Source organism: Trifolium pratense, linkage group LG7 (assembly GCF_020283565.1).
Source record: "Trifolium pratense cultivar HEN17-A07 linkage group LG7, ARS_RC_1.1, whole genome shotgun sequence".
Lineage (NCBI taxonomy): Eukaryota > Viridiplantae > Streptophyta > Magnoliopsida > Fabales > Fabaceae > Trifolium > Trifolium pratense.
Genome location: NC_060065.1, coordinates 38455332 through 38743689, shown reverse-complemented (window position 1 = coordinate 38743689; position 288358 = coordinate 38455332). Strand labels below are relative to the sequence as shown.

At 33.2% G+C, this 288358-nt stretch overlaps 19 protein-coding genes and 6 long non-coding RNA genes across 42 annotated transcripts; 13 read left to right on the top strand and 12 right to left on the bottom strand.

Moving 5' to 3' along the window:
- Positions 1-15331: 15331 nt before the first annotated feature.
- Positions 15332-20487, top strand: LOC123893887 (ent-kaur-16-ene synthase, chloroplastic-like). The gene is made up of 13 exons (XM_045943712.1): positions 15332-15441; positions 15521-15806; positions 16332-16512; positions 17050-17267; positions 17361-17481; positions 17580-17677; positions 17770-17993; positions 18088-18200; positions 18296-18394; positions 19194-19409; positions 19515-19656; positions 19763-20008; positions 20111-20487. The coding sequence occupies exons 1-13, from the start codon at positions 15397-15399 to the stop codon at positions 20411-20413; spliced, it is 2292 nt and encodes a 763-aa protein (XP_045799668.1). The 5' UTR covers positions 15332-15396; the 3' UTR covers positions 20414-20487.
- An 8111-nt stretch (positions 20488-28598) lies between these two features.
- On the top strand, positions 28599-31382 carry LOC123893886 (myb family transcription factor IPN2). 2 transcript variants are annotated; one of them, XM_045943710.1, is made up of 6 exons: positions 28599-29077; positions 29181-29257; positions 29752-29818; positions 29935-30001; positions 30226-30268; positions 30441-31382. In XM_045943710.1, exons 1-6 carry the CDS (start codon positions 28900-28902, stop codon positions 31122-31124), a joined length of 1116 nt encoding a protein of 371 aa, XP_045799666.1. In that variant the 5' UTR covers positions 28599-28899; the 3' UTR covers positions 31125-31382. The 2 variants fall into 2 exon arrangements, with proteins under 2 accessions (XP_045799666.1, XP_045799667.1); XM_045943711.1 differs by having other exon boundaries at positions 28757-29077; positions 29752-29809.
- Positions 31383-39268: 7886 nt separating this feature from the next.
- Positions 39269-39862, bottom strand: LOC123893885. Its single transcript, XR_006803573.1, has 2 exons — positions 39685-39862; positions 39269-39574 (listed from the first exon to the last, which is right to left on the bottom strand). It is a non-coding gene; the product is annotated as an uncharacterized LOC123893885 (long non-coding RNA).
- A 261-nt stretch (positions 39863-40123) lies between these two features.
- Positions 40124-42870, top strand: LOC123893884. 2 transcript variants are annotated; one of them, XR_006803572.1, is made up of 3 exons: positions 40124-41302; positions 41782-41893; positions 42812-42870. It is a non-coding gene; the product is annotated as an uncharacterized LOC123893884 (long non-coding RNA). The 2 variants fall into 2 exon arrangements; XR_006803571.1 differs by lacking the exon at positions 42812-42870 and adding an exon at positions 42634-42671.
- Positions 42871-42921: 51 nt separating this feature from the next.
- LOC123893883 lies at positions 42922-43898 on the bottom strand. Its single transcript, XR_006803570.1, has 2 exons — positions 43383-43898; positions 42922-43289 (listed from the first exon to the last, which is right to left on the bottom strand). It is a non-coding gene; the product is annotated as an uncharacterized LOC123893883 (long non-coding RNA).
- Positions 43899-48100: 4202 nt separating this feature from the next.
- On the bottom strand, positions 48101-53210 carry LOC123893881. Its single transcript, XM_045943709.1, has 3 exons — positions 52753-53210; positions 51588-51935; positions 48101-48905 (listed from the first exon to the last, which is right to left on the bottom strand). The coding sequence occupies exons 1-3, from the start codon at positions 53068-53070 to the stop codon at positions 48411-48413; spliced, it is 1161 nt and encodes a 386-aa protein (XP_045799665.1). The 5' UTR covers positions 53071-53210; the 3' UTR covers positions 48101-48410.
- Positions 53211-61611: 8401 nt separating this feature from the next.
- Positions 61612-62417, top strand: LOC123896394. Its single transcript, XM_045946786.1, has 2 exons — positions 61612-61669; positions 62098-62417. Exons 1-2 carry the CDS (start codon positions 61612-61614, stop codon positions 62415-62417), a joined length of 378 nt encoding a protein of 125 aa, XP_045802742.1.
- A 1359-nt stretch (positions 62418-63776) lies between these two features.
- LOC123893880 (transcription factor SPT20 homolog) lies at positions 63777-69290 on the bottom strand. Its single transcript, XM_045943708.1, has 2 exons — positions 66583-69290; positions 63777-66118 (listed from the first exon to the last, which is right to left on the bottom strand). Exon 1 carries the CDS (start codon positions 67877-67879, stop codon positions 67097-67099), a length of 783 nt encoding a protein of 260 aa, XP_045799664.1. The 5' UTR covers positions 67880-69290; the 3' UTR covers positions 63777-66118; positions 66583-67096.
- A 1089-nt stretch (positions 69291-70379) lies between these two features.
- Positions 70380-70962, bottom strand: LOC123893879. The gene is made up of 2 exons (XR_006803569.1): positions 70767-70962; positions 70380-70661 (listed from the first exon to the last, which is right to left on the bottom strand). It is a non-coding gene; the product is annotated as an uncharacterized LOC123893879 (long non-coding RNA).
- Positions 70963-82745: 11783 nt separating this feature from the next.
- LOC123893878 (transcription factor MYB86-like) lies at positions 82746-84976 on the top strand. The gene is made up of 3 exons (XM_045943707.1): positions 82746-82902; positions 83303-83432; positions 84218-84976. Exons 1-3 carry the CDS (start codon positions 82773-82775, stop codon positions 84882-84884), a joined length of 927 nt encoding a protein of 308 aa, XP_045799663.1. The 5' UTR covers positions 82746-82772; the 3' UTR covers positions 84885-84976.
- Positions 84977-86845: 1869 nt separating this feature from the next.
- Positions 86846-91879, bottom strand: LOC123893877 (NAC domain-containing protein 86-like). The gene is made up of 4 exons (XM_045943706.1): positions 91667-91879; positions 91050-91330; positions 89436-89807; positions 86846-87427 (listed from the first exon to the last, which is right to left on the bottom strand). The coding sequence occupies exons 1-4, from the start codon at positions 91821-91823 to the stop codon at positions 87200-87202; spliced, it is 1038 nt and encodes a 345-aa protein (XP_045799662.1). The 5' UTR covers positions 91824-91879; the 3' UTR covers positions 86846-87199.
- Positions 91880-103585: 11706 nt separating this feature from the next.
- LOC123896393 (RNA polymerase II C-terminal domain phosphatase-like 4) lies at positions 103586-107751 on the top strand. Its single transcript, XM_045946785.1, has 11 exons — positions 103586-103594; positions 103762-103842; positions 103936-104078; positions 104510-104634; positions 104875-104990; positions 105038-105115; positions 105418-105597; positions 106097-106387; positions 107017-107202; positions 107281-107319; positions 107458-107751. The coding sequence occupies exons 1-11, from the start codon at positions 103586-103588 to the stop codon at positions 107749-107751; spliced, it is 1542 nt and encodes a 513-aa protein (XP_045802741.1).
- Positions 107752-108322: 571 nt separating this feature from the next.
- LOC123896392 (E3 ubiquitin-protein ligase RGLG4-like) lies at positions 108323-112494 on the bottom strand. The gene is made up of 6 exons (XM_045946784.1): positions 112477-112494; positions 112142-112169; positions 109833-109897; positions 109274-109330; positions 109007-109029; positions 108323-108594 (listed from the first exon to the last, which is right to left on the bottom strand). Exons 1-6 carry the CDS (start codon positions 112492-112494, stop codon positions 108531-108533), a joined length of 255 nt encoding a protein of 84 aa, XP_045802740.1. The 3' UTR covers positions 108323-108530.
- LOC123893876 lies at positions 110088-111585 on the top strand. 2 transcript variants are annotated; one of them, XR_006803568.1, is made up of 4 exons: positions 110480-110498; positions 110644-110705; positions 110808-110956; positions 111394-111585. It is a non-coding gene; the product is annotated as an uncharacterized LOC123893876 (long non-coding RNA). The 2 variants fall into 2 exon arrangements; XR_006803567.1 differs by having other exon boundaries at positions 110088-110705.
- Positions 112495-112957: 463 nt separating the features above from the next.
- On the bottom strand, positions 112958-117292 carry LOC123893874 (E3 ubiquitin-protein ligase RGLG4-like). Its single transcript, XM_045943704.1, has 10 exons — positions 116980-117292; positions 115354-115438; positions 114815-114955; positions 114617-114730; positions 114383-114480; positions 114205-114284; positions 113945-114050; positions 113577-113704; positions 113395-113479; positions 112958-113297 (listed from the first exon to the last, which is right to left on the bottom strand). The coding sequence occupies exons 1-9, from the start codon at positions 117064-117066 to the stop codon at positions 113398-113400; spliced, it is 921 nt and encodes a 306-aa protein (XP_045799660.1). The 5' UTR covers positions 117067-117292; the 3' UTR covers positions 112958-113297; positions 113395-113397.
- Positions 117293-128804: 11512 nt separating this feature from the next.
- On the bottom strand, positions 128805-135764 carry LOC123893873 (E3 ubiquitin-protein ligase RGLG4-like). Its single transcript, XM_045943703.1, has 11 exons — positions 132766-135764; positions 132270-132354; positions 131787-131927; positions 131589-131702; positions 131013-131110; positions 130835-130914; positions 130575-130680; positions 130207-130334; positions 129794-129905; positions 129437-129493; positions 128805-129105 (listed from the first exon to the last, which is right to left on the bottom strand). The coding sequence occupies exons 1-11, from the start codon at positions 133012-133014 to the stop codon at positions 129019-129021; spliced, it is 1257 nt and encodes a 418-aa protein (XP_045799659.1). The 5' UTR covers positions 133015-135764; the 3' UTR covers positions 128805-129018.
- Positions 135765-137345: 1581 nt separating this feature from the next.
- Positions 137346-139415, bottom strand: LOC123893875. The gene is made up of 3 exons (XR_006803566.1): positions 139103-139415; positions 138107-138224; positions 137346-137910 (listed from the first exon to the last, which is right to left on the bottom strand). It is a non-coding gene; the product is annotated as an uncharacterized LOC123893875 (long non-coding RNA).
- Positions 139416-153022: 13607 nt separating this feature from the next.
- LOC123893870 (protein FORGETTER 1-like) lies at positions 153023-169262 on the top strand. Its single transcript, XM_045943699.1, has 33 exons — positions 153023-153353; positions 155329-155394; positions 155495-155668; positions 155751-155881; positions 156024-156100; positions 156545-156726; positions 156919-156996; positions 157876-158008; positions 159234-159294; positions 159390-159471; positions 160719-160844; positions 160949-161092; positions 161192-161291; positions 161384-161512; positions 162127-162183; positions 162391-162470; positions 162557-162726; positions 162917-163010; positions 163274-163371; positions 163453-163588; positions 163747-163853; positions 164929-165024; positions 165113-165200; positions 165300-165420; positions 165588-165699; positions 165787-165910; positions 166006-166083; positions 166166-166284; positions 167026-167079; positions 167153-167255; positions 167369-167497; positions 167904-168015; positions 168896-169262. Exons 1-33 carry the CDS (start codon positions 153087-153089, stop codon positions 168925-168927), a joined length of 3660 nt encoding a protein of 1219 aa, XP_045799655.1. The 5' UTR covers positions 153023-153086; the 3' UTR covers positions 168928-169262.
- Positions 169263-180185: 10923 nt separating this feature from the next.
- On the top strand, positions 180186-189319 carry LOC123893869 (protein FORGETTER 1-like). Of its 5 annotated transcripts, none has more exons than XM_045943695.1 (33): positions 180186-180752; positions 181133-181198; positions 181283-181456; positions 181537-181667; positions 181810-181886; positions 182084-182265; positions 182384-182461; positions 182600-182732; positions 183103-183163; positions 183260-183341; positions 183622-183747; positions 183853-183996; positions 184092-184203; positions 184428-184556; positions 184678-184719; positions 184872-184927; positions 185017-185180; positions 185295-185388; positions 185522-185619; positions 185707-185842; positions 185973-186079; positions 186221-186316; positions 186408-186495; positions 186571-186640; positions 186793-186904; positions 186987-187110; positions 187189-187266; positions 187357-187475; positions 187573-187626; positions 187699-187801; positions 188337-188465; positions 188661-188772; positions 188946-189319. In XM_045943695.1, the coding sequence occupies exons 1-33, from the start codon at positions 180372-180374 to the stop codon at positions 189044-189046; spliced, it is 3759 nt and encodes a 1252-aa protein (XP_045799651.1). In that variant the 5' UTR covers positions 180186-180371; the 3' UTR covers positions 189047-189319. The 5 variants fall into 5 exon arrangements, with proteins under 5 accessions (XP_045799651.1, XP_045799650.1, XP_045799654.1 ...); XM_045943694.1 differs by having other exon boundaries at positions 180230-180752; positions 184425-184556; XM_045943697.1 differs by having other exon boundaries at positions 180285-180752; positions 188361-188465.
- A 13447-nt stretch (positions 189320-202766) lies between these two features.
- LOC123893871 (putative pentatricopeptide repeat-containing protein At3g25970) lies at positions 202767-208154 on the top strand. 3 transcript variants are annotated; one of them, XM_045943701.1, is made up of 9 exons: positions 202806-205735; positions 205822-205945; positions 206024-206101; positions 206192-206310; positions 206408-206461; positions 206534-206636; positions 207172-207300; positions 207496-207607; positions 207781-208154. In XM_045943701.1, exons 3-9 carry the CDS (start codon positions 206042-206044, stop codon positions 207879-207881), a joined length of 678 nt encoding a protein of 225 aa, XP_045799657.1. In that variant the 5' UTR covers positions 202806-205735; positions 205822-205945; positions 206024-206041; the 3' UTR covers positions 207882-208154. The 3 variants fall into 3 exon arrangements, with proteins under 3 accessions (XP_045799656.1, XP_045799657.1, XP_045799658.1); XM_045943702.1 differs by having other exon boundaries at positions 205408-205735; positions 207196-207300; XM_045943700.1 differs by lacking the exons at positions 206192-206310; positions 206408-206461; positions 206534-206636; ... (1 more) ...; positions 207496-207607; positions 207781-208154 and having other exon boundaries at positions 202767-205735; positions 206024-206048.
- A 2182-nt stretch (positions 208155-210336) lies between these two features.
- Positions 210337-218893, top strand: LOC123893868 (protein FORGETTER 1-like). 5 transcript variants are annotated; one of them, XM_045943691.1, is made up of 32 exons: positions 210337-210905; positions 211553-211618; positions 211701-211874; positions 211953-212083; positions 212214-212290; positions 212381-212562; positions 212697-212774; positions 213169-213301; positions 213416-213476; positions 213571-213652; positions 213787-213897; positions 214002-214145; positions 214241-214352; positions 214572-214700; positions 214814-214882; positions 215046-215101; positions 215189-215358; positions 215473-215664; positions 215746-215881; positions 215985-216091; positions 216216-216311; positions 216403-216490; positions 216596-216713; positions 216836-216923; positions 217006-217129; positions 217210-217287; positions 217370-217488; positions 217583-217636; positions 217709-217811; positions 217914-218042; positions 218174-218288; positions 218475-218893. In XM_045943691.1, the coding sequence occupies exons 1-32, from the start codon at positions 210486-210488 to the stop codon at positions 218513-218515; spliced, it is 3783 nt and encodes a 1260-aa protein (XP_045799647.1). In that variant the 5' UTR covers positions 210337-210485; the 3' UTR covers positions 218516-218893. The 5 variants fall into 5 exon arrangements, with proteins under 5 accessions (XP_045799647.1, XP_045799648.1, XP_045799649.1 ...); XM_045943692.1 differs by having other exon boundaries at positions 215749-215881; positions 218475-218856; XM_045943693.1 differs by having other exon boundaries at positions 210339-210905; positions 214820-214882; positions 218475-218855.
- Positions 218894-220093: 1200 nt separating this feature from the next.
- On the bottom strand, positions 220094-221787 carry LOC123893867 (metacaspase-5-like). 2 transcript variants are annotated; one of them, XM_045943688.1, is made up of 3 exons: positions 221442-221787; positions 220734-220926; positions 220094-220685 (listed from the first exon to the last, which is right to left on the bottom strand). In XM_045943688.1, exons 1-3 carry the CDS (start codon positions 221785-221787, stop codon positions 220094-220096), a joined length of 1131 nt encoding a protein of 376 aa, XP_045799644.1. The 2 variants fall into 2 exon arrangements, with proteins under 2 accessions (XP_045799644.1, XP_045799643.1); XM_045943687.1 differs by having other exon boundaries at positions 220094-220926.
- Positions 221788-232687: 10900 nt separating this feature from the next.
- Positions 232688-235773, top strand: LOC123893866. The gene is made up of 5 exons (XM_045943686.1): positions 232688-233555; positions 233693-233750; positions 234268-234351; positions 234465-234600; positions 235243-235773. The coding sequence occupies exons 1-5, from the start codon at positions 232928-232930 to the stop codon at positions 235504-235506; spliced, it is 1170 nt and encodes a 389-aa protein (XP_045799642.1). The 5' UTR covers positions 232688-232927; the 3' UTR covers positions 235507-235773.
- An 8823-nt stretch (positions 235774-244596) lies between these two features.
- On the top strand, positions 244597-277476 carry LOC123893865 (nuclear-pore anchor). Of its 3 annotated transcripts, none has more exons than XM_045943684.1 (48): positions 244597-245248; positions 245758-245904; positions 246009-246107; positions 246309-246437; positions 246555-246647; positions 246737-246802; positions 248635-248724; positions 248817-248894; positions 249114-249223; positions 252608-252728; positions 252821-252913; positions 253688-253736; positions 255090-255193; positions 255263-255331; positions 256570-256710; positions 256796-256900; positions 256995-257108; positions 257340-257418; positions 258261-258313; positions 258993-259066; positions 259965-260067; positions 260151-260285; positions 260387-260485; positions 260558-260599; positions 260685-260738; positions 265506-265685; positions 265823-265870; positions 266520-266570; positions 267486-267569; positions 267655-267729; positions 268311-268495; positions 268573-268675; positions 269247-269363; positions 270071-270163; positions 271025-271180; positions 271271-271324; positions 272206-272319; positions 272419-272496; positions 272655-272804; positions 272912-272983; positions 273327-273482; positions 273573-273626; positions 273715-273802; positions 273883-273950; positions 274050-274178; positions 274819-274923; positions 275614-275788; positions 275908-277476. In XM_045943684.1, exons 1-48 carry the CDS (start codon positions 244943-244945, stop codon positions 277236-277238), a joined length of 6219 nt encoding a protein of 2072 aa, XP_045799640.1. In that variant the 5' UTR covers positions 244597-244942; the 3' UTR covers positions 277239-277476. The 3 variants fall into 3 exon arrangements, with proteins under 3 accessions (XP_045799640.1, XP_045799639.1, XP_045799641.1); XM_045943685.1 differs by having other exon boundaries at positions 244847-245248; positions 258270-258313; XM_045943683.1 differs by having other exon boundaries at positions 273327-273626.
- A 3972-nt stretch (positions 277477-281448) lies between these two features.
- Positions 281449-286946, bottom strand: LOC123893864 (YTH domain-containing protein ECT4-like). 2 transcript variants are annotated; one of them, XM_045943681.1, is made up of 9 exons: positions 286412-286946; positions 286184-286254; positions 285849-286020; positions 285501-285580; positions 284208-284651; positions 283473-284003; positions 283115-283327; positions 282859-283014; positions 281449-282111 (listed from the first exon to the last, which is right to left on the bottom strand). In XM_045943681.1, exons 1-9 carry the CDS (start codon positions 286431-286433, stop codon positions 282016-282018), a joined length of 1785 nt encoding a protein of 594 aa, XP_045799637.1. In that variant the 5' UTR covers positions 286434-286946; the 3' UTR covers positions 281449-282015. The 2 variants fall into 2 exon arrangements, with proteins under 2 accessions (XP_045799637.1, XP_045799638.1); XM_045943682.1 differs by lacking the exons at positions 286184-286254; positions 286412-286946 and having other exon boundaries at positions 285501-285591; positions 285849-285990.
- Between the last annotated feature and the right edge of the window lie 1412 nt (positions 286947-288358).

Sequence of the window (288358 nt, the reverse complement as noted above, 5' to 3'; positions counted from 1 at the left end):
AGGACGGAGGGAGTATAATATTTTTGTATCTCTCACCATTCCTTCACTCCTATTTGATAAGGTTCGCATCTTAGGATGCAAACTGATTTTTTTTCTTCAGATTTTGTACCCCTTATTTATTTAAGCAAAATGCTCTAATTATTTTTAAGCTTATATATTCAAGAGTTTTAATTTTTATGAAGCAACAAGCGAAGAGAGTGAAAATAACAATTAAAGAATTGTGTTGGAATTAGATATATATTACTCTCTCCATCCAAAATTATAAGGGACAATAAAAAAATCACACTTATTAAGAAAAAGTAAAACATGATCATTTGAACTATATTTTTTTTGGGTTTTTCTTGGAATAAGTTGCATAGGAAAATGTAAAAACAATTTTTATTGGTTGTTGTTTATTGAGAAAAGGGGAGAGAGAGAAAATTAAATTAAATTTTCATTTAATTTTATGAGAATAAGGAAAAAAACAATCTTAAAAATATTTTTTCTCTTATAATTTGGGACAAAAAAAAGAGTTTTCCCCCTTATAATTTGGGACAGATGGAGTATTATTTAATCACTTAATATAACTTATGTGATCGATTATATAGTCCATATGTTTCGAACATGTTTATTCATGTCACTCATCATACGTTTCCATGTCCAACAAACGACGAGAGTTCGTTACACCTATTAACATCCTATGTCTCGCTCGGGTTAATCAATATAACGACATTATACCTGATAGTATTTATGATTATGAAATTAACCATATGTCTAGCAATTAAATTTCATAAATGAGTTTTATTCCATGTCCCTTAAGTAGAAAGTCTTTCTCTAACACTTTCTAAATCAAAATATCAATTTTGGAGTAGGAGAAACATTAAGAATGAGAATAAATCATAAACATATCAAAACATACTTCAAATAACCAGCCAGATCACATGTTTACATTAAGATCATTAATAACTAACTTAATCACAACATAAGAGAGGGTTTAGCTACTCATACTCATGAGCATAACTTACAAATAAAGAAGAGCGAAGATTGCATCGGTCAAGGACTTGGAAGCAAAACTCTAAAGCTTTCCAATGGTGGAATACAACTCCTTTAGCCTCTCCCTAGAGTATTTCTTAGCTCTTCACTAAATTGATGACAAATGAACGAGTTTGATCATCTATTTATAGTTGAAGAAAAACATTTCCTCATTGGGCGAGTATGAGTTCGTTGAGTGAACTAACTTTCTTCAGAGGAGGAAAGGCCATCTCATGGCCAACTTGCATTTTTGACTCCTTTGTTTGCACAGCGAGGGATTTACTTGACGAGTGACGACCACTGATTGCTAGACTTGGAACGTCCTGACTTGGTTCGCTTCATGGTCACTGGAGCGACTTGACGAGTAAAACTGGATATATCTTCTGACTTGGTTCGCTCCATGGTTGCTTTGGCGAGGCTTAGGTGAGTGAAACAGGGTGCAAATTCACTCATTGCTTGCTGGGTGAAGGTACTTTAAACAGATTTTATGTTATTTTTGCTCCAAGTCCTTCAACATCCTATTTTCCTATAAAAATGAAGGGGAATTAGGTAGAAATTTACAAAAATGGTCATTTTACTATTTCAAACCAATAATTACATTTAGTTTGGTTTGTCTATTACATTACTTATAAAACAAGTTAATAAATACTTAAAATGTATATGAAAAATAACGTCTTTTTTAACATTTATCAACTCTGCTCAATTTAAAATTTTGTTTGTCCTCAAACAAAAGTGTCGAAGAATTGAAAAACAATTTCAAATGTTTGATCAATATATATACCTACTCTATCAATCAATGCTTTTAAGTTTGCAATCAAGCAAGATGAGTGTTGATCGGACTAGCTAGTCCATTCGGAGCTTTACTCAGACTTTAAATAGAGTTCATATAATTGGACGGTGAAATTAAATTCCTCCAATTAGTTTTTCCTTAGACCGGATACGAAGTTTTTTTTTTAAGGGTAAATAGCTTTTTACCATCCGCAAAGTAGGCGAGTTTTGGTTTACCCTTTATGGTGGCTCTGCAAGTGCACAGAATCGTAACCAAATAATAAAGTGATAAGTTATCGTTCTCCACAGGGATTGTGCCAAAATTACTAGTTTCACTTAGGAATGGTTTTGCATTCGCTTTGTTTAGAGATAGTTGTGCCGGTAAAAGTAAATTGCAGGAAAGTAAATGACTGAAAAGTAAAGTAAAGGTGCGTGTGTGTCCACGTGGGGTGGTTAAGTGTTTTCGAATCCTTCCCTTACTCCTGCTTGGTGGTTAATTCCCTTGTTCCCCTCTATCAGGATTAGTCTTATAAAATAGGTTCAGAAGCACTTGTTCCCTATTTCTATTCCAAACTGGTCAGAGCCTAGTTTAGGTTGCCTTACTCTACTTAAATATCCTCGCCCTAGTCGGTTCCACTTTTTCGTTTAAACTTAAGTATCCTTACCCTTAAGGCTCAATGCGTCGCAAGCTGTCATGTGTGCCTCAAACTAGTCCTAACTCTGACTTCAGGTAGAGTTTATCGTTTTTGACTAAGCTGTCAAATCCTACACTAAGACCCCAAATACTGAATTTAATGGTCTCATGTTGGACCTTAGCGCATCGTCCTTCGTTCGGGATAATTAGCTTTGTTTCCTATCTGATTGATGACAAAATTAGCAAGTGTACTAACTTATCGTTAAGTAATAATATTTATAAAGTTCGTATCCGCAGGGATTGTTCAATCTCGACAAAACAATTAAATCGTATTTAGGACGTAAATATAAAGGGGGTATGCTTGGCATATATTTGGTTCATAAAATAATTAAAATAAAAATTGCAATAAATTGACGAAGACTTTTTAATGGAGTGAAGCGATTAGGGATTGTTCGAATCCTCTCTGTATCCCTATTTGGTACTCTAGGTTCTAATTCTCAACAACCAAACTCTAATAGTTATGATAATTTAACAAAATAGATTAAGTCCAATTCCTTGGCTCATGATCCCTTTTATCTAATAAAGTACCCTAATTCCTTAGGCGAAACTAATATTATCAAAAGCGTTATTGAACGTTAAATTCTCAATCATACCAACTAATTCTTTATTCCTAAAGCAATTACGATTGGCAAACAATTAATTTAGTTCTAGTAATAAAACCTAGGGTCAGTAGTGAATTATTTCTTGAAATCAATTCGATATTGGCCAAATAAAGAAAAGCATTAAACACGAAATTAACTGAATAACTATTAGTTTTGATTGCATAAATAAGAACACGTAGTTACATGGTTCAAATAGTTCTACAGAGAATCATCTAAAATCCCTAATCTGATGAGATTAGTTACTCATAATAATAATTGAGATAACAATTAAATAATAATAAATCAATGATAAAGCACCTTGAAATAAGACTAAGAATTCTTCTCTCCTTTTGGTCAAAGCCGTAATCCTTTTTTTCTTCCCGTGATGCCTCTGCGTGAATCCTCTTTAGGTTGGGACAAGCTGCTATTTATATCCTTTGAGAGGAGTACAAATCACGTGCTATAATTCTGCCAAGTCGCGTCCGTATACTATACTTTCAAGGCATTTATTTTCTTTTTTTTATGACGTGTCAACGCAAGATATGCATGTGCAGCATACTTCTCGTGGACAGGCAAGTGACAAATCGCGCCACTACATAGTTCTCATGGGGACGCGAAGAAAACAGAGAGTGTTTTAACTCCAAAACATTGAAATTTTTCTCCTTTTGATCTTTTGGTCTTTAGTCTTCAAATTCTTTTATATGTCAATTTCTTCAAATATTCTTCTCTTTGACCATGAATTACTACTAAAAACTAATTAAAAAAAACTAAAATTGGAATTAAAATTAGCAAATAAGTGATTGTCATCACAACCCCAAACTTGAACTGTTACTTGTCCTCAAGTGACATGTCTGTCAAAACAAAACTGTCAGGGAATTAACAAATTAATTTGAATGATAAAAATCTCACAAACTTTTTTCTCTTCATCCGGCAATAGAACCACCGGTGTTAACTTCAGTGATCCTGCTCAATCAACACTTTGGCTTCCAAGACTTGAATCAAATTTGGTCCAATGACCGTTCCACACAATGTACAAAGTTCAACCTTATCTCTCACTGACTAATTCACTCAATTTTTGACAGGGTATTCACTCCATCAACATGCAAATGCTATTTTACCATAAGCTTGAAAAAATTCTGAACGTCAATCAAAGTAAATACATCGCACACATTTTTGAGGTCTTGAGGGTTATAACTTGGCTTAGGTAAATGGTGAGATAATTTTGGGAAAAGTAGGCTAATTTGGAGTTAGATATCCACTACTATTTCTTGTTGAAAAATTACCATTATTGGGACTCAATTCATTGTTAATTAGGTACTTAGAGAACTTATCCTTCAATTTTTTTTTTCTTTCTTTTTGAAGATGCCAATATTTTTCATGTTTAATGGCTCTTTATTATTTTTTTTAAGAAACTCCATTATTTTTGTGAGTCTCTATTATTCTCTTTTTTTTTTTTTTTTTTTTCAAGTTCTCTAGTACCCTACCCCAAACTTAAGATATTGCTAATTCCAAAAGCAACCCTAAACTTAAAATGTTGCCATGACAAGAAAATTTAAAGCTTCTACCTAACTCCAAGGAGGGCAAACAGATAAAAAATTTCAGGTCTAAAAGGCTTATAATTTGGTATGTTACCGAAAGAAAAGGGAATTTTTTTTGGCTCAAAATGGTTTAGCAACGGATAAATAATAAACAGGGTAGCTTGAAAAGGCTCAGAGTACCAAACAAATGTGCCTCTATGTGTGAAAATGTAAAACCAATCAACAGTAGAGAATAGTTGCAAGTTCTAGAAAATATACAAAGCATGGATACACTCATAAGATGTGAAAGAAAAAGTATACCGTGGAATTTATTTGGCTCAATATGCTCACCAGCTGAGGTATCTGAAGGTTGAACTAGTACAACATGCAAAACTCCATCTTTCATATTCATCTTTTTGTCTCTTTAACCATCGCACTTTCATGAGCAGTCACACATCAGTTATTCTTTTATGTGCAAGTCTAAGAGATTCTCATCATGCAAATTCAGGTATTAACACACTGACAATTCTGAAAAGACATAAAAACATTCAACTTGATAATAAACAAAGAAACATAAGGGTGAAACACAAGGGATTGTCAGCAGACGACATCATTGATAGTCTCTCTTTTTTTTTTTTTTTACTGTTTTTTTTGACTAAAAATAAAGACTAAAATAAAACATACCAGATGGGTTGCCTCCCATCAAGCGCTTCTTTATCGTCATTAGCTTGACACATCAACCACTGTTAGGGTGGCCTGAATGATAGCAGGAACACATCATCCTTCCTCTTCCTCTTGTTTGGTAAGAATTCCATGAATTTCACATAGAGAATTAAGTGTTCCCATCTTCCAGCAACTAAGCTTTCAGAACAAGCACTCTCCCACCTTGGAGAAGAATGAGACTTCTTTTGCAAGGGGTTTTTCTCTTCAAACTCCATTGGTTGAAACTCAAATGTAACATAGAGATCAAAATGATTCACTCTTCTCATGACATTCTTATTGGTTTTCAATTTTTCTTCTTCTCCAATAGCATGATGTTTCATCTCCATCTCAACCAACTTCTCACACTTATTTGCCTTTTCAACAAGATTACCACATTCAACTTCAAATCCATCAAATGAACCTTGATTTGACCTCAAAAATTCATCCAAAATATTTTCGAGTTGAGAGTTGAAATCAATCTTAATCCCTTGATGTTCTTCTTCCTTTAAGCAAGACTCCTCACAATAGTCATTGTGATGATTCACCCCGCAAAAATCACTTTTCACCTTCAATCTTGAAATCTTTGCATCCAACCTCTCTTGCTCATAAGATAGTAAACATAGTTGATAACAAATGATAGCTATTTCTTCGGAATCAACCAATCTATTATCAATCAATTTCATTGCTACAAAACTTGGAGAAATTTTTTAGTAGCAAAACAAACTAAAGAAGACATAAAGAGAAAATTTTATATATACAAGAATAAAATGAAAATAACAAGAAAAATAAAATAAAAATCCTAAGTAAAATAAATTGTCTTGTCAAAATTAATCAACAATCCCCGGCAACGGCGCCAAAAACTTGATGACAAAATTAGCAAGTGTACTAACTTATCGTTAAGTAATAATATTTATAAAGTTCGTATCCGCAGGGATTGTTCAATCTCGACAAAACAATTAAATCGTATTTAGGACGTAAATATAAAGGGGGTATGCTTGGCATATATTTGGTTCATAAAATAATTAAAATAAAAATTGCAATAAATTGACGAAGACTTTTTAATGGAGTGAAGCGATTAGGGATTGTTCGAATCCTCTCTGTATCCCTATTTGGTACTCTAGGTTCTAATTCTCAACAACCAAACTCTAATAGTTACGATAATTTAACAAAATAGATTAAGTCCAATTCCTTGGCTCATGATCCCTTTTATCTAATAAAGTACCCTAATTCCTTAGGCGAAACTAATATTATCAAAAGCGTTATTGAACGTTAAATTCTCAATCATACCAACTAATTCTTTATTCCTAAAGCAATTACGATTGGCAAACAATTAATTTAGTTCTAGTAATAAAACCTAGGGTCAGTAGTGAATTATTTCTTGAAATCAATTCGATATTGGCCAAATAAAGAAAAACATTAAACACGAAATTAACTGAATAACTATTAGTTTTGATTGCATAAATAAGAACACGTAGTTACATGGTTCAAATAGTTCTACAGAGAATCATCTAAAATCCCTAATCTGATGAGATTAGTTACTCATAATAATAATTGAGATAACAATTAAATAATAATAAATCAATGATAAAGCACCTTGAAATAAGACTAAGAATTCTTCTCTCCTTTTGGTCAAAGCCGTAATCCTTTTTTTCTTCCCGTGATGCCTCTGCGTGAATCCTCTTTAGGTTGGGACAAGCTGCTATTTATATCCTTTGAGAGGAGTACAAATCACGTGCTATAATTCTGCCAAGTCGCGTCCGTATACTATACTTTCAAGGCATTTATTTTCTTTTTTTTATGACGTGTCAACGCAAGATATGCATGTGCAGCATACTTCTCGTGGACAGGCAAGTGACAAATCGCGCCACTACATAGTTCTCATGGGGACGCGAAGAAAACAGAGAGTGTTTTAACTCCAAAACATTGAAATTTTTCTCCTTTTGATCTTTTGGTCTTTAGTCTTCAAATTCTTTTATATGTCAATTTCTTCAAATATTCTTCTCTTTGATCATGAATTACTACTAAAAACTAATTAAAAAAAACTAAAATTGGAATTAAAATTAGCAAATAAGTGATTGTCATCACTGATATCCACTAATTTCCTTAGAGTTTATTATAATGTGATCAGTATTAAAATAAAGAATAAAAACCAGACAATAAAAGAGTTTTAATAGGAACAATTGAATTTATACCCAAATTATACAAAACCGAGCATTCGTAAGGGAGTTCATCGACCCCATCTAACCTAGAAAAAATAAATTACAAAGACAATAAAGAAAAGAACCTTATTGACCTTGGAGTTCCTTGGCCTTCCTTATCTCCTCCTTAGAGTTCTCCTAACTCTGGAGTGAATATTCAATGTCTCTGAATACTTTGGAGTGAATAATAGTGAATGAGGAATGTTCTATTTATAGTTTTTTAGCTCGGTTTTTGCTTTTTCTGCGCCTCCATCGCACCTATCGTGGCCACGATGGCGTGTATTTTCGCCTTATCATGGCTACGATGGATCATATCGTGGTACGATGGAAGATCTTCTCCAAATTTTCTGCTTTCTTCAACCGCCTTTCATCGTGCCACGATGACAAGTCATCGTGGTACGATGATAAAGATTTGTTGCAGATTTTCTTCAATTTAAACCGCCTTCTCATCGCGCTACGCTGAATCTCATCGTAGGTACGATGGCTTGCACTGTTTATTACGTTTTTGCCTTTTTTTGCTGTTTTTTCCATTTTTCTTGCTTCTGGGCCAAATAACTTCACTTTTCCAAGTATTTGCTTGCTTTTGGGCTTCAATTACTATTAGAACTACCCTAAATTACTACTAAAAACATCATATAATAGACTGTCATCAACCCTCTATTTCATTTTTTTTTGGATTACCCTTTGTAATGTGAAGATTATCTGATTTACCCCCTCATGGAAAATGTTAACCTAATCATTTTGGATTACCCTTCCATTTATTTTCCTAATCATTCGTGGTTTATGTATTCAGTAATTATACGGAAATGGATTCAGAGCAGTCAACCATGGTGCAGTCAGGCTGCAGTCAGCTGCTCTGAACCGTTTGATGAAAATCGGACGACTCAGATCTTAGTACAATTTTAGTTTTATAAAATATAAATATTTTAACTTTAAACTCTGAACTGTCCGATTGTAATCGGACGGCTGTGATCTACCGACTGCATGCAGTCAGAGTTATTGACTGCACCCAATCCATATCCGTAATTATACACTTCAATTTGGAAATTTTGATCTAATCAAATTTGCTTTACCATGTTTCTACTTTCCAGTTTTACAAATAAAACAATTTGACAAAGATTCTCCAGTTATACATATCCGTGTGTTCAAAGATGCTATTTAGTACGACAACCAAAAAGACAAACTCATGATGGTGGTACGTGACTATTACAAATATTATTATTATTAGTATTTAATATAAGACTATTACAAATATTATTATTATTATTAGTATTTAATATAAGAAATTTTTTTTATGATATTTGGCTGACAACACTGTCATGTTGGAAAATATAACAACTAACGCCACTTGCTTTGATTTCATTTTGTTTGAATTCTATTCTATCATACAAGTAACATATATTAAATTCCAAATATGCAGCTTTGCAGGATTGTTAATCAATAATTGTAAACTTAATTAGATGTGTAATTATTAATTTTGATTCACTTGCTTGGGCATAAAATTTTATGTTGGTTTGGCATCTCGTGTGCTTAATCAAATAATGCATACAATTATAAATGCTATTCAATTTTGTGAGCTTCATCTAACTTCAAAATCATTTAAAAAACATGTTTCAATTTTGTGAGCTTCATCTAAATTCAAAATCATTTAAAAAACATGTTTCAAATGATTTCGTTAACTCTTATTTAGTCATTGTGGAAAGAATAAAAAAAATCAAAAAGGAATAAACATTGGTACATATTGTTGAAATTCGGGAATTTCACCGTTAAAATTAGAAAAATTTAATAGGTTGCATAGCTGTAAAAATCAAATTTACATGCTTATAATTAAATTGAGACTATTAAACAAATATCATTTTTTACCAATGTAAATTATGTTTCGAACTATGAACCTAGTGACATAAAACTTACCTGTAGGATAAAGTTTTATTCAATTAGATTCATATAACTTAATGATAAAACTATCAAATTATGTTCCTTTTTCTAATCTCTGTGTGTAAATTAGAAAATATAATTTAATATTTTATCCTAATTAATCATACATAAACAAAATAAAAATTCCGGTGGAATAAAACTTACTACGTTCAATATAATCAATTACAATCTATGTCACTAACATTATTTTAAACTCTCAATATATAATCTTACTTAATTAAAAAAAGTTGCGACTACTCCTTAATCAAATAAAATTATATAAATCATATTGACATTTAGTTCATAATATTAGATTGCATAAAATGTAACAAAGTAATTTTAATGCACATAATTACATGATTAAAAACTTAAATACCAAATCAGTGCAATTAAACAAGACGTTACACACAGCCAAGCAGTTACGGAATGCTTTTTCTTGATGGACCCTTTATCCAGGTTCTTAGCTCGAAGCTGGCTGGCTGGTGACAAAATTTAATTTTTTTTCTGCAATTTATTTTAATCAAGGTTGTTCCCTCAAAAATAAATTTAATGTTTGGATTGATGGAATGGAACGGAATGAAGTATTATAATGTTCAATTGTTTGGATTTGTAAAATAATAATGGAATGAAATGAAATAGGATGGAATGAATTCCATCAAATATCACCATGATTGTCAAACTCGCGAGTAGACTCTTAAACTCGTACGAGTTTACGTATCTAGGAAGCAAAAACTAATTGAATCGCTCATAGAATCGATTTTTGATAAACTCGATTAGATTCGAATAGACTCGTATAAACTCGCGAGTTTATGGCGAGTTTACGAGTCTATAAATCTTTCTAAAAAAAATTAATTTTTTTTATTAAAAAATCCCCATCCAAAACAAAATTAAAAAAATAATAAAAAAATTGAAAACCCTTAATGAAGAAAATAATGAGCAAACTGAAGTTAAAGTTGAGCAAGTTGATGTTACTGCTAACAATGTTGAGGAACCTGATGTTATTATTACCAATGTTGATGGCAGCAATGTTGAATTAAGTGGAAGTTCAAGCAATCCAACCTTGGTTAATAACGAATAAGATGTTTTATCTGGAGATGATGATGATGGTGAAGATAATGGTGATGATTATATTGGTGGTGATGATGTCACCGGAGTTTTTTGTCGACAAGTTTGTTTGGAGTTTGAAATTTGAATTTTTATTTGAAAATTGAATTTTATGTTAATTGGTGTTCCATTATATATATATATATATATATAGGGGAGGGATCAAATTACACTGGTGTAACATTTGAGTAATGTTACACTGCTCAATAACGCTTTAACGAATACAAATTTTACAAAATCCACCGTTGGATTGAAAGCTTATATCGTATAAATCATCCATGTTGAATTTTACAAAAATCTAAAATCGTTTGATATGTTATTGAGACCGATGAAGATTAACGGTTTATGTGTTTTTATTGAATATCATTAATCTTGATCTATCTCAAAAACATATCAAACGATTTTAGATTTTTATACAATTCAACATATATGATCTATACAATATAAGCTTTCAATCCAACGGTGAATTTTGTAAAATTTGTATTCGTTAAAGCGTTATTGAGCGGTGTAACATTACTCAAATGTTACACCGGTGTAATTTGATCCCTCCCCATATATATATATGTCATTTATGAGTAACTTATAGGGTTTTTAAATTCATTTTTAAGTTTCCATAAACTCGTACGAATCTACGAATCGAGTCTACGAGTCGAGTCTACGACCCTTTTCGAGTCTGATTTTTCGGCAATTTATTTTAATCAAGGTTGTTCCCTCAAAAATAAATTTAATGTTTGGATTGATGGAATGCGATGGAATGGAATGGAACAGAATAGAGTATAATAATGTTCAATTGTTTGGATTTGTAAAATAATAATTGAATGAAATGGAATATGATGAAATAAATTCCATCAAATACCACCATTTACTTTCAATTTTATTCATCTCCTTTTTAAAATATCCAAACAATGGAACGGGAGATTTATTCTATTTCGCTCCATCTCATTCCACCCCACTTCATTCCGCTTCATTCCATTATATTCCATCAATCCAGAGCCTAAAACGCAGTAATCGAACCCACGTCCCCATTATAGTGGAACGACACCTCAACCACTAGGAAGATTGAATCAACTTTGATACGTTTTGCATTCTTTAATATTTATAATAACAGGTTTGATTAAAATAATTAGCTCGTCATCTTCAACCTCCCGACGGGTCATAATGACCGGTTGAAGACCCACGAAATCCGAAACATAAAAACACGATTTCAGATATCTTTAACACCAAAAATTCATGTTTTAAACACGGAATAACAACAATTCCATATGAAATCGAAATTAGACTTTCAGATGAAATCGAAATCGAAATTAACTTAAAAATTCACGCAAAAATCAGATTCTGAAACCTTGGATTTCATACCATCTTAATACAAAAATTAAATTTTAAACATAGAATATGAACCGAAATTATTTCTTTATGGTTTGTAAATTTTCTGTGAATGAATTGTTAAAATCATATGAAATCCAAAAACTTTCAGATGCTATAAAACCCCAAAACTGAACGCGAAAATCGCAAGGCAAAGGTTAACAAGCTCTTATACCAAATGTTAGAATTTCTACTAATTCATAGACGAAATTCAAAACAGCGAAAACGAAATTGAATTAAATAGCCGAAATACCTCAAGCATTGCTCTTGCTTAAAACGGTTCTTGTTTGAGATTGCTCTTGCTTTGCTTGCTTAAGGATGTTTAAGCTCTTCTAAACCTTCTACAATCTCCCTTAGATGATGTAAGTTACTGAATAGAGATGTGAGGCTTAGGGAACCAAGACAAAGAGATTGCACTCTATTTATAACTTTTGTCCATCACAAAAGTATTTTACGTGCAATTGTTTTTTTGAAGAAGCTAAATTAGCCCACCGAAATTGGCTCCAGAGAGAATCGAACCTCAGACCTCAAGAGGAGCACACTCTCAGGTCCCAAACCAATACCAATGCACCAAACCAAGTGGGTTTATTTTACATGCAATTATAACTGCCCCACTATTTTTATGGGTGGTTACTATATTTGAGGGAAAGAATAAAGACCACACTTTAGACTTAATGGATAATTACCACAATGTGCACTTAGTGGTAATTTCCACATATTTAAATTAATTAATAAATAAATAATTAAGAGAGATAAATCCAACCTTCTTCTAGGAGAGTTTTTTTTTTTATTATTAAAAATATGTATTCTTTCATTCAAATTGAAAATACATCGATCATTACAAATTTAAAATTGTTAAAAACTGAAAAAGATGAATCTACAGACAATCTTGCAGCACCTAGGTTAATAGCATACAACAACATCATACAAGTGCATGTATGACAAATATATTAACGCCACTTGCTTTGATTTCATTTTGTTTTAAGGAAAATGCTAAACAGTGCTTCGGGGAATTAATTTTATCTCGTAATTTATGCATTCAATATTTTAATGATGTACAAAGTTATTCTCTCTCATTAGTTATTAATTTTTTTATTTGTTTTCTTTTTTAATATGCTTATAACTAGTGTTCTGGGAGACTGGTTAGCATGACCGTTGTTTTAATTCTATTCTATCAATGCAAGTAACATATATTAAATTCCAAATATGCAGCTTGCGGATTGTTGGTCTTATCTTAATCAATAATTGTAAACTTAATTAGATGTGTAATTTTAACTCTAACTATTGATTCCCTACTGCCTAACTCAGTTTACAACACAACATCATGTCTATTCCACACTTTAGCAGTTCTCTCTGTTGCACCTTTTCAACTTCAGGTAAGAGTTCTCAACTCTCTCGTGTTTTACTTACAACATTCTTCAAGGAGAAATGATATTTTGATTTCAAAAAATTTATGCCAAATACAGTGTTATTAATTTGAATATTTTTATGTTGATCATTTTTAAAATAATTGTAAGTTGTAGAAGCAATATGTGTAATGTCATATATCTTGTAGAGTTATGATTTAATAGAATAGAAGAAAATAATTAATAAATAATTAACTCTGCATAAAAAACTTTGAAATTATATTATAATTTTTTTTTTTACGAATGAAATTATATTAGGATCAAACTTATATACAGTTACATATACACAGTTCTTATTGTACTAGATACATGAATGTAGTTATTTTTATATAAATATAATTTTTTTTTTATTTTTTTAAATTAAAAAAATATAAAAACTTTTGTGAGAAGATCAGGAAAAACTGCACCTAAAAAACATTATGTTATACTAATGGATAAATTGAAGGAAAATGCTAAATAGTGCCCTCGGAGCACTGTTTAAGGAAGCAAATATAGTAATATGACATTGAACTTTGTGCAGTGAACGTCTCGAAAGTCTAAAAAGTATTATTTTCAATTTAAAAATTTTCTTTTTTGGTTTCCTTAACCAGTGCCCCAAGGACACCGGTTAGCATAACCCTAAATTGAATTGTGTTTTATATTGGCGAATGGATTGGATTGAAATGGACGCCTGCTACTGCTAGTGGCGATAGGGATCTAGGAAAACTGACGTGCTTTTCACCTTTTAAGACATAATAGATCAGAGTGTAATCTGATCTAATAACTGTCATCCGTTTTAGATTCAGTAATCATACTCCATCCGTTTTCTTAAAAGTGTTCGGCTAGAAAGATAACACCAAATTAAGAAAGTGGATTTTTGCATCATAGATATATCTTTCTATTATACCCTTATCTTAATTCACCAATAAATTCCATTTTTTCTGCACATAGTACTCATCTTATTTAAATCTTCAATGAACCATTATTATAGGTAACAAATTCTGATTAAATCTGAATATAATAAGGAAGCAACAAACTTTCCTATCGGCAAAAATAAACAGGAACAAATTTTCTTTTCTTTTTTTTTAAAAAAAACTTTAGTTTTTCAAATATATATAAAAAAAATATACTGAACACTAATGAGATAAATATAAAAACTGACAAATCGTATCCTTAAAACATAAACTGGACAGTTCATTAGAAACACTAAATATGATAGAACTGAACATTTTTAAGAAAACGGAGGGAGTAGCATACACTACTCGATAGGTCTTCCTGTTTGCTCACAAGGGGCAGTCAGGGGATCATCTATATTAGGTTCAAGAACAACTTCACAAGTGAGTTGGACACCACACTTTAACACAAAATCTTAAGGTGTTAAGTTTTTGGTCTTCTCACTTACAAAGTGTTTAAACCTTCACTTTTCTAAGCAATGTGAGATTTAGCTCACACTTGACACTACAATCTCTCCCTCAACCCTTCGTCGAATCATCGACTCTAATACCACTGTTGGGTCATCATGAGGGGACAGTCAGAGGATCATCCACATTTGGTTTAAGAACAACTTTATAACTGAGATGGACACCACACTTTAACCAAAAACCTTAAGATGTTAGGTTTATGCGTCTTCTCACTTATAAAATATTCAACCTTCACTTTTTTTTTAAGCAATGTTAGACTTAACTCACACTTGACACAACCATCTAAAATGTATGAGTCTTGCTATTAAGATACTTGAAAAAAAAAACCAAAAATTTTCTTTTTGACAAAAAAAATAAGTTTTCAAAGGTGTAATAAAACCAAACGTTTTGCAAAAAAACCAAACTTGTAGTTGTAGGTTACTTCTGTCCGGCTTCTTTTATAAGTCAAAATTTCCGTTTGCACACTTATTAGTATCATTTTTGTCTTAATTTTATGTGATATTTTTATTGAAATTCCTAAAATAACCTTAGTTTGCATCGGAACTCTGCGATTATATTAAAAAAGTAGAACAATTAATGAGGGCACTTTTAGAAGAATAGCATTAAAAGAAATCGTAAATCCAAAACCTATGTTTGACATGGCATTGTATTGCTTTCATTTTTTATTGTTCTATGTGCATATGAAACACTGCCTATGGAAGGTTAATTTGATAGTTTTTCCTTCATAACAGATTCTTCTATGCGCACGTCAGCTCTAAACAAGAATAACAATATTACAGCTTTGGTATGACATGAATCTTTAGAGCTTTTAAGATTTTTTCTGAGGACTAGTAAGGAAATAAAATGAGTTTTATTGTTTGCAGTGTTTTGAAGACAAGAAGGAAAGAATAAAGAACATGTTCAACAAGGTTGAACTTTCAATTTCTTCATATGATACAGCTTTTGTGGCAATGATTCCTTCTTCAGCGTCTCCGCATGCCCCCTTTTTTCCTCAGTGCTTGAATTGGTTACTGGATAATCAACTCGTGGATGGCTCCTGGGGTCTTCCCGATCGCCATCCATTGTTGATCAATGATGCTCTCTTGTCTACCTTAGCATGTATCCTTGCATTAAAGCAATGGGGTATTGGTGAAGATAAGATGAATAAGGGTACTTTACTCTTCTCCCAGCTATATTTGTTTGTTGTTATAGATTTTAGCAGAAATACAGGAACTAAGGTGTCCGTTTGTCAAGATAGTTCCAACCAAAAGTGATGGTTGTTGAATATGTTGTTGTGTTGTTAGAGATTGTTTGAAGTCTCACATTGTTTAGGTTCCCGTGATGTGAAGTGTATAAATATGTGAGGGCAACCTTACCCTTTGAGCTAGCTTTTGGGGATGAGATCCTAGCATATTTAACATGGTATCAGAGCCGGGTTAAGGACTGTAATGTGGGCACTGACCTAGGACCACGCTAGACGTGAGGGTGGGTGTTGAATATGTTGTTGTGTTGTTGGAGATTGTTTGAAGTCTCACATTGCTTAGGTTCCCGTGATGTGAAATGTATAAATATGTGAGGGCAACCTCACTTTTTGAGCTAGCTTTTGGGGATGAGATCCTAGCATATTTAACAATGGTTACTTTTGAAATTCTCTTTATATTATGGGTTAGACGAGTTTTCTTGATATTTTTGCAGGACTTCAATTTATTGAGTCAAATTTTACTTCAATTAATGATGCCAAGCAACACCGTCCCATAGGATTTGATATACTTTTTCCTTCTTTGATTGAATATGCACAAACTTTGGGGATTAATATTACAATTGGTGCTACAAGAGTCGAAGCAATGATCCAGAAGAGAGACAGAGAGCTCCAAAGGTAGTATTTTTGTTTTCTCTTGTATACGTTTCAAGTTTTTTTCCCTTATGAACTTTGGATTCCTGGTTGAAACAAATTATTGGCCAGAGTTTACCTTCCTCCTTGCCGAACTCTGGATTACTTAGATCTCTTTCCCCTATGTTAAGAGTCCCATATCAGTTGAGAGATGACCTGACTGTTTATATACTAGAGGCAATCCTCACCTTACAAGCCGGTTTTGTAAGGATGAGTTAGGCTCAATACTCATTTCTAAGATGGTATCAGAGCCTAGAGACAATCCTCACCTTACAAGCCGGTTTTGTAAGGATGAGTTAGGCCCAATACTCATTTCTAAGATTGTTAGAAGTCCCACATTGGCTATAGATATGGTAAAGATAGCCTTTATAAGTGTAGTGCAAACCTCAACTCTCAAGCTAGCTTTTGTGGTTGAGTATAAGCCTATCAAATTCTAATACCCAACAAACCGGAGGGTTAAAAATAAAAGTATCCTCCAAACTGACCTATATATGTGTGGTGCATTTGTCTTAATATATATAGAGGTTTCCAAAGCAATTCAGAAGGGTGGAAAGAATATCTAGCATATGTGTCGGAAGGAATGTTGAGCTCATTGGACTTGAATACAACAATGAAGTATCAAAGAAAGAATGGATCTTTATTTAATTCACCTGCTACAACAGCTTCTGTTTTTCGGCACTCAAACAATGCTGACTGTCTCAGTTACATTCAATCAGTATTAGGAAAGTTTGGTAATGCAGGTATGTTTTTAGACTTAATATCCTCCAAATTGTTTTAAGTTACTAACCTTTTGTGTATTAATTTAACTTTTTTCTTGTTTTTTAAAAAATCAGTTCCGACGGTTTATCCTCTAGATATATATGCCCGTCTCTATATGATTGATAGTCTGGAAAGATTGGGGATTGATCGTCATTTCAAAGAGGAAATTCAAAGTATATTGGATGAAACATATAGGTAATTCTGTAATAATACATTTGAAAATTGAGATACAAACATTTGTGCATGCATAGAAACTTTTCATTTTCATCAATTGGATCTTTTCAAAAAAACAGATATTGGCTACAAGGCGAAGAAGATATATTTTTAGACCCCACAACCTGTGCAATGGCATTTCGAATATTGCGTCTCAATGGCTATGATGTATCTTCAGGTTGGATCATTTGTAACATTTAAATAGTTTTAAATTTGTTATTTAGAAGGAAATACAAACCAAAGAAACTGATGTGTATGTTGTGTTTGCAGATCCATTTTATCAATATTCAGAAGATAAATTTGAAAATTCTTTAAAAGGGTACTTGAAGGATGCTAGTGCTGTTTTAGAGCTATATAAGGCTTCACAAGTCATTATACATCCTGATGAATCCATCTTGGTAAACCAAAGTTCTTGGACTAGAAATCTTCTCAAGCCTGATTCTTCCTCTTACCAATTATACACTGATAAACTTCATATTTATGTTGATAATGAGGTAGTTTATTGTCTTAATCTTTCTTTTGATTTTAACTACATATATATATAATTTTACAATCCATCATGGAAACTATGTTGTTTTTGCACCTTAGGTCAGTGATGTTCTTAACTTTCCTCATCATGCCAATTTGGAGCGTTTGTTAAACAGAAGATCAGTGGAGCATTACAATGCAGACGAAACAAGGATTTTAAAAACATCATACAGGTGTGCTTACATTAATTTGTTTCCGATCTTATATGTTCCGTTTTTTCATTCCTCTCTTTTTTGTGCTCAAATTCTTGATTGTTTGTATGTTACAGAACTTGCAATCATGCAAACCAGGAAATTCTGAAGCTAGCAGTAGAAGATTTTAATCTATGCCAATCAATACACATTAAAGAGTTGAAACAACTTGCAAGGTATATTTTTCTCTTGATTCTTTTTAAAACTTCAAGTATGTGTAAATAATAGAGCGCTAGCCCTATATTCCTCTCTCTCAACCTTCCCTATACTCTTTTCCTTCTACTTTATCCATTTGTATCACTTTTTCTCCCATTTTATCTAAACAAATGGTTTCTACGTAGATGTGATATTTCTTGTGTTTTTCTGTGATTTCGCTGTTTGAGTTCGGCGTTGTTTTGTTCGTCGTCTTGGTGCGACATATTGTTTGGTTTTCCAACTTGTTGATGTATTCGTTTAGTTCAGATTGACAGATCGGTGTCAATCAAGTACAAATTCAATTAATGACTTGATCTTCAGCGTTATAGATTCGGAAGCTTGGGTATTGGTCACTTTGATTTTTTCACATTTGTAGGCATTTTTTCATTTTATACTAACCTGAGTGCTACCATTTTTTTTCGCAGATTCATTCTTTTTCAGTTTTAGCGATGTTGAATTTGTGTTTCTTTCGATATATTCTATCAATTTGAATAAATGAATCATTAAGGTATTTTGGAGGCTCATAGCTGAAGGAATATGTAATGAAAACTATTCTTGGAGTGTTAAGTGTGAGCAATAATTCTCACATTTGATTGAAATGTGAATTTTGAGCGACATATAAGTGAGGTGTTCCAAACCGCTTGTGTGGTTCCGTTGTTTTTTTACTACATATGCTTTGCTCTCTAGAAAAGTTATCCAAATATGTGTCATAAAGATATTGTCACGCAAAGGATCGTGCATTTGCTCAAGCTAGATGTAACTGTTCTGTAACATATGCAGGTGGGTTGTTGAAAGCAAATTAGACAAACTAGATTTTGCAAGGCAGAAACTGGCATATTGTTACTTCTCCAGCGCAGCTACTCTTTTTATCCCTGAACTTTCTGATGCTCGCATATCTTGGACAAAAAATGCGGTGCTCACAACAGTTGTTGATGATTTCTTTGATGTTTGGAGCTCTGAAGAAGAGCAAGTGAACCTTATTCAACTAGTTGAAAAGTATATTGAATGTGCTAAATTCCTATTCTTAGTTAATGTCTTGCCATCTCGAATTCTGTCAAAATGTTCTTCACAAATAGTAATGTTGTGGAAATGGAACCGCAGGTGGGATGTAGATGTCAATACCGTGTTTTGTTCTGAGGCGGTTAAGATAATATATTCTGCAATTCAAAGCACTATTTGTGAGATTGGAGAGAAATCTGTCAAGTGGCAAGGACGCAATATAAAAGACAATGTTATCAAGATTGTGAGATGTTTCTTCATTTTTCTGATTACATTTTTTTACTATTTTGCTTTCCTATCAAAGGGCCCGTTTGGATTGGCTTATGCGATTGACTTTGCTTGCTTTGTAGTGGTTAGAATTATTGCAGTCTATGTTTACAGAAGCTGAGTGGTTAAGAACCAAGGCCATCCCAACAATGGATGATTATATGCAAAATGCTATTGTATCATTTACTTTAGGACCAACTGTTCTTCCAGCACTCTATCTTGTTGGACCTAAGCTTTCAGACGATGTTGCTGAAAATCAGGAATTGAATTATCTCTTCAAGACCATGAGCACTTGCGGGCGTCTTCTGAATGATATTCACGGTTTCAAGGTATATAGTTCATTCTTGCTATGTCCATGATGTGTCGGCTTAGTGTTGCGAATTTAAGTTTATAACTTCAAGTGACTAATATTTGTGTCTCTGTTATACTAGAGAGAATCCGATGAAGGGAAATTAAATGCTGTGAGTTTGCATATGATTCATGGTAATGGAGTTGTTACTTACGAAGACACCATTGATAAGTTAAAGGGTGTTATTGAGGACAAGAGAAGAGAACTGCTGAGATTAGTTTTGAAGGAAAAAGGAAGTTTAGTTCCAAGAGATTGCAAGGACTTGTTTTTGAAAATGTTGAAAGTATTGAACCTATTTTACATTAAGGATGATGGGTTTACTTCAAATGAGATGATGTACACTACTGTTAATGCAGTAATTAAAGATCCAATCATTCTTGATTAATTGTTTATAGATTCTGAGCAACATCCTCTATCAAAAAAACCACTAAGGGCTCGTTTGACCCAGCTTTTTTTAGAGCTTATGTAATTTTTATATATTATTATATGTTTATGCAAACACTTACGTGGCACGATGAAAGCGGTTGAAGAAAAACAGAAAATCTGGAGAAAATCTTTCATCGTACCATGATATGACCCATTGTAGCCACGATGAGGCGAATTTGAACGTCATCATGGTCACGATGGGTGCGCAGAAAAAGCCCAAATCTAGCTGAAAAACTATAAATAGAGCCCTCCTTCACAATTATTCATTAAGAAATCACTCAACAATAGTGATACTTGAGAGAGTTACGAGAAATCTAAGGAGGAGGCAAGGAGGGCCAAGGAACTCCAAGGCTAGTACGGTGGTAGGATTAAGAATCGCACGTGTTAAATTCTGCAATGATATTAGGAAACCGAGCGGACGTAGAGAACTTGTTAAATTATGAACTTCTAAAGGTTAGGACGCACTCTTTAGAGGCTGAACCCGTTAAAGGTAATGATACGAAATAACGAAGGCTAAACCTAAAGAAGCTTAATTGGTTTCACCTAAGTCAAATTGCAATAGAAATAAGTATAGCAATACTAGGCTTATTTTAATAGAAATTAATCCTGTAGCTTATGACTAGTAATGAGATATAGTATAACGTCAGTTACCAAGCAGGAATAAGGGAGAGATTTGAAACACTTAATTCCACCCCGTGCATCTACTCGCACACCTTTTTATTTATTGTTCTTTACTTTCTTGTCCTTTACTTTATTGTTATTTACTTTTATTGAATGCAAAATTCTCTCAAACAAACAAAGTGAATGCAAAAACATTTATTTTCTAAATTCATAAGCGAAACTAGTAATTTTGACACAACCCCTGTGGAGAACGACAACTTATCACTTTATTACTTGGTTGTGATTCTGTGCACTTGCAGAGCCACCCTCAGTGTGTAAATAGCAAAAAATGCGGAAAAAGAGTTTGATTTCTAGATAGCAAACTGAAAATTGAATTTGTTTTTTAGATAGTAAACTGCAAACTTAGTTCACATTCTAGGATTCGACCCTTATAAAAATCAAAATTTTTGTGAACTATTCGTTCACCTAATTTTCTATTTTCTGTCAAACTTATCAACTGTTGTAGGCCTGATACATGTCTATTGCAAGTATAAATATAAACTTGATCATATCAATTAAAGTAACAATTCAGTATAACTATATTTATGATGTGTGGTTGGTCGATAATGTCACAATCGTTCCAGTAGCAAATTAAAATATGACATAAGATAGTGACCACATTGACATATCATTTTCTTGCTAAACACTAGACAAATAACTAGTTGGCAAAATTGGTGGTAATTGTAAATGGGAATGTGTTATACCAATAAAGAAATAACTAGCGCCAGTATTCAATATCTTTTATTTTTAGTTATCTAAAAGAGTTTAATTGTTATGCACCGTCGGTGTAAATTTTTTTTTCACATACATCCAATGACGCGTTGCCACATCATTTAATGAATATGACACATCATGTGTTTTTAATTACCATACATGATGTGTCAATATATTATTGGACGCATGTGCAAAATAACTTTAGACTGACGGCGCATATAAATTAAATTCTATCTAAAAATCTTCATCGAAATTTTACCTCTTTAAATATACAACCTTTCAATTTTAGTCCGACTTTTTTTTATTTTATTTTATTTTTATAAAAGCCTGCATTTCTTGTTCGAAATGATTTTTTTGTATGACATGCTATTATTTTTAAGACCATAAAATATCAATAATGCCATAATTTAATGTTACAATTCATACAATGGAATATATTCATAAAATCCGTCATGGTTTTAGAAAAAAAAAAGGGTTAACCCGCCAAACATGATCAATATTAATGAACTTTTGGAAACTTAATATTTTTTTTTTTGTCAAAAAAAAAAGGATACTGTGTAGGGCCGGCCAACCAGTAAGATCCGCGATGAGTGATACCTAGAATTATACGGTCATAAATTGAGAGGCTAAGTTCACTTTACCACGACTTTGACAATTACGCTCGATTGAGGTTTTTTCCGCCGAGAACTGAAATCCCAAAGCATGTGCTTAGGCAAAGAAAGAATCAGTCTCATATCTCGAAGATTCCAATAATTGTGATTGTGGCTCTTCCGAAATTGTGTTCTAGTTTCAACTACACTTACGAGTTACAAATATATTATTTCTTGATGAACAAAATGATTAATTGTAGGATTATTTTATATTCTCCACACTAATTATGGTCTATGAGTCTAGCCATTCTAAAGTAAATGAACCGTACCTAAGTGATTGTTTTCCTTTCTTTCAAGCTGCTTGAAGTTGATGTATTATGTCTTTCAATAAGTGAGATTAATATTCATTTGTCTAATATCATCCATTTTAATCACACACTCAACCCCAATTATAATCCAAGCTTCATGGCGCTAAAGAAAGATGCCAATTTAAATTGAGGGGTGTGAGAGATATGTAGACTTTGTAAAAGATGGAATTAAACATAAAGATGGGGCCCATAACTTCACATTGTAGAGGAATATATTCATACAATGGAATATATTCATTTCTAGCCCATAAAGATGCTTGAAACTCAAGCAAACAGGGCCTTAGAACACTAACCCAACTCACTTTTTTTTCATAGAGTTCTAACTTTTAAACACAACATGGGAAAAGTGAAGTCTAGTTGCTTTGTTTGGTTAAATCACATAAGCACACATCAACCATATTATATTAGATACTCACCTAGTAGAGTCCAATTAAATTTGTTGGTTTAAGTATAATTATACATTTTATGTGAGAAAGGAATAACATGTTCATTACAAGTTGGGTAGTTATGTGTGCCACTAAATTACTACGGCGCTATTATATAATATGAATTTATAATTATTTCTAATAGGAGTGCACATGAATATACAAATTAAAAATAAAATAAGTATGCAAGATAGAGGAATATTAAGATTTTCATGACTTATTAAATTTACTAGCTACCATTTGGAAATCATGTATTTTATTTTGATGGCTGGTTAATTTGTATATATGGTCAAAGTTTAATAATTGGTGGGACTCAATTTTGCTAAATTTGACGGTTTTGATTCTTTTGAATAAAATGAAAGTTGAGAATTATAAACTATTTTGTATTACAATTAGGCAGGAATCTTCCTTTTATTGTCAAAGAAGAAAGCATTTATTCTCCATTTTAATTTGAATGAAAAGAATGCAATTACCTTTCCTTTGTTTTTTTTGAAAATAAAAGGCCCAAAAACTTGATAAAGTGCAAATATATTTAAAATTAACTAATTAAAAAACAATTAAGTTTTAGTACCACAAAAAAATAAATAATTTTTTGTTTTTATATAAGACCATAGTTTTTTTATGACTATCGACCATGTAGATTATTATTCTCTAATTTTTTTTCACGGTATTACTCAAATTTAGTTTATTATTTTGTTTTCTATGATAGACTATCATGAATTAATTGTCAAGTTTTTATTTCATGGTATTACTCAAATTTAGTCCAATTTTTAACTTCCTCTAACTCTAATTTTGAAACATAGATTTGTGATAGTTGAAGTTTTTATTTCAAAGTCATGAGGATATTCAATAAATGAATCATGTCACTTGTATTTTGCTCAAGTCATCCTTATTGATCTACTTTTATAGATCTCACACTGCTCATACTTAATTTTTGTATTCAATATGAAACTTTAATTTACGCATTATGGTAACAAACTCATATCATGATTGGTTTACGGGCTACTTTTTTTTTTTTAAACTAGTTTTTTTTTTTTTTTTTAGAAACAAAGATTATATTTATAATGAGTATAAGGGTACTCAAACCCTTACAATATAAAATGATAGAGAAATTCTCAAATGCTTTGAAGACAATAAAGAGAATTAGTACACCAATCATAAAACGAATAATCTACTTTACAATCTGCTCTACCACTAAACCAGAGAGCCAAGAAATAAATTTAATGGAATCAACTAGAGCCGGATAATTCGTCATCTCTCCTCTAAACAACATATTATTCCTCATGCACCATATACACAAAGTTGTGGCCAACCAAATCAAGTGTCTCACTTTCATACCCTTCTTAGTTTTGACTAAAACACCAAAACTCAAAAAATGTTACTGAATAATTTTCGATCTAAATCACCTCTAACAAGCTGCATTATTTTTTGTAGTGTTTCATCTTTTATCTAAAATTTCTTGTTAATTAATTTTTTTTTATTTGAGGTTAAAATTACTTGAGTTTATTTATCTTTAATAACTTGAGTTTATTTATCTTTAATTTGTTGGGGATAAAGGATGCAACACTAAGGTACCCCATATAATAAACCTAAATATATATACATACATACATACATACGTGTATGAAAGGACAATCTTCAGTTTCACGAAAGTGATAAGGGTATGAGCTCTAAATGCTTTATAGAATTAACAGGTCCCCCACTTCTCAATTCAAAAGTTCCACATAGAAATATCCTTATACATGACGTTTACATCCTCAAATATTACCAACCACATACCCTAAAGTTGGGTTCCATATTACGTTGTTGTTTTGTGCTTTCTCATCGTGCATGGTATCAAAACAAATTTGGTTATTATAATTTTGACTTCATTCTCTTTATTTTGAAATAAAAACATATACAATCTCATCTTATCACGAGTGACCCATATACATGATCAAATTTAAACTCAATTTGGTGTAACGTTTATTATAAAGCTTATGATAAAAAGAAATTTCAAAATTTGTGTTGATGTAAGAAAGACGTACATGAACAAAATGGGGGATAGATGTAGACCGTCCTATCTTAAATCAACGGTTTTGAAATTATTTTATCGTATGAAACAATGTTTGAAATATAATCTGTCCGATCTTAAATGAACGGCAGAGATGTCAATAAGGGATAGCCTCAATAGTAATACATGTCTTTTGGAATCTTGATAATAATGAGGGCCTAAGTCCAACGAATTTAGGAATTTTATGGAAAATACAAGGTTATAATTGATCATATAAATATAAGAGTTTAATCGTTGTGCACTGTCGGTATAATTTTTTTTTACCATACATTCAATGATGACGCGTTGCCATATCATTTAATGAATGTGACACATCATATGTTTTTAATTACCATATATGATGTGTCGGTATATTATTGGATGCATGTGCAAAATAATTTAACACCGACGATATATATAAATTAAATTCTAAATATAATGCATAATTGTTTCTCAAATGTTATACATTTAATTTGGAAGAGTCGTCTCTCATGTATAGGTAATTCTTAAATTGGAAACTTGAAGTTTGATTGCTTTATTCTGTGGAAGTGCCGAGGTTAAAAGTTATATTCTACATCCAAAAGACCATGCACGCTTGTGCAAAAGAACATACATACAAAATGTATGCTCATGATCACTTCCATTTTAGAATCTTGTCATATTTTTGTACATTTTTCTTTTTATTGAAACATTTGTGTGAATTAGGATAAGGATGTACCATTAAATATGCAAGTGTAGAATTTGATTATAGATAAATTGATTTTATTCTTTTTTTTCACAAAAAATTGATTTTATAGTTGTTTCTTTTATTTTATTTTTTTTTAGACAGTTGTTTCTTGTATTATATCAAACGATATTTGATGAAATGGATACCGTATTTTAAGCAACAAATTAAATAATTAAAATTGTTAATAAAAGTTAATTAAAGGGTTAAATATCTTTCTAGTCACTTAAAATATACCAACTGTTATTTTTATTTTATCTACAAATTTACTTCAAACTTTGGTCTCTCTAAAATATTGTTTTCAATTTTTGTCCCTACTTTTATAAAAAATTCACATAACATATTCTAAATGATTTCTTTTATAACATATCATTATTAATACATTGTTTTAGATAAGTTAGGAGCATCTGGATATCCCAACTATGTTGACAAGATATGTAGAAAAAAAAATAATAATATATGTACAAGATAAGGGGTGGGGATTAGACCTTAACCCAACGAAAACATAATTTTTTAATCAAAACGGCAACAAAAAAAAAGCAAGATTGTCATGTAATTAAGCATCTCAAAGAACAATAGGTAAACTTGTTTTCTAGGTTCAAGGTCGGGAACTCGGTGTTGGTGGTGTTCTGAAAGAACAGTTTAAATACCACTTACTAATATTATCGAAACCATTTGAAAATTCTTTTTTTGTAATACCCGCATAGAAATGGGCTAATGACGTAAGTAAAACTAATGCAACAGTAGTATTTATATCATTTGTGGGTACAACTAACTCTCCATGAGGTAAAGACTAGGTATTGCAGAGTGCAACTTGAAGGTTCAAAATAACAATGATTTTGTGATAAAAAACAAGAAAGGGGGGGGGGGGGGGGGGGTGGGGGGGGGGGGGGGGGGGGGTTGAACAACACAATTGTAAAAATATTTTTTTATTAAAACATTTAACTTTGGTATACATAAGAGATGAAGTTAAACCATAAATAATACAAATAAAATAAAATATAAGGAGGACGAAGGAAGAATAGTCATTGATATATGATATAAACTAATTAGGGGAAAATATTTACTAAATGTTTTAGAGGTGTGTTAGGTTGGAGAGATATAATGATTAATTTATTACTATTATTAAATTTTCTAAAATAAATTATGTGTACACATTTAATCCACTTAAATACTACTCCCTCCGTCCCAAATTATAAGGGAAAAAAACTCATTTTTTGCTCTCAAATTATAAGAGAAAAAATTATTTTCAAGAATGTTTTTTTCTTATTTTCATAAAATTAAATGCAAATTGCATTTAATTTCTTCTCTCTCATTTTCTCAATAAACAACAATCAATAAAAGTTATTTTTACATCTTCCTATACAACTTATTCCAAGAAAAACCCAAAAAAACATACTTCAAATTATCATATTTTACTTTTTTTTAATAAGTGTGATTTTTTTTATTTTTTCTTATAATTTGGGACGAAGGGAGTATTAAACAATGAAGTTCTCTATTGTGGGTGCTTCAATATACTCATGTACCCAAAAAAAATATACTCATGTAAAAATTAAATCAATGATAAATGAAAATAAACAATCTCTCAAATATGAGCATATATGATTGAAAACTTTTACATGGTAATGACATAAAGGCAACACTTTCCATTATTACCATGGGAGCTGAGAGACTACTTATATCTTCGTACTAATAATTATGTTAAAAAGGATGTCGTACAACGAAATTCCCCATGCATACATAAACAGCCAAAGAAGAGATTATGTCCATAATAATGCTTTAACCAAACAATGCTCTATATTTTATAGATAGTGTAATCATGAAAACCAAAGTCTCTACATATTCTCCATCATAATCATTACTTGAGGGCCTCCTTCATGGTGCCCAATATATATATACGCATTCAAGATTTAATATGATTTTTTAATGGAAAAGGTAAAAAATTAAGTTTTTTGGTAATAATATAACTATTTTTCTACAATAAATCCACAAATTCATTTCATATCTATCTATATTTGATAATTTTACTTGTGTTGTTTTTAATATTTGTTGTGAAAAACATATCTTTTAAGCACAATTTCATTGTTGACATGTCATCTAAGGAAAATTTCATTGCTGACATGACGAGTTTTTTAACCTTATTCTAAGGATCGCCATTGAAGATCTGAAGAATATTAATCAAATGTTTTATAATTTTTAATTTATTTTTACTAGAAATCGAACTTAAGTTTTCTAGAATAATTCATCTTAATGGGAGTTCATCAATTTCTTGTACAAAAAATTACTAATTTAACGGTTAAATTTATTTCATTAACTCCATATATAGTGAATATTCAAGTATTCTATTTAGATTGATAATACTAGTACCCTTTAGATAAAATTAAACGTCATTTTATATTTTAAATAAATTTTTCCTAGAGATATCAATACACAAAAATATATAATTTGACTAAAAATTTACCAAATATAAATAGTCAAAGGGAAGAATAATCTATAGATCGATTAGCATTAAAATTAAACTCCAAATCTTCTACATAATACTTCTTTGTTATTTCATCTTTTACCATGAGACTATACACTTTTGTGGACACATGCATGATATAGTAATCAATAAGGTGGCAATCTTAGAGTGAGAGAGAAAAAGAGAGAGAGAATAGAGGAGTGAGGTGTCTTTTGACAAAGGTAATAATAAGTATGTTAGAATAATAAACTTTATTTCATTTTTTATAAATAATTAAAACAAAATTCATAATATTAAATACATTCTTTTTAAGTAAGGCTACTAGCTAGTTCTTTCTCATATATGCTTTATACTTGAGAAGTTTAACAAAAACCATTCACTTCTCATTCTCTTCTTCAAAAACGCACCCTATTCTTCCCTATTTTGCATCCGCATTTGTTCTTGAATCTCTGTAGTATTCTCTTCACAGAGATGGAAAGAATGTTCCCTCCAAAGAAGCCTTCAACTATGAATTCACATGATAGACCCATGTGTGTTCAAGGTGACTCAGGACTTGTTCTTACCACCGACCCGAAACCTCGTCTTCGATGGACTGTTGAACTCCATGAACGTTTTGTTGATGCTGTTACTCAACTTGGAGGACCTGATAGTACTATTCATTCACCCTTTTCCTTTCTCATCATCTCTCACATATAATATAACCCTTTTTGTTTATGATGATGACTTATATTTGGATTTCTTGAATTTTTTAGAGGCCACTCCTAAAACTATCATGAGGGTTATGGGTGTCAAGGGTCTCACCCTTTACCATCTCAAGAGCCATCTACAGGTTTGAAACTTTGAATACCAAAAAAAAAAAAAATCATATTTCAGTTCAAGCTTTTTTCTCGACAAAACCTTTATCTTGATTCAGATCATCTCCTCTGATGCAACAAATATTATTCTTTATAAAAAATTGCTATCACATGTAGTGGTATGCTATCTTAGTTAAAAATAATTTTGTTGCACCGATCTGTTGTAGGAGATGATCTGAATCGGTTTGATATGGTTAATTTTTCATGTTGGTTTGGTATGCCATCTTTACATCACTTTTATCCCGACTCAAATCATCTCCTCCGGTGTAGCAAAATTTATTCTTTACAAAAAAATTGCTACCGCATGCAGTAGTATGCTATATTAGTTAAAAATAATTTTGCTACACCGATCTATTTAGGAGATGATCTAAATCGGTTTGATATGGTTAACTTTTTATGTTGGTTTGGTGTCTCTCTCTTAATTGATGTTTCTTTTTTTTCCTTTCTTTTTGTTATTTCTATTACATAGAAATTTAGGCTTGGAAAGCAACCCCACAAGGAATTCAATGATCACTCAATTAAGGATGGTATGAGAGGTGACAAACTTCTTTTCTTTTTAGGGTTTCTCAATTTTTTTGTCTATGAACTTTATGATGTTTTACACAAGATGTACAGTTCTTTTTATATTGACAAAATCTTTTTGCACTGGCAGCTACAGCTTTAGAACTGCAACGAAATACTGCTTCCTCTTCAGCCATGATTGGCCGCAACATGAATGAGTATGCATGCTTAATTCCCTTAATTCTTCCATCATACATGTCTTGTTTTAATTTGATCCAACATGTTTGTGTAGAAAAAAATTGAAGATAATTTTCAAAGTTCTTCTTGCATAAGTTCTTCTTTTGATTCTTTTTTGGGATTATGGGAAATATTTGGTTTTTTGGAATGTATATATGTGTGGGATTGTATGAATAATTAACTAACACATGATTGATCTAATTAGGATGCAAATTGAGGTGCAAAGAAGACTTCATGAGCAGCTTGAGGTAAACACAAAAACTTTATATAAAATCCGAAAATAAATATTGGTATTATATAATTATACATGGATCCTCTACAGTTGACTGTACGGTGCATTCGATGTAGAGGATCCAATTTGTTACAATATTAGTCTTTGCAATGGGCAAGTTCTTACATGGATTTAGGTGTATATTTCAGGTGCAAAAACACCTTCAGCTAAGGATTGAAGCTCAAGGGAAATACATGCAAAGTATATTGGAGAAGGCTTATCAAACCCTTGCCGGCGAAAACATGGCGTCGGCTGCAACTAACCTAAAAGGTGTTGTCGTTGGACCTCATGGAATACCTGAAATGGGACTATTGAAAGAATTTGGCTCACCACTTAGTTTCTCATCTTTTCAAGATCTTGATCTTTTCGGAGGCGGTGGCGGTGATCAACTTGACCTTCAACAAAACATTGAAAAACAAACCCTAGATCATCATGGATTTCTACAAATCAATGATAATCTATGTCTTGGCAAGAAGAGGCCAAACCCTAACAATAACCCTTATAGTGGAAATGGAAAAAGTCCTTTAATGTGGAGTGATGATTTAAGGCTTCAAGATTTAGGAACACCTTCATCATGCTTAGATGATCCTTTCAAAGGTGATCAAATTCAAATTGCACCGCCATCAATGGATAGAGGAAGTGATATTGAAACTATAGATATTTATGATACAAAGCAATTACTTCAAGGTGATATTTTAAATGAAAAGAAATTTGATGCAATGAATAAACTTGAAAGGCCATCACCAAGAAGAGGGCCACTTCATGCTGAAAGAATGAGTCCCATGATTAGTACCGGTTCTATGGCACAAGGTAGAGGCTCACCATTTGGATGAGAAGTATTAATTATCCTTAGTTAATTTTTAGATTATTTGATGATTAATTATGTTTATGTAATTGTTCCTTGTTGTGTAACAACTCTCTTAAGTATGATATGCTAGGGTTTTGAATTCGGTCTTGGAAATCATGAGATCTTATGAGGTATAATGCCTTTGCATGGCAATCCAAAATTTTAATTGTTCTAACTATAATATAATATTTAAAGTACATTTAATGTGCTTAATTAATGTGAGTATTCTCACTTGTATGTTTTAGATTGCATCATTAATTATTGATTTTATATTGAATTTTTGGTTTTGAAAAATTTAGATGAATAGTTTGCATTGCATGTTGTTATGATAGATGAGAAAAACCCGAAGCAAGCATATAAACTTTTCTTCTTTTTATCACCTTGATGGTTTTTCTTTGTACTTTTCTCCTGGGCCCATTTCTACTATTTTTTTATTCTGACACTATGTGTGGAACATTCTCTGCGTCCCTATTAAGCAGTTTTTTAACTTCGATTTTTATTTTTTGAGAAGTGAGATATTTTGTAATACATCAATATCCATAGTGTGACATATATATTATGTCATCATGAAAGCAACTGTTTTTTTGGTAACACATCAAGAAAGAAATTTACTATTATGAGTTGATATTATGAGGTTTTGGAAACATTCATAGTATTAAAATGAAACAATCTATTAGAAATGGAAATATGATCGAGTAACAAATATTTTACTACAAAGATGAAATTTGAGTTTCATTGCATAAATTTTTCTCCAAAATTAAAATATTAATAGGAGTAATGAGATAATCGAAGTAGTAAGAGATTTGGGTCTTTTAAATTGTGGTAAGAGATTTATTAGTGGTTCGATTGTTCAATTTTGTGTATAGAAATTAGTTGAAAGAAGATAATTTATACATTGTGTGTCCAATATATTCTCCTCATGAAAATAATCTTTTGGTAAGATCTCTAATCATTCTTGTACTTCCTATGAGTGAGAGTGAGATCTATTATTTGTTAGGGCCACCATATGTATGTGGAGGTGAATGTATCGGTCCGTCTAAAGCGTGGTTTGGTGGTTAATTATCGCATGTCTGGTTGTCTTCTTCGTCTTGTAAAGGTTGCTTCAGTTTTATCTTTCTCCGACAGTGGCGGTTTCTTGCTTGTCTTATTTCGGTAGTTTTTTTTAGGTTCTTTTCATTTTGTGCTTTATTCTGTCTCGAGTACTCCTTATACTCTTTGATCCTTTGTTTTATGTTTTTAATATATTTTCGCCATTCAAAAATTTAAAATTACAATGGAAATTTCCTAACCGTAATAAGGTAATAAAATAAAATACATATATTATTAAGAGGACTAATGATAGCATTCCATCTCGTATATATACAAAATCTTAAACTAGTAGTTCAAGATACACTGATCAAAAAATTGAGGGCAAGATTCTCCAATAAGTAAATTGATCTAATTATATTCATTGATATTGATAAAAAAAAAAAAAATTAACTTGAGTTTGTTTAGACTTTTGAGGTGATGATTACTTTGTTGAATATACATGCAAGTTATAATTAGCCTTTTTATGCATAAGTTAAACATTAATCATTTGAAGTTAGTTGGTAGTACAAGTTAGTTACACAATGATTGAAAACAAATCTCTCGGGAAAATATAAAAACAACCAAAATAGGTTTCTTATATTTATTTTATTTTATTTATGTTAAAGAAAGACAAATCTTAGAGTACTCAAGGCATATATAAAAAATAGAATATAGAAAGATATTGCAGTGAGAATAGAAGAAAGTTAAAAAGAAAGAATAATCAACTTTAAAAAAATGCCAAGTCATTTTCTAATGAAGAGGTACACTGCCACATGATCTTAGCTTTCTCTTCAAGTTCCTAAGAGATATGAAGTTGAAACCGACAGAGAGTATCTATCTTTCCTCTATATTCTTTGAGAATAACATGATCAAGACAACATGGTTGTATCTTATCATACAAGATTTCACTTGAAAAATTAGTTTCTACCTTCAATTTTTCTCTAATAGGAAATTTCTTTTCTTTATTAACTTTGTTTTAATAAAGTAAAGATTGAATACAACCTTAGTAGACTAACATGTGATGATCTCATACTTTGTTTTAGATTTGAATCTTGAATTTATGTTGGCATAAAAGAAAATATGTAATGGGTTTGGACTAGTGAAAGCATATGCTAGGTTCATCATTCTACTCTTATTGTTGTACAAAATTAATTTCTCTTTTTTGTATTTAAAAGTTTATGTGAGTTGAATTTCGATAGTTCCTCAGGGTTAGGGTAAACCTCGATGCCACTTTAGAGAGTCCTAACAAATATATATGTAGAATGTTTTTACATTGCAGTCATTGAGGTCGCTGACGTGAATGATTTTTAATTTTCATAATCTATACTTATAACTTGCACCATTGTGCTACACTTCACCGTTTAACCACTATAATAGAGTTTTAACTTTCTGTGTAAATACTGATTGAGAGGTGCTTAAATACAAAGTTAAGTGACTATTAAAAGTATGATTTTTCATTAGATATCTAAATTAAAGTACTTTGGAATTTGGGGTGCTGATAAGTTAAGAGACTATTAAACGAACATGTCCAAAATCATCTAATTAGGTTCTTGATGCAATAAAGTTGCGGTCATACATGTGATCAACAATCACACTACAATTGTGGTGCCACATCAATAATATTCAAGTCGCAAATGCTGATGCAGAGTTCAACTTCTTAAATAGATCTCATTCATCTTGAGGGATTAATCGCCATGGAAATACATTGATTTGCTAAAAGATTAACCCCATAAATTTCATTAAGTAATCAAGCAAAAGGAGGATGAGAGATGAAACCCTTTTATATTCATGCAAATCTTATGTAACCAAAAGAGAAAGAGATGTAAAAAAGAAAGGACAATCCTTTTGCTGCCCTATTCTTTAGATAATATGTAGTAATCTTTAGGTACATTAATTTTATTAATACATTTATGAAGACCCTATATGGGTAGCCTTGCCTTCCAGCTTGTTAAAACATAACTTTAAAATAAGTAAATATATATAAACAAGCATACACACATGCATAAACCTTAACCTTGTCTCCATTTCCTTATATGAAAATAGAAACATAACCATGAAGCTTCTCTTTCCTAAGAGATAAAAAATAAAAGGGTGGCGCCAACAACCTTTATTGGTTGCAGAGAAAATTTTAACAAGTTGATAAAAAAAGCTCTCTTGCTCCACTAATGTAGTACTCAGAGACTGAGAGAGAGAGAGAGTGAAAGAAGAAAAAAGCTAATAAAGCCTAAAGGGAATAGGAAGAATACAACGCACTTCCATGCGTGCAGTTATCGAGGAAGCTTCTACCTTTATGTGCATAAAGTTATGAGTCTTAGTAACATTTAAAGGTGAAAGAAGATGCATCATCAAATGTATTACCTTTGTTTTTTGTTTTATTATTACTATTTCAAAGCAATCCTACCCATGTTGATTTAGGATATAGATTTTATATAACTGACAGTGATTTCTTTCTGAAATTAATGTAAGATTGTTGTTCAGTTCAGTCAAGCAAGCACGTTCTTCCATGCACAAGTACTCTCTCCCATCCAAAATATACCGAAAAATTGGTTCAAAAAAATTTATGTATTTGGTTAAAAATTTGGACTAAATACATCAATTTTCTTTGACTAATTTTTCCTTATATTTTGAATAGAGGGAGTATATCACTAGCAATTTCTTTTTCTTCACTAAATCATTAATAATTTGTTATCACTTCCTGTAATATGAAGACTCTCTCATTTTAACAACTAGGCCTCTCACTGAACAAAGATGATGATGCGGCATGCTGAGTTGGCTATTTTTATTTTTTCCATTTATTTTAATTCCACCAGTATTATTTATTAATTAACACCTATTAAAAAAATAAAAACATAATAAAATATAATTAAAAATAAAAAGAAAACCCCTTAAAAAATTGAAATCCAATATCTACATAAGAGGGTTTGGAGATTTGTTTATCCTCCTCGCCTTAATCAACAACAACACTCTATGTTCCTTAAAAAAACCACATTAAAGCAAAACCCATCAAAGCAAAAACCCTAAATTATATAGAAACCTCAAAATAAAAAAGGAAAAAACAAAAATTTTAGATAAAACACTTATGAAAAAGCCTCTAACTAAATAGGAGCCGCTCATTGCCCAAAACACCAAACTACCAAAAGAAAGAGACATGGTGGGATGGGTAGCTCAACTGCTAAAGGTTAAGGACTAGGAGGTCTTGGGTTCCAGTCCTGCCAAAGAAGAAAAATTAACATAACATTGTAATACTAACAACTAACATTATTTATAAAAAAACCAAAAGAAAGAGACAGAAAAATGAGATCGCCATGATATGGGGACGAAGAGCAGGCTCACTCTCCATCAAAACTCATGATCATTATCACACAAGACTATAAATTCCAAGACTAAATAAGTCGCACTTCCCACTCAAAAGGAGCAGGGGTTCTCGGGGGATATTGCCAATTCCTCCACTTTCAAGATAGAAATTTTCTCAGATAGAATTACATGATATAGGAATTTGATTACCGGTTGGATTCTCAGATAGAATTGACACAATGCAAGACGAGTTTATTTTCGTGCTCTAGACTTTTAATCAACTAGCTAGACTTTTTTAGACTACTCACCTTTAAGTTGTCCGTAAAATAAATCAATATAATCAATGTGTGTTACATTCTATTATATGATGTGTATTAATATTTTGAATATAAGTAGTATTTGAAATGATCGACTCTAAACAGGTTCTCCATAACTACATTCTATTGTAATTGCTAATTGGTTATGCAATGTGAATTGTTTGCATGTGTGCTTTTAAAGTATTCTCGTGATGAGTATTTGGTGAATACATGTTACTTTTTACGTATATAATTTAATGAAATAAATGTGTTGACATGTTAGTGTGAATACAAATTTACATATGCTAAATTGTTGCATATGCATATATAGCAATTATATCAGATGGAGACTACACATAGTTTCAGGGAAAAAACTAGTTCGCAAAGAGAGTTAGAATGAATTCATTCGAAAGTGAAAGATCAACTGATGGAGCAATTTGGATTGAATGAAAATCTTAAAAAGAGAGAGGAGAAAACAAGTTCTTCTGTACACAGAAGCAACAGAGGGAGAAAAATTCCTCTTAGAAAAAACCCTGTTTATTCCATTTGGAAGGAACATCAACGCTTCAGATCAAAGGAAATCAAAATAAAATCCAACAGTCCAGACAATAGCTTGGAAAACCGCAAGTACTTCTGTAGTCTAGGGGCATCACTTAATTAGAACCTACACTCGAGTGGGAGACAAGCACATTAAATGCTCACTCAAATATCCCATTGTTGCCGTCAAAAGTGCCACGTCACAAGACACTTGTTACATGGAGATTTAAAGGGGACCCAAGGGTCCCTAAATATAACGGATAACTATGAGAACAAAACATTCCCAACGATCCTTGACGGACTTCAAGTTCCGCCTAAAGCCAAACTATGTCATCATCACAACTAAAGCTTTGTCAACAGACAAAGACAAGTATTTCACCAAAACCACGCTCAGTCACTTATGATACATTTTGCACATAGTATTACGTATCCATTTTATATTTCTCAGGACTTGCATATCGAAACAAACAACGTGCCATACTGGGTATTGTTGATGGAACTCGTAATTCTAGACATAAATATCCCTGCTATATTCATAGCAAGAACTTGAGGGGAAACCCTGGACTGGGCTGAAGCCCAATACACCCGAGCCCAATAGAAAGATGAGGCGCAAAACTTCAATACATGTTACCAAGCTTTGGATAACTCCACCAAGACAAGGACGTGCACGTTCTAAGGAGCGCATGGCTCCGGCCAATAGAAATCCAGTATAGTACTAAAACAATACTATTCTTAGCCCCACCAACGTAGTGGAATTGCCACTCTCCAAGTATAATCATGCAAGGTTTTGCCTATAAATACACATATCTCAAACACCTCTGGTACGCAAGATTCATCCAATTTTCTTAGCATTTCCCCCATTCAAATATTGACTTGAGCATTGAAGTGTTAACATTTTTGCAGGTACCTTTCCCCTTCGTGCCTGAAGCTCATAGTCACCACATTCTACCACATAACCTTGCTGTTGGAACCATCCCGTTCTGCATGTCCAGATAAGGGGCATAACCACTAGTTCAACATCTCACAAGATATCTGATCCTAAGTATTAGCTCACGCGAAAAAATGTATATCTATAAAGAAAATTACATTAAAGAAGATAAAGACTATGCAATTGCCATTACACAATATCCACTGATTCACATATGTAGCATCTCAACTTTTTCCTACACCTACAATGGAATGCAAAAAATATTAGCTAAGCTTAAAGTTATGACAAATCAACTAGACTAGCACTTGTCTTAATTAAACAGAACATGTGAAGATCTAGAATGGAGATGTGGGGTTTTTACTCCACCTCCTAATTTCATCTCGTCCAATTCATACCAAATATGTTTGGCATGTATGCATGCATGTCGTTGCAACTTTTTGGTGTGCTTGTTTGTTTTGCTACTGTGATTGGCTGTTTGGGCTCTTCGACTCTTGTAAATTCCTATGTACTTCTTGTAATAAGTGGCTGAATTAAGTTATTTACCTATTGTGTAGGTGTTCAATGATCCCACGACATTAACAGAGGAAGATTGTATGATTTATGAAATCGTTGGGCAACTTGTTTTCTTGACCTATATAATCCTGAGGTAGATTATGGTATGCCGATGAGAAAGTTTAGGAGTTAGCTAGGTTTGTGTGAAGTTACAATGAATTAGTATTAATTATGATGTTTTGATTTGTATTTTGAATGTTCAATGGTTGTATTTTAATGACATTATTACTATGTTGAATGTTGAATTTGGTTATGGATGTTGAATGTTGTTGAATTTTTAGTGTCAAATTCTTAATGCAAGTTATGTTATATTGCTGGCATGTGGGTTAGATTTTTTTAATAAAATTAAAGGATTTTTTTTTTTGATAATGAAAATTAAAGGATTTAAAATATTATAAAAAATTGCAGGATTTTGAAAAATAAATAAATAAAGTGACGATTTACATCTGGTGGAAAGCTTGGCCATATGTAAAAGGTCCAATTAAAATTTTTTTAAAAAAAAATTGATAAAATGGTTTGTGTCAGATGTAAAACGTGTATACTTACTATATCTTTTGCGTCTACATCTGACCTTGGCCAGATGTAAAATGCGTTTTTGGCCAGATATAAAAAGTATTTTTTTTCTACCAGTGGCATACTTGGTTGAGTTGGAAGAAAAATATGATAAGCTTGAATTGGAGGCCAGGAAAATACCTCCAGAGATAAAATGAAGAAGACGGTTTGAACCATATTATTTGCTACCTTATTTTATTATACCAATAGCTTTAAAGTAGAAAAATAATAATTGCAATGTCCATGAAACTAGAAAAAAAGAAATAAATATAAAATACATTTACTTTATACCACCATAATAATTAGAAGACACCATATATATGATCACATTTAGGACTTATTATTACATAGATATTATGCTAGCTTGATCACTTATTCATCAATTTAAGGCATTTTGTCCTAGTTTTTCAAACAGTGACACCAAGTATCAACACACTTCAGATACAAATCAGGAGCGCATTTGTATTTTTCTTGGCATTGTGTTTCATCTACACAATCAATATATTCTACAATATAAAAAATTGAAGAAATTAATAATACTGCATCTATATATGGTGGAACGCTTGGCCATATGTAAAAGGTCTAATTAAAATTTTAAAAAAAAATTGATAAAATGATGTGTGTCATATGTAAAACGTGTATACTTACTATATCTTTTGCGTCTACATCTGACCTTGGTCAGATGTAAAATGGGTTTTTAGCCAGATATAAAAAGTATTTTTTTTACTAGTGACATACTAGGTTGAGTTGGAAGAAAAATATGATAAGCTTGAATTGGAGGCCAGGAAAATACCTCCAGAGATAAAATGAAGAAGACGGTTTGAACCATATTATTTGCTACCTTATTTTATTATAACAATAGCTTTAAAGTAGAAAAATAATAATTGCAAAGTCCATGAAAAATAGAAAAAAGAAATAAATATAAAATACATTTACTTGATACCACCATAATAATTAGATGACACCATATATATATATGATCACATTTAGGACTTATTATTACATAGATATTATGCTAGCAAGCTTGATAACTTATTCATCAATTTTTACATAGATATTATGCTAGCTTGATCACTTATTCATCAATTTAAGGCATTTTGTCCTAGTTTTTCAAACAGTGACACCAAGTATCAACACACTTCAGATACAAATCAGGAGCGCATTTGTATTTTTCTTGGCATTGTGTTTCATCTACACAATCAATATATTCTACAATATAAAAAATTGAAGAAATTAATAATACTTCATCTATATATAAAAAACATTGTGTAAAAACACAGAATATGGAAGGAAATTTGCATGGTAAAAATATGACTTACCGGCAATGTTCGTTGCAAAAAGGAATAAAGAAGTAAATAGCAACATAGCATATATAAACTTGAGAACTGCTACCATATTTTCTGTACTTTTAATATAACAAATAGAATAAGATTTGATTCATTTATAAACCTCACCATCTCATAAAGAAATATTTTTTTGTAGCACTTAAGGAGTTGTAAAAACTCTTCATAAAATAAAAATAATTATCAAATGACTCTTAAGTAATTAAATATATTGTGTTTATCCCTTCAGATAACTTACCAAGGAAATAAAGGTTAATTAAAACACTATTTAATCGTAAAAAATTGAAATTTTTAACGAACTTTGAATTGTTTTGTTAACCTTTCATGATAGGAAAGGAATAAAACTGTTGGACCACGGAAAAGTTTTTTTTCTAGTTGGGCCATGGGAAAGTTATATGTAGGAATAATGTAATAATCGGGTGAAAATACTCGTATGCGTAAGTTGAATTTATTGTATGATATGTAACACTATCTACTTTACCCATGGACCAGACAGGGTTCCCTAGTGTTAAAATAAATTATTTTAGTTAAGGCAATTTTTGGTCTATAATGTTTTCAAAAATGCATTGAAACTTAGTAAACTTCTCAAATTAAAGCATTTTGAACTTTGCATGATTTCCGGAATATATGCACCGGTGCAGAGAAACTTTGAACCGGTACATAGCTAATGAACTGTAAATCCATATCTTTTCAGTTTTATTCACTACTAGAAAAAAGACTTTTGGATAAGGGATTCCACTACTGATATGTGAATACCAGTAGTGAAACACAATTGACCAAAGGATTCCACTACGGATATTTGAATACCAGTAGTGAAAAGTTTATAGACAAGGGATTTCACTACTGGTTTTCTTAAATCAGTAGTGAAAAGTAGACACGGTGGCAATGTTGTAATTACGTTGAAATTTATTTTAATTGGATTTCACTACTAATTTGGTTTTCCACGGTAGTTAAATCCCTTAACTTAGAATGTATACGCGCAATGTTCATTTGTTCCTTCAATTCATTCCCAAAATGTATACGCTCGCGCAGTCGTCTTCTTCGTCATTCCCACAAATCCCAAATCCCTAAATCGTTAAATCCCTAAATCGTTAGTTGCTATGATTATTAAATCCCAAATCCCTAATTCTCTTTGAAATCCCTAAATCCCAAATTCCTAAATCGTTTTCATTCTTCTTCACAGCAAACACATAAAATTCTTCATTCTTCTCTTTGAAACCCTAAATCCCTAAATCGTCTTCTTCTCTTTGAAACCCCAAACCATGTTCTTCATTCTTCGTGTTCTGGAAGCGTGTTTTTCATTCGTCGTGTTCTCAGGTACTTGTTTTTTCTCATTATGTGCTACTGAGTGTATAAGACTCTATGAACCTTTCAAGAATGTTTCTTCTGTTAACGAACCGTTTGTTATTTCTAATCTTCCTGGTGAGATTAAAATCACGAGGTCGCAGATACCTCCTTTTGAGAGTTTGAAGGAAATTAAAGGAATGGGAGGGTCGAAGATTGACACGAAGGGAAAAACTAACAAGTCTACTAAAGAGGTCTTGGATGATCCCATTCTTATGAGAAATATGCATGGGGCCAAGATGAACTTCAGGTATGGTGAATGATCTATTAGGAACATTCAGCCTTTTACTTTTTATTTTTAATTGAATAATGGTTTTATGGGTATTTTTCATTGTTGGTTTCTTATGATATGCCCAAAGTTTCTGCTGTCCTATATGTTTAGCTTCTTTTCATAGATATAAAATAATAATGTGGGATTTAATTCACTCATATTTTTGCTCTAAGGCCAAAACACAACAATTCTGTGAATGGACGATACTATTTGAACAAGTTCTGATGCCATCAAATATCCCTGTGTTTTGTTTCATTGCATAATGATCTAATGGAGACATTATTATTTGGGGAAACATGTGTTATGTGTTCTAGTACTGATTGCATGTTCTTTAATGGTACATGATATGTATTGGTTTCATGGTTTGTTTTTGCGCAGAATAATCAAAATCTTTGCTCTTCAATTTTACATTTTTTCACAATTAATGTTTTTTTTTTTTTTTTTGCTGTTGCTACCAGCCACAATCAAAGAGTGTGTCAATAGCTTTGGAGGTCTTGGAGAAACTTTAATCGATTCTCTGGATATTCTATACATTATGGGCCTCGATGAACAGTTTCAGAAAGCCCGAGAGTGAGTGTAATCTTTGATGTTTTCTCTCCCAACCCCCTCAATTCTTTTCTACCCCCTGAATTTCCGTTTTTGCCCCTGGGGAGTACTGCGGTTTATACGAACCGAAATAAGCTGACATGCTGATAAATTTTGGTAACCACTTACCGAAATCTGGGACATTTCGGTTCGCAGGTACCGAAACAATTATTTCGGTAAAATTCTACCGAAAATGGCCTAATTCCAGCGACCAACGTACTGAAATCTATGACATTTCGGTTCGCAGATACCGAACAAGCTGACGTTCGTTTTTTGTGTACCAAAAACGCTAATGTTCGGTTTGCAGTTACCGAAATGGTCTAATATTTAGCTTCGGTGAATACGAACCGAAGTTTTTTGGCAAAAATGTTTCAAACCGCAAGGGGCAAACTTGGATTTTTGGGGGGTAAAAAAGAATTGAGGGGGGTTGGGAGAGAAACCATCGTAATCTTTTACCCTGCATATGAAGACATGATTGTTATTGTTTTCTGCTTCCACCACACCTCTATATTTGTTTGGAATCAAAATTGATCAAGTTGTTTCTAATGTTTTATTTGGCAAAGGTTCTTGCATATAGACTAGAAATTCCATTTTATTTTGTTTTCTATTTTTCTCTTTCTTTTAATTTCATTGTTGTTCTAGATGAACATTTCATGCTTATGGTTTTTAACTTGTATGGTTTGATTCTGATACATGTATTTATTGTCCTATTTAACTCTTCATAGCATCAAATGGATTATGCTAGTTGAGCTGACGTCATGTTATCTTATATTTTGTATAAAATTTAGTTTTTTTTTTTATGTTTTCAGTTGTTAGCTCAATTTACTATTAATCTCTTAGATTTTGTAATCCTATTATGTATTCGGACGATATGTATTGAAAATTTATTGTTTCCTGATTCAGTTATGTACACTCTTGTCAATATTCTAGATAAATCGATATGAGACGCGCGTTATAAATTCAAGACAATGTTTATTTCCTTTGAAATTGTTATCCATTCATACTTTTGATAATTGTTGTGTGAAGTTTTTAAATTAATTTCACTGCATGTTATTAAGTAATTATTGACTATCTTTAATGACCATATTTCATTTCACTACAATCATCTTATTAGAGAGTACAAAAACGATAACTACAAGGTTTATGAAATTAGGAAGAAAAAAAAAATACATTTATTTGGTTCCACAATAATAATTTTATAACAACTAATGGATTAATATTGCGGATGCGATATAAGGTCTTGGTGTACTCTCTTTGATCTTGTACTTATAGAACTAGTGCTGTTTTATACATTGACACCGATTATTTAGACATATCATACCACAATTTGCACAACACTTAGCACTTTCACAATCGAAGTCACTAATACATCCCGAAAATGCTGCAATCAAGAAAGAGAATAAAATAATGTTTCTAAAACTAGACAAAATATTGTGTACAAACGACAAATTAATCAAAGAAGTAAATGACTTACCATCAACATTCATTATAATAAGTATTAGAGAAAGAAATAGAAACATAGCATAAATCAACTTGTATATCGCAACCATATTTTCCTCTCTTTTTATTTTTTTTAGTAAACTTTCCTCTCTTTTTATGTTACACATAAAACAAGATTTGATCACTTTTATAATATGTGAATCTCATGCACTCCTTAAAATAATTTTAAAAAATCGCACATATGAAGTTGTAAAACACACTAAAATCAATATTATTATCAAATTATGTTAATTAAATCAATGTATTGTCTTTGTCCCTCTAAGATACTTAGTAACGAGGTCATTTAAAAAACCGTCGAATCATAATATTTCATAATTTTAACTAAATTTGTCTAACCTTTTCATGACAATAAATGGATAAAAAGAATTTTGGACCTCGCAAAGTTATATGTATGAGGAATGTAACAATGGGGCGAAAACATGACTAATTCTAACATGGACCATTGCCTCATATGGTCCATGATGGTTCAATTGATCAGACTGGGTTCAACTGAGATTGAACCGTTAAATATATATATTTTAATTAATATATAAATAAAAATATATAAATAATGACTCGATATTCCTTAGTTTCACACATTAAAAACATAAAATATCATAAAGTAAATATATAATCAAATAAAAAATAGGCAAAATTACACCAGAAGTCTTTTATCTTATTTATTTATAACACTTTGCTCCTTTATCTTTTATTTGTAACATATAGGTCCTTTATATTTTAAAACATGCACAATCATGTCCTTTTTTCTATTTTTTATTTAAAAATGTTGATGTGACGATGACTTGGCAGTAATGTCACTATTTTTTTATTATTTAAAAATGCATGTCCTTTGGAGGGGAGGCGTGGGTGTGGCAGCGACAGTTGAGGGCATGAGAGGAGGAGATGTTGGGGCTGTGTCAGACCTTACTTCTTAATATTTTCTTGCAAGAACAATTTTTGGATAGGTGGCAGTGGCGGCCTGATCTAGATAAAGGCAACAATGTTTGTGGTGCGCATATAAGCTCTTGACGGCCCAAGATGCGGTTACTTTGAATGTTGTGGCAGGTCTCATTTGGCATACTCAAGTTCCTTTGAAGATTTCCATTTTTCCTTGGTGACTCTTGTGAGATAGGTTAACCCACCAAAGCAAACCTGGTCTCTCAAGGCATTTTATCTCCGGCGGCTCATTATTGTGTTTCGGGATGTGGAGCGATCGAATCGGCTCAGCATTTGTTCGTCTCCAGCAGCACTTTCGGTGATCTTTGGTCTCTTGTTAGCTCTTGGATTGACTCCTCATTGATGAATGTTCAGACTCTTTCAGATCATTTCATTCAGTTCACTACTTCAACGGGTAGTTTTCGAGCATGACGTTCCTTCATGCAACTCATATGGCTCCCTTGTGTGTGGGTTATGTGGAATGAACGAAATCGTAGATTGTTTAGCGGCTCCGCAAACTAATTACATCACATGTTGAAAAAGATCTAGACGTTTTCCTATAGGTGGTTGAAAGCGACAAGTAGTAGCTTTGAACTGCCATAGCTGATGGTCTAGTCCTATGTTTTGTTTGGGCCTTGTATAGTTTTTGTATTTTGGCACATCTTATGCTAAGGAGCCTTCTTGCTTATATATATATATATATATATATATATATATATATATATATATATATATATATATATATATATATATATATATATATATATATATATATATTGTTAAAAGAAAAAAGACTTTCTAATTTTCTATATATTTATTTATAAGCAAGCAAATCATCCAAGTCTGTTAGAAAAATTAAACGTTAAATGAAATATAAATTGAAGGGTGAGATAATTCATATGTATAACAATATTATGATATAACAAAATTATATAATTGGAGACCATAAAAATTAACTTTCAATTTAACTATTAAAGATATTCTAAAATTTGGTTGGGGTGGAAAGAAAATGTGATAAGCCTGAATAGGAGGCTGAGAAAATATATCTAGAGATAAAAAAAAAAAAAAACTAATAAATATTATTTGTTATCTTAGTTTATTATTACAATTGTCTTAGTACAAAAACTAATTGCAAGGTTCATGAAAAATAGAAAAAATTAAATAAATATAAAATACATTTACTTGGTAGCACCATAATATTTAAATGACAACACGATAGAATATAGTAGAGAAGGGATATTGCATAGGTCTTTTGCTAGCTTGATAACTTATTCATCAATTCAAGGCAATTGTGTAGTCTCTTAGATTTGTACTCATGGTATCATATGAAACATTTACACCGATTATTAATACACTTCATTACACAATGAGGAGCAACCATATTTTGACATTCTTTATCAGAACGACATTCAACAAGTGCAGCTATAAAAAAATAGAATAAAATAATATTACTAAATGTATACAAAACATTGTGTACAAATAAGAAGTATAGAAGGAAATTTGAAGGGTAAAAAAATAGCTTACCGTCAATGTTCGTTGCAAAAAGGAATAAAGAAATAAATAGGAACATTGCATATATAAACTTGAGAATTGCAGCCATATTTTTCCCTCTTTTAATGTAATAAATAGAACAACATTTAATCACTTTATAAAGTTCATCAGCAAAAATAAAAATAATTATTAAATGTCTCTTAAGTAAATAAAATGTTGTGTTTGTCCCTTTAGGAAACTTGCTAAGGAAGTTAAGGTAAAAAAACTATTTAAACATACATATTGGAATTTTTAACAAAATTTAATTTGTTTTTTTAACCTTTTCATGATAGGAAAGGATCATGGAAAAGTTATATGTAGGAATAATTTAATAATTGGGTGTATTTACACACAAGTTCAATACTATATATTGTATGCTCACTTCTATTGAATTATTTACTATAGTTTCTCACTCACCTATGAATTCTATGATTATTTTAAGAATAATTGGTAGTTTAAAGGCATTATGTGTGAGATGACCTGAATGCGTGTTTATAAAGTGAGAGTAATCATCACCTTCCAAGTCGGTAATTTGTAGAGACGAGTTAGGCCTAATAACCAATTCTCTGATGGTATATCAGAGCTTCTCCACGATCCGTTGGGCCACCTGTTATCGGGGATGAAGTTCATATAAGAAAGAGTTTGATAGCTTCACAAGTAAACGAGATTAATTATCGTCTTAATAAAAAGAGTATCAATTCACATTGACTAAGAAGAAACAAAGTAAAATTCTACATATAAAGAGATTAGAAAGAAATGTAGAAAAATAAAAGAGAATGTATGATGAAGATATTGTTTGGATTTTTTAGAGATAAGCAAGCAAATTAAACAAGATTATTTATTTTATATAAAAAATCATCCTAAGATCATAGATTTTATCACAAGCGCAAAATCCTAACCCGGCCAATCTAATTTATCTTGTCATGAGAGTACGATGTTAAAACAAGTTAAATGATCATGACAAATGTCCTCTCACGAGCCAATTAACAAAACCCTTCACATAATTATGATAGATATCATCACATACCCCAACTACATGGCAAATGTCCCCTCTCGAGCCAATTAACAAAACCCCTACACAATGCTTGCATTGTACCCGGTCATATTACATAGACTTTGAACATACATCGATTTCTCTGATCAGTCCCTCATCTAGAAATATAAGAATGTGCAACATATTTCAACAATATGATTGTACTCCCTCCGGTCCTTAATATAATAAAAATTTTACTTTATAGATTCATTCAGAATCTAACGTATCTAGTTCATATTATTGACTAGATACATTAAATTTGCAATGAATCCAAAAAATAAAGTGTTTCTTATATTAAGAACCGGATGGAGTACTATTTTAGAAATCACTCACGTATACTTATGTATATATTGAACACATGAATAATGGAAATATACATGAATAAAGGAAATATATATTGAACACATGAGATAATTGCTGTTTTTTTTGCTGTTAAAAAAAAAAGGGATAATTGCTTTTATTGAAAACATGAATAAAGACAATAGAGAAAATTGCTTTTACTGCTATGGTTGTACTAATTTTTTTTTTATTATATGGGTTTGTCATGTGCAGTATTGCACATGTATATTGCACATATTAAAGTAATAAAAAATAGTAACTATTTAATAAAAAATAATAATTATTTATTATAAAATCAAAATTTAATATAAAATGTACAAGTTTCGATGCAAACTTACCGTATTGCATGTGCAAAGTTGCACATGATAGATAAACCTTTATTATATCCTAACCATCAAGATGTGTTTGCATAACTTTCCCTTGTTTCAACAACTTTATTTCATTATAGACTAACTTTTTGAAAGAACGAAGATTACCAATAGATTTAAATTTGTCCACAAAACAATAGCTCATTACCCAATAGATCCTGAAGAAATAAATTTGCATGGCATTGCACACTTAATATATTTTTAGTGTTAATCCTCCTTTTTAGCAAAGAATGCGACCAATAATTGTTTCTTCCATTAATCGAATTCATGTTATTTTGAACTGTTAGTGCTAAATGAATTTTATTAACCACATGAATTCAATCACTTAGTTCACATTTCATTATCTTAGATAAAACAAAAAAATTACGAAAAAGCAGTTTTCAAATTTACTTTTTCCTAGATTCCTTTTTCTCTAGGTGATTCTATTCGATGCATTGTCGAAATTAAAACCAAATATTTTAAATGTAAAAATAGTTAACAGAAACAAAAATTAAAACAGAAATAACATTGTTGATCAATATCCCATACTTTTTATCCAAATATATAATAAAGTACATAAAATATGTGCCATTATCTTACCCGTAGATCAATTATTCCATCCCCTCTCATGATTTTGTCATTTAAGCTTAATGACTTGAAGTACATACTACCAACTAAAAGCTTACAATAATGCAATAATAAAAAGAAAAGATAAAAATGAAATTACACCCCCCACCAATGCTTTCATTATACCCCCTCCAAAGTAAAGTTACAATTCACATTGACTTAAAAAGTAAATAAAAAAAGTAGTTAAGCAAGTTCCTAATAAGTCAAATTATCAAGGAGAATTTATATTGTCAAGGATATCAGCTGGAGGAATGAAGTGATCCATGGAGAGTCCAGGCACATTAAACATAACATCATCAATGGTCCATACCTCTTCCATTCTTGTTCTACTATGCTGCATTGAGAGCTCACCGAATCGAAAAACAGTTGCAATTGATCGACCTTGATGCGCAATCAAGATCCCGTCGACGTCTCTATAATCGCCAATGCTGCTCCCAATCGTGGTCTCCCAATACACCGTATCACTATCTTGTGTTGGGACCCTCGTGAGATGTGAGTCTTCTAAGTATATGAGGAGTCCACTCTTTTGGCAAAAGTAGCCATATAGTATGTGCCTTATCACCTCTGCGGGTCCTTCGCTTCGTTCGGTCACAGTCTCACGATCCGCGCAAACCTTTAACACAAAGCAATCAACGTTCCCGATTCGATTTTCACCCAAACATTGTGCATTGGTGAATAAGCTTGCTGTACTCTTTGGGTCCAAACCCTAATATGTGCAACATCAAAATGAAAGTTGTTAAATAATTGATAGAAATTGCTTTGGTATCGAAATGCAATTTCAAAATTGCTTTGGTATCACAAAAAAATTAAAATTAACGAGAGTAAGAGACAAGTTTATAATATTGAATTGTGATTTTTGTTGTCAATAAACAAAGCAATAAGTATTAATAAAACTCACACAACTGTGAGATTTTAGAATTTAAAAATATCGATTTTTGATGGTTGATGTAAAACTTATAAATACTCTCGACTTTCTTCTAATAATATATTAATTCCCTCTAAACTAAATACATCAATTGTTTTATTAATCTAAAAAATAATTATTTTCTTATAATAAGAACTAGAGATCCGTATTTAATTATAAAGAAATATTCAATTTTCAAATTTATTAAATAGCTAACAAATTCATTATAAATAACTAATATATCTTTTATTTATTTAGTCAAGTAGTCTATTGACTAAAACTTTCACCCTTAAGTGGGATAAGTGAGATTGCTGAAGTTCGAACACCGACCCCCTACATATATAATGTAATGTCCTATCAAATGAGTTATGCTCTGGGACACTTATATATCTTATTTAAGGCTTAATTAGTAAAATGGTCCCTTAAAAGACATTTTTAGTTTCACATTGGTCCCTTAAAGAAAAAAATATCCGAATATAGGTCCCTTAAATACATCTTCGTTAATCAGTTTGGTCCTTTCCGTCAATTTTTTCCAGAAACCGTTAAGTAGTGTACACGTGACACTGTGACTGCTTACATGGCATCCATTATGTGGTAAATCGTGGCTGCTTACAAGGCATATATGTGGTAAATCATTTACGGGTTTATGGAAAAAATGGACGGAAATGACCAAACTGATTAACGAAGATGTCTTTAAGGGACCTATTCGAGCATTTTTTTTTAAGGGACCTATTCAGCCTTTTTTTTTTAAGGAACCAATATAAAACCAAAAATATCTTTAAGGACTATTTTACTAATTAAGCCCCTATTTAAATAGAAATATTGATATATAACTAAACTAAATGAAAGCCTATTTACTTACGAGAATTTATGGTTAACAATAGAAAGTGGATGCCCCTAAACTAGAGTCGAGAATAGTTAAGAAACGTTATCATAGGCCAAACATTGTTAAATAAAGAAATTACTTCTTCCGTCCCAATTTGATTGACACAGTTGACTGTTGTGCATTATTTACACATATTTTTTTGACCTTATATTTTTACTAATAAACAAAAATAAATATTAACATATAAGATGTTGTTTAATTCGTCTTGACAAATATTATCAAAATATCAAATTTTTATAATTTTTATTATTATATAATTAAAAATATTAATCATCAAAATTATGCGTCGGCATGCTGAAACAATCAAATATGTCAATTAAATTGGATGGAGAGAGTACTCTAATACAAATGGTAAAGAGAATATTAAGGTATGAAAGTAGGGACAATAATGTAGTGGACGATGGTTTATTCAATAAAGTTCAAAAAAGAAAAAGTAAAAGCAAAAGGATAGTACTACTACTAATTCATTCTTCAGGGGTACCCTACTACTTCTTAGGCTACCCTGCAATAAACAGCAATCCCAAGATCATGACTCATTAACAATGTACAATAATCAGTGCTGACGTAATATTGAAAATCACGTGGCATTGTAAGTATCCGTAATTTTCTAAAGAAAATAAGCATGTTGTTGGATAAAGTAAGGGACAGTTTCTCTATCATTGTCAGCTCGAAATATACCCTTCAATATGAAAATTTAGATTTTAAAATTTGCTTTTCAATCTCTATCTTTGTTTGGTACATGTTACTTTGAACATTAGTTTTTTGTCCCCCTTAAGCCTCAAATCAACTCACCAACCAAGAAAACAAATTAACACAAATATAGAATGTAAACTTATAGTTCAAATTTTGTTTGGTTTCTAAAACAATATAGACCAAAAGTCCTTGCTTGCTTTTATTGGATATAAATATAAGATTATGTTTTAAATAAGACAAGATTTAACCTAAATTTATAGTACTATATTTCTCTTGGTTTGTTTATCCACATGTTAGCACACCTTTTAACAAATGAAAAAGAAAAAGTTCATTTTAGTGCTTCTACTATTGGAATTAAACAAAAACCATATTCATTCTAGAGCAAATAAATTATGGCTATCAATCAAATTTGTCTTCTAATTTTTATAATTTACTAATAATTTTGTCATTAAGTTGCATATTTGTAATACTCTGGCATATATTATATAGACCACATACATTTTTTTTGATCAAGTAGATTTTTATTTGTATTTAAAATCAGAGAGAGTATCAATAAAAAATATCTCTCTGTTAAGTTCGGTCATTAAAATGTGATACTTAACGTGTACTTAACGTGTACTACTTAACGTGTACTTCACATCGTATACTCTAAAATTTTATCGGGTAAATTTGATACAAGACATCATATGAATATGTAATATTAAGTTATTCAATATCATGTTATATGAACTGATTTTTTCTTCGATTACTCAATAAAACTCGTTGGTACCACAAAATTTACCTAAAAAATATTTTAATTTGTGATTATACCCAAAAAACGTAATAATGTGTGATGTTATATAGAATCTTACTTAAATTTGTATATAATAAATAAAGGTGAACACTCGAATACTCTAAAATTTTACCTGAATGATGCGACGTAATGGGCGTTGTGGGCCTTTAGCAGCATGAGTACCTAACCAAGGTGTATGTCTCCAAACAGTTTTACCATTACTACCAGCAACGATCTTATGTCCACCAACAACCAATTCAAGAGACCACATTCCTGGCAACATCTGCCAAAGAACAAAACAACCATTTTCACTGCTTCTTGTCCCTAAACACTTAACATTTTTCCCAGATGATATCTCTGTTTCGCAACAAATCATCTTCACCATTCCAGTTGCATACATGTTTTTGTTCTCCTTTTGTTGTTTCAAACACCCTGTTGCAGCTAAATATTGTTGTATGATGTACTTAGCTGTTGAAGTTTCCTGTTAATTTTAATTAAATTAGTTTTTGAAATTAAAAGGTTGTAACAAATTAACTACTTGATTAGGAAATACTTACAAGAAAGAAATAATTAATACCTTAATTGGTTATGTTTATGTGACACACACTTGTGATTTTTTTTTTTTTGTTTGTTAGGAAAGTTACACTCAACTACTCTCTCAACTTTGTTTCAACCACACATCCCTTTTTTAGTTATGCAAAATTATTTCCTCTGTTCTTGATTAAAATATAAGCAAATTATTTTAAAAATATCCTAAGTTATTTCGTGTAAGTTTGGATTGGCGGTGAGTTTGAAAAAAATCACAATGGTTTAATGATTTTGTTGAAGCTCAAAAGAGTATTATTTTTTGTCAAAAGTCACATTTGTTCACTGTGATTCTGATTTCTGACCGTTCGTTGTGATTCTGATTTCTGACAAAAACATGTACCTCTAAAAATTTCTTAAACTAAGATTGTTTATTTTTATATTTTCATGTGAAAAAATAATTGTTGTCCGTTTACCTTTCAAATGTAATTACCCTATATTTTTTTTTTACAAAAATGTAAATATACATGCTCTGCAGGATTCGAACTCACATTTCCCTATATTTATTAATATATTAGTTTTAGAAAATACAATTATTTTTTCTATTAGATCGAAAATTAGTTATAATTTACATTGATTTAGATACTTTTACTTAATAATTAAGAGTAGGAGGAAAGTACATATAAATTAAGACATATCTTAACATTTTCCAATCAATAATACCAAAACCAATGCTAAAATAACCAACATTTTGATGTGAAGAGAGAACTTACAAATGGAGTATCTTTAATGTGATTGTGAATACTTAAAGTTGGATCATGATCTGAGGGAATTGGAGCCAAGGGACAACCTAAGACACCAAGCAATAACTTTAAATCTTGTGTCTTAGCATGAATGGTTCCATAAAATGATTGTGATGAAATGTTAGCACTAGGTGAAATCTTTTGAGCTTTGAACCATTCTCTTATAGCTTCCCAAGAGCTTTCTTTTTTGGTTCCTTCTTCTTGCATTTCAGGATCAGGACCTTCCATTAATGGTGTTAATGGTTGTGGAGCCCAACTCTGACGCCAACGTGCTGATCTTGAAGCCATTCGTGTGGTGGACAAGAGTGAAATTCTGGTGATGATGAGAATTGAATGAGAAGAATGAAATGAAGAGGTTTTGGAAAGTGGATGGTTAGAGAGTTTAAAAGAGTGTGTGTGAAAGAGTGAGAGATACTACTTCTCTTCTTATATATTCTATTGTCTCATTATATATATAAAACATGTGTCCTAAGATATCGGTTAAAGTTGAAATTTTGTTGTGGAAAAAACAATTTTTAAAATTTAAAAAAAAATTAACTACATATTTTTTAAGAGAATATTAGTATATTGGTTTCTTTAACTTAATTTTTTTTTCACCATCAGAATCCGGCTCACTGAATCTCTTAATCCGGTTTGGGGTCAGCTCTAGCATCATGTGGTTCCAGCTCCCTTCCGATCACAGTTGCGGATTATCGAATCGTGGTTCTCCTTATCAAGTTTAGCGTCAATTACTACTATACCAACTAACGATTATTCTTAAGTCAGTTTTGCCTTGTAACAATTTGTTGGGTTTCAAGTGTGAGTGGTTAAGTCCTACATCGATTATGTATGAGAAGAATGTTGAATTTATAAGAGAGATGACTCATTAAACTAATGCCTTAAGCTTTTGGGTGGAGATGTGGCGTCTCCCTCTCTTTGAGATCCTGAAGCATTGACCTATTGTTTCTCCCAAGCTCTCCTGAACTCCGCCAACACAATTATAGTAAACCATACGAAATTCTAATAATGATTGACAATACTCTTTAAATGTTAGAAATCACGATTCTGATCGTCTTTACAACTATAATAATGACATGATTGATGTCATTTTAATACGACTAACATTCTTATTTTTTATTATTTTAATCTAATCAATATCAAAAGAAAAAAAATCTAATTAATATCAATAAAATCAACGTGGAGTACTATTCTTAGAATTTTAAATATTTTTCAAGTATTGATCCACAACAGACCATTTACGAAGGTATGGTTTACAATAACACTCGCTGACGAGTTTTAGAATAATAACTTTGTCTGCTGAAATATGTGTTAGTTTTACATACTCCTTTCGGTCCTAATTACAAGAGAACTTTTACTTTTTAGGTTCATTGAAAAATCAATGTATTTGGACTATATTATAGTTTAGATACATTAGTCTTCCAATGAATCTAAAAAGTAAAATTTCTCTTATAATTAAAAATAGAGGGAGTATCATGAGAGACAAAATATTTATTCAGTACATTATTCATTGATAAATTAAAATGTCATAATTAAATAGGGATATTTTGTAAAGAAATCATCAATGCATAAAGTGTCTTATATTAAGGCACAACAAAAAGTAAAAAAAAGTCTAGAAATTAAACATCAGGATAACATTTATTAGACACTAAAACTTGGTTGACACCCCTAAGAGACCTTCACCGTTTGCCCTCATAATATGTATAGAAAAAAATGAGGAAAAAAAAAGTACAAGCGGGGCAATGAATCAAAACCCTATTGAAATGGCCAAAAAGAAAAGAAAATACTTGTACCAAATAAAACGATAATGAGGGTAAACCAAAACAATCTCGAAAGAAATCATCTCTGAGAAAATGAGGAAGAGTCTCCCACCAAACTGAACCTTGAATAGAATGACTATGATTATCCGGTTTGTCCGCACACTCATTGCACTCTCTTTTTTTGGGTTACCATGATATTGGTACGAAGTTTTCACCATCGTTAGCGATGACTAATCTCCGTCAGGGAACCTGTGGGGCACACAAGGTGGGTTCTCCCCTCCCAACCGAATTTTCTCCATACGCATGAGCCAGGAATCGAACCCCTGACCACATACTTAAGGGGACCAAAACCCTTACCACTTGGACCAATTCAATGTTGATCACTCATTGCACTCTCTAAACTTATGTGAAGATAAAATATTAAGACCAAAATTTTAATAGCAATTATAGAGTCAAAATTACTAATACCTCTAATATTCCAATAAAGGGTATTTGTTAATAAGAGTGAGGAATTGCATCCTTTGAACGGGTGTGATAGGCATTTGGAACATTCTTAGCGCTTTGCAAGACCCTTAGTTTAATTAATATGTTCAATTTTATATTATAGATGTGTTGTTTTCTCGTTGTAGCTATTACAGGCATGAAATTTCCATCGTCATTTAATAGTAACTATTGTTTGTCGAAAAAATTATATGGCACATAAAGTAAGTTCTCTACTCCTTTATCAACCAAATTTTGTTCTATGTAAAATAATTAGAGATTAAATTTCTGACCACTTACTTAAAAAGCTCAAAACTTTAAAATACATCTTTGAAATGTAACTATATTTTTTTGGGTATTCAATGTAATTATATTTTGTTTTAAGAAAAATATAACTATACACTTAAAGATAATCTGTTTCCATATTACAATTACAATCTACATTACATTTAGAAATAGTAGTAGGTTAAGAGGAAGAGACAAAAGGGACATATTATCTGTTGAACGGCAAAAGAAAATGACATTATTGTAATAATCCAAACTCGCATGTTGGGCTGTCTATTGCTTTATTCCACATTGCTTTGGGACTCTCTCTTGTCGTTATTAATTTTTTATTTTATTTTATTTTTATTCTCTCGATCGAGTTCATCAGCTAAGCTATCTCTTTCCCATGCTACCACTGGTCCCATGGGGTTGCCCTACACCTTAAGATCAATTGCCCTACCACCTTTGATCAATTACTATCTCTTTTCATTAGTAAAGTTTTCCATTCTTTTTAAATTTCATTTTGAATTGGAATATCTTGAAAGAATATAGCAGGAGCAACTTTTAATTTATAATGAGCCCAAAAGATGGATTTAATAAGTTCTTGCCATATGAAATGGGCACTTAAGAGAAAAAGACCCTATGTAAATAATGATGTAGGTGGTAGGGGTGATCGCGGTGCGGTTTGGTTCGGTTTTGAGCATAAAAGTCATCCTAACCGCGAGATAAAAATGCATGCGGTTCGGTTTGGTTCGGTTGATTTTTAAAAAGTCATCCAAACCAAACCAAACCAAACCAATGCGGTTTGGATCGGTTCGGTTGGTGCGGTTTAAAACATAATGATTGTACCGAACAATTTTAAGCATAAAAAAAAATAAAAAATTGAAGTTCCAAAATAACATTGTAGTACCAACAAAAATTATTTATCCAAAATAACATTATAGTAACTTACAATTTTAAATATATAAAAAAATTAAATTTTCAAAATAACATCACGGTACCGATAAAATTTGTTTATTTAAAATAACATTACAACACCAAAATAAAATTTCAGTACAAAAAATAAAAACAACTTGAAGTTCGATTAATTTGGTCGACTGACTTGGTAATTGGGCATGTATATTGGAATATAAATATATTTTCTTTTACGATATTGGAATATAAATATATAATAGTAACTTAATGCGGTTTTTGCGGTTATCCGCGGTTTTTGCGGTTTTTGCGGTTTGCGGTTTTGCGGTTTGCGGTTCAGTAAGAAAGTCATCCAAATACATCCAAACCAAATGCGGTTTTTGCGGTTTTCGGTTTGGTTTGGTTCGATTTGCGGTTTTACTTTTGGATTGGTTCGGATACGATCACCCCTAGTAGGTGGTAGTAATTCTTCTGAGGTTGATTTTTTTTTTTTTTTAAAAAAAAGAATGCTGATGAGTGTCGGGCTCTCCTCCGGTATCTGATCGAGCGCCTCCTCCAGTTCTCTCGTCAAGTCATCTTTATAATGTGGTGCTGGAGGGTGTCTCTGCCGGTACTCCCTCTATGTGTCCTGCACATGGCTCTGGTGCTCCAGCAGTGGAGTGCTCTGCCGCTGGAAGTGGCCAGTCAGATCAGCCTGCTCCGAGTACTGATGGTTATATGGTGGTGCCAGAGTAGATCCAAGGTAAGCCTGAACTGCAACCATCAGCTGGGGTGAGAAGTGTGGTAGTCCCCAATCCATCCTGACATGTTGCACGTAAGTAGATGCAACCATCGCTAGCTCATAATCTGTGAACTGCTGTTGCTGGGGGATGTAAGGTGGAACCTGATGCATTCCAGCAAGTTTAGTATGTCTATCTCTTTCTAATAGGAAGTCTCCTTGTCCAGTTGTAGCATTCCAGCAAGTTTAGAAGTTCGCTCGTTGCTCATGTTGTATTCGTTTTGGCACATTTGTTCAATGAGCTCCTTAACTTCTTCTGCGGTCTTTGCATTGATCGATCCTCCAGTTGAGGCGTCAAGGTGCATCATGTGTTGTGTGCGCATTCCTCCGGTGAAGATTTGCATCAACTCCATAAGATCGAGACTATGGTTAGGGCACTTTCTTTTCTGTAGGTTGAAGCGCTCGTAGGCCTCTCCTAGTGTTTTGTTGTCATGTTGCTTGAAGTTCATGATATCCGCCTTTCTCTTCGGAAACTGGTTGTGAGTGAAGAATTGTTCCAGAAACTTATCTTACAGCTCCTTCCACGTCTAGATGGTTCCACTGGGTAAGCACTGTAGCCATTCTTTTGTTGTACCTCTCAAGGAAAAAGCGAACAGTCGAAGCTTTTTCTGTCCTTCAGTGATGCCTTCAGGTACTTTCTGTATTTGATAGGTCTCGGAGAACTAGGTCAGATGGTCCCATGGGTCTCTGTTTGTTCTCCCATCGAACTGATTCTCTCGTAATCCTTTTAGGACGTTTCCCTTAATGTCAAAATTGACCGGTTCAGCTGGTTGGAAACCTAGAGATATCTGCTCCGTGTCGGATCTCTTGCAGTAGTCTCTCATCGTTACTCTAGGTTCGGCTGCCATAGCTGCTTTCTTTCTCTTTGCTCGTAGGTTCTTTCTAGCTCAGGATTGTATTCTACGACTTCAGTATTTGTTTCCTGCATACACTAAAGAAGATACCTTTAGCAGGACAATTTTCCGTATTTTTGATTGTTCTTGTATGCAAAGATTCAACCACAGGGATTCCCAGGTAAGAGAGGTGGATCACTAGGATCGCTTAAGTACCATATCTTGCCTAGCCAGAATCACTAGGATGCACAAGGAAAAATTGAAGAAACTAACTTCGTAATTCATTGATCATAACATATGATAATCACATGGTTCAGGAGAAATAATAATCAGAATTCCTTAAGGACCAATCATGAGAATTTAGCTAGACATCATACTAAAGAAACAATGAAATAAAGGTAAAATCATGTAACAGTGTGCAGGCTTGGTGTGCGAGATGCTTGTTTCAATTCATCCTCCACCACTATTCTGTTTCATTCCTCCGTTCCCTTCTCTCGCGCTACAGTGCCCATCCCCTCAATTTGCAAAGAAACCTTCCTTTTCATTTCCTTGGTTCGGGTAATGACTTCAACATAAGGCCCAAGTTGTCTTCCTTTCATTGTACACAAGCCCATCATATTAAATGATATACTCCCTTTTTGGCCATCACCCACACTACACAATATGTTACTAATTTCACAAAATAGAAACTACACAAAATGAAATATTAATAAAGAAAAATACTTAATTGACTCAATAAACTAAAAAATGCAATTTATTTAAAATGACTCTAAATTAAGCACTAAACTAATAAAATGATCTTAAAAACTTAATTAAAGACTCTAAAAATAGTGATTGATGAAGATTCATCACCTATGCGATATCCACTAGGGCCTTAGATTTTATTCTAATGTGATCAATATTAAAGTAATCATAATATCAGACAATAAAAGAGTTTATAGTAGAAACAATTGAATTTATACCCAAAATATATAAATTATACAACCAAGCATTCGTAATGGAGTTCCTGGACTCCATCTAACCTAGGAAAAATAAATTACAAAAGCAGAAAGAAAAGAACATTGTTGGCCTTGGAGTTCCTTAGCCTCCTTGCCTTCTCCTTAGAGTTCTCCTACTCTAGAGTGAATATTGAACATGTCTCAATATTTCTGAATGAATAATAGTGGAGGAAGGAGACTCTATTGGCTTAATTAGTCAATTAGTACCTTAAAGACATTTTTGGTTTCACAATGGTCCCTTAAAGAAAAAAAAAGGTCCAGATTGGTCCCTTATTGATATCACCGTTACGCATAATAGTCCTTTCCGTCCATTTTTTCCAAAAAACGTTAACTATTGACACGTGGCACTATGGTGAGCCAATATATACAGTGATCCACCGTAGACCTCATTTACATTTTAAATTTTAACCGTTTGATCTTTTTTGTCACAATGGATACCGTTAGATCTTGCAGGTCTATTATATCTATGAACCACCACAAACTAATTTGTTTTATCTTCTACCTCCCCTCATTCTTCATCTTCATAAACTTAACAACAACAACAAAAACTCAGATCATCATCATCGTTTCAACATCATCATATAGTTTAAAAAAAGAACATCATCAAGAACAACAACCTAGAACAACATGACACTTCATCATCAAAATCAGATCTCTGCAAGAACCAAAATCATGATCTTGGGAATGGGAATGGGTTTCATTTGATTTCGATTTTTGTTTGATTTTTTTGTTCGATTTTGAGTGATTCCCGACCTATGCTCAATTTCGGTTTCATTTGATTTATGTATTCTTCAAATCTGAGTTTCTACAAGATCTATGTTCTTCATAGATCTTTTCTTCAAATCTGTTTCTACATAGATCTGTTTCTCCATGAAGTTGTTGAGACATTGAAAAGTATTGAGACATTGATTGTAGGAGTTTTTTGTTTGATTTTGTTGCAGGTTATGTGTTGTCCCCTGTTTCGTTGGTGACTGTTCTTGATTAGGGGCATTTTTTGTACCCAAGATTCAACAATTTGTAAAAAAAATAAGAAACTAAAATTGTGTTTTGAAGAAAAAAATCTGAGTTTTTTATGAAGGTTATGAAAATGGTGTTGAAGATGAAGAAGGATACGAGGAAGAAGATGAAGAAATGATGGAGGATGAAGGATATGGTACACGGTTAGATCCGCTGGAGATGCAAAATCTAATGATTTATTTTTCTTCAAAAAGATCTTATGGTTAAGATTAAAAAATATATTGAGGTATATGGTGGACCACCTACAATGTTGATCCACATAATATATTTAGTGTTAATTAACTAACAGAAGGGACCAATCTGGATAACGGTGATATCAATAAGGGACCAATCCGGACCTTTTTTTCTTTAAGGGACCATTGTGAAACCTAAAATGTCTTTAAGGGACCAATTTACTAATTAAGCCGGCTCTATTTATAGTTTTTCAGCTAGATTTGGGCTTTTTCTGTGCATCCATCGCACCCATTGTGGCCACGATGGCGTGTATTTTCGCCTCATCATGGCCACGATGGATCCTATCGTGGTGTAATGGAAGATCTTCTCAGGATTCTCTATGTATTCTTCAAGTCATCATCGTGCCACGATGACAAGCCATCGTGCCACGATGGAAAATATTTTATGCAGATTTTCTTCAATTTAATCGCCTTCTCATCGCGCCACGCTGAGACTCATCGTGGGCACGATGGTTGCGCTGCTTTATTACATTTTTGCCCTTTTTTGCTGCTTTTTCCACTTTTCTTGCTTATGGGTCTTGTAAATTCACTTTTCCTGGTATTTGTTTGCTTTTGGGCTTCAATTACTATTAAAATTATCCTCAATTACTACTAAAAACATCATATAATTGGCTGTCATCAGTTGGGATGTGGCGTCTCCCTCTCCCGAGCTCCCCCGGACTCCCCAACAGTACGTGTGGACCGTTTTCATGTAGACGGTGCCTCAAATTTTTAAAACTTCTATTTTTTCTGTTCGAATTAACTAGAAGTTGGTATGCTTAATTGTCCTACGTCCTTTTTTATGGACTCACCGGGTTAGGTTTAATTTATGTCCCCCAATTTTTGTATATATATATATATATATATATATATATATATATATATATATATATATATATATATATATATATATATATATATATATATATATAAAAAATAAGGAGCCACATGCAAATAATGGGGGTGAAGCCGACTTTGTCCCTTGATGTCTAGGTGCTCTTCGCTTAAAAAAAAAATAGTTATTAATAAATTAAGTCATACAAATTAATTAGAATGTCAAATTTTGAATATATAATATGGGAAAAATTATTATAATAATATTATAAATTTTAAGTGAAAATTAATGAAAATAATAAAATTTAAAAATTTGACTAAATACTATAAAATAAATTATACTTTTATTCATATATAGAAAAAACATAATCTCTTGACCAAAAAAAAAGAAAAAACTTAATCTCACATGTTATGCATGGTTTTTTAAGGTATTCTCTAATGTAGGGTTCAATATTATTAAAAAAATACCGGTCAAAAATTTAAAATTATCAAAAAAAAAGTTTTTTGACTTTGAATGCATTAAATGATTCAACGTCAATATACATTCTTTTTATTTTTTAATAAAAAATATGTATACTATATGAAACAAATATTAATTAAAACACTATATATATATATATATATATATATATATATATATATATATATATATATATATATATATATTTCTTGCTTAGGACTTGGTATAATTGATTTACAGATAAATTAGACAACATAAGGCATAAGAATCAGCAATCAAACACCATGGAAACCACCGCTAAGTCTCTTATTTCCATCATTTTCCTTACAATGCTCATCACAGGTATCATTTTCCTTACAATGCTCATCATTTTCCTTACAATGTTTTTTCCGTATTCATCATCATAAATTAATCAACCAAATAAAAATGGATACGGAATCGGTACGTACCATACGAGTACCATATGGAGTATCCGGTACGGGTACTTCACCATTTTAGGAGTACCCGTGCTACATAGCAGGTTGTTTTGATAATTCCTTCAAGTAACAAATAATGGTTATACCTATGAATTTTTTTTGTCCACAAAGCTACAACTATGTAATATATGAATTTGACCTTATAATCTTGAGGAATGAAGTTGAAATCTTATGTATATGAGGGTTGTAAAATGTGAAATAATTCAACACCTTTATTAATACAAAAAATTTCTTTTTTCTATGTTTTTTTTAAATAAGAAAAATTAATAAGTTTTTTGCCCTAAATATTTTTAGGATCTTATGCTACATGTCCATTGGCAAGCCTTCTTGTTGTCACAAAAGAGACAGGGGCAATAGTAGGAGGCAAAAAACTATTCAAGGTTACAATATACAACAAGTGTACATGTCCACAAAGTCAAATAGTATTGAATTGTAGAGGTTTTACTTCTACATATCCTATTGACCGTTCAATACTTATTAAGCAAGGGGATAATTGCCTCTTATTTAATGGTCATGCATTGGTTGGAAATGATGCTAATCAATTTGCCTATGCTTGGGATGCACCCTTTAATCTTTATCCTGTAAGTGCTGTTACAGGTAGTCCTTGCAAATAATCTACTTGAGATTGTAAAATTTTATATGTAAAACAGATCATTTGTAAAGGTTGAGCTAAGACCAACCTAAATTTTATGAGTAATAAAAATTAGGCTTTTATATATTTTTTATTTTGAGCTATAAGACATAAATGTTCATGTTTAAAAAAAAACATAAATGTTCATAGATAAGCATAAATAATAATGAACGCTGGTGGAATTTCTGGTCACTATAGACTACCTAATAAAAAAATAATAAAAAATAATGAACGGTCACTTATGTCAATAGACCTTAAAAAAAAAAACTAGTATGTTTTGATGAAGTAATTAGAAAGTTTAGAAGATTTGAAATTATAAGTAACTCAAATGATTGTATTTAAATTACATTCATTTTAAAATGTGTGGTCATTTTTATAAATTTGAAAAGTTGTGCGTCAAATTTAAAATTTGAAAAATAAGGACCAATTTGCAATTTTTAAACTTTTAAAGACCAATTTGCAAATTTTTAGGGACTAATTTACAATTTTTGAAAAAAAAATAGGGATCATTTTGAAAATGTTGAAATATATGGAAGGAAGGAATTTCAAATTTCTAGCTTTTTAGTGTCATTTGAAATTCCTTAAATTTAACTTTGACAAACTAATGGAGTAAACAATAGAATTTAGACAAATTAACCATTATAATCAAACAATGAAATTTAGACAAAAAAAAATTATATTCCGCCAAAACAATATTTTACCTTAAAACATTCCTCCAACCAAACATATCGACAATTTGAATGGAGTAATTAGAAATTTTAGATGATTTGAAATTCTAAGCAATTCAAATTATTGTATTTAAATTACCTTATTTTTTAAATGTGTGTGTATTGTTGAAAGTACAAAAGTAAGTATGTTTTTATCGTCTCCACAGGGACTGATGCGATATCGATGCCGTTCAACAATTAATATAATTTCAAGTAAAGGATTTCAAAGATGGTTGATTACGAAAGTTGCAAATACATGAAAGTAGTAAAGATGATTAATTTGACAGAGAGATTAAATTGCTGGGATTAGATTTCAATCACTCATTCATACATATTCCCTTAATCAGTTACACAGGTTCTAGTCATCTATCAATATTATCACGTATCGCTCGTCGAACGTTTCCGTGTCCAGATAACACCGAGATATCTATTGCATCTATTAACCACCGATGTCTCGGATCGTCAATTAATACAATAACATTAAGATTCGATACTCTAAGTGAATATTAAACCTAAATCTATGTCTAGAATTTAGAGTTCAATAAATATTATCCTAGTTCTTAGATTCAAAAGGTATATGTCTATAACAATTCAAATCAAAGATTAAAACAATGAAAACAAAGATAACATCAATATTGAGAGACAACTAAAACCATATATAAAACCATGATCAATAGAAACACATACTAATAGAGTAATTTACACCTAATCCCAACAAAAGAGAGAATTAGTTATACATAATAACCTTACGATACATAGCTAGAAGAGATGGAAAGATGATAAAGATGATTCCTCTGCTCTTCTTGGTAGCTCTCAATCTCCTCTGCCTTCACCCTCTCTCATGAAGTTTTGTGTGTTGTTGTAAGAGTGAATGAATTCATTTTCCCTTAAGCTCATGGCCTCTTATTTATAGCAATTCCTTCACCGCCCATTTAGTTTTCTTCACCCTTTGGGTTTCCTTAATCCCAATATCTTAAGAGACATAATCATGAAGCTTTTTCAAATTAGCCTTATCTTATCACTTTTTGTAAGATACTTTTTGACCAAAGAATTTATATCATAAATGATCACTTGTATTAACGTGATGGACCAACTCTCTTTAATTTGGATAAAATTGTGATAAGTCTTGCCAACTTGAGCTATTAGTATCACCCTTCATTCTAAAATTCATTAGATCCACAATTACCTACAAAAAGTATTGGAATTAAGTAAAAATAGCATAAGTGACTAATTTTCTACTTAAAACTAATATTTACAATTAGTTGAGTTTTTTATATGAAATTACTTTTAAACCAAGTCAATAAGTGACTAAAATATATATGTAAAATTACCAATTTTTGGCACTTATCAACTCTCCCCAACTTAGAACTTTGTTTGTCCTCAAACAAAAGTCCAAAATAAACTCTCTTAAGCATGGCTCAAACATCATTAGTGCATGATTCAATCAAGATTTATGATCAATCAAAAACTTTGGATTTCAATCATTTCAAGTTTGCATGATTCAATGTATTGCAAGTTCAAAATCAAACCTTCATAGTCACCAAAGAATCAAAGCATGAATGTGAAATAGTTTCAAAATTCAAGTAAGATTTCAATCTTTCCAAATCAACAAGATAATCAACTAGAATCACAATACTCACAAGTGTTTCATCTCAAGGGTGTAGTGTTTCTCTCAATCCAAACAATGTGTTCACAACAAATCAATTCAAACATACATCTCATCATAATCACAAAACATGCTATCAATCATGGATCACTAAAGTCTTTCTTAAGCTTGTAATGGGGCTAGGCTACAAGAAATCATTGTTTTTCTTTGGATTCAAAAAGCCTTAAGGATAAGAGAGCATAATTCTTGAGAATTTCATCACATAAGCTATTTATCCTCTTTCACTTTCCCCATTTTTCTTTCTTTTGGTAATTCTTTTGTTTCGACACAATTTATATTCTTTTTTTTTTTTTTCTTTTGTAACACATTTTCTTTGATTTTCATTTGTGTGTCAAATGACTTTCAATATTTTTCTTTTTCTTTTTTTCTTTTTCAATCACCATCTTCAACATCTCATGTTTTTCAACTACTTCTTTTTTCTTTTTTTTCAAACAAATAACCTCTTTTCTCCCCAACTTGTTTTCAACCCTACTTAAACTTAATGCTCAATCATCCTAAGACAAGGGTCAAGTCATTGTTTTTCTTTATTGTGGTTCAAGGGTTCAAAACAAACAAATTTTCAAAATTTTTGGCTCAAGGGGGGTAGCAAAGGATCACACAACTCACAAGGTAGGTTATTTTGGCTTAAGTAGTTATCACTCAAAAAGAAACATGACCTTGATCATTTCCATGACTTCAAACACATCAAGTAATAGCAAGATTCAGTTAAAATCAACAGAGTTAAACACAATTGCCGGCTCTCAAATATATAAACAATGGAAGGTTCACACAATCTCACCCGGCTAGGTCTACGTGATTCAAAATCAATTAATCATGTTAAGAAGGAATGGATGAAATCAAATTGAATAAAGCTACTTGGTTCAAATTCATCCTATCATTCAAAGATAATCACAAAATTTTGACCTCAAACAATGCAATTAAAAAAAAATTATTCTAATCACGCATTTGAATTTGATTAATCACAAACCTAAACTTTTCAATTCATCTGCACATGGTATTCAAAATTTCAAAAATTTGAACCATTTTTTCAATCAACCATCAACATGTTGTTCAGACCACAAGAGAAATATAAATTAAGATAAAGCATAAATTTAACCGAAAGCTATTTAAAATAAACTTCACAGAGTTTTGGAGAGCTTTCTCGGTCTATCTTTCTCTTGTCAGTTGTCTGGATCTTCTTCACTTCCTTGGTACCAACAGCAGCTTCTCACCTCCTCCGAGTAAAATGGCCTTTCCATAGGCCATGCCATTTGTGCAGCTTCTTGAGTTTTTCTCTAAGTGTCATATCTGAAACAATTGTAACTGACAGAACTGGAACCAAAAACAATTCAACATCTTAAGCATGAGAGTATTCTTATGAATGCACAAAGATTTAAGACTTTTAAATCCCAATAATGGAAACATATGCTCATAGCCACCAACATGATAGTCTAGTATCAAATCACAGTAAAATGCACCAGAACAAGTAGAATTAGATTTATCAACAAAATCATTATGTTCCACATAATTGATTCAAATTCAATCAAAAGTTCTAATTCAAAGAGAGATCAACTCAACACTATTCTACAGCCCTTAATTACTCATAAGTACCAACTTACAATTATGACTAACTGAATCTTATGAATGGTTCAAATCCCTAATTCACATTCAAACCCTAATTTGTATTCTCTTAATAATCACCCAGAGAAGTTTTACTAGTGAAGAAAGTTGTTCATTAAAAACAAAAAGGGGGTATTCACTTTAAGATTCCTGAAAAGCAAACAAAAATTTCATACCTTTTCTCTTGGAATTAAGATGCACAGTGAAGAACAAAAATATGTTGGAGATGAATGGGAAAAATTTAAGCTTTTTCATGGTTGAAAGTTGAGTATCAATGAGATGGAGAGAAATTTTTGTGAGGTGTAGTGATACAAAAGATGGAAGGATAAAGAACTTTTGGGTCTGAGACTTGAGAAAAACGCAGGGACAGAGATAAGGAAAAGTGGATGAGTGAGATTGTTCTATTTTAAAACAAACAGGATTGGCATCTTTGGCTTAGCGAAAATAATTTCGCTTAGCGAAATGTGACAGAAAAACTGAGCTGCTGAACTGGCTTAGCAAGAATTACAGGAAAAGCAAAACAATTTAAAATTTCACACCAGAGGTTCAGTTTTGGCTTACCAGCAACCTTTCAAAACATGCTTAAATAAACTAAAATGATAAATTGCAAAAATTAAATGGTAAAGATAGAAAATTGGGTTGCCTCCCAACAAGCGCTTGATTAACGTCGGTAGCTCGACGCCTGAGATGTTAGGGTGGCCAAAACGAAACGGAAAGAACATCATCCGTCTTTTTCCTTCGGTTAGGGAGGAACTCCATGAACTTTAGATATAGATGTTGTGGAGTCCATATCCTCCCCAATTCTTTTTTGTTGAACAAGGCACAAATTTCGTCTATTACCCGATCAATCAACGTCTGGTTCTCCATCTCCCTCTTTTGCTCAATTGATATTTCCTTGTCAAGTAATCCCTCAATTTCTTCTGCAGCCATCATCACTTCTTCATTATCAACAGTGCTAGTATTCTGAATACATGGTGACTCTTGAGGAAGTTCTACTTCTTTTGGTGTCTCTATTTCTTCCACTATTTTCTCTACACCACATCCATCACACATTCTTTCTTCCTCATTGTTTTCAACATCTTTCACACTCTCTCCACTTTCCTCATTTTTCATTGGATTATTATCTTTCTCGTCAGGAGTGGTTTGTGTGTTGGTTTGAAATGTTCCTCCTTGGTAATTGTTATTGGCTAACTGTTTAGTCAACTGAACAAGCTGATTTTCCAAATTTTTGGCTCGTGCAAGACTGTTTTTCAGATATTGTTGGTGCTGGTCTTGCATCTGTTGCATTTGTTCATTCATCTGTTGCAGCTGTTGTTGCCACTGTTGGTTTTGTTGCTGTTGCATTTCCATGAATTTAATCATGGTCTCCTCCAATCTAGCCTCTGAAGTTTGCCCATAATTATAAGGAGGAAACTGTTGATATGATTCATACTCACCCGGAGTATAGAAGTTGTAATACCCACGATCAGTCATGGTTTTACTTTTAATGGGGAATCTGAAAAAGGATTCAACAAACAAGAAAAACAACTTTCTTTGTCTAGCAAAGAGGATTAGTACAAGCAAAAACTATACAATATAAACAAATATATACAAATACTTAAAAGAATATAAATTGTTGCAATGCTCCAATATCTAAACGCCAGTCCCCGGCAACGGCGCCATTTTGTTGAAAGTACAAAAGTAAGTATGTTTTTATCGTCTCCACAGGGACTGATGCGATATCGATGCCGTTCAACAATTAATATAATTTCAAGTAAAGAATTTCAAAGATGGTTGATTACGAAAGTTGCAAATACATGAAAGTAGTAAAGATGATTAATTTGACAGAGAGATTAAATTGCTGGGATTAGATTTCAATCACTCATTCATACATATTCCCTTAATCAGTTACACGGGTTCTAGTCATCTATCAATATTATCACGTATCGCTCGTCGAACGTTTCCGTGTCCAGATAACACCGAGATATCTATTGCATCTATTAACCACCGATGTCTCGGATCGTCAATTAATACAATAACATTAAGATTCGATACTCTAAGTGAATATTAAACCTAAATCTATGTCTAGAATTTAGAGTTCAATAAATATTATCCTAGTTCTTAGATTCAAAAGGTATATGTCTATAACAATTCAAATCAAATATTAAAACAATGAAAACAAAGATAACATCAATATTGAGAGACAACTAAAACCATATATAAAACCATGATCAATAGAAACACATACTAATAGAGTAATTTACACCTAATCCCAACAAAAGAGAGAATTAGTTATACATAATAACCTTACGATACATAGCTAGAAGAGATGGAAAGATGATAAAGATGATTCCTCTGCTCTTCTTGGTAGCTCTCAATCTCCTCTGCCTTCACCCTCTCTCATGAAGTTTTGTGTGTTGTTGTAAGAGTGAATGAATTCATTTTCCCTTAAGCTCATGGCCTCTTATTTATAGCAATTCCTTCACCGCCCATTTAGTTTTCTTCACCCTTTGGGTTTCCTTAATCCCAATATCTTAAGAGACATAATCATGAAGCTTTTTCAAATTAGCCTTATCTTATCACTTTTTGTAAGATACTTTTTGACCAAAGAATTTATATCATAAATGATCACTTGTATTAACGTGATGGACCAACTCTCTTTAATTTGGATAAAATTGTGATAAGTCTTGCCAACTTGAGCTATTAGTATCACCCTTCATTCTAAAATTCATTAGATCCACAATTACCTACAAAAAGTATTGGAATTAAGTAAAAATAGCATAAGTGACTAATTTTCTACTTAAAACTAATATTTACAATTAGTTGAGTTTTTTATATGAAATTACTTTTAAACCAAGTCAATAAGTGACTAAAATATATATGTAAAATTACCAATTTTTGGCACTTATCATGTATGGATAGAGTAATAGGAAATTTTATTGTGAACAATTTTGGGTCACTTTTATAAATTTTAATGTTTTGGGTCAATTTTTAAATTTGAAAAATAGGAACTAATTTGCAAATTTTCAAAAATTCAAATGACCAATTAACAATTTTTAAAATTTTTAGGAGTCAATTTACAATTTTAAAAATAATATAGGGGTCAATTTAAAATTTTTAAAACATACGGAAGGAAGCAAATTTTAAATTCTTAGCTTTCAATTTCTAACGATATAAATTAATGCTGCATCTAAACTATCTCTTGTAATGGTTGAAGCATCCATACTACTTCCTTTTATTTAATCTATCATTTGCTTATAAAAAAAATGTAATTGCTATTGCTCTTTGATTACCCAATTCCAAAACTAATTTTAAGTATAAATTCAACATAATTGTCTTCCAGGTCTTGTAATTGAAAAATAAGAACTCATGCTCTTTTGAAACAAATTTGCAAATTTTGAAACAAATCTTTTAACTAAATGCATCACTAGCAACCACAAACAGTTAAAATCAAACTACAAAAACCCCAGCCAAAACAACAGAAGCAAAGCAACCAGAAATACTATGACAGAAAAATCAAGACAGCACCAACCTAACACAAATTCGTAAAAGGGAAATACACATGCCTAATTATTTTGTGTCGCAACTGATGTTTAATCCATTAGAAAAGTGAGTTGTACTAAATCAAAATAAAACTTTTCTTAAAAATGTAAGACCTCTATATATTAAAGATATTCTAAAATTTTGTAAGGATGAGTTAGGCCCAATACTCAATTCTAAGATGGTAACAGAGCCTCTCCACGATTCGTTGGGCCACTTGTTATCAGGTTTCCGCTATCGGGCCACCAATCGTTTATATCCACGCACCAAGCCCAATAGTGCTGAGCGTGAGGGGGGGTGTTAAGAGTCTCACATCGGTTGAGAGATGGCCTGACTAAATGTTTATATACTAGAGGCAATCATCACCTTACAAGCCGGGTTTGTAAGGATGAGTTATGCACAATACTCAATTCTAAGAGTAATACCTCTAGAGATAAGAAATAAGAAGACAGTCTAAACAATATTCTTTATTACTTTATTTTATTATTTCAACAGTCTTAAAGTCCAGAAATACATTAACTTGGTAGCACCATAATAAATGGATTGCAACATATGATTTTATTATTACATAGATATTTTGCTAGGTTAATAACTTATTCAATAAGATCCACCGGCGTCTCTATTGGCTGCTCCACTGGCGGCTCACATTCACACCAACCATGAATACACTGCAGACTCAAATGAGGAGGGCATCTGTAATTTTTTAAACATTCTTCATCAGTTTGACAATTTTTACCTGCAACAAGAAAAGAGAATAAAATAATATTAAGAAATCTTTACAAAACATAGTGTACAAATATGAAGTATAATAGGAAATTTGCAGGTTCAAAAAATGCTTTACTTTCAATTGCCATTGGAAACATAAATAAGGAAATAAAAAGAAACATAGCATATATAAACTTAAGAATTGCAGCCATAGTTTCCCTTCTTTTGATATAACAAATAGAACAAGATTGGATCATTTTATAAAGTTCATCATCTCCTAAAATATAATTTTTGTTTAGCACTTAAGGAGTTGTAAAAACCATTCCTAAATTAAAAATAATTATTAAATGTCTCTTAAGTAAATAAATATATCGTGTTTGTCCCTTCAGATAACTTATTAAGGAAGTCAAGGTAAAAAACTATTTAATAATAAAAAATTGGAATTTAATTTTAACCAACTTTTAATTGTTGTTTAACCTTTCATGATATCTATTGTTAGAACAAAATTGATTTTGTTAAATCTCTCTCTAATGGTTTTGATAATAACAAAATATAAAAGAACAATTGATGTTACTGATATTTGTTCAAGTGTGCATGACTGAAAGAGTTAATCATTATTCACTTGAACGTGTGAAAAAGAGAAGCTGAAAGCCAACTCTTAAATAAGACGTTCAGAGGCAGCTATGCTTCAAAAGTTGAAAAGTTTTAGAGGCTGTGAACAACAAACTCTGATTAAGTCTGTCTTTGGAAGATCAGAATTTGTAGTCTCAGAGGTTCACATCAAAGTTGACAAAGAGGAAAGAAGAAAGTACAACGTCGTAGAACTCCCTTGGATATCACAGCAGTTGAAGCAGTTGTCCTTTTGTCAGGAATGTAAATACATTAGTTCTCCTCATCAAAGCTTGGTACGGTTATTACCCAGATTGAAACGGCTATGCAGAAATCAGCTTGCAAGTTCCAACAAGCTTCTCAATGGTCATTTTCAATAGATCTTTTTCTATCTGCCTATATATATATATATATCGAGGCATTGGTTAACTACAAGAAAACATGTGTTGTATTTTGTAAACACCTCTGATAGTATATCAAGTGTTCAATCTTTGTAAACTTTCTTAAATTTGTTTTAAGTTAGTTGAAGTCTACGTGGTACCTGAGCAAGGAAGTCCTAAGTTAGGTACTTGGGTAAGAAAGTCATAACTTGGTGTTTTGGCAATTGTAATTAGTTGTGATTATAGTGATCTCCCTTGAAAGTAAAAGAGAACTGAACCACTCTCGTTTGTGCGAGGAAGCTGTATAAAATCTTTTGTGTTGTTTTCTCTTCTCTATCTCTAGCATGTGATCACTGCCTGAATGTTATACAAAAGGAATTAGTTAAGAGTTTTGTTTAAGTCAAGTTGAGATGTATCTTGTTAATTTTAAAAAAGTTCTACGAGAAATCAACTGTGTAAAACATGGAAGGTACGTTTTAGTTTTCTTTATAGAATCATAGAAATTCGTTTCGTTTCTAAATTATTTTGAAGGACTAAAATAACACTAACCAGTAATCACTTAATTTGATTTATTATTTAATGACTAATATTATTTATTTATACTCAAAAGTGCATTGTAAATCAGTCGGGATTGAAAGAACTCGGATAGCGGCATGGCCATCCTGAAATGGGAAAAAAATAAATTAGATGGACTTGACTTGACTTGGGTCGAAGAACCACTTGACCAAAGAACCCCATAATTTTTATCCTTTTCAATATTCGGTATCCGACTTTAATTTGAGGGGACCAATCTCACCGCCCAGTAGCGGGAGCTTCATTTAAAATTAGAGTTTTTTTTCCGCTTTGTAAGAATTAGGCTACCGAAATTGGCATCTGAAAAAAAAAAACGAAACTGAAACGAGAAACATATTTCAAAGACTCAAACCAACACCACTAGACCAACCATGGGTTTATAGAACACCTTAATTATATAATTTCCATTAGAATATCACTATTTTCGAAGTGCAAGATTGATTATTCACTAATGCACTTCAACATCATATGATTTATCTGTAGCCTTTTCTTGTTTCTCTAAGGGTTGAAATACGGTTTTCTCCACCTTTTTCCGAATTTTAATCAAACAAACATAGTGTATATGCGAAGCTTTCAACTGCTATGGCAATAATATATCTCATAACTTGTCATTTAATTGGATTGAATTTAATAGTTTGTTCCCTAATAGTAATAGTTTATATATGTCATTCCGACGGCTACACTTGTTACATCAATTGAGACTCCAAGACATATTAAATCATAGAAGAAATCACATAATATATATATATATATATATATATATATATATATATATATATATATATATATATATATATATATATTAGAATAAATGAGAGGCTTGGTGAATTACTTAACATCCTTGACGATACAAGAAAAAATATTTCTGATCAAACGGTTACTCTCAACAAGAGAGGATATACAAATTAAGTTCAAAACATACAACAATAATAACTTTTAATGATCATTATATTTCATCCTGTATTGAAATTGTAATGTTTAATGAAATGAGTTAAATTTATTTTGGTAAAAAAAAATAACATTTAAAGAGATAATAAATGAAGTTCTTATTTTCAGTGTGTTGGTATTTTAAGTGTAAGTTGAGTTTCACATTGGATAAAATAATGGATATTGAACACTTTATAATTGATATGACCTTGAACCTAATGTCTTAAAATTTTGAATTAAGATGTGGTGTCAAACTCACTTATGTTGTTGTTCAAGATCAATGTGATGATCTCAGGACTCCTCATGACCCAACAGTGGTATCAACCGATGGTTGAACTGGCTTTAACTGTCTCCTTATGTCAAAAGTCTTCCTAACAACGACGGTGCAAGTGTATGGATGAAAAAACTTTCGTTTTGATCAGGGGACATTCTCATAAAGAATGGATGGACTCACACTTTGAGGGAGAGCATTCTCATGAATGAATGAATGAATGAATGAATGAATGAATGAATGAATGGACTCACACTTCAGGTTCACTCATCAAAAAGAGACCATCTATATCAACATTTGATAAATCCGTATGAAAAAAAATATTTATTCTTAAAAATTGTGCAAAAAATGTTTTATTTTATACGCAACCGCAACATCTAATGAATTAATCACTTTCAAAAGTGTGGATAATTCTAATAGTTTTTTTTTTTTTGTATAAAAGAGGGCCGAAGTCCAGGATAATTCTAATAGTCATTTCAATTTGTAAGAGGTCGTTGCTTTGGCCAAGGTTGTTAAAACCGGACCGAACCGGCCGGTCGGACCGGTCGGACCGTGAACCGGGAGGTAAAGCGGTCCGGTTAAGCCTGAAAAACGGACAGCAAAAAACCGGTAAAAAAACCGTTCGAACCGGCTCGGAACCGGTCCAAACCGGTGAACCGGCCGAGGCGGTTTAGCGGTTCTGGTTTTTTTTCTTTTTTCAAACGGGTCAAAACACAGCATTTTTAGTTTTTTTTTTTTTTTTTAATGAAAAACACCATGGACAAACAAACACGCGAGGAAAAGGAAAACAAAACAGAAAAAATGTTTTATTTTTTATATACATGATTTGTTTAATAATTGATAAAGGTTTTATCTCCATGATTGATTTGCAATTAACTTATAGCAATAGTATGGATTAGATGGATGAAATATCAATTTTGTTGAACTTTTTGTTGAATTGGGAAGCTTGAGACTATTAACCATGGTGAGTGAATATTGATACTAGATGGAGTTTTGTTATGTACACAAGCATAGTACCAAAAAGAAGAAGAAGAATAAACAAACAGAGAAGGACACACTTTATCAATCAAAGAAATTAGAGATGAGTATTAAGAGAATATAGAAAGAAATTGAAGATGAGATTTGAGAGAATATGGAGGAGTGTGGCTGCTTGGCTGCTGCTGTTGTTTTGAGAAAGATTTGTTTCTCATTTCTATTTATTCCAAGCATTTAGGGTTAGGAGGACAAGTGGGCTTGGACCAAAAATAACATTAGGAAAACACACACATGAAAAAGCCCGCATAAAAATTAAATCTAACATATTTCTTTTACATTTTTGTTATTCATTTTAACTTTATCATGAAAATAATACTAATACTATTATAATGTATACTACGTGTAAAGGTTTTTCTTTTGACATATATGGTAACAAAAAAAAATTATGATACTATTGTTTTGCGTTAAAAAAATTATAATAAATTTTAGGAGGAAAAAATAATAAATAATTTTGTAATTTGTGTATATAATAAAAAAAATATATTTCATTAAAAACGGTCCGACCCGGTTGAACCCCGATCCGACCAATTGAACCTTGAACCGGTAAGCTCACCGGTTCGATGACCGGTCCGGTTTTGATTACCTTGGCTTTGGCACAATTTTAATTTATGGATAATTTAAAAGGTTAGAGACGCTCAAACTTCTCTTGCGCGCAAGATGCCAACTGTGGAAGTATTAATACTATATATAAAAAAAAATTTGTGTTAGCCCTGAATTCTAAGAGAAGGGAGCTATATCATAAATCTTTATTGCCAATGGTTTTTGGCTAGAAAAGTCTGGCCTCCTTGTTTATATAAACTGAGTGATTTGATTACCCTGTAGAAATTTTTTAGGTAGATATTATCTTATTAGTATGGTTTAAGTTGTGGGTGTAATACCACTTATACTCTTCTCTATTTATTGAGTTTTTTTTTTTTTTTACGGAATTTTTTGGGTTTTATCAATGTTGTCAGAACCGGACCGGTCATCAAATCGGTGAGCTTACCGATTCAAGGTTCAATTGGTCGGACCGACCTTCAACCGGGTCGGATCATTTTAAATTAAATATATATTTTAATTATTATATAAATAAAAATATATAATTATTACTCAATATTCCCTAGTTTCACACATTAAAAAGATAAAATGTCATAACGTCAATATAAAATAAAAACTTTAGTACATTAGACATAAAATTTCTAATTCAAACCAAATTAGAAATTATGTAATAAACTAAGTTCTAAAAAATATTCATTGACTATTAAAATTAGAATCATACAAAACAGATAATATAATATTTATTGACTATTAAAATTATATGCAAAATATCAAAACTATTAACAAAAAGAACGAAGCAAAATATCAAAAGGGAAATATAAAAAAGTGAGGCTAAAAAGAAAAAAATATTAACAAAAGTTCACTTCTTAACGTGGAAAAATTCTTTGATAGACACAAATATAAATATGAGATGTTAGGCACACTCACATAATAAACAAGCAAAAATTAAAGAGAAAATAAATAAAAATGATGTTGGTTGATGTGATTATATTACTTTTGATTTAAATTTTTGAATTAGTGTGTGCGCCCAAATAAAATATGATTTGAGTTTGTGCCTCCTCCATGATAATAGGTAACGCTCGCTTATAAAACGGGTGGAAACTGTTCCCTATACTTTTAGGCAACAATTTTCATGGTTTAGGCTACAATTTTGAACTGTTGTCTAAAAGCGTAAATGTTGTAGTGATTGTTGCTTTTATTTTATATCTTTAAATTAAATAAACTAAAAAGAATCCTAAAACATATTTTGTCTCAAATGTTCACACCCACCTGCTCATATGATAATACGTTAGGGAGAAAATTTCGGTTACTCTAAAAAAATAATACCATGAATATTAATGATTAAGGCAATAGATATGCTTTAAATAGTTACAAAGCTTAAAGCTACTTTATTTTATGATCAAAATTTCCTTAATTGACTATGCCAATGATGATATTCTAAAGTGAGTTTTCCTTTATTTGTGTGTATAAAATTTCCACAATGAGAGTCATTAGTCATTAATAACATTAAAATTCGACTTCCACAACCATGTCGGCAAGCCATAATATGATCCATAGTTAACCGTGTCATACTCCATCATCTCTTATTATAGACTTCCTGTAAAAAAAATGAAAGGTATTAAAAAAAGTATTAAAATAATAAATTTGTCCAAAATATATACGAATTTTATTTATTTATTTTTATCTTGAGAGAAAGAAAATGTAATTACCCATTTTCAACGGTAAATTAAATGTATTTTTGTAAAAAAAATCATGCATATGAGATTTTATAATAAAATCTTATATATAAAGAGAAAAAAATAAAGTGAAATTGGTCTTCAGATGGAGAGGATATTTTCTTCATATAGACTTCATTCTTGATTTAAGATTCGAATAATATTACATCGCTTAATAACATTTTAATTAATACAAATTTTATAAAATTCACATGTTAAAAAGTGTCACATCGGTTGCGAGATTACCAAAATATATATGTTTATAAAGTAGAGTCATCTTCACCTTAAAAGTCAATTTTGTAGAGTTGGGTTAGACTCAATTTTCAATTCTAATATGGTATCAGAGCCTCCTCCAATATCTGTTGGCCGCATGCTATCAGGTTTCTGATCAGACCATGCACCATTTATATTCGTGCACCAAATTCAATAATGCTGAACGTGATGGGGTATGTTAAGAAGTCTCACATCGAATTGAATTGTGCAAATGATTTTAGATTTATGAAAGTTTTAGCATGAATGATCTATATGAGCGGTATAATATCACTCAAATATTACATTAGTAGAATTTAATCTCTCCGCTAATATTTATATTTTGAAACAAAAAATATTAGTATTTTTAGTTTTTGGTGAGAGTGAAAATTTCACTATTTCATTCACATATTCTTCTTCTAGTAGACAAGAATAGAATCCACTAGGCAAGGATATTAATTTGTTATAACGGTGATTAAGCTATAAACTTTGCTTTAATTGAGTAATGCAAGAAACAATGGGATGGTAATGATAGCTAGTTTATTACTAGGGAACCTCACCAGCTCCATCGATCACTACCTCACCTTTTTGTTCCCCCTTTGTAAATTCCATATCTTGATTTCAATTTACTTGTTAGCATATTGAATTGTTGTGGGAGTTGAAGACATCTTATCTTTCATTGAATTTTCTTAATTAGAGTTTTGGTCTTTGTTTTTTTATTAAATCACTTATGAAATCGGTTCATTTATTTTAAAATCTTGCGGTTTTAATCTATAAAAAAATTTAAATTAAAATAATGATAATATTAACATATTTCAATTGACGTGTCTACGATTTTAATTCTTGGTTTTACTTATCTTTCGGTCGAACTTCAAATTATCAAGATTCTTACCTTGAACAGACGAAAACAACAAAAAAATAAATTTAAAATGGATCTCTATTTTATATCGCTATATGCTAGAGACGAAAATATCCGGCTGCTGATTTCATTTTCTTTCAAAAAGGGCTGTTTACTTTGTAAATTATTATTTTTTATTTTATAAGAATGAAGAAAAAATGCTAGTTATAGATGATGTGTATTTAGAAATAATGAAAATAATATTTTGACATTTTCATTATTTTTCAAAAATATACACAATTGTTCACTTCCAAAATTTGGTATCTCTTTATTAACATAAGTAAAACTAACACTAATTTGTCTCATAAGTGTAGCTCAAATGATAGCTACTAGGGATATTATTGGAGTGACGGGGGTTTGAACCCCAGATTCCACATTTCTTCACATTTAAATATGTGAGTTTAACCACTAGGTTACTTGACAAAAAAAAAAACTAACACTAATTTTAAGAAAAAATAATAAATATTTTCATATAATAAACACCCCTAATTTTTCATAATTTCAATTTTTCATAGTAGTAAAAATTTAATATTAATTATACTAAGTAAATTAAGCGACATAACTCAAGTCAAAATTATTCTCATAGTAGATATTGTACCTCTTCATCATATAATAAATCTTACTCCCTCCGCCTTAAAATATAAGAACTCATTCACCACTGCACGTATGCCAATACATAATTTTAATTACGAATATTTTCAATTCTCTATTAGTAAAAATTATAGAAATTTGATATTTTAAAAATATTCATCGAAACAAATCAAACAAGATGTTATATGATAATATTTACATTTATAAATTTTTAGAAAAATACGATAAAAACAACACGTATAAATAGTATATTTAATCAAATAAATTCTTATAAAATGGGACATAGGAAGTATTTTATTCCAAAAGGGGAAAGATAGATATTGTTGTACCATAGATTTGTGTCTATAAAAACAACTTTTCTTTCGATAACTTTTCTTTCAGCAGCTATTCAATAATTTGTCGGGTTACAAAATTTTAATGATTTTTGTCGTCTTGTGTGTCCCATTTTTGTCTTGTTTTCTTAATAAGATATAGGGGTAAACAAATAAAATAGTACTTATGAGCAGTTGGTAGGAAAATTAAATTTTATATATATATCGGTCTGAGTAAACAAATAAAAGAAGTAAAATGTTAATTAGTGTCCCCGAGACACTCTTTAAACATTTTAAATAATAAATTTTTATGAATTTTTTACGAAAATATGTGAAGTCAACATATTAAAAATTCAAAATTATTTTACTTTTTAAATAAATAATTTTTTTAAATAGAATGATAAAAGAGTGCCACAAAAGACACATTAATAAAACCCATAAAATAAAATCAATATTATTCTTTAAAAAATTGGTGCGTTGCCACAGTGCTAAATACATTTTGATATTTTTCAATATCTCTATAGTGTGGATCACCAGCTAAGACCTCTATATTATGAACTAAATATATCAATTATATTATTGACCCGTATATATCATTATATCTTACAAAAAGGATCACAAATAGTATAACTTATAATTTTATTTGAATAGGAGCATAGGACATAACGTACCAAATTTATTTTCAAGTTATATTACATCTAATATGAAACTCTTCCAAATTATATTCCATTTTTGCAAACCAAACATATACATGAATATTGAACAACGACACAAGTGACTTTAATTTGACACAACACTTTCACCCAAAATCTTAACTCACACTTGATAGATCTCAACATTTCCCCACAAGTGTGAGTCTCTCAATGTCTGTGATCCATCGCCACTCATTTATTGCTCCCACAACCAGACTTTGATACCACTGTTGGGCCACTGAAGGGGGAGCCTCACCGGACTGGATCGACACATTGGGCATTACTGACCACACAAGTAACTTTGTTACCTCACTTTCACCCAAAATTTTAAGGCATTCGATTTATGGGTCTTCTCACTTATAAAATGTTTAACCTCAACTCTTCCAACCAATGTAAAACTTAACTCACACTTGATAGATCTCAACATCTCTCCTCAAGTGTGAGTCTCTCCATGTGCACGATCTATCACCATTTATTTCTCCCACGACCAGACTCTGATACCACTGTTGGGCCACCGAGGGAGCCTCACTAGGCTGGATCGAGACATTGGGCATTGAACAACCACACAAGTAACTTTAACACCACAGTTTCACCCAAAATCTTAAGACATTGAATTTATGGGTCCTCTTACTTATAAAGCTAGTAGTCAACCCAACCCAACTCTTCAAACCAATGTAACTTAACTCACACTCGATAGACAAAAAATAAAATGCCATTTAATAATGGCAAATGCTAAATAGTGCTCCGGGGCACTCTTTAAGCCCTTAAATAGTAAGTTTTTTATAGAATTTTTATGGAAATGTGTAAAGTCAATCCATTGAAAATTGAAATGTTTAATTTTAATAATTTATTTTTTGTGTTTGTCAAGCCATATTAATGATTCTTAGAAATCATATAGACTTTCTTGAAGAATTGATAGAGCCATCAAAATGGACATACTAGGTACACCATTATTTTTCAACATCTAACCGTGCAAGTCTTAGTATATACATAGATAATAGATTATTCATTTTCATGTGTTTCTCCTATTGCTGAAGTACAATTGTGTCCGTTTTGGTGACTAAGATTTCTGTTTTGTATATTCATTTACAAGATTTCACAATGTTTAGTGTAAAATTAATGGTATTGGATTTTTCTTAAAAGATTAATAAATACCCCCTCCGTCCCAAAATATAAGAGAAAATTGGTCAATGAAAGTTGATGTATTTGGTTAAGAATTTGGACTAATACATCAATTTTGTTTGACTAATTTTCCCTTATATTTTGGGACGGAGGGAGTATGATATTGAATTTCAATATGGCTACAGAAGACACTCAATTAATTAATTAGTATAACCATTGAGATAAGGACACAAAATTATGAGTGAACCTGAAGTTTTAAGTCCAGCTCATTTTTCAAATGTGATTTGCATCATTAGCCAATGGGACCTTCTTTCTTTCTTTCTCCTTTCGTTAATTTAATGATTCTGTTTCTTCATGTGCATGTCATATTTGACCATTTATAGGTTGATCGAAAATTTTTAAAATATGGACAAGTAGCTGTCTAAAGGGAAGAAAAGTGGTTAAGTGTTTGCTTGATTTCAAAAAACAAATTATTTGTTTTTACTACTTTATAAGAAAACGTTAAATCAATAAAAATTTATTTATTTGGCTCAAATTAGAGTCTCAAATTTTAGATAAAGTACACTAATTTTTTTATCAACCATTTATTTTTTATTATAAAATTGTCACTTTGTTTTTATACTTTTTCTTGTTTCCAAATATCTAAACAGAAAACAGAGTAAAAAGATTTCCACAATTCTTTGAAAACAAAAGCAAAGAAAAAACAAAATTATAATTTTGTAATTAGAAGTAAAAATAAACAAAATATATTTTTAACTATAAGGTGAAATTTCTAGCCACTAAATTACTTGAGAGAAAAAAAAACTAAATATGTTTAATTATCTTTCAATTTTCAAATATTTTTTTGTAGACATATTTATTATTATATTTTTTTTGTAGAAGAATTTTTTAAAATTCCTAAGAATGCCTAAAGAAATCATTCAAAATTATATATTGACTTAATAACATGGGAGTAAAACCACTTGTACGATAATTTTCAGTACTAAAAGGTAGTACAACTTTTTTAGGAAAACAAAAGTTGATAATTATATAAAGACAAATGGTCTATTTGGATTGACTTATTTTTGAGTTTATACGAGACAACTTATACAACTAAATAAATTTTATGTATTTACATAAAATTATGAATTAACATAAAAGTTATGAAGACAACTTATAAAGACACAATTTTTGTTAGTGAAAACTTATGAATTAAGATAAAAGTTTATTTATTTGCGTAAGTTATTTTTATAAGCTGAAAAATAAGTCAAATCCAAATTATCCCAAAATACATATTTAAACTAGTATTCCATGTGAGTACTCCATCAACATAATTAAAATAACCACATTATTTGCAATCTAATGATGAGTAGTAAATTTTTGTTTATAAAATTATCCAAAAAATAAATAAAATATCGATATATTATTTTGAGTCTTATAAGTTATAATAATAATAATAAACATCACATATAAAATAAATTGAAACTGATATTGTGTGAAAAGATTGATAAGTATAATATATATAAAATATTTGTGTATATGAACATATAAAGATATCAAAGAGAGAAAAAAAAAAAACATACAAAGAATGTGTATGTATAAACTATTGAAACAGATTATCGCAGAACGAAAGATATAATTTCCATCTTCAAACTTCAAAGAACTTTTTCCAACTTTCATTTGTGTGGCACATATGAAGGCGATCCTCGTAAGGAATATCCTCTTTTACGTTTGTAAATTGATATCCCTAAATATTATAATTTCATTGGAAATACTATATATGGGACAAATAGTAGAAACATTATTGGAGACAACACTATGGGAAAAATAGTAGAAAAACTTAAAAAGCGAAAAACATGAAAGTGTCAAAACCCAATTAAGTTTCACTACATTGATTACAAGAATGAACAAAGTTTTTTTGTACTATGCATTTTTCAACACTTTTCAAAAGCAAAAACATTTTTCTTCTTTGCTAATTAAGGACTATCATATGTTTGTTTGATTAAATGCCTAAACGAATTTTGATAACGAGTGTAAATTTAGCTCAAGATTCATCACTTGCACTTGTCAATCATTCTAGTAACATGGTCCCACAAATACATATGTAGAGTGTGACTTTAGATTTTGGATATTATGACAAAGTGGGACCCATTTACTTTCTTGTCTTTGTATTGTAAAAATGTTTCTCTATTTATAAATGATGTGCTAAAAAACTCACATATGCTAAATTGTCTCAAAGTGTGTTTTTGTGAGATGGGACATCGTTGTTGTAACAAACAGAAAATCAAAAGAGGATTATGGTCTCCTGAAGAAGATGATAAGCTTGTTACTTATATTACTACTCATGGACATAAAAGTTGGAGTTCTGTTCCAAAGTTTGCAGGCACTCTATTTCTCTCTTTTCTCTATACTTGTGTGATTTTTTCTGATTTTTTTTTAAAAGTGTGTTAAAGGTTTTGATTATGAGTGTTTTTTTGCTACTTGCAACCATAATTTGGCTCGTCACATAGCGACTTTTGATGTTGTTGCGAGTTTGATGTATTACGATATAGAAGTTTTGGTTCTGCAACATTGTTCAAGCTGGCTTTTGTGGTTGAGTATAGACCTCCCAAATTCTAATATGCGCTCGCAGTGAAATTTTTTTTGTTTGTGTGTCTTTCTTATTACCACTCATAGCTTGCATGAATTTTTCCCTTACCATAGTTCTAAATTGTGGCCGTAATATAACAGTTTTAGAGGTTTATGCAATACTGCAATGATATATCGCAATAGTATATGTGCAGGATTACAGAGATGTGGTAAGAGTTGCAGATTAAGATGGACAAACTATTTGAGGCCAGATCTAAAGAGAGGTTCCTTCACCGTAGAAGAAGAACAAATCATAATTGATATACATAGAATTCTTGGAAACAGGTAATGAGTAATAAATAAAACCAAACACTCATCATATGTTCCCTCACAATTTATTTCTTAATTACACAAATTAAGAAATGTATTCAATGTGTCATCATGGGAAAGAAAAATTATGAGTTAGTTTATAAAATTGTCCTTCATTAATGATATAGAAAAAATAAATTGAATAATTGAAAGAAAAGAGAGTAATAAATAATTAAGGGTATAATAGGAAAACTATCATTAAATGTTTCATTGATAATGTAAAGTGACTTATAATTTGGTACAATTTTTTTTCTAAGGTGACTTACAATTTGGAACGGAGGGAGTAATTTCAAATTAGTCATTGACTACTTTTGACTCATTATAATTTATAACTGAGAGACTAATTTGTTGCCTTATAAAAATGTCGTGGGTTAGTTTTTATCGGAGATTGAAACTGAGCCGTAGAAAAATTTGTGAGATAAATTTGATCTTTTTTATTTATCAAATAGTCCAGTCAACTCATACACTTTAAGTGTGGAAAAATGAAGAATACAAATCTTGAATATCAGACACTCCAATAATGTCACATGTAGATACCCACTGAACTATATTTACGTGGCACGATATTTATTCTACCATTTCATTTTTCTGAAGTTTATCTTGTACTGTTTTCGTTTCTATATTTATATACAATATATTTATCATTAAAAAAATTCTAATGATAATTACAAGTACAAAAATATGAGAGAAAAATATCTATAATAGTATATAATAAAGGTGCTTGTATATTCATGAATGCATGCATTATTTGTCTGCTGCAGATGGGCCCAAATAGCAAAGCATCTACCTGGTAGAACCGACAATGAAGTGAAGAATTTTTGGAACTCATGCATTAAAAAGAAACTCATTTCTCAAGGCTTAGATCCAAACACTCACAATTTACTTTCTTCTTCTTCTCATCATAAGAGAAACAACTTATCATATCAAAATTCCAATTCCATTTTCATCCTTAGTTCACAAATGCCACTAAATACTAATAATCTCATTGAAACAACTCAAACTTTTGCTTCACTTCAAACTCCTTCCACATTTTCTCCCTCTAACCAATATCAAACATCTTTCAATGTAATATCAAATGATCAACTTTATGTTTCCGAGCAAGAACAACCTCGATCATTAACCGAGAACATATCGAACATGTGTTCTACTTCTTGCAATGAGAATAGCATTTGGGTTTCAAGAGATGATGATTTTAGAGATTCAACATTTGAAGAAGGAATTAAAGCTCAAGTTGAGAAAGAGAAGGAGAAGATATGTGATGAGAAAGGAATGAAGGACAAAGAAGTTAATAATGAGAAGGAAGATATCGAAATGAATAGTTGTTTTGAGAATTCTAACTTTGATTTTGGATTGTTGGAGAGTGTACTTAACTCTGAATTTATATCTCATGATCTAGATTATATGGATGAACTTGCATGGAACTTTTAGACCATGATTTAATTCTCATGTTCATAACATTTATGTACATATATATTATCGGTGAGTTTCCTATGTATTAATAATAAGAGGGGTTAAATAAATTATTCGTAAAATATATATATATAGTTTTTTTAATTTAGAGTTACGTTCTCACTGTGGTGATCGTGATGGCAAATATACCTGCAAAACAGATTAGCATTTTTATGCAGGGGCGACCTGCACACATGTGCAGAATGTGCGACGGCATCGGGCCTCCAAATTTTGAGGGTCTCAACTCAAAATTTTGAGATCCTATAATATTATTTATACCTATAAAATATCAGAGGTATATTAATAGATTAATTTTTAGGTCCTAAAATAATAGTTATATATTGTTAATGTTCATAAAATATCATATCAGTTTTACTTTTATATTTATGCAAATTTCAGAAGTGTAAACATCCAATTCCAAACTTAAAAATTTCGCAAAACGAAACTTTAAAGAAATGGATGTGTCCCAATCTGAAATGTTTGATGAACTAACCCTTACGAAACTTTAGAAACAACTTGGTTGACAATAAGGTCCAAATTCCAATACCAAAGAATTTCTTTCACGTTGAAGTATGTTGGAGTAAAAAAGAAATAAAATGAAAAAAGAATATCGTAAATGTGACAGTTTTCTTTTTACTAATGTGACAAAACAGAGAAAGTGACTAGTTTACTCAAATGAATGACAATTTCACAAAGTTGACTAACTAAATTTACCAAACCCTTTTTACTAATTTTTTACTTTTATGACTATAATTACATCTAGAATTCACCTCAAATCTGTGAGTTTTTTTTTTCCTCTTTATTTCTTTTTGTTTTTGTTTGCATCCTCTTTATTTCTGTTAGATATATTTTTGTTTTATAGGTCCTTTGGGCTAAAGCCCATTATGTCTTTGTTTTGCTCTTTTTTATAGCCATTGCAACCCATGCTAATATATATTTTATCCACACCCAACAGAACTAGGAACAACCCATGCAATGGCAACCACTCACGAAAGTTGCTTTTGAATCAATAATAGCACCCAACAGAACTTTCAAAACATACATTTTTATAGTCAAGATATCGAACTCAAGTGGTTAATGAGCTCCTCCTAGGACAAATCGTTCGGGAGAACCATAATTTAATTTTTGGTATGAACAATTTTTAGTCAGACTTTACTTACCTCACGACCGAACTCTGGATTACCAGGGGCCCTTCCCTTGAGAATCAGAGGGTTAAAAAATCAAAAAAGAAAATCTACATCTTCACTAAAAAAATTTGAAACTTTGCATAGGTTAAAAAACTCAAAACATCTGAAAACTAAAGGTGTGTTTATTTTGTAATATATTTTTTATTTTCAATTTTTAAAATATGTGTTGATTTTAATTTGAAAAAATTTAAGAATTTTGAAGGGAATTAAAGTAGTGCAAGTATAAAATAAATATGGTTTAATATAGTGGTTTAATATTACTGTAAGTGAATTAATATAGTGCTTTTTTTTTTTGAACTGCAAAACAATTTATTAATAAGGCTTAGCAAAATTAATATAGTCCTTTTCCTTTCAATACAAGAAAAATACTTAGGTGGACTTTACCATTTAGAAATTTTATTTGGTCACAGTAATAAATTATTATTTAATTATATTAAAAATATACAATATTGAATTGATTTATATATCTTACTAATTTTTTTTAATGTGAATGTCACCAAATAATATGTGACTAAATAGTTGTGACCAAGGAAGAATTGCTCTCAATATACAAATGTTGTAGAGCCAATCTATTGAAGCAACCACTTGGTGTCAAACCATTCATAACCTTTGTTTATTCTAATTTTCCTTTATTGTATCCTTGAGTGTGTGACTAAATTTCTTGGCATGCTAATTTGTTTTTTAGCTCCCAATACATATTGAAGCTAAGCACTTTTGAAGCATAACAATTGTAAATGAATTCTCCCATATATCCATTAATTGCTTCCATAGCATACAAAACATTTCAACACCAACATACAAGATTATATGTAATATTCTAATCTAATAAGTCTTAAATAGAAAAAGAAAAACTCCTATTAAAACAAAAAAAAAAACAACATAAACCAAAGAAAAATATGCCATCTAGCTAGCCTCCTTGGCTAGTATAATCTACAAGTGTAGCCTTTACTATTCGGCTGAAAAAAAAGAAGAAAAAAAAACAATTTGTGTGGTTATTTTAGCCAACACAATTGTTTCTCAAGTGTCAATGAATATTAAGTAATATATGATATAATTCATATACTATAGTTTTAGTGATGCATTTTATATGTTAGTATAATAATCATTCTATAGCATAGGAAAAGCCAAAGAATGATCTTGAGAGGAACATAAAGAGATGATTTCTTCTAGTGTTCCATTCATACAGTCTCTATATTTGTCATACAAAAAGCAGTCATCATTAGTCATATCTGGCTTCAATATTGACTTTGTCTCAATTTGTGGAAAATCTTCAATCATAAAAGGTGTTTGTGGAAATTGATTATGGAAACCACCATACATAGGTATTTCTATATCCTGCATCATAAAAAATATTTTAAAAAAAAACTATATTAATTAATGCCATATACCAATGTACTAAAAAGTAGCTAGGGAGATCATTTGAATTTCAAATAACGACAGAAATTAAAGACGAAAAAAAATAATACTTAAATTTGACGTCGATAGTATTTAACAACAAAATTAGTGACGGATTTTGTATATTTTTATCTAAGTTTATGTTGTTATTTTAACATTTTTCAGGTATGTTCTAAAAAAAAGTGAAATCAGTGACAAATATTACCGACAGAAAAATGGATATTTTTATCTAATCCTTTCGACACTCAATTTACTGAAGTAAATTAGAGACATCATATTTTCCGTCTCTAAATTTGGTAGTTAATTCAATTTTTCTTAAGGTTGTGACATATATGAATTATGAAGAGACATATGCATGTATAACTCATGCCAAATTAATTGGAACTAAAGTAACATTTGGGGAATAGTGCAAGTGGCTAAAAAATAGTAGGGTTACAACTATTAGAGGCTTTAGGTTTAAAAGAAAAAGATTAAAAAGTGATGTACTTGATTTAAGGGTTGTAAGAAAAAATTTGAATAACTAGTTGAAGTCCCCAATCAAATGCATATATTGCTCGCATGAAATCAACAAATATTGTAAAGATAGTTGAAATATAGTTGTAACATCACTATAGCTTTTGCTAAAATTAGAAATGATCTATATATTATTGATATAAAAGAATGTGATTAAAGGTAAAGATGTATATATGTATAATGCTTTAATCTTTGAAACCTAACAAACATTGAGGAAAAATAGGAGTAAAGAGATCTTTACTTTGGAAAACGTTTTGAGTATATAGTCAGTCAAAAGAAATTATAGGGAATGGTGAAGAAAAGCTAATTGGAGTCAGTCCAAGTGAATTTTAGAAGTGGGCTTTATAAAAAGATTGAGAGCTTCATCATACTTCCAACTTTCATCACTTTAGGATCAAAAGAGAAACTCAAAAATATGCTATGTGGGCCAAATTAATATAATAAAAAATAATATGCAAAATTACTTAGCTTGTTTAAAAAATATGCAAAATTACTTAGATAATATACTATTAAAAAAATGTTAAATTTTGACATAATGAGAGACAAATCTATGTTTATGTACCTCTATTTTTTTTTTAATCTAATTTATTGACTAAATTCACACATTTTAAGTGAATAAAAATGAGAAAATCTGAGATCCGAACTCCGATCAACGATCTTCTGAATAGTGTTTCATATAATTATACGAACTGAACTACGGTTACATACATGTGATCTAACTTTATCATTGTAATTTAGAATTTTTTATGGGTTCGATGCAAATGTGCAAATTAATTAATTAAGAACTAGAAATCATTTAAATTCTAATAATTTTATGTAATACTTGAGGTATGATAATGAAGCACTTAATTTGATTAAGAAAACAGAATATGGCTGGAAATGAGAGTAGGCAAAGGAAGTCATCATGAGCATAAATGCTACAAACATGGAGAAAAAGGAAAAGTTAATATACCAATCTACTGATCAATATAATAATGATCAATGCTATGTCCCCCTTTTGCTTTTATATAATATATATATATATATATATCCCCTAAGTCCTAACAATCTAATAGGTTCATGACACATCTACGTGAATGAATAGTACTACAATACAAACCTAAACAAGCATGAAGATTATAATAAAATTTAAGTATTTAAATAAAGATTTTAATTTTGATGATCTTTGTATGAAAATTTTTACAGAGTCAACAAATCACAATCAATGCTTATGACCATGGCCGAAGCCAAGGCTCAACAAATTTGCCCGGGCTTTAAAAAAAATTTGATATTTTTAGGGGTTAGTTTAAAATAAAATTAAAATTTTTTGTTGAACTATTTATACCTTAAGACACATGTGAACTTTTGTCCAAATTCTATATTTTTTCTGGATCCACTACTGCGTAAAAAAATCTTTATACCAAGTATATGAATAAAATCTTAATTAAAATGTTACCTGAAATAAGTTTGAGGGGTAGCCAATTCCAATTGGATAAGAAATAGCTGAACTATTTGCTTCATCACAAGCAAATTGTGCATGAAAATCATCGGTTATATTATTATTACATGTATTTGTTGGTGTACATGTTCCTTGAGTGACATCAGAAGAAGAAGCATCACATAGAAATTTTGGATGTTCATCTTGATTAAGAATTTTTTTATCCATAGTTTCCATTATTTCTCTTGAATTTTCAGTGCCACTTGAGTCTTCCCCTTGCACTTGTTCTTCTAACATCATTTCCTTCTTTGTTTCTTCAACTTGTTCCTCATTATTTTTTGTTGGGATTTGAATTGTCTTTTTGAAAATTCGACACAACGAGTAGGAATCCTAAAAAAAATTCATAACATTAATGGTACGTTTTTTGGTGACTAAAATAAAGATTCAATTCAAATACGCTGTTAGTGTAAAAAAAAATATATACCATTCTGACATCGTTAAATAGGTTTTGACTTTCATTATAACTATTTTCAAAGTCACATATATAATTTGTCGTAATTTCTTGAAAGTGTAAAAAATATTTACATGTCAAAATAAACTCTAAAATTAAACATTTGGGATATTAGGTGCAATTGGAGAAAAGAGTAAGAAACAATAAAGCAGAAAGGGATTAGAAAAAGGAAAGGGTGAATGGTAATAGTAAGTACATGGATCTGAATTTTTCATCATAACATTTTGATCATAAGCTATTTTTTTTAAAGATAAATTAAAGTTTGCAAATCATGTAAAGAAAAAGAAAATAAAGGAACATATAGTGTAGGCATGTGCATTCTTGTAGAACAAGATTCAAAACATAGATGAGTTTTTGCTACTCTATATTCATAAGTTTATTCTGTGATGGAACTTTATACTGTGATCAGATAATGACAACAACATTTATGTAAATCAATCTTAGAAGAACATTCTATTGAATTATTGGTCTCATTTCATGAAAATATATTTGGCCTTTTAGGGTTTCTTCTAGAGACAACACATTAATTTTTTTATGAAGCAGCAAAAAATCTTTGAATTAAAAAATAACTAACATAAACACCTAAGATGAGGACAACACATTCCAATTATTATCCATTACACTTTTAGAAAATTGATACAGACAAAAAAATAATCATTTCCTTACTGTTTGCATACAACTACATAACAACCAAAATATAATGTTTCCTCCTTTATTTGTATTTATATTATCTTCTTTTTTTCTTCAAAAACATAGTTCAATTAACTTATTTCTAAAGTAATATTTTTTAAAAATCTCAAAATTACAAAGCTAACAACCCAGAAAAAGAGAAGAGGATGAATATAGAAGAATAAAATAATATTCCTAACATTGTAACATCTAATGAAACCAAAAAAAATAATTGTAACATCTCTAATTAGTAATTACTACTCCCTCTTGTCTTTTTTAGAACAGACAATTGAATCAACAAAAATTGATATATCTGAACTAAATTATAAACTAGATATCTCAATTTTTATTGACTCGATTGTTTCTTATAAAAATTACTAACAAGTTACGGGTAGTAATATTTGTCCTTAAAAAAAATGAAAGATACATAAAAATATAAAATCATTATATACCTTCAAAGAAGAGAGAGAAGCACCAGGATGTGATTCAATGAGACGATATTCATGCATAACCCAATTGGTTCTAATCCCATGAGGTGCTCTACCTTTGTAATAAACAAGTGTCTTCTTCATTCCAACTTGTCTCTTTTGAGAATTCACTGCCCTATCTTTTCCAGTTGCTTTCCAATAACCACCTCTTGTTGCTCTATTTGTTCTTGATCCATTTGGATATTTTCTATCTCTTGGACTATAAAAATACCACTCCATGTCCTTGCTTGGAAGAAATGATTTTTCTGTATTTTTAAAGATTATGTCATCATATGGTCTTAATTAATAAAAAAAGTATATGAAAAATGCAGTCAAAGCATATGAAATTGCAGTTATCGTGCTATTGCAGATACCTCAAAATCCATTATGTTGCGGTCTGCAATTTAAAACCATGGAAGTGACTAGTATTCATATGTATATCATGGTTTTAAATTGCAGTATGCAACCCCGCAACATAGGGGATTATGAGGTTTCTGCAACCCCGCATGACACTTGCAATTTCTACTTCCGTAACTAAAATTTAAAACTTTGATGTATATATGAATGCATGAGATGATTATATCTTATTGTATGAAATGTACCTGGTAAATCCCATGGTTCACATTTGTAGAGATCAACTTCTGCAATGATATCAAGCTCTATAGTTCTACCTGTTATTTTTCTTTCCAAGTAGTAAGCTACAAGTTCTTCATCTGTAGGGTGGAACCTGAATCCAGGTGGTAGAGTCATTGGAGCCATTGCAATTACACTTTTGATGAATATTAGAGAGAGAGAGAGAGAGAGAGAGAGAGAGAGAGAGAGAGAGAGAGAGAGATTGGAAATAGGGTGATAGAGATATGAACTAAATTTGCTTGAGTAACATTGAACTAAATAGGCCACTGTTGTGATCAAAGAATGAATATTTTGCCCCTGAATTTTATGTATATTATATTACTAAATGAAGGGCTAAAGTGTAATTTGGTGGAGAATGAAGGACTAAAGTGTAAAAAGGAATTGAAAACTTTGGCTTTTGAAGAGATTCTATGTGTAAGGTATTGTGTGAAAACCTAGAGGGAGAGGATAAGAAGCTTCTCTGCTTTTGTCTGCTCACAAACTAACAAAAAACAGAGTCCCTCTCAAAAGCTTTTATTGGCCTACTAAACCGTCCATATAATAATCCATAATACTGTCACATTTAGTATTTAATCACATAACATATGGTATTTATGTCTTTCATCATTATAATGTTAGAGCTCTGTTATTTCAACACAGTTTTCCAAACACGTATTTGACATAGTAGATAAATTGAGTTTGTGCACGCATATTGAAGCAGATTAAAAAATTGTAAAATGGTATATTTGTCAACTTTGTGTTTAAAATTTGTGTTTACATAACATTACTCCAAAGATATATGTATATGATTTGAATTCACTCTATCAAATAATGACGCACGCTGTAATCATTCATGATTGTTGACTTAAAATGAGATGGTTTAAATTTAAAATATAGTTTTATAAAATAAAACCATTTTAGCTCCTGATCAGAGATCAGACGTTTGACGTCTCATATAAGTTATAGCACTTTGTTGTAACTGTGGGAAAATATCCAACTCCCATGTATTCAATTATTTGTTTGAGGTATATAATATATCCATGTATTTTCCAACTTCAATTAGTTCGATTGATAAGAATTCAACGCAAATCATAAAATGATACAATTAAAATTAGCAATGTGAAGAATTTAGGATGGATAAGGAGGGAAACAGATTTCCTGCTGTCCATTATTACACAGTTTTCACGCAGTAGTTGACCAAAACCGTCCGATCAAAACTGAGTGGTTGAGATCTTAAACTGTGAAAAATCATAGAAATTTGTGCTGCAAAATTACAGCCGTCTGATTAAATATCAACGGTCATGATTTAAAACAGCGGCTAACTGTGTGATATTTTTAATGTAGGCAATCCAGATCGGAAAAGGAGCACCTATGTATGTATCTCTATAAACACTTTTTAAATTATTGGATTTTCATTCATCCTAATCAATTATTGAAACTCAACTCACTAGAATTTTTATTAATAAAAAGTAAATATGCATTGCATGTATTTTATGATGTCATGGTGTGTTTTATCATAATTAGAATCCTAGCATTCCATGCAAAAAGAAGAATGTATATAGAATCTTATACGTATTGGTTCATCATGTGCAATGTATTGTACTAAAGCTGCATGTCCCTGGTTTTCATTATAGAAGGATAAAAACTAATGTACAGAGTCTTATCATATATGAGAATTTACATATACGTAAAGTTTCTGGTTACGTACCTTGCAGTAAAAGCTGCAGTTTGGTAGCTTATGTCTTCCAAATTAGATCATTAATCTTACTCTATTATATTTTTTATTTTTTAATGTAATGAAGAGTGAGAGAGATAGAAAGTTAGTAGCGGAAAAGAGAGAAAAGAAAAAGAGAGGATTCATATCTCAATTCTTCCGATTTTCTCAATTATCTATAATACTATTGACACAGTTGAAAACACAACAATTACAATGTTTTGAATGTAAAACTCAAGTGGAAATGTTCAGTTTAATAATAACAGCATTGTCATTTTAGCTAAACCTTACTTTACATACAAATAAGGACTTTCATATTATAAAATTCACTTACATTTTGTTGAATAATTTTTCAAAAATTATTTTAAAAAAATATTTCAGGCACCACACTGTAACTTTTTACAAAAATTAAGAGCTTGTTGGCTTGCAGAATCAATAATAGAGAAATGAGATCTCAACTAAACAAAGGTGTTCTATAATTCAATATAAACATTACAATAAAGCATAAGAAACAACCACAGTTAAAATGTTGGGTCACGAGGGGTAGTCGGGGATCATCTACATTGGGCTCAAGAATAATTATTTAAGTGAGTTGGATACCATACTTTAAACCTAAAATCTTAAGATGTTAAGTTTATGGGTTCACTCACTTATAAAGTGTTCAACCTCCACTTTTCTAAGTAATGTGAGACTTAACTCACACTTACCACAACAAAAAGCAGTAGAGTAAACAACAAAATAAAAAATCGCGTAATTAAAAAAATTAAACAGCAACACACAAAGACTAATCTGAAGTATCAGAATTAAATGGCTCCTCCGATGAGATAAAACTTTTCTTAATGGTGGTTATGAGCTACAGAAACGATGGGAAAAGGATACCTGTAAAAATGTTAGTACTTCAACGCTCAAGTCAGTAGCATCTTAATATGATTGTGTATGAATTAAGTGAAATGTGTATATCTTAAGGGTCCCGTTTGATCGGCTAAAAAATAAGGAACTGAACAGGACAACTTGTGTTTGATTTCAAAATTATTCTTAGGACTGGAGAAACTGGAGGCTAAAGGACTAGACAAAAACCTAAATTCTTGTCTCCCACTGAACCACGGGACAACGTTTTGTCCTCTGCACAAGTTGTCTAAAATACCAAAATAACCTCTTTCATGGTGTTACATTTATTTTTTTATTTCTTGCCTCTTTTATCATTAAAAATCCATCGAAAATAATCTTTAAATTTTACATCTTGGGATCAAGAGTTGCGGTAGTTGTCTTATAGTAATTTTTATTTTTATTTTTTGGTACTTTTTTTTTGGTGCGTGTTGTCTTATAATTTTTAATAATAACCAAGACTTAAAACAAATGTTTATATATAAGATTTGTTTTCTGTATATGAGGCCCTGTTTTCAAATGAAAAATATTTTATTGTTGGTGCCTAAAAGTAAAACAAGGGTTATAGCCTTATTTTTGGGTCGGTCACAAATTTTTTGTCATCAATTAATTAAAATTATTATATAAAAATGCACTAAATTTTAAAAGAAAAAGTGAAACGCGAGAATGCTTTTGTACACAATAATAAAGCTAGAACAAGATTTAGCTTCATACATTTTTATATTCAAAACAATTTTTTGTATGAACTTCTTGAGGCCAGAGCTCAATTAGCTCATCATATCATATCATATTTTATTTAAATCTCGATCATTCTAGGTATTGTTGTCCTATACTTTTATTAGTTTATGTTGCTAAATGTGGTCCTATATTAGTTTAATTAGTGACAAATAGTGACTAGTCTTCTGAACAAAGATATTTGATTATGAAAACCATAGGATATAGATACCCCTTTGTCCAACATATTGGAATATTGGATTAAAGAAACCGCGTATTCCTACCGCATCGTATATAAAAGCAAACCAAAAATACTACTTGTCTAGCTAATCGTATATTATACTTAAAGTATGTAGGAATTTTTTTTATTTTTGTTTTGACAGTAGAAATTGTTAAAATAAGTGAAAGAATATTGCAATAACAGCTTTGTAATTAAATGTATAAATTGCATTATGTTTTTTGTCTCGTAGATTAGTAGATAGAAATTTCACCTTAAAGATAAATAAATGAAGTATTTGACATTCGGATTCTAACTTCTCGTAACATGTCTAGGATACTTTGCAGCTTTAATTTTTTAATTAACAATGTACGTTCTTAATTTGACACATGCCTCATTTCCATATTGATTTAGTCTTTAAATAAACCATGATTGTTTGAGTAGGGTTGGGATAAGAGACAATCCAAGGACAATTTATAAAGGATGCAAAAACATATGTTTTTAGTTAATTAATCAGTAGTCTCTTAGTTCCAAATTATAGTAAAAAAAATGTTAATTTATTTTGTTCAAATTTATTTTTATTTATAGCAAAACAAATGTTGATTTATTTTGTTCAAATCTATTTTTATCAAGTAGTTTAGTTGCTAAAAATTTCACCTTAAAAATGAATAAGTGGAATGTCTGAAGTTCGAATAACGGCTCTTACATATATAATACGATGTCGCTACTAATTGAGCTAAGCTTACGGGAATTTTGGTTGAAACCAATACCAACATGTTTTATTCACTTTTACTTTATAATTTGTGATGGAGGGACTATCTATAAATATAAAAACAAAATTTTATATAATTAAAATTATAATATACCAACATTATATTAGTTTGAGTTGAACTGTATTGAAATCCCATAAAGCAAGGTTGTAGGTTCTAGAAAAAAATGGTTTTGAGAGGAGCGACCGCATTAAAGATGGTCAGTAAAAAATTAATCATCGGCGTTATTATAAACAAAAATTAAAATCACGTAAAATTTGAAGAAGAAGAACAAGAATGTTTTTGAAATTTGAAACTTCTTGGTCGATTTTAATAACAAAAGTGGACAAAAATATATTAGATAAAAAATAAAGGTAAAAACTAATGTGTACAAAGAAAAGTAATAGATAAATCTATATCGGGGTGGGGATAGATTTTGTTATGTTTGACAATAGATAATATATCAAATTTAAAAAAAAATAATAATAATTTATACATACAGTGTAAATCATGAAATCAGATCATTAAATTAAAAAATTATGAATATCAATAATTATAATTTATAGAATGTAAAATATTTTTACCTTGATAATTGATAGTTTGTGAAAATGAATCTCTTTAAAAAATCTAATTGACTTTTCAAGTTATATTTTGTTCTTACATCAGAGTAAGAGATTGTTCATTCCATTGTAGTGTAGTTTTTTTAGCTATAAAAAAGCTTGATGGGCCATAGTGGGTCCATGAGAAATTCCTTCTAATTTTAGCCCAAATGGAAAAGAACCCTTTTATCATTCATCAGTTCATGACTTCAAGATGGACCCACTAAGCATCTGAACAAATCAACCTGTCATACATACAGTCACTGTCTTTCTTTTCTTTTCATAATTTTTATCCCTTTAATTCTTTTTTTCCCTTCCATCAACTTTACTTTTTCTTTACTATTTCCTTTGTTCCTTGTTTATTTATTGTCCTTTCCTTAAAAAAATCATTTTCATATGAGTAAAGACATCTTAATCACTTTAATCATTACAACACAAAATCTTTGACTGGCCTTCTCCCACACATATTATGTACACTACAAATTAGTAGTACTAGCCAAGTGAAAATTTGATTTTGAAATTTTTTACTAAATATTAGTAGGCATTAGTAAGAGTTGCATATTGTCAAAAAGTATAAAAGTATAAAAATATAATGAAAAGTTATCCAAAATGAGAATTTCAAAAGTTGAAGTACCAATTTGCAAAAATAAAATTTATGACTAATTTACAAATTTTAAAATTTTATAGAGTCCAATTTGTAAATTTTGAAAAACAAATAGGGGCTAATATTACTTTTTATAAAATATGTAGAAATCAATTTGCATAATTTGAAAGAATTATAAAGTTAGTTTTGACAAAATATTTCATAATTCCTTCATTTAAAAATTCTTAATATTTAAACAATAAAATATACATGTGACATCTAAGACAGATCACAATGGTAGGGATTCATCATCGGTGCACGTATAAGGAGAATGAGTAGCTCATAACAATTTCTAAGAAAAATAACACACGAATGAGCCAAATTTAATCACATCATAATGAAAGAAATCTCGAGGCCATGCAAGTACGTGATTGTATGGTTCAAGAATGACTTATAAAATTGATTTATACTTGGTAGCACATATCATAAGAACGATCGATAATTTATTCTATTCTTTGAATGCACTACTACAAAAAGGAGCATTGGTTTTTGGAGACAATCGTTAATACTTAAAAGCGGTCCAAGATGTTATATATATGAAGTTGCATTGCCCGCTAAAATTACATAACCTCAACAAATTCATTCATTGAAACATACTCTAAGAGTTAAAAAAGAATTTGTTCACTCAAGTCCATCACACCACCTTCGCCCTCAATTTCCAACCTATGTGGGACTTTAAGGTGTATGAGAACAGTAGCTTAGTCGAGGCTAAGGCGGGTTCATTCAAACTCACTCTAAAAGATAAAAAAGAACATAATTAATTCGACCTTAAATTTGTCACACCACCTTCATCTTCAATTCCTAATTAGTAATGTTGGACTTTAAACAGAATAGTAGCTTGTAGCCTCCAAGTCGAGGCTAAGGTGGGATCAATATTTAAATAAGGTATACCGGAAATTAATCTTCCAATCAAGTTTGTTACACCATCATTCGAGATATTGTCAATTACAAAGGCTTAATTTTGTTGGATTGTGGATTGGAGATATAGTTTATAAACTATTATCGGCCTCGATTCCCAAATAATACGAGTCTTTAAGGTTTACAAAATAGAACTAATTAACTAGAATTTATATATGGTAAAAAAATTAAAGGGCCAAGGTCAAATACTTTTTGTCCATATATCTTTTCTTGAATGATCACATTCAAGTAAAACGGCTATTCCGTTCTCTTATTGGTTAGAGACTAACTTTTATATATCTGTTTGAAATCTTTGCTTAACTAGCTTTTTATAGTTTAACATAAAATGACGTCGATTGAGTTGTGTAAAATCACTTCCATATAGTTCTACTAACAGAGAAAGGGTTCTGAAATCTTTTGCTTAAAGACTTTCTCTATTGTTATACTTCACAAATTTTTCATGTAACATTGTGTGTGTGAAAATTAGTAAGATTTTGATTTGCATAAAGAATTAAAGAGATTCCAAACTTATTCATTACCTCCAATGAACTATAGTAACACTATATATGCTCCTAATAAATAAAGTAATACCTATACCTATTATATTCTGATCCAGTTATACATAACATATATAACACTTTACTTAGCTCTATCACTCACATCGGGTTTTATTTTATTAGTTTTTTTAATAAAAACAAAATCACAAACAAAACTCAAGAGACAGATGTGTTGAATCGTTGTTAAAGCCATGCAACCTTTCACACACGATCTTAGTTGTTGGGATGATAAAGTGCTCAAATGCATGAAAGCATAATGAAGGGAAGTGTAAGATGCAAAAATAAATATTCCCTACTATTATTTTTTACACAAATTAGGAAAAGCTTTAAATAATCAATTGACTGGAAAAATTTACACTACTAAAAAAAACCTATAGCGACAAAAATCACACAGAAAAAATTAAAATTTATAACCAATTATTTCGTCACAAAATTCGTGAGAAATACTAAAATTAGTGATTGAATAGTATTAAAAACACTTTTTTCATTTACAAAAAAAAAAAAAAAAAAAAAATTCAATAATACTCATTCTTTTATGGGGTAAATTATAAGTGGATCACTTGCATTTCATATAATAAAAGAGATGTGTTTTAATGAAATTATAATTTGTTTTAAACACAGATTTATTGATGTGAGACTCTAAGGGATATTCAAACTAATTTCTTCGAGCAGCACAAACAGGTTTTTTCTGATGGTGTTTATTTTTGCGTTGAGACTCGTATGAAACAGCCAAACAGGTTGTCAACGAAATCTAATTTGGTAACTCGAGGCATTATCTCACCGGGAGCTCACTTCTACGTGTCTGTTTGCGGAGATATTGAGTCGGCTCAACATGTATTTTTCACTTGTGGTACTTTTGGCTCCTTATGGTCGTCGGTTCGGCTATGGATTGGTTTCTCTTCGGTGGGCCCTCATAATCCATCTGATCATCTTATCTAGTTCGTTGACGTAGCAGGTGGTCATCGAGCACGGCGGTAATTTTTGCAGCTCATATGGCTTGTTTGTGTTGGGTTCTGTGAAATGAAAGAAATCATCGTCTATTCAGTAATTCGGCAAAAATGTTATCTCAAACTATTGGACAAAGTCAAATTTTACTCTTTTTGGTGGTTGAAGATGACGAATGTGACCCTAGTTGCAAACTTACACAGTTGGTGGTTGAACCCTATGTTATGTCTAAGAATTGACTAATGTTGTTTTTTGTTGTTCAGCTCATTGATATTTTGTATAACTCTTTGTAGTCTTTTTCGGCACACCTTGTGCTGAGAAGACTATTCATTCTCTGATTTATATATATGATCCATTTTTATTTGTTAAAAAATAAAACTAATTAATTTCTTCGAAGAATTATAAAATGTACAACAAGCCATCACATATTATTAAAACACCCTAATAGGTATAAGGACATCATGTCCTGTGAGCTTCATTCAGTTGGCAGGATATTGCTTTTATATGCAGAAGATCGGAGTTCGAACTCCGATCATCGCATTTATTCATCTTAAGAGTGGAATTATTTCTAGTCACTAGATTACTAAAAAAAATAAAAGTATAAGGACACCATAAAAAAAGCTAAACAAGATTTCCTAAATTGTTTTACACATTGATTGTGTAATTTTTTTACCTGTGATATTACTAAATTGTTTTGATGGTTTAAAATTAGAGTTTTTTTTTTCAAATAATTTAATAGTTAAAATTTAACCTTTTAAAATAAATAAGTGAAGAATTCTGAGTTTATGAGTTTAAAACTCCCCAGTATACTACAATATTTCTACCGATTAAATCATGCTAGAACATTTAAAATTAGTGATTTATTCATGACAATAGATTTATATATTACATCTTCAATGTCACTCAACCTTAAAAAAAATATTTTTAAAACCACAATCAATTTAGCCAGCAATGAAAAGAAGAAGAGGATTTCACAAAAGTGAGGTGTAGTATGTACTCACTAGATCTGGCGGTGGTTGGATCGGATATAACTAAGATATACAAGAATAGAGAATTAGATTCTCAATATTTGGCTCGGTGTGTGACCACACATGTTAGTTTGTGCATAAAAGACAAATTGCTCATATTCTTCTCTTTTGGCCTATTTTAGTAGTAACTTTCATGTGGGTTTCTCATGGCCATTTTATTTTTATCTCTACGATTCATCATATATATATATATATATATATATATATATATATATATATATATATATATGGCAGAGACACTTGCTTGAGGCTGGCTGCAACTGAAGGAAACCGTTTTAATTTATGATAAGCTCTTGGTGATTAAAATTTTACCTTTAAAATAAAGGAAAATGTATACAGTACCGGGATAGTAGTCAAGCATATTAATATGAAAGTTTTGTCTTAAAATTTGTGCATTTAACACATTATAAAAAATTATCTTTTTAGCATTAACTTTATTTTATTTTGTTTTTTTAATATGCTTAACAAGTGTCCGGAAACACTGTTTAGCATGACCCTAAAATAAATAAGTAGAGTGTCCGGAACAATTTAACTTTATATATCATGTGAAATCTCTATCATTGACATGCCAACAACTAGTGACACAAATAGTGGTGTTAGAAAATCACAATCATGAAAAAGTAACTCAATTGGTAGCTACCAAAAGATATTATTCTGAAATTGGAGTTTAAACTTCAAAGACTTCACTTCTTCGCATTTATAACGTGTCACTCTAGTAATTAGACAATTGGAGAAAAATATAGAGAATCACCAACATCTATAAAAAAAATATAGATGATGATGAAAATGTTGATATTGATAATGAAATTATCTGTTAAAATATATTTGATTTAAGATTGTGAGATTTTTTTTAGTCTAAATGATTAATTTATTACCTATAAAAAATATCTTAAGGGAGATTTATCTATCGCTAATTTAGTATAAAGATAAGTATTTGAAATGTTTTACTGCTAATTTTTTTTGTTGACAGATATCGCTAATTTATTTATTAGAGTTCTATTAAAGAGAAGTGTAATAAATATTGACTCGTTTATTTAAAAGAGCTTGATTAAATATTTTGTAAATTTTTTAAAATATGCATGGATTAGTAAAGGTCAATTAGCACATGAAGATTTTGGTGGTTGGGACATGTTGATGGAAATACTTAAAGAGCATGAACTAGTATGAAACATGTTAACACTTAACGGTGTGACTACTTGATGAGAATTAATCATAATATGCAAAAATTTCAAACTATTGATAAAACGCTCTAAGATTGATTGAGAAAGAAAATGATTACCGGAAACTCCTTATTTAAAAAATCAATTTCAGTATTTTTTTAATGTAAGAGATAAAACTAACAGCAGGCTTTTTGATGTTATACAAGATGAATTGAAAAATTTTAGTCTTGACTTATTTGATGTGCGAGAAAGAAAAATAAATTATAAGCATCCGAGAATAAGGTTATAATGTTGTATATAAACTTTATAAAAAAAAATAATGTTGAATGTACAACATCTAATTATGACGTTGATGTGTATATATAATGATGGTGATCTGATAAGTGTAAACAGACTTTTACTTATTTATATTATTATTCTTGTCTGGAATAAGAGAGATCATTTGGATCAATGATATGAATTTCGAGTACTGTATTTTGATCTTCACGCCTTTCTCGTGTGATGATCATACTTGGGGATGAACCCCTATTTATTGTGTGACTTTAAAGTGATGCGCTCCAGATTGTCATCTTCGTTCTTCTTAGATCTTTATTTGATAATCTGGAGAATGAAGATCATAATGACGTCGGACCTCATTGTTGGACCACTTCGGTGGTTTTGAAGTGGACTTCCTTTTGCCAGGCAATCTATGAGTTTAGGCCCATGCCATTATACACGTGATATCAAATTTTAATATCACTAATTTTCTTTCAATTTTATCCACTATTTAAATAAATAAAAAGTTTAGAATTTTATCCTCTATTTTTTTGTTACAATTTTTTTAAGTAGTCTAGTAACTAAAAATTCACCCCTCGAAATGAATAAGTGAGGAATCTCGAAATCGAATCTGATAGCTATATATATAATGTGATATATCTCTACTGACAGAATTATGTTCATGGAGACAAATTTTATCGTTTTTATTCAATCAAATAATAAATATTTTATTAGTAATATAATTAAATTTTTTATGATACCTATACCACTATAAAATTGATACTCCTAATTTTGATGTAGTCATTTATTCTTCTAATTTTAAATTAATTTTATTTAAATTACCAAATTATTACTAAAGGTAAAATCTAGGTTATATTTTTGGAAAAGTAAATCAATCTGGTTCGATGATTCTGACGTTTTAAGAAAAACTGAACCGGTGAGTTTATTTTGAACCGGTGGGGTCCTGCATATAAATAATGACGTGTTTATAACCGTTTCAACGAACAATGGTGTTCAAATAATCGAATAGGAAAACTCTTCCCTCCAAAACTTCAACTAAACGCGCCATTGCCGGAACATTGTAACTGCCTCGCCGGAACACCGTAACTGCCTCACCGGAACTCCATTTCTGCAATCTCGTCGGTGAAAGTGTTCAGGCAAGTTTATCTCTTCCGTTTATACTGATTCTTAAGCTTGATTTCGATTGTTTATCTTTTTCTCTGTCAATCTTTTCCATTCATCATTTTCAATTTTCTTTGTGTATCTTGTTGATGCAATGCTGGTTGTAACCGGTAACAGTTCAATCTCTCAATTCTTGATATTGTGATGCATTTGCAGCATGATCGTAAAAAACTCTGATCGTAATTTCAGTAACAGTTTAATCACACATAAAAACATCACTTCTTGTTATTTGGATGATGATTTTTAACATTTTGGATTCTTTTCGAACGATCTTTTCAAGTTTTATATATTCAATTCTGTATTGCCGTAGATTTGAGGAATGTAGAAAGGAGAAAGTCTATTTTTCTGTTATGTATATCATATGATGCATCTGGTTTTCTTTTCTTCAATTTTTTTAATAGTTTTTTTTTTGTCTTGATTTGATAAATGTAATCTTGATTTGATAAATGAACAAAGGAGAAAATGTGATTATGTGTAATCTTGATTTCACTTTCTTTCTCTGTCTTAAGTTTACAAATTTGAACCTAATATTCCTTGTAGCCAGAATCTGTGAGAGCTCGTAACGTTGTTTCACGAAAAGAAAAGAAATCTCTAGAATTTTGCGATCCTGTAAGAGTAAAGGTAAGGGTAGTGGAACTACTATTTTGAGAGGGAGGTCAATGATGGATATTCCTTTCTGATTTTGTTTTGTTGGATTGGATGGCTGTAATACAGATGAGTGGTGAGGAAAATTCTCCTGAAGATTCATCTGGTGAATTTGCTGATTATATTGAGCTTGTAGTAGATGCAAATGCAAGTTCAGCCGACTCATTGTCAGATATGGAAGTTGAAAGCCAAGATCAGTCAGAGAGTTTCAGGTGCTCTCCATCACCTATTTCATATTATTATGTGATTTTACTAATTTATTGAAATTTATTAGATATGACCTATTCATGAATTTATGATTTGTTAGAGGACTAAACATTGTTTTGATATAGATTTCCGTGGTGCTTATAGATTTATCTGAAAATTGGGTTTGGATAGTGAGTTCAATGTCATTTGATTGATCAATAGCAAGACAGTGTGTTTTATCTTTTTTGCTTTAAGTATCCTCACTGGTTTGCTTAAGTATGAAAACTTATTTTTCTGGTTGGTGGAATTGTGAACCATTTAAGCTTAAAGGAAAATTATACCACGTAATTATTAAGCACCACAGTGTTGTATGGGAGTAAATGTTGGGGATAACTATTATGTATTCTTTGAATATTTTTCTTGTTTCATGTTTTCTGATCAAATTTCATTCAAGAAGGGGTCTACACTTCAGAAGCACCAATAAGGAAGCAAAAAGGAAACTGAGGCGTCTACTTCAGAAGGAAGCAAGGGAAACTGAGGCGTCTACTTCAGAAGGAAGCATGATTCAATCTGCACATGCATGTAAATTTTCAGAACTTTATTTGCACACAGTTTCTCCTTTAGAGCAAGTAAACTAAACCATTTTTAAGACTAACATTCTTATATGTTGTCTGCTTTAACTGAATCGTTTTCCCCGTCACCATGAAACAATATAGAGCAATGAACTAATGATTACACACAATCACACACAACTGTCATTCTGTCTTAAAAATGTTGCAACTCTCTCTTTCTCTAACTCTCTCTCTGCGTTAATCGTGGCAGTGTCATCCATGGAGGTAGATGGATGTTTGCACCCTGGCTCAATGGAAGGCATATGTATAACTTGTGGGCAAAATTTGCCTGGGAAATATGGTTTGACAGTTGGGTACATGCAAAAGGTACACATTATTTCTAATGGTTATCTTGTGTGGTACTACTCATTTAGATTTGGATAGTTGTTCTTACCGCATGTCGCTATTTTCGAATTCCTGGTTTAATGGTTCTTATCGATCTTGACCAAAAAGTATTGTGAAGAGCATTATACCACCACTGTTTTGGGATATGTATTTCTGTGCTGAATGGTTAAGGATGGCAATAGGTAGTGTTTTCAAAAAATATCGGTACATTGGATATTAGTAGAATAAAATATCTGCACTATAACAAAAAAGTTCAATAAGGAAATTAGCCACATTGAGCCTATAGAAGTTTACTACCATAAAATCCTATTTTTATTCTTTATTTTTTGTCTTATCATTTGAATTTTTGTTGTTTCCTACCATACGCACAACCAATGATTGTTAAATCTGAACATTTTCGTATTTTCAGGGACTAAGACTTGAAGGCGACGAAATGTCTAGATTGAGCAGCAGAACCATGAAGAGTTTATTAAATCATAGAAAGCTTTGTTTGGTTCTGGACCTAGATCACACACTGCTAAATACCACTTCCCTTTTTTGGTTGACCTCAGAAGAAATGGCTTTAAACACCAATGCAGGTTCTCTACAAGGTAAATACCACTTTCCCTTTTTATGGTTAGATCATCTTTTGCTGAAATGCTGGCCTTATACACCTTTCTTTGTTTGTCAATGTCTTATTATTATAGAATGTCTAATCTTACAGTTGTGTTTGTTAAATGCATTTTGAAAGCTTGCAAGTTGCAACAGACTTTATGCATTTTTTATCTTTAATTCCGTTACGAAAAATTTGCTAAATAAACATTTGTTCATGTTCTTTGGTTCTAAAAGACTAAAGACAGATCTCATTGTATTATTCGGCAATTGCAAGTACCGAGCTGCATATCACCGCATAGAAAAGCATAAGTCATATATAGAGTAGATTCATGTCCTAAAACTGGCATCTCTTCCTATATGGACAATAATTTTTAAAATAGATCTCATGAGTGCATTTTCTTACAACTGTTTCTTGATTTTATCTTTGATCTTCTGGGATTTTATGGCTTTTTTATATATTCTGGCATCCTGAACTTGTATATGACTAAACAATTGATGTCTCTAAAGGTAGCCTCTTCATATCGGAGAGTATGAATTTAATGACCAAGTTGAGGCCCTTTGTCCGCACATTTCTTAAAGAAGCAAGTGAAATGTTTGAAATGTACATCTACACCATGGGTGATAGGCCGTATGCAATACAAATGGCCAAGCTGCTTGATCCTCAAGAGGAATACTTCAAAGATAAGATAATTTCTCGAGATGATGGGACTAAAAAGGACAAGAAGGATCTGGATATTGTGATGGGGACAGAAAATGCTATCCTCATTCTTGATGATAAAGAAGAGGTGAGTTCAATGCTAGTTTTTGACTTTTTTTTCTGGATTATCTTTATGAACCAATGAAACACAGTTGTATAATATAATATGAATCAAAGAAGTTTATAATCATGTGATGTAGGAGATAGGGCATGTGAAACCTAGCACTGAAAAACTAATTGCCATTCTACCACTCTTAGTTCCTGCAAACATCAAATGCAAACAAAGGAAAAACTAATTTATTACTTCTTATGCCCTATCTCCCAAATCATTGGAAGCTTGAACTTACAGCTTCTTAATCATTGGAAGCAGCATTGCAAAGTAAAATTGATTTGGAACAGCACCAGTTATACATTCTCTTTTCAATACTACTACTACTATCATATTGGACTCGTCTTTCTTGTGTGAGGTTTTTAATGTAGTGAAGTTTCTTGATTATTGGTTAACTTGGGTGTTTTTATTTTAATGATTTTTTGGAATTGCAATGAATCATTCGTCTAAAGTTTATTCTCTATATACCAAGTTCATAGTTTGCAATGTGCTAAAGATCTATCCATTTAGTGATTCAGATGTCATTTTTTATCATTTGAGAATCTATAAACTAAAAGGAACTCCTTTTATTGAGATGTTTGAAAATGTTGCTAATATAAATGATGTAGGTATGGCCGAATCACAACGATAATCTGATGTTGATGGAGAGATACCTCTTTTTCAAATCAAGTTGTCAGGAATTTGGATACAAATTCAAATCACTTACTGAATTGCAGAGTGATGAAGATGAAACAAATGGAGCACTTTCCAAAATACTCAAAGTGCTCAAACAAATCCACTCCGCGTTCTTTGATGTATGTCTGATGTGTTTCTGATAAAAAAAGGTTATTATTTCTAATATGTTTCTAAAACTGTATGTCGGGATTTTGTAGGAACTTCAAGGAGACCTTATTGATCGAGATGTGAGGCAGGTAGTTAGCTAGCTCTCTTGTTGATACTTGTATGTCTTCTAGTTCCTGCATTTTGGTGTTGGGAAATATAAGCTTAATTTGTCATCCTAGTGTGTTATTCTGATAATGTTATTCTTGCAATCAATTCATGTTTTCCAGGTTTTATCATCACTTAGAGGTGAAGTCTTAAGCGGATGTGTGATTGTTTTCAGCCATAATTTTCGTAGTGATTTACGACCACTCAAGAACATGGCAAGGCGGTTAGGAGCTACTTGTTACACAAATCCTGACGCCACTGTGACACATGTAGTTGCTACTGAATTTGTAACTAAGGAAACCCGGTGGGCAACGCAACATAATAAGTTCTTGGTTAGTCGCCATTGGTTAGAGGCTTCACATATCTTTTTTCAAAAGCAACCTGAGGAGAACTTCATTCTTAGGCAAAGGCAGTAGTTTCTTGTTGTATATAACATTTGCTCAATTGATTGTTTGTTTAGTTTTATAGTAGACCAAAAGTTTTGGAAGGATTTCTATTTCATGCCTAATCAATAAACAACCTTATTTTGATTGTGTGAGTAGTTATATTATCTATCTAACATCATCTACTATAGATTTAAGAATACAAACCACTTATGAAATCTCCAATATATCAAATTCTGAAATTCTGCCAAATTGAAAATAGTAATCTCCAATATCTCCACTATTTTGTATAAACTCTATTGCTTTACTCTGATCCTTTAATAATTTGTGTTTTTGTAAGTTTAGTTATTTATGACATCTAGGAGGAACTCATGCATTTGTAGAATGGCTATAAGCCTATAATTATAAACTCTGTTGTTTTTCTCTTATCCTTTTATTGCTTATTGTCTTCATTTTTCTTTTTTGTATATTTTTCCTTCTTCAACCTTTTTGGATTGTAACTATGCAAAATCTGAATGTTTTATGCTTCATCTGATTACACAAACCTGGTATAAGATATGACTAATTGAACGAGTTCATTTTCTTTAATTCTTTTTATGCTTTTTGTTCTTATTTTCTCCGAGTGAGGAAGATTCGTTAGAATAGGAATACAAAATTGGATAAACTGAGAATCTCTCATGTACACAACCAGTTGCACTTGCAATCACCATTGTTATTGACTTCAAAGAGACATAAAGGACAATGACTTAACCATTAATTATATACTTATATATGCAAATTATTTTATGTGCATCATATGCATTGTACAATAATCATCCATTATATACTCTAAGACGACTAGTGATCCTCACTCGACATAAAGGACAATGACTTAACCACTATGTAGCATGGGTACTCCTAAAATGGTGAAGTACCCGTACCGGGTACGTATCAGTACCGGATACACTATGGTACTCGTATGGTACGTACCGATTCCGTACCCATTTTTATTTGGTTGATTTATGATGATGAATAGGGAAAAAACATATTGGCTGTTGAAAAATTTCTTAAACTATTATAATTTTTTATTATATTTCAATTATCTCTCATTTTTTATGAAAATAGTTGAGACGTAGACAAAAAAAATTAAATCTTCAAAGCATGATGATAATAATTCACTTAAAAATAATTTTTCTAATATTTTATACTAACGTACCCGTACCTTAAATTTTCTAAAAATGTCGTACCGCGTACCAGTACCAGTACCGGATACCGGTACCGTACCCGTACCTAGGCAACATAGCTTAACCATGATCCACAATTTCTGCAAGTCTGCATTCCAAAATATTGTTAAAAGTAATTAAATCTAGATAAATAATTAAGACGATAATGATTTTAGAAGTAAATAATCAAATAAATAGGTCATGATAAACAGTCCCCTCAGGACAATGGTTAACAAAATAAAAATGAAAACAAAAACAAAAGTTTTATATATTGTTATTTTCGTTTTCTTAACAATTATCTCGGGGTTCCATTTAGCATTTGTTATATTAATAATTTCAAAAGCTAAGCTTACCATGTGCCCACATCCAAACGCCAAATCCCTTGTATTAGTCAGACAAACAGGACAAGCCTGCATAAATCTGATAGCAACTTCAATGTAGTCATAGACAAAAACAAAAAAAATTATATACATGATCACTAATAAAAGAATTTAAATGAGATAAATATGTTGATTAATTGTTTCTAATAAAATCATTAATGTTTAACTTTGTCAAGAAAAAGGACTTTTATTGGAGTAACTTCTTAAAACCATATTTTTTGCTACATCAAATTAACCTAGTGTTCTCTAGTGCTAATATATAGTTAGAATCCGACTACTCTAAAGTGAAGATATATTAATTCTTAGTTTGTTTTACTAAGAATTAATATATATTTAGTGAACTCTGTTTGGTATAGACACATTAATTTACATAATATATCTAACAATAATTGATTTATGTTCATCATCTGTTAGTATAGCATTCTAATATAAATTGTTCACTTTAGAGGAAGTTGATTCTGCGGCGTGTACTAATTAAAAACATAATTAGTGAAGATAATACTTAATTATTAAGTTTCAATTTAATACTTACAGATTGATTTTGCTCATCTATGGTTGATGCTGGTGAATTGCTTGGTACAGGCCGAAAATAAGGAACTATTAATCAAAAGTAAAGGAACTATTTTAATCACTTTAAAATAGTGGCACTATTGAAAGAAAAAAAATTGCATTGTTCGAAAGAAAGTTTGTCACCATAATGAATCAAAAGTATAGCTCTATTTCACTTTTCGTGTAAGATTGGACAAACGTATGGAGCAAAATGACGAAGAAAGATTCCAACAAATCAATTACAATATAAGAAATTCATAGTACCTGGTAAAGACCAAGTTGCCCATCCTTCAAAACCTGCCACCTGTCCAAAACAGGGGTATTTGATGTCCAAAAAAATTGAAATTGAACTAAATGTTGAAGAAACTAAGCCATATTGATGAGTAACTAAGCCATTTTTATGTTTTGTGAGACAAAAGGTAACCAGATGTGCAAGCCAACCAAGCCATTGTCCTGTTCCCAACTGATCCAATTTTGTCTCAATGGCAAACTTTATGTCACATCACTACTTTTGCAAGGAAAGAAACAAAAAACTGTCCAAACTGATTTTCTTCCCTCTCAAAGCATCACTCTCACGGTAACCAACACAAAGTTATTGGGGGCAAATTCTCAAATTCAAATTTCAAATTTCAAATTTCAAATTAAACAAGTATATATATCACTCAATACTCTCTCATCATTCTCTCCTTTACCTTTTAACTCTTCAATCTCATATTTTTTTCATTTATCATATTTTGTAATCTTCTCAATTTACTAATATTGGTTTCCTATTCTTCTTCTTTTTCTTTTTGCAGAATAGTTGTTCTAATGTTACAAGAATAAAGTAAGCAATGAAATTCATTTATTCTTTACAAAGGTATGGATATGATGAAACTCATTTTATTAATTTTTATTTTCTTCCTTTTTATTTCTATGATTTATATCATATTTATTTCTTACTTTTCTTTTTATTTTTCAGATCTATAAAAAGCATAGGAAAACTCAACATTAATCTAAAACGTTGTGAAAGAGAAGATAATGAAAATAAAAAAGATGAAGGTTCCACTAAATGAAAGTGAAGAAAGTGAAGGGTTCCAAGAAAGAAGAGAAACGCCAGAAATTAGATTAGTGAGCAAAACAAAAACAATATCCTTTTTGATCTATTCTTTCTCCATATTTTTATTCAACAATGATCTCTGCTCTTTTTTTTTTTTTTGTTTTCAACTATACTTTATTGGTATAACAATAGTCTCTTTCTTTCTACACTTATTTTAACATAACTTGTCTTTTCTTCTTTATTAAAAATAATCGGTATAACAATTGTTAAAAATGGATAAAAGCAAAATAAAGAAGATGAAGTTCTTCTACTTTGAATAAAGTTTGATTTTTTTTGGTTACGGTTGTTGATCCATATGAATAAATGTTTTGTTTTCACTATATTTTGAAGGTTTAAGATTAAAGAATTTTTTTTTAATAGTTTAAATTTTTTTGTATTGTTGTATAAATTCTTCAAAACTTTTTTTAATAATGAATTAAAAATTTTGAGACACTGATTTGTTTTGTAGGTCTCAAGGAGTATAAATATTGAAAGTGCAAAATGAGAAAGAGATGGTGAGGGATATGCACGTGAATGAAGACAGTGGCTTGAGATCTAGAAAATTTGTTTTAACTTCAGATGTAGAAGAAAAACAAATCTGTAACAAAAAAAAATCAACTCTTTCTCATTCATGAACTTATTTTATTTTATAAGTTTTGATTATATAGAAAAAGAAAGAAGATGCAACATAAGAAAAATATTAAAAAAAAAAAATTATATAAACTTATTTAGATAAGCAAAGAAATAAAATAAAAACTAAATTACTACACGGGAAAGAAAATAACAGAAACTTATAGTGATGTATAAGTTCTAATCGAGTGGTTGACAATGACATTTTTATCCACGATGTGCGCATGTTACTTTGTTTTGATGCCTACTTTAGGTTATGTAACAAAATGTATGTTTGAAATTTGAACTTGATATGTATCCATACATTAACTTATTTGTACTAAAATCTTTGTATTAACCATGATTTGTGCCTATGTTTTAATTGGTATTCACTGTTTTATTACTATTAATGTTAATCATTTTTGAAATAATCATACTACTTAATATATTAATGAATATAGAATTTGATTACTTTTGGAATGTGGACTTAGCAAAGTGTAACTTAAAAATGTGGACTTAGCAAAGTGTAACTTAAAAAAAAAATACGTGTAACGTTACGACCCGTGCGATAGCACGGGTCTATTACTAGTTAGGTTTAAAAATCTTACCCAAGTTTTCGAGATTCCAACAAATTAGCTATGTATACCTGGCATCAACAATTGCTTTGATTGTTTTCTCTTCATGAGGACTGAGTTCATTATCATCATAGTCTAAACTTTTTGTAACCTTAAAATCAAACAAATTTTATATGAATATATGATTTGACAAACATATGCAAACAATTTAAGAAATCTTAAGGTATTATGTTTATTATGGGTCATCACACTGAATTATTCAACTTTCACTTTTCTAAACAATGTGATACTTAACTCACCTCACACTTGCCACAACATTAATAAGCAATCTTCGATTGAACACCTCAAATAAATTACTAAATGTGTACAGAGTACGAATTATTCATTTATAATTTTTTTGTGTTTTTTATGTATGTAGAATTTGGTGGAATATATTTTCATACGGAGGAAACTTTTTGATATACAATGTTATATTGAGAATAATACTCTCATATTTTTATTCTCTTGTTCTCATTATTATTCAATTATATATGATTCTATATATATACAGCTACAAGAAAAACAAACAAACTAATTTTAAATATTCTAAACTAAAATATAAATCGTAAATCCTAATATTATTTTATTTTAAATATAAATTTAAACTCTATATTTGGCATGTAAGGAAATCGCTCTTGAACCAATATATATATTGGTAATATTTTTGTGTGCATCAGGCCATCAGCTACTACTAAATAAACTTGGGTGTTATTTTTCCACCTCTGTGATTCTTAGAAATCGTTCTTGTTCGAATTTATCCTTTCCGTAAAATGTGATTTTGAAAACATCAAATAAAAGATAAAATAAAAGTTGCTCTCAATAAATTTAGATTAGTCTCAATTGCAACAATATATAGATTTTCTCAAACATCATCATTTAGAAACAATAGCGAATCTAATATTTTTTCATGCGAATGAAAAATAACAATAAATAATTACTTAGAGGAGAGCCATGGATCCAGTAAAATAGTGAATCTTACTAGTCAAAATTTAAACTACAATTCAAACACATATTACTTAACTGGAAAAATTGGGATCATAGCTTAATTGTGCCATGAAATTGAATTTTTCATTACTTTGTAAGAGACAATTTCGACTAGTAATCCGCACTCTACATATAGAGAAATAACCTTGATCTACAATCTACAAGTCTGCATTCCATCAAAATATAATTAGTGAAGATAATGTAGTGCAGCTTAAGTTTCTATTTAATACTTACAGATTGATTGCATAAAAAAAAATACTTACAGATTAATTTTGCGCATCTGTGGTTGCTGCTGGCTCAACAGGTGAAGGTTTAGGAACTATTCTACTTGCTCTTCCTCTTACACGTCTGTTATTCATAAACACAAATTGAGAAGAAAAAAATTAATCACTTTAATTAGTGTCACTTGAGAAGAAAATCATAGGATAAGGTTTAAAGATCATACCCAAGTTTTTGAAATTCAACACATGCCTTGTATTGGAAGGGAATCTCCATGAGAGCAGCCAGTGCAAAAGCTGCTTCTTTCTCGTCGGGGCTTGTGGATTTAGACATGATCTCCGTGAAATTAACAAACTGCACATAATGAAAATATATGCGATCACGTGATGAAAAAGAATGTTGCAGTTCTTCTAGTCAAATATCAGTCGGTAGACTAATCTAAAGACTGGAGAATTCAGCTGTTAGATTATCCGATAACTAACATTTAGCTGAAAATATCAGTTGCATATATAAAAGTATAGAATACCAGATACGAATTCAAATATGTTATGACTTTATGATACCCGATTTTAATGTAAGATTGCTATGTAATACCTGAAAATTATCAAAATCGCGTGCTGGAATTTTGTCATCAAACTTTTCCATGTCTTCCCATGGTCCATCGCCAACTCCAACCAGGACTATAGCAAGTGGATATTTACTGTATCATAAATAAAAAATAAAAATATAGATATAAATTAATGTTATTAATCAGATGAAATCATTTTTAAGTACTTTAAAAACAGAACAATAGGAAAATAATGTATAATTTCATATTAATCCCCAAATAAACGAAAATTATACTATGTCTCTACCTTGCTTCAGCAATTGCTTTGATTGTTTTCTCTTCTTGGGGACTGAGTTCCTTATCATCATAATCTACACTTCTTGTTACCTTAAAATAACACAAATTTCATATATGAATATGATTTGACAAACATATGCAAACAGTTGAAAGCATTAATCAAGGTAAAATTAACATTTTATATATACCTGACCATCTGCAATGATAACCAACACGTGGAATTGGCCATGACTTTTCTCAACTATGTCTATGGCAGCTTCAATCACAGGAGCATAAGAAGTTGGTCCTTCACAAAAAATCCAATTATTCCTTCAGCCATTTATCTTAAAACAAAACAAAAGACTACACAATCTACATATTTGAGTGCAATAAGTTTATAACTTATAAGAATAACACTAAGATAAAAAGTGAAGATGTTATACCTGAGAGTTTCAAGTTTGGAACAATTTTTTTGTAGCAAGCCAAAACTTCCTCAAAGCCATGGCAAGGTGAATGATCACTATGAAAGCTGAATACTTCTTGATCATGTGTGGTAACTGTATAATGAATGGTAAAATTTGAGCTATAAATTGAATTGGAATAAAAAAACTGTTCTACTTTATAAGGATTAGATGCCTTACAATCACCAAAGCCAAAGCATGGAATCAAGTTATCATGACCAAAGGGAGCCAAAGTCTTGCCAACAATTGAGATGGCCTTCTCATAGGGGTTGGGTGTATTTCCAATTGCATGAAGGCTTCTCCTATTGAATGAGTTTTGGCCTTAAAAAAAACACGTGCATTGGCTTCATAAGGGAACGAACACTTAGAATAAAAATCATTTCAAGAAGAAATTATAACCAATGTTTTAAAATTCAAACCATATGGTTCAACGGTTGAACAATGAGCTGACATTGTTTATGGTTCAGTTATAATTAATTTGAGCGATTCGTTTGCGGCTTCATCCTAATTCGAGCGGTTTTAAACAGTTAAATCATAACCCAAAAGTCTTGTCAGTTTGATGTTCAATTTGATTTTTAAAACATTGATTATAACCAAAACTCTCAAATCATAAACCATATATAGAAAACGTTAACTCTTAATCATGGTTCTCAACAACATATTAATGATGTAATCACTTGGTTAAATGTTGATCGTGTACTACAAGTATAACTAAATACCTGTCCATTCATTACTCTTTGTGAAATCAATTCCAAGGATGAGATTTGATGATTCTAAACCATATTTCCCCAGGGCAGCAATAACCTATAAAAATAGGACAATGAAGATTAAATGAAATCCACTGCAAATTTCATCTACATGTGATTTGAAGAATCGGCCTCATTGCGATAAATTTTGAAATAAATTGGAGGACAGGACTCATATTATAATCTAGCCAACTTTTTTTTTTTACAGGAAAATCTAGCCAATTTATTATAACTAGATGGTGTAGTTAGTGAAACAACTGGGATGTATTATTTCTGGACATAAAATAAAATGTTGCACTTGGTTATTGGATAGTGCAATTGTGTAGCACATTCTTAATTTTTTTTTCTAAAAAAGGTAAATATTTATTTATTTTTATCATGAGTTAACAAAAAAAAATTGTACAAAATAAAATTGTAAGACTCGTGATTTGATTTTTATGTTGCTCATTCTTATATAAAAGAATCTCACTCTTATAAATTCTGAACCAATTTTATTTAATTTTTAAAAAATAAATTTAACTCAGTTGGAGCCTTGGAGGAACATGACCTTACTGTTAGAATCAGAGATACACAAATAGGAAAAGAGAAAGACGGCTAGGGTTTCAATAGAATACCAATAGCTTGACATTACAAAAAGGTTACTAGAGAATATATAATAAAACCTAATGGACTCTAAACTAACAGGCTCAATAACATAAACTATTATTTTATTATCTAACACTTACCACCAATCCAATTGTATTCCACTCCATTCATTTTTTGTATTCCATTCCACTCAAAACTATATGGGGGTGTTTGTTTCCTGGATTATAAATTTATTCCCAGGAATGTGACTTTGGGAATCTTTAATTCCTATGTTTGTTTCAAGTTTTAAAAAATTATGCCTAGGAATTTTTTATTCCTTGGAATATAAATTACACAGGACTTTCCCACTTTTCATTCTCATGTTAAATGGTGGGAATCTTATATTCCCATGGGAATAAGATGTAACCACTCATAACTCCCCACTCTCCCATTGTTTTTAACTCATTTATTTTTTTATTTTAATATTTTAAAATGTTAATTGAATTTATTTTAAAAATGTTCCAAGGAACTTTATTTATTTACCAAACACATTGATAGGAATAATACTCCCAGCAATAATGTTCCAAGGAATAATAATCCTAGGATTATAATTTTAATCCCCGAAACAAACACACCCTATGGGATGGAATGGGTTTACAATGAAACATTAGCGTGTGTTTGGTAAGTCCAATAAGCTAGAAGTTAGCTTATTGGACTACCTTATAAGCTTCTTTGATAAAAATGGAAGTGTTTGGTAACAAAGTTATACACTTACCAAAAAAAAAAACAAAAAACTACCCACTAACTACTTTCATGTCATTTTGTACGATAAATTTGGCAAACACTTTAATTTTATTCTGCTAGCTTGCTTTTCAGTTATCAGTTGGCTTATTTTTTACCAAACAGAGCCTAACTCTTCTCTCTAACAGTACCTACTGATAATGTTCTACAAGAAAGAAAGAAAAAAAAAAGTAGCTGATAATTAATTAGTGATATTTGCGATTAGAAAAAAGTAATTAGATGAGAACCGCGTACCTGTTCGAGGGAAGTGAAGTTATCTTGAATCAAAGCATACTTGTCGCTGTTGGGAGATTTCTTCTTGCTGTTTGAACTGTGTCCCATATTTATATAGTAATTCGTTCAACTGTCTGCCGGCGAACCGCGAATTGGTACTCGCGTTCGTTGAAGCTCTGTTGGAATTGGAACGTTGAAAAAGCACAAGAAGAGTAAAGTGTGACTAAATCACTAAGACACGTAATTATCGCATAGCATAGATGACCGCTATTTACCAAATAGATATATGAATCTAGATAATAAGGTCTTTGACATATGTCCATTTTGATGGATTGAAGTGTTGACCTTGACTTTACTTGATTATCTATGTTGCTCAGAAGATGAAGTCTTCGACAAATGTTTAGATGATATAATATAATGTTGACTTGACTTTCCTTATCATATGTGATGTCTATAAGATGACTGTTGGGTTTTTGTATGTTGGCTACATTTTGCAAAAACATCTTTTAGCCAAGTGTTGAGACATATGTGCTTACGCCAAGTGTTGCGACAGATGTAACAACACTTGTATCTCTGATTGTTCGCGCCAGCTAGCGTTTTTATTTTCTACTCAATCTTTCGAAGATTTGATTGAAGAATTGTTTCGTGGTTTCTTACTCAACAAGGCGCACGTGATCAATGTGTTTCAGAAGGCAGCTGAACCCTAGTTCTATTTTCTAAAGGAATAAAATAACTTTTAGAAAATATAATATTTGTTTCAAAAATATATCTTGTGAAGATTGCTGCAGAAAATATAAAAGATTTATTTCAAATAAATCTTTGTGCTTCCAGAAGATTAGAAGATTTAATTTTAAAATATATTTACAACAAATATATTTATGGGAGGAATATTTGATGCAAATAAAGATTTGGTAAAAATATATATTTTGCATCTAGAAGATTTATTGGAGCTGAAGCATTATGAAAGCCCACGAGGCTCTGCTATTTAAAGGGTGCTGCTAACCCTATTTTATTTACCGAAACTTGAAGCTAAAATAGAATATCAAAGATGTAGTCTTTTAAGAGTTTCGTGTCTTTAAGCCACTCTCTAGGAGAGTTGGTGTAAAGTGAACCACTCGGGTTGTGAGATGGTCACTATGTCCTCACTCAGAAACCTGTAGGTAATGAGTTGAGTATTGTATTTGGAGGAAGCTTTTAAGCAACTCCAAATTGTGAACTTAGTCGTTGGCTAGGTGGTGATGTTATTGAAGTGTGTCTTCATCTTTGTCAAGGAGAGTGTCTCCATTATGTTGTTATTGAAATCCTTACTGGTTGTAAGGTTGAGGGGAGTGAGACGGGGTCTCATATCTAGGAGTTCCTAGGTAGAAGTGTCATTGGGTAGGGATTAAGTGAGGAGTTGTAAATGTGGGAGTTTAGCTCCGAATTAATACTGCTGATAGTGAATTTCCTCCTGGATTGGTATCCCCCAGATTAGGTTGTTAGGCTGAACTGGGTTAACAATTATTTGTGTCGTTTATGCTTTTCAGTATATGTTTTTAATGCTCTGTTTTATTGTTCTTACTGCTAAGACAAGTGTTGCGACAAGTGTCTGCACATCGTGGACAACACTTGTCTACTGTGTACCAGAATTTCAATTGGTATCAGAGCAGGCATCCTGTTCTATATCTGGGTGAGATCCTAGGGAAGATACTTTCTGGTTATGAACAAGTACGGAATACTGAAAAGTTGTTTGGACTTGAAGAAGTTCATATTTGTTTGAATGGTCCCTAGAAGTGGGGGATGGACTATTCATGGCAAGGTGTGTAGCTTTGGTGTTGAGCTGCTGTATGGTTTGATTTATTTTCAAACCTATGTTAACCTGTTGCACCTGAAGTGTGGAGTTTGTGCAAAGGTCATTATGGTGTGCCTGAAGTTTGTTGAGGAGTTTTCTGGTTTGAATTCCGCTGCATACATATATGATGGGAAAACTCCTGGTGGTTTTGAGTGTGCTACACTCTGTTCTCCTCTGGTGAGGTTCAACTAACTTGTTGGAGATGCCAACGATACTTGAGGGTGATCTCAAGTCCACTCATAAAGGCACTCATACATGAGTTTGTTGAAGAGAGATCTGAAGGTAGTTATGAGCAATTTATTTTTGCTTCCAATCCTACAAGCCAACCTCCAGTGGCTTTGATAAAGGATCTCTTATTATGGTACCTGAGAAGGGGACTGATGTGCTCCCAGATGTTGGTAAATCTGACCTGCAAATTATGCAGAATCGTGTTGGATGACAGTTGGGCATGTAAGGTGCTTGGAATTATGCATAGGAGTGCTCAAGTTGTATGGTCAGAAGAAGCTTATCTGCCTATGTGAATCAGAATGTGGAGGTTCTGATCTTTCTTTAATAGTATGCTCTAGCAATGCATGACTATTGATTCCACTAGTAGTGGATGTAAGGGCAGCAAAATATTGTCAGATATTGAGGTCTGATAATTGTCTTTGGTTATCTACTGCAAGTCACTCGAGAAAAGGGCTGATAATCAGAATCTTAGTCAAGCTTTTAAGCAAACTAAGAAGTTTTGGAGTTTGTGAGTGACTTCACACCTATTAAGCATGACATCTTGCCTATTCAAAAGGTCATGATACAGAGTGTGGTTCTGCAAGGACATTGATCAAGATGTGTCCTTGTTAAGTAAAAGGGTTAGAGTGTTGTTCAAACATGTGTGGATGATCTGGTATTGAAGGTTAATCAACTACTGATGGTTGATCCTCTTGTGTCCCCCTGCTGTTGTTAATTGTGACTTTGGTGCTTCCACTAAGGCCACAAGTGATTGTGTTGGTGAAACTCTCAAGGAAACTATCCCTGAGACAAATGTTGTACCAAGTGTAGGTACATTTGTGGCACCTGCAACTGCCACATATTTTGATACATCTGCAGCACCTGAAACTATAATAGATCATAATGTTTCAGATATTTCTTACCAGATGAATACTACTGAGAAAGAGAATACTACAAAAGTAATTATGACTGGTAATAATTCTGCTGATCACTGTGTTGTGAACTCTCAATCTGATGAGAGTATGAAGATTGTGTCTAAAAATATTGAGGATAGTTAGCCTGTTGGTGATCTTGCAGCTCATGCTCTGATTAGTAGAGTGCTAGTCTTTGTCGTGATGTTTGTGGATGTGTTATGCTATGAATCTAGTCATCCCGATCTAATATGTTCTTTTGTGAGAATTTATATCTGTCTGTCAATGTGCTATGTGGGCTCGGTGAACCCAATTACGCTGTTGCATGCCTCTGGTGTGTGTTTTTGTTGAAGTGAAAGAAGGTATGTCTTGTATCTCTCTCTCCATTGTCTGGTGCACGCTAATCAAGGGAAATATGATTTAAATTCTTCGGCAAATGTTAATTCTGCTGTTGATGCTTCTACTAAGGTCAATAGTTACTGTATTGATGAGTATATCAAGGAAACTGTTCTTGAGACTAATGTTGTGCCAGATGTTTATACATTTGTGGCACCTGATACTGGTGTAGGCAAGAATGATCAAGATAATCCTGACCAGGTGGATACTACTGAGCAAGAAAGAATTCCAGTAGTAGTAAGGACTGATAATAACTCTGGTAATAATGTTATGGGTTATTCTAAATCTGATGAGAGTATTAGGTCTTTGTTTGCTGATAAAGAACCTTCTATTGACAAAAGTGTGGGTGATGATCCTGATGTTGTCATTGTGAATGACATAGTGGCTGGTAACAAGTCACTAGATAAGACACCTAGTGCTAATGTTGTAGGAAGAATCAGAAGTAGGGCTGGTAAAAATGTGACAACTGTCAATACAGAAATCTAAATCATGAAAGGTGACAAGATTTGTTGGGAAGAAACCTTTTTATGGTCCACCAAGGACAAAGAGTAATAATGTATCTGTTACTGGGGAGAAGAAAAAGAGTCTGAAAAGAAAGAACCCCCTTCTAGTAAATCAGACTTTGAAAGGGAGACAAGTGTAGCTACATTTGGTGACACATTCAGAAGAAGTGTGAAAGGAATGAAGGTCTGATGAGAACAGTGTCTGATCTAGGTGACTGTTTTGATAAGCTGGTAAGGGAATTTGTAGTGAATGTTGCTGACAATTGTGATGACCCTAAAAACCCTGAGTATGGGCAGGTTTGTGTGAGAGGTAAGTGTGTTCATCTCTCTCCCTCCATAATTAACAAATTTTTGAGAAGAAGTGATGAGGAAGTAGCTGAGCTGGAAGTCACAGATAATGAAATTTGTAGAACAATTTGCTGCTGTTAATTGGGTTCCTACCACTCATTCCAGTAATGTAGCCAAAGAATTGGCTAGGTTCATTTATGTTGTTGGAACTAAGGCCAGGTTTGATTATGGTGCTTATGTCTTTTATGCCACTTTGGAACATGCTAAATCTTTTGCTCTACAACTACCCATAGCATTTCCTACTTTACTGTGTGGTATTGTTCTTGACCAACATCCAAATATTCTTCTGGACACTGATGTCCCTTGTAAAAGAAAAGGAAAGCTGAATATTGAGCAAAGGCTGCTTGCAGGGACAAATGTTGCAGCAGGTGTTGGTACATCTGTCCAGCAAAAGCTGGTGCTCTAACTAGGCAGCAAATGATAACTGACTTAAATGAGTCTAGTAGAGCTCTCAAGAAACTAAAGACTGTGATGATCCTTTGAGTAAAGAATTCATGAAGGTTTTTTTACATGGGTTGATGTGTTGAATTTTCACCTGCTGTGATTAATAAGTTTTTAGGCAGGAGTGGAGAACCTGAAGCTGAGCATGCTAAGTCTTTGGCTGTGAAGATGCCAACAACATTTCCCACTGTGCTTTGTAGTATTATTCTTGATCAGCATCCAAGTATTTTGATCAGCTCTGATGTTGTCTGTAAGAGGGAATCTCCTCTCACATTGCACTATAGACTAGTTGAAGGGACAAATGTCTCACATAATGTTGCAACATCTGGCACGAAAAGTTCTGGGTTCATGACCAGAAAATAGATGATTGCTGATTTGATGAGACCTATCCAAGTTGGAAATCTTGGTCGAAAGAAGTATGTCTTTGTAGTTGTTGATGATTCCTCCAGATTTACTTGGGTAAATTTTATTTTAATGTCTTCAAAGACCTTTGTCAACGCCTCCAAACAAAGAAGGAGGGTGTAATTGCCAGGATCAGAAGTGACCATCGGAAGGAATTTGAAAATGCTAAATTCTCTAACTTCTGCTCCTCTGAAGAATTAGCACGAGTTCTCATCTACCCTCTATGAGCTTTGGAAGGGGAGAAAACCAAATGTTAAATATTTCCATGTGTTTGGGAGTAAATGTCATATCTTGGCTAATAGAGAACAAAGACGAAAGATGAATCCCAAAAGTAATGGTAGGAATGGTGATCCTTTTGTTGTTGTCAATAAATCTCATACTATGACATGTTTGTATCTTGAACCTATCAAAACCCCTAATGTCGAATCAAATGTTGTTACTCATGTTAAAGGTTTTGTCAGTTCAAATGTTGTGGGTAGTGTTGGAACATTTGTCAGATGTACCTCTGAAACTTTCAATCTAGTATGAATGTTGTTGTTGATGACATTGTTGTTGAAATTGTGCATATGTCATCTTCCAAGATTGTTGGTTCTGACACTTTGTCATCCCTCACTAAAGTTGTCGTTGAGTCCCCCAAAGGAACCTAACATAAGTCTAATGTCATATCGAATGTTGAAACATCCTGGACCAACCCGTTAGTGTTGTTGAAACCTGTTCTGCAATCCCCCAAACTGATGCTTATATGGTTCTGAGAGTCCTCAATCTAATGAGGTTGAAGATCAACTAATGTTGGTTTGGAGTATTGATGTTTTGAATGTGGTAGAAGAAACTGATCTTGATGATCTTCCACTTAACCAAAGTTGTTGCTCAAAGTGTGACTAAAAAGAGAACTAGCATGGTACGATTGTTTGGATGTGCATTCTGCTGAGAAGTATTATATGTGTTCAGATGTGTTATGATCATATGCGATAATGTGATGATCAAAAGTGATTACTACTATGGTAAGTGACTATTTCAGACCTGTTTCTGAAACCTCTAGTTTTATGTTCTTATGTGATGACAATATATATATTGTTGAAGATGCTTTTGGTATATGTCTCTTGAGATTGGAACTGAATAATACTCATCTGTGTTGAATAACTTGTTTGTTCTGGTACGAGATGTTGTAACATCTGTCTCAACATCGTGTTATCTCAAGTGTTCCAACATTGTGTACAACATCTGTCACCAAAATGCCAGAATGTGGTTGACTATGAGCCAAATATTGAGGATGTTGTTCTGGGCATCATGTCACTTGACAGGAAGAAAGTTGACATCTCTTCTGTCCTCTTAGAGAATGTTTCATTCATTTTGAAGAAAATGTCTAGAAATAGAAATTTATGTTTTAAAGGAGATAATGTTATGAGAAGCTGAATTTTTTGTGAGTATGTTTTTGACTATGAAGCAAACTACAACGTTTATGGTGAAGCTACTAATAACCTTTATGGGTGTAATCTCTAAGAGTATTATGAGACAACTCTTTGAGATTGAAAGATCAGAAGCACTCCAAAGCCAAAAAGGGAGTGTCTTTGACTTCTGACTATAGATTTCTTTTGTCGGACCACATGTTCCTAACATTGTTTTCTCTGCCGGTTGGTACATGTTGTTTCCAAGAACAATGTTTTCTCATGCTCTTGTCATGTTGTGGAAACAAGGGGAAAATGTCTATTTTATGAGTGTTAACTATGGAGGTTGATGTGATGAAGATGGTATAAGTTTATGCCTTATGACTTATGATCTTCATGTTATACTGTTGGAGTTTGGTTATGGTATTGTGGATAAAGGCTTGCAAGTTCTCCGTATATTGTGTGGGCTAGGCCCTGGATTTCTAGCACCTTTATGTGCATTATGGTATGTATTGTGTGCACTCTGAAGCGTTTGTCTGCTACCCTATGTTCTGATATGTATGATGTTTGTCAAAATTATGACCAAAAAAAGGGGGAGTAGTGTGTGTGTGGACAAATGTGTGGACCGATGTTCTTACATTTGGTGAAGTTGTTGTTCTTATGCTTCTATGCTCGTATTGATGTTCTTATGCTTCTATGCTCGTATTGAGGGGGAGTGTGAGTTATCTATATATGCATGTGTTGAGGGGGAGTAATGCTATTCAGGAGGAGTAGTAGTGTGTGACTAGCATGATAATGTGTTCTGATAGCTTATGCTCTGATAGTGTGCTTGATGGTTGTGGGAGTGTTATGTTCCTGATGTGTGATGTCATGCCTGATGTCTAGACATCCTGATCTGATGTGTGAGAATTTATTTTTCTCAGTATGTGGGAGTTTATTTCTCCCTATGTGGTTCTTTTGTGAGAGTTTAGTTCTCTCTGTTATGTAACTTGCACTTCTGATACTACTATGGTACCTCTATGCCTCTGTTCTTTTGTTTAATGCACACTGACTTTATTTGTCAGAATTTGTGGCTAAAAAGGGGGAGTAGTGGTCTGTGATATGTAAGATCTATCTGCGTGATGTGTGGACAGATGTGCTGACATCTGGTGTGTATGTTGTTGATGTGTTAATCTTCTAGGCCTATGTCTGAGTGGAGTAAATGTTACCTTCAGCTCTGTGTGATGTGTTGCAAGAATTCCAAAAAGCATTTAAATTTGTAGCATAGGGCATGATCATAATCATAGTCATAGAAATATGGATGATTCATCGTGCTTAGTCATAATCATAGAAATATGGATGACTTTTATGCTTAGGATCACAGTCATAGAAATATGGGTGATTTGGGTCACATTCATAGCAATATGGGTGACTTAGTTAGTTACATTCATAGAAATATGGGTAACTTGTACATGCTTATTTATGAATGCACACATGTGTGTCTACAACAACCATTAGGCGTTAATCACTCTGATTGAATGCTTCTGCTATTACAAGGATGTTGTAGTTCCTATGGTTGACTACATTGTATGCTTGTGCTCTATCATGCACAAATTCAGGGGGAGTGGCAGTATGAATAAGTGACAAGTGTGATGCCAGATGCTGAGACATCTTGGCTTTATTCTCTGGTGGCTGGGAATTTATTTTTCCTAGTTCTATGTTTGTGGGAATTTATTTTTCCCTGATGATCTTTTGTTGAATGGATGTACTCTGATTATAGGAGTTTATTTCTCCTATCTTTGAATCCACTATGAGAGTTTATTTCTCTCTATCTGCTCTGTGAGGCTATATGTGTTTATTCCTGCTATTGCATGCCTCTGATGCTACTTACCTCTCTTGGAAGTAGTCTTACTATGTGTTACTTTCTTTCCTAGTTGTGTGATCATGTTGACTTGAAGGAAAGGTAATACTGTATCTCTCTATATACTGGTCTAATATTGTTTTAGCCAAAATTTGCCAAAGGGGGAGATTGTTGGGTTTTTGTATGTTGGCTACATTTTGCAAAAACATCTTTTAGCCAAGTGTTGAGACATATGTGCTTACGCCAAGTGTTGCGACAGATGTAACAACACTTGTATGTCTGATTGTTCGCGCCAGCTAGCGTTTTTATTTTCTACTCAATCTTTCGAAGATTTGATTGAAGAATTGTTTCGTGGTTTCTTACTCAACAAGGCGCACGTGATCAATGTGTTTCAGAAGGCAGCTGAACCCTAGTTCTATTTTCTAAAGGAATAAAATAACTTTTAGAAAATATAATATTTGTTTCAAAAATATATCTTGTGAAGATTGCTGCAGAAAATATAAAAGATTTATTTCAAATAAATCTTTGTGCTTCCAGAAGATTAGAAGATTTAATTTTAAAATATATTTACAACAAATATATTTATGGGAGGAATATTTGATGCAAATAAAGATTTGGTAAAAATATATATTTTGCATCTAGAAGATTTATTGGAGCTGAAGCATTATGAAAAGCCCACGAGGCTCTGCTATTTAAAGGGTGCTGCTAACCCTATTTTATTTACCGAAACTTGAAGCTAAAATAGAATATCAAAGATGTAGTCTTTTAAGAGTTTCGTGTCTTTAAGCCACTCTCTAGGAGAGTTGGTGTAAAGTGAACCACTCGGGTTGTGAGATGGTCACTATGTCCTCACTCAGAAACCTGTAGGTAATGAGTTGAGTATTGTATTTGGAGGAAGCTTTTAAGCAACTCCAAATTGTGAACTTAGTCGTTGGCTAGGTGGTGATGTTATTGAAGTGTGTCTTCATCTTTGTCAAGGAGAGTGTCTCCATTATGTTGTTATTGAAATCCTTACTGGTTGTAAGGTTGAGGGGAGTGAGACGGGGTCTCATATCTAGGAGTTCCTAGGTAGATGTGTCATTGGGTAGGGATTAAGTGAGGAGTTGTAAACGGGGGAGTTTAGCTCCGAATTAATACTGCTGATAGTGAATTTCCTCCTGGATTGGTATCCCCCAGATTAGGCTGTTAGGCTGAACTGGGTTAACAATTATTTGTGTCGTTTATGCTTTTCAGTATATGTTTTTAATGCTCTGTTTTATTGTTCTTACTGCTAAGACAAGTGTTGCGACAAGTGTCTGCACATCGTGGACAACACTTGTCTACTGTGTACCAGAATTTCAATGACAATTTTAGACTAGCACTTTCTTCGCTCGAAGTCTTATGTTGTTGTCCAGGCGATGGACAATCGCTCTCTTTGACTTTTTTGTGATCATATATGGTGTCTAGAGGATGAGAACATGTGTTGTCTTAACCTTGTTCTATAGAGGATCATGGGAACACATAGAGGATACATTAATCCTTTTCATTTTGTTGTAATGTTTCTTACACCTAAACACTTGAACACATATTTAGTATATAAATTGTCCCTTTGCTATATTATTATCAAACCACAATGAACGAGATATTAATTCGTATATATTTTGTTCTAACATATTTTACTAGTTTATAGCTTCTTTTTTAGGCGCTATTTTATAGTGTTAGAGCTTATAGTTTATACCTTATCACTTTTAATTCCATTTAAGCCCTTTTTTTATTAATCATTTACGCCCTTATTTTGTTTAACTAAAATTTATTTTTGCCCTTTATTATTTATTATAATTTAAAATAAAAGAGATTTTTTAAATGGAGGCATATGTGTTATTACACGAGTTAAATTCTTTTTTTTAATATATTTTTCATAGATATATGTGTTGAATATATTTTTTTAACTAAAATTTTCTTTTAATATAATTTTAAATTGCAACAAAAGAAATAATGAATAGATATAGATATATAGTAGATATAGAAATAATGAATAAATATCATTTTAATTGTAGTTTATAAAAAAAAATCGAAATTTATATAATTGTTTGTACTTTCATGTTTATATAAGTTGGTGGAAATACATTAGACAATGTCAATAATATAATGCCTAAATATTTTTCGTTTCTACGCGTATGAATTACTTTATTTATCAGCCAAAAGAGATGTAATATAATTGATGTATAATTATTGACTCGTACAAACGCAAGGCATGCTAACTAGTACTGTATTTTTCAATTGCAACAATATGCTCTCAAACATCATGATTTAGAAACAAATTGTATATTTCCTTCGTTTCACATTAATTGTAAATTAGTATTTTTAATGTGAATTAAAAAGAACAATAAATGTTCCACGAACTTAGCTCAATTGGCAGGACATTACATTATATATATGTAGTGGGTCGGGGTTCGAACCCCTATCATCCGACTTATCTACATTAAGGGTGAAATTTCTAGCCACTATACTACTTGACAAAAAAAAAATAGAAAAAAAAATAATTACTTAGAATCATCCAATATGGATCCCGGACTCCTGGTACAATGGTGGATCTTACTAGTCAAAATTTAAACTACAATTCAAACAAATATTACTTTAAGGGTCCGTTTGGTGCACAGGATAAGAGACATGATAGGATAATTGTATCATATCATGTCTCAATCCAGTGTTTGGTGACACAGCGGGATATGATAAGTTAATCCTGAAGTTTATTCTATCCTGTTTCTCTAGTTAAAATTTTTATCCTGAATTTGAGCTGGGTTACCAGCAGGATATGATAAGAATTTTTTTTTATTTATTCTATAAAATATATTTTAAAATAAAAAATTGAAAATTAATAAAATATAAATAATAAAATAATTTGATAGTAAATTAATAATAAAATAATTAATTTTTAAATATATGTGTGTGTGTGATTTTCTCACAAGGGTAATTTTGTAATTTATATAATCTAAAAAATCAAAATTCTCCTAAAATTACAATATTTTAAAGTAAAATAATTATTAAAAAATTGCAAAATAGGAATATTAATTTAAATTTAATAACAACTTAAATATAATTCTTTTGTGATGGTAGTTTTATTATTTACATATGAGATGTATCATATATTTATTTAGTTTATCTAACATGTATAATTGAGTTATTTATTTGATCATGATTCATATAAAAAACTTAATTTGTTTATTTTCTCATGATTTGTATTTAAAATTTAAAGATATTTGATTACTTATTTATATTTTTATTTATAAAATTCAAAGTATTACAATATAATTTTAAAAAAATAACAATTGTTTTACAAGGGTAATTTTTCCATTTAAATATGTTATGTATCTTATCATATTGGTGTGAACAAGTATGTATTAAAAATATGATATAATAGTTATCATGTTTGTTATCATGTGTGCAACAAACACATGATAGGATAACTGAGGATAACTGTTATTCTGCTGATATCATATCCTATCACTATCTTGTTGTATATCATATCCTGTCACTATCATATCTTGCGCATCAAACGGGTCCTAAAGGATCATAGGCTAATTGTGCCATGAACATAGAAAATGCAAATGAAATTGAATTTTTCGTTACTTTTAAAGAGACGATCAACTAGAAAGGGAGAGAGTTCAAACTTACATAAACACATCTAAACTTTTCAACACACTCATGAAACAATACCATCAACCCTACATTTAAGTATATATATCTTACCGTAGAAAAAAGTATATACTGTATATGTTATGCAAACTATTTTTTGTACATCATATGCATTGTAAAATCATCCATTATATACTCTAAGACGACTAGTAATCCTCACTCTACATATAGGACAATTACTTAACCTTGATCCACAATCTCTGCAAGTCTGCATTACAAAATATTGTTAAAAACTTAATTAAATCTAAAAACAATTAGAGAAATAATTAAGACAATTTTAAAAGTAAATAATCAAATAACTATCTAAAAGATATAATACTTTCAAAATACCCCTCAATGATTTTTTACCATCAAATTGTCGCAACATGTGTATTTCATCGATCAAATTAAACCCTGAAATTTCTTTCTTGAGGTTTAATTTGATTGATCAACTAAACAGTCAAAGACTTGATTTGAATGTTGTAATTTCAAATTCAAATAACTATCTTTTAGAACTAGTTTGATTATTTACTCTAAATTCAAAGTGGTTATAAACTCACCATGTGCCCACATCCAAACGCCAAATCCCTTGCATTGGTCAGACAAATAGGACAGGCCTACATAATTACAATGGTTACACAATTATATATAAAATGAGATTAATATGTTGGTGAATTCTGAATTGGTTCTAATCAAGAATGTTTAATTTTAGTCTCGGTAAAAATTTGATTCACTTTTTTTATTCTGTTGTTGGACTACGATATCAACCACTGATTTTTTTTCTTTCAATATCAGTAAATATATCACTCTAAACTAAATTGTTCACTCCAAAGGAAGTGGATTCTCCGGTTTAACATACTAAAATTATAATTAGTGAAGATAATGTAGTGTGGCTTAAGCTTTAATTTAATACTAACAGATTGATTTTGCTCGTCTGTGGTTGCTGCTGGCGAATTGCTTGGTGCAGGCCGAGAATAAGGAACAGGTGAAGGTTTCGGAATTATTCTCTTTGCTGTTCCTGTCACACGTCTGTTATTCATAAACACAAAAAGAACAAGAAAAAATTAATCATTTTAATTAGTGTCAGTTGAGACGAAAAAAATTGAATTGTTTCAAAGAAAGTTGTCAACATAATGAATCAAATGTATAGTACTAATATTATAGGTCCATTCACTTTTCATGTAGTTCTAGTAAAGATATCGTGCAAGTTTGCAGACATATAGAAAAATATGACGAAAAAAGATGTGTGAAATTCTGGCACACATCGTTAAAAGAATATATTTTTTATAGAATAGGTAGCAAAATATAGGTTAAGGTTTAAGCGTTGTACCCAAGTTTACGAAATTCGACACATGCTTTGTATTGGAAGGGAATCTCCATGAGAGCAGCCAGAGCAAAAGCTGCTTCTTTCTCGTCGGGGCTTGTGGTTTTAGACATGATCCTCGTGAAATTAACAAACTGCACATAATGAAAATATATGCGATCACGTGATGAAAAAGAATGTTGCAGTTCTTCTAGTCAAATATCAGTCGGTAGACTAATCTAAAGACTGGAGAATTCAGCTGTTAGATTATCCGATAACTAACATTTAGCTGAAAATATCAGTTGCATATATAAAAGTATGGAATACCAGATACGAATTGAAATATGTTATGACTTTATGATACCCAATTTTAATGTAAGATTGCTATGTAATACCTGAAAATTATCAAAATCGCGTGCTGGAATTTTGTCATCAAACTTTTCCATGTCTTCCCATGGTCCATCGCCAACTCCAACCAGGACTATAGCAAGTGGATATTTACTGTATCATAAATAAAAAATAAAAATATAGATATAAATTAATGTTATTAATCAGATGAAATCATTTTTAAGTACTTTAAAAACAGAACAATAGGAAGATAATGTATAATTTCATATTAATCCCCAAATAAACGAAAATTATACTATGTCTCTACCTTGCATCAGCAATTGCTTTGATTGTTTTCTCTTCTTGGGGACTGAGTTCCTTATCATCATAATCTACACTTCTTGTAACCTTAAAATATCACAAATCTCATATATGAATATGATTTGACAAACTTATGCAAACAGTTGAAAGCATTAATCAAGGTAAAATTAACATTTTATATATACCTGACCATCTGCAATGATAACCAACACGTGGAATTGGCCATGACTTTTCTCAACTATGTCTATGGCAGCTTCAATCACAGGAGCATAAGAAGTTGGTCCTTCACACAAAACCCAATTATTCCTTCAGCCATTTATCATAAAACAAAAGACTACAATCTACATATTTTAAGTTTTGGAGGCAATACTCATAAGAGATCAAATTATACCGATTAACGACATTTTATTGGATACATGCATTACGAAACTATCGGTTGAATTGAAAGTTTATAACATTTAGATTATGTCTATAAATTTTTACTACATATTCCAAAAATTTAAAATCCTTTGATGTCCTCATGCAAGTCGTTAATAAAAACGGATAAATAAGTCGTTCATACTGAGTTATCAAAATCCTGGTAGGGGAAAATTCGCTATGGTGGTCATAGATGCATCCCTAACTATAATTATACATTGTTTTTCCATTCAAAATTAACCGAAATTAAAGGTAGTCTACATCTAACAATTGCAACATAATGAACTGATTGATTACAATAAGTTTATAAGAATAATACTAAGATAAAAGTAAAGATGATATACCTGAGAGTTTCAAGTTTGGAACTATTTTTTTGTAGCAAGCCAAAACTTCCTCAAAGCCATGGCAAGGTGAATGATCACTATGAAAGCTGAATACTTCTTGATCATGTGTGGTAGCTGTATAATGAATGGAAAAATTTGAGCTATAAATTGAATTGGAAAAAAAAAACTATTCTACTTTATAAGGATTAGATGCCTTACAATCACCAAAGCCAAAGCATGGAATCAAGTTGTCATCATCAAAAGGAGCCAAAGTCTTGCCAACAATTGAGATGGCTTTCTCATAGGGGTTAGGTGTATCTCCAATTGCATGAAGGCTTCTCTTATTGAATGAGTTTTTTCCTTAAAAAAAATTGAATGCATTAAGGGAACACTTCAAAAAATCGTTTAAAGAAGAAATTATAACCAATGTTTAAGAATTCAAAGCATACGGTTCAATCAGTTGAACCGTGAACTGACATTGTGAACGGTGCGTTTGTGGCTTCATCCTGTTTCGAGCGGTTTTAAACAGTTTAATCATAACCCAAAAGTCTTATCGGTTTGATGTTCAATTTGATTTTTAAAACATTGATATAACCATATACCATATATATAGCAAACATTGGCTCTTAATCATGGCTCTCAACAATGGATTAATGATGGAATCACTTGGTCAAATTTTGATCATGTAGTACTACAACTTACCGGTCCACTCATTACTCTTAGTAAAATCAATCCCAAGGATGAGATTTGATGATTCTAAACCTTCTTTCCTCAGGGCTGCAATAACCTATAAAAAAAAAAGGGTAACGAAAATTAAATGAAATCCAATGAAAATAACACTTTGCCAATAACATTATAGCTTACAAGAGTTGCAATGAAATTATGATTACTATTTTTTCATGACAGATTACTACTACTATAATCTATTTTTTTATTACTTTAGGCCTAATGGTTTGATATACAAATTCTAAACCAATTTTTTTTAAAAAATACTTCCATAAATTTCTCAGAGAGAATGAACTGACAACAGAAGTAGCAATACTGCAACAAGAAAGGTTTAAGAACTAGCACAAATTCTTCAGTATTTAAGAAAAGTAATTAGAGAAACATTAACTCTTTTCTCTAACATAACATAATAATTAACTACTAATATCTGTGATTACAAAAAAAAAAGCAATTAGATGAGAAACATACATACCTGTTCAAGGGAGGTGAAGTTATCTGGAATCAAACCATACTTGTTGGTAGATTTCTTGGTATTTGAACTTTGTCCAGAATTATGAGTTGGTTTCTTAGACATTGAAGAAGTAACTTGTGGTAATGGTAATGGGAGAGGTTTTTGAGTTGGTAAATTGGATGAAGTGATTCTTCCACCTCTTCCTTTATCATCATCATTCCTAGTATTTTGAGCCTCACGCTTTTTATTTTTACCCATTAGATTCCCCATAGCATCAAATCAAATTCAACTAGGTTTTCTTTTTTCTTCACAGAACTCTTAACTAGTTTTTAACAAGCTTAAAGATTGAGATATGTGTGTGTTTATATAAAGATTTAGATGTGTGTATATATATGTAACGTAATTTTATGATCATCATTAAAAAGATATAAAAAAATAATTAAGGGTATAAACGAAAGTCAGAGGAAGGTGGAAGAGTAGTTCCTAGAAAATCATCATCATGTAAATAAAAGTGGTAAAAAAAATTAAGAGAATAAAGGAAAATAGTTAATTGCTATGTACTATATACTATATTGGTATCTGATTCTAGTCTTGACGCTTTATTTTGCTTGTTAGATTTGTACAAATTTGATTCTTTTCTCTCTTTGCCTAATAAGATGCTGAAAAGTTATGGACTATGGAGTGTTTATTAAAAGGAGAAAAGCAATAGGGAGAAATATAATTTTTTTTTACTAAAGGGAGAAATATAATTTTAGCTAGTGTATGTACCAAAAAAAAAATAATTGTAGCTAGTGAAATATGACGTGAGTGAGAATTAATGTACAAGACTAAAATATTTGTAACGTCAAATTTATAGGGATACAAGATTCATAACTCTGAATAAATACAACAAAAATCATGATAATAATTGAATAAGAAACATGAGAAATTTATAGGTTAATGTGAATTTTACCCTCTAACTTTTACAAACTTGCGATTTTGTCGCTTTAACTTTTATAATAGCATCTTTGGACCCTAACTTTGATCTTTTTGAAAAAGGCCGACCGTCATTTTGACCAAGTAAGTGCACATGGGGACTGTGAGTCACATGTCACGTTGGTATGTCCATGTGTGTTGACTTGCTAACGTGGCATGTGAGTCACTGTCTACGTGTGTATTGATTTGGTCAAAATCAATGAGAGTCAATCTTTTACAAAAGGGGCTAAAGTTAGAGTTAAAAATGCTATAATGAAAGTTATGGAATCAAAATCGCAAGATTGTAAAAATTACGGGCCAAAAGCGCAGTTTAGTCAAACTTATATTATCAAAAAATTGTGAGAGAATTTCCAAAATATACTTGAAAGGATGCAATGGTTAGTTTGAAACATAGTGTCTATTGGTTTAGTCTTTGAACCTTTTGAGGACAAGAGTGAATCGTAGCATTGTTTCATATAACATTGCATTATATCTTTCAAGGATTGCTTCCCTTCATCAAATGATATGAGTTTCTCTATAAATAGAGACACCCATGAGGTAGAAAAGACACACAATCAGAACATCCAATCATGTTTACATAGTCTAACTTCTGTCTAAAATATTCTAAGTCATTTCTTCTTTTCTCTAGTACACAAGAGTCATTGAAGGAACTTTGTTTTGTAAACTACCATTGTCGATACGCTTGGTGTGAATGTGCAAGTCACGTCAAGGATTTCAAAGTATCCTGAAAGGGATTCGTCGGTTATAACCCATTTGCATCCGGTTTACATAAACTGGTGGGGGCGAATCGAACCTAAAGCTTAGTGTGTTCACACACGCTTTGGAATTTATGTGCACCATCATCATGTTCGTCTTCATCTTCTTCTTGTTCGAGTATTTGCAGCAGTCTCCCAACAAAAGTTCTCACAAAAATAATATATCAAACCAAGACATTAGGTTCAAGCAGTTAATGAGTTACATCTAGAACGAATTGTTCGGAAGAACCCGAATTCGATTCCTGATGGGAACAAATTGTTCAGTTAGAACTGATTTTTTTTTATATAATTTAATAACACAAATTTAATTGTGAGGTCGTAGGTTCAATCACCAGCTCCATTATAAAAAAAAATACAGTAAGTAGTAAATCACTAAAAAAAAAAGTACTATATGACATTATTTTTTTTTTAAGGAAAGTATATAACATCTGGTGGCCTAGTTATGGATATTATACTTGCCTAGTTATGGATATTATTTTCCTGACACTCACGCGTATTTAAATTAATGTAATTGGACTTACGGTCTAGTTTTATATTTATGGTAATTGGACTTACGGTAAAGTAAGAATGTTTGTAAGTTCAAGAAAAACGCTAACCAGCTAGTTAAGGAACTTATATGTTCTATTTGACAAAATTATTGGACGGCTACTAAGTTAGCTGATAGCTTATAGTAGCTTATAATTGATAGCTGATGGCTAATAGCTGATAAGTTAATTGAAGTGTTTGGTAAAATTAACGGTTCAACTGTCTCTAAAAAATCGTAACACAGTCCAGAATAAGTGTGACTGCGTATATATACTATATAGAAATCCAGCCCCACACCTAGGGGTGTACGTGGGCCGGATTGGGTTGGGTTTGACCAAAACCAAAACCCGAACCACATAGGATACTCCGGATTGGGTCAAGGAAAATAACCACCCGTTATAACATTGGGTCGGGTTGGGTAAATCCACTAATTTCCGGGTTGAATTGGGTTGGGTAGTGGGTTACCCAAATTACTTTTCAATTTTTTTTATATTAAATATTTAAATATCGAATCATCATATTTTTTAATAAAAATAACTCAACCATTGTATTTTCTTGAAAAATAGTGTAACTTTTTTCACTATAAAAAATAATCACCTATTTTTCGTTTAAACCCACTAATTTACTGGTTAGATAGTTTGCTACCCAAATAATTTTTTTTTTGCTTTTTTTAATATCAAATGACTAAACGATGAATTATAATATATGTTTATGAAAATTATTCTAGCTTTTTATTTTATTTTGTAAATAGTGCGATAAATTATCATATTTGTTTATAAAAATTATTCAATCTTTCTATTTTCTTAAAAAATAGTATAACTTATTTTCAATATAAAAATATTTAATGATCAAATGGAAAAATCTTTAGTATTTTCATAAAAAATATTTAGAAAAACATAGCACTAGTGGGTAAGTGGGTTTTTTGGGTTGGGTCCGGTTTTACCCGGAACCCGACTTTTTTTTATGGGTGTGTTTGTTTCGGGGATTAAAATTATAATCCTAGGATTATTATTCCTTGGAATATTATTGCTGGGAATATTATTCCTATCAATATGTTTGGTAAATAAATAAAGTTCCTTGGAACATTTTTAAAATAAATTAATTAATATTTTAAAATATTAAAATAAAAAAATAAATGAGTTAAAAATAATGGGAGAGTAGGGAGTTATGGGTGGTTACCTCTTATTCCCATGGGAATGTAAGATTCCCACCATTTAACATGGGAATAAAAAGTGGGAAAGTCATGTAATTTATATTCCAAGGAATAAAAAGTTCCTAGGCATAATTTTTTAAAACTTGAAACAAACATAGGAATTAAAGATTCCCAAAGTCACATTCCTGGAAATAAATTTATAATCCATGAAACAAATACCCCCTATGGGTTTTTCATTTTTGAAATCCGTATCCACCCACTTGCCCGACCCAATCCACTTTTTGGGTTGGATAGTGTAACTTTTGTGGGCCACACCCGTGGGTAATGCCCCGGTAACTTCGGGAGAAGGTTTCTGAACTCCTATCTATTCAACCTGACCTATCTTCTTAGTTGATAAATATAAAAAGACATTAAAAGACATGCTTAATTAATAATAAAATTTATATCAAATATTCCTTCAAAAAAAATTATATCAAATATATATTTAAGATAATAATTTAAACATATTAATATAATATATCTTTTATAAATTATTGTTAAATATCTTTTATATGCTGCAATTTTATTCATTATAAAAAAAAAATTAAAATTATTTTTTATTTTTAAGTATTAAATGCAATTTTAGTCATCTCGCAACCGATGTGGGACTTCTTGGCACACCTCATCACGCCTAGTGCTATTAGGCTTGGAGCACGGATATAAATGGTGGATGGCCTAATCGAAAACCCGTTAGCAGGCGGCCCAGTGGATCATAGAGAGACTCTGATACCATCTTAGATTTGAGAGTTGGGTCTAACTCAACCCTACAAAACCGGCTTGTAAGGTGAGAATTGCCCTCACTTATAAACACATATTCAGGTCATCTCGCAACCAATGTGGAACTTCTTAACATGATACTCCCTCCGGTCCTTTTTATAAGAAACACTTTGAAAAAATTACACAGACCAAGGAAACACATTTTACGTAGTTATTTTCACTTAATACTCTTATAAATTTAAATGTATTCCATGTATACCCTTATTTAATTACTCTTAATTCAACTAACTTACTTATTTTTAATATTCTCTATCATAATCAATAAGGGCATAAGTGAAATTAAACATTTAAAACATTTGAAAATTGATCAAAGTTTCTTATAAAAAGGACAAAAAAAAAAATTTAAAGTGTTCCTTATAACAAGGACCGGAGGGAGTATTCAAAAGTGGTTTATTATAACCATTACTAAAACAATTTGCGTTGTTGAAAAAACATTTGCCAAGATTTCGTTATTTTACAAATATGTAGAGATTGATTGGAAAAAAAAAAAAGCAGTTTATAAAACAGTGAAAACTCAAGTTAACAATCCAAAACATGACTCAAACAAGAAATGAAACTTTGCAAACTAAGAATCAACAAGAAAATCAAATCAACCATACTACACCAGACACTCCTCCTACCCTCAATTCCTTCTCTCTGCATTTTAAGAAATCTAATTATTGCTGCAAGTAATAAAGGAAATGAATGGATTAAAAGGACAAGAAGTCTTATTAGGAAGATGAACATTACTCTTTCTTGGGAGAGAAGAAATGTTCAAGTGTTCCTTTTAGAGCTGTCAGCAATTAGAACCATAGGCAGGATCAATAAATTTTGTAAGCTAACCTGTCAGCCCCTTTGCATAGGAAGAAAATTTTAGTCCTCATCATCATCATGGAAAATCACTGGCATACGATTTCTTTTAGTGTATTCCCAAATCTAGTAGTAGATTCATTGCATCCCAGGCTATAAAATGACAAAAACAGTAGTGATTGTTTCAGCCTTCATGAAAATTAAATCTAAACAGGTTCAGATAAGATTTATTATGCCATAAATTCAAACCGGAAAAGTATGAAATCTAGAGCCCAAGCTGTCATTTATGTTAAAACAAGCTTTGTATTGAATGAAAAAGAAAAAAACAGTAAAAAAGAGTAAGCAGTACCAGAGAACATCAACCAAGAAAATGAAAAACAACGTTGAATATACAGGAAGATATGTCCATGGTGTGGCAGATGAAGATGCATTCAGCCGCTCCAATTGATAGCCAGAGCTTGAAACATCTATGCAAAATATGTAAAACATTGCAAGAACATGTTAATGATCATTTTGTACATATCAAAGCTCAACAGATTATTTCATTTCCCTAAAAGGGGATATACATAGTTGCCTATGAAGTACATACACAGACACTGACACTAGACATGACACGGACACTGACACATCGAATAAGAAAATGACATAATTCAATGTAATTGTAAGTGTTGGTGTCATGTCAGTCGTATCAGACACCACGCGTATCCGACGTCGGGACACGCCTAATCCGAGGAGTGTATGTGTTTCTTTTTCTTTTCTTTTTTTGTTTTCACCATCAGTATCTGTTCCATTGGATTGCCTAATCTGATTTGGGTATCAGTTCTGGCATCAAGTGATTTCAGCCCCGATCGTATTTGCGGGGATCGAAATGTGGTCCTCCCTACCGAGTACAACGCCAATCACCACTAAATCAACTAACTATTGTAGGAGTGTATATGTTTCACGGTTAGTGGCAACTGGCAAAGAACTGAAAAAGTATGCAGGTGCATTTTTTCTAAAATTCAAATCCATTCACCTTTTCAAATTACCATAACTACACTAAAAACCAAAGATATTTCTATATTTAACACCCATTCCTACTTTTCTTTTTCATTACCCCTTAATTAATGGTAATGGCTTCATTCATTATTTGTTTCCATGAATAAACAGCTCCAAACATAGAATGAGTGAGATTGAAAAACAGTCTAATGCAAATTGAAATCTAATTAGGCATAAACATGAAACATCAACAAATTGCAATCTGTACAAAATACAAAAACAATCTAGTGAATCCACTAATACAGCAACAATTTAATGAGATTGAAAAGCAAAGTAGATGAAAGAAACTAAAAGATGAGGGATTTACCTATATCAATCTGCTTCAATGAATGGTGAAAACCCAGCTAGGCACGATCTTAAGAGAGAAGTTCGATGTAGATGGTGAAACAGTGTAGTGAAAGGATCTGATGAAAGAAAGCTGGATGGAGATGAGAGAGAAACTCCATGGAGATGAACAATCGCGAGTGAGAGAAGAGAGATGACGGGTCGTGATTGAGAAGAAGCCAGTTGGTGGTGGAGTGGAGAATGCTGAGATTTCCGGTGGTGTTGCAAACTCCCATCCCTCAAATTGGTCAATGACAAGTGACAACATTCAGGAAAATCCATCATTTGAAAATGGCAAATGCTAACACTGCCCTGTCACGTGCTTTAAATTACTCCCTCCCTCCAAGAAACAGTGAAATTTTTTCTATTTTTTTTAGAAATTTTGACTTTTCTCTCTTGTAACAAAAAAAAAACTTTGATCAATTTTTAAACGTTTAATTTCTTAGTCAAAATAAAAATGTTTAATTTCACTTATGTATTTATTTATTATTGTATGATAGAAAATATTAAAAATAAGTAAGTTGGTTTAATTAAGAATAATTAAATAAGAGTATAATGGAATAAATTTAAATTAATAAAAGTATTAAATAAAAATAATTATGTTAAATGTGTTTTCTTGATCTGTGTAATTTTTTTAAACCGTTCCTTATAAAAATGATTGGAGGGAGTAACTATGATCTCACTTATTCCAAATTGATAATTAAAACATGGCAAGTTGAAAAGAAAAAAAAAACATGGCAAATGTGTTTATAAAGGGTCTGTTTGGTAAAAATAAGCTATAAGCTAGCTGATAGCTGATAAGCTACCTGATAGCTGAAAAGCTAGCTTATAGCTGATAGCTGAAAAGCTAACTTAGGGTCTGTTTGGTAAAAATAAGCTATAAGCTAGCTGATAGCTGATAAGTTAGCTGATAGCTGAAAAGCTAGCTTATAGCTGATAGCTGAAAAGCTAGCTTATTGAAATTAAAGTGTTTGGTAAAATTAGCTTTTAAAGTGGTTATTAAATATAAAATTACATAATTGATAGTGGGTAGTTTATTTTTTAGAGTGGGTAGTTATTAAATTAAAGGGTAAAAATGGAATAAAGTGTAAAAAGCTATAAGCTATAAGCTCAAATGCTACTTGAAATAGCATCTGAAAAAAAGCTATAAGCTAGTACAAAAAGCTTGTTACCAAACACCTCTAATTTTTTGAAACAAGCTTATAAGCTCATATAATAAGCTATAAGCTACCTTATTTGTGTTACCAAACAGAGCCTTATTGAAATTAAAGTGTTTGGTAAAATTAGCTTTTAAAGTGGTTATTAAATATAAAATTACATAATTGATAGTGGGTAGTTTATTTTTTAAAGTGGGTAGTTATTAAATTAAAGGGTAAAAATGGAATAAAGTGTAAAAAGCTATAAGCTATAAGCTCAAATGCTACTTGAAATAGCATCTGAAAAAAAGCTATAAGCTAGTACAAAAAACTTGTTACCAAACACCTCTAATTTTTTTGAAACAAGCTTATAAACTCATAATAAGCTATAAGCTAGCTTATTTGTGTTACCAAACAGAGCCAAAGTATGTTGCACTCACTTACATTAGAATTTTTTTTTTGTCCGCTAACATCAAGACTTTTTTTTTCACAAAAACATGACGCTGGACCTTTTTCTTTAACTTAAAAATATATTTTGGAATTTTCTATAATTTATAATTTAATTTTTTTTTCATCTTAAAAATAATAAGAAAGGTTACTAAAAGTCTCGTAAGTGTAGTTCAAATGATAGCTATTAGGGATATTATTGAAGTGGTCGGGGTTCAAACCCCGGATTCCACAATTCTCCATATTTAAATGTGTGAGACTCTAGCCACTAGGCTACTTGAAAAAAAAAATTACTTAAAAATATAGCAGCTCGGGGTGCATGTATTACCAATTCTTTGAAGTAATTAAATATAGTGGACCGTAGTTTTAATTATAAAAGTTGATTATTGCTCCTTTTAAAGTAAAATAAGTGAGATTATAGCTAATTAGTATGCGCTCTTATGTGTCCTTATGGCACATATTAGCAGCACCCTTTTAAAAATTTCACATTTTCAATCAATAAATTTTAACCCCATTACTGGATCAAAATATGTTAACCCAAATTATTTTTTATTTTTTTTACCAAAAAATTTCATTAATCAATAAATATTCAATACCAAAATAAGGATCGTTTAGCCAGGACCGATTCATTGATTTGTTCAACTTGGATCAATGGAAAAAACTAGGTATCACAGGTTTGATCCAAAGATTCCTCAAGACCATAAAGCCTGTTACATATCCAATAAATATTAAAATTTGAAAAAGAAAAATAGTTGTATCCCCATCTAACCCATTTTTGTTACTTTTATTTTTTCGTGTTTTTATCTTTAACATCCTTTGAGGTAGTTCAACATCAAACGAAAATCCAATCAATAAAAATCGGTAAGATTAAACTTCAAATGAATTGCTTGTTTATTTATTGGTCGTAATGTTTTCGTCTTCGTCGCCTTGTTGTCGTTGTTAGCATCAATTTATCGGAAGTTTCAAATATTATTTTTTGTCTTATGTGTCTGACTCAGTTTAGCTATCGAAGATCTAAGGTATTTTTGTAAGATATTGTTAATCTATGATTATTGCATGATGATCTGTGTGAAGTTTAAGTAGAATTGGATGTTATTGATTGTTTTGTGTTATTGCATAACTTTTTTGAAAAAATAACTCAATTAGATGTTATTATTTGAATCGGTGTAATTGAAAATGGTGGAAGTTTGTTCAAATTCAATGAGTGATGAAGATGAATCGCATTAGGTGTGTACAATTAATTCTGTTTGCAAAGTGTATATTTTGTTGTTAATTATGTTAGACAAGTGTATAATTACTTTGTTTGGTATAATTGAACTTTTGTAATGTATTATATGACAGTCATACATTTTGAAATTCTGGCACACTAGTAACACGATGTTGAACACGATGCTCCAACACTGTATGTTTGATCCGATGATCCAACACTGTGTTCAACACTGAACTAGACGAACAATAAGGAAATATAAAATGCACGAAACAGAATAACACAGTTATTTGTTAACCCAGTTCAGCATAACAGCCTACTCTGGGGGATACCAATCCAGGAGTGAATCCACTATGATAGGATTAGTTCAAAGCCCTCAATAAACGCCCCGTTTATGACTTCTCACCTAATCACCACCCGTGCTATATTCTACCTAAGTCACACCTAGGTATGAGAACCTCCGCTCAACTCCTCTTAATCACAGCCACTGTGATCGTACACGTAACAACTTGTATATGAAGACACACTTCTTAAACATTCACCAATTCCGTACTTCAAAGCTTAGGAATGGTTCACACACACTATCTCCTTGCTTAGAAGCTCTGGAGATATTACAACACAGTAACACACAGTCCTTAATCTTGCATCAGGGTAATACAAGAAGAGGAACACAATTAACAACACTAAAACCCTAAACACACGCTTTGTAAAACTCAATTACAGCTTCAGTAAGTTGCACAAGGGTTCAGTCTTCCTTTATATAGCACGAGCTAGGTCTTGAATTGGGCTTCAAAAACGCAGCAGGTCCAGAAGTTACTTTAAGGAATATTCTTGAATCAAATGTTTTGTTTCCATAAATAGTTGATTCATTCTGAAACAAAACTAGGTCATGGCCGCCTTCTAGAACATTAGGAAAGGCGTGCTGCTTGGTGCAAAAGTAAAAAGGCGAGATTTCCATAAAAAGAACTCCACGCGAGATTAAAAACATCAGGCCCGGCCCACTGGATGTGGTATCCAATGTTGAAGCATTCCATGCAACATCTTGCTTGAACTTGATGGTGAAGCATTCTGCTCCACATCTGGCTTGAATATTTGTTTTAGCAAAATGCGGCCAACTTGAAACACCAACAATCTCCCCCTTTGGCAATTTTTGGCTAAAACAACCTAAGATCATTTCAACCAATCTAGAGAGATACATCACCTACCTTTCTTCAAATCAACGTAAGCACACAGTCATGAAGTAAAGTAGAACATCTTCAAATGCAGTTTTCAATAGAACTTCTCAGATGAAAATAGCAAATAGACGTATCACACAAGAATAACAGAGGCATGCAACAGCGGAATAGTGAACACAACTTGCCTCACAGGAAAACGCCAATGGAGTGAAAAATATTCTCATAAAAAGAATCACAGGGGAAAAATAAATTCCCTCATGGCTGAGAGAAATAGACTCTCAGGAAGCAAGATGTTCATTTTCAACAGAGCATTAGGTAACATGATTCAACACCGATTAGAACATCTAACATTGCGCCACAGAAGGCAACCCACAACACATAACACTACTCTTCACAGATTCAGCAGACAATCAGGCACAAGCAGTACATCAGGCACACTTACCTATCAGGCACACTTACCTCTCCCCCTTTTTAGCCACAAAATATGCCAAACAGAAGAGTATCACAGAAATCCATAGTGCAGAGTATCAAAGCATAACAGATCCATATATTAGTATCTAGCAATCCGTAGTCTTGTAATAGTAGAAGCATTACTTCACATACAAAAATGTAGCAGCATTGCTATACGTAACATATACTACACTCCACAACAGGAAGGACAAATGTCTCAACATTAAGCACCACATCATGAAACATCAGATAACTACTCCCCTTCAAGACATGCATAACAGAGTATCAAAACATCACACACCACTCATGCAAAACACATTCAGAACATATGCAGAGCACATACATCAGATACTATGCATCACATACTGCTACCGTGCCTACAGCAGATGTTAGAGCATCTGTCAGCACATCATGCTCACTAAAAAATACTACTCCCCCTCAATATCAGAGATGAGCAAAAATTTAATCAAACATTTTTACTCCCCCTCAAAATCAAGGATGAACAAAAATTTAATCAGGCATTTTTACTCCCCCTAAAAAAAATGCATATCAGAACAAAGTATCCGAGTACCACATGCATATCATAACTTACTCCCCCTTAATACTTGCAGAGCAAACATAAGTACTACGACACATATCAGATGTTGCAACATCAGATAGCACATCAACATACTGCACACTACTAACTACCAACTACTCCCCCTTTTTTAGACAAAATAGGGTCTTCATAGAAATAGCAGAAAATCCAGAGACATAGTGCAGAATATCACAGTCCAGATGCACACAGGGTGCTTAAATTTAGATCATAGCCCACACATGGAAAATAAATCCAAAAGAAACATTACACAGAGGCACTGTCTTGGGGAATCATTTCCCTCATCTTCAACCTCAGAGTCTTCTTCCTCATTATCACCACCTGCATCAACACTCAGATTCTCATCAACACCTGCATCAGTTGCTTCTAATGCAGCTTCTTCAAGCTTCAGAGCATGAATCATTCGCTCAAACTACAGCTTCTTTTCATCCAGCTAACTAGAGGTTATAAGTTGTAAAGCATATCTACTACCTCCATCACAACAAACACATAGTCAACATTCACAAAAGAGACATTTCCCCTTGTTTGCACAATATGACAAGGGCATAAGAAAACATTGTTCCAATCTCCCATGAACAGTCTTTGGCTGAGGTTCATCCAAGAAGTCAACCTCATCAAGATCAATCATCTCTTGTTCTTCATTTACTGTCTTTTCAGACTCAGTATCTTTATCACCAAGAGAGACAACTTTCTCTATACTATCCTTTGTTTTAGAGTCTTCAATAACATCAGCAGGAATATCATTGTTTTCTTTGTCCTGCAATTCATCTCCAGTAGCAGCCTCAAAATCACAACTATCACCAAAAGACTCAGTGATAGTGGCAGCATTTGGATTAGGCTGGACAGAGGATGTTCCAACATCCTGTGCAACATCAAGTGTAGTAATGTTCTCCTTGATAGAAAAAGTAACAAGCTCAACAACAGAATCAGAGATGGACTTATCAGATGGAGCCACATGATCATTCACAACTACAAATGGTTGTACAGTAGCATCAACAGTATTATCAGAGTTCGACATGGCGATCTGATTGAAATAAAATAGTTTTTGATTGAATTGAACTTCAAACAGAGCACAATCAGTGGGACAGTAGGTGAAAGAGAGTTGATTGCATGTTATGACACGGTTATGGCAATTTTGAGATGATTGCCCGGAATTAGCGTGCATCACTGGTGGGATCGAAGTGAAAAATGTGGTTGCACGCTCAAAACTCCTTAACTGCTACAATTCCTTATGTAGGAAAATTCTTAATTTGCCCCTTAGCCTTTCAAACTCAACAACATCCAATGCTTTACTGAATATGTCAGCCACCTGTTCTTCAATAGCAACATGATCAAGCTTCACAATATTTTCTTCAGCTAAATCCCTGATAAATGGGACTTTGTTGACACGGGCAGGTTCTGATTTAGGATTAGTAGATTCATTGTTAGAACCTGAAACTTCATCAAATACAATATCATATGACTGTTGAATGGATGATTCAACATCTGCTGTTTTGGTTGATGATGCATCATCAACTACCACATTCATTAATTCCACGGTAACTTTAGTTCTAGAGTTATAAACTCTGTAAGCTCTGCTGTTTGTGGAGTATCCAAGAAAAATGCCTTCTGATGCACAGGAATCAAAGAATTTTGCATTCTCAAATTCTTTTCCACGATCACTTCTTATTCTTACAATAACAACCTCCTTTTCTCTTTGAAGTTGTAAGCATAAGTTTCTAAAAGTTTCAAAGCTGTCTGATTTTTCTCTAAGGAAATCTATCCAAGTGAATCTAGAAAAATCATCTTCCAAAGCAAAAACATACCTTTTACCACCAAGATTTTCAGTCTGCAAAGGTGCCATCAGATCTATGTGTAATAGTTCAAGTGCTCTAGATGTAACCGGATGTTGGAGCCTCGGATGTGCCACCATGGTTTGCTTGCCTATTTGGCACTCACCACATATAGTTCCTTCCTCAATCTTGAGCTTTGGATTTCCCTTGATTGCTTCTTCTGCTATGACCTTTTTCAAACCTCTCAGATGTAAGTGACCCAACTTTTGATGCCAGAGTTTGACTTCCTCATTTTTGCTTATGAGACAAGTAGACATATAATTTCCTTCTTCAGATACCCACAAGTAATAATTGTCTTTGGACCTTACTCCCTTCATTATCAGTCTTCCTTCTCCATCTGTAACAAGACATTCTGATTGTGTGAAGTTCACCTTCATGCCTTGGTCACACAATTGACTGATGCTAATCAAATTTGCTGTAAGTCCTTTAACTAACAGAACATTATCTAAGTTTGGTAGCCAATTGTCAATTAGGTTCCCAATTCCTTTTATTTCTCCCTTAGCTCCATCTCCAAAAGTTACAAAACTTGTGGCATAGGATCTTAGATTGGCTAGATATCCTTCCACTCCAGTCATGTGTCTAGAGCATCCACTGTCAAAATACCAATCTTGTCTAGATGATGCCCGCAGAGATGTATGAGCTATCAAGCTTACACAATCTTCCTTTTTCTTCCACTCTTTCTTCACATTCACGTTCTCAGATTTGGGTTCAAGTGACCGTGAATTCTGTGGATAGCCATACAGCTTGTAGCAGTAAGGTCTGATGTGCCCTTTCCTACCACAGTAATGACACCTCCAATTCCTTCTTTTAGTCCTAAATCTTGACCCGTTGTATCGATGGTGAGGTGGATGTTGAGGCATCGAGTTAGTCTGGACATGCTGCTTGGGTTTCAACCATGTGTCAGTTCCCTGATGTGTGGGAGGATGGGGAGGTAGTAACCCACCACTAACAGGAAAAGTTTTATCAATGGGGGTAGTGATAGTAGCTTTGTTATAACCCATTTCTTGATCCACTATCTCATAGTCAAAGCCAATAGGTTTCTTACCTGCACTTTGTTTTAACAACATGGCTTGAAACTTTTCTTCTCCTGATGCAAAGACTCTAACTTGTTTTCTAGCATGCTCCAAGTCTTCATTCAGCTTTTCAATCTCTTTATTGAGAGTCTTAATTATATCCAGACATTCATTCTTCTCAGCCTGTAGTTGGCAATTCGCCTTCTTTTGTTTTTCCAAGGCTTTGCAGAATTCATTGCTCCTGGTGAATAGGTCCTTGTAGGTAGCTAGTAGTTCTTCATAGGATGTTTCATCACATGATTCAGCATCAGACTCACACAGACCTGTCAGCGCATTGACATGTTTTGCAGATCCACTTTCAGTTTCCTCCTCTGAGTCATCCTCATCTGACCAAGTGATAGCCAGACTTTTCTTTTGTCTCTTCAGAAAGGTAGGACATTCAGCTTTGATGTGTCCATATCCTTCACATTCTTGACACTGGACCCCTTCTGACTGACTGGTTTTCTCATCACTTCTAGCCCTTCTTTGATCATTGGTCTGTTTGTTGATGTCGAGCTTGATGCTTGGCACATTAAACTTAGACTTTTTGTCCATTCTTTTCACGATTCTGTTGAATTGTCTTCCTAGCAAGACCATTGCTTCTGACAAACTTTCATCACTCTCCAAATCTGATTCTTCATATTCTCTAGTGTTGGAGGCAAAGGCTAAACTTTTATTTTTCTTTTCTTTTCTTTGATTCATGCCTAACTCATAGGTTTGAAGTGAGCCTATTAGTTCATCCACTTGAATGTTGACCAGATCTTGAGATTCTTCAATTGCTGTCACTTTCATGTCAAACCTCTTTGGTAGAGATCTGAGAATTTTGCTCACAAGCTTTTCATCTGATATGGGTTCTCCCAAGGCATTAAATGAATTTGCAAATTCTAAAATATTCATGTGGAAATCATGAATAGTCTCTTCTTCCTTCATACTCAGATTTTCAAAGTTTGTGCGAAGCATCTGAAGTTTGGACAACTTTACCTTATTGGTTCCTTCATGTGCTTTCCTAAGTATCTCCCACGCATGTTTAGCCACAGTGCATCGTTTGACAAGTCTGAACATGTTGATGTCCACCCCATTGAATATGGCATATAAGGCTTTTGAGTTTCCTAGAGCTAAGTCATCCTCGTCTTTAGAATAGTCTTTTGTAGGCTTGATTTCACTGGTTTTCTTTCCATCCTTATCAATGACCACTGGGGGTTCCCAGCCATTTTCTATAGCTTTCCATGTTCTGCTATCAATGGATTTAAGAAAAACCATCATCTTAGCTTTCCAATAGTCATAGTTCTCAGGCCCTATCAGTAGGGGCGGTCTGGAAATTGTTCCTCCTTCCTTGTCCATTTCGCCAGAAAGTACTTTCCCTGGAGCTCACCCTAAATCCAGAACAGGGTGCCTGCTCTGATACCAATTGAAATTCTGGCACACTAGTAACACGATGTTGAACACGATGCTCCAACACTGTATGTTTGATCCGATGATCCAACACTGTGTTCAACACTGAACTAGACGAACAATAAGGAAATATAAAATGCACGAAACAGAATAACACAGTTATTTGTTAACCCAGTTCAGCATAACAGCCTACTCTGGGGGATACCAATCCAGGAGTGAATCCACTATGATAGGATTAGTTCAAAGCCCTCAATAAACGCCCCGTTTATGACTTCTCACCTAATCACCACCCGTGCTATATTCTACCTAAGTCACACCTAGGTATGAGAACCTCCGCTCAACTCCTCTTAATCACAGCCACTGTGATCGTACACGTAACAACTTGTATATGAAGACACACTTCTTAAACATTCACCAATTCCGTACTTCAAAGCTTAGGAATGGTTCACACACACTATCTCCTTGCTTAGAAGCTCTGGAGATATTACAACACAGTAACACACAGTCCTTAATCTTGCATCAGGGTAATACAAGAAGAGGAACACAATTAACAACACTAAAACCCTAAACACACGCTTTGTAAAACTCAATTACAGCTTCAGTAAGTTGCACAAGGGTTCAGTCTTCCTTTATATAGCACGAGCTAGGTCTTGAATTGGGCTTCAAAAACGCAGCAGGTCCAGAAGTTACTTTAAGGAATATTCTTGAATCAAATGTTTTGTTTCCATAAATAGTTGATTCATTCTGAAACAAAACTAGGTCATGGCCGCCTTCTAGAACATTAGGAAAGGCGTGCTGCTTGGTGCAAAAGTAAAAAGGCGAGATTTCCATAAAAAGAACTCCACGCGAGATTAAAAACATCAGGCCCGGCCCACTGGATGTGGTATCCAATGTTGAAGCATTCCATGCAACATCTTGCTTGAACTTGATGGTGAAGCATTCTGCTCCACATCTGGCTTGAATATTTGTTTTAGCAAAATGCGGCCAACTTGAAACACCAACACATTTCTTTTAGTTAATTATGTTATAATAATAAAAAATACATTTATTTATGGATTGGAAAATATATTATTGTCTGAAGATGAAGGGCAAGATGAAGTTGGGAATGACAATGTAGATGATACCGAAAGTAGTCCGATTGAAGGTGTAGGGGGATGTATTTTTGGTGAATTTTACGTTGTTAACAGTTTGAAAGACATCTCGAAGATCAACTTTAAGCAATTAAGTCACAAAGATTTAATGAGATATCATTTTTTGGATCGTGGGGTGGCATTTGCATTCTACAATTGGTGTGCTTGTTTTCATGGATATGTAGAAAGAAAAGTAAAGTTTTGAGGAGCAAAAAAAGTGAAATAATTCAACAAACATTTGTATGCTATAGACAGGGGTTGAAGATGACACAGTCGACACTTCAACTAGTCGAAAAGAGTACCTAGAGCATGTATTTGATGTGGTTGTGAAGCAAAATGTCGTGTTCATATTGAATCAAACACTCGACGGTGGTATATGAAATTCCTCCATGATGTACACAACCATCTTTTGTTAGATGACAAATGTATAGAATCTACCTGCAGATAGGAAGATATTAGATTAGGACATTTAGCGCACAAGGAACATGAGACAAGTTGGTATGATGGCATATATTTCTTCCTAGTTCCTTCATCCTCGTTAATAAAAGTACCCCAAGGTTTGACTAATTGAGAGAAAAAGAGATCATTCCAATCATGAATAAGAATTCCATATACCCTTAACTAGATGGTTCGTTCAATATCTATATCTTTTGGACTCCAAGGTCGTATCTCCTTAAACCATTTATCCATTCATTTTTTAGCATCTTCCAAGAGTGCTTGAACTTCACCATCCTCTTGGCTTTCTAACAAAGTTAAACTGGAACCTAAAGGGGTAGCCTTAACTCCAAAATAGCCATGCCCATGGAACTTATTTTGGATGTTATAAGACATTCCTGACACATTCACCACCCCGATAAACCCCTTCTGAATCCTCTCCATGTTGTCTTTGGCAGCCACATACGAAAAAACAATATGTTGAGATCATTCCCCCTTGTTGGATATGCTTCTCGATTTGACTATGTTAACATAAGAATTCGTCACCGTGTTGTGAGGCTTCAGCGACTGATGCTCAGCATCAATGGTTGGCCGAGGTAAACTTTTTTTGATGTGATGACCTTCATCCTTGTTATTCCTCCCAGCCTCCTTCCATACCTGGTCACGATCAATCCTTCTTTCTCCCTCCACACGATGAAAATGCGATAGATTTAAAAAACTCTTTTAACGTCCAATGATGCTATCCAATTCAGATTCAAAGCATCGGGTGTCAACAACACGATAAAACCTAGGAAAAACAAATATGCGACCTCCCACACCACGGTTGGCCGGGATAACGACCTCTGTAACATCCTTGTAATATTGAAAAGCCCTGAGCATAGCGTTTGCACCGAAACTATCCGAAAAATTTGTAAAGAAATACGTCGTAATATTGTTTGGATGCTCCTTAATTGAGAATTTTGTTGTTGTTATATCGAGTTTCTTTTGAAATCCTTTCTTGTTTCTACCTTTCACGATTTGCCATTGGTTGTCAACTTCATCCACCATAGTTAAGAGTACGAAATTGATAAAAAAGAAAAACGCTTTGTAAAGATTTGACAAACCTGTTCATGTGCCTCAAAGTTTCATTCGTCAGTCACTTTGCCAAAATCGGTCCCTAACCTAGGGTAACTCTATTGTCGAAGAAACCGGGATAGGACTTTAAACTCTCGTTTAGCTAAGCTACTAACAATGAAGGATAGGCTGTGAGGAAGAAAGAAGAGAAATCTCGAACCCAACTTTAGGAAAATGTTAATCCAACTGCAAATTATTATAGTATCATCAAGAATAAAATAGCAGTGAGAAATGGAAAAAGGGCAAAGCAAAGCAACACATCAGTTGTTTGAGTGGGGAAAAACAACAAAAAGTTGGAATGCACACCACTAAGCGCATCAAATCCCCTTCAGCTTATCGGCAGCAGATTCATCAACCGAATACATTATACATTGTGTTTGTCGAATTGAAGAAAGTACAGAAACATAATGAGGAAAGTGAGACAGAAATGTTGGTGTTGATCGATGGATCGCGTGATGATGTTGGTAATGCGATCTTATACACAACTTCCCCTAGTTTCTTCAAAATTTGTTATGGACCAATAAAACGCGGTGTCAACTTCCTAAAATTGTGGTTATTAGGATTCATGACAAAGGAAATGTGTTGAAGAATATTTTTAAAAGATTTAAAATAAACAGTTAAAATTTAGGATAGATGTGAATGTTGGACTATTTATTATATAAAAAAAAACCATTGCTATTTAATTGTAAAAAAAAAAAAACGTTCAATGCATATATCCGTTGCTCAAATGATGTATGGAAATATAATTAGCATTTTGAAAACAATAAAAAGATGTTACTTATTTTGAAAATGTGTATAGACTAAAATAACAAACTTGATAAGGGGAATATCCATTGCAGTATGAGATCTCTTGCAGTATTGCATTATGACTGGTGGGAAATGTGTAGACACGCTAATTTTACACCGATAATAGTACTCTTAGTATGAGGGTGTGTGTTCGATTCTTTCCGACAATATTTCTATCTTTTTAACATATAAAATGCTGTCAATGTTGAAAATTGAGCATTGAACCGACTAATTTTTAAAATTGCCGATTCATCAATTATTTTCGATTTTGACCAATTCACATAGATTCAACTATATATCTAATCCAATAATCAGACCAAACCGATTGACCCCAATTTACGGTTGGACCAATTCGTTCCTTAGTCCAGTTGACCCTTACAAAACCCAGTAATATTTGGTTGGAGGATATGCCCCTGGATTGTTACCTTTGTGTTGTATCTGATTTTTCTTAATCAAAATTCATTTTTACATTAAAAAAGACATTTTTCTATTTTTTCTTTTTTCATGTCATATATCTGTGTCAGCTACTTTCACTGCCATTTGCTTTTAAAGTTTTAAACCTGAAATTTCAATTTTTTTTTACTTAAAATAACCAAAACAATAAAACTGAGCACTTCGAGAAAATAAACTTATTTAACCAAAATTAAAATGGAGTATTTATTTACCACAAGAGGAGTGCTAGCAACACACTCTTTAACAAACACACTCTAACACACTCTCTTCTATTGATTAAAATTTATATGGGTCCCATAAAAATTATATGGGTCCACATTTTTTTATGGGACCCATGTGAATTTCAACCGATAAAAAAGAATATATTGAAGTGTATTTGTTAAGAATAATGCTAGCAACACACTCTTTAACAAACACACTCCAACACACTTTCTTTTATTGGTTGAAATTCACATGGGTCCCATAAAAAAATGTGGATCCATATAACTTTTATGGGACCCATGTGAATTTCAACCAATAAAAGAAAGTGTGTTGGAGTGTGTTTATTAAAAAGTGTGTTGCTAGCACTCCTCATTTGTTAAAGAGTGTGTTGGTAGGATTATTCTTTACCTTAAACTATTAAACTCTTCATATTCCCCTAAAAAGTAAAAAAAAAATCTCGCACATCTCGCACATTATAAGAAGATGAAAAGACCCGCCAACAAATCCATTTTTCGCGCTCACCCTTCTTCTCTCAACTTCTCTCCCACTATCTTCCTCTCAAAATGTTGCAACAACCGCAACCACCACCTCTCCCCGCCGTTAGGGCACGTTGCGCCGGTTGCCGGACATACTTTCACGCGGCGCAAGGTGTGACGGAGCTACCATGTCCTAACTGTCAAATGCCACACGTTTTCTCACTCGATCCGGCCGCTATTCGCTGTCCTGCTTGTAAGGCTCTCGTTAACTGTCCTAGTAAACTCGCGAAGTTCCCTTGTCCTCAGTGTCGCGTTGAACTTGATGTTCATGTTGATGGTGAAGACGTCAATGAGGTTTCAATGCTTTTGATTTTGGTTACTTTTTTTTGACTGTAGTTTGTGATTTGATTTTGACCTAATTTTTAGATTGGGGAAATTTTATGTAGTGAATGTTGCGTTGTGAAAGATTGATTTTTCATTGTTTATTTGAGTTCGTTTTGATTAGTTGCTGTTGACTTAATCAATGAGTGTGCCATTTTGTTTTTGTAGTAGTAGTAGTTGTTGCTGTTGCCGTTGTTACTGTTGTTATTATTATTATTATATGTTACGGCTGTTTGGAACTTATTTCGCAGCTTATGGAGTAAGCAATTAGTATCTTATAAGCTATGAAGCACGTCGATGTTAGTGGCCAACACTCGGTGGGATTTAGACCCACATCGGATAGATAGGACTCTTGAGAAGAGTTTATAAAGAGGTGGCAATCCTCACCTTACAAGCCGGTTTTGTAAGGATGAGTTAGGCCTCGATATTCGTGACAGTCGACACTCATAATAATTAGATAAAATGACATAATTCAGCGTAGTCATAAGTGGTGTCGTGTCGGTGTCAGACACCGACGCGTGTCCTGGTGTCAGACACGCCTAATCTGATGAGTGTTCGTGCTTCGTAGCAAATACATGCTTACGAAAGCTATATTGTATACAAGATAAAATAAACTCAAACTGTGTTTGAATAATCCATAAGCTGTTTTCGTAAGCTATATTTTGGAGAGCTTATGGAATTAAGATGAAAATAATTTATGAACTCGTCATATGCTGTTTTGGTAAGTTAAGTAGTTGTTGTTGACTTAACTGATGAGTGGCGTATAAGACATTTGGTTTTATGAATACGTGTATCTGTTGATTTCATTATTTTGATAAGCAGAATCTACAATAATGCGGCTTTGTCTAACATCCACAACTTGAATATGTCTTGCACTGTGCATAAGTGACCTAATAGCCTTAGGATTTAATTTTTTTTATTCAATGGCTAAGATTTAGTCTTTATTATTTTTTTAACTATTTATGAAACCAAAAAAACTACCTATAATTGGTCTATTGTGGTTGTGCATAGTGCAAGATATGCCCTTTGAACCATAGACACTGCCCAATAATGTTAGTTCAGGGAAATATGCTAAAATAAACTCAATAGTTGTGCTAATGTCTCTGTGCTCCTGTATCTAATTATAATATTGTGTTTGTGTGTGTATGTGTATGGGGTGAGGAATAAATATGAACGGATCTAGATCTGCTTGTTTTTTATGCATTGTAAAATCAAAGTTGTTTGTGGGTGTTGAAGAGTGGCTGTTCGGAACAATGCTATGAATGACAAAACATTTTATTTTTCCTTTAATCGGTTATACATGAGTAACACTGAACTTCGTATATCATTTTTGGATTTCCACGAGACTTGGTGTTCAGTTGTAGGTGAGTAAGAAGCGATTTTAAGTTGTATAAGCAACATCTACATCAATGACTCTTTGGAGGCATGATTTACAAGAGGGATATTTCTTAAATTTAATGTTTTTATTGTTCCTATTGTTTTATATCTTACTTTGCTTATAAAAAAGAATTCATACAAAATGAAAGAGTACAAATAGGATGATCTGAAATCCTCATAAAGGTACAATCAAACCAATAGAGAAAAGTAAAATAGTTTAACCTTTAGAGCAACAATTGTTCCCTTGCAAGTCTAACCTTGAAACAACTTCAATAAATCCATGAGCAGAATCCCAAAGAGATGGTAGGATAACAGCCTGTCCTATAAATATGTTGGAGGAGGATTAGGATTAATAAAGTAAAAATAAATCATTGGATGGCTTTGTCCTCTGTTATTTATATAATTTCTCCAACAATCCGGTTATGTTTTATTCCTTTCTTTAACTTCCCCAGGGATTATGTTTGTCATTTTCCTTTTAAAGATCTGATGTCTTTGGAAATTTTGATTGTATATTTTTTATTCTATCCTTGTATTTCTATCTCATTTTTTTTTCTATATTAAAATATATCAGCTGCTTAATGAGGTGGAGCAGGACGAAGATGATGGTGGTATGGCTGGAGAAACATTTACAGATTATGTGAGTTATAAATTCTAGATAGCAATTTATGTTAAAACTTTGTTTGGGTTAATTTATCAAATAGTACATTTTACTAGTAACAAGGTCTCTTGTTATGCAGCGGCCAGCAAAGCTATCTATCGGACCTCTACATCCAGATCCGATTGTGGAAACATCTTCATTGTCTGCAGTGCAGCCACCTGAGCCTACTTATGATCCAAAGATTAAGGATGAGTTGCAATGTTTGAAGACTTTGTCATGCTTGCAGATTGAAACTTTGGTCTATGCTTGTCAGGTTTCTCTCACCACATGATTGAATATTGATAATAAACAATTAAATTTATCTATCATATGTATGATGATTGTTTCCATGGCAGAGACACCTTCAACACATTCAAGATGGTGCTAGGGCAGGATTCTTTATCGGAGATGGAGCGGGTGTAGGTAAAGGTCGAACAGTTGCTGGGCTAATCTGGGAGAACTGGCACCATGGGAGGAAGAAAGCCTTGTAAGTCTCTGTCACAGTTTGAGCATTATCTTCTCAACGTGCTTTAATGTACCAGCACACATACCGTTTGTAATTTCAACTTGCAGTGAGATCACATTTGTTCTTTTTAATTCATTTTTCTCTTTTCAATGATCCTACACAGGTGGATTTCTGTTGGTTCAGACTTGAAGTTTGATGCCAGAAGAGATTTGGATGATATGGGTGCAAGTTGCATTGAAGGTAAGATTTGGTGCTAGCACTAAGTAAGGAAACAATATTTTTATAGTTATTCTCAATATATCGTTAAGTAAAATTCTCGTATCTTAAGAATTCTGTTTAACCTCGGCTTGGATATGGGTAATGGAACCTCTTTGGAGATTGGCACAATGTCATTGTAGGACATTTTCCTTCCAATTGCAAATACCTCAAGGGACTGGTGTATTTAACACTATTTATTTTCTGCTCCTTACATTTTCCTCCATTTTCATTTACGGGATATCTTATCATCCTATTGGTTTTACTTTCTTGTGTCTGATAATTCTTATTTTATCCAAAAATTGATGTTTTACTGATGTTTTTTTTGGCTTCATTGGTTAAGATTCTTCATTGAAAAATTCTTGTAATTGTGTTTTGTATATTGCAAGAATTTTTATGCATTTAAATATATTTCTTGAATCTATCCAGTGCATGCTTTGAACAAGCTGCCTTATACCAAGCTTGACACGAAGACTGTTGGAGTTAGGGAGGGAGTTATTTTCTTGACATACAGTAGCCTCATAGCATCATCTGACAAAGGGCGTACCCGTATGCAGCAGCTTGTGCAGTGGTGTGGATCTAAGTTTGACGGTCTTATAATTTTTGATGAGGTATCTGACTTTTTAAATCACAATTATTCCTAGTGTAAATTGGTATTTCCTCCCTTTAACTTGAAGTATATTATTATTAAGCGGTGTTTCAAGTATTTTTGTGTTTACTATATATATTGTTTTTGACAAAGTGTTTAATATATATATTTATTTACTCTTTATTTCTAAATAGTGTGAGTGGCTTCATTGCAGTGTCATAAAGCAAAGAATTTGGTTCCTGAAAAGGGTAAGAAGTCAACAAGAACCGGTGAAGCAGTACTTGATATCCAGGTATGTTCATCTTACTCTGTAACTGAAAGCTTGTAATATCACTCTTTCTGTTACTACAAATACTACTGATTGGAAGTTGAGTTAGGCATTCAATTCATTATGGCAAGAGATTATATATAGTTTCTTTTCTTTTACCATTCGAACCCCTAATTATTTCTTGATGTGAACAATACATTTTTGACTTTATGTGGTCATAAAAGGTTTTTGTCGCTGTATATATGAATAATAAAGTTTGGCAAAAAATTAACAATATCTAAACTTAGGAACTGTATAAAGCAGTTACAAAGATGACATGTTTTATTTTGTATTTCTATAAGACACAGCTTGCACTATAAGCGAGCCAGGATGATGATTCAAGCAGTATGACAATGCCATGTTATTAACCAAGTCATTCTAAGCTGTTTGATAGTTGGACTTGTTCTTTTTCTCCTCATTTTGAGCATGGATTAAAAGGCTTTTTGGCATTTAGAGTTCATATTTGAGTAATTTGTGTTTTTACGAGGCTTGCATTTTATGATTTGGCCATGCATGTATGATTTAACTTTGTTACATTTGTTTTTTGCTTCACTATTGTGTTTTTATTTTATTTTTGCATTGTTTAAACCTGTAAGTTTTGAATTTGCATAGACTCGACCTTTTGACAACTTTGAATGTAAGTTGTGTTTTAAAGTTCCCTTTTTTTAAACAGCTACTAAAATACGGTTAACCACAAAGGTTTCTTAAGATAAACCTCATCCCTGTTGTCTCTCTTCATGCCTTCTCTTCCTTTTGTTTGCACTCTAACTGTGTCACTGTTCATTTTAAAATGAATTAAAATTATTTTGTAATTATTAGTTGAGTTTATGGATTATCCTAAGTTCCTTTAATCTAATTTGACAGGCTCAACTACCTGAAGCTCGTGTTGTTTATTGCTCAGCTACTGGTGCATCTGAACCTCGCAATATGGCTTATATGGTTCGACTTGGCCTTTGGGGAGTTGGCACTTTTTTCAGTGATTTTGGTGAATTTCATGGTAGTGTTCTTTCTTTGATCTAATCATTTTGCTTTTCAAAATAAAAAATAGTAACTATGACTGGTCATCTTTTTTCTTCACATTTTATTTTGAGGTGTGCTAAGGGAAACCTCTATCACCTGAGACACTGACCCAAAAATGTTATCTTTGGCCAAAAAACATTTTCGATTCCCTACATTCACAATCACCTCTGCGATTGTGTCCAAATTCATCTCTAAAGGTAGATAGTTATAAAAAGATGGTGAAGAGGTGGATGAATGGTGGTGTTACGGTTTTTTAAGATTGGAGATAAAATCAATAGTTTACTGCCTTGATTTGATACACTATCATATTTTGTTTAACTATGAAAAAAATAAATTACGACAATTATTAAGAGTAGTTCAGGTTTTTATTTTCTGATTGTTTTATCCTTATGAGTAAAAATATATATTTTATCCTTCTGCAACTTGCTACTTATTGAGATAATTATTCATAATTTTTAACCAACTGGCACCTCCTTGATATTTTAGGTTATACTATTGATTGGAAAATATAACTCTAATGCCGTTTTGGAGTGGATGGATGGATTGGGAGGGCTTTGGAGGGAGTGGAGGAGAGAGAGAGAGAAATCTTGCAATATATGGCTTGTATGTTTGATTAATATATTTTTAATTGAGACTATTATAAAAAGATGGAAAGGATTCAAAGAATTTTTGTAAGCCTTCGAAGCCCCTCCTCCAGGACACTTTTTGAGTTCCCTCATATTAGGAGGATTTTGTATTATGAAGAAAAGTAAACCTCCATTAAAGTTGGTGGACTATAATTTTTTCCCTTTCTCTTTCCTCCTTTTTTTTCCCCTCTCAAAGCCCTCCCTTGGTAAACTCTCAAATAGAGCCTAAGAGTATGTTTGAATCAGTAGGACAATCAGTCATAAAAGGGGCTGTTTGACTTGGTTTCCATTTTTAATTGGTATTTTTGAATAATATTTTCACAAATAGAATACATGCACTAATAACTCTGTTTAATAGTTTGAATTCAATGACGACCAATAACTAGAAAATGTAGGCCTAACAACTACAAACGCGGCGGCATATTTACAACATTTAATTTCAATTTACTATTGTTGCATCACGTAGGGCATTTTATAAATTGTTATGATTTGTTTGTTTGCATATATATATATATATATATATATATATTTTGGCCCTCACACTTTAATTGTTAATAAATGAGATGATGTATCCAGATGCGCTTGAAAAAGGAGGTGTCGGAGCTCTAGAGCTAGTTGCAATGGACATGAAAGCAAGGTTACAATATTTCTACAAACACACCCACTCCGCCTTATGCACTTGTATATGTATGTGAAATATATATTTATTGTGCTTTATTTTTCGAATTTCAGGGGCATGTATTTATGCCGTACGCTTAGCTACAAGGGTGCTGAGTTTGAAGTTATTGAAGCAACATTAGACGATAAAATGACGGTATGACTGACTAATTTCTTTGATCATATTGATGGATACTCTTTACTGTATAGTCTGTATTCTGAAGTGGTGATTGTTTTCCTTTGTTAGTTATTATTACCATTACTTGTTATTTCTTGTCAATAATCTCCTCTGTACATTATTAAATGAAAAAAACAAATTCCATCACCAAATTAATAGTGAATAGTTGCTGGCTTGTGCGGGCATACATTGGGGTGAAGGCTCTCCACTCCCAAATGTTTGTGGTGGAATGTTTGTTTTCGGGATGAAATGCCATAGTTGCATGTGGCGATGCCTTAAATATTACTGTAGTAGTTGAACTGCTTCTGTTGCTTTCTCCTTTTCATAAAAATAGCCCATGACTGATTTTCTTTCATCGACCACAAGACAGGGCACTCAAACAAGAGGAGTGCTTAAGTCTCACATCGAGTAGTATGGGATGCTCGGGGGAGTATTTAGGTGGTTTGATTCTTCCCCATTGATAGTTAGCTTTTAAAGAAGGGTTTCTCAAATGCCTGGGTTCTTATTAAATGATATTGGAGTTTGCTCTCTGTGTCTTAGAAAGGCTAAGTAAAGTATTTGAGCACAACGACTGGGACGTTGGTTCTCAGGGGCAGTGCTTTGATAAAGACATGGCAGTGCAATAATACAAAACAATAGTTAAAGACATGACCCTAGTCTGCAAACCTCCAGAAGTCTGATCTTTGGAACCCTAAACAAGTGTTTCTAAGTCCTATTTATACTTCAGGGTCAAAGTGGTCCGTGTCCCTTTCCAACACTAAAGTTCTCAATTCCTGCAAAATAATAAATGGCCGATGCAGTTACCCGATCTACATAAAAACTAAACCAAATTAAATAATTTTTTCCAATTGAACTAAAAATGCATGCACAAAACAAAGTAAACAATATGCAAATATGAATGCGTCAAGAAGTGATGGGTTGATCTCAAAAGCATTAGCAGCAACCGATGGGTAATCAATTGCCAATCTCAGACAATTGTTCCTGCACCATAATCTCCCATAGTATGCTTATGTAGTGATTCCTCACCCATTACTTCAATCAAAGAAGTACAATCCTAGCCGTTGCTCACCCTTCATATAATTATAAAATTGCAGTTGTCTATATTTTTTATAACACATTCATTTGTCTTTTGATTTCAGTATTCTCATTTGGTGATTTATAATCTTATCAAATTTCTATTGAATTCAGTATGCTCATCTGATGTGTGTTTTTATCAAATTTCATAGAATGCGTATAAAACGGCTACAGAAGTTTGGGTGGATTTGCGTCAGAAATTGCTTTCTACCATTTCCCTCCTACCTGAGAAACCTAATACTAGACTACTATGGAGATTATACTGGGCAACCCACCAGGTATTAAGTTTAAGTTGGTGCCTAGAGACAAGTTCGTCATGCCTATTAAACATTTATTATTTACTAACTCTTTTGGATTGTCCGCTTTCCTTGTAAAATTGCAGCGCTTCTTTAGACATTTGTGTATGTCTGCTAAAGTCCCAACTGCAGTGAGACTGGTGAAGCAAGCATTAAGAGAAGACAAGTGTGTAGTGATAGGTCTGCAGAGTACTGGTGAAGCAAGGACGGAGGAAGCTGTTTCAAAATACGTGTGTATTACTATTTGGATCCTTTTTCATTTCATATACAACAACAGTTCCTGCATTTCAGTTGCATTATATGTTTTATTTATTTATTGTGTTGGACAGGGTTCTGAACTTGATGACTTTATTTCTGGACCTCGTGAGTTAATGCTAAAATTTGTTGAAGATTATTACCCTTTGCCAAAAAAGCCTGAACTTCTCCCAGGTATCTACATGCCGTTCTTATTATAAGTGTTTCATTTATTTTCATTATTTTGCAATTTGTAATTTTTATTTTCAATTCTATTATTATGGTAGATGATGGTGTAAAGGAGCTTCAAAGGAAGAGGCACTTGGCAAGTCCTGATGTTTCAGGAAAATCTAGAGCCAGAAAAGTAGCCAAGTTGCTGCATCCTAGTGATGCTGACAGTGATGAAGAATCTGAAAGTGAGTTTCCAGCAAATATCATTTTTTGTGTTGTGCTTCAAGTGCATATGGCAACCGTTTCTACTAATGCATTAATTTAGACCACTTTTCAGCCTTTATATGTGGTGATAAAGGGTGTAGGTCAACTGTGTGTTATTAAAGTAGTTACTCAATTGATACAAAGTTACAAACTAAAATTATTTATTTTGAAATTCTATTATTTTTGTCATCCTTTTTCAAAGAAAGAAGTTATTAAAAGAGAATAAATAAGTAAGAGTTGAGGATATGAATTTGATCAAAACAGAAGCACAATGAAGCACCATGGCTACTTAGCTACTAGGGATTTTTTCCTTGAATTAAATTGGGGAAATAAATTTTAGACACCACATCTATTCTTTTTGGTCATTCCACCTCTTAAATGTATTGTGTACTGCACCTGCAAGAGGAAGAAATCGGTGCATTTTCTGTCATACTTGAGTACAGTGCATTTCAGCCTATTTGAGGTAGAAATTTGGTGTGGTTTGTGAGTAGTGATATAAGAAGGCTTATTATTAATATCTAAAGTTTGTGAGTAATATTCAGTACACAGCAACATTACATGATACCTTTTTAATTTCACCATTGACTTGATGCAGCTGCCTCTGTTCCTGAATCTTCTGATTCTGATTACGGACCAGAAGGGGATGAAAGTGGTGCGTTTTCTTTCTCATGTTATTCTAGATTAATAAGCATTTATCTTTTGTACAAAAGTTAGGAAAATAAATTCACCTTTTTAGTGTGGAACTTCTAAGTGAATGCTTTTTATGATTTAAATGTCTGAAGTTCTTTTAAAGCAGTGATGGTAGTATTCAGTACATAAAAACTCCTCCTGAGAACGATTTGGTTTTACCATTGATTAGATGCAGCTGCCTCTGATGTTGAATCTTCCGACTCTGATTATGACGAGTTTCAGAAATGTGAAATTTGCAGTACTGAAGAGGTAGGTTTTATTCAACTATTCTCTAAAAAAAACTATCTTGAATCGTGTTGATGCCATGTGTAGGATTCACATATTTTTCTTTGCAGGAAAGGGAAAACTTGTTGCAGTGTTCTTGCTGTGGAAAATACGCTCATCAATCATGCTTGGTGCCCCCAATTCGCGATATTATTCTTAAGGAATGGGCATGTAATTTGTGCAAGAATAAAACTGTTGAATATCTGCCTCCTGGAACAAACATAATTGAACAGCAAAAGAGGTTTAGAACTTAGATAATTTGTTTTAGTTTGGCATTCTGGTTTCAATGGCATAGTTTATCATTTTCTGTTCAATAACTAGCTTTATAATAACTGTAAGTTACCATTTCTTAAATCAATAAAAATGAGTGCACAAAAAGTTAAAATAAAAAGAGTATGGCAGTGATGAATATTTTTATGGGTTTGCTGCAGTTATGATATAGCCGTAGATGACAAGAAGAAAATATTAGAGATGATTCGTGCTTTGGATCTTCCAAACAATCCCTTGGATGATGTTATTGACCAGGTAAATAATCATTTATCATCCCTTGGATGGTAATTTCTTTTGTAGAGCATTTTGTTAACTCTCACCAGGTAGATGACAACTTGAACCTTACGAAATATGCTTATCAATAAAGTATAGTTGTTGGTCAATGCTAGTCCTATACCAATTAAGGAATTAACTGCTATGAAAAGATGTTTGTTGTAGCGATTCTATGCTCTGCAATTAATACTATATGCCAAAGTATAGTTCTTTTACTAGACTCTCTAAATGATTTTTTGATGCAGTTAGGAGGCCATGAAAAAGTTGCCGAAATTACAGGAAGGAAAGGAATGCTTGTGAGGGCCCCTAGTGGAATGGGTGTGGTTTATCAGACTCGAAATACGTGAGTTGCAAAATGTCTCCATGTCTAATCGATAAACATTGATTCGTGCTAGCTGAATTAGTTTTGTGTTTTTCCCTTTAGAAAAGATGTCACTGCTGAGATGGTCAACATGAATGAAAAAATGCTCTTCATGGAAGGTAAGAAGTTAGTGGCTATCATCTCTGAAGCTGGATCAGCTGGCGTTTCGTTGCAGGCAGACAGAAGAGCGAGAAATCAGGTAATCAAACTGTTTGTATTATATTTTTCTGTCCTAATATTTTTACAGGTTTTGTACATATTCTGCTCAGAAACATGTGATATTGTATTAGTTTTTGAACTTTACGATTATTTTATGCTTAATTTGCTGTTTTGTTCTCTTTGACCTTTACAAAATAGAAAAGAAGGGTTCATTTAACTCTAGAACTTCCATGGAGTGCCGACCGAGCAATTCAGCAGTTTGGAAGAACTCATAGATCAAATCAAGTCTCAGCACCAGAATACAGGTCACTAAGCATTATCGATTAATTTGGTTTTTGAATTCTGTATATATACCTTTACCACCTGTTTGTTTTGTCTCTGGTGAGCATGTAGCTCAAATTTAGTGTTGTTTGAGCCTTTGAGGTTATTTTGCATGCTAAGCATTATTGGTTAATTTGATTTTTGAGTGTACTAGTTTTCATGATATAATGAGTTTCATTGACTTAAATACCCTCATTTGTAAAATAGTTAGGTGGATTGACATACAATAAATAAGAGTATTAGTGGAAGAAAGGAATTAATGCTTCATTAGTGTTCTAAAATGACAAATAGCGAGACAATAAAATATTTCAGATGTGTCACATAATATGAGACGGAAGGAAAACAAAAAATGGTATATTAACTAAGAAAGAACAGAAAAATTGGAATGGTTTTATTAATGGTACCATTCAATTTGCAGAACTATCAATTTAGTCCCTAACCTATCAGCTGTTCTCCAATTTAGTCCATAAACTTTGTAAATATAATAAATAATCGTTGAAGTATATAAAATCCGTCAATTTAGTCCTTGCCATTAAGATTTTAGGGACTAAATTTATAGATTTTCATATGCTTAGGGACTAAATTGACATATTTCATATACTTTAGGGGTTACTTATATTGTATTTAGGGAATAAATTGGAGACTGGTAGTTTAGGGATTAAATTGATGGTTTATTTTAATTCAACGTGTTTCCCCAAAAACTGCCTCCCCACTCTCTACCAATTCCTCATGACATAAAATTTTCTCACTGTCCACCTCTTTCTAGAATATACATTCCGTATAAGTGGCTTGCTATGACCCAGATATAATAGTCAATCCTCATCTGAACCCTTTAAATCATTCTGCCTAAGGTTCTTATATGGTGTGATTTTTTATTTTTTTTTAAATAGCAAAGCAATATAAACTATCTGGTGTGAACTGTATGATACTATGATATGGAATTTTTTTTTAAGCCAAGATGGAAGCACATTACATCTGATTTGAAATGGTTGCAGTGACAGGTGTTGTTAATGTTATACCTGTTTGACCCAATTTCTTATTCTTATAAATGTTCTTCAGGTTACTATTTACCAACCTTGGTGGAGAACGCCGGTTTGCATCAGCTGTTGCCAAGAGACTAGAATCCCTTGGAGCTTTGACTCAAGGGGATCGTAGGTAAGTTGGACTCATAAGCTGTGTTTTCAGTTAGCCGACATGGATAATATTAACATCTTAGCTGATGTTGTTCCTGTGTGCATTACAGGGCTGGACCTTCATTAAGTGCATATAATTATGATAGTGCTTATGGGAAGCGGGCTCTGATGGTTTTGTATAGAGGAATAATGGAGCTGGTATCTAATTTTGTTGAAAAAAAAAATGTGCATATTGACAATAAGTTTAATAGGAAACGAACAAGTCGAATCCATCTACTGATAAAAATAATTATGTAGGATCCTCTTCCCGTTGTACCTCCAGGATGCTTATCTGACAGACCAGATACAATCAAAGGTTTTATTATGCAGGCAAAAGCTGCTATTGCTTCTGTTGGAATTTTTAAGGACGCCAGTCATGGTAATTCACTGTTTTCCCTTGTCTAATATTAGATTGAATAGGTGTATAATAACGATGATATCTAATCAAAATACATTTCAGTTTCATCATTGACTGTTGTGAATTTTATGATGCCACATTATCTCTGTTTTTCCTCATTATTAAATGTTGATTACTTATATGTAAAGGAGATGATATAGATCCTAGATGGCTATCTTGCCACATTGATGATAAAGACATACATGATATTGGGCGATTTCTCAACCGGATTTTGGGAATAGCTCCTGAGACTCAGAATAGGTTTGTATTTTGTGAAAGAAATGATTTGATGCTTCTATTCGACTTTCAGCATTTTGTTCTATACACTATCTTTTGCTGTATCAACAGGCTATTTGAGTTATTTGTGAATATCTTGGATCTTCTTGTTCAAAAAGCTCGGATTGAAGGTAACCTTGACACAGGCATTATTGACTTGAAAGCTAATATCATTAAACTGAAAGGGACTCCAAAAGTATGTATTTCTGTCCTAAACTTCTTGCTGCCACTTATTTTCATATGTTACTGTATAGAATATGTAAGACTGAAGATAACTTTCCTTTGGTGCAGAATGTCTATGTTGATCAAATGAGTGGGGCTTCAACTATTCTGTACACATTCATCTTGGATCGTGGGGTTTCATGGGAGGTGTATATGCTTTCTCAGATGTCCTAACTAAGTTTTGCTTTACTCTTACATACATATTTTGCTGATATCATTTATGCTTCAGTTGGCAAATACCATGCTGAATGAGACACAAAAAGCTGGATTTGGCTCATCTGGTGATGGCTTCTACAAGTCCAAGAGGGAGTGGTTGGGAAAACGTCATGTAATTTTAGCATTTCAAAGGTATTGTTTCTTGTTTTTTCTGTACTTGTTTATATAATGATTTGATTTCAATGGATGAAAGTTTATTTTGTCCAGCATTTATATAATCTCTTTCCCATTGACTATTAATTGCCCAACATTTAGTCCCATGTAACATTGTATGTTTTATAGTTGGAACTTGCTGTAAGCTTGAGTGGCTCTTTTCTGTCACAAACATAAAATTACACTTGAAGTATTGCTCTATTTTGTTTGCCTCACTTGAATCCTATACATTACATGTTATCTTTATTTCTTTGTTATTGTATTTAATGGACCCTTGATTTTCATTCCAAAACTAGAATTAGTATACCTTTGCTACATTTTACATTTCATGTGTTCTATTTTACTTCCTAAAAAGGCTTTCACGGGTTTAACTGTCTATTTATTTATTTATTTATTTATTTTCTCAACACTCCAACTAAGGTTATGTTACATACGACTAATATGGATTGTGACTATCTCTTGGATGTGTTGAATAAACACGATTACCACAGAGATAAAAGGATAAGGGCTGAAAGGGATAAATTTCTTACTAAAATACATACTAAGGATCAGAGAAATTAAATAAAGTTATTTTTATATGTGTATTTTGCATCTGTGATTGATTTAGTCTCTCAATTTCTGAATCTGTTGATATTGAGGGGACACAGTCCCCAGTCAAATGCATAGTAAAGATTAAGGTTTCATTTACTGATATCATTATGTTTGTTGTTTCTGTCCCAGTTCTGCTCCGGCTATGTATAAGATAGTTCGTCCAACTACCGGAGAATCGCCTCGGTATGTGTTTCAGTTACTTGGCCTTCTTTTAGTTTAATTTTCTTGTTTAACCTATTTTCCCCTGCAATTGTAGGGATATGCATCTGGCAGAATTAACTAGAAAATATTCAAAAGTTTCATCTTTAGAGGCGGCCAAAATTGGTTGGGAGGACGACTATGAAGCTTCATCTAAACGGGTATATATACCTTAAGTTATTTCTCGTAATTGTAACTGATAAGAACATAGTAGATATTGAACTATTTTAATTCACATTATCTCACATTTTGACTGTTTTACCTTTGTTGTCAGTGCATGCATGGTCCCAAGTGTAAACTTGGTAAATTCTGTTCAGTTGGCTCAAGACTACAAGAAGTAAATGTCTTAGGTGGTGTCATTCTTCCTGTTTGGGGAAAAATACAAATGGCTCTTTCTAAGCAGGTATTTTACCAACTCATAAATATTCATGAGAAAGAACAATATTTTGCAGATGTTAAAATTATTAATTCATTGTATCAAAAAAATAAATATTAATTCATGTGTATCCACTTGTCACTTTTTGATATCTTTTAGATCTGATTATTTGCGTTTTTGAATTGATGTTAGCTGTGTGAAAATGGTAATAGATAGATTGTTTTTGTTGTGATATAACATGATAATTCCAACTAATTTTTATAGTAACCTTTTTGGTACTAAGTAACTTCTTTTTGATGAAAAATGTGCTGATTCTGTGGATCTTCTGGTGGATTGCTTAATCATTGGAGCGTTATACCTTGCTTGAAAATTGAAATATAATTATTATTTTATAATGCAAAAGATTTCTAACTGCAAATAAAAATATGTACAGGTCCGACAAATTCATAAGAGGTTACGCATTGTTCGTGTTGAAACTACATCAGATAACAGACATATAGTTGGGCTTCTTGTACCTAATGCAGCAGTTGATACTGTGCTTGAAGGTTCTTTCTTTCTTCTCCCTTCATACCTACCGCCTTTTCTTAAAAGCAAACCTGCACATGAACTTGCTTTCATATAAGAAAATTGAAATATTTCCCATTACGATTGATATTCGGATTCTTAAAAAAAATGGTTGTCATGCTTTTCAGTTAATAACTTAGGGGCCCGTTTGGTGGTCAGAATAGAATAGAGACTGATATGATAAGAGAGTTTGAGAAGGATATGATAAGATAAGGACATTGCTCAACATATACAAATTTAAAATCATTAAGTACTGATTTACCTTTAGGTGTGGATTGTTAAAGAAATTCTTTTTTTTTTTTGCACATACAGACATGCATACACATGTGCAAAAGGATTAGATGTTTTCCTTTCTGCAATGGTTTATTTTCTATAATTCTGCTGTTTACAAGAATTTTAAATTTAAAATAGGGATCCCAAAGGGTTTTATTGTTATATGATGTTGGTGCGATGACAAGTTGTTTCAGTTAGGGATGAATGCTTACTCGGTCTAAGGCCGGATACCAAGTTTTTTTTAAAAAAAAGGAATGAATGCTTACCAGAATAGTTTCTTTTTGGCAAACATACCAGAATAGTTGATTCTGAAAAATCAGTGTCATTTTGACAGGACAATCCTCATAACTTCATAAGGAGAATAATGTTTCTTTCTCCTTTTACATTTTGCAACAATAAAACTCATGCTCGAACAGAAAGGATTGGCTTTTGTTCCATTAGAAGGCTTCAACATGGAAAACATCATATTCTTTTTTCTTCGTAATTTAGTTGAAAATATGTCAATAGACTTCTGTTTAAATATTGGTCAAATGATTTTTTTTCCAAGGTGATGCATATACTAATATTTTCTTTTGACATAATATGTAGGTTTACATTGGCCTATAGAACTGGATGATTGACCTGAGACACCGGACGTCTCTCTTTTTTGAAGATCACTAGCAGTTTTTGTTTTAGGTAAAGGCTTAAGCTTGTTACTGAATTTTGCGGAAAGGAAAGTTCATATCTCACTGAGATACCACACAGTTGTTCAATCTATTGATTACATCATCCAGTTGTTTATAATTCATAGTTGTATATGGGGTGATCAATAACATAGGAAAATACTATAGATGGCTTCACTTTCACATACGATATATGAACACGATTGTGTCATACTCCACACATTATTATTTTGTTTTAATATCATATATGCTACGCATTATAACCAGAAGTAAAGTACATATTTCTTGTGCAACATTGATGGTGAGAAACTCATAAAAGTACTACTATCAAACATAAGTTGTATCACTATCAAATCAGCATACAGGAGGAGCATTGACATTGTCATCACTACAATAGAGTCCTATTTTTTGAGTGTTACCCTGCTATTGAAGTTTGTTTTCGGCCTTTAGGATAAGTTATCGATTTGGAACAACACAACCTGTCCTTGATATTATATAGCCTGTATGACATTGCTAAAATCCCCATAAGCTTCCATTAAGGACTTGCATCTGCTGAAGGTTTGGTCAGTTTGGCAACCACCAAGTAGAATTTCACTATCTAAAATGTTACGCTTAGTTGATGTAGCATATGCTTGTTTAAGCTTGGCATGATTTTTCTTTTCGTCATCATTGTCATTTAGTGTTTGTTGAGAAGCTCTTTAGCAAGATTGTTCACCGTCCTCAAAATTCCACCACAACCTTCACTCTCACCACTTCATTTTTAAGTTTTAAAGACAAACTTAATGAAGATTCTTCATTTTAGGACTAGCATATTCAAAGAGGCAAATACATATTCTTCGCATAGTAGTGTTACACATGATGAGGATCAACATGTTTCTCTCCTATGTCACACGACTTGATGATATATTTCTTGTTAACGAAGTTTTTAAAGCCTGAGGATGAATTTTGTTCTTCCCTTGTGGTCTCTCCTATTTGCTCCTTTGTTGCTTCAATCAAATCACCACCGTAACGAAATTTGATATGATTGAGATCCTACAACCCTTAGGTACCTTTCCTACAGACTCCATGAAATCTTTATCTGTTTGATAGCCAAAATAATAATTATCATCGCTTGCCAAAGGGTCTGATTCATATATGTGGAAACAATGCACTCATCATAGCCAGTATCATCTTTCTCCCCGGGCTTGGCAGGGAACTAGTGCCATGACCACTGTAGTCTGTAGTGGATAAAGAGCACGTCACTGAGTTGAGCTGATCGAACCTAGCTAGCTAGACATGAGGAATATAATATTTTCTTTTTTTTTTTTAAAAGAAGTTAATTATTAGTTATTAATGTTAGTATTTTTTTGCTAAATTGCACTTTTGGCCCTTATGTTTCAGAAACTTACAATTTTGGTCCCTTATATTTCAAAATAGCTGTTTTGGCCCCTATGTTTACCCCATTTTAGAAAAGGTCAATTTTGACCAAGTCAATGCTGATGTGGCAAGTCACTTAAGTGACTCAGCTGCTACATCGGCTTTTTTGCACTTATTTTTTTAAAAAAAAATAAAAAAGAAAAAAATAGGAAGAAGTCATGTGAGGTGTGACTTTCTTTTGTAAAAAAAATAAAATAGAAGTCAATCCTATATATCCAAAAATAGCAAACGATGTTTTTTTCTATGGTATTCCATTTTCTCAAATCCATGATGCAAATCGTGAAACCTATATCCAAATTCTATCGATGATTTCGTTCTTTCTTCCTTTGATTTCGCAAATAATTACGTTCTTAAATCCTATATCCAAATCAAAAGTTGCTTTTCGTTCTCTCTTGTTTGATTTCAATTTTGAACCCTAAAGTTCAGCCGTTTGATTTTGTTTTGAAGATGAAGACTGTAATTGGTGCAACACTTGAAGGTTCAAGTAACATGAAGATTCCTGACAATTATGTCTTAAAGTCTTTTGTCTATATACTATGACTTCTTTGTTTTGTGATTTAAATATGGTGGGTGGAAAAATATTAAAGTGTTGGTAGGTCAAGTTTTTGTCTTGTATACGTCAATTGTTTTGTTATTTAAATATGTTTTCTTTATTTCTTTATTATATTTGATTTAGGGAAACTGAGGCTCACATGCTAAAGATAAAATTTCACTACAACGGTTACTTTGTTTTTGACCCTGAAACAACATATAAGAATGGAAAATTTTATGAGTTAAAAAAGGGTTTGGACATAGACCAGATTAAGATAATTAATTTGGACAAACAAGTAAAAGAACTATTGGATTTGAGAAAATGGAATACCATAGGAAAACATCGACTGCTATTTTTGAATATATAGGATTGACTTTTATTTTTTTTACAAAGAAGATAGTCACACCTCACGTGACTTCTTCCTATTTTTTTTCTTTTTTCTTTTTTTATTTTTTTTAAAATAATAAGTGACAAAAAAGTTGATATGACAGCTGAGTCACTTAACTGACTTGCTACATCAGCATTGACCTTTTGCAAATGGGGTAAACATAGGGGGCTAAAACTGCTATTTTGAAATATAAGGGGCCAAAATTGCAAGTTTCAGAAACATAGGGGGCCATAAGTGCAATTTAGCCTATTTTTTTTTCATTAGAACTTGAATCTTAATTTGTTAACTCCTTAACTTATTTAATTTAACCCTTACCTCAACCCCATTTAGGTTGGTCTGATGATATTGGTTTGGGACCTGAGAGTGTGCTTCTCCTTGAGGTCTCAAGTTCGATTCACTCTGATGTCAATTTGGATGAGATAATTTAGTTTTTTTTTTAAAAAAATTAACCCTTAGCTCAACTGGTTGAGCTATCTAAATCTTCGGTGTTAAATTGAATGTTCTTGTTGGTGGGTTGAGGATAAGAACGATGAAAACTGTGATATCCTTATCTAAGAACATATATAGGTGTGAAGGAGACATTCAAAGGTGCACTAGAAAATACAAGAAATGAGAGGTTTGAATTGTGTTTACCATTTTTTAGGCTTTTTAAATTTATTGTTAATTAAATTCTTTATCAAAACATTTAACTTCAGTTAAACCATAAAGAACACACACAAAGTAAAATAGAAGATATACGGTGAGAGAATACAACACAATATTTTTATACTAGTTCACTCTCAACTTGGTACGCTATCTAGACTGACTTTGCCTTCTAACCTTAAAAGGACTTCAATAATTATAATCACCCTATTACGATTACTAGGATATGACCATATCCTAGATTTCCTACCTCAGACTTATGATTTTCACCAAGTGGACCTCCCTAGAATTTCCCATCTCTTGAGAGAAGACTTCCTTATTTGAGCATAAGTTGTTGCCACTACTGAGTGGGATACACATGGTTTGAGTTTGTATCAATATGATACAAAGTCGTGGTTCTATGATTCTAAATCTCAAAGAGAAACTTTACTTTTTAGGTTCATTGAAAATCTAATGTATTTCTATAATAATTTTTATTATTAAAAAGAAAAATAAAGGACCAACATTCCATGCATTCGAACTTTTGGCGCAGTCGTGCAGGCATTTCATTTATAACTGTTTGATGTCCGATCAAGATCGAACAGTCATGATTTAAAACTGTATTTGTTAACAGAATTTATTTAAACCATCCGATTGTAATCAGACGACTATAAAAGGAGTGCATTGAAAATTTGACTGCACATTATCCATTTCCAAAAACAAATTGTAAATTAAGATGGAAAAATAAATAATCAAAGTGTACTTCCTCCCAATCGTGTCGGGCCACGTGATTCCTGTACAAAAGAAGAGAAAACCTATAGAGAAAACAAGAGAGCATAAGAAAAAGATGCTTTCTCTCTCGACCCCGTGATTCTTTTATATCGTCAATATTCCAATTTTGCCATTGCAGAAAAATTTGGTTTGCAGTGCAAATTCAAAGTAAATTTCGGTTTTTAGAAACCGAAATTTGTTTTCAAGACAAAAAAACTAGTTTTTACAAACTAAAGTTTTTTCAAGAGTAAAATTGGAAATTCATGGGGTATAAAAAAAACACGAGGGTTCGGAAGAGAAAACATCTAAGAAAAAAAACTCTAAAAAAATTTCAGAATTTAAAACCCAAACAACTTAAACACATGTTTGAATTTTAAAATCCGAACAGTATAGAATTTGAGAAAAACAAAATACTGCAATATATACAAGAAGGATTAAAAACTTGACAAACAAGATAAATTAAAAATGTCTTTTGTGAAAAAGGATAGTAATGTGTGCTTAGGGTTTTAGGACTTATATCGAAAAAGGAAAACTGTTGTCACAATAATAAAAATCAATTTATTTAATCAAAAAATAAAATATTAATTTTTTTTGTCAAGTAGTCTAGTCTAGTGGCTAGAAAATCTAACTAAATGTGAATAAGTGGAGTGTCTTGGTTTCGAATCTGGGCTCCTACACATATAGTGCGACATATAGTGCGATGTCCCTACCAACTGAGCTAAGCTCACAGAGACTTTAAGAAATATTAAATATTGTTATTATTAGTACTAGGCTTAAATATCACATTAGTCCTTATATGTTCTCGGTTTTTTGGTTTTAATCCCTGTATGTTTTTTCTTTTTAAAACAGTCCTTGCATGTCCAATTTTTTTGGTTTTCGTCCCTCCCATCTCAAAAATGCTGATGTGGCTAACGACATGACATGTGGCATGCTGACGTGGCAAATGAAGGACCAAAACAAAAAAAATTTATTATTGAAGGACCAAAACCAAAAAATAAAGTTTAAAATCCCTAAATTTTTTAAAACATTTTTTTTTTTTACTTTAACGTTTTTTAATTTTAAAAATAAATAAAAAAACAAATTTTTTTCTTTATGTAAGGCAAGGGAGAAGTTATTATACATAAGTGTAATCCTTATGCATGGTACATAAGTCAATAACATCCATTAGATTGAGCATCCACATGTAATAATCCTAGCCAATCTCAACTCACACACTCACACCCCCCAAATTTCTCACGTACCCCCCAAATTACTCGCGCACCCCTAAATTTCTCGTGCACCCCCCAAATTTCTCATGCACCCCCCAATTTCTCGCGCACCCCCAAATTTCTAGCGCACCCCCCAAAATTTTTCACGCACCCCCAGATGACTTGTGCGCCCAATTTTTTTTTAACCCCCCATATTTCAAGCCTAAACCATTTTGCTGTGGGAATGGTTTCAAAAATATACACTCCAAAACCATTAAGTGCATAAGATGGTTTTGAAGTACAACCTATAATTAGAATCATAATTGTTTTTTTTGGTACAATTATAATCATTATTTAAAACCAGTTAAATGGTTTCAGATAGTTATACACTAAAACCATTTGTATTGTAAAATGGTTTTATGTGTGTTTTTATGGTTTCAAAAATTCTGGAAACCATTATGCTGGTTAAATGGTTTCAGATAGTTATACACTGAAACCATTTGTATTGTAAAATGGTTTTATGTGTGTTTTTATGGTTTTAAAAATTCTGGAAACCATTATGTTGGTTAAATGGTTTCAGATAGTTATACACTGAAACCATTTGTATTGTAAAATGGTTTTATGTGTGTTTATATGGTTTTAAAAATTCTGGAAACCATTATGTTGGTTAAATGGTTTCAAATCACAATTATTGTTTGTATTCTAATTATAGGGTTGTACTCTAAAACCATCTTATACACTTAATGGTTTTGGAGTGCATATCTCTGAAACCATTCCCACAACAAAATGGTTTAGGCTAGAAATGTGGAGGGGACCAAAAAAATAAAATTGGGGGGCAAAAGTCATATTGGGGGTGTGCGAGAAATTTTGGGGGTGCATGAGAAATTTGGGGGTGCATGAGAAATTTGGGGGTGCACAAGTAATTTGGGGGGTGCATGAGAAATTTGGGGGTGTGCTAGTAATTTGGGGGGTGCACAAGTAATTTGGGGGGTGCACTAAGTAACTTATGCATGGTGCATAAGGATAGCTTATGTATAATAACCAATCCCGTAAGGCAAGTTATATTATTAACAACTTTTTAGTGCCTTAATGGTCGCTTGTTATTAGTTTGTGCAATATTAAGGCTCCGTTTGGATTAACTTATTTTTTACCTTATTCAAACAGCTTATACAATATAAATTAGGTTTTATGCTATTTTATAAGTTCACATTAGTGAAAATTTTATTTTATAAGCTATTTTATCATAAACTACCTTGACAAATTTATAATACGTACTCCCTATTGGTGAATTAAAATAAATGTATAATAGGAAAATAAGGTGCAAAATACACTTTCTTAATATTATTTTTTTTCCTAAAATGTCAAGTAATTTGAAACGGAGGGAGTAATACATAAAAATTGAATAAACTGTTTGCATAAACTCAAAAATAAACTAATTCAAATGGGGCCTAAGTTGATGTGCAATTTTAAGCACACTGTCATTATAGCCAGATTTTTTAGAATGTTCTAAACCAATTTTAGCACATTGTGAAAAAGTTTTTACATTATAGACTTATGAATTTTAAATTTTAGCACTCTTATATATATATATATATATATATATATATATATATTATTTAAAATTTTGTTTTCTATTCGAAAAAAAAATTGGTTTTTTTAAAAGTAAAAAATGTTAATTTTTTTTTATTTTTTTTAAAAAATAAAATTATTTTAGGGATTTTCCGATTTTGTTTTTTTGGTTTTGGTCCTTCATGAAATATTTTTTTTTGGTTTTGGTCCTTCATTTGCCACGTCAGCATGCCACATGTCATGCCGTTAGCCACATCAGCATTTTTGAGAGGGGAGAGACAAAAACCAAAAGGAATTGGACATGCAGGGACTGTTTTTTTTTTTTATAAAAAAAACATACAGGGACTAAAACCAAAAAAACGGGAACATACAGGGACCAATGTGATATTTAAGCCTTAACACTATTATTATCATTTTAGTCATGTGCCTATAATTTCCATTCTTAAGGGGATAAATGAGATGCCCGATATGTCATCGTGAACTTAACTTAATTGGCAGTGACATCACACTATATATATGTAAGAGTCGGGATTCCAACTCCAGACACTCTACTTATTCACTTGTAAATTTTCTAACCATTAATGTACTTGATAAAAAAAATAACAAACTATATTTTTTCCAATTAATTAATTCTATGAATTAATTCTATGAATTAATCATGCAAATCTAAACAAAAATAAAACAGAGAACAAATCATGCAAATTAAACAACACTAGTATAACTTACCCGTGCAAATGCACGGGTTAATATTCAATAAAAAATATAGATATTTTTTTGACACATGAAAAATATGGATTATTAAATTTTTAATATTTTTTTGTTTTTTTAATTATTTGTAAAATTAATTTTATATTTAATGTAATAATTTATTTAAATATGATAAATGATCCAAATTTTGGAGATTTTAAGGAGAAATGGTAGAACGGAGAGTGATACTCCACTCCCCGTTCCCAATCCACATGTTCGTATATTTGTTCTTTTATTTTCATAAAAAAGGTCATTAAGCAAAAACTAATCTAACGGTTAATATATATTAGTTCTTAATCGTCATCTCTCTCCTTTAGACATTTGTTTTCTTCTGGAGTATTTTAGCCCATGTCCCCGTGTGAAAAAATTTCACATTTGTGTAATGAACAGTAGAATTATTTGTCATTTGCTTGACACAAAAAAAATTTATATCTTTTTTTTTATGCATATCTCATTTGTTAATGGTGCAAATTTTAAAAAATTTATCTATTTGTTTATCTTACAGTGATGTTTGGAAAATAAAAACAAAGTAATACATGATATTATTGCTTTTAATTCTTTCTTTTTTTATATATAAAATAATTGTTACTTTCCTTACTTTCAATTGATATTTATCGTATTTTTTATATAATAAAATCTACAAATGTATGTCTCGCCCCGTGTAAGTTATTTTTTGCTTAATACCTCCATGTAGATTAATTTTTTATCAATACCCCCTATTGTAATATTATGTTTGGTATAAATCACTATGTAACTTTTTTTTATTAATAAAATTAATAAAATTATAAAATAAAATAGAAAAATAATATATGAAGTCAATTACTTCATTCCTTTTATATTTCAGACAATCACACCATTTTCTCTATTCGATAAGTATGAAGTTTAAGAATAACTTTTTTTGTGAATAATTAAATTACTATTTTTATTTTTTTTTTATATTCCTTTTAAGGTGAGTATTTTTGTTCAGAGATTTTTAAGCCTTCAATTTTGTTTTGAAACATATTAAGTCTTCAATTTCTCAGTTCCACATTTGGCCAATTCGTTCTATATAATTTTTTTTGATAAGCAATTCGTTCTATAGTATAGTCCTTCGAGGAGTTTCTATTATTTTATCAGTATATTTGTTAAATATCACATGAAAAATTAGACAAACAAAAAAATAATGAGTAAAAAAAGAGTACAACATTTATTAATAATAGTAAAAAAAACATTTATAAGCATGATTTACACCAATAAAAAATAATATGAACAAAGCGTTTTTTAATATGTAAACATGATTAAAAAAAATGACAATAAAATATAAAAAATATATAAATAAATACTTAAAACTCTAACATCAGTTGATAATACCTAATCCTAATTTGAATAACGAACAATATGTTCTTCCGTATGGACCTGCTAATAAAAAATTATAGCTCAAAATTAGTATAATTATGATTAATCATAAACATTATTTAAATACAAAGCTTATATATATATATATATATATATATATATATATATATATATATATATATATATATATATATATATATAGGGTTTTGCTAACGTACACCCGCTTATTTTTAAGAAGGTGTGTGTTAGCAAGTTATAACTAAAAAGTAGTTAAATACACCCTAAGGTGCATGTTGCTAATGCACACCTTCTAAAAAATAAGTGGGTGTACGTTAGCAACTCCTATAGGCATTTGCTATAATACACCTACTTAATTTTTAGAAGGTGTGTGTTAGCAAATGATAACTAAAAAGTAGTTAAATACACCTTAAGGTGTACGTTGCTAATACACACCTTCATAAAAATCAGTGGGTGTGCATTAGCAAATCCCATATATATATATATATATATATATATATATATATATAAATGCACATAACATCTTCGAAAATAAGAAAATAGAACAACGAAAAAGTTGAAGATTATCTCCTTGTAAACACAAAAAAGACGGGCACCTGCTGTAAAATAAGAAAAGAAGATTATCTCCTTGTAGGCTCAAAAAAGGATAACATCAAAATACAAAAATATACTATATAATATTAAACTTGAAAAAAAAACATTGAAAGAAGAAAATAAAACAACGAAAAAGTTGAAGGAAATGAGAGTGAAATCACCCAAAAAAAGAATAGAGATAAAAGATTGCAAAAAATATAATTTTGAATTGCAATAGTGTGTGAAATCGGTTGCAAATCACAGCTATTTATATTAATAGAATGAAGATCGAAATTATAAATGTCATTTAATAGCAATTATCTAATTGACAAATTATGGGACAAAATGACTTTGTTTCCAAAATATAATATAATAATAATAATGTAATAATAATAATAATGAATAAAATATCAAATAATCAAATTAGAAGTAAAAATTGACATTGTCATTAAAAAAATTGAAATGTATTCAATTGTTTCCTTTTGAATGATTATTTTTGAATTAGCATTAAATTTTGATTGAGAAGGACACAAAAAAAAAGTAAAAATTGACATTGTCATTAAAAAAATTGAAATGTATTCAATTGTTTCCTTTTGAATGATTATTTTTGAATTAGCATTAAATTTTGATTGAGAATGACACAAAAAAAAAATTCTTATATGAGTACATACATTACATAATTTCTATTGAAGTTGTCAAATGTTGCCACATAGGAAAACATGCTCTCACAAGTTGCCACATAGATTATGATAAATGAGAGGATGCCACATATGAAAGTGATCAAGAGAGAGAAACTCCTAAACATATAAATAATAGATTATAATTCCATTCTCATTAAAAAGAAAAAGAAAATTTCCCCCTTCACACCAAAATAAATTATTCTCTAAAGCGATAGCCGCCGCCCCCACCTTAACTTAGTTTTTTTTCTTCTTGATCTATCAAGGAGGGGTTGTTTTAGGGTCAATTTTTGACCCAAAATCACCCCTCATAATTGTTTTTCCTTTTATTCTTTATTTAAATGAGTGATCTTCACATTGATCAAGTTTTTCTTTTGTGTTTTCTTTTTTGTGATTTCTCCGTCTGAGTGCGGCGTTGTGTTGTTCGTCGTCTTGTACGATGTTTTTGTTGTCCCGTATTGTGCGGTGTTCATTTGATTTCTATTGAAATGATCGGCTTCAGTCAATTACAGATTCAACCAATGATTTGGGCTTCAACGCTGCAGATCCGGAGGCATGGATACTTCTGTGACTTTAACTTTATCATATTATTTGTTGTAGGTATTTTGCCGTTGTATGCTATTAACTCGGATGTTGTGAGTTTTTTTCGCAGATTCATCATTTACGTTTTTAGCGATGTTGATTATGTGGTTGTTTTTTTTATGTAATCTATCAATTTGAATGAATGAATATCATTTTGTTATTGTAAAAAAAAAAAAACATTCCCTTTAATGTGGCCACGTCACTGTGCAAGTGATTTGAGCAAATCATGCAAGTTAAACAACAAGTGAAACAACACCCCCTTTAATCTTGAAATCACAAGTGTAATAATATGCACTCACGTTGACCCATTGTAATTAAGTGAATTCATATTTTGTATTTATGTGTATAATTTACTTCCTTAGTTGGTGCAATGCCCTATATATGTACATTTAGATTTATTATTAATTAATACATTATATTAATAGTTACCTTATTGGGTGAGGAGAATTTTTATTTTTATAATGAACTGTTTTTTTTTTTCCTTCGGATTTTGCTATTTACACACAAGCAGAGTAGCACACAAACGCTTTTTTATCAGTTTTTCTATTTTTATTAGCTCGCTTCCTACTTTGCACGGGGTAGAATTGAAAGGTCGGGGGACGCGTGAGTGTCTCAAGGCATGTGAAAAGAAGTCACATTCCTACCAATTGAGCTAAGTTGACAATAATTTAGTAGTGCTATTATTAATGAAAGCCCATTAAAAATTGGCCCATTCTATATTTAATTTTTAAATAAAATAAACTCAACGGTTAAAGAGAAAACACAATACTCTTTTTTTTTTTTTCCCTCTCTTCATCTCCGTCATATCTTTTTTATTTGTTAAAAACCTTTGAAATTCTTATTTGTCAAGTCTTCTCCGTCATCTCTATTCTCTGTTATTCTTGTTTTAATCAATTTCATAAACCAGCACTTATTAATCCATTAAATTAAATCTCACTCTGCCGACAGAAAGAGCAAAAATATTCCACCAACAAAAGAAGAAGAAGATGAAAAGACCCGCCAACAAAAAAACCGTTTTTCCCGCTCACTCTTCTTCTACTTTTCCATATCAACAACGTCTCTTTAACTCACAACTGCCACCACCACCTCCTCCTTCCGTTCTCAGGGCGCGTGCCGCCGTTTTGCGCCTCCAACAAAAGCTCTTCCCACGGCGGCAACAGCATAGAAAAGATGCGACGAATTTACCTAGTCATCCTAACCGTCAAATGCCAGGCGTCTTATCCACCAATCCGTACGATGATCGCCCTCGGTGTCCGTGTTGTATGGCTCTTATTAACATACTACCGAATAATGTCTCCAACCGTTGTCCTAACTGCTGTTTCGTTCAGCTTGATGTCAATGATCATAGTGAAGAAGAAGTTAACGAGGTTTTTTTTTTTTTTTTTACTTTGATTGTGCTTTTTTTTAGTATTGTTGGTTATTTGATTTTGACCTAATTTTGAATTTGGTGGAATTTCATGTAATGAATGTCGTGTTGCTTAGAGAATGATTACTTAACTTGTTATACAAGATATATTTTGGAGGGTTTCTTAATTGGTATGAAAGCCGTTTTGGAATGTTCTGTTGAATTCATTATTGATAAGAGTTTTGTTGGGTACACTAGTAGTACAGTAGTACCTTGTAGGCAAAATTCAATGTCATGTCATATTTTTATATATATGGTACTGCTAAGAATTTACCATGATTTTTACTATCTTGTATTTGTATCTCATGCTTTGTTGCTTCTTTCAATATGAAAATATATCAGCTGGTTAAAGAAGTAGAGCAAGATGAAGCTGATGGTGGTATGCCTGGAGAAACATTTACAGATTATGTGAGTTATTGATTCTCGAGACCAATTTATATTAAAACTTTATTTGAGTTAATTTATTGAATAGCAAGGTCTCTTGTTATGCAGCGACCATCAAAGCTATCTATCGGACCTCCACATCCAGATCCGATTGTGGAAACGTCTTCCTTGTCTGCTGTGCAGCCACCCGAGCCTACTTATGTTCCAAAGATTAAGGATGAGTTGGAATATTTCAAGACTTTGTCATGCTTACAGATTGAGACTGTGGTTTATGCTAGTCAGGTTTCTCTCAGAACATGATTGAATATTGATAATTGATAATAATTTAGCTATCATATGTATGATACTTGTTTACATGGCAGAGACATCTTCAACACATTCCCGATGGTACTAGGGCTGGATTCTTTATTGGGGATGGAGCGGGTGTTGGTAAAGGTCGAACAGTTGCTGGGCTAATTTGGGAGAACTGGAACAATGGGAGGAAGAAAGCCTTGTAAGTCTCTGTCACAGTTTGAGCATTATCTTTTCAACGTGCTTTATTGTACAGGCACACATGCTGTTTGTAATTACAACTTGGATTGAGATTTCATTTGTTCTTTTTAATTCATTTTCCTTGTTTCAATGATCTTACACAGGTGGATTTCTATTGGTTCAGACTTGAAGTTTGATGCCAGAAGAGATTTGGATGATATGGGTGCAAGTTGCATTGATGGTATGTTTTTTGGGTTTGTGTAACTAAATTCCTATAAAATAAAGGTTAACTTAATTGTCATACTCTTAGCATAAAATAAAGGTCATTAAACACTGAGAGAAGACATTCAGTTTCATTGAAAAGTTCTTGTAATTGTGTTTTGTATATTGCAAGAATTATTATGCATTTAAATATATTTCTTTCTTGAATCTATCCAGTGCATGCTTTGAACAAACTGCCTTATACTAAGCTTGACTCGGAGACTGTTGGAGTTAGGGACGGAGTTATTTTCTCGACATACAGTAGCCTCATAGCATCATCTAGCAAAGGTCGTTCCCGTATGCAACAGCTTGTGCAGTGGTGTGGACCTGGGTTTGATGGTCTTATAATTTTTGATGAGGTATCAGACTTTTTTAAATTGAAATTGTTCCTGTGTAAATTGGTATTTCCACTGTTTAAGTTTGAAGGATATTATTATTAAGTGGTATTTCTAAAGAGTGTGAGTGGCTTCATTACAGTGTCATAAAGCAAAAAATCTGGTTCCCGAAAAGAATATGAAACCAACAAAAACTGGTAAAGCTGTACTTGATATCCAGGTTTGTTCATCTTACTCTGTAACGGAAAGCTTCTAATATCATTGTTTCTCTTCATGCCTTCTCTTCCTTTGTGTTTGCACTCTAACTTTGTCAATGTTCATTTTAAAGTGAAATAATTCTTTCAATCTAATTTGACAGGATCAACTACCTGAAGCTCGTGTCATTTATTGCTCAGCTACTGGTGCATCTGAACCTCGCAATATGGCTTATATGGTTCGACTTGGCCTTTGGGGAGATGGGACTGATTTCCGTGATTTTAATGATTTTCTAGGTAGTGGTCTTTCTATTTTCTTTTTGTTTTCAAAATAGTAACTATGACTGGTCATCTTTTTTCTTCACATTTTATTTTGAGGACTGCTACGGGCAAACACTTTGACACTTGCTTAAGAACATTCACTTGCTCAAATAATGATGCACATCATTATTCTTTTTTTGGTTACCGATTGTTTTTTTAACACCTTATAGGTCTGTTTAATAGGTAGATTACAATAACTTAAAATAACTACAAATGTAGAGCCACATATTTACAACATTTAAGTTCAGCTTAATATTGCTGCATCACATAGAACATTTTGTAAATTGTTATCGTTTTATACCTATATTTCCTAATTGTTATGGTTTTATACCTATGATGAATCCAGGTGCTCTTGACAAAGGGGGTGTTGGAGCTCTAGAGCTAGTTGCATTGGACATGAAAGCAAGGTTATAACATTTCTACAAACACACTCACTCCCAGCCTTATGTACTTATATATGTATCTGAAATATATATTCTTCTTTTTTATTTTTATAATTTCAGGGGCATGTATTTATGTCGTACGCTTAGCTACAAGGGTGCTGAGTTTGAAATTATTGAAGCAACATTAGACGATAAAATGACGGTATGCCAACTAATTTCTATGAACATAGCACCATAATCTCCCATATTATGCTTATGATGGGTGATACAACCCTAGTGGTTGGTCACCCTTGATCCAATGTTGTAGCCATTGGGTGATAATCATACATTGTTTCCATTGTAGACAATACTCTAGTGTTTTCCATTGAAGGCCTCATTCTTCAGTAGTTGTCTATATTTTGTATAATTTGACAGTTCTTATCAAATTTCTTATGAATTCAGTATGCTTATCTGACGATGAATGTTTTTATCAAATTTCATAGGATGTGTATAAAAAGGCTACAGAAGTTTGGGTGGATTTGCGTAAGAAATTGAAGTCTGCCATTGACCTCCTACCTGAAAAACCTAATACTAGAGTACTATGGAGATTATACTGGGCAACGCACCAGGTATTAAGTTTAAGTTGGTGTCTAGAGACAAGTTCGTCATGCCTATTAAACATTTATATGATATACTAAGTTTTTGAATTGTCCGCTTTCCTTGTAAAATTTTAGCGCTTCTTTAGACACTTGTGTATGTCTGCTAAAGTCCCTGCTGTAGTGAGACTGGTGAAACAAGCAGTAATGGAAGACAAGTGTGTAGTCATAGGTCTGCAGTGTACCGGGGAAGCAAGGACGGAGGATGCTGTTTCAAAATACGTGTGTATTACTGTTTGGATCCTTTTTTGTTTCCTATATAACAATATTTTCTGCATTTCAGTTGCATTGTGTTATTTATTTATTGTGTTGGATAGGGCTCTGAACTTGATGACTTTATTTGTGGACCTCGTGAGTTGATGCTAAAATTTGTTGAAGATTATTTTCCAGATGATTACTCATTTCCGAAAAAGCCTGAAGTTCTCCAAGGTGCTGTGTTGTTTGTTATGAACGTTTCATTTATTTTTCATTAATTCCCAGTTATTAGTTTTGTGAAAACTGAATATATTTCGAAGTTATAACCTACTGGGTCTGACTAATGAGCTGAATACAAATTATTACTAATAATAAAATTATTATTAATAAAAGTAAAAATACATTATTTACACTAAGTTATTTACAACATGTTTTTATTTTCAATTCTATTATAGTAGATGATGGTGTAAAGAGGCCTCGAAGGAAGAGGCACTTGGCAGGTCCTGACGTTTCAGCAAAATCTAGAGTCAGAAAAGTAGCTAAGTTGGAGCCTCCAAGTGATGCTGAGAGTGATGAAGCATATGAAAGTGAGTTTCAAGCAAACTTTGGTTTGACCTTTTGCATGTACTAGTGATGGTGTGTTATTAATATTCAGTACACAGCAAGATTACATGATATCTTTTTAATTTCGCCGTTGACTTAATGCAGTTGCCCGTGATTCTGATTACGGACCAGAAGGGGATGAAAGTGGTGCGTTTTCTTTCTCATGTTATTCTAGATTAATAAGCATTTCTCTTTTGTACATAAGTTTACAATTTGAATGTTTGAAGTTATATTAAAGTAGTGATGGTAGTATTCAGTACATAAAAAACTTCTCGTGAGAACCATTTGATTTGGTGCAGCTGCCGACTCTGATTATGAAGCATTTCAGAAATGTGAAATTTGCAGTACTCAAGAGGTAGTTCTTATTTAATTATTCTCTGAAAAAACATTCTTCAATTGCCTTATTTAATTCTTGGATTCGCCTATTTTTCTTTGCCGGAAAAGGAAAACTTGTTGCAGTGTTCCTTCTGTGGAAAATACGCTCATCAGACATGCGTGGTGCCCCCAATTCGCGATTTTATTCTTGAGGAATGGGCATGTAATTTGTGCAAGGATAAAACTGTCAATTATCCCCCTCCTGGAACAAACAAAATTAAACTCCCGAAGAGGTTTAGAACATAATTAGTTTAGTTTGGCACTCTGGTTTAAATGGCATAGTTTATCATTTTATGTTCAATAAAATAGTATGGCAGTGGTGAATATTTTTACCGGCTTTGCTGCAGTTACGACACAGCCATCGAGAGCAAGAAACAAATATTAGAGACAATTCGTGCTTTGGATCTTCCAAACAATCCCTTGGATGATATTATTGACCAGGTAAATGATCATTTATGTATTCATCCTCATCTTCCTCTGTCACCAGGAAGATAACAATTTGAACCTTACAAAATATGATTATCCGAAAATTATAGTTCTTTTACTAGACTCTGTAAATTAATTTTTGATGCAGTTAGGAGGCCATGACATAGTTGCAGAAATTACAGGAAGGAAAGGAATGCTTGTGAGAGACCCTAGCGGAATGGGTGTGGTTTATCAGACTCGAAATACGTGAGTTGCAAAATGTCTCCTATCTAATTGATAAAAATGGTTTATCAGACCCTAGCTGAATTAGCTTTTTGTGTTTTAACCCTTTAGAAAAGATGTCACTGCGGACATGGTCAACATGCATGAAAAAATGCTCTTCATGGAAGGTAAGAAGTTGGTGGCTATCATCTCTGAAGCTGGATCAGCTGGCGTCTCGTTGCAGGCAGACAAAAGAGTGAGAAATCAGGTAATCAAACTGTTCGTAAATATCAGAAGCTTTTTCTGTTGTATTATTTTGTTGGGTTTTGATATTGTATTAGTTTTTGAGCTTTACACTTATTTTATGCTTCGTTGTTCTCTTTGACATTACGAAATAGAAAAGAAGGGTTCATATAACTCTCGAACTTCCATGGAGTGCCGACCGAGCAATTCAGCAGTTTGGAAGAACTCATAGATCAAATCAAATCTCAGCACCAGAATACAGGTCACTTAGCATTATTGATTAAGAGGGAAACAAAACACTTTAAATCTTATTTGAAATGGTTGCAGTGAAAAGCGTCGTTGATATTGCTTAAGATAGTATACTTGTTTAACCCAATTTCTTATCCTTGAAAATGTTCTTCAGATTACTATTCTCAAACCTTGGTGGAGAACGCCGATTTGCATCATCTGTAGCTAAGAGATTAGAATCCCTTGGGGCTTTGACTCAGGGGGATCGCAGGTAAGTAGGATTTATCAGTTTTGTGTTTCTAGTGTGCCACCATGGATAAATTTTAACATTTTAGCCGATGTTGTCTGTGCATTCATTACAGGGCTGGACCTTCATTAAGTGCATATAATTATGAGAATGATTATGGGAAGAGGGCTCTGGAGAATTTGTACAAAGGAATAATGGAGCAGGTATAATAACAAATGTGCATATTGGCAACATCTGAATTATTCATATACATCGGTGATAACAGTGGTGTTATGTAGGATCCTGATTTTAGTAAGCAGGCAACATCTGCTCTTGATTCTGTCGGAATTTCTATGGACGCCAATCATGGTAATTCATTGTTTTCTTCCCATGTCGTATATTAGATTGAATACGTATATAATAATGTGTTTCAGTTTTCATCGTTGACTGTTGTGAAGTTTATGATACCAAATTATCTGTGTTTTCCATCATTATTAAATGCTGACTTTTTATATTTAAAGGAGATGATGAAGATTCTGGATGGTATGCCTCTTCAAAAAAAAAGAAAGCTAACAATGATGTTAGACGATTTCTCAACCGGATTTTGGGAATAGTTCCTGAGATTCAGAATAGGTTTGTATTTTGTGAATGAAATGATTTGATGCTTTTACTTTCAGCATTTTGTTCAATACACTAATTTATTCTGTATCAACAGGCTATTTGAGTTATTTGTGAATAACTTGGATCTTCTTGTTCAAAAAGCTCGCATTGAAGGTAGCCTTGACAGAGGCATTGTTCACTTGAAAGCTAATGTCATTGAACTGCAAGGGACTCCAAAGGTATTTATTTTTGTCCTAAACTTCTTGCTGCCACTCATTTTCGTATTTAAGACTGACGGTAACTTTCCTCTGATGAAGACAGTCTATGTTGATCAAATGTGTGGGGCTTCAACTGTTTTGTTCACATTCATCTTTGATCGTGGGGTTTCATGGGAGGTGCATATGCTTTCTCAGATGTCCTAACTAAATTTTTCTTTCCTCTAACATACATAGTTTACTGATATAATATTATAATTTACGTATAAGTTGGCGAATACCATGCTGAAAGAGAAACAGAAAGCTGAGTTTGGTTCATCTGGAGATGGCTTCTACAAGTCCAACAGTGAGTTTATGGGAAAACGCCATGTTATTTTAGCATTTGAAAGGTATTGTTCCTGATTTTTGTCATACTTGTATGAGGATTCAATTTCAATTAATGACAGTTTACTGAAGTCATTATGTTTGTTCTTCTTTCTGTTGCAGTTCTGCTTCAGCTATGTATAAGATAGTTCGTCCCACCACCGGAGAATCACCTCGGTATGTATTTCAGTTACTTGGCCTTCTTTTAGTATAACTTTCTTGTTTACCCATATTCCACTGCAATTGTAGGGATATGCATCTGGCAGAATTAACTAAGAAATATTCAAAAGTTTCATCTTTAGAAGCAGCCCAAATAAGTTGGGAACACGAGTATGAAGTTTCATCTAAACAGGTATATATACCGTTTAGGTTATTTCTTGTAATTGTATCTTCATATGCAAAGGAAACTGATAAGAGTAGAGTAGACATTGAACTGTTAATAACCCCCTACAGTACGGGACTAGCTTACAGTTAAGACGGATCTAGAAAACCAGAAAACATTTATATTCGCGCCCCAAACCCAACAGTGCTAGGCGCGAGGGGGTGTGTTAAGAAGTCTCACCTCGGATGCGAGATGGCCTGAATATATGTTTATAAAGTAGAGGCAATCCTCACCTTACAAGTTGGTTTTGTAGGGTTGAGTTAGATCCAACTCTCAATTCTAAGAGAACGGAACCATAAATGTATTAGCGGTTGTACGATAAAGTTGTATTCTACCTTGCGATGTAACATGATTTCGAATCTCATTAATCAGTGCATGTGATTTATGTTTTGTTGTGCACTCATGTGTGTTCTATGTTTTATGTGTGCAGTCATGGGGTCAGAAAATATGTAGATTTTTTTAATTCACGGTATCTCACATTTTGACATATTACCTTTGTTGTCAGTGCATGCATGGTCCCAAATGTAAGAATGGTAAATCATGTTCAGTTGGCTCAAGACTACAAGAAGTAAATGTCTTAGGTGGTGTCATTCTTCCTCTTTGGGGAAAAACACAAACCGTTCTTTCTAAGCAGGTATGATGTATCAACTTGTTGTGATATAACATTGATAAAACTAACTTTTATAGTAACTTTGGTACTGAGTAACTTCTTTTTGATGAAAAATGTGCTGATTCTGTCGAGCCTCTGGTGAATTGTTTAATCATTGGAGCATTACACCTTGCTTAAAATATAATAATTATTTTATAATGCAAATAAAAATATATACAGGTCAGACTAATTCATAGGAGGTTACGCATTGTTTGCGTTGAAACTACATCAGATAACAGACGTATAGTTGGGCTTCTTGTACCTAATGCAGCCGTTACAGCTGTGCTTGAAGGTTTCTTTCTTTTTCTCTACATCCCTACCACCACACCTGCACATTAAAAGCTAAATATTCTTTTTTCTTAATTATTCTTAGTTGCAAATATCATACTTTTGTTTGAATTTCGGTCAAATTCTTATTTCCAAGGTTATGTGTATACTTATATTTTCTTTTGACGTCTTCTGCAGGTTTAAGTACACATTCTGTAGGTTTAACACAGGTGACATCTTCTGCAGGTTTAAGTACACCTTCTGTAGGTTTAACACAGGTTATAGAATTGGATGATTGACCTGAGACACCAGATATTACCCTTTCTTGAAAGATCACTAGCAGTTTTTGTTTTAGGTTTAGGCTTAAGTTTGTTGCTGAAATTTGTGAATAGGAAAGCGCTGATCTCATTGAGATGCATCAAAGTTGTGCAATCACCGTTGCAATCTTTTGGTTTCATCATCCAGTTTTGTGTAAAATTCAAAATGGTATATCTATATGGGTGATCATTGACACAAGGAAATACTAATGACGGCTTATCTTTCACATATGATATATGAACTCGATTATGACATATGCTACACGTTATTTTTTTGTTTGAGAATTCATACGCTACACATTATAACCAGATATATATTACATATTTCTTATGTGCAACATTGATTGTGGGAAACTCATAAAAGTATTTGCAAACAAACACCATCAAACCAGCGTATAAAAGGAGCATCAACATTGTTTTCACTACACTAGAGTCCTAGCTTTTGAGTGTAACCTTGTCTATGAAGTTTCTTCCTAGCCTTCAAGATATCCTCTCAAAGTATAGCTACATTTTCCCTACAATTATGCTTGTATGGCATTGCAAAAACTCCATCAGCTTCGTTAGAATTCCCATTAGGATTTACATTCCCCGAAGTTTGCCATGTAGAATTCCACTATCTACAATGTTGCACTTAGTTAATGTAGCATATGCTTCTTGTATAGACTCGACAACATTTTCATTTCCTTCACCACTGTCATTCAATGTATATTTCAGAAGCCCTTCCGACAGATTGTTCACCAGCCCCAAATATTATCGCCTTATATCTTTCCGGTACAGTTTTGTCCAATGTATATTATCGCCTTATATCTTTCCGGTACAGTTTTGTCCTGTCTTGTATTATTTTGTTATGTGTTGTTCTGTTCAGTTCTTGCTGTTTTACGAATCAAACGCACCCTAATCGTTATACGGTAAATGGTACTCTTATTATTAAGATATAAGAATATACATAGAAAACACTAGGGTCTTTTTTTGTGTTGAACAAAGCATTTACATCAAGAGGCACCAAAATTTGAGCTCAGATTATGAGTAAGTAATCACATTTGAATACCAATAAATAACAATCAACAAAATCATTATATTCTGCCTTCACAATTTTACTACTACCTCGGAACAGAAAATCAACAATTCTATCCATCTTTCCTCCTCCTCCTCAACATCATTATCTTCAACTTCATCTCCTATTCCAATGATTGCATTACACTGCTGCTTTGGATTATTTCTGAATGTTAACAATGAATGTGTCAGTTTTGTTGTCAGCAAGTTGTTTTGCTGTCCTATCTAAACTTACAAATTCTTGATGGAAGTATTTGTGTTCTTCTGGTTTGCCATGGACACTTGTATGAACTGATTTAAAGTTCCTCAAGCTTTGACATCCTGTCTTGTTGAGAAGCTTGTTTTGAGCTAGTATTGCATCACTGGTTTTGATAAGTGGCAAGTTTAGGCGATTTTACATATACATATTAATGCACCTATTAACTTGTTTCACAAGTAATCTTAAGCAAAATCCCAAAAGTTTGTAAATATTAAGTTTTCTTAGAAACTTTGCTAGTTTAGCTACTTTCAACTATTTTCGTAGGTTTTTGAGCTTGATAGTAAAAGAGATTAAAAAAAAATCATACTTGAGTTTAAGTACAGTCCCCTAAACAATCCTCGAGGGTGTGATATCTTATTTATCACTAGTTGTAAGTTTAGAGTGTATATGCTTGCACATGTTTTTAAAAAAAAAATTAGGTGGTGGTTCACAATTAGATATTATAGACTTGCAAATTTCAATGTGTTAGATTTTGATAAAAATATCAAACAGTTAAAATTAAAACAATTATTGAGGTATATGATGGATCATTTGCAATGTTGATCGATGTTAGAAATTGACGGAAAAGACCAAAATGACTGACAAAAAGAGAAACAAAAATTAGTTAGGGACCAATATAAACCAACAATTTAACCTAGAGATGAAAATAATAATTTAACCTTTTATTTATTATTTTTTAAGTGGCATAAATATCTCAATATAAACTACATCTTCGTACTTTAACTATCAAATTGTATTTTTTTAGATTTTACACCCCTAAAGGTAAAGTGGTGACCCCTTTTGAGAAGGGTATTTTTCAAAAATTTAAGGCAGACGCCGAAATATATGAGGAGCGAAAACCAATCGTTAGTTAGTTCGGTGGTGATTGACACTGGACTTGATAGGGAGTATCACAGTTCGATCCCCGTGATCGGGAGAGAGTTGTAATCACTTAATGTCAGAACTGACTTCGAAGTATATTAGATTATTCAATAGATCGGATAATGAAAACCATAAAAATATGAGGCGCGAAAAGAAACTCTTTCATCTTTGCCTAGCTAGCGCCGATAGACAGTGGATTTTGCAAACTAATATTGGATATGGATTGGTTAGTAATTTGGTTAAGGATAGCCAAATTTTTTGCACACCCCTACTCACATATTTGTTTAAAATTCATACATGCTAGCATTAATGATTGTGTTTAATGAATTTTTTTATTCATTTTGTTGAATATTTTATGAAGTGAATACAATATAATACACGCTTCTGATTCCTCAGCACACTTGAAAACTGAAAATTTCACCTTCTGATCTTAACTGTTGATCAGAACAGGTAGAAGGCCAGCTGGAAGTCCGTTGAGCAGGTGGTAGGCAGTAATCCGAGCAGATGATCCACGGAGGGGGGGGTTGTACCTGCAGGTGCTCCGATGCCAAAGTCAGACAAGGAATAGAGAGCAAAAGAGATACTAGAGAGAAGTTAGAGAGAGAGAGAGTAATTATGATAATGAATAGTGTTCTACCTTGCTCTCCCAAGAGGGAGAGTATTTATAGCCCCCAGCTCTGGGCCAAAGGTCCTCTTAATGGGCTGGACTAGCCAAGGCCCATTAAGAGGGACTGCCAAGATATTACCCTTAGATAGTGGGTAGAGTAGTAATTTTACCCTATCTTGGTGGAGAGGTTGTGCCATGCTGACATGGAGGTGGTTGGGCAAGCCATGTGGACTTTGTGAGGGTCTAGGTGGACTAGCATTAGTCTAGTCCAGAACAGGAGCCCCCCAAGTCGTTGCTCCTAGGCATAGGAGTGATGACTTTAGATGTGTGCCCAAGTGCAGAAGGAAATTTCCTTGCAACCTCTCTTGAACAAATATGGACGAGGAACTTGCTCGTCTAGGCCTTGCTCGCAGCAAGTATCTGCAATGTTTTGCTCGAAGTGGTTTCTCGAGGATATTCAGTATTCTGCTCGTATTTACTGCGAGGAGATAACTACGAGAGGGATTTGTTGCTCGTATTTATGACGAGGAGATAAAGGAATTGTTGCTCGTTGCTATGACGAAGAAGTTAGCAACGAGGAGGTTTTCTGCAAAGCGCAGCTTTTTGCTTGAGGACTTGCTCGAGTGAAATTCGAGCATCCTCTTTCATTGGGGATGTGAAAGGGTGCATTTACTGCTTTGATTTTTACGAGGGAGTGTAAGGACCATTGGATCAAAGCGTCTCTTCCCTTTCCTGGCTTGGTCTATATAATGGAGGAGAGTGAATTTCATTTTTACTTTTCACTCTCTCTCTTCAATTGCGAATCTCTCTGAAGTTCCAATTCACAAGTCAAGTCGTTCCTCAGATTTTCCTCATATTCAAGGTAATTCTTTCAAATTTTCCTCTTTAGATCCATTTTTTGTCATTTCTGCCCAGTTTTGGGCGTTTTTTCATGAAGAATGTATGAATTTATGAACATTAGGATGAATGTGCCGGGCACCATATGAACTTAGTACCGGGGAGATTTCCTCCCCTTTGAAACTCTAGGTTAGATAACTAGTGACGGGGAGCCTATCTCGCCGTTTGAAACTTTAGATAGTTTGTATTGCTGGGGAGCATGTTCTCCCCTTTTAACTTAGGAATTTTTTCATGAAATTCGTTGTTTGAAATTCAAAGACGGGAAGCTTATCTCCCCGTCTTTCACCTGGGCTACCCTCCTCGGTTTGGTTTTAATTGCCATTTGAAAAGGGCTTTGGTCGGGGACAGCGTCCTCGTCCTATCCTGCGCCCTTTCACTTGAATTGCGGTGAAAGGGTGGATTTGATCATCGAATTCACTTTGTTTTTGCTGCATTTCAGGTTGTAAAATGTCAGAATCCGAGGAGGTTGTGGAAAGCCAGGGTGCGGAGAAGTATACATTGGTCGACTGCATAACCGATCCTGCGCTGGATTGGGTTGCTCCAGAACCCCGGGGAATAGCCTCGGCGCTTACTTCCCAGGATCCAAGATTATATACGACCGTCGAGCAGCAGAGAGCAGACGGGCTTCAAAATTGGTCGACCCGTATACCCGGGGAGGGTGAACGGGTGTGCTCGTCATTTGGCGGGCATGGTTTCGCTATGTACGAATTTGTATTTAAGGAGATGGGGCTCAGGCTGCCGTTCAGCCCCTTTGCGGCCAGCGTGCTTAAAGCCTTGCAGGTGGCTCCGTCGCAGCTGCATCCAAACTCGTGGTCTTTTATTATGGGGTTCGAGCACCTCTGTACGTATAAAGGCGTTCTTCCCACTCTTCCCCTTTTCTTTAGAATCTTCAAGATTCAGCGTAAGCCGACGAGGGAGGTTGGGCGAGCACCTCGTCAGAATTGGGTTTCATTAAAGCATCATGAGGATGTTAAATTATTCAAAATGTTTGTGGATTCCGTTAAGGATTTCAAAGAGAGGTATTATGTTGTCCGGCCAGAGTCTTCATCTGCCCGGGAGAGTTTAATGGAGCTGGAGGAAGATAGGGACGAGCAAGGTGTTGCCCGTAAGGATGCCAGCGGGCAAGTTATAGTTCGGGCAGTCCCTAAGTTCCCGTTAAGCTGGTCGTACACCCATTTCCTGAAGGAGCCTAAGGAATATACAACCGGGGACGCAGACTTGTCTCCCGAGGACATGGCTGCCTTCGAAAGTCTGAAGACCTTTGTGGCCGGTTTTACTCCCGGGGTCTGGACGACTCGTAAGGGAGTTACCATAAGAGATGAACACGGGGTGCCTAAGGCCTCTCCTCGTCTCATTAATACTAGGACCCTCCTTAAGTGCAAAAATGCCGGGGAGGTTAAACTGTGCTTGGGTATTGTTTCCTTTCCTTTTAACTTAGAAAAATTTATGTTATTGTTGTGTGCATTCCTCGTCTTTTACTAACGTGTTCGTCTTTTATTTGCAGACGAAATGGAAACCATTGCCGAGCGCATGTTGAAGGCCAAGCAGGATGAGAAGGCGAGCAGGTCTGGCCGAGGAAAAAAGAAGATTGTTTCCAGGGCTTCCCAGGAAGTGAGGCCGGGGACCCCTTCCGTGCAGGTTATTGGGACCTCGGGTGTTGGTTCGGGCACCCCTACCTCAGCTCCCCGGCCTCCTCCAGCGAAGAGGACAAGAGAAGAAGATCCCCCGGTTGAAGATGCGGGCATGGGAGGATGCAGCAAGTTTCCAGTTCCTCGGTGCTTTACCGTGGACAAATTTTTTGAGAAGTATCCTCCGGAGGTCTTTGAAACTGAAAGGGTTGCTATTCTTGACCAGGAACCAGAGGCCCGTAGGCAGCAGCATGCTCGTGACATGGCTGCTATGGTGCGGATGGTCTCGAGCTCCCTTGTCCTTGGTGACGAGCGGGAGTCCTTAGTCGAGCAGCTGAACACTGCCCAGGCCAGGCACGAGCGGTCCAAAGGTCGGATCAACCAGCTCAAAATTGCTGTGGAAGATCTAAAGGAGAAGCAAAAACATTGGGGTGACCAGCTGGACGAGCACCGTAAAAGGGGAGAGGATTTGGATGCTGCTCGGGCTGAAATTGAAAGGCTTAATGCCGCCATGGCGCCGGGCGAGAACGAGCATAGGGCTGCCGAGGGGTTGACCACCCGAGCAGACTTGGTCAAGGTGATTGCTCAGTTGTCCCATGACTTTGTAGAGGGCACTGAGTACGCCTTTGAGAATGCCGTGCAGCAAATTAAGTGCCTTAATCCTGACGTGGAGTTGGTGACCCGGGGAATGCATGTGAACGGGCAGGTCAAGGATGGCCAAATTGTTATCCCGGCTGGCCTGGCCGACTCTGATGAAGAGGAGGAAGATGCTGAGGGGGTGTTCGAGGAGGGTCATGAAGATGAGCAAGATGACGTGCATGAGCAGGAAGATAGGTGCGAGGAGTAGATGTCCCCGGCCTTTCTATTGTAATTTATTTTGTCTTTTTGAATTTTTGGGGCCTTTGAGCCATGGTTTGTAATTTTGGAACAAGTGGGCTTTTGTCCCCGTATGATTTTTATGACAATTCCGGGCAGGTGCCCGTTTTATTTATCTATGCTTGTTTATAACTGCTCGTCTATATCTGCTCGCATGTATGTTTACATTTTCTGCTCGCGTGTATGTTTCCTCCTTTTTTAACTTAGAAAATTTTACAAAATTTTGTTGTTTAAAATTTCAACCGGGGAGCCTCAGCGTCTTTTTAACTTAGAAAATTTTGGAGAAATTTCGTTGTTTAAAATTTCATTCGGGGAGCCTCCCCGTCTCATAACTTATAAAATTTTTCATGAAATTTGTTGTTAAAAATTTCAACCGGGGAGCCTCCCCGTCTCATAACTTAGAAAATTTTTCATGAAATTTGTTGTTAAAAATTTCAACCGGGGAGCCTCCCCGTCTCATAACTTATAAAATTTTTCATAAAATTTGTTGTTAAAAATTTCAACCGGGGAGGTCTGGTCCCTACCAAATTTTATGCTAATTTATTGCTCAAAATCTGAGCCGGGGAGCTTGTCCCCGTTATTGGGGTGCTCGTCTGGGCATGCTGGTATGTTCATTCGAGCAAGTTGGTGTGCTAAGTTTTGCCTGTTTATTTTTATGCCTGTTTTGTATGCTTATCATATTTTTGCATGTATGAATGCTGCGCTCGTTGTTATTTTGCCGGGGAGATTTCCCCTGCTTGATACTGAGCATGTTTTATTGAGGGTAGTCTCCTCTGTTTTGACTTAAACAGTTTAGGGAACTGTATAAGCACTTAGAGTTGTTTCTAAGTTACGCGAATACAAGCACGCTAGTGTACCCTTCTTCGCAACCTGAACCTCCCATCGCGAGCTGGGTGCTAGGTCGTGGCACGGGGACGATGGGCTCGTTTCGAGAGTTATCCTCGTCTAGCAGGAGTTCCATTTCCCTTATGGTGAATTGGTTCCCCTGCTATGGTTTTAGATGAGCACGTGTGCCATGGTGCCCTCCGTTGTTTAAGGTGCTCGATTCGTTGTGTTCTGAAGTGCGAGCAGCCTTTTAGTGTGGCAATAACTTAGCTGTAATATTGTTTCAATTTTTGGGCGTTCCAAGGTCGGGGAAGTTTCTTTCCTCGAAGGTCCTCGAGATAGTATGCACCATTTTCTGTTTTGTCAATGACGCGGTATGGTCCTTCCCAATTGGGTGCAAGTTTGCCATCCTGGGAGTCTGCATTGCGTCTTAGGACGAGGCTGCCCACCTCGAATTCTCTTTTGATGACTTTGGTGTCATGACGGGCAGCTATTTTCTGCTTCAGGGTGGCCTCCTTTAAGGAAGCTCCTGTTCGAATTTCTTCGACGAGGTCAAGCTCCTCTCGAAGTGCTTCGTCATTTTGTTCCTCGTCTAGAGGTTGTTCAGTTCGACGAGATGGTTCCCCAATCTCTACGGGGATAACTGCCTCCGTTCCGTATACCATTCGGAAGGGGGTCTCTCCAGTTGTGGAGTGTGGGGTTGTTCGATAGGCCCAGAGTACATTGTCAAGCTCTTCGACCCATTTCTTTTTGTTTTGGTCAAGTCTTCTTCGTAACCCTCTCAGGATCACTCTGTTGGCTGCTTCAGCTTGCCCGTTGGTTTGGGGGTGCTCGACCGATGTGAAGTGCTGCTTGGTGCCCAGGGCAACAAGGAATGCTTGAAAATCTTTGTCTGTAAACTGTGTTCCGTTGTCTGTGACTACCACCTGTGGTATTCCGAATCTAGCTAGCACATTTCTTTTGAAGAAGCGCAGGACTCTAAGTGATGTGATGTCGGAGAGGGGTTCGGCTTCCACCCACTTCGTGAAGTAGTCTACTGCTACTATTAGGTAGCGATTTTGATAAAGTCCTTTGGTGAAAGGACCAAGTAAGTCCATGCCCCACCAGGCGAAGGGCCAGGGGGAAGACAAAGATTTTAGCTCTCGAGGGGGAGCTAAGTGCATATCTCCATGCCTTTGGCATTTGTCACATTTTTTTACGTGGTCTTTGGCGTCCTGTTGCATAGTAGGCCAATAGTACCCTGCTCGTAAAGCTTTCCTGGCAAGTGACCTTCCTCCCAGGTGCTGGGCGTTAATGCCCTCATGGACTTCGCGCAGGATGTAATCTGCTGTGTCCTCGTCCACACATTTCAGGAGAGGAATGGAAAATCCTCTCCTGTATAATTTTCCATCAAGGATGACATAGGAGCAGGCTCTTCGTCTGACTATAGCTGCTTGTTTCTGGTCGTCAGGGAGAGTTCCGTGCTCGAGGAAGTTGTATACTGGAGTCATCCAACAGTCTTTGTCGCCAATGACGTTTACGTCCACAACCCTGCTTGGTTTTTCTATGCTTGGACGAGGGAGTATCTCTTGGATGACAGATTTGTTTCCGCCCTTCCTTTTTGTGCTTGCCAGTTTGGACAGGATATCTGCCCTTTTGTTGTGTTCGCGGGGAACATGTAATATTTCAACAGAGTTGAACTTTGTGATCTTTTCCTTTACTAGCACTAGGTATTCAGAGAGGTTATCATTCTTGGTCTGATACTCTCCTAGCACCTGTGAGGCGACCAGTTGCGAATCTGTGTAGATTTTTATCTCCTTGGCTTGCAAGTCCTCGGCCAAACGTAGTCCAGCGAGGAATGCTTCATACTCTGCTTGGTTGTTTGAAGTTGGGAAAGATAGTGCTAGGGAGACCTCGATTAGTAAGCCATTCTCATTTTCAAGAATGATGCCTGCACCTGCTCCTGTAGCGCTTGATGCTCCGTCTACAAAGATTGTCCATTTATCTGCTCCGTCCACTGTAGGGGAGGAGCTCGTCATCTCTGCGACGAAGTCAGCTAGGACTTGGGCTTTTAGAGCTTTTCTGCTCTCGTAACGAATGTCGAATTCTGAGAGTTCGAGGGACCATTTGAGCATCCTGCCCGCCATATCTGGTCGGCCAAGCAAAGACTTGATTGGTTGGTCTATTCGGACCACAATTGTATGGGCCAAGAAATAATGTCTTAGTCTCCTCGCTGCATAAACTAGTGCAAGGGCTATTTTTTCAATTTGTTGGTACCTTAGTTCAGGACCCTGCAAGGCTTTGCTTGTAAAGTACACTGGTTTCTGCCCTTCGTTCGTCTCACGAATAAGAGCTGCACTTACAGCCTCCGAGGCGACGGAAAGGTACAGGTATAATACCTCCTCGTCACTTGGTCGTGAGAGGACAGGTGGCTCTGATAAGGCCTTTTTCAGATGTTGGAGAGCTTGCTCGCATTCATCTGTCCATTCGAAGACTGCTTCTTTCTTTAGTAGTTTGAAAAAGGGGAGTGCATGTTGTGCTGATTTGGATACAAATCTGGAAAGCGATGTTAGCATTCCATTAAGAGTTTGTATGGACTTCTTATCGCTCGGAGTGGGGAGCTCGGCAAAAGCTCTGCACTTGTCAGGGTTGGCTTCAATTCCTCGCTCGGTTAGGTAAAATCCCAGGAATTTACCTGCTCGGACCCCGAAGGTGCACTTCTCTGGGTTGAATCTCATGTTGTGTTTCCTGGCCTGCTCGAACACCTTTCGAAGGTGCACGACATGGTCGAGTTCCTCGGGGGATTTTACGATCATGTCGTCCATGTATACCTCGAGCATGTCTCCTATTTGTCCTCGGAAGACTTTGTTCATCATTCGCTGGTATGTAGCTCCTGCATTTTTGAGACCGAAGGGCATTACCTTGTAGTAATAGTTGCCCGACTCGGTCATGAAAGCTGTTTTTTCTCTATCTGCTACTGCCATTGGAATTTGGTTATAACCTGAATAAGCATCCATAAAAGACAATAATTTAAAGCCAGAAGAATTATCAACAAGTCTATCAATGCAAGGTAAGGGATAAGAGTCTTTAGGGCAAGCCCTGTTAAGATCGGTATAGTCGCAACACATCCTCCACTTTCCATTAGATTTTTTGACGAGTACAACGTTGGACAGCCAGGTTGTATACCTGGCCTCCGAAATAAAATTTGCCTCTAGGAGGTCTTTTACACATTTTTCTGCAGCCTCCGATTTCTCAGGAGACTGCCTACGCCTACGTTGTACAACGGGAAGTGCAGTGGGATCAATAGTCAGCTGGTGACATGCTATGTTGGGGTCCAAGCCGGGCATCTCGGAAGCGTGCCAGGCGAACAGATCAGCATTTTCCTTCAAGCAGGCTTCAAGTTGCTTCCTAGCAAGTTCGGGGAGCCCGGTCCCAATCTTCACTGCCCTGCTCGGGTCTTCTCCGAAGGGCATCAGCTCGAACTCGCCGTCTGGAACTGGACGACGGTGCTCTTGGCTTGCCTCGTCGTCTTCCTTCTTCTCCTTGCGGAGCTTCTTCTCATCTTTGTTTTCCTGTTTGGAAAAGCGGCTGTCGAGGTCAATGGAGCTGATTTCTGGCAAGGGCAGGGAAGTTGTTGCCTTGGACTTCTTGGACTCGGGGAGCTGCCCGATATACTCATTTCCTTTGGAGGACGCATTGAAGACTCTCCTTGCAGCTTCAATGTCTCCATGCAGTGTCGCAACTTGGCCTTTATGAGTATAATATTTCATCTTGAGGTGGGCGGTTGAAGGGACAGCCATTAAGTCAGCAATAGCTGTTCGGCCCAGGATGCACTGGTAGAGAGAAGGGCAGTCTACTACCAGGAATTTCACTTTGATAGTTTTTGCAGTTTCTTCAGAGCCAACGGTGACTAGCAGGTCTACATAGCCCCATGGCTTGGTTGTTGCTCCATTAAATCCGGAGAGATCAGATCCAAAATAAGGAGTGAGGTAGGTTTCATCTAGTTGCAGAGTCTTGAAAAGTTGGGAATACATGATATCACAGGAGCTTCCTTGGTCGACCAGTACCCTGCGGACGTCCATATTTGCCATGTCCACTCTGATGAGCAGGGGTATCTGGGAGTTTGCAGTTCCACCGGGCAGCTCTTCCATATAGAAGGCTAAGGGCTTTGATTGCCCTTTCGGTTTATCCAAAGTTGCACTCAGGTTGGAGGAGCCATCTATCAATTCTTCAAATTTTCTCTTGATGGATCCCACAGTCTGTTTGTCAAAACCTCCAACAGAGATAACCATGGCTTGGGCAAGTGCGTCCCATTTGTTCAGTGTGGGAGCAACATAGGTGTCGTCCAAGTAGTCAGGGACAAAGAAGTCTTCAGCTCTGGAGATGGCGAGGGCAACTGGCTTGTGCCCGGATTTTTCTGGTGCAGCTTCTTCAGTGTTGCTGGTCTCAGCAGCTTCTGCCCGGGGAGCATTGCCCCTCTTCACATATTGTTTGATTTGCCCATTTCTAATCAGAATTTCAATGGCGTCTTTTAGTTGTATGCAGTCGTCAGTCAGATGCCCGTAACCTTTGTGGTACTTGCAGTACCTGCTCTTGTCTTGGCCAGGCTTTGTGGGTTGTTGTCTTGGAAATTTAATTCCTGCTTTAGTGAACTCAGCTGAGTTGCACTCTTTCCAAATTTCTTCCTGGGTTTTGCTAAGGGGAGTATAATTGCTGAACGTGCTAGGAGGTCCACGGGGTTCCCTAGGCCTTTCGCCTCTTCGTCTTCCTCCTCCTCGGCTGAACTGCTCAGCATTTGACCGAGGAGCAGGTTGACTGTTTCCTGCTCGCCCATAACGGGCAGCATCTGCAGCTTGTTGCTCTTCATATTGGATGTAGGGTTGAGATTTGAGGAGTAGGTCGCTAAAGGTGCGCGGTTTTTCGATTCCAACGGCTTTTGCAAAGTCAGAATTTGGCCTAAGGCCCCTTTGGAGCAGGTATTTCTTCATGTCATCAGTTGTTTCAACCTGGACGGCTTCTTTGTTGAACCTCTCTATGAAACTGCGGAGAGATTCATTATCAGCTTGGAAGATGGCGTCCAGGACTGCTTCGGTCTTTGGCTGCTTGCGGGAAGCAGTGAAGTGCCTGCGGAATTGGTCGGACAGATCCATCCATGAGGTTATGGAGCGAGGAGCTAGGCTGTGGTATCAAGCCATGGCTCCCTTTCTCAGAGTAGTTGGAAATATTCTGCATCTAATTGCTCCGCTGACCCTCAAGAAGTTCAGGGTAGCATTGACTGATGCGATGTGTTCATCTGGGTCAGAAAGTCCATCATAAGCTGGGAGAGGAGGTGGTCGCTCACATCCCTTTGGAACGGGTGCTTGAAGTATGTCGTGAGATAAAGGGCAGCGGGGATCATCCTCGTCACTCTCATGTGAGTTTAGGGGAGGTGAGCCCTTACGATCAGGAGTTGGGCTCCTGGAGAATTGGTCAGTGTGATGGCTGCGGCTTACTGGCTGCCCTTGTTTGGTCATCAAGCTGAGTCCCTGGGGAGAATGACGACGAGGAGGTGTTCGGTCCACAATTTTTCCTTTTTTTACATTTGGAGAAGATATACCCTCGCGGGGAGGGGAGACATGGTCTCTTTTCTTGCCAGGCTGCTCAATCCTCTCAAGGGCAGGTCGTCGTTGCCTGACAGTTTCCTGACGAGGAGGGGACTGAGAAGTGGGAGTTCTCCTCGGGGGAGAGTTGTTTCTTGAGAATCGCTGATTCCTTTCCAAGCGATCTAGTCTCAGATTCTGCTCGTCCATTCGGCGATTCTGGCCTTGGAGAGCTTCGGTGGTTTGCTTCAGGGCAGCTATGAGTGCTGCTAGTTCAGCATTGGTAACTGAGGCAGTGGACAAGTCGGTTTCTGCTGATTTGCCCTGCTCGGACTGAGGGCGCTTCCCCGCCTGCTTCTCAGTCAAGACGACCAAGTCGCCGTCCTCAGAAGTCCAGGAAGTTTCCTGCCCGTCTCTAGGGTCAGACTCGGGGAGGGCCTGGAGGTCAGTGATGAGAGCAGGAGACAGACGGGGAGAAGATGGAGGAGCAGCGTCCTCAACGTCATTGTTGAAATGAGATGAACTGGCCATGATGAAAAAGTGATTGATTGGTTTTGTTCTTTGGTTTACTTGCTCGAAACAAAGAAGGGGAGAACTCAGATCCCCACAGTCGGCGCCACTGATCTTAACTGTTGATCAGAACAGGTAGAAGGCCAGCTGGAAGTCCGTTGAGCAGGTGGTAGGCAGTAATCCGAGCAGATGATCCACGGAGGGGGAGGTTGTACCTGCAGGTGCTCCGATGCCAAAGTCAGACAAGGAATAGAGAGCAAAAGAGATACTAGAGAGAAGTTAGAGAGAGAGAGTAATTATGATAATGAATAGTGTTCTACCTTGCTCTCCCAAGAGGGAGAGTATTTATAGCCCCCAGCTCTGGGCCAAAGGTCCTCTTAATGGGCTGGACTAGCCAAGGCCCATTAAGAGGGACTGCCAAGATATTACCCTTAGATAGTGGGTAGAGTAGTAATTTTACCCTATCTTGGTGGAGAGGTTGTGCCATGCTGACATGGAGGTGGTTGGGCAAGCCATGTGGACTTTGTGAGGGTCTAGGTGGACTAGCATTAGTCTAGTCCAGAACACCTTCTTTTTATGCTCTAATATTTGCTTCGTAAAGAGTTGGATCATAGACCGACGTAAAAAGGGTGCTTTAAGTAAGACTGCAGGAATACATAACCAATCCAAGTCCAAAAAGATGAGATTTGTATCCTTCATCAACTCCTATCAAACATCATGGACTTGCTGAACACAAAAATACAATATAATAATTAAAAAATAAAAATTCATACATGCTAAAGATTAAAATTTTTTACTCACACTTCAACTTCCATGATGATTCAGTAGTCTACAAGCTAAAGTTGCCTAATTTACAACATATATATACCCGATGACACACATACATATCGCAAAGATTTCACAGCAACTTCTTTCTCTCCCTTAAAAATAAAAAATAAAAATGTCTTTCTCTCAATTCCGACTTCCCAGCTAGCATCATCGTTCATCTCGGTGTTTTCATTTGGCAGAATATCTGTTCTTTGGAAAACACATTCTCGTCAATATAATCATCACTTCACTTTGATTATATATTCACGAATGAATGAATGAATGCAGAGGCTGCACTCCCTTATTCGAACTTCACCCATTTCATTGCCTTGTCTCAAAGCAACCCATTGTCTAGCAATCAAGTCAGGTTCCATAGCAGACCTCTACATATCCAACAACCTCATAACAACCTATGCAAAATGCGCAAACCTTCCCCTCGCTCACCAACTGTTCGACGAAATGCCTCGCAGAGACACTGTATCATGGAATGCGGTTGTTTCAGGTTACGTAAACACTGGCGACCTGGATTCCACATGGCAACTTTTAAATGCCATGAGAATCTCCGGATACACATTTGACAACCACACGTTTGGGAGTATTCTCAAAGGTGTTGCTCGAGCTCGCAGACTTGAGCTCGGGCAACAACTACATTCGGTTATGATTAAGATGAAGCTCACTGAGAATGTATTTTCGGGGAGTGCACTTCTTGACATGTATGCCAAGTGTGGTAGAGTTGATGAGGCATTGGTTGTGTTTCGGTACATGCCGGAGTGCAATTACGTTTCGTGGAACACGTTGATTGCTGGTTATTCACGAGTTGGTGATCTTGAAATGGCGTTTTGGTTGCTGAGATGTCAGGAGTTGGAGGGTGTTGGGATTGACGACGGCACGGTGTCTCCACTTTTGACATTGCTCAATGGTGTTGAGTTTTATAGTCTGGTAATGCAGCTGCATTGTAAAATTATGAAACATGGGTTGGAGGCCCTTAGCATTGTCACCAATGCCATTATTACGGCATACTCAGAGTGTTGTTCTCTACAAGATGCTGAGAGAGTGTTCGATGGTGCTGCCACGTGTCGTGATCTGGTTACGTGGAATTCCATGCTTGCTGCTTACTTGCTTCACAAGAAAGAAGATCTAGTGTTTGAAATTTTCATTGACATGCAAAGTTGTGGGTTTGAGCCTGATGATTATAGTTATACTGGTGTTATCAGCGGTTGTTCTGTCAAAGAGCATAAAAGCCGCAGAGAATCTTTACATGGGTTGGTGATAAAAAGAGGGCTTCAGGTTTCTGTACCTATTTCTAATGCTTTGATTGCCATGTATCTTGCATTTGATAATAGGTGCGTGGAAGATGCATTGAGAGTCTTCTTTTCCATGGATGTTAAAGATTGTTGTACGTGGAACTCGGTTTTGGCGGGGTACGTGCAGGTTGGTTGGAGTGAGGATGCCTTGAGGTTGTTTGTGCAGGTGAGATCTCTTTGTGTAGAAATTGACGACTATACCTTTTCAGCTGTCATAAGATGTTGTTCAGATTTAGCAACACTGCAGCTAGGCCAACAAGTTCATGTTTTGGCACTTAAAGTAGGCTTTGATACCAATAAATATGTCGGGAGTTCATTGATCTTCATGTATTCTAAATGTGGTGTCATAGAAGATGCTAGGAAATGTTTTGAAGCAACTTCCAATGACATTGCAATTGTTTGGAACTCGATCATCTTTGGGTATGCACAACACGGACAAGGAAAGATTGCACTTGAACTCTTTTACTTAATGAGAGAGAGAAAGGTGAAACCTGATCATATAACATTTGTTGCAGTTCTCACTGCTTGTAGTCATAATGGGCTAGTAGAAGAAGGCCGCAAAATTATACAGTCTATGGAGTCGAATTTTGATATTCCGCTAAGAATGGAGCACTATGCTTGTGCAGTTGATCTCTTTGGTCGGGCTGGGCATCTAGAGGAGGCAAAAGCTTTGGTTGAAACAATGCCTTTTGAACCTGATGCAATGGTGTTGAGGACTTTATTAGGTGCATGTAGAAGTTGTGGTAATATTGAATTAGCTAGTCATGTGGCAAAAACGTTGCTAGAGGTGGAGCCTGAGGATCATAGCACTTATGTTATGCTCTCTGACCTGTATGGGCGTTTGAAAATGTGGGATGAAAGGGCTAGTGTAACTAGGCTGATGCGAGAGAGGGGTGTGAAAAAGGTTCCTGGTTGGAGTTGGATAGAAGTGAAAAATAAAGTCTATGCATTCAATGCTGAAGATCACTCTCACCCTCAGAGAGAAGAGATATACAAACTGCTACTACAATTAAAGGAGGGGATGAAGTTGTTTGATAATTTTTTGGGTCAAACTTTATTACTTCAATGTGTGAATTTTTTAGATGGTTATGATGATCAAAATTTCTTATGATTAAAGTGTATTGTTTGTTGGGTTTGATTGGAAGATTTCAAGGATGGTGCAATAATAATTTTAATTGCAATAATAATTTAGATTGCAAAGCAAAGGTATTTAGGTCTCTGTGACTATATCATGATACAATTACGACCACATTTGTCTGCATGTCTTTGTGATGTAATCACAATCGTGACTGCACCATGTCTCTTCACAATATGTCGACATTAATTTCATAAGGAAGAAATATTATTGTGCTTCCTTTCCAAAGAGAAGATTATTCTTGTTATAAAGTTTTCTCTTTTCACTGCATATGGGATACTTGCAATTTCCATATAGGATTGAAGGAGTTCTCAACCGGATTTTGTGAATAGTTCCTGAGATTCAGAATAGGTTTGTATTTTGTTTTGGGAATAGTTCCTGAGATTCAGAATAGGTTTGTATTTTGTTCAATACACTAATTTATTCTGTATCAACAGGCTATTTGAGTTATTTGTGAATAACTTGGATCTTCTTGTTCAAAAAGCTCGCATTGAAGGTAGCCTTGACAGAGGCATTGTTCACTTGAAAGCTAATGTCATTGAACTGCAAGGGATTCCAAAGGTATTTATTTTTGTCCTAAACTTCTTGCTGCCACTCATTTTCGTATTTAAGACTGACAGTAACTTTCCTCTGATGCAGACAGTCTATGTTGATCAAATGTGTGGGGCTTCAACTGTTTTGTTCACATTCATCTTTGATCGTGGGGTTTCATGGGAGGTGCATATGCTTTCTCAGATGTCCTAACTAAATTTTTCTTTCCTCTAACATACATAGTTTACTGATATAATATTATAATTTACGTATAAGTTGGCGAATACCATGCTGAAAGAGAAACAGAAAGCTGAGTTTGGTTCATCTGGAGATGGCTTCTACAAGTCCAACAGTGAGTTTATGGGAAAACGTCATGTTATTTTAGCATTTGAAAGGTATTGTGTCTGATTTTTGTCATACTTGTATAAGGATTCAATTTCAATTAATGACAGTTTACTGAAGTCATTATGTTTGTTCTTCTTTGTGTTGCAGTTCTGCTTCAGCTATGTATAAGATAGTTCGTCCCACCACCGGAGAATCACCTCGGTATGTATTTCAGTTACTTGGCCTTCTTTTAGTATAACTTTCTTGTTTACCCATTTTCCCCTGCAATTGTAGGGATATGCATCTGGCAGAATTAACTAAGAAATATTCAAAAGTTTCATCTTTAGAAGCAGCCCAAATAAGTTGGGAACACGAGTATGAAGTTTCATCTAAACAGGTATATATACCGTTTAGGTTATTTCTTGTAATTGTATCTTCATATGCAAAGGAAACTGTTAAGAGTAGAGTAGACATTGAACTGTTAATAATCCCCTACAGTACGGGACTAGCTTACAGTTAAGACGGATCTAGAAAACCAGAAAACATTTATATTCGCGCCCCAAACCCAACAGTGCTGGGCACGAGGGGGTGTGTTAAGAAGTCTCACCTCGGATGCGAGATGACCTGAATATATGTTTATAAAGTAGAGGCAATCCTCACCTTACAAGTCGGTTTTGTAGGGTTGAGTTAGATCCAACTCTCAATTCTAAGAGAACTGAACCATAAATTTATTAGCGGTTGTACGATAAAGTTGTATTCTACCTTGCGATGTAACATGATTTCGAATCTCATTAATCAGTGCATGTGATTTATGTTTTGTTGTGCACTCATGTGTGTTCTATGTTTTATGTGTGCAGTCATGGGGTCAGAAAATATGTAGATTTTTTTAATTCACGGTATCTCACATTTTGACATATTACCTTTGTTGTCAGTGCATGCATGGTCCCAAATGTAAGAATGGTAAATCATGTTCAGTTGGCTCAAGACTACAAGAAGTAAATGTCTTAGGTGGTGTCGTTCTTCCTCTTTGGGGAAAAATACAAACCGTTCTTTCTAAGCAGGTATGATGTATCAACTTGTTGTGATATAACATTGATAAAACTAACTTTTATAGTAACTTTGGTACTGAGTAACTTCTTTTTGATGAAAAATGTGCTGATTCTGTTGAGCCTCTGGTAAATTGTTTAATCATTGGAGCATTACACCTTGCTTAAAATATAATAATTATTTTATAATGCAAATAAAAATATATACAGGTCAGACTAATTCATAGGAGGTTACACATTGTTTGCGTTGAAACTACATCAGATAACAGACGTATAGTTGGGCTTCTTGTACCTAATGCAGCCGTTACAGCTGTGCTTGAAGGTTTCTTTCTTTTTCTCTACATCCCTACCACCACACCTGCACATTAAAATCTAAATATTCTTTTTTCTTAATTATTCTTAGTTGCAAATATCATACTTTTGTTTGAATTTCGGTCAAATTCTTATTTCCAAGGTTATGTGTATACTTATATTTTCTTTTGACGTCTTCTGCAGGTTTAAGTACACCTTCTGTAGGTTTAACACAGGTGACATCTTCTGCAGGTTTAAGTACACCTTCTGTAGGTTTAACACAGGTTATAGAATTGGATGATTGACCTGAGAAGCCAGATATTACCCTTTCTTGAAAGATCACTAGCAGTTTTTGTTTTAGGTTTAGGCTTAAGTTTGTTGCTGAAATTTGTGAATAGGAAAGCGCTGATCTCATTGAGATGCATCAAAGTTGTGCAATCACCGTTGCAATCTTTTGGTTTCATCATCCAGTTTTGTGTAAAATTCAAAATGGTATATCTATATGGGTGATCATTGACACAAGGAAATACTAATGATGGCTTATCTTTCCCATATGATATATGAACTCGATTATGACATATGCTACACATTATTTTTTTTGTTTGAAAATTCATACGCTACACATTATAACCAGATATATATTACATATTTCTTATGTGCAATAATGATTGTGGGAAACTCATAAAAGTATTTGCAAACAAACATAAGTTGTATCACCATCAAACCAGCGTATAAAAGGAGCATCAACATTGTTTTTCACTACACTAGAGTCCTAGCTTTTGAGTGTAACCTTGTCTATGAAGTTTCTTCCTAGCCTTCAAGATATCCTCTCAAAGTATAGCTACATTTTCCCTACAATTATGCTTGTCTGATGGAATGTCAAGTTTTAAATCATCGTCGTTGTCATCTTTAATTTCTCCATCGCCAACACCCAAAACCCATTCAGAAAACAATCTTCTTTGATCCGGAAAGGTTAGGATATATTGTTAGCAAAAGAAACAAATGTGAATCAGTGATTTTTTTTTCGTAATTAATAATATAGTCACGTTGATATATACTTGGAGTCAACTACTATTTGCATAAATATCATCTTGATATATATTTGCAGTAATACGATCAATCACACTCTTCAACATGAACAAACTTTTAAGTCAGAAAGTCATAAAAAAATTATATTTTTTTTAGCATGTTTAGTTAAAAAAAATAACTTTTAAGTCCAATGATTTTTTTCTTTCCGTAAAAAAAAACACTAAGAACATGGTTAACATGTTTAGTTAATTAGTAAAAAATATTGAATTAGGATAAAAAAATGTAAATTTTTTCAAAAAATAAAACACTAAGAAAATGTATGATTTGATGATTTGCTAGATTTCTAATTATCGGTTTTTAATTGTTTAAACTGTGCAATGTAATTTGATAGTGTTTAATTGTTGTATGAAATCTTTCCTATGAAAATCGACGGAGTTTATCAATTATTGCACATAATCTTAATCATAATTGGTATACTTGCCATAGTGGTTGAAAATATTGTGACAGGGGATCAAAAGTTCAAAAAGTTCATAGGGATCAAAATATTGCCATAGTGGTATACTTGCCATAGGGATAAAAAAAGTTGACTTTTAAAATAGGGGATCAAAAGTTCAAGTTTTTCAAAATAAGGTGATCAAAAAGTTGAGTTTTAAAATATGAGATCAAAAGTTCAGGTTTTTCAAAATAGGGGATCAAAAGTGCATTAAAGCAAAGAAAAAAATTAAATAAGAACTAAATTTAGAAGATTACTATTTTGTAATAACAAAAGGGAGCTTCTACGGTACATTCGAATAATTTGACTGTACTGGTACATCATGTCAGTAAATTGTTAAATTAACGATTATTTTTATGCATTAAAAAACTATTAGTCGATTATTGTATTTTAGAAATAATAATATCACAAGAAAAAACACAATTTTATTGTTTTATAAGCATTATAATAATTTTCTAATATTTTTTTTTAAAAAAAATTCAATATTGACTATTATGATGAATAAAAATCCAAAAAATATTGATTTTTATATTTTTGACGGTTTTGATGAATAATATATAGTTACTATAATTATTTTAATGATAAGAAAAATGATTTACTTTAGAAAATAATCATTTATCTATTAATTTAATTATCTAATGTACCAGTATATTAGAAATTAACATATGTACCATAGAATTTGCCATAACAAAAGGGATCATATTTAACCCTAAAATATCCTAAAATATTTAATACTGTTAATTGATTAGTACTACTTTTAGGGTGTGTTTGGTAACACAAATAAGCTAGCTTATAGCTTATTATATGAGCTTATCAGCTTGTTTCAAAAAATTAGAGGTGTTTGGTAACAGACTTTTTTTACTAGCTTATAGCTTTTTTTCAGATGCTATTTCAAGTAGCGTTTGAGCTTATAACTTATAGCTTTCTACACTTTATTCCATTTTTACCCTTTAATTTAATAACTACCCACTCTAAAAAAGAAACTACCCACTATCAATTATGTCATTTTATATTTATTAACCACTTTAAAAGCTAATTTTACCAAACACTTTAATTTCAATCAGCCAGCTTTTTAGCTATCAACTATCAGCTAGCTTATAGCTTATTTTTACCAAACAGACCTTTAATGGAAACCCTTTTTTTTTTTACAGTAAATGGAAACCCATTAATAGTTGGGAAAAAGATTTATTAAATTTTTCAATAATATAAACTTCACGGTAAAACAGAAAAATACAATACTTTGGTTTTCTCTTTTCTTTCTTCTGTTCTCTCTCTTCCCGCTGCTCTCCGTCATCTCTATTCTCTCTTCTTTTACTTCTTCTCTGTTATTCTTCTCTTAATCAATCAATTTCATAAACTAATACTTATTAATCCATTAACTCTTACTATGCCGAAAGAAACAACAAAATTCTCCCGCAAACTAAAGGAGAAGATGAAAACACCCGCCAACAAAAAAACCGTTTCTTCCGCTCACACTTCTTCTTCATATCAACAACTTCAATCTCACTCTCGTCGTCTCGGTATGAAAACACCGCCTCCTGCCGTTCTCAGGGCGCGTGCCGCCGTTTGGCGCATCCAACAAAGCCTCTTTCCACAGCAACATAAACTACGTGTGACGGACTCGGAGTTACCACATCCTAAATATGAAATGCCAGACGACTTCTCCACTGATCAATCCGATGATTGGCTTCGATGTCCGGTTTGTCTGGCTGTCGTTAACGTATCAAATAACCGCTCGAAGTACTGTTGTCCTAACTGTTCCGTTCACCTTGATGATAGTGATGATGGTGAAGAAGATGTTAACGAGGTTTTTTTTTTTTTACTTTGATTATGACTTTTTTTTACTGTTGTTGGTGATTTGATTTTGACCTAATTTTGAATTTGATGGAATTTCATGTAATGAATGTTGTGTTGCTTAGAGAATGATTACTTAACTTGTTGTGCAAGTTATATTTGGAGGGTATCTTAATTGGTGGAAAAAATCACTTTTGGAATTTTCTTTTGATTTCATTATTAATTAATTAATAGGAATAATGTATAATCTATAATAATGTTAGTTCTACCAATCGTTAGTTGGTTCAGTTGTGATTGGCGCCGAACTTGGTAGGGAGGACCATGGTTCGATCCCCGCAACTGCGATCGGGAGGGGGCCGGAACCACTTGATGCCAGAACTGACCCCCGAACCAGATTAAATTGGTTGTGAAAAAATAATAATAATAATTATAATGTTAGTTCAGGGAAATAATGTTCTGTTATATTTTATTTCTTTCTTTAACTTCCCCATAAATGTTTGTCAATTTTCTTTTAAAGTTTTGACATTTCGGGAAATTTTTATTGTATATCTTTCTATTTTTGGCGAACTGTACCTGTGGTCAAAATTCAATCCATAGGGTACCAGTACCCAACCAAACTCCAATGTACCTAAGAATTTATCATTCTTGTTTTTTTATCAGCTGGTTAAAGAAGTAGAACAGGATGAAGCTGACTGTGGTATGCCTGGAGAAACATTTACAGATTATGTGAGTTGTAGACCCAGAGACCAATTTACATTAAAACTTTCTTTGGGTTAATTTATCATATACTAAGTCTCTTGTTATGCAGCGGCCATCAAAGCTATCTATCGGACCTCCCCACCCAGATCCAGTTGTGGAAACATCTTCCTTGTCTGTAGTAGAGCCACCCGAGCCTACTTATGTTCCAAAGATTAAGGATGAGTTGGAATTTTTCAAGAGTTTGTCATGCTTGCAGATTGAGACTTTGGTCTATGCTTGTCAGGTTTCTCTCACCACATGATTGAATATTGATAATTGATAACACTTTAGGTATATGTATGATACTTTGTTTACATGGCAGAGACATCTCCAACACATTCGCAACGGTGCTAGGGCTGGATTCTTTATTGGAGATGGAGCAGGTGTAGGTAAAGGTCGAACAGTCGCTGGGCTAATCTGGGAGAACTGGCACCATGGGAGGAAGAAAGCCTTGTAAGTCTCTATCACAGTTTTAGTATCATCTTCTCAATGTGCTTTAATGTACAAGCACACATACCAACTTGCATTGAGATCACATTTGTTCTTTTTAATTCATTTTACTCTTTTCAATGATCCTACACAGGTGGATTTCTATTGGTTCAGACTTGAAGTTTGACGCCAGAAGAGATTTGGATGATATGGGTGCAAGTTGCATTGAAGGTAAGTTTTCTGTGTTTTTGTAACTAAAGTCCTATGATGTAGTTAACCTCTTTGATAGTTTAAATATATTTCTTTCTTGAATCTATCCAGTGCATGCTTTGAACAAACTGCCTTATACTAAGCTTGACTCGGACACTGTTGGAGTTAGGGAGGGAGTTATTTTCTTGACATACAGTAGCCTGATAGCATCATCTAGCAAAGGTCGTTCCCGTCTGCAACAGCTTGTACAGTGGTGTGGAACTGGGTTTGATGGTCTTATAATTTTTGATGAGGTATCAGATTTTTTTAAATTGAAATTGTTCCTTGTGTAAACTGGTATTTCCACTGTTTAAGTTTGAAGGATATTATTATTAAGTGGTATTTTTTGTGATATTATTTCTAAAGAGTGTGAGTGGCTTCATTACAGTGTCATAAAGCAAAAAATTTGGTTCCCGAAACGGGTATGGATTCAACAAAAACTGGTCAAGCTGTACGTGATATCCAGGTTTGTTCATCTTACTCTGTAACAGAAAGCTGCTAATATGATTTTTTTTTATTTTACCATTTGAGACCCTAATTTTTTCCATTATGTGTATTTTTGTATATTGATATGTGTAACTTTAGACACATTCTAAGTGAGCCAGGCTGATGATTCAAGCAGTGTGACAATGCCATGTTATTAACTGAGTAATTCTAAGCTGTTTGTTAAGTTAGATTTATTCATTTCCCCCCTTATTTTTAGCATGGATTGAATGGTTTTTTGGCATTTTGGAATTCATATTTGAGTTATTTGTGGTTTTTCGAGGCTTGTATTTTATGATTTGGCAATTCATGTATGGATTTAACTGTGTCAATTGTTCATTTTAAAGTGAAATAATTCTTTCAATCTAATTTGACAGGCTCAACTACCTGAAGCTCGTGTTGTTTATTGTTCAGCTACTGGAGCATCTGAACCTCGCAATATGGCTTATATGGTTCGACTTGGCCTTTGGGGAGAAGGGACTGATTTTAGTGATTTTTATGACTTTCTAGGTAGCAGTCTTTCTCTTATCTTTTTGTTTTTAAAATAGTAAATATTTCCTACATGTGGCCTTTGTCCCTCACCCTGTAATTGTTTAAAGTTAATAAATGAGTTGATGAATCCAGAGGCTCTTGAAAAAGGGGGTGTTGGAGCTCTAGAGCTAGTTGCAATGGACTTGAAAGCAAGGTTATAACATTTCTACAAACACACCCACTCTTTGCATTATGCACTTATATGTATCGGAAGTATTTATTAATCGGCTTCATTTTTCAAATTACAGGGGCATGTATTTATGTCGTACGCTTAGCTACAAGGGTGCTGAGTTTGATATTATAGAAGCAAGATTAGAAGATAAAATGATGGTATGACAACTAATTTCTTTGAGCCTATTGCCAATCTCAGACAATGGTGATTTCAGTATGCTCATCTGATAATGAATGTTTTTTTTTTTTTTGTGAACAAGCCTGATGATGAATGTTTTTATCAAATTTCATAGGATGTGTATAAAAAGGCTACAGAAGTTTGGGTGGATTTGCGTAATAATTTTATATCTTTAAAAGTAGAGAATCCAAGACTAATATGGAGATTATACTGGGCAGCGCACCAGGTATTAAGTTTAAGTTGGTGCCTAGAGACAAGTTCGTCATGCCTATTAAAGATTTATTATTTACTAAGGTTTTTGGATTGGCCATTTTCCTTGTAAAATTGCAGCGCTTCTTTAGACACTTGTGTATGTCTGCTAAAGTCCCTACTGTAGTGAGACTGGTGAACCAAGCATTAATGGAAGACAAGTGTGTAGTCATAGGTCTGCAGAGTACCGGGGAAGCAAGGACAGAGGATGCTGTTTTAAAATACGTTTGTATTACAGTTCGGATCCTTTTGAATTTCCTATATAACAATATTTTCTGCATTTCAGTTGCATTATGTTATTTATTTATTGTGTTGGATAGGGCTCTGAACTTGATGACTTTATTTCTGGACCTCGTGAGTTAATGCTAAAATTTGTTGAAGATTATTACCCAGATGATATCTCATGGCCGAAAAAGCCTGAAGTTCTCCCAGGTGCTGTGTTTGATATGAATGTTTCATTTATTTTTCATTATTTCGCAGATATTAGTTTTGTGAAAACTGAATATATTTCGAAGTTATGAATAATGCATAACCACTAGTGTGTTTATAATGAGCCGAATACAAATTATTACTAATAAGAAAAATTACTATTAATAAAAGTAAAAATACATTCTTTACAACAATTTTTTATTTTCAATTCTATTATAGTAGATGATGGTCTCGGAAGTCTTGGAAGGAAGAGGCACTTTGCAGGTCCTGCCGTTTCAGCAAAATCTAGAGTCAGTAAAGTAGCTAAATTGGAGCCTCCTAGTGATGCTGAAAGTGACGAAGAATGTGGAAGTGAGTTTCAAGCAAATTTTGATTAACCTTTCATGTACTACTGAAGTGTGCTATTTTAATATTCAGTACACTATACCATTACATGATACCTTTTTAATTTCACCGTTTACTAGATACAGCTGTCTCTGATTCTGATTACGGACCAGAAGAGGATGAAAGTGGTTCAGAAGAGGATGAAAGTGGTTTGTTTTCTTTCTCAAGTTATTCTTTTGTATTGTTATAATCATGAGCTAGCTATCACGCACGTGCACATGAATACTGTTTACGATTTGAATCTCTGACATTCTTTTAAAGTAGTGATGGTAGTATTCATTACATAAAAAACTCCTCATTGATTTGATGCAGCTGCCGACTCTGATTATGATGAGTTTCAGAAATGTGAAATTAGCATTAAAGAAGAGGTAGTTTTTATTTAATTATTCTCTGAATAAGCTTTCTTGAATTGCCTTGATGCCATATGTGTTGGACTCACGTAATTTTCTTCGCAGGAAAGGGAAAACTTGTTGCAGTGTTCCCGCTGTGGAAAATACGCTCATCAGTCAGGCTTGGTGCCCCCAATTCGCGATTTTACTCTTGAGGAATGGACATGTAGTTTGTGCAAGGATAAAACTGTCGAATATCCTCCTCCTGGAACAAACAAAATTAAACTCCCAAAGAGGTTTAGCACATAATTTGTTTAGTTTGGCACTCTGGTTTAAATGGAATAATTTATCATTTTACGTAAAATAAAAAGAGTACGGAACTGAGGAATATTTTTATCGGTTTGCTGCAGTTTTGGCACACCCATCGAGTGCAAGAGAGAAATATTAGAGAGGATTCATGCTTTGGATCTTCCAAACAATCCTTTGGATGAAATTATTGACCAGTTAGGAGGCCAAGACATAGTTGCAGAAATTACAGGAAGGAAGGGAAGGCTTGTGAGAGACCCTAGTGGACAGGGTGTGGTTTATGAGCCTCGAAATACGTGAGTTGCAAAATGTCTCCATATCTAATCGATAAACATTCACGTTCTAGCTGAATTAACTTTTTGTGTTTTTCCCTTTAGAAGAGATGTCACTGCCGAAATGGTCAACATGCATGAAAAAATGCTCTTCATGGAAGGTAAGAAGTTAGTCGCTATCATCTCTGAAGCTGGATCAGCTGGCGTTTCCTTGCAGGCAGACAGAAGAGTGAGAAATCAGGTAATCAAACTGTTTGTATTATTTTTATGGGTTTTGTACAATTATTTTATGCTAATTTTGTTTTTTGTTTTTGTTTTTGTTTTCTTTGACCTTAACAAAATAGAAAAGAAGGGTTCATATAACACTAGAACTTCCATGGAGTGCCGACCGAGCAGTTCAGCAGTTTGGAAGAACTCATAGATCAAATCAAGTCTCAGCACCACAATACAGGTCACTAAGCATTATTGATTAATTTGGTCCAAGTGGGAAACAGAACACTATAAATCTTATTTGAAATTGTTGCAGTGATAAGTGTCGTTTAATGCAATTTCTTATCCTTGAAAATGTTCTTCAGATTACTATTCTCAGACCTTGGTGGAGAACGCCGATTTGCATCAACTGTTGCTATGAGATTAGAATCCCTTGGGGCTTTGACTCAGGGGGACCGCAGGTAAGTAGGATTTATCAGTTTTGTGTTTCTAGTGAGCCACCATGGATATATTTTAACATCTTAGCCGATATTGTTCGTGCATTCATTACAGGGCTGGACCTTCATTAAGTGCATATAATTATGAGAATGATTATGGAAAGAGGGCTCTGGAGAATTTGTACAAAGCAATAAAGGAGCAGGTATATAATTTTTGTTGAAAATAACAAATATGCATATTGGCAATTCCAGTTTAATAGGAAATGAATTACTCGTATCCATCTACTGATAAAAGTAGTGTTATGTAGGATCCTCCTGTTGTTGTACCTCCAGGATGCTTATCTGACAGTCCAGATACAATCAAAGATTTTAATGGGCAGGCTACAGTTGCTCTTGATTCTGTTGGAATTTCTATGGAAACCACTGGTAATTCATTGTTTTTGTCGTATATAATAATGGTGATATGATATCTAATCAAAATATATTTCAGTTTTCATCATTATCAGTGTTTTTCCTCATTATTAAATGTTGACTTCTTATATTTAAAGGAAACTCTAAAAAAAGCAACCAAAATAAAAAAGCTATTCGACGATTTCTCAACCGGATTTTGGGCATAGCTCCTGAGATTCAGAATAGGTTTGTATTTTGTGAATGAAATGATTTGATGCTTTTACTTTCAGCATTTTGTTCAATACACTAATTTATTCTGTATCAACAGGCTATTTGAGTTATTTGTGAATAACTTGGATCTTCTTGTTCAAAAAGCTCGCATTGAAGGTAGCCTTGACAGAGGCATTGTTCACTTGAAAGCTAATGTCATTGAACTGCAAGGGACTCCAAAGGTATTTAGTTTTGTTCTAAACTTCTTGCTGCCACTCATTTTCGTATTTAAGACTGACGGTATAACTTTTATCTGATGCAGACAGTCTATGTTGATCAAATGAGTGGGGCTTCAACTGTTTTGTTCACATTCTCCTTGGATCGTGGAGTTTCATGGGAGGTGCATATTCTTTCTTAGATGTCCTAACTAAATTTTTCTTTACTCTAACTTACCTATTTTACTGATATCATTTACACATCAGTTGGCGAACACCATGTTGAAAGGGAAGCTGAAATCTGAATTTGGTTCATCTGATGACGGCTTCTACCTGTCCAAGAGTGAGTTTATGGGAAAACGTCATGTTATTTTAGCTTTTGAAAGGTATTGTTTCTGATTTTTGTCGTACTTGTATAACGATTCAATTTCAATTAATGACAGTTTACTGAACTCATTATGTTTGTTCTTTATATTCCAGTTCTGCTTCAGCTATGTATAAGATAGTTCGTCCCACCACCGGAGAATCACCTCGGTATGTATTTCAGTTACTTGGCCTTCTTTTAGTTTAACTTTCTTGTTTACCCATTTTCCAATGCAATTGTAGGGATATGCATCGGGCAGAATTAACTAAAAAATATTCAAAAGTTTCATCTTTAGAGGCGGCCAAAATTCGTTGGGAACACGATTATGAAGCATCATCTAAACAGGTTTATATACCATACGTTATTTCTCGTAATTGCACCTTCATGCATGGTCCTAATTTTAAATTCACATTATCTCACATTATGACTTCTTACCTTTGTTGTCAGTGCATGCATGGTCCGAATTGTAAGAATGGTAAATCATGTTCAGTTGGCTCAAGACTACAAGAAGTAAATGTCTTATGTGGTGTCATTGTTCCTATTTGGGGAAAAATACAAACGGCTCTTTCTAAGCAGGTATTTGTATTCCTGATGAAAAATGTGCTGATTCTGTTGAGCCTCTGGTGGATTGTTTAATCATTGGAGCATTACACCTTGCTTGAAATATAATAATTATTTTATAATAATGCAAATAAAAATATGTACAGGTCAAACAATTTCACAGGAGGATACGCATTGTTTGCGTTGAAACTACATCATCAGATAACAGACGTATAGTTGGGCTTCTTGTACCTAATGCAGCAGTTACAACTGTGCTTGAAGGTTTGTTTCTTTTTCTCTCCATCCCTACCACCTTTTCTTAAAAGCACACCTGCACGTTAAAAGCTAAATATTTTTTTTCTTAATTATTCTTAGTTGCAAATATCGGATTTTTTTTGAATTTTGGTCAAATTCTTATTTCCAAGGTGATGCGTGTACTTATATATTTGCTTTTGACATCTTCTGCAGGTTTAACAACACAGCCACAGTTTATAGTACTGGATGATTGACCTGAGACACCAGCAGTTTTTGAAAATCACACTAGCAGTTTTTGTTTTAGGTGTATTGGCTTAAGATTGTTGCTGAATTTTGTGGAAAAGAAAAGCTCTTAATTATCTCATTTAGATGCATCACAGTTGTGCAATTTCCATTGAAATATTTTGATTTCATCACCCAGTTATGTGTATAAATAAAAATGGGATATCTACATGGGTGATCATTGACATAGGATTTTCTTTCACATATGATGTATGAACTTGATTGTTATATTTGCTACATATTATTATTTTGTTTGCAAATAAACATAAGTTGTATCACTATAAAATCAGCATATAAAAGGAGTATCAACATTGTTGTCACTACAATAGAGTCCTGGCTTTTGAGTGTAACCTTGCCTATGAAGTTTCTTCCTAGACTTCAAGATAACCTCTCGATTTGTAGCTACATTTTACCTACAACTATAGCTTGTATGGCATTGCAAAATGCCCCATCAGCTTTGTCAGAATTTCCATTAGGACATGCATTCGCCGAAGTTTGCTATGTAATGTATATGCTTCTTGTGTTGAGTCGACAACATTTTTGTTTTCTTCACCACTGTCATTCAGCATATATTTTAGAAGCTCTTCTGCAAAGACTATTCACCAGCCACAAAATTCCGCCATGACTTATACTCTCACCACCTCTTTGTTTAAAGTTTGTTCAAGACAAACTTATTGAAGTTCTTCACTTTAGGACTAGCATCCCGAAGTTATAAAATAGTATAGGTCTTAGTTCTCCGATATCTATATCATCTTTCCCAGTGTTTCTGCTTTAGCTTTTCGATAAGAGTTGAAAAGAGGCAAAGACCTATTCTTAACATAGTTATCACGAGACTTGGTATCTTCCAAAGTTCTGTTAAGGAAGTTTTTGAAGCTTAAGGATGAATTATTTGTTCCTTGGCTGCTTCAATCAATCGTCCACTGACTAGAATCTAATACAATTGTGATCATACAACCTTCGCTTTGAGTTTGAGGCATCAGGCATGTTATTTTTTAATTAATTTGCTTGATTTGTGGCTTATATTGCTTGATTTGCAAAATTTCGCCCCAGGCACTGAAAATTTCGCCTGGGGCGGCAAAACAGGAAATTTGGCTCTTTTTTTACAATTCTTCAGCTATTTTCTTCCTTTACAAAAACTCTCATACTAGTGCATTATTCCTCCATGAATTTGGTGCAAATTCTACTAAAAACTCTTGCAAACGGTCTTTATTTGTGTGTAATGACGTATGTCATCATTGTGCAATCTCCAATTCAATCTTTTGATTACATCACCCAGTTTTGTGTATAATTCAAAATTTTATATCTCTATATGGTTGATCATTGACATAGGGAAATACTGCTGAACTCGATTATGTAGAATGTTACTGAACTCGATTATGTAGAATGTTACATATTATTATTATTATTATTATTATTATTATTATTGAAAAATCAAATGCTACATATTATTTTATAACAAAACATAAAATACATATTTCTTTTGTGCAACATTGATTGTGAAAAACTCATAAAAGTAGTTGCAAACAAACACAAGTTGTATCACTATCAAATCAACATATAAAAGGAGCATCGACATTATTGTCACTACAATACAGTCCTGGCTTCTGAGTATAACCTTGCCTATGAAGTTTCTTCCTAGCCTTCAAGATAAGCTCTCGATTTGTAACTACATCTTTCCCCGTAATTATAGCTTGTATGGCATTACTAAACGCCCCATAAGCTTCATCAGAATTTCCATTAGGACTTGCATCTGCTGAAGTTTGATCAGTTTGGCAACCACTCAGTAGAATTCCACTATCTACAATGTTGTGCTTAGTTGATGTAGCATATGCTTCTTCTGCAGGCTCGACAGGATTTTCGTTTTCCTCATTGTCGTCAATCTGCAGCATATGTTTAAGAAGCCCTTCAGCAAGATTGTTCACCAGCCCCAAAATTCCTCCATGACCTTCATTCTCACCACCTCCATGTTTAAGTTTGTTCAAAACAAACTTAACGAAATTCTTCACTTTAGGACTAGCATCTTCCCCGAAGATATAAAATAGGGTAGGTCTTAATTCTCCAATTTCTATATCATCTTTTCCAGTTTTCAGCTTTAGCATTTCAATAAGAGTTGAAAGTGGCAAAGACCTATTCTTCACATAGCTATGGTCCCAATGATGAAGATCGTGTTTTTCTCCAATATCACGAGACTTCATGGTATCTTCCACAGTTCTTTTAAGTAAATTTTTGAAGCCTGAGGATGAACTATGTCCTCCTTCCTTTGTACTATCTCCTATTTGCTCCTTTGCCGCTTCTATCAATCCTCCGCTGTGACAAGAATCGGATACAATTGTGATCCTACAACCTTTAGGTACCCTTTTTACAAAATCTCTGAAATCTTCATCTGTTTGGCAACCCAAAATGATAGTTAGCATCGCATAACAAAGAGCCACAACAATGAAATATGATTTTGCTTTCACAATATTTTGTTTACATGTCAAACGTTTATCGCAGACTTGCAGTGGCTAAATTAGTTTTTTAATTAGTTTTTTTCCTAACCTTTTCAATAGCCTAGTGGCTAAATTCTGGAGATCGAATCTCGATTTCTCAAATAATAATGTTTCTAGTAGCCTATACCAGCTAAACAACGTTTACGAATTTTTTTAATTAATCTTAAACCCAAAAGGTTTAGAATATAAAAAATCAATCAAAAATATATTAAATAAATGATTGATTTATTAAATGGTACCTAAAACGATCAATTGTTTGAACAAAAACAAAATTATAAAGCAAATAAATAAATCTGAGACAAAAAAATAATGCATAAGTTAAAATACAAAACGTGCCTCAAACTCTAGATTATTTGATTGACTTGAGTTTTCTTAAATGAAAATAGATTGAAAACATAAAAAAGTATACCAGTGATGAGATTCATATCTGTGGGAACAATGCACTCATCATAGCCAGTATCATCGTCCTCCCCGATCTCAGCAGGAAGACGGGTGCCATGACCGCTATAGTGGACAAAGAGCACGTCACCAGGTTGAGCTGATCGAACCATCTTTGAAATGGCACATCGAATGTTTTTTCCGGTGGGTTGGGTGTAAGAACGGTGAGTGTCAATGAGGAGAGTGATATCCTCATCTGAGAATCCATATTTTTCAATGAGACATTTGTGCATCCTCCACACATCGTTAATGCACCCTTTTAGCTCAGCTTTTGTTCCTGGATAGTTGCACCCTATTAGCACTGCCCTTTTAGCCATTTTAATGCATGCAACTATAGTCACCTCTAATCTCTCCTTTTTATATTTGAATTTTAGAGAAAGAGAGAGAAGCAATGGGTTGGTAGGATTTGTTGGTGTTTACCTCGAAAAAAAAAAGAAAATGATTTTGTAAAGGTTTTTTTATGATTTGTATTTGATCAAATTTTTTACTAATATGTTTCAATTTTTGTTTTTTTTACTACTATGTATTGAATCAAAATTAAAAATGGTCAAAGTTATAATATGATTTATAAAAAAATGGTCAAAGTTATAATATGATTTATAAAAAAATGGTCAAAGTTATAATAAGCTTTATTTTATTTTAGTTTTTTGGTAGGATCTTTATTTTATTTTTTTCCTAATGTATTGAATAAAAAAATAAAAAATGGTTATAATATGCTTTAATTATTGGATGACTTATATATAGAAACCGAATCCAAATGCTTTTAATGTCTGGTTTTGACTTTATTTGAGTGTCCCGCTTATATATGACATATTTGTTTTGTAGTTCCGTTTTTTCCGAACTATGTTTTTTTCTTACTTTTTTTACCAATTTTTTTCACCATATTTTTTTTGCATTATATATATAAAGCATCAATATTAACTTCTCTATTAATATATGACATAAATCCCAAAATAAATAAATAAATAAATCCCTCACATTTATTATATGATATGGTAAAATAATATTGTCTTATTTGTTATTAGTGTGTAGCAAACACATGAGATAACTCTTATATTTTATCATTATCATGTTTTATATTCTATTTTATATTTATCATTTATTATTTTTTGATAATATATTTATCAAATATTATACATCAAATAGATTCTGATAAATAATATAAAATATTCCAATAAAGTCATTGTATTGTCATAAAATCTTAAGAAAAAAAAAGAGCAAATCTTAAAATTGATTTGTTTCATCAATACTCAATAGAATTAATGATACACCAAATATCTTGTTTGTTTATTTAAAAAAATCTCTCCTATACATTTTTTTTAAACGGGGTATCCTCTGCGCACAACTGTAGAGACTAATCCTCGAGCCTTGTGTGACTCAAATGTGTGGCAAACTCTCCCTAAGAGTTTTAATTTAACACTGCTAGGGGTGTACATTGTAACACCCAAACCCAATATTTAAATCATTCTAACCATAGAAAATTATTTTTCAAAATAAGAAGCGGATAAAAATAACTTTAAGACTCGAAGTCAAAATAAATTAAAAAATATTAGTTCAAGATGTTACATTCTTCACTAAAATTCTACTAATAAGATTAATTAGTAAACATCACTTGTACAAAATTACTTTTTATAAAATATACACTTTTGATTCAATGAGACGACATAATAGACTATGAATTCTTCCCCATGTCACAATCAGAGCGGGGCTTCGCCAACAACTCGAACACTGACAAACAGATAACTTGAGAATCTGGACCCCCAAAAGTCCAGCACATACACATAACAGAGAGTTAGTTATTGAAATTCACATAGTGTAAGTAATCACGCATACTAAACACTTTAATTAATTAGACATCAAAACTACAACAATCTCACGTCACAATTAGATACAAGGTTAAACCATAATTAATCAAGTACAATTCATTAATGTCAAGTATCATATAGCAATTAGGAATGAACACCTTCATCTCCTAAATGCAAGTTAATGTCTCAACAATGAAATGTTCCCTTAACATTTACTAAATGCATGTGGTACCATCTAGCTCAACTATATTGGACCAACCGAATCCAAATCTCAACTATCTCAACAGAGGAGTGCTAGCAATACACTCTTTAACAAACACACTCCAACACACTCTCTTTTATTGGTTGAAATTCACATGGGTTCCATAAAAGTTATATGGGTCCACATTTTTTTATGGGACTCATGTGAATTTCAACCAATAAAAGAGAGTGTGTTGGAGTGTGTTTGTTAAAGAGTGTGTTGCTAGCATTATTCATCTCAACAATATCATCACAAAGGATGTTCAACTATAATGCATCAATGGAATGCATGAATGATCAAGTACCAAACATATAATACTACTCAACTATAATTCATCATAATGATATATGGATAACATAATCCAAAATCCTCAACTATATTACTCATCATCATATGAGTTGTTTGATGATTTTAAGTTGTTTTAAGTGCTTTTGATCACATGTAAGCATGGTAAATGATGTATGTATGTTTTTGAGTCGAAATAAGTGCTTATATGTGAAAATAAGTGATTATTTTTGAGAATCCGAAGCATTTTGCGTTTTTTATCAAAATTCTGTAGCTTTGCGTCGAACACTAGCTGACGCTAACTTTTGTTTGACGGTTCCTTTTTGTGGTTGACTTTTTGACTACTTTTTTTGTCGGAACCTATTTTTCACAATTTTTCCGTTTACGGAGTTAGTTTGCTGACATAAGGCTTGGTTTATACAAGTTGCTTATATGTTGGCATGATTTAGATATAATTAATGTACTTCGTATCCTTATTTGATTGAATTTATTTCTCACTTATTGAAGCATGACTTGAGAGTATTTACTTGGTTTTTAAATGATGTTTATGAGTAATTTAATAAGTGTATACTTGTTAATTGTTTTGTATTAGTTGATGGTTGTGTTGATGAGTTGGATTAGTCGGTCCTAAGGTCGGATACCAAGTTTTCAAAAAAAAAAAAACTCATGGATTTTTACTCATTTTTACAAAACTCATAAACTTGTTCAAATACCATCATCCATGATCAAAACAAACATTTTTCTCAAATCAAAACACTCAATAATCATGAATAAGCACGTAGAATCATGAATCAACACTTAAAGCTTCAAAATATATCACATTCCCAAAATTCCCAACCAAACCCAAATGAGATGAAGTCAAAACATATCATTTCATGCGATCGAGAACTATACGGTTGATATTAAAAATAAGTTATTATGTATATGCAATTTTTGTATATGCAAATTGTATCATGTAAACAATAAAATAAATTAAAATTTCATATGTTTATTTTGTAACAAGTTGGAAATATTGTCATATTTTTTATATCGTGATAAACCGCACAAACTGAACCAACCCTAACCACATTGGTTTGGTTTGGATGACTTAAAAACGAACTGAACCAAACGGAACCGCATGCATTTTTATCTCGTGGTTAGGATGACTTTTATACTCAAAACCGAACCAAACCGTACCGCGAGCACCCCTACTCACCATAACATAAGACACATTTTTTTAGCAGCAAAATTTTTTTTATTAACAAACTAACCATAACATTAGACATATCTTTTTTTTGGGACATAAGTTACACACAGGCAGGCGCGTTATGCGTCTGCCTGGCCCTGTAGTTTGCATAAACTATTTTCATAAGTTCAAAAATAAGCGAAATTCAAACAGACCCTATAAACTTTTTAAGATGGTTTATGAAAAATAAGCGAAATCCAAACGGACCCTATAAACTTTTAAAGATGGATAATGAAATACAGCTTATAAAAACACAATTTTTTTTGTGAAGACTTAAGAAGCAATATAAAAGTTTATTTGATTTGTATATGATATTTTTATAAGCTCAAAAATAAATCAAATTGAAATTGGCTCAGTATTCAATTTTATTTATTATTCGAGTGAGCGAAAGAGAATTGTTTGCTACAAAAGAGTTTTTTTAAAGAATAAATTCTTAAATTTTTCTAGTCTTCTATTTTATTTATTATTTGAGTGAGTGAAAGGGAAATTTTTTATTTTTACAAACAGAAAGGGAAATTTTTTAAAGAATTAATTTTAATGCAAAAAGATAATAGCGTCGAACCTTTTATACAATAGCGTCGTAGCAGCCAACACTAATTTTTTTAATAAAAATAAACAAAAAAAGGTAGGGGTTAGTGTGAGTTAAACCGACGTTAATAGCATCGGTGTCGAGGATCGATGCTAATTTTGGGGGCTAATTTGGTGTTTTCTAGTAGCGGTTGTTACATAATAAGGAACCTAGTTCCTATATGAAAGTTCTAAGATAATAGTCTCCCTACTAAAATAACAGTTGTGTATTTGATGTTATTACACATGGATTACAAAATTGTTCTTTTTCCGTTACTGTTTTGGACTGGATCAAGATCCAATGCACGCGGTTCAAGTGCTCCAGATTCAATCTATTACTTCGCAGAGGCTTATTCTACACGACAATGGTAACAGACGTAGTAACTACTTACGCCACCTGCACCAAATACACACTCCATGCGCTCCTGGAATATGGAAGTGTTCGCATAAATATAATTGTACGAACAAAGTATAATGTACAAATAATACAGCTAAAGCAAGATACCTTTCTCATAAAACAAACAAAATAATATAACCTTCTGTTTTGAACGACAACAAGATATTCTCCACAAACATTATGTTCCAGCTCTACATATTTAACATCCAACATTTGCCAGCCTCAAAAGGCTTGCATTTCTTGTTAGCTTCAATGGTGGAAGAGAATTAGAAGCTACATAACTTACATATATTTCTATAGGAAAAAACTAATTGAAAATACAATTTCTTGAGCAGAAAAAAATAATATTTGTGTAGATATTTTAATTTGAAATAAAAGTGCACAAATGAGAAATCAAAGTGATTGAGGTTAAACCTATCATTGAGGTAACGTGGATAACAAACTCTAGTTATATTTATGTAGATATTTTGGAATAATTTAAGTTTAAATTTTAGTCGTAAAATTTTTTAGTTATATTTTATTTAATTTTTTGTCATACTTTGAATTATTGAGTTTCCATTTTCTTGAAAATTGAAGGTTAAAAAATTGTAAATATAGACAATTGTAAATGGGATGCTTCTGTTTCAAAAAAAATATTGTAAATATAGACAATTGTAGAGAATTAAAACGAAATAATTGAAAATGGGAGGCTTCTGGGAAATTATCATCACATGCTTCAAAGATAGAATAATCCTTGCACGAGTTGATAGATTTTACAATTTTAAAATTGGTAAAGAAAAAAGTTGTGTTGGTTCAATTTCGGAACATAATGATTCAAATGGAAGAAGCTTCAAGGAAATTAGAATCATGTGCTATTTATCCTAAGAAAGAAAAACAAAATCAATTGGAAGGAACAAAAAGTTATAGAGCGTGTGTGTTGCAAAATGGCATGGCATATAAGTGGAGGATTAATCTCAACAATATCTCAACAAAAGTTTTCAATAAAAAAATGACAAGTCACATATTTTGGTACAAAGTTACCATCATAGTTAGTGATGACTATTTTCCATCGGGTAACTTGTGTGGCACATAAAGTGGGTTCTCTTCATCCAATCGAATTTTCTTCATATGCATAAGTTAGGAATCGAACTTCTGACCACATGCTTAAGAGGATCAATATTCTTACCACTTGAACCATTATTAATATAACATTTTAATTTTGACATACTCTCTCCGATTCTTTTTATAATGAACACTTTGAAAAAATTACACGAAAGTATTTATCTTGGAGTCATTATTAATCAACAATTATTGAATTTTGAGGTTCTTCATAAATAATAATCACATGGGATGTCTCGGTGAATGCCAAAGATGCCAATATAAAAAATGCAACAACTATTTTTTTTACTAAAAATAAATATTTATTCATTCAAATTGAAACATACATCAAAACCTATTAAAAATACAATAGGTGAAGTTCAAAGATTTCGTTTGTTCGTTTACCTTTTGAATTTTTAACCCTTTACTTCGTTTGGGTTTGTCCGACTTATAACTTTTCTTCGCATTTGTGTAGCTTTTGGCTTATTTTTTGTATCATGACAATTTCTTAGCATCTAGATTGTGCACACCTTGTAATTTAAATTGTTGTTTTTTAATACAGGGTTCTTTGGCCAATTAAAAAAAAATTATAATGTAACAGACTTCACATATGCAATTTATAAAGAAAAATTCCTTTTCACAATTGAGTGATTCTCTCGACATCAACAAAATCCATGAGATTCTTAATACTCACTTTTTAGCCCCAAAATATTTTTTTAAAAAAAGGAATGCTTTATGGTAAGAACTTCAAATCAAACTGGAATCTGAGTTTAAAAATCATAAAATAATGGCTAAATGTCTATTGAAGTAATAAAATGTCTAGTATGTATTGAAATTCCAATTGGACAATGGATCTGTCAAAGAATGGATAGAAAAAGGAAGAAATCCATATTTTGATTTGCTCCACTAAACAATTGAATAATACCAAACCTTGACTTTCATGTTAGTTTATCCCTTTGCTTTCAAAGTAACTGTCTTTTTTTTATTATTATTCGTCAAAAAAAAAGTAACTGTTTTTTTTGGTCTTGCTAACTCCTATATATGGAATCATCATATATTAATAGAAGATTAAATAAATATAGTTTATCCCTTTGCTTTTAAAAAATTCATAATTAATTCTTCTCATTTTAAAAAATTCTAAAATTTTCTAAATAGTTTTTTTATAGTATTCTAAATATATATGCAAAAAAATTATTCAAAAATCTAAAATTTTAAGATAATTAAACAATTTACGTTAAAAAAAAATAATTAAACAATTTAAAAATTTTGAAAAATTAGCAGGGACTAAAATTGAATACATAAAAAATTTTCAGAATTAAAAATTGTCATATTTTTTTTTGGTGAATTTTTGTCAATTTTTTTTTATAATACAGATGAAAAATTACATATGCTTAATTTTTATCAGTTACTTTTAATTTAATACAGATGAAATCATGAAAACCTTCCAATTATAGGTGCAGCAAATTCAAGATATCTTAGTTTGGTGAGATAAAGATCATATATCAAAGATTGTAACTAATGATCTACCTATGATGGCCTACTCATCTAGGCATAAGCAAGCAAGTTTTGTATTCTAATGAAGAAGTGAATCAGCCAAGCTGTAATCCAAATTTCTTTATCTCAACTCTCAAGATCATATCTTTCATTATGAATAAGGAGGACCACTAAATAAAAACATATGAAACTATGCTTTCAAGGATCATATTTTTCTAAAAGGTTCATTGAAATACTACAAAAAATGTCTCACATGATATCAAGCTCTCTTATTTTCAAGGAAGTGGAGACTACAAGGCTATTATAACTATTAAGGGTAGATGTATTTGGCTCTAATCCCCTTTTTAGATTTAATGTATATATATTTTGAATCGCGATAACTTTAACGAAATTATGGTGGCACTGATTTAATTAAACTTTTTAAAATGTATTTTTTTTTTTGTTAAATTTGTGGTAACTCTCCGTAACGTTTTTAAGATCATCGCAATCAAACATGCATTTACTCACGGTTTGAAACTTTAATGGGGATCAACTTGTTTCAAATCATCTCCTTGCATGCCGTTGATTCTATGAGATTCTGATAAGTCAACCAATGATAAACCCTACTAACTGTATAACCATTAGGAGGATTCAAATTTCAATTGTCATCGATCAACCATATTAACCTATAAAACAACATTCACCAACAAAAGACAGCATTCCACGACCAAACCCTCCTCCCAAGCAAAGAGGTGTCTCTTGGAGTAAGCCCTAAAAACCAATCTATTTTGATAGAATCTTCTTTTGTATCGTGACTTTGATTTATATATTTATTATATATAATATGACATTTCTTTATTATGTTTGTTTTAAACTAATAAAGTCCCTAGAATAGCTAGTTTATTTAATGGAACATTAAGTGTGACTTAATAGTGAGACTTCATTAAACACAAGGACACTATTCTTAAAGTATCTGTAGTCAAGCTTTACTGTGATATGAGATAAGAGTAAAACGTAGATACTATTATGTAAGTAGACTGACCTCATCACATGATATGTTATGAAAAGTGTCATAAGTTATTCTCATAGTGATAATGGTGTATACCACCCTTCGACCTGAAACCACTATATGGACCCTAGCTAGATGTGGAGCAGAGTGCTTAGTTGTCGTTCAAACATTGTCCGTAATAGGATGACTATAAAGTCGGTTAATTGGTACTTCACAAATCATGTTGAGGGACATGAGTGACCTAGATGAAATTTGCCCCTCCTACATGACAGGAGCAATATTTGTAGACCTCTTGATGGAATATGACTGATAAAATGTGTGGCCACGTCGAACTAAGTCAATATGAGATATTGAGCTTATTCGTTGCTCAGTATATTTTGGGATCAAGAAATAAAATATTGAACCATACAAGGGTGACATGATCTATGTCTTGTGTTCAATATAGATATAAGGGCAAACGAGTAATTATACACATGATCGTTATCACGGAAAGGTTTCGTCAAATCACGTGACATTCTCGTCACTTGGGTAGCAGTGATGTGTTGCTAGATACCGCTAACTGTTTATAATATTAAATATGTGATTTAATATTATTGTCAACGTTACAAGAACCTATAGGGTCACACACAAATGACAGATAGATGAGAGAAATAAATAAGTAAGACTTATTTATAAAATAATAAGTATGACTTATTAGTAATTAAATAATTAAGTATGACTTATTATTTAATTTATGAAAATAGAGAAATACGGTCGACCGTAAAGTACGGTGCATTTAAGTGCTTGACTTGATGACCACACAAGTGGTTCTATAAATAGAACCGTTGTGATGAAGTTTTGTAAGGTTTAACCTAATTCACAAAGTGAAACCTAGCTGCAGCTCACTAAACCCTATTCTCTCAGAATCTCTGGTGGAATTGGCTAGCACTGGTCATTGGAGAAGTTATGGTCGTGTGGATTAAGTAGATCAAAAACAGTCTCTACTTCAAAGGTTCTGCACTTCGGTAAACACATAAACTTGTGGTTTTGTATTCTTTGATTTGTGATTAATGATTTAATCAATATCCGTTCATTGAGATTGCTCCGCTAAGAGAATTAATCTTTTGAAAAACCCCTCTTAAATCCCAATAGTGTCGTCGCCACCTCCACCCACTCCCTCCTGCTTGCCAACCCAATCTCTTCATATATGCTATTAACACACCTCTTTATGATCAAAGTCCATCTTTGAATCGCAATAATTTTAAGGAAATCACGATGGCACTGATTTAGTTAAACTTTAAAAAAAAATGTTAAAATTATAGTAATCCTCTATACATTTTTCAAAGTCATTACAATCAAACATGCATTTAGGTTCGGTTTGAAACCGCAATGCAATTGACAAAATTGCAATAGGATTGAATCTACTAATTAGAACTCTCAAGTATCATACCTTTCTGCGTCAAAAAAAAAAAAGTATCATACCTTTCATTATGAATAAGGAGGACCACTTAAATAAAAACATATGAAACTATGCTTTCAAGGACCAGATTTAACAAAGAAAGAACAAAAAATAATGAGAAAAATATCTTTTCTAAAAGTTTAATTGAAATACTACAAAAAAATGTCTCACATGATCTCAAGCTCTCTTATTTTCAAGGAAGTGGAGACTACAAAAGGCAGTTAAGGGTAGATGCCTTTGGCTCTAATCCTCTTTTTGCTTTTAGTTTTTTTTTTTTTAATCGCGATAACTTTAACGAAAACATGGTGGCACTAATTTAATTAAACTTTTTAAAATGTAACTAAGGTCGAACCATATTCACTAAAAAAATAAATAGCGAGTCATTTGAAGACTTGTGAGTTGTCATAAAGATAAGAGTAACATAATCAATGTATTGAGTTCAAGTGATTAATGAACTATCACTATAATAAATTGTTCAAAAGAATCTGAGTTCGATTCCGATGGATGATGTAATAAAAATTCAACTACAAACTATGTATATGTATAAGTATGTGTTTGGTTCTGCTGTTGATAGAATTGATTTTGACAAAATTGAGTTTGACAGAATTGATTTTGATAGAATTGAGTTTGACAAAATTAATTTATGTTTGAATATATTCATACAAAAGTGAGTTGAACAAAGAATTTGAGTGTAAAAATCAATTCTAAAATCAGAAGCTATGATTTCTAGCTTCAAGTAGAATTAATTCTGGAGGCAGAATTAATTTTACTTTTGAGAAAGCAAATAAGCCAGAATCAATTCTACATGTCTAGAATCAATTCTATCTGCTCCAAAATTGAAACCAAACATACACTTAAGTTAAGTTAAAGTCACCGCACCATTTGTATCCCAAAAACCACCATACTTTGTTGTCAGTGGTCAATAATGTGTAATGGTTATGGTGCACATAAAAGATTTCATGTGCTATTTCTAACCCCCATATGCTTGCACACTCTCATGCATACATAAATATAGGTAGAAAGAAAAAGAGAATGAGATTCCATACAGATAATAAAAAGGAATGGACCCAATGATTGATCTTTTTCCTTACACTTTAACCTTTCTTATCCATTACTCCAATACCTAAAAATACCTTCACAAGTCACATATCTACCCTATAATCAAAATATAAAAAGTTACATACAAGAAATTAAAACATGATTTGTAGCATTATCATATAATATCTTACCCAACGAATCATCCTTCAAGCTTCCTTGATTCTATTTCTCCTCTAATAATTAAAACCTCATAATAATTCTAATGTCAAATTCATTATTTATTCAGAGCGATTAAACTCAAGTGATTAATAAATTTTAGCGAAAAATGAATCGATTATGAGTATTCATGTTCGAACCCTAGCTTGAATGAAACTTTACTTACCTTTTGGCCTTTCAGACGATCTCTAAATTATTAGGGTCTATTTCTCCGTGAAACCACCAGAGGATTGAAACAAAAAATTTACTTACCTCTTGGCCTTTCAGCCAATCTCTAAATTATTAGGGTCTATTTCTTCGTGGAACCACCAGAGGATTGAAACAAAAATGTCGTAACATAACATTAATTAACAATTAATAAGATTCATCACCTTTGATACATTGCCAAGTGTCCAAAATTATAGAATCACTCCTCGTGGTATAGTTTGCAAAAAGTAATGCCCTTCACAAGAGGTTGTATGGCAGATCCCCACCTTCCCATGTTACAACTTCCTTCTTACCTGTCCCTACCTTCCCCACATTTTATAAAACCTTACTATCCCTCTCTTCCCTCTCCCTCCAATCCCTCATCACAAACAACATTTCCTCTCTCTCTTCTCTCTTTTCATTCTATCATTGCCATCACATTATTAGTCCTCTAAATCACACACACACACTTCTCAATTAAACATAATCAAAAACAAAAAATGTGTAGCTCCAAAGCTAAAGTAACTGTTGGCATAGAATCTTCCACAACACCATCTCATCATGGAAGGCCAGTTCTTCAACCAACATGTAACCATGTTGTTCCAAATCTTGAAAGAAGAAACTCAATTAAGAAATTAACACCAAAATCACTTTCACCACTTCCACTTCCAAACAAGACTTCTACTACTACTTATACTACTACTTCATTGACACCACCAATTTCTCCTAAACCAAAATCACCTACTAGACCATTAGCTATAAAGAGAGGAAATGATAATAATGGAATGAATTTAAGCTGTGAAAAGCTTGTGATTCCTAAAAACATAATGAAAACTCCAAGTTTAGACAGGAAAAAATCAAAGAGTTTTAAAGAAGGGTCTTTTGGTATTGAAACTTCATTGAGTTATTCTTCCTCTTTGATCACTGACTCACCAGGAACCATAGCTGCAGGGAGAAGGGAACAAATGGCACTTCAACAGGCACAAAGGAAAATGAAGATTGCTCATTATGGAAGATCAAAGTCTGCTAAATTTGAAAGAGTTTTTCCTATTGATCCTTCCAATGTTTTGGATTCAAAGGTTACTAATGAAGAGGAGAAGAGATGCAGCTTTATCACAGCCAATTCAGGTAAAGATTTTTTTACGCCGTTGAACAATTGTTATCGTCGAATCATTTAAAATGTTTGATTTTAATCATGATTATACTTCCAAAGTAACACATATATGATTAGTTGTGTTAATATAAATGTCTCTTTTGATGAATAGATCCTATCTATATTGCTTATCATGATGAAGAATGGGGAGTTCCGGTTCATGATGACAAGTAAGCCCCTAATTCTCTCTCTCTCTCACACTTATGAATCACTGAGACACCGGTAATAATTTTAAAAATATATATAGTTTAACTTAATTACATGTACCAGTGTCATGTCGATGTTAGACACCGATGCTATGTTAGATATTGAACACACACTTCAATATGAAGTAACGTGTCACACACTAATACATGTCATATATCAAACACGTCTTCAATTTTTAGTTTAAGAACTCTACAAACACACACATAAATTAATTGCAGAAAACATGTATTTGCCGAGACAAATGATGCAGAGAGATTGACATATTGACATCGATAATAAATTAGGAAAATTGAATAATTACATGTGACAGTGTTGGACACTAACATTTGTTGTGTCAGACACCAAAACACACCTTCAATCTGAAGTGTCACTCTTCACAAACACACATAAACTAGTTGCAATAGACATGAATTTGCTGAGACAGATGGTGAATTTAGACTGACAAAATATATCTATATATATGTTGTTGTCCATATTCAGGATGTTGTTTGAACTTCTAATTTTAAGTGGTGCTCAAGTTGGATCTGATTGGACCTCAACCTTGAAAAAACGCCTAGATTTCAGGTTTGATTATACTAAAAGTCTTCATATACAGATATATATCGGTTATTCAATGAATCTACAAAGATGGAGTATTATTTGTTTGAAACAAGTACTAATTTAAAATTTATGTACAGGGCTGCATTTTCAGAATTTGATGCAGAAATTGTGGCAAACTTGACTGATAAGAAAATGATATCTATTAGTTCAGAATATGGCATTGAAATAAGCAAAGTTAGAGGAGTTGTTGATAATGCTAACCAAATTTTACAGGTAAAAAAAATGTTCCCTTTTCATCATTCTTTTCATATCATGTCCTCCAAAGCAATAGTTTGAGAGATATTCTAGTAGAAAAGAACAGAATAGTTAATTGTTTTTTTGCACTTCTCATTGTTTTTTTCTTTTATAATTCACTCATTGACAAAAAAAAGCTGCAAACAAGTAAGTTCCAATAAGTTATAAGTTTTAGCTTCTGGCCCACATGACTTGATTGGTCATTGCTAAATTTTAAACCTTATCAATTTTATCACAACATAACAAAAAATCAGTTACTTTTGTTTTTAACATAATTGATTTTAACACAAGGGTCCTATCCCAATAAATAAGCAGCTAAATTTCGCAAATTGCGTATATATGCTATAAACGTTTATCATATAAGTGTTTATCTATAAGTTTTTTTTTTTTAATCCGAAGTTGGGGTCAGCAGGGGTAGAACTCGCGTCCTCAACATATAAAGGCGTTGTTTATCTATAAGTTATTTCTATAATAAATGATAAAATAAAGTTGAACTGATTTCATATTAGCAATAAGCTGCTTTTATAAACTATCCTGAAGAGATTATGGAAATAAGCGGTTTTTATAGGTTAATGTATAAAAGCAAAGTTTTAATATTTACTTTAAAATTGTGCTAAACAGGTAAAGAAAAGCTTTGGTTCATTTGACAAGTACATTTGGGGATTTGTGAATCATAAACCAATCTCAACTCAATACAAATTTGGCCACAAGATTCCTGTGAAGACATCAAAATCAGAGACCATAAGCAAAGACATGATTAGGAGAGGTTTTAGGTTTGTTGGTCCAACAGTTGTTCATTCATTTATGCAGGCAGCTGGCCTAACAAATGACCACTTAATCACTTGCCACAGGCACTTGCAATGCACCTTAATGGCACCTATTTAAGAAGATTAATTGACCCTACAAGAGCTCAAGACATAAATTCAAAGTTATTATTATGTATGCTTAAGAGCATATGTAATATAATTAATGTGCTAACTATAGTTTACTTTGAACTTAATTGTTGTGTATAATATTAGATAGGTCTGAAAGTTTTTTTTTTCCTTTCTGATTTGTGAGATGTTGTGAGAATTTTCAATGTTAAGTTTGAGTGTGCTAAAGCTTTTTCATTTGCATAGTTCAAAAATGAAAATATGATTGTTATTTGTGAGACCTAAAAGGTTTAGGATGGTGTTATTAAGGAAACGAATTTGGTGCAGTAACTTCATCACATAGTTTCCGATTTTAATTACGTGAGATCATTTAAAGTTGATTTTGTTCTGTATAACCTTAATCATTTGATCTCAAATTTACGATTGAGATCACACGATTTACAATCTCAACTGTCCAATTTCAAAGTAGCGACTGAGATCATTTAAAACTTGTTTTAGCTGTCTGATTTCAAATTAACAATCGAGATTATTTTCTGCATATAAACACATAATAATTTTTCTACGGCAGCGAATCCAAATCCGTTTAAGTGGTGGGAGTGATAGGGAACAGTAAGCATGTGCATGTGCATGTGCAAATGGGAAGCAAGGGCATGTGTGATGTCAGTTTACTTTGTAGAGAGACCATGTGACCCATAAGGACTTTGCATTATTTGGTTCCCTTTAACAGCCTGTGTGGGATACTTGCTGAAGAGTGTGTAGGGACCATCTTCAACAAACTCATTTTCCTTCCCCTTGCTTTGTTTATGAAGTTGTTATTTTATCTTTATCGTATTCTCTAACTTTTTGGCTTTGAGTGAATATGATACTATACCCTTTTCAATATATTTTGGAGTTGTGTGGATGTTTTGAGTGAACTTCAATTCATTTGTCATGTGCTTATGCAGTATTTCATTACTAATAGTTTATATTATATTATATATTTTTTCAATTTTGATATGACCATCTTTGCAATTAGTCTATTATGACCGATATTTAAAATTTCAATGATGAAATATATTTTTGTTTGAAAATATAAGTTAATGATCATATTTATTTTTATAATTGAGATCATGACTTTTTTTCTGAAAAATTTGGTATTCAGCGCAAGGATTCAGTAATTCGAGAGGATTAATCTCGCTGTTCACTTGCAAGAGTCTCGTTTAAAGAGTTTTTTTATTTTATATGAATTAGTCCACCAAAATTGACATAAAGGGGAATGAAACATGAGACCTTGAGATAAGCAAATTCCAAGATCTCAAGCCACATCACTAGACCAATTCAAGTGGGTTATTGAGATAATGATTTAATTGATATCAATTTGATAAAAACAATGGAAAGTAAAGATATAATTCGTATAAAATTGACGGCAATGATTTTATTGTTTTAACTTTTAACCATAAAGACAATGAGAGTCGTGAACTTTTACTTTCTAATAATTTTAGACATTGATACGCAGTAAAATCAGTTATAACATCCAACATAGGATAAGTAACATAGGATAAGTACATACTCCCTCTGTCCCAAATTATAAGGGAAAAAAATCCATTTTTTTTGTCCCAAATTATAAGAGAAAAAATCATTTTCAAGAATGTTTTTTCCTTATTTTCATAAAATTAAATGCAAATTGCATTTAATTTCTTCTCTCACTCATTTTCTCAATAAACAACAACCAATAAAAATTGTTTTTACATCTTCCTATGCAACTTATTCCAAGGAAAACCCACAAAAACATACTTCAAATTCTCATATTTTACTTTTTCTTAATAAGTGTGATTTTTTTATTTTCCTTTATAATTTGGGACGAAGGGAGTATATATATATATATATATATATATATATATATATATATATATATATATATATATATATATATATATATATATATATATTAAATATACTTTAATTTCTCCCATCCCATGTGCTCCCTTTAATTTCTTTCTTCTAATTGGTTACTTCAAACATATATACTTTAAACTAATTAATGGCTACTATTTTTAATGTTGTAGTAGCATTTAACATGGGTACACATGCAAAGGTGGGACAACTTGCAAATGCTTAAGAATTTATAAGAGGCTTAACTAACAATAATTTTTGGGAGAAAAGAGTAACAGAATGAATAGTCAATTAATGTAAGGTAGTTGACAATACCAAAAACTCTAAAACGTGCTGAGGTAGTCTCCCCTGTTACAAGCTATTCATCCATAACTAACATTGTACCAATTAATTTTATTTATGTTATTGTGATCTAGACCACAACATATATGGGGTCGTGATTTAGGTCTTATAACAACAATTTGTTACGGGATCACAATCATAATTTAAAACCTTATATGGACACATACACATACATTTGTCATCCGAGGTTGACAGTGAGAGTTGATGAAGTGCGACAAAGAATGATGGTTGAGACTTGAGATCAATGGTGGGAGTGTTGTACATGCAAACACGTTAACACTCAATTCTAATCTCTGAGTAAGGTAAGTGAAATGATATTTTAGAGTATAATTTGTGTAATTTCTCTTGTGGATGTATGAGAATTGAGTAAAAATTCAATTGGGGGATTTTTGACGCAATTTGAAGATCGTCATGTGATCTTAATCATGTGGTGATGGAACGTTGAGCAGATTTGATAATGTGTGCTAGTGATGCGGCTTCCTAACATGCGCCTTTGAGTGATGTTCATTAAAAATTTGGGTCAAAACCCCTACAATAACAATTTAACAACCAAAGTATTTTCCTAATTCTCTTTAAATTGAGTTTGTAATCTAAAATGATGTCAACATGTCTTATTAAGAATTATATAATATATAGTACTATTTAAACTCAATTCTTTTTATTCACCAAGAAAAAAAACTCAATTCTTTTTAAATGGTTCTCTAATATACACCAAAAATTAAAAAAAAAAAAAAGCATGTTAGTTTGGTCAAACCAAATGGTTATTGACTTACCGGTATAATATTCATAATTTGCAGAAAAGATAAATCCATGCTTTCTCAGGCTCTCACATTCTCTATAAGCAAGCAAAGCATCATTGGTCATTGCTCAACTTGATTATTTTTCTGACATTTTCTAACTTTCAAGCTAAGTAATTATAAAAGAATTAATATAAATAAGATAAGATAAATCAGATTAAGGAATATTCATTTGTTTTGAAAGAGACACGATGCAAAAATATCGCAACTTTAATCAATAAACAAAGTTCCCTCCCACATTTCATGAACTTATTCATGCAGAAGCACTTGCCCAATTTGTTAGGGGATATGTAACACAAATTGTATATTGAACAGTACCATTAATTCTACCTCGAAATTGTAATTGACTGATTCTGGTAAGCCAAAGAAGATTCTCAATTTTATGATTAAATATTTAAATCAATTGCTTTAGATGAGCCGCAATATAAATTATGAAAAATAGACATGTTACTAAAAAAACAAAAAAGTTGTGAGAATCTAAAGCAATATTTTAGGGTAAAATAAGTAAAGGGTCATGCTAACGGGTGCCCCCAGGGCACTGGTTAAAGAAACTAAAAAAGGAAATTTTAAAATTGAAAATAATACTTTTTAGACTTTCGAGACATTAACTGCACAAACTTTAATATGATATTACTATAATTGGTTTCTTAAACAGTGCCCCCGGGGCACTGTTTAGCATTTTCCATAAGTAAATTATGATAAGTTGAAGGGTAAGTTGGGTAATATTTCATTTAAAATATTTTGGGGTCCTTTGGTAATATAAGGAAATTAGTATTCTAGAATCTTGGGATTGTTGGTGCAGCATAGGTGCAACAATGGTACTGCGCGAAAAAGGCGCAAGATGAACGCAATGCACCGTCACTGTTTTAGGCTCAACCTAGGTGCGATACTTTCTTGTACACTAAACAATCTAACACAAACAATGAAATAGAATGAAAGAGATAGAAGACGGAATTTGACGTGAAATGCCTCCTAGAAGTCGAATTTTGAGACGGTTTTCTTGCGTGCACACCCCATACAATATGTATAAGTGGATTGGAAAGTGACTAAGCATTCCGATGAATATTGCGTTAATCACTCATTCATTAGTTATGAAGTAAAATAAACTACAACCCTTATTTATAGAGGTAGAATTTGCTAGCTAAATAATTGACACTAAACACTTAACTAACTAAAAACATGGTTGTTATGGATTGGTTACACAAGACACCTCCCTAATCCATAACCTCCAAAGACACTAACACTATGCTTAATTTCTATCTTAGGACTTTAAATCTGTCTAGCTTCAATGCCTCGGTAAAACCATTAGCAAGTTGAGCTTGAGTAGGAAAGTACACCATATGTATCTTCACACTCATAACTGTTCTCTAATAAAGTGAAAATTTGTTTCAATGTGCTTAGACCTTCCTTGTGCCACTGAATTTTTTGCTGGATTAATTGCATACCCGTTGTCAATTTGCAATTTCAAAGGCTTATCCAACTCACACTTGAACTCCATTAGCAATAAGTCGAACCAAATTAGCTGATAACCTGCATATGTAAAGTTGTCATTGGTTGCTTCTTTGAACATCAACATATAGAGGCAGTTGCGGAATAAGAAAAAAAAATTGAGTGAGTGTGAGTCGTTAAAAAAATTATACTACGTACAAATACTATAATAAAACTTCATATTGTTGACGAAATTTTTTGGGGTCTTTAAGCCCTCAATAAGTTACAAAATCCGTTATTGAGGGCTCTGGACCGCCAAGAAGTGGCACAATTTTTTAAAAGTCTTACAAATGTGTTATTGAGGGCCGGGGGCCGCCAAGAATTTTACCAGAAAATTTGCAACGACTAATTGCCACCAAGAATGCATGACCGTTAGTAATTATTGTCGCTTCAAGGCCGCCAATAATTGTATGGATGCAGAAATTCAAACTGCTATTTCCCTCTTCTCTCTAAAATTTCATATTTTTCAAGTTTTTTTCTTCTAAAGAATAGAGAAAAATGTGTGTAAAAAAAAAAATAGAGAAATATTTAAGAAAAATGTTAGTTTTTTTTTTTTAATCAAAGAAAACTTTTTATTAATTCAAAAAACAAATCTTTACAAGGTGATCACCTGATCCAACCATCTAAACAGGACAACCAAAACCAAGAGAGAAAAAAAAAAAAAACTAGATAAGCAACTGAGCAATATGCTCCCTAAGCTTAGGACTTCTCCAGCCTCTATACACTATAGTATTGATAATCTCTTCCTCTATTTTTGTATTATGTACTCTATTGCCAAAGCAAACATCGTTCCTATAATTCCATAAGTAGTAAATTGTTTCGGCAGAGAAATATTAGTTTTAAGTAAAATTCTTTAAAGTTAAAAGAGCAGAGAAAAATCAAATTTTTTTAACTAATGCTATATATTTTTTTTAACTTTAAAAAAATAGTAAAATCTTTTTTTACATAGAGCAAATTTAATATTTAAAGAATAGAGATATATGTTAGAAAAATGTTTAAGAAAAGTAATTAATTATATAATAAACAATTTATAATTTTTAAATAATTAAATTATTAATCTAAGTATTTTTAAAAAAATGATTTAATTATTTAAAAATTAAAATTTCTGATTTTTAAGTAATTAAATAATTAATTTAAAAAAAATATATTCGCCTAATTATTGGCGACCTTAAGCCGCCAAGAATGCATAGAATTCTTTTGATTTTCACCCTCTGGTTCCTAGGGGAAGGGGGCCCTAGTAGTCCAGAGTTCGGGGGCGAGAGAATGCATAGAATTCTCTAACCAAGGGTTATTGGCGGTCCTAGGCCGCCAAGAATGTTATTGAGAGTCCTAGGCCACAAGAATGGTTATTGATGACGATTTTACTGTCGGACTTAGGCTGCCAAGAATGCGTTCATTTTTGACGGATTTTAGCCCTTCTTGGAGGCTTTTGGCCGCCAATAATTTTGTTATTTTCTTGTAGTGGAAAATATATGTCATATACACATCAATTGTATCATCAAAAAATTAAATTGCATACTTTAAAATAATACTCTACGTGCATCAATAATTAATTTTAAACTAATATTTGGACAAAGTTGATAATCATTGAATTCTATGTTTAATATATTACATGTGTATTAAAAAGCGAATTATTTATTTTAATTATAAATAGTTGTGGTTTTGTTTTAAGGAAAAAAAAATTGTAAAAAAAAAAAATAGAAATTGTGAATATTTTGCATTGATATATACATATGAAAAAAACAACTTTTTCTAAAATTATGTCATTGTATAGAAATCCCTTCATTTGTTAAAGTCAATAAGCAAGAGGTTAGTACACATTTGGTCGGAATTTTCTCATTTTTCGCTTTTTTTTTCTTATGAGAATTGGTTCACTTCGCTAAGTAGCAGCCATAATGTCTAATGCTGATTTTTTATTTTTTTTAAGTTATTGAAATTTACTTGTGATAATGTTGTACATATTTATGGATGTTGTTTTTTGTTGTATGTTTAATGGTTCAGAAATGGACCGCGTTAGACGAAAGATAGGTGAATCAACTGCTGGCTCTGTGATAGAAAAATTGCAAGTATACAATTATCGTCAAGTGGTAATTAAGATATCGTGTCCACGAGAATTGTCTTTAACTTTGAACCAATGCTTAAAAGAAAATAAAAGAATATTTGGGGGTTTTGTTCATAAGAATTTGTTAAAAACGAATATTGGAATTTTATCAAACGGTTGGCGGGTGATTGGATCTCTTCGATTCATCTTATAGTAATTTGTTTGGTGAATCGTATTATATACTCATGAATTACTCAACTAGTTTTAAAATTGAATCAATAAAATGATTATTCTCAATCTCTTGGATAATAATCCTCTCACTTAATCACAACTCCTCAATCTCTTGGGTGAATTTGTGTTTAAGTGAGATTTTCACAAGCATTGATTCCTAAATCACAATCAATAAACCTAAATCTCAAAAGTGATTATGAATTGTTCAATCATTTATAGGTTTATAGCTAATTTCCATTCTCATAATAAATCAACTATTAAGTACATCACACAATTTCGTCAAATTATATGACGCATTAAGTGCAAGAAATAATCAATTGAAACTAGATCATAATCCAATTGCATACAATCAAGTTCACATGGTTCAAACAAAGTACAATGAAAATCCCCTAGAAATCCAATCTAAGAATCTAGCAAATCATAGTGAAAGCAGGAATTACATGAAGGAGAAGAGAAGAATTCATCATGACAAGAGTTGTTAGAGTGTTTCCACCCTTTGATCCTTGCTTGAATTCACTTCAATTGAGCTCTAATGATCAATTTTAGTCCCAAAATTCGTAACCCAACTCCAGAAAATCAATTTCCAATATATAGATCTCATCCTATCAGATCTGCTGCGCGCCAGGCGCAACCACTACAAGAAAATCCCCATTTTCTGGCCGCTTTTGGCGCCCGCAAAGTGGGAAAAACGGCCACAAAGTTTAAAATGTGACGAATTTACCGACGGTCATGATCGGCCGCAAAAATGGTTGCTGGTAACACTTACCGGTGCCCTGGACCACCCACAAAGTAAAGACGCAGTCTGACACGCCTTTTGAACACTTACCGGCGGCCATGGCCGCCGCAAAGTAAAGAGACAATCTGACATGCTTTTTGATAACTTACCGGCGGCCAAGACAGCCGCAAAATTAAATATTTATTTTTTAAAAAAAATATTTATTTCCATTTTCCATCTTTCTCAATCTTCTTCTTCCTGTGGATTTTCTTCATCTGCTTCTTTACCGATCCAGAAAATTGCATAAATCCCAACAACACTTGCTAGTTTTTGGGTGTCACGAGATTAATTACATAACTTGGTTGCCACAAAAATGAAAACCATTTAAGCATATCCAAATACAAGAACACAAACAAGAAACAACTAGATCTGGGACAAAAGAAGAAGAAGAAATTATCTCCAAAGTTAAAAGAACATGAGAAATGTGAAGTTTAGGAAAATTGTTGAAAACACAACTTTACTGCCCCTTTGATTTATGTTTTCCAGGATTTCTTTTAATTTTTATGAAACCATAAAAGCTTCATCCTTTGAAACAACTAATATCAATTATGCTTTCACTTTACCCAAAACACATTTTTTCTATTGCCTTCATAAACATTGATAGAGGCTGAAGTCGAAGATGTAGAAGATGTAATTTGATAAATCCGTACTAGAACTAGGAGAAGATGTGTGAGGGAAATAGAAACTACACTTACAGGTTGATGAATTAAAATGAGTTTGATGGAAAAAAAAGGGTTTAAATAAGGAGTTGAAGAACCAATTTTTGGTTGACGAATTTCGGGATCATTAAATTGAAGATGGATAAATGGGAAGGAATCAGTATCCTGCAACTTGAGATCTAGCTTTTTCTTTTTAATTTTCTTCACTTACCGGCGGCCAAGGCAGTCGCTAAGTGCTGGAACAATTTCCAAGACCTGCCAGCTTGTTTTTTGCGGCGGTTTAAGCCGCCAATAAATCAAATGATTATTTTGCGGCGGTTTAGGCCGCAAGTAAGTTGGCAGTTCGTACCAGAAATAATATATTTTAATTTTGCAGTGGCTTTTGTTCACTTTGCGGTGGCTTAGACTGTCGCAAACTTACTGGCGGACAAAATGACCGGTAAGTGAATATTGAATCCGTCGAAAATCAATGTATTCTTGTAGTGAGCTTACAACAAGATAAGGTGAAAAACAACAGCCTAATTGCACTAGGCGCAGGCCATGCTGCGCTAGGCGCAACCCTTTCAACAACAATTTTTTTGACAGCTTTTCCCTGTTTAGGTCTTTAACAACACTTTTTGACAGCTTTTCCTTGTTTCTTCCCACACAAACCAACTCATTAAAACCATGAAATTCTCTTATTCTAAGCTTAAAAATCATCAAAAGGTCATCTAAATCTTTCTTAAATTAAGTCAATTTTAGTTGTAATAACGGAGTTATCACTCTGCACGGCAAGAACAGGCACCACAACAAGAGCTTCAACATCGTGTGCAACCTAAGCAGGCAAAGGATTAACAGGAGCATATTGAGGCCAAACGTTAAATTGAGGGGTAAATTCAGTTCGCTAGATAAGTAGTGAACGATGGTTTCTCAATTTTTCCTATTTTTATGATGTATGCTATTTTTTTTGAAACACAATCGAAAGATTTAAAATTAGTAGCTGAAAATGTAAAAATTAAAATGAGTAGGGCGCGAGATGCCAAATGTTTTTTTTTTTTTACTTTTAATTTTAAAATTATGATGGGCCTAAAAGCCCATTAAACAAAATAACCGCAAAATCGAACAAACAATCGAAAATCATTTCCGTCTATATACCCTCCCTACATTTCGATTCATCTTCAAATCCTCACTACTTCCCTCGTTCTCTCTTTCTCTCTCTTTTATTCACTATTTCTGACGAACTCTCCGATTAGGGCATAATCGATATGCCCCTCTTTATCTCCGATGAAGAACTTTCGCGGTTATCCGGCGATACCACCGCCGTAGCCGCTAAAGCCGACGCCTACATCCGCGGCCTCCTCAACGAACTCGACACCGTCCGTGCTAAAGCTGATGCCTCCGACATCAACGCCGAGCAGAATTGCTCTCTCGTTGAGCAGAAGTATCTCTCCCTCTCTTCCGAGTTCTCCAAGCTCGAATCCCATGCCGCCAGCCTCCAATCTTCGCTTGATCAACACCTCCGGGACCTTTCTGATTCCCAAGCGAAGAATCACCAATTTCATTTGCAATTGGTGCGTTTGGAAAACCTTTAGCAATCGAAATTAATCTTTTTCTACTGTTGCTAGTTATTATTGTTAATGAAGCATTGCACTTGGAAATTGTAGTAATCATGTTATAATTGTTCATACTTTCAATTGTTTTTATAATTTTATGATTTATTTTCACTTAAAATCTTTGAATTTTTTGTACTATTTTATATTGAAGTTATCATTGTCTTGTTTAGACTAGTTTCTAGTTTTTGTAGTTTCTCAATTAAAATGAAGTTTATGATATTTCGTTTATGGTAAAGTTCTTGGAGCTTAGATGTTTTAGACAGAGTTACATGAGAGAGCTTTGAAAATATTGAACTGGAGAAGCTAATGTCAACTTATATTTTGTTTTATGAACTGTTTATGATAAATTTCTTTTAGTATTTTTTTCAAAACAAGCCCAAGGTTTTAGAATATTTGAAATCAGCAGCATTCATGTGTAGTGTTGCTAGTTGTTGCCGTTTTGATGTGATTGATTTTGGGTGTTGTAGGTTGAGAAGGATAGAGAGATAGAGAGGTTGAAGACGGAACTGAGTGAGCTGCACAAGTCAAAGAGGCAGTTGATTGAAGTGAATGAACAGAAGGATTTGGAGATTAGTGAAAAGAACACAACCATCAGGAGTTACCTTGATAAGATTGTGAGTTTTTCTGCTTTTTGGTGGCTGTAGTTGGTTTGGTTTCTTTGGTGAATGCCTTTGTATTGATGTTTGTGTTTGGTTGTGTTTCAATGTTGTGGTTGAAGGTACATTTGACGGAAAATGCTGCCCAAAAGGAAGCACGCTTTAGTGAAGTTGAGGCAGAATTGGGGAGATGCCGGGCTGCTTGCACTCGCCTCCAGCAGGTCCGTTATAACTTTTCTTTGATTTACCATTTGTTTTAATAGTAAATAAAGTTGGACATTAAAATGGTCTGGCCTTCTTTGTTCTTAACTATTGCTTGCTGTACATTTACTCCTGTTTTGTTGTACATTTACTCCTTTTGTCTAGAGTGAACACAAATTCACATTTTCATTTCACTACAACCATTTAATGCATGTAAGCAGGAGAAGGAGATTGTTGAGAGGCAGAATGCTTGGCTTAATGAGGAGTTGACTGCTAAAATTAACAGTTTCTTAGAGTTGCGCAGAAAACATACAGAATCAGAAACCGATATATCTTCCAAACTTGCAGATGTGAGTTTAATATTATTTAATATAATTATAATAAAAGAAATTACTATTTACTTTGAATTTAATTTGCTTTTATTATTTTTGTTTGATCGTAATTTGATCTTTTGTCTACATTTTCAGGTTGAAAGACAGTTCAGTGAATGCTCTAAATCTCTACAATGGAATAAGGATAGAGTAAGGGAGCTAGAAATGAAGCTTAAGTCTATGCAAGAGGTTGAAAGCGTTCCATCTTTATCTTAAAATTTGATGTATGATTCCTTTCATCCAAACCCCCGATTAATTGAGCTTTTATATTCTTCTAGGAATTAATATCAGCTAAAGATTCTGCTGCAGCCAACGAAGAGCAATTATCTGCTGAACTTTCAACTGTGAGTGCTCTATCATACATGAACCCCTTCCCAAAATAACCCCAATTTTTTTCCGCTTTCAAATATTTCTTTGATATGCATAAGGCATTGGATATAGCCCATGACTATGACGATTTGTCTTTTTGTGTGGCACAATATTGGAATCTGTTGGAGATTCAAATTAACAAAAGAAAAGAACCTTTGTACATTTACATTTTTAATTACAATTCTTGAAAATGGAAATAAACTGACATGTTAGATTCATAGCATATGTCCAAAGGTTAATAATTTGCAATTATATCCTAAATCTAATCCATAGGCAATCATATTTTGCATTCATAGTAATTATAATGTGGTTTTCATCATTTCTATCAATGTGTTTTGGAGTATTTTGGAGTAGCTGCTTGGTGTTCTGTTCTATCATTAACTACATTGCATGCAAAATCAAAGTGAACAGTAGAGTGAATCTATGTTGTCAAAATTCATTAAACGCTCATTAATAGCAATAAAAATCCACAAGTCTAAAAAATCAAGGTAAACAGAGTTGTCTACAAATAAAAGAGTTGTCTACAAAGGAATAATATTTCATCAACTTTATTTGTTTTTCAAATGAAGTACAAAAAAGAAGCGTAAAAAAAAAGCAAAACAAATAACATCAAAGGAAAAATAGAAGTTACAAAATCAGAGTAAAAAATAGAAGCAAAACAAATAACATAAAAGGAAATATAAAAGTAAAAATTAAGCAAAACAAATAACATTCAAAAATGAAAAAGAGAGTAACAAAACAAAAGGAGGAAATAGGGAAGAAGAGAAGAAAAAGAGGAAACAATGGATGGGAGGAAACAAGAACAAGCAAATGGACAAAGGACTTGCTGCTGCTGGACGGTGGTCGATGCGGTGTCTCACAGAAAACACTGAAGTTCTGTTTGAGTTCTTCGCTTCGCAGGAAAAAAAAGAATAGGGTTAGGATTAAACGTGAAACCCCAAAATACCCTTCAAACATTCTAACTTTTAGAGGCAATGTCGGTTTTTTGCTGTAAAATAAGAAAATGGTCTCAAAACAACGCCCCGTCTTCGATCCACTGCTACCCGCGCAAACCCTACGAACAGCTGTGATTGCAGTCTGATCTGCTCCACACCTTCCCGTCGTGGCCTGGTTCCAATGCTATCGCGCCGTTACTGGCCGCGCTATTAACTACTTATGAGTGAATGTTGGTTACCTTACCCATATTATTCCCTGACAATAAATTTCAAACTTCAGCTTGCCAGTCAAAATCTCTTAGTAAATAAGTCCTTTATCACCGTGTCGAGAATATGTTGTATATTGTGGTATTGCATATAGTTTGTCCATGCTGGAGGATATATGTCTATAGGGAGGAAATGTTATACTCATAAAGCTGTTGTTTACATTATAGAATCTGAACAGTTTCACAATGCTCTTAGCTGAATGAAATCTGTAATAACCAACAATTAAATGGTTTAAGTCATACATAGTCATTCATTTCTCTTGGTCGCTGTTTTTGTGGCAGCATTGTTTCTAAGAATATCAAACATCCTATAGTATTCTTTTTGATAATAAAATAAATTTATGATAGAAAAGAGAGGTGAAGTACAACAACGATGAGGATTGATGAGAGATCCTTCAAAACCAGCGAGTCTTATGTTTTGGCATAAACCCACCACACAATGAATTTGGGTAGCTGATACCCATTTGGACCCAAATTCTCATTTTAGGTCCTAACAAGTTTGACGTATTATTCAGGATAATGAGCATTAATGTTAAGTTGCGTATTTTATTTTTTTATTATGTATTTTAATTTTAAATTGAATATTTGAATATATAATGTTAATAGGTCAATAAGCTTAATGAGCTCTACAAAGAGAGTTCCGAGGAATGGTCTAGAAAAGCAGCGGACCTAGAGGGTGTTATAAAAGCGATGGAGGTGAAGTTTGTTTTCTATTACACTCTTTGTTTGGAATTTGTCATATTAGAGTGCTTGAATACTTATTGGTAATATTACATGTGTTTAAGCAGTCACACCTAAAGCAAGTTGAAGATGACTACAAAGACAGACTTGAGAAGGAATTTTCTGCTAGAAAGCTGTTTGAAAAGGTATTTTATTCTTCGTCAGCCAGGTGCTAATGTTCTGTATTTGTTTGCTTTCCCCTTTTGTATTATTAGCTACAATTTTTCTGTAAGCTGTTATATTTTTTAAAGTTTAATATTATATGTAATGCTAGAAGATGATTACGTAGATGACATCTGGTTGCTGTTTTCTCATGTGCCGAAATGTACTTTTTATTCAGTTTATGTCTATTTGTGTGCTTGTAGGAGGCTGCGGATTTGAAAGAAAAGCTTCAGAAGTGTGAAGCTGATATTGAGAGAACCAAGAAGATGAATGAACTAAGCAATCTTCAACTCACAAGCTTCTCCACTGAACCGTATGTCTTTCTTGATCTTTTTGTTATTTTGAGGAATTTGACTATACTCATATTTCCATCTCATTCTTGTGCGGGCTGCTTTTTCCGCTTAAGTAGCTGGAAATGTCAAGCCGCAGGATACATCATAAATAGATAGAATTTCATGCTCATTTGTTAGTTGAACTAGGACTGAAATATGCAAAAATCTTTCACTTCTGCTTTGAAAGATGAAGTAACCCTCACTATATTTAAGCAACCTACCCATGGTGAATAACATAGTTCCCACTTCTAACTGTTGATAATATTGAGCAATGGTTATTTTCATAGATTTTGATTGTAGTGTTAGAAATAATAATAGGGTTGTTCAGATATCAAAGCTCCAATTTTAGTAGAAAAGTGTAGGGAAATAGATAAACAAATGAAAATATTAAGAATAGAACCTTCTCTGCTCAGTGACAACAAGCATGCTCAAAACAACCTTGACACTATGTTTGGGTGCCAAAGAGATAGGGAAGAGAGAAATAAGAGAGAAGAGAGATAGAAGAGAAGATGTGTAGAAATTTTATGTGGTTTGGATGAATAGAAAAGTGAGAAGAGCGAATTAATAAAAATGGTAAAATCACAAATTTACCCTTTTTATCATAAAATAGACTAGTGGAATGGGGGTATTATTGGAAAATTGTTTATTTCCACTTCTTGACACACACCTCTTGCCTAATCTGGAGAGAGTTTTTTTTTTACGGTTACTAACCATTATATTTCTCTCTCTTCTTATTTCTCTCTTTATCCAAACTATAGAAATATCCAATTTCTTTGCCATCTCTCTCTTATTTCTCTATTTTGTAAATCTACCTAAACAAACATTGTGAATAATTGCCTTGTCCACTACTTACACCTCCCCACAAATTTGTGTTCTTGTTATTGGTTGGCCGATTCCTCACTATTCATCTCTCACAGGTCCCGCAAGCCTGTCACAATCATGGTTATCAAAAATCTAGAAGACGTTTATTTATGATTTGAATCTTATTTCGAATTGTTAGACACATGATCAATTCAAATAGGATATTTTTAAGTAAAAAACAAGTTGCATATGCAAAAAAACTGTTCAGAAGTCCCACATTGGATGTGAGCTGGCATGAACAAGGGTTTATAAGTAAGAGGCAATCCTCACCTTACAAGCTGGTTTTATAGGGTTGAGTTAGGCCCAATTCTAAGATGGTATCTCTCCAAGATCCGTTGGGCCACCCTCTATCGGGCCGCCTACCAAATATATCCACTCACCAAGCCTAATAGTGCTGGGCCTGGGTGTGAGGGGGTGTGTTAAGAAGTCCCACATCGGAGGTGCGTCGGCCTGAAACAAGGGTTTATAAGTAAGAGGCAATCCTAATCTTACAAACTGGTTTTGTAGATTTGAGTTAGGCCTAATACCCAATTCTAAGAAAAACATACGCTGATATATATCAAATATGAACTGAAAATAATTCGAAATTCAAGTTGTAAATCTAGATGTCAACAAAGAATTGGTTGGCCACACAGCAGGGATATATGCAATTCATGTGATTAGTAAGAACGTATCTATATTCATGTCCAGAATGTGCACAAATATTTGTATCGATTGGTTTGAAACACTCTAATCTGTTATAACCGAAAGAATAAGGTTTAGACATTGGTGGAAATTGAAAGTAGGAATGTAAAGAGTTATGTGGATCAACACAATAGGCTTGACGTCCCTCCATGTTCAGTGTTATTGTTATCACTTTGGATTTAGATACTGATCACTGTGGATTGTTGGACCTGACTGATGCTAGTTGCTTTGGCTTTAGTATTTGCCATGGTAATTCAATGAGGTGTTTCAGTACAAGATATATTAGAGAAAAGGGAGGTTTATCTGCATGTGATCGGAGTAATGATAATCTTAAACCCTGGTTACAAAAGTCGATAAACTATGGGTACTAATTTTCTATAAAATATTAAGGTTATTCTCATGGTTAGATGCTGCTGCAATTCTTAATGGCTGAGGTTGAGTCATTATTGGATTTCTCTAGAAAATCTATGCAAGAAATAGCATTTGTTCTTATTATTATGTCTATGGCTTCTACAATGGGAACATTATTTACTACAATTCTTTGCCGCACCCTTCCATGCGGGCAACCACCTTATCATTGTCAAGGTGATCTACGAAGAAGCCTGCAACAACAAATTAATGAGATCCTCCACTTTGAAAACATTAGGATTTAGTTTCTAACATACTCAATCCTACTAAAGATGGTATGTACGAAAAGTTGAAGACCATATACCGGCTGTCATATTTGTCTAGGGTTTAGAGGCAGAGGTGTTTGTCTTGGGTTTAGGAATACTATTCTCGAGAATACATGGGTTGGGAATGAATGTTTACATATTTGTTACACTTTTGGAAAAAGTTTCCCTGGTATAAAGGATCATATGGAAACCTTACTTCTCATAATTAGATTTCCACATCCTTCTCAGTCTGGGTTTGAATTGGTTCACATGACCCAGGTTAATCTTTTGTTTTTTTGTTTTTTTTTAAAGGCTGGTCCATCATTTTTCGCCACTTGCCCTGTGGTTGCCACGTGTTTGGCGACTGCCATACAGATCCTCCATGTCACCACCATTTTTTGGCATGTATTGGAAATCTGTCACTGCAATCAGCCATGGTGTCACCATGGTCACACCATTTGACAACAGTAATCCTAAGTATAATACAAATCTTTCTATTTATATGGGATGTCAGAATAAAACGTTAACAAATATTATTGACGGATTCCATGTTAATAATTGAAGTTCTCAAGGTCTACTGGTGTTGGCTTGGGGAACTTGGCACGTGCTCCTCTCAAGGTCTCAAGTTCGATTCCCTTGGTGCCAATTTCAGTGAGCTAGTCTATACAGAGCTTTGCTCTGGCTTTAAATGGGACCCACACAAGTTGATAGTGGGATTGGACCCCTTGGATTAGTCGGTCTTTAGGCCGGATACCGAGATTTAAAAAAAATGAATTAAATTTCTTTGTGGGAAAAAGGATAAAAAGAGAAACATGACTGTCTATAGTAATCTGAATATTATTGTTAGATTTGCTGTATTCCAACACCTTAACCTAATACCTCTGTTTATACTAAAGATAATTTGGTCAAGTTCTTAATTTGTAGAGCAAGAAAATTGTAGTTATCCTTTTCAAATTGAGTATCTTAGTTTTAATTCCTGATTCATAGAGATTCTTTATGAAGTAGTAGTGAAAGGTAATGTAAGGTTTCGTTTTGGTATTTTGTGCAAGATCAACTTATGTAATTGAAACTGATATATTTAGTTTAGAAAAATGCTTAATCAAGGCAGTGCTTACTTTGATTATCTTCTAGGAACATATTTCTTAGTACCTTCCTTTTTTGTCACAGGTGGCTGACACCTATTGTAGCTGATAACATGGATGTAGAAAATAATGCGCTAATATCAAAAATCCCTGTTGGGGTTTCTGGAACAGCATTAGCTGCTACACTTTTGCGAGATGGGTGGAGTGTGAGTTATTTAAATTTTACTTTCAATTCTTGACATGTTCTCTCATTTGATTTGCACAAGTAAATCTTACTGTATCCTTCTATTTGTCGTAGTTGGCAAAGATGTATGCAAAATACCAAGAGGCTGTCGATGCTTTGCGACACGAACAATTGGGAAGGAAGGAGTCAGAGGGAATTTTGCAACGGGTATGACTCATGTTCATCATCTTTTCATATAACATTGATCGGAGGGAATTTAAAGCAAACATTTATCATATAATTCTTCATGTCCGTCAAGTTCTAGTTAGTTACTATGAAGAAGCATTTTGATAGAATTTGATCCAAATTTAAAGAGATTGAGAAAATTCCCAATTTCCAGGATAGGTTGGGGTTGGAGTAAGGAAAAAAGAATTCCATGATAATTTTGGAGACCTGGACTCTTCACAACATTGGTCCAAATACACCAATTTCCCTTTCTCTAAAAACTGTCCAAAATCCAAATACACTGAATACACTTCTCCAGATGTAGTTCCCTCTCTTCAAACTACGACAACTACTAGTTCTAATTGTAGTTAGTTATTCTGTTTACGAGGATCTCATGTGTGTTGATCCGTAGTTTCTCGCCTATCTCTTCTCATTCAGAACTTTCTGATTGGAGGACTTGAATAATTGATTGTGTGTATGTAATGTCCATTTGCATGCGATCTGTTTCATTTCACTTTTAATTTGCGTAAACACCCAAATGCGATGTACATGCTTACAGGAGACCCATGACATGATGTTTGAAGCATATTAAAAATGAAACAGAACATGACAATTGGCTAAAATATGTAGTGCATTTTGTGGCATTTGTTGATAGTATTATTGACTCTTGTCTATGATGTTTTCTTTTTTTTATTCACTATCATTTTTTATTACACATGTAAACAAAAATACATATATTTATTGAAAGACAACACAATCTTCTATAAATTGTTTCAGGTTCTATACGAGTTGGAGGAGAAAGCAGAAGCCATAGAGGATGAGAGAGGTACATCTTTTTGTTGAGTTGAATGAGTCAGTAAATAATTTGTTTACTGAGAGAAGAAAATATAATAAAATCCCGTCCACTTTTTTATCCTTTTTATGTGTGGCAACTGGCAAGGTCAATGAGGAGTCAAAAGTTAGAACTGAATCTTGATTTTTTGCATTTTTTTAATTAAATAAATACTCCCTGCGGTTCCAATTATAAGAAGAAAAACCAAAAAACATTAAAATCAATGAAATTATTTCTTGTTGTAACTTTTTGATTGTTTTTTCAAATGAGGGTAAAAATTTCACTTAAAAATAATACATATATATGGGACCAAAAGAATCTCCAATTTTTTTCTTATAATTAGATTTCTACTAGAAGAAATTCCCCAGCCCATTGACAACTTCCACATGCAAATCTCCTAAAAGATGTCTGCCACCTTACCCACCACTTATAACTTATAAGCACAATTTAGGCCTTGTCTCATCTAATGTGAGACTCTTAACATAGCCCCTCACTCGCAGGATTGGACATTTGGAGCATGACCCCAATCGTCCTATAGAGGGTGACCCAATGGATTTTAGAGGCTTTGATATTATCATAGAATTTGGGTCGAGTCTAACTCAACCCTTACAAAACCAACTTGTAAGTTTATAGATGTCTCCCACTTATAAAGTCTTTTGCAAGCTATATGTCATCAAATGGGGGACTCTTAGCACACTCCCTCACGTTTCGAACTAGACATCTTGTGCGTGACCCTAGATAGCCTGGTTAACAATTGGGTTGAGCCTACCTCAACCTTACAAAACCGGCTTTTAAGGGTGAGTGACTACTTATCACTAAATAAACACATTTTTCAAGCTTTACCTGCATCGGGACCATACTTTGATATCTTAGAATTTTAGTTAGGTCTAATTTAACCCTCATAAATCTGATTTGTAAGGTGAAGACTACCAGTACCCACCACTTGTATAAACACATTTTTAGGCCTTATCTCATCCAATGTGGAACTCTTCATAGTTATAATCTGGCAATATCCGGTCCTAATTTAAATATTGATTTTGACTACTTTGGTGCTTTTAATGGGTGATTGTTAATTTTGTATTTGCCCAAGTGCAGCTGTATATTCACATTTTTATAGTGGTAGTTTTGTTGTTTTTTAATTCTATTTGGACTAAATATACAATGATTAGGTAGTTCATTCTGGGAATTTCAATAGGCATTGTATGTCGTATGATTTTATTCATATTTCATCATGAGAAACGTTCAACAAAAAGCTGCGTGTACTTTGTAGACTAGCTATGCAAGTATTATCTGTCACATTCAGTGCCAAACCTTTTTTGCTAAAATAAATAATTGGCATTCATGCAGTGGAACATGAAAAGATGGCCGATGCATACTCTTTGATGAACCAAAAATTGCAAAACTCCCTCAACGAAAATTCTAACTTAGAGAAAACCATCCTGGAACTGAAGGTATGTAATACAATTTTATCTGCTTTTTTTTTTTGTTGCATATAGATTCACTGATTGTATGTTTTACAGGCTGACCTCAAAAGGCATGAACGTGAATATAATCTTGCCCATAAAGAAGTTGATGACCTTCGAAAACAGGTAAACTGGAGTGTCCTTTTCATTTTATAGTAGTAGTTTACTATGTATATGTATGTCACGAAGCAGTTTGCTCTTGAGCTTAGTTTAAACTCTTCTTTTTTGTTATTCTTGTCACTGCAATAATGTGACTGTTAATGCAAATGTGCTTCTGAAAAACCTAGAACTATCAAGCCTATGCTACAAGGAGGGCTCAGTTACATGGTTGTATAACATCCAATGTTGGACTCTCTCAAACACACACACACACACACACACACACACACAGAGACACACATACCCCTTGTGCCAATGGTTGGGGATCTGGAGTGTAACCAGGGTGGCCCGATAATGGGTGGTCGAATATGTCTAGGGTAAACTCTAATAGACTAATACCATCTTACATTTTGGGTTCCCAAACACAACCCTCCAAAACTGGCTTGTAAGGCACAAAATGACTCCTATTTAAAAACACTTTTTCAGGCCATATCACATGTAATGTAACACCGGAGTCTCAAACACACCTGAAGACAGTCTTCTGGTTAACCAATTGTTTTAGAAAAACCTTTGTTTTACACACACAAGTTAGCAAACTTGTCACCCAATAATGCGCATCCTTTATAACGTCATTATATGAAATATGGACCCTTCTCTTTTTGTGCATCCTAATGACTTAACTTGGCACCCTTTTCTTTTCTATCGCTACATAAGGACTTCAGATTCATAAAAACCTTGTGTTAGGTCATTTTAGTTTCTTCCTATTTATTAGTTTTTAATATAACCTTCATGTTTATTTTTAGCATTCTTTAGTAAGACCAAAGTAGTCCTCTGGCAAGTATCTTGTTTAAAGATGAAAAGCTGGTCTTCCGAATTTTCCTTAGCGCTTCATTATCATGAGTAAAACTAACTACAGCAATAACTTCATTACAGTTTATATTATGTTAAATGTTGGATTTTCCTGACGTTCAATTTTTGTGAATTTGTGTTAAGTGCTCTTTATGTCTATCCCTGAATCCCAAACGTGATTTTGGCACACAGCTTTTTTTAGAAACCAGCAAATTCCAGCTTCAACCAAATGATAATGTTGTTTTTCAGGTTCTTGCTTTAGAAGGTTTAGTTCTAGTTTATTAAGATGTAATTTCTTGTAGCAAAAACGTTGTCTCTGAATGGCCATCATTTAAGTTTGTTTGCATTGTAGTGTAAATGTCATGATTTTTATTATCACAGCTTCTGGGTTGGTTCATTGACAAACTTTCGTACAGGTGACAATACTTTTGAAAGAATGCCAAGACATCCAAGTTCGTTGTGGGTCATTTGGTAATAATATCAACGTTAATGTAACCAATACTTCTTTAAGAACAAGTACAAATTCTGAAGCTGACGGTGTCATATCAGAGCACCTTGTAAGTTGTTTGGATTTATTTTTATCGTAGTTTTTGAATTTCTTCATCTCATTCTTACAAGTATTCAATTCAATTTGGGATGCAGTTAACCTTCAAGGACATTAACGGACTAGTTGAGCAGAATGTCCAACTCAGAAGCCTTGTACGCAGTCTCTCTGGACAGCTTGAAAATCAGGAGGTGGAATTCAAGGTTTGTTGGGAGATAATTTTTTTGCCATTTTTATGCTGCAGAACATAAAAGCACCTAGATTATATGATGTTCATTATATACAATTGAATTGTAGGAAAAGCTTGAAATGGAACTCAAAAAACATACTGAAGAAGCTGCTTCTAAAGTTGCGGTTGTTCTGCAGAGAGCGGAAGAGCAAGGGCAGATGATTGAATCGCTTCATACTTCTGTAAGCATTTATAGTATTTTTTATTTTAGCAACAGTGGAAGGTTCCCTCCTAATTGGGGTTTTGTTTGAAAGAGAGGATCCTGCAGGCTCTGGTGCGATCAAAACACAAGACTGATAGAACCCTTACGAAACTAAATCCTCCAATTTATTATGGCCCACTTGTTTTGTAGTATTCTTACTTATTCTCATTATTCATGCCTCTGAATTTTTACTTTCAACTACTTCTTGTAGGTTTCAATGTATAAGAGGTTGTATGAGGAGGAGCATAGTCTTCATTTATCTCACACCCATTCTTCAGAAGCTCTTGCAGGTCGCATGAATATTTATTTGGTGCCTCTGACTCTAAATCTGTTCACCCCCCCCCCCCCCCCCCCCCCCCCCCCCCCCCCCCCCCCCCCCCCCCCCCCCCCCCTCTTTGTATTGTTTTTTCAATAAATGGTCAAAGGTAATACAGGTTTCACCATAGTAAATGCAAACATGGGGCAAAGCCTTTGATCCGCAAATAACTCTATCAAAAGTAACAATTTATTGATTTCCTTGATATCTATAAAATAACCTTTAAATTACATCTAAAAAAACGGAGAGGGTACTATATATAGGATAGTTTGGTTACAATTTTTAACCTCCTATTAAGTCCTTATTATTGCCTTTATGATTTGGAGATATCTATAATATAATTATGTTGTTTTAGGTTTCTTTACTTGTTACTACCTTCATCCCTAAATATAAGTCCCATTTCAGAATTTTCTTTGTCCCTTTTTATAGGACCCCATTTGATTTTTCAACCATTTCAGTTATTTCTTCACTAACACCCCTAAATACATTACATCTTTTTCTGCAATTAACAATAAATACTATCTTAATTAACCATATTAATTCTGCTGCCAACTTTCTTTATTTCCTCAGTGGAGTTCTATATTTAGGAAGGAGGACTGAGGTAGTATATTGGTTGTGTATGTGCACATAAAGTATTGCTGTTATTTTGTGAAAATTACCAATTTGCATCAAATGTGATAATGTATTGTAAACAAACTTTTTACATTTGTAAAATAATTGTTAATTAGCTTCATCACTTTTTAGTTCATTATTGTTAGAAAGGTCTAGATCATAGATTAATGGCACATTACCTTATATTGATTCTTTATTTTTCAGTTGCTGCAGAAGTTGGAAGAAACAACATGAATACTTCAAATGAAAGTTCACAGGTAAAGATACCGTTAGGACAGTTGGATACAATTATACAAGTTTAATTTATTAGGTGAAATCTTATGAATGGTTTATAAATAATATGCACCTTGTATCCAGTATCACTCGTAGCAACCCCTTCAGTTGTCTTGTACCTGAGAAGAGACTCTAAGTAGTGGCCAAATAGTGTTCTCAAGTTCGGTGATTTCTTCTTATTTCCGCCAAAATCCTTTGTTTCCGCCCTCCTAAACCCTAAATGGTGTGCTTCTGTATTCATTCAACATTCATTCAACGGTCCTTTGTGTGATTTCAAAGACCCTCTCTGTGCAGTTCCCTCCTCCCTTTGTTTCACCCTCTCTATGATCTCCCAGAGGCAGACATAAAACATAGAGACAGAAAAGGAGGATACAGAAAAAATGAGTTTAGTTGGAAAGAAAGCGAACATGATGATGAGGAAGAGCTTGGATATAATTATTGCATTTAAGAAATCACATGTATTTATTTTATATGCTTAGCCTTGGGGGTTAAAACATATTTGCTTTATATTTGGTTTGAATATCAGAAACAAAGAACTTCAATTAATTGTTAAGAATGTGTGCAATTGTTTTATTTGTGTTAATTGTTTTACGTTGGCTTCATGGTATGTATCTTGTTTTAGGGGAGTATATTTTTATTTTATTATTTTTTTCATTATTATAGGAGGTTTCTAAGAAGTCTCTTGAAAAAGCTGCAGAGCGTGTAAGATGTCTTGAGGATGATTTAGCAAAGTCTAGGTAAGGTTACTAAATTGCGATGGTTTATTTTTTTGACGAAAAATTGCTATCGTTTATCTTAGAATTGGGAGTTGGCTCTAACTCAACCCTACAAAACTGGCTTGTAAGGTGAGGATTGCCTCTACTTTATAAACCCATACACATGCCATCTCACATCCGATGTGGGACTTCATTAACACACCCCTCACGCCCAACACTATTGGGCTTGGTGCGTGGATATAAATGGAGGGTGGCTTGATAGTGGAAACCTGATAGCAGGTGGCCCAACGGATCTTGGAGAGGCTCTGACACCATCTTAGAATTGGGAGTTGCGCCTAACTGAACCCTACAAAACCACATAGCACCACTCCACCATGCTCTGAAGCAGCGGCTGGCTCATATTTTCCGATACGCGCCTATCGCAGCCGCTACAACTGCTATTGACAACATAGTGTAGTTGTATAGTGAGTTGCCTGATTTCACATGCCGCAACTACTATTTTTGCACCATTATTCCTCTTTTCGGTTAATGGTGTTCATAAACAATAACTGATTTTCATTGAGTATTACTTTTGATACATTGAATAGTAATGTATATATAGTATATAGAGAGAAATTATTAAAACAGCTTCCCAAGTACCCATGCTGTAACAGTTCAACTAAAATAACTGAACTGGTTAAGCCTCCAGCTCTACATTACATATATGATATATCTCTCATAGTTGATGCAACAATGTTTTAAAATTTCTGACCGTCTTCACTTATTGCATGTTAGAATTTTGTTTTGTGCCTTTGTCAGACTATAACACCCTACTCCCTCTTCTCTTCATTTACATTGTTCGTATTTTATTAATGATTCCGCTTGCTTTCTTTTTAGCTTCATAGCTAATTTCTTAGGCTAAACATTTGTGTATTTTCAGGAGTGAGATTATTGTATTACGATCAGAACGTGACAAAATTGCAATAGAAGCAAAATTTGTCAGAGAGCAGCTTGATAGCTTTATGAAGGAATTTGAACACCAGGCAATTACTTCTCCGTAATATCTAATGGTTTGCTCTTGCATGCTTGTAATGTACTTATTTTTGAGTTTTTTATGGGAATATAGAATGCTGAAGCAAAAGGCATTTTAGCAAGAAATGTGGAGTTTTCTCAGCTAGTTGTCGACTACCAACGGAAATTACGGGAGAGTTCAGAGTCATTGAATGCTGCTGAGGAGTTTTCTCGGAAACTTTCTATGGAGGTTGGGATTTTATTGAAGTGAAATATTTTCTATCTAAGTTTTTGAGAACTTTGAACTGAATTGTATCTTTTTCTTAATGAACTCATTTGCTGTTATATCAGTTGTCGGCATTAAAGAGTGAAAAGGAAGTCTTATCAAATGCCGAAAAGAGAGCATCTGATGAGGTTCGCAATTTATCTGAGAGGGTGTATCGCTTGCAGGTCAGGATTATTCAGTATTCAATACTTTTTATATTTCACAAGTTTTGCATATTCTTACTCTTTCCATTGTAGGGTACGTTGGGTACCATACAAAGTGCTGAAGAAGTTCGAGAGGTATATTATTCTTGTCAATGTGTGCTACTTTATTATTTCATCAATAATTTCTGTATGAATGTTCTATTTGTTTTCTAATTTCTAGGAAGCAAGAGTTGCTGAAAGGGTAAAACAAGAAGAACATACAAAGCAATTGGAGGTGGTTTTTCTTCTTTCTCATGAGCACTCCATTAACTGGTGAATTATATATTTTCCTAAAGAATTGTAAGAAAGGAACAAAACACCTTTACTGTAATTAGTGCTTATGCACCTCATGTATTGTTTGAAGAACGTTATAAAGTTAAACATTGGGAAGATGTAGAAGTTTTAATTTAGGAAATATCAATACGAGAAAATAGTAGTAGATCTAAATTGTCATGCGGGGAGTACATATAGAGCTTATGAAGGTTTGAAAGGGAGATAAGGCTCAGAGAAACTAGTAGAATAAAAACTGTAGAAAATAATAAGTAAATACTGTTGTGTATTATTCCTCAGCTCAAGGCTGGTTTAAATAGGAAGAGTACAAACATAAAAGGAAATAATAGATAAGCTTAGAATCTCCTAGAAATAACAAACTAGGAAACTAAATATTTTCCAACACCCCCCCTCAAGTTGGTGCATAGATATCTATCATGCCCAACTTGCCGATCAAATGCTCAAAGGTGGGTCTTGCTAAGCTTTTGGTCAAGATATCTGCAGTTTGCTGACTCGAAGTTACAAAAGGTAGACATATGATTCCGGCATCTAACTTCTCTTTTATGAAATGTCGATCGATCTCAATATGCTTGGTTCTGTCATGTTGAACTGGGTTATGAGCTATGCTAATAGCGGCTTTACTGTCAGAGTATAATTTCAATGGAAGCTCAATTTTCATCTTAAGCTCTTCTAGGACTCTGTGGATCCATAATCCTTCACAAATACCTTGAGCCATAGCTCTAAACTCAGCTTCTGCATTACTTCTTGCTACAACTCCTTGTTTCTTGCTCCTCCATGTCACAAGATTACCCCAAACATAGGTACAATATCCGGAGGTTGATCTTCTGTCAGTGACTGAACCTGCCCAATCAGCATCGGTAAAGATAGACACATTTCTTTCATTAGTCTTCTTAAAAAATAATCCCTTTCCGGGATTTGCTTTCAAATATCGCAGTATCCTATAGACTGCCTCAAGATGTTCCTCAAAAGGAGAATGCATAAACTGACTTACTACACTAACCGAGAAAGCAATGTCAGGTCTAGTGTGTGACAAATAAATCAGTTTCCCAACCAATCTCTGGTACCTTCCAGTATCAACAGGAACACTACCTTCTTCCCAAAGTTTTGCATTAGGATCCATGGGAGTATCTGCTGGTCGACATCCACTCATTCCTGTTTCTTTCAATAAATCTAGAATGTATTTTTGCTGGGAAACTACAATACCATCTTTTGATCGAGCAACCTCCATACCAAGAAAATATCTCATGGATCCCAAGTCCTTGATTTCAAAGTCTAATGCTAATTTCTCCTTTACTCTTGCCATTTCAACTATATCATCTCCAGTAAGGACGATATCATCAACATAAACAATTAGGACAGCAATTTTTCCATCTTGGGAGAACTTTGTGAACAAGGTGTGGTCAGCTTGTCCTTGAATGTATCCTTGTTTCTTCATGGAATAAGTGAACTTTTCAAACCAAGCTCTAGGAGACTGCTTTAATCCATACAAAGACTTATTTAGCTTGCATACATTTGATCCAAACTTGTCTTCAAAGCCAGGAGGAATGTCCATATATACTTCTTCTTCTAAATCACCATTGAGAAAAGCATTCTTAACATCCAACTGATGTAGGGGCCAATCTAAGTTAGCAGCAAGAGACAAGAGAATTCTGACAGTGTTCAATTTTGCAACAGGAGCAAAAGTCTCTGAGTAGTCTATACCATAGGTTTGAGTAAAACCCTTAGCCACCAATCGAGCCTTGTACCTTTCGATTGACCCATCTGAATTATACTTCACAGTAAACACCCATTTGCATCCAACCGTCTTCTTGCCATCCGGTAGTGTCATAACACTCCAGGTTTTGTTCTTTTCAAGAGCTTTCATCTCCTCAAGTACAGCTTCCCTCCACTTTGGAACTTCTAGAGCAAGCTGTACATTTTTTGGAATCTCTACACTAGACAATTTTGAGGTAAAGGCAGAAAAAGATGAAGACAAATTTGAATATGATATAAAATTGGACAATGGGTATTTAGTGCAAGATCTAACAGGTTTTCTAACAGCCACAGGATCATCGATATCAGGATACAAAATACGACTCTCAGAAACAGAGATAGACTTACCTTTTCTTTTTTTAGGAAGTTGATCATCCCCCAGTTCAGATTCATGACAGTGTTGAGATGTGGACTCATCACTTTCTTTGTGATTCTTTCTCACAAAAACCTTTCCTTTCCAAGTCTTGTTTCCTGCTTCAAACGTATTATCTTTATATGACTCATTATTTTGTGGCATTTCAATTAGATCATCATTATCAATGTTTTCAAGATTCTCATTGTTTTCTTCATGAGAAAATGTAGGCTCGGATTCACCAAGCTCACTACTCATAACAGGAGTAGGATTAGATAAAAAATCATGGCCATTTTTCGTTGGTGCAGAAGTGTAAGTCTTAGAACTTTGTGATACCGGCAAAGATAAATTATTAAAAAAACTCATGTCCTCAGTTTGAAACGAGTTAAAAAAACTCATGTCCTCAATTTGAGACGAATCTTCATTTAAATTTCCCCCCTGAAGATGCGTGTCAAAAAAAGGTTTGTTTTCAAAGAATGTAACATCCATGGTGACAAACATTTTCTGGTTTTTTGGATCAAAACATTTATATCCCTTCTGGGTTGGAGAATACCCAACAAAAACACATTTTATAGCACGCGGTTCGAGTTTGCTAATATTCTTATGTTCATGAACAAATGCAGTGCAACCAAAGATTTTTAAGGTCAAATCGTTTGAAACACGATCATTAGGAAAACATTCTTTGAAAATATGAATTGGAGTTTTAAAATTAAGAACTTTGGAGGGCACTCTGTTAATTAAGTATGCAGCAGTTAAAACTGCTTCATCCCACAAATAATTTGGTACTTTACTTGCGAAAAGTAAAGCTCTAGCCACCTCCAACAAGTGCCTATTTTTTCTTTCTGCAACTCCATTTTGTTGGGGAGTGTTAGGACATGAACTTTGATGCACAATTCCATTTTCACGAAAAAAATCACTCAACATTGTGTTAAAATATTCTTTGCCGTTATCACTTCTAAATACTTGAATATTTGTTTGAAATTGATTTTGCACCATTTTAACAAAATCTTTTACGGCCTGACAAACGTCAGATTTCCCTTTTAACAAGTACACCCAACTAACTCTTGAGTGATCATCTATAAATGTGATAAACCATTTTTTATGAGAAAGTGTACTCGTTCGGTTAGGGCCCCAAACATCACTGTGAATAACAGAAAAAGGTTTTGATGGTTTGTAGGGCTGTAATGGAAAATGAGAACGATGATGTTTTGCAAATTCACATGCTTCACATTTAAACAAAGATAAATCCTTATTACGAAATAACTCAGGAAATAAGTGTTTTAAATAAGGAAAACTAGGATGACCTAATCGTGAATGCCATAACATAACATCATCATTATTATTATTCAAAACTAAAAAAGATTCAAAGCATGAACTTATTGGTTTGGAAGGTAGTTGTGATTCAGGTTCAATGTCGAAGTAGTAGAGTCCTCCACTCTCCTTAGCACTACCAATCATCTTCCCCGAGTTCAAATCCTGAAAAACACAATGAGTACGGAAAAAATTAGTTTGACAATTTCTATCTTGGGCTAATTTACTGACAGACATGAGACTACAAGATAGATTTGGGACATGAAGAACATCTTTAAGGGTTAGACTTGGAGACAACACAACCGAACCTTTACCCGCAATGGCTGAAAAGGATCCATCCGCAATTTTTATTTTATGGTTACCTGCACATGGACTATAAGAAGAAAACAGAGTAGAATCACCAGTCATGTGATCACTTGCACCCGAATCTACTATCCAAGCACGACTGGGACTGACACTAAAAAGGGCAGAAGTACCTTTGGGGGCAACAGAGCCAGAAAGAGTGTTAGATTCAAGAATTTTGTACAGTCTGTCTAGTTGTTCCATCGTGAATGAAAGCTGAATTGAAGAAGACTGATGCTCTTGATCAGAATTACTGGCTTGGAATGTATGACCCTCACCTCCACCTTTGTTCTTCTGATTTGAAGGTCGCGGAAGACCATGTAATTTCCAACATTGAAAAATAGTATGTCCCAAACGATGACAATATTTGCATTCACGACGGTATTTGAAAGTGGATGATCGTCGTCGAGAATAAAAAAACGTCATAATTAATAATCTTAGCCAAGGAGTACCGGAAGCAGCAAAGAAAAGTAACGCCGGTGAACAGTACTCGTGAACAGTACGTATGAACAGTGCCTCCGATGAACAGTATTTTAAATGAACAGTGGCGCGTGAACAGTACCACGTGTGAACAGTGCCGCACACAAAATCAGTCGTCGTGGTCAGATTGTAAACACGACGGCGGCTAGGGTTTTGCGGAAGCGAGACCCCCAAAATCGGGAGCTCTCGATACCATGTAGAAAATAATAAGTAAATACTGTTGTGTATTATTCCTCAGCTCAAGGCTGGTTTAAATAGGAAGAGTACAAACATAAAAGGAAATAATAGATAAGCTTAGAATCTCCTAGAAATAACAAACTAGGAAACTAAATATTTTCCAACAAAAACATATGAAAAGAGACTTAGAGGTCAAGTCATGTGTCCTATATTCTTTCCTGTTGTTGAACTTATGCTTCTAGAGTGCATATTCAGCATTTCTTAATGATTTTTGTTACTGCTATCGTCCTGTATCAGAGGGAATGGGCTGAGGCCAAGAAAGAGTTACAGGAAGAGAGAGAAAATGTGCGGAGACTTGCGCTTGATCGGGACCAGACCATGAAAAATTCTCTGAGACAGGTTGAGGATATGGGCAAAGAGTTAACTAATGCACTGGGTGCACTTGCGTCTGCAGAATCTAGGGCTGCTGTGGCTGAGGTATCTTTTTGGTTGCTCTTTTTTGTGGGCTTTACATATTATTATTACTATTATTATTATTAAATTATTATTATTATTATTATTTATTATTATTAATTGTTCAGTTCTAATGAAAATCACTGGTCTTTTATGTACAGGCAAAACTCTCAAGTCTTCAGAAACAAATGGATTCTGCAGATGGGAAGGTTTGTTTTTATTATTATTATTATTATTATTATTATTATTATTATTATTATTATTATACCATGTTTCTCATGTTCAAATGTTTTGGATCATTTTGTTTTTTTCAAGTTCCCTTTGTTTAAGTAAATGAAAAAAATTATTATTTGTGATAGAAATTGAAAACCTCTTGTAAACTATAGAAATTGAATGAAAAGCTTGAGGAGTATTGATATTTTTCTTTTCTGCAAGTGTAACTTAATGAACTGGTTGAGTATCTATCCGGTCATATTTCATTCATTTCTAGAATCATCTTAAAGAAATCCTTACTACTAATAAGAGCTTTCTTTGTAACTTCAGTCTGTTGGCCCTGCTGTTAAGGTAGTCAGTTGCAACATACTAGGTTATGTTAACCCTCACTGCTATAAAAATACCATGTGTACACATTATGATTCATACGTAATATAAACTTCAGATCTGTGTCTCTTTTCTCTCAACTTCTTGTAATATCTACATGATACTCCTTTTGTAAAGTATATTGTTCATTACAGATAGATCCTTGATATGTGCTGTGTTCTTTATTAATTGGTGTTTTAGTGAATTTGTCTATAGTCTCTTTCCTGCTATTATATTATTTTTTCTGTTGATTCTAACACCTTGTATTACTGAATGTAGCTTGTCAATATGGATGCAGTGAATGGACCTTCCACTGTATCTAGAGATGAGGTGGGTGTACATTTTTATAACTTGATTTCACCCCTATTGCTATGCATTTGCTTGTTCTACATTTTATAAAATAAACCAGTATTTTTAGTTTATTAAAGTGCACTAGAAAAGGGATTTGTTTTTATTACTGGGGTGAACCCTCTTCCGTTTATTTGTGAATTTTATATGTATTTGTGTGTATATTGTATTTGGACAAAACATTAATACCTACAAATTAAGATAACTTAATTTGGACAAAACATTAGTTTTTCTGCTAGCTAAAATGATTGACATATCACATATGATAATGTTTGGTTTTTCTATCTAGGATGAAGCAGTTAAAACCATTAATATTATAAAATCTAAACTGAAGAATTTACTATCCGGTTATCTGAGTTATAAATTTCGGTTATTAAAAAAATTGCCAGGAATATATAAAAGAAGGGTTAAATATGTTTTTGGTCCCTATAAAGTGGGGAGATTCAAAGTTTAGTCCTTATAAATTTTTTCTAGCACATAGTTTTTGTCCTTACTAGATCTAAATTTGTTTAATTATCATTAAACTCTTAAATTTTTGAATGATGTTTTATAGGCATGTTTAAAATATAATATAAAGTTTATTTAAATGGCAAAAGGTCAAGATAAAAGTAATGAAAATCAGGACCTAGAAATTAAATTTTGAGCTCCTTTTGTTCTGGAGGAACTTTTTATGATGTTCTAAACATACCTGTGAAAAAATCATTCAAAAATTCACATTGTCTTAACAGTAGGGACCAAAACTGAGTGCAGGATAAGGACTAAACTTCGAAGGTCACCTACGTTTTCCTTTTCTATGTTGAAGTTATTCTACAATGCATTGGTGATTTCCTACGAATTTGCTGTTTTTAGACTTGTGTTGTATTTCTGTTTGACATTTATTTTCTTAACCTGCTCTAGGTTGTTGCTGAATTGCAAACAGCAAAAGAAGAGATTGAGAAACTGAAAGAAGAAGTGCATGCTAACAAAGCGCACATGATGCAGGTTATTATTATATTATTTTCTTTTATATTTGATTTTTAATTTTTAAATAAATAAACTAACCGCCTGTTTACATTTTACATTGAAGTATAAGAGCATCGCTGAGGTGAATGAAGATGCATTGAAACAAATAGAAAATGCACATGAGGACTACAAGATAGAGGTATTTTGGCATGCTTGAATTTTGAAAGCTATTTTAAATGCCATTTGTTATTGTTGTAAATAGGCTTAATTGAATACCAAAATTAAAAAATAAAAATAAATAGGCTTAATTTTATTTTTAGTCTGTCTACTATTGCTAGTGAAGTTGGCTCCTAAAACGTTTTAGATCAAATTTAGTCCCTCTACTTTTCAATTGATGTCTTCTCCATCTCTTCCAAATATTCATACTCAAATTCGTCCAATCTGTTTAAAAAAACCTTAATTTATATCTCATATCCATCATGATAATAGGACTATATTTGCTAAACATTTAAAATAGAGGGACATTAAGCTTGAAAAAACTTAAGCCACCTAAATTACACAGTCCAAACTAGAGGGACTAAAAGTGTAATTTAACCCACTAAATATATATTTTTTTTGAAGAAGCTAAATTAGCCCACTCAAATTGGCACCAGAGGGAATCAAACCTCAGACCTCAAGAGGAGCACACTCCCAGGTCCCAAGCCAATACCAATACACCAACCCAAGTGGGTTCCCACTAAATATATTTTGTTTGTAATCAATCATTGTTAACACATTTAGGTTGACAATACAAAGAAATCTCTAGAAGCTGAAGTGCATTCACTTAGAGAGAAGGTTTCAGAGCTTGAAAAAGAATCTAGTTTGATATCAGAAGCAGTGGTATCTGCAACTGCTGGAAAGGAAGAGGCTCTGACATCTGCTTTGGCTGAGCTAACAAATCTCAAAGAAGAAATTTTATCGAAAACGTATGTTGTATCTTTGTAGTGCATTGTAACATTTACCGCTTCTTTGGTTAAATGGAACTTACATTTTCTGCATGCAGTTCTCAAATTTCAGAGATGGAAATTCAGATATCTGGATTAAAAGAACACCTGGACAAGGAACATCAGAAATGGCGTTCAGCTCAAACGAATTACGAAAGACAAGTTAGAACACAGTTGTTTATTTATATAGCATACATGAGTTGTTTGTTTGATTACATGATTTATTGGCTTTTGTGATTTTTTTAATTGTGACTAATATCTGAATTCAGGTAGTTGGAAAATATTAAACCTTCTTACTTTGGCTTTTGTTGTCATTTTTAAATGTAATTTTCCACGGTTACTTTACAATCTGGATTAGCTGTTTTCATTAACATTGTTTTTCTTATAGATCTTTGCATTGGCTATCATCAGTCATTAACATTGTTTTTCTAATAATGTGTTCATTAACATTGTTTTTCTTATAGATCTTTGCATTGGAATCTGCACCGATTTGTTATTTAGAAGTTTCTTTTCTTTGCCTTGTTTTCTTATAGACCTTATCTTTTTCTTATCTGGAAATGAAAATAGTGAAAAAACTGAACAGCATCTTAATTCATATTCGATGATTTCTTTCTGCTGCAGTGGCTAATTTGTTCATTATCCAATAAGACTAGTTTTGGAGACAAAAGTTGCATCTTCCTAAAACTTTCGTTCTTTTCCTTGCTTCTAATCTTTGATGATTTGTATTTTTCAGGTTATTCTCCAGTCAGAGACTATTCAGGAGTTGACTAAAACATCTGAAATGCTAGCTTCACTGCAGGAGGAGGCATCTAAATTACGTAAATTAGCTGATGCTCAGAAAATTGAAAATGTACGATTTCCTCATCATTTAATATTTCAGTTATCTGTTTCATTCTCAATTTGTAAGGACAATGCATATTAATTGTTTCTCTCTGTTTATTTCAAAACTTCATTGTGGTTTTTGAGTCTTGTGTATGTTTACTGGTTTTCTTAAGCTATTTTGGTGTACTGATCAAACTATCATAGCATATTGTCTGCGTCGTTAATCCTTGGATTTCATGCAGTTTTAAAAAAAAAATCTGTATCATAAATATCAGTGACTGTTCTCCATGAAGTGTTTGACCAATATTCTCTGTTAATTGCTTTTTCGTCATTCTGGTTTGCATCAATTGACGATGTGACAATATAATGAAACATTATCTTTTGTATCAAACATTTTTTTCATTGTGATTGTCTACCTGCTGTCAGCTCAGTGGCAAGAGTTTGACTTTGTAACCTCAAGAAACAAACTTCAAATCTCCACTTTAATTAATATAATTTCCTCCTTCCCCAATTTTTTTTATCTCAAAATGTTTTCATTGTGAATTTATTGTATTTTAATGGTCACTTGAATTCAAACTCCATACTGTCCCTGTTTTAGATTTTAAGCTGTGCTTCTGATAGTGCTAATTGCACTTCATATATACTCCGAAGTCATTTGTGCTGTAATACGACATTATTTATTGGTTTCTCTCTTTGTTGTAATCCTAATTCAACACATATATATTGTGTTACCAGAATGAACTAAAGGCTAAGTCGGAAGAGGAGAAGGCGAGACTTGAGAAGTCTAAGTATGATGCTGAGAAGAAATACAATGAAATCAACGAACAGGTTTTTAAGATTATCCTATTTGACCGTTTTTTATGTGCTTTAATTCAGAAAGATTCTTGTTTTTCGTTTGCATGAAATTGTGTGTATGGAGAGGGAAAAGAAACAGGACATAAACATGAAGATTGTCGTTTATTTGAATTTACTACGGAATAATATAAAAATATACATCAGATAATCTTACCATAACTAACCTAGTCATACTCATTTCTCAAGCTAGCATAAATAAAAAATATGGACAAACCTTGTGTATTTGTGTGTGAATGTGTTTGGGTAAACGATTCAAGGACTGCTCAATGATTTGGTGAGAGGATATGCTTGTTGATAATTTGATTTTTAGTTACGAAGGTGGTGGTTTTTTGTCCTTGTTATGGAACAATGGATTTGTGTGATATGCGATGTTTATGGATTGGGTTAATATATAATGTATTGAATATTGATAAATCTGAATTAGTGTTCCAACTAATAATCTCTGTAACTGCTTTTGAAGTGTTACAATAAGATTGTGATTAATTACATATTGTGTGGCATGTATGTTTATTACATGAACTTGAGTGATAGGTTTGCTATCAAGGGAAGTAGCAGTTGTTTTAGTCACGCAATTTAGTCACTAATGTCTATGTATCCTCTTATTTCCTTGTCAATAATCACATCCTATTTCCGCTTTGCCCAATTGGATGAAACACACATGTTTAGGTGAACTAAGTATAAATATGTTACTCGTAAGCCGTGTAGGGAGTCCCCATCGATGATATGTAATTTATATTAATACATGGAATTCCATAGTCATCAGACATGCATTCTTGTACTATGTTGGTTGCCACCATCTTATTTACACAATGAATTACATCAACTTATTTTCAGAATAAAATCCTACATAGCCAACTTGAGGCATTACATATTCAATGGGCTGAGAAGGAGCGTAATGCTACTGGTATTTCACCTGGAAGTAGTAGTGATACATTTGCTGATGCTGGCCTTCAAAATGTTGTCATTTATCTCCGCCGTTCAAAAGAAATTGTAAATACCCTTGTGTTTATGATATTCTCTCTTTCTTTCAGTTGTATGTTATTTTTTGGGTTTGTGAATACTATTTTTCTTCTATCACAGGCAGAAACAGAGGTTTCGTTGTTAAAACAGGAAAAGCTGCGATTACAGTCACAGGTAATATTTGTACACATGCTGTTTCATTATATTTCTTATGCACATCATGTATGAAATAAATGAAAGTATTCTAATGTCATATATAGCATATCATGACAATTGCGGAAATCATAAACATAGTATATCATGTCATGATCAATTAGCCTGGATCTAGTTGCATGAATTTAGGACACCATAAATAAAGATAAGAGAAAAGGATCTTTAGATTGCTTTGATGCCTTGTAGTATCTCTCGTCAATGATTATAGAATAGGATCTTTAGATTGCTTTGATGCCTTGTAGTATCTCTCATCGATGATTATAGGATAGGATCTTTAGATTGCTTTGATGCCTTGTAGTATCTCTCGCCAATGATTATAGGATAGGATCTTCCTCCCCTTCTTTCTGTACCCTCAATGGGTAGGCATACAATGACATCTCTCACACGAGTTATGTGTTACAATGTTATTGGAATCGTTCAAGTCATTTCAGTCAATTGTCCATATGTTCCAAGACATATATTTATAGAGAAAGTGGGGAATGGACCTACCCTTTCATGAAGGGTTACAATGGTTCTAGCAATTCTTTTATGAATAGTCATAAGGTATCAAACCATACCCTTTCATGAAGAGTTGAATGGTTCCACCCATCATGGATTCTTTCAACTATAGGCTACACTATTCAAGCACATTCACTATGTGATTTCCAACATCCATTGATCACAATATGGATATTTCAGGACCCATCAAGATATATCATATTTAACCAATTAATATCTGATAAATCAATGGAAGACCAAAACATAGAAATAAATTTTTTTACACATCAAACTTAGGGGAGTCATTCCTATCTCTTCTCTTACTTTCTTATGAAGATGTTAAACAATATATCACTTCTCTGTAGCTTGAGGGTGCTTTGAAGGCAGCCGAATCTGCAAATGCATCTCTAGAAGCTCAGCGTGTAAAATCAAGATCATTTATGTTCACTGAAGAAGAATTCAAATCATTACAGCTTCAGGTTGATGTCTCTATTTTCAGAAACTAAATTTATTCATTATATATGCTTATTGATTATAGTATAAGACAATGATCTTTACCTGGCAAAAATCATTTGCAGGTCAGGGAAATAAACTTGCTTCGTGAGAGTAATATGCAGCTCAGGGAAGAAAATAAGCACAATTTTGAGGAATGCCAGGTATAGATAGATATTTTACTTCCATTTTGATCTGCTGATTCTGTTGTTATTTCAAGAAGTTCATAGAAATGCTGTTCATAACCTAGCTATAAATACCTCATCTCAGTATCACACGGTTCCCCTGTTGCTTATAAACTATTTGTTGATTTTTTTGTTAGAAATTGCGTGAACTAGCAGAAAAGGCAAGAGCCGAGAAAGACAATCTAGAGAATCTTATAAGGGATAGGGAAATTGAGCTGGAAGGTCATAAAAAAGAGATCGAAACACTAAAAATTGAAAAGGAACATCTCAATCACAAGGTTTCTGAGGTATTGCTTTTGAAACACAAGAAATTTATTGAGTATACACTTTTATTCTTTTTAACTCTACCTTCACTGCTATTTCTAATTTATTTTGTCTGTTGTATCATCTTAAGTTGCTTGAAAGGAGTAAAAATGTTGACGTGGAGGATTATGATCGAGTGAAGAAACTTGTAAGAGATTTGCAGGTTGTTATAGTAAAAATGGCTTTAACTCTCAAACTGATCCCTTTCATTTTTCTAAATTTGTATATTGGTCCCTATATATTTCAAAATTTGTTCTTGAATTCTTTGTTCTTATTATCATTATGCAAACTTTGTTGTGTTGCCTTTCTTTTTACTGTTGGATTATTCTAGTTGCCGTGTTGAATATGATTTAACTCTTTAAAATGTTCAACATGTTTGTAAGTCAAACAAAATGAATAGATGGTTCTGGATCTATATATGCAATTAGCAAGATACACACAAATACACACACGTTTTCAATTTATTTATACTCTATTTGAAGAAATATCTTCATTTTCTTGGTCAGGATAAACTAAGAGATAGGGATGCTCAGATTGAGGACACTGGTAAAATTCTATCAAAAAAACATGAATCTATGTCACGTCTAGAGCAAAACCTTTCAAACTGCAAATTGGAGCTTTTGGAGAAAGAGAAGAGAATTAATGAGTTTCCGAAAATTGAGGTCTTTGACATATTCTGTCTTAAATTTAAATGTTTAGGAAAAAGTTTGTTTTGTTTAAAAACTTATGCTGTTACATGGTTGTTTGAACAGGCTACCCTAAAACAGGATGCGGAAAAGAATAGGAAAATGCAGGCCCATTTGAAGGTGAATATATTAAATTATAGGACAGTTTTGTTGATATTTTTGGTTTCACATTTGTTCTCATCCTTTGTTTTCTTTTTCATACTCACAGAAAAGGATTGATGTGTTGTCAAGGGAAAAGGAAGACCTAGTAAAAGAGAATCAGCAACTTTCTAGACAATTAGATGAGATTAAACAAGGTAACTGTCCATTCTGGATTTTGTACCTTTTTACTATTTTTTGGTGGAATGTATTTTTAAAGTAGGATGCTGTATATTAGTGAAAAGATCAACAAGTGATACAACTGGCGAACAAGGAATGAATCATGAAAAGGACACCAGAATACAGGTTAGTGGTTTGGATTGTTTCCCTGTTTTTAGGGTGAAGGAAGACAACCGATTCAACTTTTTATTTTTGTTGTACGTGATTCAATTTTCTGTTGGCTAGATGCTGGAAAAATATGTGGAGAAAGTTAAAGCTGAATTAACTAAAGAGAAGGAAGACAAATCCCTGGAGAAAAATAAACGACTGAAAAGTGAAAAGGCTATAATGGACTCTTACAACATTGTTGAGCATGTATTTCCCGCCTCACCATATTACCTTTGGCTTGTCTTCTGCTTCTTTTTTTTTCTTCTTATTTCTTATACAAATTCGATGCTTAACTACTGTATTTTTTATATTAGTTGTTGTTGGTATTATTATTATGTTTCCTGATTTTTCTATTTATTTAGGTTTGAGTTTGCGTCACCCTATAAATAGGGATTAATATTGATTGTTTTGTATCAAGTTGATATTTCAATAATAATCAAACTTTATTGGGGTAACGTGATGAGTTGTTTTTAGAGTTGATATGTTAGATGAGAGAGGAAATACCTTTTATATTATCAAAAGCACAACAATCTCAATCCAAGGCCCCATAGAGTGAGATAGGTGATTAAAGAATTATTTAAATGACCGTGAGTGACATAAGAGGGATCTCGTTAGTTTGCCTTGAAATTATGAACTGGTTAACTTGTAATTCTGGTCCGCTCTGGTATCTTACAGAAAATTTTAATTTTGTTATTGTTAATAATTAGAAGGTTAATTTTGTTACGTATCCAGTTCCCCCATTAATACTGATAATTATCTTATTCTTTACAGTTGAGGAGACCATCTTATTTTGTTTTCTTTACTTTTTGTCCAGTTCTATCAACCTTATTGGTTTATTTACTTTCAGGAGAAAAAACAGTTTCTTAATGAACTTGAGAGGCATAAGGAGGCTCTAAAGCGGTTGTCTGATGAAGTCGAAAAGCTTAAGATTATTGTTGGCAATATTCCTGAGGTAATGATTTATAAAAAAAATATTGTTCAACTGAACTAATTCCGAGGGATGGACATGCAATGGCTTGCTGGAATTATTTCTGATTATTTTATGTTTCTTGACTGTATGCTACTATATTTATGCTTGAATAACTTTTGACTGTCCCTGCTTACTTGTTCTTCACCTTATTTACATACCTGCATCCTACCTGTCTCCAGTAACCTGAAAATGACCTCCACCCCTTTTACATTTCCACGTGCTACTTTCATGCTAGCTAACTGAAGAATTACACGTTAACCAGTTCAGTGGAGGGCAGGGGGAGTGATTTTTCAACAATAGAAATTGTTTTCTGGAATGCATTTTTTTTCTGCAACCAAACCAAAGAAAAATGGAAATTGGACACCTGAAAAATTATCCAATGTTAATAACCAGTTCAATGGAGGGTGGGGGGAGATTGTTTCTGATTGTATGGTGATGTGGCGCCATGCTGCCAGGCGGAGTTGGATTTTTAAAATAATGATGAAATTTAAAATACAAAATAGAAAAGCAAACAATTAAACCTAAAAACCTTTTTTTTTTGGTCAAGTAAAAACCACTTTTTTTATGGGACCAAAACGTTTCTTTAAGATTTATATATTTTTATTGGTCAATAATTTTTAATGAATTTTTTTTTTCTTTCGCTATTCTTTTGTTTTCTTTTCTATTTCTTAGGGAACCAATGTTGCTCAACTTCTTTCGGGATCCATTGTTGATGACATCTCTGCTCCTTATATCTCCGCTGTTGAAAATTTTGAAAAGGAAGCTCATGCAGTATTTGTTGAGTTTGGTGGCCGTGCGACTCTTGGAGATGCATCAACAGTTCCAGATAGTTCAGCAACTGCTACAGGTTACTTTATCGTTAATATGGCAGTTTTCAATAATGAAACAAAAAAGAATGCAGTTTTCAATAATATGGCATAATGGTTTTGTTGTCCTTATACTTATAGAATAACCGCATTATGGCAGGTTCTCTGGTCCATACTCATGTCCCAAACATATTACCCTTGGCAGCCCCTGTAACAAGCAGTTTGCCACTTAAGGCCACTGGAGATAGTGAGAAAAGACCTGGACCTACAAAATCTAGTGTGGAAACTCGTAAAATTGGTAGGAGATTGGTCAGGCCACGACTAGTAAAGCCAGATGAGCCACAAGGTGACACTGAAATGTCTGATGTTGAAGTACTTGGGGGCAACAAGCCTGGACCATCTATTGACACAGAAACCCAAAGCGATTTTGCTTCATCATCTCAACCAGCGGCTCGGAAACGTCTTGCACCTATCTCAACATCCGAATTACGCAAAGAATCTGTTGCACCTGGTGAGAAGAGCTCTGATGTAATAGCACCTTTGTTAAAGAAGCCTAAAGGATCTGAATCTCCAGAAAAGAGTGGCGAAGAACAACCTTCTACAACCCCAGAATTTACTAGCAGTCAGCCAGTTGCTGAAGAATCATTTGAAAGTGGTGAGTTGCCACAAGGCCAAAATGAGGAAGTCAGTGAGGCTCAAAATGATGATGAGACAGATGTTGGGAAGGATGAAGATTCTAAAGATCCACCACACTTGGATGGCACTAGTCAAGATGAATTACAAGCTGACAAGACTGGAATTTCAGAAGAGAACCTGGATCAACCTGCAGAGACAAAAATGGTATCTGATGAGATGCAGAGGGATCATACTGAGATAGACAACCAACAATCAACATTGCCTCTGAATAGTGAGACAGAAGAGGGAGAGTTGTTGCAAGAAGCCGGAGATCCTGAGGGTGGCTGTGATGATGAAAACCAAGAATCTCGGGAGGCAACCCCTGAACCTTCCCCTGCTAGGGGTGATGATGATGCTTTAGAGGCCGGTGAGATTAATTCGCCCGAGGTTTCAAGTGATGATAAGAATGATGAAGGTGACTTGGTTGAGGATGCTGCTGATGGTTCTGATAAATTAGTTGATAACGAACCAATTGCAGTTGAGAGTGATCCAGTAGCTGAGGCTGCACCTGTTGTGAGTGAGAGTAATTTGCAGAGTAGCGTTGGAGAAAGCAGTCCCTCTAAATTACCTGTTTCAAAGCAAGGGACCACCAGTGTCCCCTCTAAAACAGAAGAGGTAAAGCCATCATCACCAATTAGTGATATGTCATCAACTACCATTAATATACACGAGCGAGCCCGACAGATGGCTCAATTAAGACAAGCAGGGCAAGCTGGAACTAGTGTGTTTACCACTGCAGGAAGAGGTCGTGGAAGAGCTCCCCGTGGCCGGCTTCAAAGAGGTCGTGGACGAAGACCACCATCTAGTGATGCATAAATGCAATGCCATCAGTAATTGAATTTTAATGACGCAGTAGTACTTGTAGACTTCCTCTCGTCTGGTAAAACAGTTTACTTATGAGTAGGTGTAAATGGGCAAACAGTTATTATTATGTAAATACAATTTTGTGAACTTGTTTCCGCTTTCTACTTTGTGTTCATTATACTGTGACCTGACACCTTAATGTTGAATTGAGATCGGTTTCTGATTTAGTAATTTACATGTTTGGTTTCCAGGAATAGTATTTTCATGGCATTCCATATTAAAGGTCCGTTTGGATTAGCTTGTTTTTCAGCTTATGCAAACAACTTTTTTTTTTTTTTTGAAAACTTGGTATCCGGCCTTAGGACCGACTAATCCAAGGGGACCAATCCCACCGCCCACTTGTGGGGGCCCCATTTAGAGCCAGAGTTTTTTTTGCTCTGTATGGACTTAGCCCACCGAAATTGGCACCAGTAGGAATCGAACATGAGACCTTGAGAGGAGCATGCTCCAAGGGCCCAAGCCAACACCACTCGACCAACCCCAAGTGGGTTCTTATGCAAACAACTTATGCAATATAAATTAGGTTTTATGCTATTTTATAAGTTCTCACTAGAGAAAATTGTATTTTTATTAGCATAAGTTGTTTGAATAAGCTCAAAAATAAGTTAATCTAAACGGACCCTAAGATGTACGCACAGGAAAAATAAATGAATATTTTGCGGACCTTTTTGAGATTTTTTTATAATCATTTATATGTTTTAATTATTATTTTTTTTTTGGTAAATTAGATGTTTCAATTATGTTTGCGTATAAACTTTTTTCAAAAATCATTGTTGAAATAAATAAATTTGAGTTTAAAGATGGTAAACAGTTCGTGTAATGGAAGTTTACACAGATAACCAATTAAAAAACCCACAATTTTCACACATTATATTACAATTTTAATTAATAACTGCTATATTCATGGTACTTCCTTCTATATTGTTTCTCTCCATTTGATCCAGCGCCATGATTCATGCTTCTCCTGACTACCAACACTTTTGTGTAAGGATTTAATTGATATAGACCGACGGTGTAAAATAAATTTACACTGTCAATCAATACCAACCATGTTTTCCGTCACATCACCCGACTCCACCCCACTTTTTTTATATGACATGGCAAAATAATGGTTGTTTATTGGACGATTGTGCAAAACTATTTTACACCGTCGATGCATATCAATTAAACTCTTTGTGTAAACACTTTCTATTTTTCTCTAAATATGGAATGTTCTATTTTAGAGATATATATTGAAGCATAAGTATATCGGAACCTTTCTTAATCTAATTTCCTAATTGCTTTGTGTATCATTGTTTTGTCTTTTCTGCGGTTGAAAAGTGGAAGATAATGGAGTAACATGTCAAGGCGAATCTTCTGGTTTTGTAGTGATGATTATGATGTTTATGTTTATTGTGGTCAGCAATTGATGAAGAGGTTGCGAGAAAAGAGAGGGCGTTAAAGTTTGAGTGCTACATAAATCCGGGGGACAAGATTTATGAAGAGTGGGAGGCATTAAAGCTTGAATTATTTCATGTGATGTGTGTTGTTATGCTTTTTAGTTAATTTGTTATATTGTTGTATGTTTGATTCTCAGAATGATCAACTTAGGATTAGACAAAGTTTATTGTTAAGAGACATATAATAATAAATTGATTTAATGAATACATGCAAGGACTTAGACATAAGCCTCAAGGCCATAGTGAGAATACATGCAAGAATTTATGAACTAAAATGAATTAAGCGTGACATAGACATAGGAACCACGTTATCCCCATTTTATTATCTAACGTTGTACACATACCCCATAAGGCAAGCATTGCTCACGATAGCCATGACAACACTAATCACACACAAACATTGAACCTAGTTAAATGAATCATTATTCCAACACTTTCCAACTATTGTCACCAAAACCCTATTTTAATTAATTGTTATTTCTTTGTTGTTAAAATCTTTAAGGACCCGTTTGATGCGCGGGATATGGAGACAGGATATGATAACACTATCCTATCATATTTGAATCTCTTGTTTGGTGCACCAAAAGAAAAGGATAAATTAAACCTACTACTAATCCTATTCTATCAAACCTTTGTTATTTTAATCCTTATTTTTAGCTGGGTTACCAATCTGATAGCATAAATTTCACGCGGCTTATTTTTCTATTCCACAAAACACCTTCTTCGACTCCCACCTCTGCAAACTGCATCGTCCTATTTTTTTTTTTCAATTTCACTCTCGTTCATTCTCACATATCCTCTTTCTCTCCTAACCCTATGAACACATCCTCTTTCTCTCCTAACCCTTCTTTACCTTTTTCTCTGACTCGAACTTGTAACAATAATCCACAATTGATTTGCAACAACCACTTTTCTCCCAACTCCACCTTCTTTCATGTATCAATTCAAGATTTATTTGTTTGTAATCACAATGGATCGGTTTGCTTCTATTAAGAATTGATGTGCTTCTAAGCCCTAATTTCCCCCTAATTTTGTTAATTTTGTTTTTCAATTCCTATTTTGTTCTTCTGTTGATTAAAAAAAATTAAGTTGTTCAAATCATCATGAATAAATTGTACTCGTCTTGTTCCTATTTATTTGGCATATTGAATAAAAGAAATTGTGTTTGTGCAGTGTTCCAAAATCTGATTTTTTTTTTTTTTTTTTTTTGTTTCTTAGGAGTATTTTTTTTAATGATAGTTAGGATAGTTTTGTCATTTAAATATAATATATATCTTATCATGTTCATATCAAATGTGCACCAAACACAAGATAGGATAAATACATATCGCTATCCTATCATATCCTTATCCAGCATTTTATCATATCCTGTTCATATGCTATCCTGCGCACCAAACGGGCCGTAAATGATATTTTGTTACCTTTCTACTAATAAGCTAAGAATTAATTGGATGAAAATTGAAATGAAGTTCCCTTAAACAATCCATGTATGTACGATACTCTATCTTATTACTTGCTGCAAATTAATTGTGTATACTTGCACACGTTAATCAAGCGAACGGTTGACACCGCCATCTTCTCCAACAAAGCCAAAAACTATGTTGATGTCACCTTCCTGAAGTACTTCCGAGACCTTTGGATGACACCTACGTGTGAGGTCCTGCTGCACTGACATTCATGTATCGGGAGCTGACCAATGCCATTGTCCCAATGTGCAAGTATTTTGCAGAGTATTTGACATTGCTTAAGGTAATCATATTCAATATTTTTAAATTATTAACCCACTTATATTGGTGCATTGGTATTGGCTTGAGACGGGGGAGTGTGCTTCTTTTGAAGTCTGAGGTTCAATTCTCTTTGGTGTCAATTTAGGCGGACTAATTTAGCTTCTTCAAAAAAAAATTAATTATTTGTTAAAATATTATATATCATTGTAATTTAATTTAATTACAATTTTATGTAGTGTTAGTTCTACCACCACTTCAATCGACATCGGCAGGGAAGCGGATGATGAGTATGATGAGAAAAGGACATACTAACATGAAATCCATTATGAAGGCCATGGATCAGATGCTGCCACACGATGTAAACTGATGTCTAATGTGTTATGAGAGGGTCCTACACAAGTTTGATTATGTCCAAACCATTCCACAGCATACACATCGCTCTACGCCCACCACCACTCCACAACAAATTCAGCATCAGTACACCCAATACTTGGATTGGGTCCTGACTCCTAACATGCTAGGCAAACCTGCTCTGTATCAATGGCTAACTGCGACAGATTACATGACCACTTTATATCATTGCATTGCCACCCGCCCGCCTAGGCCAACGGAGTTGGATGCTATTGGGTCATAAGAGGAACCAATTGAGGGTGAGAGGACATTTGATTTGGTGGCTTCACTGCGCCACATCCGTGAAATCACACAGGAAGTGATGGTTAATGGGAACATACCACATGATTATCATCCTTACGTAGTTTTGCAGGAGATTGAGAAGGAGACCATCACTTACATTTTTCAAAGGATGCAGATACTCAGTAGGATGTTATTTGTATTAATTTCTGAATAATTATTTTATTTTGTGGTTTCTGGATAATAATTTTGGATGAATATTTAAAATTATGATGTTTTATGTATAGTTAAATCTGTTGCGTTTATATCTTTTTTTTAATCTTGATCTGTTTGGATGTGAATGAGCCCCCTACTATGGACCACTGATTTTCATCATATAATAATAATACAGTCTTTAATGCCACAAATAACATATGCCTCAAATTATGATTGGTTAGAAACTTTCCAATTCCAATAATTTCTCTATCATCCATTGGACAACCTATCATTTTCAACATATTACTGGCAACCTGTCCTAATCAAGGCATTTGTTATACTCTTAAATTCTAAAACTACAAGGAAAATTTAAAATAAAAAAGTAAAGAAAAGAAAATAGCAAGAACAAGGAACCAAACTAAACCTTTTATGTGCCCTAAAAAAAGAAAGAAACAAAACAAAACAAAATTAAAAACTAAATGTTTCCTTGTAACAGCAATAACCTTGTCCTTCCAACATTAAAACTTCATCTTTGTATTTTTTGTAAAATTTTGAAACCAACTATCATTTTCTCATGAGATTATTTTTCTTCCTTTTAAAGCATCAGCAAGATTTTTTTTTTTTTTTTGGAACTTCAGACTTGAAATTCATGATCTCTTACTTCATAGCTCAGGAATAGCACCAGCATGCATGATGATATGGTGAGGTCCACACGAATAGCATAGGATTTCATTCTCTTCAGTCATTCACTTTCTCAGCCAATTTAGGGTCCTCCATGTTCTTTACAGTTGATATGTCTACTGATCCAAGTGCACTTGTTAAGTCATCTATATGCTGCAAACAAAATTATGTGTAAATAATAAGCAAAGATATCAAAGCATCCCAAAGGAATATGATTGCATATAATAAGAGTTTAATGTGCATGCCATGATGATGTAAAATAATCTTACACGGTCATCCAATAATAAGAAATCATCATTCTATCATGTCATATAACTACTTTCAAAATAACTCTGTGATTTGGCGGAATACAAGATGCTCATTGGATGTTAATGTAAAACTATTTTACACTGGTAGTGCATATTCTATTTTCTCATAAAAAATAAAAGAATTTGAGTTTAATGGAGATGCATTGGGAGTTTTAAATAAATGATGAGAAGGATATAATTGTAACAATTAAAAAGGTGGGCCTTAGACCACTCAAAAAATTATTGGACACAAAACTAAAATAAATAATTGAGAATACACTAAAATTAATAAATTGAGAAATACTAAAGTCAGAAATAAGAGAACATGCTCCAATGTATGTACAAAGATCTATTACTTTATGAGATTTCTCAACTCCAAATTATTCCAAAAAGGGTATCAAGTTTAGAATAATTTGTCAACTAAGCATTTATCAAATATTTTAAAAGAATTCCAATTCCTTCTCCAAACACAATTATGCCAAAGTGGTCCCACAATCACATGCACCCATGGATCAATAATGTCAAAAAAAGATTTATAGGTATCAATGTGTGCTGTCATTACTAAGAAGTAAGAACTTTGGAATAAGAATAAGGTACAAGAGTAAAATCAAACCTGTGTATTGGTATGATGCATCATAGGTTGTCTTATTTTCTTCTCCTGCATGACTTTTTGACGGCCTTCGTAAAAATCAAAATCCTCCAGTATCGATGTTTTTGATACATAGTTCTTGAAAATGTTCAGCATTTCAATACCTTGCGGAAAATGTACCTGGAAAGTGGAAATTTCAAGACAACAGTGAGCATACAGAAGAAATTAATACGAAATTTTCGGTAAACTATTGCTTAAATAGAATGTGAAAAATGCGAACCTCTTGTGTGTCTCTACTGTTTGTTACAGGCTTGTGATCATTATTCTCGAGTATAATATGCCGTAGCTGAGGATTTGGAATGTCCTTTATAATGTGCCATTTGACAGGGAAATATCCGTTCCATTTATCTTGCTGCCAGAAATCCATACTCTTGTTGAAATCCACTCGGCCGATCATCTCGGCTACTCCACAAAATTGACCGCTAGCATTGACCTGAAAACAAACAATTACCAAAAGCATTGATGTGAGGAATTTGTGGTTTTCGAAGATAAATAAATGAGCAAAAGTAAAACACGGATGCGAGCGATATGTAGTTCTTGAAATAGAATCGAAATTTAACTCAAATTTGATAGCATACCGAGAAGAAAAGAAATACAGGGCACTTGCTTCCATTCGATTCCATTCGATTTTGTGCATCCTGAAACGCATTGTCAAGCCTCTTATTCCCATTAGGAGTACTGGCCCATACATTGTACTTGATGCTCTTGTGGACATCGTCTTCGCTGTACGATTTGATGACAAAGAAAAGTGCATGATCATATGTGGTTGGAAAATCAGGAAGGTTATACTGATCTGTCCTGACTTTGCTGTCACCATTTCCACTCTTATCGACCGCCACCGTTCGTGCAGAATTAGCTCCAGAATTTACTTCACCTTTCACATTAGCTGTTCTAGGACCATGATTCTGCTCATTAAGCGGATCATTAACCTTGCTTCTCAGTTTCAGCTTTTCAGTACTAACCCATCCCTTTGTATTTGCTTTTGCATAATGCAAGTTGTTTTGATGGGGAAATCCACTCTTTGCTTGATTGTATGCAGAAAACTTTGCGACAGGCAAAGAACCTTTTGCCATTGTATCTGAATGGAGAACTGGACCAGATATGGATGCCTGAAGAAACACCACAAGCTCATTAGAATAATCTAATCTTGGATAATAAGTGCGATAAATAGTATTGACAAAATAATCGTTAACGTTGCATTAAACTTTTGTAAACGATAAATATATAGGAACAATTTTTTTTTACAAAAGCGACACTTAAACATAAACAAAGGAAAGTAAACACAAGGCGAAAGACTGCAGAAGCTAGGTTACCTTGTTTGCTTGTTTTGGCTGATTACGCTTAACATGAATTGATGAGACATCTAATAATGGTGAGGAACCCTTCGCATCTGATGAGTTGCTCACAGTAGATGAGGGCACAGACTTTGACGTCACACCACTACCGGTATGAGTCTGGGAAGAAAAATTAGATCTACTGCTTGGTTTACCAGCGAATTCATTGTAACGATTCCCATGTGATACATCTTGTGTTGTTAGAGATGAATCCCATGAGTATGTTGATGGAAATAACTCAGCATAAGGTAAAGAAGCTGGAAAATAGCCGGGGGATCCAATTGGTTGTTGATAGACGGAACCGGGAGGGTAGAATTGATACTGGCCATCGACGCCAGGTGTATTCACAGGAATGTATGAAGAGTAGCCAGTCTGATATCCTGGCATGAGATAGACATAAGATCCATTATCTGCTTGCATGACCTAAATAAAACCAACAAAAAAAAAGAAGATATTTACATAAATAAATTGTACAACATATTAAAGAGTTGCATAGTGAATTGTTATTATTTCAAGAAATCTTCTTTACTAGCCACATTTTCTTTGAATCTAACCGGATTTCATAGATAATATCAGGTAAAAAGTAGTGATACAATTTTTTTTTTAAAACTCGGTATCCGGCCCAAGGACCGACTAATTCGAGGGGACCAATCCCACCGTCCACTTGTGGGGGGCCCATTTAAAGCCAATGTTTTTTTCTCTTTATGGATTAGCCCGCCGAAATTGGCACCAGAGGGAATCGAACCTGAGACCTTGAGAGGAACACACTCCAAAGTCCCAAGCCAACACCACTAGGCCAACCAAAGTGGGTTAGTAGTGATACAATATGAATGAAGAATTTCATTAACTAGTTATTTTCAAGCCAAAACCAAGCAATCCCAAATCTGTTATAGAATCCAAAATGTGCTAAAAAGACATCATACATCATCATTACAGTTTTCTTTTCTATTCAACACTTCCTTAGGATATATGCCTTAAGAATATGATTCGTGGAGACGCATGCATATTTCTCAAACATGAAATGATGGAATATGATTCTTCTAACTTGCCTAATGCAATGCAAATTATCAGATTCAAGTATCTATATCGAAAATCACACAATCATCATGACAAACAAAACTGAATAGGAAGACTAAACTATAATCACACTCATCATATGAAAAATAACTGAATCAGATTCAGACATGCAACAAGTCAACCACATAGAAAGACTGAACCATAATAACAGAATCATCAAGACAAAAAAACCATAAACCAGCTCATGAAACTTACAGGATACTGAAAATCCACAGCATCAGCAGCACCAACATAATATCCTTGATTTTCTGGCTCTCCATAGAAACCACCATAACCTGTGATCATTCTACCGTAAGAAATGAAATCATAAATATACAATCAATTTAAATGAAAAACAATGTTGTCAAATAGCAGCTATATTGACGCTATAGCGCAGCGGAATCTGAACAATTCTCTATTGCTCTACAATACTGTTGTCAAATAGCAGCTATAGCGATGCTGTAGCGTAGCCGAATTAGAACAAACTACTATTATCCGCGATCTGCAATTGACAACAATGATGAATGGCGAGGGAAGGAGGGTCTTCGACCATCGGAAACTAACCTGGATAGTAGTATCCATAATAACTACCAGCAGCATAAGGAACATTCTGATCTGTGAATTGGTATTCATGATCCACATCCCCTTCTTTGAAACTTCCAGAAGCATCTCCTAATGATGATACACATGATCTTGCTTCAGATGGTGGTGAACTTCCACCACCCTTTGAAGGAACCTAATCATAACATACAAATCCAATAAGAAAACAAAAACATAAGATTCTTCATATCTCATATGCATAACTAATGAAACAGTTAACTTCAACAAAAACAACAAAAAAAAAAATGTAAAAATTGAAATTGGAATCACATGCAATAGAAATAAGATATGGCAATTACCATGTTGGAATTGTTATTCTCAGCAGTTGAAGAATCACCATGAAGCTTCTTCTTATTCATTTCATCTGCAGCTGTAAAAAGCAGAAAATTTTCAACACAGTAAAAATCTCATTTTTATCAAAAATAAATAAATAATCACAATATATAAATCATAAATAATCAAAATGAAAGAAATTATGAATCTAAACTCACAAAAACCATAAAAACTAATTAGAAGAAATGGAATACCTTTTTTCGATTCATCAGCCATAGAAGTAACACCTATAATCCAAAGGCTCTCAGAATACAACTTCAACAAAAAATCTTAAAACCCCTTAACTAAGAAACCCAAAGGTTAAAAAAAAAATTAAAACTATAAATTAAGTTTTTTTTTTTTGTCTCTTCAACTGAGAAGGTGAAAAAATGAAATTTTGAAAGGTTTAAAAAAACAAAAAAGAAAAAACAATAAACCCCAGAAGATATTTAAGAAAAAGAAAATCTGGGTATGAATTATTTTTGTCACTAGAATTGTGGGTTGCGAAGAAAAAAATCACTAAAAAAATGGAATTTGGTGTAAAAATGAAGAAAAAACAAATAATAAGGGCGAGAAACACGGTGAGGATATCCTTAAAAAGATAATCTTGTTTTTGGTTTTTTGAAGATATTGTTTTGTTTTGAACAGAGAGTCTATATAAAGAGATGCTGATGAATGAATGGGAGAGAAGAAGAAGAAGAAAGGAAAAATGGTATCTTTTTGTTATAAAATAGGAAAAAGGGACGGTCTAGAAAGTTCCACGTCAATATCTTTTTATATTTATATTAAAAAATTAATTATTAGATTAAAATTCAAAAAGTTTTTACTTTTTACAGCTTTCACTTTTTCCTTTTTGAGATTTCTTAATTTGTAATTTTAGGTATGTTGCATCAGAAACTAACCGCGTAAAATTCAATTCAAAAAGCTTATAATTGCTACATTTATGATAATTTTAAATCTTTTTGAAAATATTGTAAAAAAGTCATATTAAAAATAAATAATAATCTATATTTATAATTGCGTAGTCACGAAGTATATAAAAATAAAATAATATAATAATAATAGCGTTCACACGATATACCAAAAATAAAATTTTAATGATAGTGTTTACACGGCATACTGACGTGTTTTTGAATGAAGATCAGAACAAAATTCATGATAACAAAATTAAATTTAAAGTTGAGAATTTAATACTATTATTTAGTATTTTTACTTTTATTACTATAATTTAAATTTAAATTATTATAACTAATTTGTATTTTAATTTTTTTTATAATTTATATTTGATTTATTAGGATTTGCTTAAGGATTAGATAACAATTGATTTAAAATTAATATTGCTTTGGAATTTGGATGGGCAGAACAAATATATTTCCAATGACTAGACATGTGGATGAAGTGGTGGCTTTAATCTCAAGCACGAAGTAGAAAGGTATTTGCAAGAATGTTAGCACTTTGACGCTTAAGTCGGCATTTGAAAGAGGTGAAATGCTATGGAAATTGGGGTGAATATTGTGTACCTTGATAACTAGGGTTATGCTTGTATATATAGGTCAAACCTTGCATGAGTATGCATGAAGAGTAGTGATTCCACTACGCGAGCGGGGATGGCAATAAGACAACTTTTGTACTATGCCAGATTCCTATTGGCCAATACCATGTGATATTTAGGACGTGGGTGTCCTTGTCTTTGGGCGCTGATCTTATGCTTGATAGCATGTATTTCAGCTTCACGCCGAAGGGCCTTGGTGTATTGGACTTTAGTCCGGTCCGGAACAGTTGCCCCCAAGTCCTTGCTATGAATATAGTGAGGATTTGATATCTTTGAGGTCGGGATAAAAGGTTCTTCTCTTGTGAATGAAGGTGGCACTTCATGTATCCTGGTTCCTAAGTCACAAAGAGGAGAAATAAGTGTCGCACTCGCATATCGGTGTGCAGTGTCACACTTAGGTTATTTGAGTACTTATGGTTTTCCAAGTTGTCATCCAGACCGTCGGTTTTGATTTGTGGATTTCCTCTAATTTGGATCGTTGGTCTTTCCTTTGCTTTATAAATAAGCGGGAGTTCTGTAGGGGAAGGATTTTCTTCCCGTTTTGATTGTCTCAACAACGGTTCTTCCTCTCTGATCGCCTTTCCGCCGACTCTTGCCTTCTTTTAATCAA

Bases quoted from the DNA above. Each gene is read 5' to 3' on its own strand.
- LOC123893873 (XM_045943703.1), bottom strand. From the start codon at position 133,014: ATGGGGAATCTAATGGGTAAAAATAAAAAGCGTGAGGCTCAAAATACT. The intron at 131,928-132,269 runs GTAAGTTGTAGT...ATTTTTTTTAAG, and splicing joins TAAGAGTAATGAGTGGACCG to GAAAAAACTCATTCAATAAG. The intron at 131,703-131,786 runs GTAAGGCATCTA...TTCATTATACAG, and splicing joins ATGCTTTGGCTTTGGTGATT to CTACCACACATGATCAAGAA.
- LOC123893865 (XM_045943683.1), top strand. From the start codon at position 244,943: ATGCCCCTCTTTATCTCCGATGAAGAACTTTCGCGGTTATCCGGCGAT. The intron at 246,648-246,736 runs GTTGAAAGCGTT...ATATTCTTCTAG, and splicing joins AGCTTAAGTCTATGCAAGAG to GAATTAATATCAGCTAAAGA. The intron at 260,286-260,386 runs GTTGGGATTTTA...CTGTTATATCAG, and splicing joins CTCGGAAACTTTCTATGGAG to TTGTCGGCATTAAAGAGTGA.
- LOC123893868 (XM_045943689.1), top strand. From the start codon at position 210,486: ATGCCGAAAGAAACAACAAAATTCTCCCGCAAACTAAAGGAGAAGATG. The intron at 210,906-211,552 runs GTTTTTTTTTTT...TTTTTTTATCAG, and splicing joins GTGAAGAAGATGTTAACGAG to CTGGTTAAAGAAGTAGAACA. The intron at 217,637-217,708 runs GTATGTATTTCA...ATGCAATTGTAG, and splicing joins ACCACCGGAGAATCACCTCG to GGATATGCATCGGGCAGAAT.
- LOC123896392 (XM_045946784.1), bottom strand. The intron at 109,898-112,141 runs GTAAGATTTTTA...TTTGATTAATAG, and splicing joins TTGGAATCTCGAAAACTTGG to TTCCTTATTTTCGGCCTGTA. The intron at 108,595-109,006 runs GTTAAGCTATGT...TGCTACATAGTG, and splicing joins TGCAGAAATTGTGGATCATG to GTTAAGTCATTGTCCTTTAT.
- LOC123893870 (XM_045943699.1), top strand. From the start codon at position 153,087: ATGTTGCAACAACCGCAACCACCACCTCTCCCCGCCGTTAGGGCACGT. The intron at 159,472-160,718 runs GTATGACTGACT...CAAATTTCATAG, and splicing joins CATTAGACGATAAAATGACG to AATGCGTATAAAACGGCTAC. The intron at 167,256-167,368 runs GTATATATACCT...CTTTGTTGTCAG, and splicing joins ATGAAGCTTCATCTAAACGG to TGCATGCATGGTCCCAAGTG.
- LOC123893864 (XM_045943681.1), bottom strand. From the start codon at position 286,433: ATGGCTGATGAATCGAAAAAAG. The intron at 284,004-284,207 runs GTAACCTAGCTT...GTGTTTCTTCAG, and splicing joins AGCCAAAACAAGCAAACAAG to GCATCCATATCTGGTCCAGT. The intron at 283,015-283,114 runs GTTCGCATTTTT...TCCACTTTCCAG, and splicing joins ACAGTAGAGACACACAAGAG to GTACATTTTCCGCAAGGTAT.
- LOC123893887 (XM_045943712.1), top strand. From the start codon at position 15,397: ATGCGCACGTCAGCTCTAAACAAGAATAACAATATTACAGCTTTG. The intron at 15,442-15,520 runs GTATGACATGAA...TATTGTTTGCAG, and splicing joins ATAACAATATTACAGCTTTG to TGTTTTGAAGACAAGAAGGA. The intron at 19,657-19,762 runs GTGAGATGTTTC...CTTGCTTTGTAG, and splicing joins AAGACAATGTTATCAAGATT to TGGTTAGAATTATTGCAGTC.
- LOC123893871 (XM_045943700.1), top strand. From the start codon at position 203,228: ATGCAGAGGCTGCACTCCCTTATTCGAACTTCACCCATTTCATTGCCT.
- LOC123893867 (XM_045943687.1), bottom strand. From the start codon at position 221,787: ATGGCTAAAAGGGCAGTGCTAATAGGGTGCAACTATCCAGGAACAAAA. The intron at 220,927-221,441 runs GTATACTTTTTT...GTTGCCAAACAG, and splicing joins AGATATGAATCTCATCACTG to ATGAAGATTTCAGAGATTTT.
- LOC123893866 (XM_045943686.1), top strand. From the start codon at position 232,928: ATGTGTAGCTCCAAAGCTAAAGTAACTGTTGGCATAGAATCTTCCACA. The intron at 233,556-233,692 runs GTAAAGATTTTT...TTTGATGAATAG, and splicing joins CTTTATCACAGCCAATTCAG to ATCCTATCTATATTGCTTAT. The intron at 234,601-235,242 runs GTAAAAAAAATG...TGTGCTAAACAG, and splicing joins ATGCTAACCAAATTTTACAG to GTAAAGAAAAGCTTTGGTTC.
- LOC123893877 (XM_045943706.1), bottom strand. From the start codon at position 91,823: ATGGCTCCAATGACTCTACCACCTGGATTCAGGTTCCACCCTACAGAT. The intron at 91,331-91,666 runs GTACATTTCATA...TTAAAAATACAG, and splicing joins TGAACCATGGGATTTACCAG to AAAAATCATTTCTTCCAAGC. The intron at 89,808-91,049 runs GTATATAATGAT...AATTTTTTTTAG, and splicing joins CTTCTCTCTCTTCTTTGAAG to GATTCCTACTCGTTGTGTCG.
- LOC123893869 (XM_045943694.1), top strand. From the start codon at position 180,372: ATGAAAAGACCCGCCAACAAAAAAACCGTTTTTCCCGCTCACTCTTCT. The intron at 183,997-184,091 runs GTGTGTATTACT...TGTGTTGGATAG, and splicing joins AGGATGCTGTTTCAAAATAC to GGCTCTGAACTTGATGACTT. The intron at 187,111-187,188 runs GTATTTATTTTT...CCTCTGATGAAG, and splicing joins AACTGCAAGGGACTCCAAAG to ACAGTCTATGTTGATCAAAT.
- LOC123893874 (XM_045943704.1), bottom strand. From the start codon at position 117,066: ATGGGACACAGTTCAAACAGCAAGAAGAAATCTCCCAACAGCGACAAG. The intron at 114,731-114,814 runs GTAAGGCATCTA...TTCATTATACAG, and splicing joins ATGCTTTGGCTTTGGTGATT to TTACCACACATGATCAAGAA. The intron at 113,705-113,944 runs GTATTACATAGC...CATTATGTGCAG, and splicing joins GCGATTTTGATAATTTTCAG to TTTGTTAATTTCACGGAGAT.
- LOC123893880 (XM_045943708.1), bottom strand. From the start codon at position 67,879: ATGACTGATCGTGGGTATTACAACTTCTATACTCCGGGTGAGTATGAA.
- LOC123893886 (XM_045943710.1), top strand. From the start codon at position 28,900: ATGGAAAGAATGTTCCCTCCAAAGAAGCCTTCAACTATGAATTCACAT. The intron at 29,078-29,180 runs GTACTATTCATT...TGAATTTTTTAG, and splicing joins TCAACTTGGAGGACCTGATA to AGGCCACTCCTAAAACTATC. The intron at 30,269-30,440 runs GTAAACACAAAA...TGTATATTTCAG, and splicing joins GACTTCATGAGCAGCTTGAG to GTGCAAAAACACCTTCAGCT.
- LOC123896394 (XM_045946786.1), top strand. From the start codon at position 61,612: ATGGAAACCACCGCTAAGTCTCTTATTTCCATCATTTTCCTTACAATG. The intron at 61,670-62,097 runs GTATCATTTTCC...AAATATTTTTAG, and splicing joins CCTTACAATGCTCATCACAG to GATCTTATGCTACATGTCCA.
- LOC123896393 (XM_045946785.1), top strand. The intron at 103,843-103,935 runs GTAAGGGTAGTG...GCTGTAATACAG, and splicing joins GCGATCCTGTAAGAGTAAAG to ATGAGTGGTGAGGAAAATTC. The intron at 104,079-104,509 runs GTGCTCTCCATC...TCATTCAAGAAG, and splicing joins GATCAGTCAGAGAGTTTCAG to GGGTCTACACTTCAGAAGCA.
- LOC123893878 (XM_045943707.1), top strand. From the start codon at position 82,773: ATGGGACATCGTTGTTGTAACAAACAGAAAATCAAAAGAGGATTATGG. The intron at 82,903-83,302 runs GCACTCTATTTC...GTATATGTGCAG, and splicing joins TTCTGTTCCAAAGTTTGCAG to GATTACAGAGATGTGGTAAG. The intron at 83,433-84,217 runs GTAATGAGTAAT...TGTCTGCTGCAG, and splicing joins CATAGAATTCTTGGAAACAG to ATGGGCCCAAATAGCAAAGC.
- LOC123893881 (XM_045943709.1), bottom strand. From the start codon at position 53,070: ATGGCTTCAAGATCAGCACGTTGGCGTCAGAGTTGGGCTCCACAACCA. The intron at 51,936-52,752 runs GTAAGTTCTCTC...TAAAATTAACAG, and splicing joins ACATTAAAGATACTCCATTT to GAAACTTCAACAGCTAAGTA. The intron at 48,906-51,587 runs GTAAAATTTTAG...TGCACATATTAG, and splicing joins CATTACGTCGCATCATTCAG to GGTTTGGACCCAAAGAGTAC.